The sequence below is a fragment of the Homarus americanus genome, unplaced genomic scaffold (genome assembly GCF_018991925.1).
Source record: "Homarus americanus isolate GMGI-L3 unplaced genomic scaffold, GMGI_Hamer_2.0 scaffold32583, whole genome shotgun sequence".
In the NCBI taxonomy this organism is placed as follows: domain Eukaryota; kingdom Metazoa; phylum Arthropoda; class Malacostraca; order Decapoda; family Nephropidae; genus Homarus; species Homarus americanus.
The window spans coordinates 13,299,225-13,537,710 of record NW_024713129.1 but is presented as its reverse complement, the minus strand read 5'-3'; the positions used below and the strand labels follow the sequence as shown (position 1 = coordinate 13,537,710).

General features: G+C 38.8%; 12 protein-coding genes across 29 annotated transcripts in view; 5 read left to right on the top strand and 7 right to left on the bottom strand.

Moving 5' to 3' along the window:
* LOC121870217 (uncharacterized protein DDB_G0271670-like) overlaps positions 1–3,820 on the bottom strand; it is a 5,001-nt gene extending 1,181 nt beyond the window's left edge. Inside the window, exons 1-2 of the mRNA XM_042371997.1 lie at positions 3,760–3,820; positions 3,176–3,230 (exon numbers count right to left, since the gene is read on the bottom strand). Coding sequence (XP_042227931.1) covers positions 3,176–3,230; positions 3,760–3,820 — 116 coding nt within the window. The remainder of the gene's footprint in view (positions 1–3,175; positions 3,231–3,759) is intronic.
* Positions 3,821–7,144: 3,324 nt separating this feature from the next.
* Positions 7,145–20,351, top strand: LOC121870210 (von Willebrand factor A domain-containing protein 7-like). Its single transcript, XM_042371985.1, has 19 exons — positions 7,145–7,222; positions 7,548–7,703; positions 8,045–8,254; positions 9,583–9,717; positions 10,056–10,164; positions 10,344–10,480; positions 10,695–10,908; positions 11,445–11,677; positions 12,067–12,252; positions 13,015–13,144; positions 13,883–14,010; positions 14,113–14,245; positions 15,541–15,626; positions 16,135–16,255; positions 16,836–17,040; positions 17,317–17,479; positions 17,932–18,058; positions 19,016–19,198; positions 20,344–20,351. The coding sequence occupies exons 1-19, from the start codon at positions 7,145–7,147 to the stop codon at positions 20,349–20,351; spliced, it is 2,742 nt and encodes a 913-aa protein (XP_042227919.1).
* A 424-nt stretch (positions 20,352–20,775) lies between these two features.
* Positions 20,776–29,583, top strand: LOC121867700 (phosphatidylinositol phosphatase PTPRQ-like). Its single transcript, XM_042367724.1, has 12 exons — positions 20,776–21,037; positions 21,302–21,455; positions 21,639–21,742; positions 22,456–22,630; positions 22,842–22,941; positions 23,662–23,858; positions 24,259–24,434; positions 25,083–25,185; positions 25,343–25,488; positions 27,885–28,109; positions 28,291–28,392; positions 29,020–29,583. Exons 4-12 carry the CDS (start codon positions 22,468–22,470, stop codon positions 29,131–29,133), a joined length of 1,326 nt encoding a protein of 441 aa, XP_042223658.1. The 5' UTR covers positions 20,776–21,037; positions 21,302–21,455; positions 21,639–21,742; positions 22,456–22,467; the 3' UTR covers positions 29,134–29,583.
* A 7,059-nt stretch (positions 29,584–36,642) lies between these two features.
* On the bottom strand, positions 36,643–72,734 carry LOC121867588 (sphingomyelin synthase-related protein 1-like). Of its 15 annotated transcripts, none has more exons than XM_042367614.1 (12): positions 72,566–72,734; positions 60,055–60,196; positions 55,871–55,914; positions 50,736–50,834; positions 46,238–46,378; positions 45,166–45,377; positions 44,605–44,801; positions 43,129–43,324; positions 40,756–40,889; positions 40,319–40,436; positions 38,997–39,147; positions 36,643–37,414 (listed from the first exon to the last, which is right to left on the bottom strand). In XM_042367614.1, exons 6-12 carry the CDS (start codon positions 45,343–45,345, stop codon positions 37,047–37,049), a joined length of 1,344 nt encoding a protein of 447 aa, XP_042223548.1. In that variant the 5' UTR covers positions 45,346–45,377; positions 46,238–46,378; positions 50,736–50,834; positions 55,871–55,914; positions 60,055–60,196; positions 72,566–72,734; the 3' UTR covers positions 36,643–37,046. The 15 variants fall into 15 exon arrangements, with proteins under 15 accessions (XP_042223548.1, XP_042223550.1, XP_042223601.1 ...); XM_042367616.1 differs by having other exon boundaries at positions 60,055–60,100; XM_042367667.1 differs by lacking the exon at positions 46,238–46,378.
* On the bottom strand, positions 60,263–72,369 carry LOC121867689 (nucleolysin TIAR-like). Its single transcript, XM_042367713.1, has 2 exons — positions 72,347–72,369; positions 60,263–62,222 (listed from the first exon to the last, which is right to left on the bottom strand). Exon 2 carries the CDS (start codon positions 62,209–62,211, stop codon positions 61,090–61,092), a length of 1,122 nt encoding a protein of 373 aa, XP_042223647.1. The 5' UTR covers positions 62,212–62,222; positions 72,347–72,369; the 3' UTR covers positions 60,263–61,089.
* Positions 72,735–76,641: 3,907 nt separating the features above from the next.
* LOC121867575 (X-linked retinitis pigmentosa GTPase regulator-like) lies at positions 76,642–110,420 on the bottom strand. 3 transcript variants are annotated; one of them, XM_042367586.1, is made up of 16 exons: positions 110,345–110,420; positions 109,144–109,269; positions 108,233–108,325; positions 106,585–106,647; positions 102,564–102,716; positions 94,971–95,117; positions 93,924–94,079; positions 91,878–92,036; positions 90,415–90,539; positions 89,877–90,014; positions 88,749–88,787; positions 83,837–83,968; positions 82,377–82,512; positions 81,378–81,539; positions 81,045–81,172; positions 76,642–79,045 (listed from the first exon to the last, which is right to left on the bottom strand). In XM_042367586.1, the coding sequence occupies exons 1-16, from the start codon at positions 110,373–110,375 to the stop codon at positions 79,022–79,024; spliced, it is 1,812 nt and encodes a 603-aa protein (XP_042223520.1). In that variant the 5' UTR covers positions 110,376–110,420; the 3' UTR covers positions 76,642–79,021. The 3 variants fall into 3 exon arrangements, with proteins under 3 accessions (XP_042223520.1, XP_042223530.1, XP_042223539.1); XM_042367596.1 differs by lacking the exon at positions 88,749–88,787; XM_042367605.1 differs by lacking the exons at positions 102,564–102,716; positions 106,585–106,647; positions 108,233–108,325; positions 109,144–109,269; positions 110,345–110,420 and adding an exon at positions 97,540–97,696.
* Positions 110,421–112,007: 1,587 nt separating this feature from the next.
* Positions 112,008–136,480, bottom strand: LOC121870202. The gene is made up of 11 exons (XM_042371973.1): positions 136,274–136,480; positions 133,815–135,068; positions 130,278–130,412; positions 128,863–128,969; positions 127,276–127,419; positions 125,098–125,218; positions 115,216–116,349; positions 113,748–113,879; positions 113,214–113,320; positions 112,837–112,980; positions 112,008–112,579 (listed from the first exon to the last, which is right to left on the bottom strand). Exons 2-11 carry the CDS (start codon positions 134,934–134,936, stop codon positions 112,465–112,467), a joined length of 3,261 nt encoding a protein of 1,086 aa, XP_042227907.1. The 5' UTR covers positions 134,937–135,068; positions 136,274–136,480; the 3' UTR covers positions 112,008–112,464.
* A 7,836-nt stretch (positions 136,481–144,316) lies between these two features.
* On the bottom strand, positions 144,317–154,374 carry LOC121867567 (ubiquitin-conjugating enzyme E2 E1-like). The gene is made up of 5 exons (XM_042367575.1): positions 154,048–154,374; positions 151,960–152,214; positions 150,538–150,721; positions 148,509–148,656; positions 144,317–146,056 (listed from the first exon to the last, which is right to left on the bottom strand). Exons 2-5 carry the CDS (start codon positions 152,202–152,204, stop codon positions 145,959–145,961), a joined length of 675 nt encoding a protein of 224 aa, XP_042223509.1. The 5' UTR covers positions 152,205–152,214; positions 154,048–154,374; the 3' UTR covers positions 144,317–145,958.
* A 6,323-nt stretch (positions 154,375–160,697) lies between these two features.
* On the top strand, positions 160,698–185,254 carry LOC121867553 (coagulation factor X-like). 2 transcript variants are annotated; one of them, XM_042367561.1, is made up of 13 exons: positions 160,698–160,799; positions 163,455–163,673; positions 174,405–174,440; positions 175,872–176,243; positions 176,845–177,122; positions 179,741–179,914; positions 180,519–180,666; positions 180,817–180,924; positions 181,117–181,294; positions 182,691–182,795; positions 183,135–183,271; positions 183,705–183,865; positions 184,028–185,254. In XM_042367561.1, the coding sequence occupies exons 2-13, from the start codon at positions 163,565–163,567 to the stop codon at positions 184,190–184,192; spliced, it is 1,971 nt and encodes a 656-aa protein (XP_042223495.1). In that variant the 5' UTR covers positions 160,698–160,799; positions 163,455–163,564; the 3' UTR covers positions 184,193–185,254. The 2 variants fall into 2 exon arrangements, with proteins under 2 accessions (XP_042223495.1, XP_042223498.1); XM_042367564.1 differs by lacking the exon at positions 174,405–174,440.
* A 9,050-nt stretch (positions 185,255–194,304) lies between these two features.
* LOC121870195 lies at positions 194,305–195,635 on the top strand. Its single transcript, XM_042371960.1, has 2 exons — positions 194,305–195,045; positions 195,399–195,635. Exons 1-2 carry the CDS (start codon positions 194,311–194,313, stop codon positions 195,633–195,635), a joined length of 972 nt encoding a protein of 323 aa, XP_042227894.1. The 5' UTR covers positions 194,305–194,310.
* Positions 195,636–196,974: 1,339 nt separating this feature from the next.
* LOC121867542 (UDP-glucuronosyltransferase 2A3-like) lies at positions 196,975–217,992 on the bottom strand. The gene is made up of 10 exons (XM_042367551.1): positions 217,822–217,992; positions 205,824–206,021; positions 205,285–205,415; positions 203,677–203,882; positions 202,789–202,967; positions 202,181–202,372; positions 201,566–201,703; positions 201,278–201,362; positions 200,378–200,594; positions 196,975–197,907 (listed from the first exon to the last, which is right to left on the bottom strand). The coding sequence occupies exons 1-10, from the start codon at positions 217,828–217,830 to the stop codon at positions 197,619–197,621; spliced, it is 1,644 nt and encodes a 547-aa protein (XP_042223485.1). The 5' UTR covers positions 217,831–217,992; the 3' UTR covers positions 196,975–197,618.
* Positions 217,993–231,121: 13,129 nt separating this feature from the next.
* On the top strand, positions 231,122–235,566 carry LOC121867537 (ferritin-like). The gene is made up of 4 exons (XM_042367537.1): positions 231,122–231,360; positions 232,888–232,989; positions 233,625–233,747; positions 234,354–235,566. Exons 1-4 carry the CDS (start codon positions 231,259–231,261, stop codon positions 234,537–234,539), a joined length of 513 nt encoding a protein of 170 aa, XP_042223471.1. The 5' UTR covers positions 231,122–231,258; the 3' UTR covers positions 234,540–235,566.
* Positions 235,567–238,486: the final 2,920 nt, after the last annotated feature.

Genomic DNA, 238,486 nt, shown 5'->3' with positions numbered 1-238,486 from the left:
TCACATAGGTTAAATTAGGTCAGGTTCGGTTAGTTTAGTTTAGATTAGGTTAGATTAGGTTAGGTTAGGTTAGTCTAGTTTAGGTTAGTTTATATCATGATTATTTATTAGAACCTTGTACACAAAATAGAATAATGGAGAACAAAATAACAGCTACATATTGAATCACAATCAATATTTTTTTTCCTTAAAACACATGACATAAACAATACTACAGTAATTCCTTCAGCTCTTGTTTATGTGTTTCTTACCAGGTGTCAAGTCTAATTAATACCTGTACGTCCCAAGTGTATCAGTCAAGAGTGATCTATTTTGAGAAACATGACATGACGTGACGTGACCTGACGTGACGTGACCTGCTGCAACCAATCATAACCTGGATTATGGGCTTTACAATGCTATAAATGTCAGTACGGTCGAATTTTAACGAGTAGCGCCGAGGAATACGATTGTCGGGTATTCGTGTGCTATGTTTTGACTCTTGACTGGTGATGGGTGAAGTTAACCGACTGGCAAACTCATTCAGTAACCAATAGGAGACAGCCTCATTAGAATCGAAATTATACCCAGACTGTAACCTAACCTAACCAATAGTAAACAACCTCATTACACCCAGACTGTAATTTAAGTGGACCTTTCTGCCTTTTTTTTTCCTACTTACTTCCCCTTTTCTTCCTCACTCTCCTCCCCCCCTTTCTTCCTCACACCCCCGTCTCCTCTTTCTTTTATCACCAACACTTCCCTCTATTTCCTCCCCCTTCCCCATGCACCTCCCCTCCTCCCTATTAACCCTTCTCTACCTCCCCTCCTCCCTATTCACCCTTCTCTACCTCCCCTCCTCCCTATTAACCCTTCTCTACCTCCCCTCCTCCCTATTCACCCTTCTCTACCTCCCCTCCTCCCTATTCACCCTTCTCTACCTCCCCTCCTCCATAACACGCAACAAAAACCTCAGTCAAGGATAGCGAACCAACACTTCCTTTATAAATGTTCCAACAGTGTGAGTGCAGCAGGGGGCGAGGTATGCACTAGCCCCCGCCTCCCCTACACACAACACCACCTCCCCTCACTTCCAGTATTTCCCGACCTTCATTCCTTGTTCCTACCCTACCCTCATCCCCTATCCCTCCCTGCCTTCACTCACCATCCCTCCCCTACCCTTAACTTCCTGCCTTCATCCCTAATACTTCCCTTCCCTCACTTACCATCCCTCCCCCTCACTTAACCTCCCTTCCCACCCCTACCTTTACCTCCTGCCCTTACCCTAGCGCCCCCCCCCCCTCCTCGTGGTGACAGTTCTCCCCCCCCTCACACATATACACCACAAGGGGAGAGAGGGGGGGGGGCTTACTGGCAGTATATCATGAGGGTCAACTTTGTACTCGAGATGATTAGAACCCAGACCTGACATTATTACCAAGTGCGTATCACCAAGTAAGAGTAATTTCATGTCCAGTTCTCTTGTGATTATCCCACCGCCGCGTTGGTATTACTGGGTCATTCTTACCTTCGTCCTACACCTGTAATAATGCTCACATATCTGAACAAACCTGTAATTTCTCTATGTGATTTGTTTGTGTTATTTCCTTTACCTCAAACTCTTTAATTTCGGATCATGTGTTTAGGTTAATAATTAAGTGCTTCTGTACTTTATGACCTATTGTGTGTCTAAATAGGCTTTTAGGGGGAATCTTGTATCCCTTGTGCTATAAGACCATACGTTTACGTCTCTAACTTTGATAATTATTGTGGTTATCTATAATTTGAACCTACAGTTTTGAAATAAAAATAATTTCCTCAATTATAACTAACCGCGTCGCCGCCTCCCTGTGAAGTGACACTAGTTCATCAGGTCAATAGTGTCATCCGTTCCAGACATTATTGTGAGAGGTTACTGTTGTTAGTTCACACGTTCAACAGTGCCTTGCCTGGACGGACAGTAGTGCCATTGATCCCAGTACCGTGGGTGGGCGGGAGAGAGGTAAGCATTGTGGGGGTGAGGCGTGGTGGTGGGGGTGAGGGGTGAGGGGTGGGGGAATGACAGTGGGGGTGAGGGTGTGAGGTGGTGGGGTGAGGGGTGAGGGGTGGGGGTCCCGTTCTGTGTGTCTGTCTAACAGTTGTTGCAACGTGCACTTCCTCGAACACCGCCTTGAGTACCCCCTACCCCCTCTCACACACTGGTACAGGGACGAACACCCCCCTCCCCTCCCTCTCTCGCACGCTACATTCCCACCGTCAATATATTTAAGTAGACCATCTCACACACAAAAAAATTAAAATAAATAATTAAATTAATAAATACGTAAAAAAGAAGTAATCCATCAAACAAAATTGGATCAATAGAAATCTTAACGGACAAAATCCAACCAGGTAAAATCCGTTCGAACACAATCCCATCAGAGGAAACAGCTGGACACAATCTCTCGTAACAATAATGGTTAAAGCTACACAATCCCATCGAGTTGAATAACACCGTGTTAGACCATCACTGTCCACGCTGATATAGTTTATGGGTTAAGTAACAGCGTCATGAGAGGTCCAGTGATGACCAGTTCCACTATATGATAACATGAATAAGACTTGGTCAAGACTGCTGGTATTCCTGAAGCTGCCTGACGCCGCTGAAAATAAACGGAATGTTGTTATAGAACCGTAATTTTATATAACTATAATGGTAATGGAAAACAGCCATTGGTACACACTTGTTATTTGTGATTCCATGCCTGTGAGAGGGTGTTTGTTAGCTTCACACGCTCTCCGCTACAGCTGCGTCACCTCAGACAAAGAGAGGGAGGGAGTCAAGAGGATACTGATTCAAACTCAGTTACAAGTTAGTTTAGACTGGGTTATGGTTTCTACCCGTCTTCTCAAAAACCCAATTTGGAATCTAATCTGACTTCGAACATTCGTAACACAAAATTCTAAATACTTTTCCAAATTCCACATTATGTTTACAAAGTCTCTCGAGGAAATTACAGATCCGAAACATCAATAAGCACTACCTCATTCGCTGCACATAACTGTATCCTACGCCGTGATGTGTTTATTCTCTACAGCTCCGGCTCCTCGTCTCAGGAAAATATCACAGCGTTTAAGGCATAAAATAATTTTACCGAATACAAATAATGATGGTCTATACTGATGTTCCACATGTGCAAATGGCTCAAGGGACCTTAAAGAGATTTCATCAACACTGAAGAGCCAACTTGTCCTCATTGATTGATAAATACCTTAACTATGTAACTGTACAGAGATAAGAGAGCAAAGTTTCAAATTTCAATTGTATAATAATTTCAAGGTTAAATTGGGTTACGCTTGGCTAGTGTGGATACGGTTGGCGAGAAACAGCTGTGTTTAACTAGGTTAGATTAATTTGAGTTTAGTTAGTAGAGACTTAAATATACTACTCTGCTTACTGGTTGTTGTGCTACACTGTGAACGGGTAATCTATAATATTACATACAGAACTGTAGTTGTAATCCTTAGCAAGTAATTCGCTTATTTTTACTCTTTATCGTATCTAACTTTTACGTACTCACCTCTCTTGCTCTTATTTCTTACCCGTCAGCATATAGTGAACTAAGACTTCAAATACTGTGCAGTACCATACATGCACAGGTGCTTCAAATAAAACTAGATCAATGAAAACTTCCTGTATCTCTGCACTCTACTTGTGAAATACCTATATTTGTTCTTCCTCGTACTATTCTATTCTTACCCAATGTCTTCTTTATACTGTTTACACAAAGAAAACTCTACCAGGTACTTGAAAATAATCATCGACTTTCTTCGGTGCAAATTCTACACTAAGCTTCCCCATCTGTTGGACACATGAGCTCTTAATAATTCCCAATAGTTAATTAACATCTTCCTCCTCCCTCTGTTCACTTAAAAAAAACTAACAATTTAACACAGTTTATTTCAAACTAAAAGAACGTAATACTATGTTAACATTCACACAATAATAGTGAGAGTAAAGGTTCTCTTACAAACACTCCTTGTCCTCATCTCCCGCGCTGCAGTCCGTTAAAAAAAAAAGAGGGAGACAGTGCAGTCACGACGCAATTCCGCGATCATTCCAACCCACTTACTCCTGTTTCCATTAACCCTGACGCCAGTATTACTTCCGCAATTGCAACTTTTTAATATTCCATAACAGTGTTCCATTGAGATAATAAATGGGTACACTTAGGTGGGAGAAACATTAGGCGTACAGTACGACAAATGAAAGTTCACTCCTTTGTGTTAGGCGATGGGAAAAATTATCAGGCTATAGCAAGTGAATTAACAGTAAGCTAAGTTTGGACAGGAGAAAACGGGGTGAAGGACAGTAACTCAAGTTGGGTTAAGGTGAACTAGGCTACACGTTTTAGGGTGTTCGTTGAGGAAATAAAACCACCCGAAGATAAAAAAGACAGCAACTTAACCAAGTGCACAAATTTCAGGGTAATTTTTTACTGGTGGGGTTTTGTGGTGACATTTTTACCAGTAACTGTTATCCGGTATCTGACTATTCCACGATTTAAAACAGCGTGGCGCTGTCATTATTAGTTACAATCTAATATACTATAGGACTAGGCGTGTGTCTGTCTGTTCTGGGCAGCCGAAACGGCACAATCGTTTTTCATCAAACTTGGTGGGAAAATCGCAAAAAATTAGTAGAGTGGAACAAACCTGGTCCCTTGTCGATGGTTTCTTTAGGAAGGCATTAATTAACCAAAATTTTATTTACGATGGAAAACGATGCAAGTCTACGGACTTGGCGCACCCAAATTAACCATGCAAGTCTACGGACTTGGCACACCCTCATTCACTGTATGCTAGCCAAGCACAAGCGTTCAAACTTTCACTGGGCACGAAGGTGCGGCGATCACTTGTTTACAAACTATTAGTAGATGAGTTGCTCACACACATCAGCAAATTTTTTCTTAATGTCATTCCTCGGAGCCGTTTGTCAGCGCTCCAGGAAACGAAAATTAACCATCACCATGATTTTAACAGAAACGAACTACTGTGTATTATCATCCAAGCCTAAAGTTGAATGCAGTATTGCCAATTGTGGAATGGTTTGTTCTGGCTAAAGTCAGACGTAGTTCAATAATGGCTTGCTTTCATTCGCTGGAGGGCAGTTCCAGCGAAAGCATCAAAGCGCCACTTGCCACTGTGACTAGGACTAATACCCACAGGACGTAAAAATGAAATAAAATTGCAGCTTTTGGTTGGTTGTCCTCATATTTGCACGAATCTCGATGATGCAACAACTTATATTCTATAAGGTAAGGTGAATTTTTTTATGACAAAGTGGGCAGTGATAATCTTGAGAATTACCGTACTAATATTTTCATTTCCGTGTCAGGTTTTAATATTTGGTAATTTCAAAAATTTGGGTAAAAAAAATATTTATTTCGGATCGTTTGAATAATTCATTATGGATAATGTTATCTTTAAAAGAATGGATGCTGTGGATGGTGTAATCTAAGACGCTATGGTATAACGCCCTGAAGAGACGATGCACACTCCGAGTATGTTTTTTTTTACCGACGCTCGCCACCTATTTCAGTGATAAGAAATATAGTTTGTTTTATATAAATTCCACTACCTGTTCCTACAACATTAAGTGCAGTACTGTATACTGATATTTTTATGCCTTGTTCAGCATGGGCTACTGCTTGATGAGACTGGGGATTTACCCTCCTCCCTCCCATAATAATCCACAGGAAATTCCCGCTCAATCCTCTAACCCTTCTTTCGTAGAGTAAAAATCGGGAAAACAGTAAATATTATGACAACGCACAGAAAGATAAATAATTACGTGTTACCCTCATCCGCAGCTTGAACTTGACATCTCATTATTACGAAATCAGCAGTAGCAGCGTCGCGTCGGGCCGGTGGCCATGTTCCCACAAGGCCATGTCCTCCCACCTGCTGTTAAAAGTACTTACCATCACTGCCCCGACCCACTAGCTTCACTGTGTCGTGTGCCGCCAAACAACACCTATCATTCGTCCTGCCATCATAAGAGGTTAGTTTATCTGCGTTATATACTATCCTGGAACCCTGATTAAACCTAGAATCTTACGTGTTTTATTTTTTCTCTCCAATAATTTAGGTCATATCATCTAGCCATAGTACTATTAACGAAAAAGAGTTACTATTATATAATATATTCGCTAGTGAGTGATGAAAGTAGCTTGAGATATATTAAAAGTTGATTAAAGAGAAGGAAAAAATCTCAACGGGACGCATTTGACCGAAGAAAAACAAATTCTGGAACATATTAGAGCGGTGCGTGGGTGTTATGGGGATTTCAGTGAGACCCAAAACACCATCCATATATTTCATTACATTGAAATGGTCCATACAACCTAACGATCACCCGCGAACCATCAGTACCCCAGTTTAAGTTGATGTTATTAAGTGTTTTTGTGCTGCAGACTTAAAACATCTTTAAGTACGTACGTTAAGTTAGATCATACACTCCACAAGGAATCTTCACCTTCCTTGTAATACTGTAAATCGGTGGAGAATATTAGACATTTGGAATTATCTCTGAGCAATGTACAGTATCTCCTTTGTGTTTTATTGCGCATTTTGATTGAGATGTCACTTACGTTTTAGGATTTAATCTAGTACAGTGCTATTTCATCCCTAAACGTCAACAAATAAACTCACGAGTAAAGGTTTACAAAGTCGTCCCTTAAATCCTGGTGCAGATTTGTCCATTCACACTAAGTTTTCCATCTACCAAATAACACGTGGTCGCTGCTTTATCACAGTATATTTCATAGACACCGAGCCTTTCACTTGTTCCTTAATACGAGCTCTGTCCTTCACAAGTAGTGCTGCGTAATGCGGAAGAGAGTCAGAGTAGGAGTTTGAATCGGCAGGGCGACGCTATTTCCGGCCATTTTGCACTGGTAGATCGCTCCAGTAAGCATCCCCCTACTCGTCTCCGTGTCTGTAATTAGAAGATACATATGGTAGGCTGTGTTCCTGGTGGTTTTGTTTTGAATTCATCAGATATCAATATATAATGACCACGTCCACCATTCCGATCCAGAGTTGAGAGATGATGTTGTGGTCATTGGTGGTGGTGGCGTGGAGGCTAATGCTACTCCCGCCCTCTTCCGCCTTCCTCCCCACCATGCTCAACTACTCAGACCCAGACGTTGTGCCCTTCTTCTGCCCTGACCAAATGACGGGAAAAACCTGGGACCATAAGGTGAGTTCTGGAGTCTTATCGTGTTGTATGTGCACTTTTACTCTTCGCCTTTTCATCCACTGACTCCACTTATTTTCAGGGACTTATTAAAATACCGTTAAATAGGACCCATCATTCGAAAATTACGTTACCAATAATTTTTCAGTATGATTGATCTATACTCCATGCCTGTAACTATGGGAATACCGTACACAGTTATCAAATAGTGCCTGACAGAGGATTCACATGTCACAATTAAATCTTGCAGAAGAAAATGTACGCTATGTTTTAATTACGTCTTCTGTTAATTATTTATAATGTGGACTGTATCACTTGTGTCCCGCAGGCCATCACACGAGAAGCTTTCAGACGTGAGGTACGACGCTTCTTCCTAGAGAACCCACCAACCAACGAGTCCTTCACCATCCCTGAGGACGCCTCCCTCTCGCAGGTGTTCAGGGCTTACTACGGCCCCATCTCTTCCCCTGCACGTTTCATGAAGGTAAATATTATTCTTTCCCTGTATGGCATCAGAAGGTAGCTCCTCCCTTGTATGGTTCATGAAGGTAGCTCCTCCCTTGTATGGTTCTCTTTCCCCAAACCAGTGATGCATCTTTTGATTTTTAATTATTGATGACTGATACAAATGCCAAAGAATACGCTAAGACCTAAGTAGTTGAAGCGCATTAGTATATTATATCAACATCTTTCCCATCTTGTTGTAGTCGTTATTATAAAGATTCACGTGTGAGGATATACTGTATCTAGTTCGTTACCAGACAAAGAGATAAGTGATGCTGAGTGTAAATGAACTACTGCAAAACACGTCCTTCATCTCTACAGGCAGTAAGCAACATAGCGTGGAGCAATGCCATGACGGAGACCAGTGGGCAGCTGCGGTACGAGGCGGCCTACCACATGGACGGTGAGAGTATCCTGGAGGGCCACACACTCCTGCAGGACCGTTACCAACAGCTGATAAGGACTATAATGGCTGATGAAACGTATGACTTCGCCCGGGAGCTACTGGGCACCTCTCTCAATGGTATACAGGTGAGAACACTAAAATTTTCAGGTGTGTGTGTGTGTAGGGGAGTTGGTGACACATGTGGTGACTCCTCTTACACTGTCCTGTATTCATAACACACACACACACACACACACACACACACACACACACACACACACACACACACACACACACACACACACACACACACACACACACACACACACACACACACACACACACACACACACACACACACACACACACACACACACACACACACACACACACACACACACACACACACACACACACACACACACACACACACACACACACACACACACACACACACACACACACACACACACACACACACACACACACACACACACACACACACACACACACACACACACACACACACACACACACACACACACACACACACACACACACACACACACACACACACACACACACACACACACACACACACACACACACACACACACACACACACACACACACACACACACACACACACACACACACACACACACACACACACACACACACACACACACACACACACACACACACACACACACACACACACACACACACACACACACACACACACACACACACACACACACACACACACACACACACACACACACACACACACACACACACACACACACACACACACACACACACACACACACACACACACACACACACACACACACACACACACACACACACACACACACACACACACACACCTTGTTTTATATCTTGTAGTTGTTCACTATAAATGATGTATGAAACGTTGCTGTAATAATCTAAAATCCATAGGTCTTCGCCGTGCGTCTTGCATAGTTGTGAGAGCTAAGGATCCTCCGCCTTCTCTCAACTATCATATTACAAATTTGTCGACAGTAGCAGAAAATGAAGGTTCTCATCTACTTCCCCTACGTTGACAAGTCTTAGGCGTGGCTCACTGAAATTGGACGCTCTCGCAACCTTGATTTCTTGAGGCCCAAAATAAATTTCACCAGTAACAAATGTGACCACCGACATGTCTCGCCTGCGATTTCTTGAGATGTGACCTTAATAACAGGAACTTGACATCTACACTCTAACAGTTAATCTCCCTCACACATCTACACTCTAACAGTTAATCTCCCTCACACATCTACACTCTAACAGTTAATCTCCCTCACACATCTACACACTAACAGTTAATCTCCCTCACACATCTACACTCTAACAGTTAATCTCCCTCACACTCACTTTAACACTTATTTTACTCTCCCTCTCCATACCTCCATCACTCTCCCTCTAACACTTCTCTCCCCCACAGGACTTTTACTCCCAGACGACGTGGGTTGAGCTGGGTAACACTGAGGTACTGGAGGGTTTGGGCCTCCCCGGGATGGCCATAGGGGAGGTGGCTGGCCCAAACGACCCCACCTGTACCAACTGTGACCACACTGAAGTGAGTTCTCTCCCTCCTGTGATCACACCGAGCTTCATAACCTTTCCATTTTTGTGTCATATTCTAACAAGTGTTTCAGATCATGTTGAGTCATAACAGTAATGTAACCAAAGGAAGATTATAATAGTCACAGAGTTGATGTTAAATTAGTAATTACAAATATGAACAGTAGAATATTTACTGGATACTCTTATAGTTTCGGCTTGCTAAAAAAAATATATGAAACTAACATTACTCGTGTATAATAATTTAATGTGTTACACTGAGTTACTTGACATCTAGGTTTATCTTTAAAGACTCCACTACAATATAAAACAAGACTATCTGTCAACACACAGGGGTCGTGTGACAACAACTTGATCCCCAGCAGCAAGTTGACCAGCGGCTACTACGAGTACACCGTCACAGGGGCCGAGTCTTTCGTTAAACCAAAACCTGATGGCGTAGGTCAGTTCATATTTTGGGGGTCATTTAACTCTAATAAAAAAACTATAAATAACCAAATATTATTGTCATAAATTATTGATAAAAAAAAATAGTTAACGCATCAAAAGCTGTTTAGAATGGGGACATTATTAAGACGTGAACTTAGTGAGGTACAGTACTATAAAACTGACTTTTCTTAGGTAAGTGCAGCCACGGAGGTTCCATGGACTCCTCAAGAACCAAGGAAGCCACTGGAGGCATCAACAAGGAGAGCACCTCCCCCTGCTTCTCTCCCCACCACCACCTCCACCAGCAAGCTAAGGACCTGGCCATCAAGGTCAGTTGTTCTCCCTACCATTACCATTGTCTCTCCCATCACCTGCCTTGCACTTAACCATATTTTATCACAATATTGTAGAACAAATAACACTGCTGCACTGTTCTTTTTTAACTTTGAAATAAACAATGATATCATAACTACAGAAAACACCCGTTAGGAATACTTTACATTAAGGGAGCAGATGAACCTGACCCACACCTGCTCTCCCAAGGCCAGTGAGAGCTACATCGCCAACCTACGAGACGTCATTGGTGATGAACGTTTCTTGCACCTGCTGGAACTGTACCGCGGCTCAGCCCTCTCTATTGTCATCGACAAGACAACATCCATGAATGACGAGATTGAAGTTGTGAGAAAAGAGGCAAGACTTATTGTCGAGAAAACACAGCCAGAGCTCTTTGTTTTGGTTCCATATGGAGACCCTGGTAAGACACCTAGCAGAAGACGTGAGACAAGAATTTTATTACCGAGATATACAGGTGTGTCTGTAGCCGATACTAACTGATCTGAGAGAAACGTCATAAGCCCCGTGCACACCTACACAGCTGGCAGAGTATATCAATAACACTTATAGCAGCAGCTGTTTCGTGAAGCTGCTCGTCTTGGCAAATAGAGTAAAAGAAGTTGAGATGGATTTGTATTTATATTTCTTTATCGGGGAGAACGAGGAAAATATTCAGTATAGTTGGTAAATTCCTAAAAATATGTATGAACACAGTCACAACACGAGTAACTTGAAAAGGGATACTAGTGTTAGTATATAATGACTCGATGATGATGTATAGAGATGACGTCAGGAGTGAGTATGAGTACTGAACGTTTATTTCAGAGTACAGGATGATCCTCACTAATATTGCCAAAAGAACCACGATTTGTTTTTTAAAGCTTAACATGTCTAGTACCATCTTGTAATTCTACTCTTATCACCAGCAAATCTCTCATAATCTAATCACCATTACAGACAGTGGACCCGTTACAAAAACTACAGATGCCAATGACTTCCTACAAGTAATAGATGATCTGAAAATGGAGGTCGGATGCTGCTGTCTAGAGGAGAAGTTCTGGCACGGTCTCCAGCTAGCACTCATCAACACTCCAGATTACTCCACCATCTACTGTTTTACTGATGCTGGCGCGAATGACGCAGAGATCATGGATGGCGTCATTGCATTGGCTTCAAATAAACACTGCAAGGTAAAGTGCGTCGTCCCTGGAGTCTTAACACGGCACCATGGGCTTTACTGTGTTAGGATAAAAGGACTGTGTATGAGCAAGTCAATTTATCTTTCAATCAGTTGCTACGATATTATCAAGAACACCGACCTACTTCCTCCCCCTTTGTGTTCATAATTACCGAGGCAGACACAGAAGGATTTAAATGGATATAATTGTCAACGTATATGTTTGTTTTTAATCTAATAACATGTATACACAATCTCTATATAATATAATGGCCACGATCATATTATTTGTATCATCTCATTAAAGTAGTATTTACATTATCAACTCGTACCAAGACGTTACTATTACAAACATAACCAACATGATAATAAGTGAAGTCTTTTGTTGACATACCCACACAGGTGAGCATCATCTACAGCTACGCCAATAACGGAGGATCACAGGCACAGTGTCCCGGCTACGTCGTCTCCGGCACTGAGGAGCTCAAGAACCTGGCCGACATCACCGGTGGTCAGTTCATCGAGATTAACCAGTTCGATATTGACGACATCTCAGGGTTCATAGAAGACGGTGTGGATGAGAGTAAGGTGAGTTGGCTACCTGTATTATGAGGTGAGTTCGCTACCTGTATTATGAGGCGAGTTGGCTACCTGTATTATGAGGTGAGTTGGCTATCTGTTTATGAGGCGACTAGGCTACGTGTATTCAGATTAACATGAATAAACTACCTAGCGAAGGATACATACAAAACCGGTATTTGTGTACAGTACGATTATCTATGTACAGTTGCCAGCAAAAGTCCTCCCAGAGGAGAACTTTTGCTGGCAACTGTAGCCTTCACTGGCAGCTAAATTGAAACTGAGAGTTTATTTGGCCAGAATAATAAGAAATGTATATTAAAATTGAGTCTATTTAGCCAGAATATTACAGATACAAAGTGAGCAATAACAACAATATTGACTGTCAAAGCTTTACGAGTGCTGTGGTTGTCTTGAACAAACTTGATAAATACTGTCTATTAATCTGGAAATAAATATTAAACATTTGTCGTCTGGTTTTCAAGAAGAAATACTTGTTTAATGATAGTGTAAAGATTATTTTACCATTTACAGTTCCTGAGTCTATCAATGAAAAGTCAATATCATCTAGAAGGCTAACTGAGTGACAATATCTGTGCAAAATGCTAACCTAACCCATCTTAAACTAACTTAACCTAACCCAACCTAAACTAACTTAACCTACCCCTCGTCTCGTAGCTTCCTGTAATAGTTTATATCCTCTCCAGGTTATACAAAATATAAATTCAATGAACATGTAATAATTGTGTTATTATTCCCGGTTACACACAGGTTGGGCTACGGATGAGAGAGGACGTAGTGAATCATCAAGAACTTTCCTTTCCTATCGACGAGTCCATCGCTAATTTCACCGTGGTCATTAACGGAGTAATCGACGAGGCTACACTCACAGATGGACTGGGTGAGGCCTTTGTGGGTGTCTGTGTACGTATGAAGTTGTGTATACTTGTAAGTGGACAGTGTGTGTGTGTGTGTGTTTTTTTTAAGTGCCCTGTTTACAGAGCAGTGAGTATTCATGACCCCACAAAAATCTACTTGAACAAGCCAGAATGCGATTGTTTTTTTTTTCAGTAAAATATTCGTTGTAAAATATTGTAGCGCAGCAAATCTGTCTGGTCTTGATTACCTTACTGCTAGATAAGACTCTCCTCCCTCTACTGTTGGAAGTACTGTATGTATGTGTTACGCTTTGTAAGTTATATTGTTTTAACTTCTGACTGACCGTAGACGATAACGTAGATAAAATTTACAAACAATATATATAAATGAAGAGCTTCAAACCTAACCTAACCTAAACTAACATACTTTAGGTACAATTTGGCTATCTTGTAACAATAAAAACAAAGTTATCCCTACTTAGTAAAAATATCAGTTGCCTTTTAAAGCTTAATCGGCGATTATCCCTATTTACCAGGAGATGTATGTATTATCGTGGACAAAAGTTCGCTCCCTCCAAAACTGAAGCAGTATCGACCCCAAATGAGACAAAACAGCACACCCGCACACAGTCAGGGTAAGTCAGTTCGGAGACTCATTCCTGTGACTCAGTTCCACCACAGGGAGCGAACTTTTGTCCACGATAGTACAGGTATGTAAGTATATTAATAATATTTATCATTATCACAATGGTGAACACCAGGTAGTTGGTATGATCTGAAAGACAAGGGTGGTCTGAACGCCACTGATAACGTCAAGGTTATCACGCACACTGACTACCTCAAGTCTATCACATTCACTTCACCAGCTCACTGCCAGTGGTCTATGAAGGTAAGATCTCTATCTCTCTGCCTTATTAAATGATTACTATAATAGATCACAAAAGAAAGTTTTCACTAATGTATGCAAAATTTATATATGTTCCTTAAACAGCTGAGCGCTCAAACACAGTACAGTGTGTCTGTGAGTGCCATTTCTACCTTGGGATTCCTAGCAGAATATACAGAGCTGGAGCTGCTGCCTCCTCGACCCAGCTACGTCTTGATTCCTGGACGCCCCCTGACAGGTAACGCCACTTAGGTCTCTTGCATCTTTTCCAGGGAACTTACACTTTGGGTTAATTGACATAAACTACATAAAAATACTGTAGGTTCATTTACAGTTGCATTAGTTGATCAATATCACCTCAAGTACGATAAAATAATCTTCATATCAATAAAAATGGAACGCCCCTAATTTTGGGCCATAAACATCTTAGTACACTACTCCACTAACCCTTCACTCCGGGAACGCTACCTAAAATTTCCTAACCTAACCGTTATATTTAAGTTATTTGCAGGGGAAACGACATAGAAGAAAAATGTTTTAAAGTTGTCCAAGCCGTCGGAAAACACATTGCTCAACTGGAGAGCCGTGGTTGGTCGAAGCTACCAACTGACCCATTGTGGGGTAAAAACATGAAGAAAAAAAACCTGACCAAACCTTACCTTAAATATCACATGCTGGAAGTAAAAGTGGTGCGACTTGTAGGTGCTTTGTCCAACCAAGTGCCCTTAAATGCAGAAATGCATAAGCCACAATGAGGAGATTTCTTCGTCTAAGCAAGTTTCCGTCTTCTAGTATAAAACCAAAGGTTCTTATCTTAACAATAGTGAGTCTGAACCGCACTGCACACTTCACAGCAGTTAGCAGAATACCCTTAGCCTTTAAATTGTCAATAGCAGCAGTTTCATTTTCGAATACACGATAAATGGTTTGCCAAGACGAAGAACACCCATTGAACAGGGAAGACCGAAAGACAAATTCCGAATTCCGACTAGGTAAACAAACTGAGCATGCGCAGGAGTATCACGCGACGACACCGAGAGCAACGCTAATTGGCTCCTGCCAAAGCGTACTTTCTTAAGTCGAATCGAAAACTTTAAACATCGAAAAAAAAAATTGTGACGGAAACGTAATTAATTTTTTGGGGGGCTCTATCTCCCTATATAAATTTCAAAATAAAGTTCCGTGGTAGGCCTTTTCCGAGTCTTAACTTTTAGTTTTAAATAATCTTTAACATTGATAAATATAAAAAACAAATCTATAACTTTCATAGTAGGAATGATGTTTACAACAAGGCAGGTCCCAAGGCCCCGGCTGAGTGCGACCAGGCTACTCATTACTTGAATTCCTAGCACCAGAAACGAAGCACTTGGTCCATAAGATGAACCATTAACAAAGCATCCCATTTCTTCGAAGCCAAACAAAACTCAAATGTTCGATTAGGTGCTTCACTGACATATTCCACTCCACGTAACTTTTAATAATTCAAAAAAGATAATATAATGAATAAGTTTAACTCTGTGTTGTATTCTACAGGACAGCAGTACTATGTTGAGATATCTCTAGTTGGATATCTGGAAAGCAACGTTGAGAAGATTACATTCATGGAGTTTGTGGATAAGGTTAGTGTTAAGTCCTTCACAGAAACATTATGTTAATCAGTTATCTCTACAGACAGTAGGTAGTGCTCTGTATGTATAAGATATGTGTATGACAAACTTAAATTATGAAGTCTGTTTGTTTAGGTTTGTGTTTAATTATACCAAGGTTTGCATACATTAATTATCTGAGTCATATATATAATAGTCTGTGAAAACTAAGTTGAATAAAGTGCAATGCACATAATTAACACTTGAAAATAAATTAATTTTGAATAAAATGTTTACCTCCCATTTAATATTTTATACTATATAGAGGCAGCCATTAAAATATATATGTGTATGGAAGGATACAAGGACACATACAGTTCATACTGTACATATACAGATGAACACACAAACAAACATAAACAGGGTGACACAGGAACACACAGACAAATATAAAAAAATAATGTTCACACACTCAGGTGGAGCAGAAGAGCCCGCAAACAAAACCTTGATATTGATGACAAAACCTGACCTCGTGTTTCAGAAGGGAAGTGTTCTCTCCCATGTCGACTATCATGGTGAGGTGGACGACCACATCTACATCCAATCAGAGGCACTCCCAGGGGTCCCCTTCTACATACAAATTGATGGATACCTCGAAAAAGGTATGACAACAGAATGTACGCGAGGCTCACCTGTTTTTATCGAGCTTCGCCGTAAGATTGGTTCTGTTGTGGGACAAAATGTGTCTTTTTGGGTTTTGTTGTTTGTTTGGTTTGTGGGACAGTCACGTGAGACTTTACATAAAGTCATTGCTCATAATAAGTGGCTAGTTGTATCATGGTTATTGGACGTTGGATTAATTAAATAAGATATTAACTATACTGTAAGCATATTTTTTTTTAGCTGCCGCATCTTGTAATCCTGCTCGTGGTCAACAGTTATATTATGTAACATTTATTAAATAATATTAGTACAAAACTGCAATATGTAATAATGTTAGATAATATTAGGAAGAATATTCACATTTTTAGTTTTATAAGCTTTTTCCCGCCATTCTGCCGTGTACGAAAGCAAGAAGAAAAAAAGGACTCATTAAACCTTCAAACGTTCACTAATGTCGGTATGGTATCTCTATAACCACCGAATGCCATGTTCTAAATCATTCAGGCGTTTCCGCTGTTCAGGAAGAATAAATGTTATAAATAACAGTAGTAACCAGTGTTATCACTTTGCCTCCCTAAGGTAAACCCTTCAGTCGCATCTCCCCAACTCTGGCGATTCCTGTGGAAAGTCAGATCGAACTGTTGGTAGAGTCATCAGTCTTGTACGCCACCCCAGGTCAGAGCACCAAGGCCTACTTCCGGGTCCATAATTACGGTCCTGAGGCTCAGTTTAAGTACACAGCTACTGACGAAGCCAAATACATCTACCATTGGAATCCAAAGACGTGAGTTTCATAATGAGGAGTGTTCATCTGACTGAAAGGTTCTGAGATGAGACAGTGGGCATCAGGTGGGTATTCTCACTGAGGAATATTAAGTACAGGAACTGCTCATGAATGCGAGATACTTTTGTAATAGAAAATAGTGTGTGTTAGTATTATGTACAAGAAAGGGAGGGAGAGCATTCTTTTAAATATTTAATTTTCTTCTGGTGTATCCTGTCCTTCCATATAAAGCTGTACAAAGAACCTAAATACTTTCCCACTACTGCTGTTTCATAGATCTATCATACCATCCATGGGAACGAAAGATGTGGAGGTGGACTTCCGAATACCTTCTCTCGCTGCCCCGGGAACCACCAGCACCGTCACCTTCACGGCCGCCTCTGTCCTCAACCCCGCTAACGTCAACACTTACATCACCTACTATCTTGTTATTGATAAAGTACGTTCTTTTGTCAAATTATTTAACGTAGTCTAATGAAGTAAATATAGTCAGTGTCCGTTTAACGTACTACATACTACATGGTGCGTTCCTGAAAACCTGTACGTTAACCGGAAATATGCAAAGCGGATGTACTGTATAGTACCTGTGCAGTACGTTAAGTGCTGGGCAGATAGCTTAAGCCTTAAAGGGATACAAATAATTAAAACCAGTTCCTTAGTTCCATCAAGATAAGTCTGGATACACTCAAATTTCATATAAATCGTTGAACTGAGACAAATAATTGTATCAAGCTACAGTAATAAATAAATTATTGAGAGAATCATAAGACAACAGGTAAATCAATGAATATATAAATGAACGGGGCAGTTAGTGACTTCTTAATAAACATTCTGTTGGAATCGGCTGTGTGATTACTGCTTAATTAGATAATCAAAACTTGTCATTCACAGAACCAGGACACAGTACCTCCCACGTGTGATAGTAAAGACGTCCCCGACTGTTCAGGTTATAACACAGAGTCTAGCTGCGGAGACAAGTCATGGACCATTGTGGCCACCCTGCAGGATACTCTCTCAGGTAAGCTATTCTGAAGGCTTCTCAATACTGGTCACCAGGTGGTTAAAAAACTTGATAGACATTGATACGCATTGTCACAGTTTCCAGTTCTTGAAGTGTTCAGTAATTTAGTACAGTATTTTTTCTTCTCATGTTTGGGACAATAGGCAATTTACTTTGTGAATCTAATGAAAAAGCCTTTCTTTCTTCCTCAAGAAGAATGTTTGTTAAAACCTTGTTATTTAACCTTCAGTCATCGCCCCATTCGCCGAGATGTAACTTTGCATTTAAATTTAATTTCTGATTTTTGTCAATCAGATTTCGCGGATTTAATGGATGGTGCTTCCCCCGTCTTAACTTTACAGTTTGGTAACAATTGTTTGTAAAGACGACACAAGCCTTTCATAAACTAGTAAGCTAAAACTCTCGAACTTTGGTTTCCTGTCAGGATAAAAGTGGAGATGCATTCCTAAAGAATTTTTTTTAGGCCCAAAAATGTGATATATATATATATATATATATATATATATATATATATATATATATATATATATATATATATATATATATATATATATATATATATATATATATATATATATATATATATATATATATATAAAAACGTGATTTTTTTTTTACTAAATTCTGTAAGGGCTTTTTTACTGTAACCCAAAATTAAAGTCTAATTTGTAAATTCTGTAAGGGCGAAATTCTGTAACCTGGGGGATGCCCGTACTACTTATTCATAGATGTGTTAATGTTATGCAAAATGTACTAACTTTTTGTGTGTGTGTGTGTGATTTTTGTTTCCTGAAAGCTTTAAAGCTCAGGCTTTTATATCACCACCTGATTGAGGTATCACCTTTTTATCCCAAATGCATTTAAAGTATTTTGTTAAATTTGGGGAAATTCATGTCACAAAACATAAGTAGTATAAACATTTCAGTGAAAAGTTTGATTTCTTTCCATTTTCAGGTTTGAATAGCGTGTATTCTCGCCCCGATGGAGACTTGACCCTTGACGGGTTTACTAAGTCCACAACAGATCCAGTCACTGCCACCTTCACTGCTTCATGCTGTGTCCGAACTTTAGATGTCATTGGTGTTGATGAAAGAGGTAACCTTGGTCGCTGTCAGTGGGACCTCGGTGACCTTCAAGGTGAGAATATAATAAATTGTCCAGAGATTATGTACTGTATACAAATAGTATAGTATATTAGTAAGTGAGGGTAACTGCAAAGTACTGTAGTAAAGTGACAAGTAAAAATTTTTTGTATAAATAAATACAGTAATTGTAACAAGGAAGTGTTTGATTCAGATTTTTTTTTTTTAACAAGAGGCTGACAAAGTAATAATGTCCAAATCAAAATTTGAATATTTTGTATTACTGGATAACTTTCAGTAGCAGGGCCTATATGGTACTGTACCATGATTTTAATATGAACATCATTAACTTTAATGTTTCAACATGCCAGGTAAAATAACAATATATATAATAGAAATGTTATAGGGCAAAGAATATTTATGTATGTTGGCAGTGCACTGTAGTTCTTGCTCTATGATTCTGTATACGTACAGGAATACCTTTGGACAGCCAATCAAATACACAGCACACCTCTGAACAAACCAATCATCCTCACCTCACTTGACACACTACTAGTCATTATGTAAATTAGTTCATTAGGTCAATGGAAAACATAAAACTTTGGTACAAATAAACTTTCTTTGTTAATATTGCTAATTTTCCTGGCAAAGAGAACTTCCTTCAGAAACATATGCAAGACCAAAGTCACCTTCTAGGAAATAAATCATGTGTTTGTAGTAATGTAGCTGACTAAGCCTGAGCCAGAGAGCAGCAAGTCCCATATGTCAATACACTTCCTTGTTTAATAGCACTGACAAATATCACACTGAAAAAGTCCATTACTCCATATGCAAAGTGAGCCATCTGTCGACCCCCAGTTAATCCTCATCATTATTCTAAACCTCACAAACTTGGTCTGTGATTCTCTCAATAGTGTTCACTAACACTGTTTTACACTCGTCAATGTATGCAATATATTTTATGGTGCACAGTTTGATTTTTATTCCATAGACTAATAATGAGATGTAGTGTATCTTAAATATCTTAGGGCACGACGAAGTTAAAGCTGGACGTCTGTAGTCAATTTCAGTGGTCAAAACTTACCAGGTGATACTAAACTACTAGTGCTTCCATATGTAATCCAGTAATTATCAATTCCTTAAGGGACATTCTTTAACACTTTTACTATTGATCATCAGTTATGTTTATGATATTTTCAGTTCATTAGATATACAAGAAAAGTTTATCGTGTATGATGTCTTACTTGTTTTTGTTACTGGATGTGTCGTCACTAATAGTGTTAATAAAAGTAACCTTTGCTGTTTATAGAATACAGTATTGAGAGATTTTGCTTTTATATGCCCAGTGATCAAACAGCTTTTAAAATCCATAATTATTGTGGAAGATAATTTTACTCGTCAACTCAACAGCTTTTATTTTCATTGTGTCTCCAAAGTTTCAACTACTCCTGCTAGTTTTACTACCATACCTGAGATTACCACAACACCCACAGTCATCACTACACCCGAAGTCACCACCACCACACCCGAAGTCACCACCACTACTACCACAACACCCGAAGTCACCACCGCCACCACAACACCCGAAGTCATCACCATCACAACGCCAGAAGTCACCACCACCACAACACCCGAAGTCATCACCATCACAACACCAGAAGTCACCACCACCACAACACCCGAAGTCACCACAACACGTGAGGTCACCATACCGACAAGAGCCCCCACCACCACTACAGACTACACCCCCTCCTCTGTACCACCGGGGTGGGTGGTGGAGTTTGAAGCAGAGACTGTGGGAGAGACGTGGGTAGGCTTGAGGTGGTCCGTCAGTGAATCACGGGGAGACTTTCACAAGTTCTCCATCCTTATCAATGATGATTTAGCAGAAGATGTAAGTCTGTATTGTCTGACAGCTCTGTAAAGTTATGATGTAAATGTTAGGTGATACATGTATTTAAACACTGTTTTTAATTCTTGGTAAATGATATTTCCACACAAGAAGCAACAATTGCAAAAGGGATGAAAGGGAAAAAGAAAATTTATCACAAGAATGGGAATATGACACCCACACCTTCCTCCCTAGATAACCTCTCTCTCTCAGATTGAAATAACATCTCCCCTTTCTCAAATGAATTATCTCTCTTCATCTATTCAGTCAAGGTGTAATCAGCTGGTGTGCAGGCTGAACATAACCTACCTGGACTCGTGCACACACCAGACATTTACCTTGACACCATATTTCCTTACTGATGAAGGCAAAGACATACAAGGTTCCACACTGTTCACTGATGCCACCACCCTCGGCACTGGTGAGTACCTCAGCGGGATGTGTTCACCTCCAAACTTCATCATATTTTTTGAGAAAATAGTCATCTGTTTCTCGTAGTTGAAAAATGCTCTCTGAAGTCTACTAATGCAGACACAAACATTATAATTGAAGTTTTTTTTTTTTTTTTCATTTACCATTTACTCTAGCATGTATATGTTGACAGTTCCAGGAGCACCTAGAAACCCTTCCTCAGACTACACCACTGACACCAGCACCACCATCTCCTGGGTTCAACCTGCCAATGCTGCCTGCTTAGATCATTATGAGGTAGCTCATAAGTCAACAACATGTGTGTGAGGAAATATTATCATCACCATAAGCATGTTCTTCAGATTCATCACCTTAATCATTAACTCTTCTCTCATCTAAATTACAATAATATACACAAAATCTTGTCTAAAAGTCTCATTTACTGACTGTTCCCACATGTTCATGTGATAGGCACATTAATAAAAAACATCATAAAAATTTTTGCCAGGTCTTACTTGAGTTGTCATTTGATTCAGTATAATATTAAATAAAAGACTCCTTTAATTTCATAAGTATAGGCCAATACTTATTTGGTAAACCTGTACAGTACAGTATATAAATTTCCTTTAAGTTTTCCATTTTGTTTGCAGGGCATTTGTGTTTAAAGAATATATACATTGTATTTCACTTATTTTCTGAAGTTAAATATTTGTTTTGTTATAATAATGCACTTTTGCGCTTCAACAACTAAGGTCTTTAAGTACGTATTCTAGGTTAGTAAATACACTAGTCATCTACAACTAAAAATTAAGAGAAAGTGTCCTCATATTTCTAATTTAAGTGTGTGTTTCTAGAATTAAAGTTTACTGTGTTGTTGTTATAATGTTATTACTACACTTCTACTACACTTCAACAACAAAGGTCTTTAAGCACATAACAAGGTTAGTAATTCCACTAGTCCAACAACATTAAACAATTATGAGAGATAGAGCTCACTCTGCATGTTACAGGTGTGTTTCACTATGTTTGGCTCAACTGTGGCAGAGTGTGTGACTGCCACCACCAACAGTTACACCATGCAGGATCTGGAGGCATGCACAGTCTACCATGTCACCATCACCTCCATCTCACTGTGGGGAGGAAGGAGTGACCAACTGAAATTTGACACAAACACCAATGATGCAGGTGTGGTCAATGTACCAAAAATTACTCTTGCTTTTACAAGAAATATACAGTACTGTATATTATAATTTTAACAGGTCTTCATTGAGAATCTAGTCTTTCATTAGTCTAAAAGCATAATAAACATTGGATTCAACAATATGGCTTGATTAATTCTAAGAAACTAATCAGTATACTGTACAAATTAACCATCACTTATTTTCTTATTTTATAGCACCTGGAGCTCCAGAAAATGTTCACGTGATCAACCAGACAAACACCTGGGTGGAACTGTCGTGGAATAATCCTAAGGACCGAGCCAACTGTGTTAGCAAGTAGGTTTAACTTACAGAAACTTGTTTGACCTGGAGTCATGCAAGATGGCTACAGTTGGAAAAATTCCACGAACAGAACCTTTTTGCATTGCTTTCAGAGATTAGTCAATTATCACTCCAGTACCTTTTCCTTATTTAAAGATGTCAAGAATATACAGGTATATATATATTTTTTTTTTTTACACCACATGAAGAGTTTAAGATCTTCAGGTGGGGTACAATAACCCACAGATTAATTCATCTGTTGACAACACATTCCTAAAATCTCCAGACAGGCAAAAGGTTCTGTAATTGTGATTTTGAATTACACCTAATTCTCCTTCTAAGCTAAAGACACACTCTTACCACATGTACATTTAGATAGTCAATCACCTACAGCATACAGTATTATATAGGACTGATTTACACCAAACATTGGAAAAGATGTCAATAATTATTTGTCATATTGAAAGCATATCAGAAGAACTAATTGATTTAAATACCCAAACTTATATCCATGTTACATATAGGTATATTTTTTTTTACTAAGGTTTTATTGTGAGCTTAGTTAACTTCTTTTGAAAATGGTGGAATAGGGGAAGCGCATACAACAGTGCGCATCAATATGTTAGGTGGACCTTCCCTTATTAAAATATGTCAATTGGCTAACATGTTCAGGTTCAGTATTTGACTCATGCAGGTCCCCAAAGATCACCTCATAAAAAGACATCTGTGTTGCAGATGGAGGATCACATACACTAAGACAGACAACAAGCTCCAGATGCTCATGACCCACACACCAGATCTCCTAGGCGACAATTTTGCCACCATATATGATCTGGTGGGCTGTACCAACTACACCTTCCAAGTGTCAGCAGTGTCAGCCAAGGATGTCCAGGGCAGCACCAGGACGACTTACGCCTCTACAGAAGACGCTGGTGAGTGAGACAAGGTTCCTAATGATGTCTTGTGAAGTAATTATCTCGCTAATTACAATTATTGATCTGTGATTTGGCAGAGTTGGTAAAGTTTAAAGTTTTTGTTTTTATAATTACTGTCTTATTAGGGATGATTATGGTTGAAGATCAGTTTATAAACTGGAGGACGGATTGCTCTTACAAACTTATGATCACACGCACTCACATGAAATCAATAGCTATACTGTATTCCCATCTGTCTAGGCAGAAAATTGAGAAAATTTTAAATTTGTCAAGTATTGTATTATTAAATTTAAAGAATAGGAAGATGAATGAATAAATGATAAATAATTTAATTGAAAGTCATTGTATTTGTCACCACTACTGCCTTTAGCCTTCTATCTGGCCAATTTGCTTCCAGACCCAACACCAGTGGTGTCATTAACAGCTACTGCTGTTGACACCAACACTGTGTCAGCCCAGTGGACACCTTCAGTCATGGAGGAGTGTGTAGATCACTACCACGTGTGTATAACCGATGTTGATGACCTCTCCAAGAACTGCTATGACACCACCGACCATATGAAGAGTTTCAAGGCGAGTGTCTTATCTGTAATGATGACATGTTAATGATCCACATCTTTTTTTATGTAAATTCTTTCTTTTGGTAGTTCTCTGTCGGTGTTCTGGGCTATTGATTTTAAACTTTCAGATTATTATCACTTTTTTTTAAGAATATCCCAAGAATCCAACTGCTTTTGATCAAGATATGTCAAGGGTGAAGGTCACAGGGTCACACAAGTTCAGCAGTCAAATTACTTCAGGATGCATGATTATATGGGATCACTTTGTACACCACAACCTGATATATATATATATATATATATATATATATATATATATATATATATATATATATATATATATATATATATATATATATATATATATATATATATATATATATATATATATATATATATATATATATATATATATATATATATATATATATATATATATATATATATATATATATATATATATATATATATATATATATATATATATATATATATATATCATTTATGTTTTTTTAATCAAGATCATTGACCAAACGCAGTCATATAACCCGAAACCAATTATCTGTGGGGACGACAACACCTGTGTATCATGGATCTGACTGCTGAGGAGAAGATTCATTTATTTATCTATTCTGATCAGCTGTTGTCCTCCACCCCTCAGAACCTTGCAGCTTGTGGGCAGTATGAGATAACAGTGAAGTCTGTGTCTCCCTCAGGAAGGTTGGGCGGCTTCATTTATGACATGGCAAAAACAGAAGACCTCCGTGAGTACTGTGTTTACTATTATACAGTATAGGTGTAAAAACTAAAGTGACTCAAATACTGAACATATTTACTATGCCAAATAAAATTATACTGTAGTACTAAATGCCTCAGTTAACTGTTGTATCTAACCATATTTATCCTTCAACATTCCCACAGCCACCAGTCCACCTACTGATCTGGAAGTGTCAAATGTTAGGCCACATTCTGCCGTGGCCTCCTTCAGCCCACCCCTGGAGAATCCACACTGTGTCCACGAGTACAAAGCTAATATTATACAACTTGAAGATGTGTCCAATTTAAAGGTCAGTGTAACAGTATAAGCCAATAAGTGTAATCACAGAAGCCAGTAGGGTAAATAAATGCTATAAATAAAGAGAAAGAAAGTTGTAAGAAAATGGTTCAACAGACAGCACACTGCAGATCATCAACACAACCCTACAACCCTGATTGGTCACGACATTTAATGGGTTGGAACACTATAGTGTATCTAACTGAATCAGTACACATGTCATAAAATTTTAAGAAATGGACAAAACAGTGTCAAATCCCCCATTCTTATATTATTTTGGTCTACATTCACTATACACACTGAACATAGGAAGTCTGTTGCAAAGCTACATCTTATTTATTCTTTAGTCCGTCGGAGCAATTCTTTCATCTGTAATGTTTGTGAGAGATATTGTATAGACCTAATATAAGACTTCATATAACTTACATAATATTGCATATAGAGCAAACACTGAAATTGTCTTGAATTCTAAAATAAATGTTGCTGAGAATATTATCAGAGATGCCGCGATGGAACATCTACTACGAAACAACCTTGAAAAGGATTGCCAACACGATTTTATGCCGGGGCGCTCCTGCTTAACACAGTTGCTCAAGGTATTGGATATTTGGACCCATATTCTGGAAAGGGGTGGTAATATCGACAATATATACCTAGATTTTGCCAAGGCTTTCGACAGTGTACCCCACAAAAGCTGAAAATCAAACTGGAAGGGTACGGAATTCGGGGAAATGTCCTAGCGTGGATAGAAGACTCTACATGACCGCAAGCAGTGTGTGGTGATTAATGGCACGAAATCATCATCTGTACCTGTCACAAGCGGGGTACCACAGGGCAGTGTAATGGGCCCACTGTTGTTTATTTGTTTCATAAATGACATGCCTGACGTTGTGCACTCCTCCATACAAATGTTTGCCGATGATGCCAAGTTATTTCGGGAAATCAAGTACCATGCGGACTGTGAAGTGCTGCAGAAGGATCTCTGTGAGCTCCAAGAATGGTCGAAGAAATGGCTACTGAGATTCAATGTCATGAAGTGTAAGAGGATGCACCTGGGGTGTACCAACGGTAAGGAGGCGTATCATATGCCCCAACGGGATGAAGAAACTGCACTATTTGAGACTGAATGTGAGAAGGACTTAGGTGTGTATGTTGACAATGAGCTGAAGTTCTCGGGCCATTGTGAGAAGAAGGTAAATCGGGCAAATAAATTATTGGGTCTTATAAGGTCGTTCAGATATCTAGATGGTCCGTCCCTCGTAACGATCTTCAAGAGTGCAGTGCTTCCCCATCTGGAATACTGTCACCCCGTCTGGTCCCTGAGATATGCTAGGGACTGGTTGAAAATGTTCAAAGGAGGGCCACCAGACAGGTGCCTGCAATTCGGCACCTCAACTACCCTGAGAGATTGGAACGCCTGAACTTGTCTAGCTTATACTACAGACGGGCAAGGGGCGACCTAATTGAGGTGTATAAGCATCTCTAGGGGCACTACTCAGTTAAGTGTCCTTACTTGGAGCTGGAAGACGCTCGCCCCACAAGGCGTCACATCTCAAGATTGAAGAAGCCGCAAGTCCAAAAAACTGTGAGGGCAAACTTTTTCGGAGTGAGTGTTGTGAACTCTTGGAACAATCTACCAGAAAGTGTTGTGAGGGCACCGTGTGTGAGCTCTTTCAAGACCAGACTTGACCAACACTGGAGCAGGTTCAGGTACATTCAAGAGCCAGTGCGTGCCCAGTACTTGCCAACAGTGCGTAACAGACGTGACCGATCGCCCAAGCGGCTATCGAGCCGATCAGTGGTGAAGAGGATAAAAGTAAAAGTAATATCATATACTATAGCACTTCTGATTCGCGTTACTTAAAAACTGAAACCCGTGGATGTGGTCACAAATCTAAAAGGACAGAAAAAAGTGAAGTTATACATGGTCAGTATAATCAATGTGATAATGGTAAAAAATGCAAACAAATAAGCTGTTGTAATGTTTGTTAATTAGCTACACTAAGGGCAATAGTTTTAAAAAAAAATGAAACATTTAATTGAAGATATAAAAGTTAATGACCTTAATGAGGATGAAGCTACAACAGCCACTTGATGCCAAACTGTGAATAAAATATCACGAGAAACACAGTAGGCGTATACAATACTTATCACGACAGTATGATTATGGCTACTTGAGTTTTAGTGTGAGGAAAGTCAGATTATGAAGAGAGTGTTAAAGATTTCAGTGAAATATGGTAAGGGATGGAGAAGGTGTAAAGCTTAAGAGCTATTATGTGATGTGTATTTGGTCAAGGAGAGATGTACTCAGTGAACAATATCTTAATGCCTTACAGCAATTATTTGTGTTTTTATCACTAAGTTCAGATGTACTCTTACTTCCAGAGAATAAATCCTATTTCTTTGCAGCATGCAGAGTTAGCGACTAGTCAGTCGCTGGTGCAGACCCTGGCAGGCCTTGATGCCTGCACTAACTATGGGCTGTGGATAAGTGCTGTTACACTCTCTGGCTACACAAGTAAACAAGTCAACCAGAATTTTACCACTGGTGAGGAGAAGCCCTCGGCCCCTCGGGCACTGAGCTACACTGAAATAGCACAGGATTACATATCGCTACAATGGTTTATGCCACAGGTTGGATTTTCTTTTTTTAATTGTTGATTATTCAACTATAATTTTCATTCAATTGGTTAATTATATTCTCTATCCTTTGATTTTCCCTAATAAAACCTCACAGATTATTAACTACAGTACTTATCAGTTAACAACAGCTGCATGACAATATATAATGTATTGTGTTTATCTTACCCTGCAGGACAATGCACTTTGTGCTGAGGAATACAGACTAAATTGGACCAGTAGTACTGACAGTGGTCACCAAGATTTCACCTTACCTAACCACCCAGTGGAGGTCTCGGTAGGTCTCGTGTTTATAATATGTGATGGCTTACATTATAGTTCAAAGTGGGCCATATTGAGTCTAGGATTACTTAAAACTTTTATGAGTAGCATTAGGCCATAATTAAAAATCTATTGATGTAAAGCACATTATAAAAGTGGGAAGTAGTTGGCCTTCCAGAGGAAACTGAAGATTTAGATGGAAGGACAGAGTGAAGATGTCCCGGTGAAAGGGGTGACTGAATATGTACAACTGAGCAGAAGTAAGTAGTTAACATTTGTGATGTTTCCACATGTTAAAATTTATCTACTTTTAATGTTATATAGGAAAAAGTGGCCTGTAGATGGTAGAAGACAAACAGATGTGGTTTGTCATTATACTTTATAATTATGACTAATACAATGACAGTTAATCATTGTGGCATTGCAAACTTTTGTTTCAGTCTAAGTTGTTTGCATTCTTCCCATATGTAATTGTATATACTTAATGATTAGATATTATAGCCCTTGAGCCTATTTTTCCAGTTACAGTGTCCTGCCTCTTAATACTTCCTTATACTGCAGTCATTCCAACAATGGGTAACCTGGCACTACTTGATCGTTCTGTAACTTGCTGCTTCACTCATCCTCCTCCTCCCTCCCACAGGTCAAGGTGATCAACCTGTCAAGCTGTACGTCCTACACCTTCACAGTGTTAGCAGTAACTCCTCTGGGAGTTGAGGGGCAAACTGCTTCTCTCACAGTTTCTACTGCCTGCTAGGGAATTCTCTCCTGACAATCATGACCTACACCCCTATTGGAGAACCTGTGAACTTCTTATGTCAGTGCTACACTAGTGCTGGAAACTTTATACAGTATTGTACTGTTTTACAGCAGTGATGAAAAGCCCATCATGTCTTACACAAGTTTTGACCACCTTGCAAGTTCTCGCTCCAGGGATGGAACACTTTGGCCTCTAATTCTTCACAAGGGCTTAGAACACAAGAGAATACTACATAAATTTGACTTAGATCATTACATTTATTAGGTTTTATTTTAAATAAAGGGCTAATGTGGAAAACAACTGGCTGATGTATGATTGGACTATTGCACATGCTGTCTAAGTGACTCGAGTAGAGTTTCAAGGTAATGGGAAGTAAAATGCTGAGGAAAAAGTCTGGCACACAATTTCCAAACTATTTGGCTAAATGTAATAAAGATTTTTATAAATCATGTTCGTCTTCAAAGCCTACACATCGATATTACTTCATCCATTTCAACAGTTGTGAAGTGCTAGTGGCACCATTCAGGAAATAAGGACCTCCCAACAAGGGTCAAGAGTTTCACCAGCATTAGCTTACTTTTACTTTTTTTGCCATGTATCAGTTGATAGTGCTAGTCCAGCAACAATACAAAATGAAACCCGCCTCAAATAGCAAGGTGAAACTGGGCGTGTTAACACCTGTCTCATACCCAACTTGGTCAGGCATGGGTTGGGTCCAGATAGCAGTGATGAGACAAGTTTGCTACCCTGTGCCACCATCACCCAACTCTTTTGTCATTACCCTTTACCAGGGTAATCTTGTGGTCTTTTTCACTGATAAACTAAAGCATCTTAAGATTACCTGTACTATGAAAACTGTGTCAGTGTGATGTAAACCTGGACACAGTTACACACTAGACCTCTTGTTTTACTGCCACACCCCTCATAAAAACTGGACATAATTACTGATGTGAATACAAATCTTATGTGGAAATTACTGTTGGATATTTAAATGATAACTTATTATGGAAAACCTAAAAGACAAAAAATAATCTAGTTATTCATAGATACTAATCAGTGGGATGCCTACCTAAGCTTCCAGAGGAAAGGACAAATTGAAAGATCACTGGTGACAGGACACATTGTCGGGGACTGTCATGAAGAAAGTTTAGTCATTCAGAGGTTCAACAAGAGCTGGACTATGTAAAGTAAAACAAGATAAAATAACTTAAATGTGCAGTATAAGTAAACAGCAGTGACAGTGAGACTCAGTACTCTTGGCAAGCTGTCATCACTAAACCAGGTGTACTGTACATACACTAAATATTGATCACCCCTTGAGCTTTAACATATGTGCTAGGTTATGTTCAGGTTTTCTCCACCAGAATTTTGTAATGTGTCGAGGCTCTACAAGGAAGATTATGCTGTGTTTGTTAAATTTATTTCATCAGATGAACTTTTAGGAAATGAATTATAGAATACAGTAGAATAAATTAATAAACGAATTCTAAGAAAACGTTAGTGTTATGGTGTATTGTTTCTACAAGCATCACTTATTTTAATGGCAGTTGACAAGTATACAATGTTAATCCTTGGGCATTGATTCACATGCCCTCAACATGTGCATTTATGCTAACAACTAAACTCAGACAAATACTCATTAGCTAATAATATGCAGATAAGTAAATGGAAGGAAGTTAAGATTACTTAATACTGTAAATGATTAAGCCTTTTGAAGGTACAGTACAGTAATGTATGTAGCATGATCTGACATATCCAGTAACCCCCAAGTACAGTACTGGACATAAGATGGGCAATGATGAAGCCTTTGGAGAGGAAATTGTCCACTTCTTATTGTTTATGGTAATCTTCAATATGATTGCTGCCACAATATGCTTTCTTTTGTTAAATACCAAAGTCTTAAATACTATATACAGTATTTACTTTTTCTTATTAACTTGATTGTACTCTACCAACTAATTTGGGTGTGGCAGCCAAGTAGATACTGTACATATGTACATAACTTGCTTACTGCTCTAAGGTCCGCAGGTTCAATTCTGGGGCATCCCTAGTCGACCCAGCTGTAAACAGATACTGTATCTTATTTAACAGTTGTGAAAGTGAAGGCAGTCAAGTACAGGCAAGCTCTGGTTTATGAATAGCCAAAGTTACAAATAAAATTTTTCCTGTGTTTTGATTCATGTATGAAAGATGCTTTTTTTTTCCCTTACTTTAATTTTTCCAGCATCAAAAGATGCCGAGGTGCTGACATAGACATCTAATAATAAATAATTATAATAATTAATGGTTTATTGAAAGAACATGGCAGCCAAAAAGGCTGAAAATATACAGTTATATATTTGGGGAATTAGTCCCTTGAATGACAAATAAAATACCCTGTACAAGTACAGAAACAGAAGTGGTATAAATGATATATAGTAACAAAAGAGGAGGGGTGGAGAAGGGCATAAGAAGAAATTTCATCATAGTAACAATACAAAAGTCAAGTTGGGAGTGAACACACTTGATAACTATGAGTTGATAGGTTTTACAGTAGTTGGGATTGGGCTGTTCTTATAGCAATCAGTATGTGGTCATGTGGGCTGGATGCGGTTGTAGCGTTGAACAGCAATTCGCAGACATGGGATCTCTGGTGGGAGGAGACAGTGACAAGGATGGTGCCAAAGCTTCTCCCCAAACTTGCAGATGAGGTCATGGTGATGAACAGAAGTTGAGGTCATTGTGTCGAGTTCTTAGAATCTTGCACTTTTTCTAAGCATTTTCTTCGTGTGGCATTGTATAGGAGGAAGACCAGGTGAGGGAAGCATAGGTGAACTTGAGAAGTATGAATGTTGAGCAAGCACTAAGCTCAGGCGTAGAAAATTTGAGAATTGCGCTGATGTGTGTTTTCCAATTCAGTTAATCTATAGTGACACCGAAGAGCTTAGTGGAGTCCACAACCATGTGTTGGGACATGGTTGGAGGAGATGTTGATGCGCATAGCCATTGGTTTTGGTATGGTTGATGATATGATTTTCGGTGGCCCAAATTTGGAGACTTCAATATATTCTGGAGGCCGCTGTAATCGGTTGCTCACACTGATCCCAATGATGGAATCGACATATTTCCAACAAGCAGGAGTTTCTCTCAGGGCATCATTGACAAGAATGAGGAAGCAGAGCAGTACCATCTTGGTGCCTTTGGGGACGCAACAAGTGAGTGACTGAAAGGTAGATACAACCCTTCGGAAGCATACGGCTTAGCGTCAGTCACTAAGGAATTCTATAAGCCATGGTATAAGACTTCACCAAAACCCAAGGTTGATGACTTTGTTAATGATTAAAATGTGGTTGACTGAATTGAATGCCTTAGTTAAATCAATGAGGGCAACAGCTACAGCCATCTTGTGTTTATTACAAATGGTAGTACAAATATACAATATGTTTTCTAGAAAGCTGACAAGACAGTGGGTGGTGGAGGAAGTTTTCATGTTGCCAAATTGCTGAGGATCTATGGCACCTGCAATGGGTTGTAACTCGTTTAAGGATTTTGGGCTCGTTGACTTGGGCACTAAGGACACACCTGAAGTCTTACAGTCTGCTGGGCATCTTGGTTGACCGAGAGAAGCATTGATAATAGAGCAGAGGGATTTAGCTTGTTTTGGGGAGAACTTGTAGAGCTTCATTAGTAGGTCAATGGGAGTGGTAAAGTGATTTATCCTGAGTTTGTCCAATTGCCTTGCTACTTCAAATTCTTGCACTAAGACAGTGGGAAAAGGAGCTGGGAGGTAAGCAGGAAGACAGGTTGAATCATACAGGGGAAGTGTCTGGCGAATTGTTGCAAAATGATTGTTAGTTTGCAGATGACTGTTGCAAAGGCTTTGTAGCAGTTATTTGAGATAAAAGACCCCGTTTCTCTGCGGAGACAAAAGGTTTCCATACTTTGGTCACGTCACACACACTGGACGTTTCTTTCCGCCACCACTAAAATAGGCTACACCCTTTCTTGGATGCTTTGAGGTATCACCATCAAATGATGCCATAATTTCTGCTAGTTCAACACCCACATGATGTACAGCCCCCCAAACCAAAACTGGTACTGCAATCTAAGTCATGGTAACACAATACATGCCATACACAGCTGCATGGCAGTGAGGTAACTGACTAGATGATGTGGGAGAGCCCTCCCCTTGCCCTATACTGACCCTGCCACCCCCACCACAATAGAAAATGAAGTACAGGTTGAAACACACTAGTCCGGCACCCTTGAGACCGGACAGGTACTGAACCACAGAAAATGCCCCGAGAGCTCTACCTCTCACACGACTGAGCACTAATGCCATTGTTGTGTGTTATGTAACCACAGAATTTGTGGAAAAGTCATTTCAATGTCCTAGTGCTCCTTATGAACAGAGAAAATACTGTACAATAATGTCTCAAGAGTACGTGTATCTAAAGTACACGACCCCGCTTATATGCAATTGGCTCCTTGAATCACCTTTCTTACTTTTGGGTCTCGCTCTTGCACGAGTCAACCTACCCAGCATCTCTCACTAGTTCAGCTTGTTATCACTTGTCCGTGCTCTTTTGAAAAAATAAAAATTCAAATAAAATCATTACAATATTCCAATGTGGTTTAGCAATAAAGAAAATACAATAAAAATTTTAAAATGTGTGGAGGCAGTGAGCCTAATCATCATTCCAGCTGTGCTCGCTCCCTCTCCCAATGTGAAACAGCTGTGTCACATCACCCAGAGGATGGTTTGAGTGTGGAAGAAGCTATTCTTTATATATAGAATATATACTGTACCAGTAAATGAAAGGAATAAATAAAAAATACTGCATTGGCAATCGTTTCACTACACATGGGACACAGGAGACAGTGAACAGTTGAGATTCCCCACACAGCTCCCCCAATCTGTGTGCTAACTCCCGTGTACATGAGAAATATTTATTCCCTTTATGCTTTGACCTTATGATTTTTATTATTTTTTGGCACACGCTGCATGAATGATTGTGTGCATGTAACAGAAAATAAAGTAGTAGTATATCTACCCAAAATTACAAGTTGAAAAATAACCATAACTTACTGTAACTCTGGAGTCCTCTGTCACACTAGTTCAGTGAACATCTCCCAGGCATTCTAGCTGGTAGTTTTTCTCTACTGGTGAATTTTACCACAATCATGGCCCCTAAGAGGAACATTAGTGGCAGTGCTCAAGGTGCCACCTCATGGTCTTTTGTGAAGACATATTGTAGGGAAAAATATAGGCAAAATATAAGCAAAGACATGAGTGTATAATCAAAACACTCAGCTGGAGATACTGCCACCAGATTCAAAACATGACGGACCAGAGTTACAACCTGTTCAAGTATTCTCAAAGTTGATAAATTTTCTGGGGTAACTATGGAATACTTCCACGCACTGACTGTGGCTCTCTGATGTGAAGAAATGGCTGGGAAAATATCAACACATACATGAGTCCACTGTATGGTAATGTTAAATAATTATATGACCCAGCCAAGACACATGGTTTTAACTTGGTAGCGACACAAGTAAATCTTCTGTACTGTTTGTATATACATATCGAGATGTTTTGCTTTCACTCGATTTGAGTTTTGATGAAGTTTTATCTGAAGAAGAAATGCTAAACTTACATTTTCTTTTTTCCATGACAGCAGATCAAATTCTGGGACACTAAAACACATTATATGTTCCCATAGTCAAAACATATTTAATCACTGCCTTGCCACTGCTTCTAGTTCTTCCGAGTCATAACTAAAACACATGTATTTTATATTTAACTTGGTTAACCACTCTTGATACAGTACAGTACTCTTATGTTGTTCATATGCATTTTAATTGTCTTTAATAGTGACCAGGTCTGGTCTTCAGCTTCCACGACTAGCCACCTGCAGAGCCCTTACATCAATACCTAAAGGAGGGTTACTGACTCTGCAATTTGTCTCTTTGGGCAGAGGATAATTCGGTATCCCTGGACTGAAGTATTGAGTGTAGATGATGTAGGTTTCCTGGTAACAATCTTTTTTATATTAACTGTACCAAACCCAACATCAATATGATTTTGGAGATACTATGAATCCCTGCAGGAGGCTCCTAGGGGTCTGAATACAAGGTCTGTATTATGAAACTCCTTCAAATCCATTTCACTACAGTCTGCAATAAACTGCTGTCTCACTTTTAACAAAGTACAGGCAATTCTTTTCACACCTTATTCAATAACTGTCTCTACCATCTCCTAATACAGTTGGCACTTACATTTTCACAGTATGTTCTTCATAACTTTAGAAATTTACAAACCAGGTCTTTGAATTCAACATCTCTTTCCATTAACATCATAATCGCGAGGTTCAATTTAACTACACAGTTCAATATATAAAGTGGGAAGAGAGGAAGAAGTTCAATCTTCTCTAACCTAGTAAAAACTATACAAAAATAAACCCCAGGACAGTACCAACTACTCATTCATTTCTAATATAGTACAAGTATACTCTAACTTTAAACAAAATACAGTATCCATGTTTGCCAGTACTCTATACTGTACTGTACAGTGGTCCCTCGGTTAACGAACACAATTCATTCCAGAAGGTCGTTTGTTAACTGAAAATTTTGTTAACTGAATCCATTGTTTCAATGGGATATTGGGTAATTGGTTCCAGCTCACCGAAAAATACATACAAAGTAAAAAAAAAATGCAGTACAGTACACTTACTTTGAGGTGTGTATGTAGAAGGTTCCTGGTTGATGATGAGAATTAGAAGTGGGAGTGGAGAAGGCAGAAGTGAAGGAAGTGGGGATGGAGGAGAAATCACCTTTCAGGGGACCCATGCTTGATGCTGTCATTTCACCAATAAAATTTTAAGTTCACTAGGTGTAATTCAAGATTATTTTATTTAAATCAACACTGCACTACACTATATATTATCAATATGTTAACTAAAGTTCAATGAAAAATGCAAAAATATTCAAGACCAACACAATAGATGCTCTCTCCACTGTTTTCAAAGCCCAAATGACGCCTTGTGACCGACTCACGTATCTGATGGGTGCACAACAAACTAGTTCCCTGTACAGGTACTGCATATATTATCAATGTTAAATAAATGTTAAAATGACTAATAATTTTAATATAAAACATGCAAAAATATTAAAGAACACAACTTTAGTGATATTTACTAATCAGCTGATGCTCACAACAAAACGTGATTTTTTTAAGGATTTCGTTAATCAAATTTTTGTTCGTTAACCGAATTGAAGATTCTTATGGAAGGTAATTCGTTAACCGAGGGACCACTGTATATGCAAAACACTTACAATAATAAAAAATCATGAAAGCATTGCACCATACCACTGTAACTTTTATTACGTGCATTTTTTCATTACCCAACAAAGGATAGTGTAACTTCACAAAAAATATATACTGTTAAACTATGTTAATAACATTACATCTGATAAACTTTTTTGAAAAATATTCTTAAGACTTAAGAGGAGATTTACATACACAAACTTATTACACCATTTAATTAAAAGTAATTGCTTTGGTTATTGTCATTAAAGAGAGGACTTAAAAGTACTGATGACCCTGAGAAAAGAGTAAAGCATAGAAGAGATTTCTCACATACTGTAGGCAAACAGTATGAAAAGTTGCAATGGGACAATATGAAGCAGTGATGTAGATTTATTCAATTAAATGTATATTCTTAGGAAGCTAACCAAAAATTTCATCAAAACAAACCATAATATAACCTTACCTAACCAACAAAACAGCTGATCCACATTCTAGCACTCCATCAGCTGAATGAAACTCCTACATATATTACAAATTCTTTGAGCTTAGTCACAACCAAGGAATAATTATTTAATGCAATAATACCAGTATACTTTTTCACAATACAAAAGGAGGAAATTTTCTATTTGCGCTTCTCCTTTCTTCGAAGCCCAAATATTTTCCTGTATGGGGTCAAAACTACAGAGTTAAAAAATTGGATTAGGTTTGCTTTGCAGAGAGGATTTGAATATTCATTTGGCACAATACCATCAATGTGAGCTTCAAAATAGCTAAACATGGGAAACCAAATTTTAGTTCTGAAAGAATCACGCTGATGCAGAGCACGATTATTTGCTAGAGAGTGATAGTACAGAAACATACGCGACGTTATGTAAAAGGCGATGAATACGTCAATCGAGTAGTGCTCGTGTGCCGCCAGGATAAAGAAGATGCCAAAAGTGTTAAGGACCCATGATGCAATGTGCAGGTAATACATACGCCTTGGAGTATCTGAGAAAGAGATAGAAATTCCTGATGTAGTCATTCCAATTTACATTATACTGTTAATAATTCTTCCTTCTCAACAGCTAAACCAGCTCTTCTCTTAACTTCCTTTACCCCACCCACTAAACCTCGTATGTCACAATATCTAATAGTATTATTCACAAACTATTAAATTCAACATCTGTTCATCATCTTATCTCAAAAATAAAATTTCAATCTTTCATAAAGTTATTGTAATATTACTGATGAACCCATTAGCTTTTCTAACCTGATTAATTAGTTAGTTAAGGCCATTTCCCCACAGCTCAGCATGATAGCTTTCTTCACACACCAAAATTCTTACTCACACTTCACTGTCCATCTCCTCACCTTTGATCTATCGATATACACCAAAATCCCATTCTCACAAAATACCTGATAAAAAAAACTGAATTTGGTGACAATCATTAACTGCATTTAAACCAGCTTGATGTCTATACTTTGTTACATCACTCCACTTTTACAAACTAAATTCAGGCCCTAAATTACCTATGGCAACCAAATAAATGACTTCCTATACACAACTATTTACTCCAATGAAGAGTTACATTAATGATAAACAAGAAGGTATGAATATTATGGCAACTGGATGCAAGTGACAAGGCAAACAAACTCGTGTGTTGCATATATGGTATACTTTGAGGGGAGGGAGGGAGGAATGCAGCCAATTTGAACACTCCATGATCATCTGACTGCCATGGACACCACTTTTGAGGAAGTTGTGACTTGGTGGTCACCCAATGCACCTATTACAGCTGAATTATTGTAACTGACTAAGTCTCAAAAAATTTCAAAATATTTTCCATTCCCTAAAGCCTTTCAAAATTTCCTCATTACTTATTCTGTCTCGAAGATATTCTTTCACAATATGTTAACACCTTACTTCAGCTGCCAGAACTTTACTTTTCACTTCAAGAGTCAGGGTCCATATTTTACATCAAACAGAAGTCAAAGCCTCAAACTGGAATGGTGAATGATTACTTTACTTAACACTCAGCTCTTTCAAATGAGGGAATACAAAAGTTACTCCAATACAGTACATACATTCCATTTCAAAATTTCAGTGGTTTCTTGACAACGTTTTGTTCAATACAAACTTCAATGTACTGTAAATGGTTTTTTGTATCTGTTTATGAACCAAAAAGTTTATAACTTTCCTGTGAGCAATTCACTTTTCACACTAAATCTTCAAGGATTCTACCCCATAAATCTGTCAAAAAAAATCTTCTTTATCAGTAATCAATCCAATGTCACAGGCATAGACAAAGGATCTGTAGTTTTCTTATCTGATAATATAAAAAGAGCCTTTGTCTGAAACTCTGAAAGCTTAATCCATTAAAAGAATAAAAAGAAGCAGTGATAAAATATTCCTTTGTCTGACCCTGCTTGCAACTTCAACCAACTGAACCAGCATGTGATCTTATCACTCTTGCTTGGTTTGTTTAAAAAAATAAAATAAAAAATAATTAATATCCGGTAATAAAGTGGGTCCTACAACATTATGAATTACAAATGCCATACACTATTACAAATAGCCAAGCACACATACATTCTGTAATGAAGAAGTTGAGCAATGTAAGGGCAGTGGTGTGGCCACTGAACATGTAGTCCCCGCAGGTGCGAACCCCCTTAATGCTCAGTCCTCCCCCCTGCCAGATTATCCACGCCTGCTCCAACTGAGTTTGTAGGTCACTTGGGTCCTGCAAAAAGTTTCTTCCATCATTTTAAATCCATCTGTCTTTATCTTTGACAGACACTAGCTGGGATACCCAGCATGCTGGTTTAGGTAGAGGGGCAGCTCATAGTCTAAATTCATAGCTACACAATCATCAATAATTCATCCACTACTTAATCATTTACAGTAAAGCTACTATACTTTCATCTACACTATCTACAGTACAACAATTACATTACTGTATAACTTTTGAGAGGGGGCTGTACCTGCACATTTCACTATGGTCAATTTAGAAGTGTTTTTTTTTATGGAAAAGGGGGGCCAAAAATCATATCTTTGGGACACTTCTGGGGTGCATATGCATCTCCATGCCAAGTTTCAGCTCTCTACCTTCAAAAATGTAGCCCAAGATTTCAAATAGACACAAAGACAAACAAACAAGTGTGCATACACAGTTACACACACACACACATACAGATACTTTGCTTTAGACACAGAGTGGAACAAGTCACTGTACAGTTCCGCACTTCTATGAATACAAAAAATTGAAGCATAATAACGTATTATAAGCATTTAAAAAGACAACAAACAGTATAAAGACAATTAAATATCAAAACATTTCTAGAGGAGTACAGTATATCGATTAAACTAGTATAGTATGTATATACAAATGTGTATCCAGTAGTTAAATAAGTCATGCAGCAATAGTCACAATACAACTGTATTCCAATCACAGCAAATATTATGAGCATGAATTTATGTTAACACTTAGATCATAACAAAATTAATACAGTACATAGTAAACAGTTTATCAGTTATTAATCAACATTTTCCGTTATCAACCAAATGAAGTGGAAAGGGCAACCAAGTTCTTCCAACACATTACAATAAATCTGCTAATCCTTTCCTTGTGATCAATGAAACTAAGTTAATCAAAACACCCAGTTTAAATACTTCACAATTATTTACACTGCCCATGAAATTAATTCATCAATGCGACCTCCTCCTCCATACACTCTTTTAGTTTTACATTCATATAACATTCTTCTCCACTGTAAACAATCCAGTGCTTCCCCATCGACGTATTCCAAGACAATCAAAATTTAGTGTCATATACACCATACTAGTTCTTACACAACCTGATATCTGCAATAACAATAATAATAATAATGTTATTTTCAAGGTAGACTACTGACCCTGGGTTCACATTCCAGGTGGGAGCCAGGCACTGAGAGGCTTGTAATGAACATGGTGGCACATCGAAGCAGAAACACTGACCCAGACAATGCACAAAATCGTCTGATTGCTATAGACCTGAAACACAAAAGTAACAGAATGATGGAATATATATTTTTATTTGTAAGGTTTACCTTCTTTTGTTATAGCTTTCTCAGGCCAACTGCAAATTAAACCAGACCAAGCAGAATAAAATTCCTCCATTCTTAATAGGAAAAAAAAAAGAAGCCTGCACAGAATACAGACTCTAATCAGAAATTTCACTTAATTTTTCACCATCCATCAACAGTGTTTTAAGAAGAACCACATATATTACTGTAGTGTTCAGTTCAAAATTCATTTAGTGTGCACTGTATTAGCAAACTGTGTTTTACTGAGAGGACACTAATATCCTTACCTGTGTTTGTGAACAAAGAGGATCATGAGCCACGTGGAAGTCAGTAAAAGAATTGTAATCTCACACAGTTGGAATGCCCAAGGGATGTGTGGCACATTGTCCAGAAAGATATCTGGCAGAGGAGGATGTCTCTCCTGGAAAATGTAATCAGTGCTGATAAGTAATCTTTAATTTTCAACAAAGGAAACTGTCTTAGTAAATTTCAGTATCAAAAATTAATATTAACCCTATGGTACTCTGCCAAGGTCGGAAATTTCAACCATTCGCAATGCTTCGACACAAATTCATTTACAATCTCACCCCCTCGAAATCTTTAGAAGCAGATTGCGCCAGTAATAGGAAAGGTGTTTCCATTATAGCAAACATTGGGTAGTGATCCGGACCCAAATATCACCGTAAGAGACACACCAGCAAGCGTGCAAGGCTAGTGGAAGGAATTTAGGTGTTTGATAGGGCCGATCCACAGTTCCCCCCTTTCTGCTTACAGGAGTGGTGTTCTCAATGTGAGATACAGCTGAGCGGGAGGGGTTGCACCAATACAGGAGCGCTTAGCGATGCAATTTCCATCGAAAGACCACGAGAGGGTTAAGGGTTTTGCGAGTGCCATGGCAAATGGCAATCAATAGCAGATATGAAAACTATAATCTACCTTCATGATAAGTATAAAGACACAGGACTAAGATGAAACATGCATGTCTTCTTAATCTTCCCTTGTCTCTACATGTAGGTACAGCAGTCACTGGCACTGAGTAACAATTGGTTATAATACATTACTGTACCTGAATAGCCATTAGCAACTGGCAGTCATAGTATGTATGGTGCATATATAAATTTTCATATACAGTATTGTATTCAGTACTAAACTCTTGATAAAAATTGCAAAAAAATTATTAACCCACAATTAGTGATGCTTTTCTTGTACAAAAACTAACAAGTAATAGCATTCCTGCTTTACCCAACTTGCCAATTTTTTCTGTTGTTTAAAAAATGTTCTTGATGACTACAGTATTTCTATCTTGTTTTTAAATATGCAAGACCCAACAGCAACATAGAAAACAGTCTCAAAAGAATTCTGAAGGCTATAAAAATGTAAAGGGTGTCAATTGCTTACAAAGTACATAAATTATCTTGACAAGTAAACAAAGAGAGAAAGCAAAGGTGGTAAAATAGCAAAACAAAATTGGAAAATATGAAACAAATGTACAATGAAAAGCTAAGATGTATGATCACTGTTGATTTTAAGAATGCAAAGCATTTACTGGCTTATCAGAGTAAGGGAAGAGAATATCTTCACCCATGGTACTGCTTTCTTGTACAACCAATGCAAACTGGCCTACTATCTGTAATCAACAATTAACTTTACATAAAATAAACTTGATGTGTGTACAATGCTTGAAAAATAATTTACAGTAAACCCGTGTTTTTTTTATTGCGGTTTTGACCATTCACGTTTTTTTTACCCAACAATTATATACTGTACTGTATAAAATATTCTTTAAAAGCAAAAATTTAAATTTTGCGCCATTTTCAATATTCCCGTGCAGTGCGGTGCAGCAAACAGACTCCACCCTTTCCCGCCTCAGACACCCGCTGCTCGTAGAAGCCTCAGTCCACACGTGCCTACCGTACTGTGAACGCTACTGTGATTACCTCTTCTGTTTGTCCTCCCACGTGCATTCCACATGGCTCCGGGAAGTAAGCCAGCCTCATCAAAGGCAAATATTACTAGCAAAGACACTAGTGACCAAGAAATCAAGAATCGTGAAGACCTTAATGGAAAAAACAGATTTATTGGACAAGCTCAGAGGTGGCATGAGCTATGGCTCGAGATGTGGTGAAGACTGACAAATTCAATTGTGTCTTTTGTCAGAATACAAGTCTTCAAGTGGAGGAATGTGGGTAGAAGAAGACTGGCTGGCTGGCGTGACTGCGTGAGGGCGGGCAGACGCCGGGACAGCAAGGTGTTGCCAACCTCAGCGAAATATAAAAAATTTTATTTACTTGTACATATAAATTTTTTGTATATAACTGTGTTTACGTTTTTCCATAATTATACAGTACTACAATATGATTAGTTTCAAAAATGATGTTAGTAAATGCCGATACAGTGCATCAGTGATCAGTGTGACCACTAGGCCGTGAGTGGAGAGCATGGCGTGGTTAAGTGCATGACCTACCTGAGATGTTTGGTGGCCACAGGTACAGTGAATCCGAAAAGAGTATTCGTGGTTTTGGCTTTTCACAGGGGTTTCAGGAACGTAATTCCCGCGAAAAACACGGGTTTACTGTACTTCTCTTCCGTAATTAAATATCTTTACAATTTAAATTACATACAAGCTAATGTCCAACCCCAACCAACTGCTCAATCCTTACCCTGTCAGGAACACGATCATGTACAAACACCATCACAATGGCTGTGATCCACGTAACAAGAAACATATAGAGGCATGAGATGACAGTTTTCACATATTCAGGTCGTAGCTGGGTTGCCACACCACTGGATCGCCGCAAATCAGCAAATTTCTGAAGTTCTGGAAGATCTGAGGCTTGAGAATCTGATGAGTAGGTTCTGGAAATAAAGATCCCATTACTATATTATCACACACAAAGAAAATAATAATCAACACCGGTAAAATAAGAAGGTCTTTTTAATACACATGGCTAAATAAATAAATAAATAATAACTCCAAATACCAATACATTTTATAATCTACTTTTATTTTGAACACCAATATCATAACACCTGCAGCTAAGGTTATGACTTTAACTGATCTCTCTAGATAAATTTTCTATGTAACTGTCCATTATATCTGTAAGCAATTCAGAGTTCCATGTTATCTACAGTATATCATAAACACTAAACCACCTGCAATTGAAGGTTTATGTCTTTATTTTGACAATATAAGTCTTAACACTGTATTGTATCAGTTTTTAAAGAATTTCATTAAATACAAAGATGCAAATGAACACAGGAACAGCAAAATTACTTTAAATTTATATTTTACCTTATTTTCTGCAGTCAAAATATTTCTAACCGTTTCCAACACTTGGTCAGATAAATATTTAATTATTTCTGAAGAAATCACCAAAATTTTATGAAGCAAGAGTGTACAAGTACAACAAAATACCTATCTTACCTTAATGATAAAGCCTACAAGTGAAGTATCAATATGGGACACATTTAAATTTTATCACTCGTCAAACAGAGCTGGTGAAAACAGAACAGGAAGTGACTGCTCAAGGTACTTGTCGGTTAGGAACTGAAAGAATCCAAGAAGGTGGAGCAGTCCTAGAATCATGGAGGACATAGCTGGACAGGTGTGTGCACTAACTGGGTGGACACATGCTCTGATTAGAACTTCTGCTTCGTGAATGTAATGGATGTGACAGGGGTGTGGGGGATGAGTAATTATAAAACCAACCCCTAGCTACTAAGGTGAGTCAGCCATGATGGATCCCCCATGCGAGGCGGCCAGAGTAACAAGAGCTACTTGCCAGAGGGCATCAACTAAAACTTTTTCCTGGTCAAGTGATCAACCACTGGATACCTAAATAGAGTTTAGGAATACTGTATGAAGATCTGCATTAACAGTAAAAGTGTTACTCACTAAAATACAGTAATACATTTGCTACAGATCTATTGTGCCTCACGACACTGGCAAACTCTGCCTTGAATTTGAGGAGTCCTCAACAAGCTGAAATCTCATTGGTTCTTAGTGGGAACCATAGGCCATAACAATTTAAATAAACATACACAGTATACTGTACTGTCCTCCCTTTCAAAGTAAATTATAAGCAATACACAGTGAAAGTCTCAAGAGAAGTTAATACTTGCTGTAAAATGCTCACCTGGGTCGAGTTTGCGAAGAAGAGGCATTTTGTACATGTGGTGATGGAGGCTGAAGGTTGTGTTGATTGTGGTTGGAGAACAATGGGGAACTAGCAGCTGTGGGCACACTTTTTGAAGAATTTAGTGGATCTGGTGGACTATGAATTTGGTGCAATCTTCTTATGGATGAATGCAATCTCTTCAAATCTCCAAGGATCTGAATAAAAGCATTGTTTTCTCTGGAGCACCCTTTTTAAAATCAATAGTGATAGAGAGAGAGAAATGAGAAAGAGAATAAGTATTATGGGAAAGAAATGAGGGGAAGAAAAGATAGAAATGGGTTATGTATACTGTATCTTCAAAAAAATCTTGATTTAATAAAACTTTAGTATATGTAACACTGATAAAGCTCCACTTTACACACAGATATGTGGCCCATATCTATAATACAAACCTCCAGTATCTCACTCATCTCAAAATAACCTTCTATACATTCCAGTGTAATTTATAGACTTACAATACACTCTCTTTTAACATAATTGCTGTTGCTGATATAAAAAAAAAGACATGTTTAAACTCACTGTGATTCTTAAATCTTCTTTGAGATCCTTCTCATTCAGTAACAGAAGCACCTCCCCAGTTATCTTGTGATGAGTAAAGGCTGCTTTGTATTGTGCAAAGCCTTGACCTTCAAGCCAGATCCCAACATCTACAATAGTCCAATATTCTGGGTTGTTACTGATCATTCTGGTTGCTCTCATGTGCAAGTTCACACCTCTTAAGAAACAGCTCTCTGCACAGGACAAAAATAAACAAATCCTATAAATATATTTAACTCAATTATGTACCTGGACTTAAAAAGAATTGTGATAACACTTCAAAAATATCAAAAGGAAATTTTAAAAATTTCTAACTTCTAGTCAACTAATGTAATAATTTCAATACAGTACAGCATATACTGTACTACCAGTGTCGATGATTCAAGCCTGGGCTGAAACCAGTAGTTAATGGCATACTGTACAATACAGTTCACGGGTCTCCATGGACCAACTCTCTTATAAATGGAGGAACCTGGATCAATCCATTGTTTACCCCTTTCCCAGATACTGTATTGTATAATACTTATTCCTGAATGTTAGTTTCCCTTCTACAGCCCCAACGGCATTTTCCCTCTTTTTGTCATTATCAAGTGACAATCTTTTCAAAACATTCCATCCCTAGAATTCCCACCATTGTATTATCTTTTCTACATTCCCACTGCTTCCTCTCCTGCACCATTCACCATACTACAGTACTGTATTGTATACGTTTTTGAATGATACATACATTAATATATCTTAATGGATTTCTTGTTATATTAAAGTACAGTAAATAGTATGCCATAAGGACGACTCCTTCGCCAATCCTAAACCAATCTCTAGCTGTCGCTGATATGGCTAGCAGGAGTACCAACTTATGATGATGCACTGGGGATTATATCAAAGCATTTCAAATTGTAGTGACGGGAAATCTAACGATACTTTTTTTTTAGGGGGGGGGGACAGTACCAGTTTACAAAAAGGGAAATCTTTCATTTATCATCCAAGTAGTCCTATAACCCTCATATTTGTCACCTCTAATACCATGAAAACTATAACAAACAACTGCAGTCACCTTGAAAAGCACAAATAAATCTCTGATACAGGACCAGTTTCGTCCAGTCAACTCTGCTGAAGGTCTCCTTCCTCTCCTCACTTACAATCTCGTTTATACTCTTGGCCAAACATTCATATATTGTTCACTTATGGACATAACCTGTGATAAAAAGAAGTTCAGTTATTGAAAACCTTCCATCAGTCAATGTCATTATGGGGGTGGGCCTTACACAACCCTGCATCCAAAAATGTTTTTTTCTCATAAATTATTATAGAAAAATACATTACCATAGTGTTGTAATGTTGTTTTCTTTCCCCAAATTAGTGATCTTCAGATTTCTAGTTTAATTTACAATTTATTAAGGCAGCTAGTCTTATTCATATTTCATTTCATTATATAAACATTAACGAAACAGAGATTTTGGACACATGACAAAATACAGCAACACAAATATTCAGAGAAAAGAAAAACTTATTACTTACTACAGTATTTGTTTTGCATGGATTTCAAAAACCCAACAATCAAATTTTGCCTTCATACTATTTCTCACATTTTAAAATTTTTATTAAGAGATCTCTTACCATTAAATTTAGTCCTCCCATAGTCTAAACACTCACCTTAAATTTCCTGTTTGCAATTCCATTTGACATCAATATTTTTAAACTATCAAACCAAAATTTTCAAGACGTTGTTCACAACCCATCCATTATTTGGTACTACTGCTGTGTCCTGTGTCTTCTTCAACAGCTTCTATTAACTCGGGTTTCTATATTTTGCTTTTTCACCTCCTCTCTTAGCCCCCTGTGAATGGGAGTCTCTCTGTGCTGAATAAAATTGTTTGGCAAGGACCAAAGAAAATATAAAGTGGTGTTCCTATAGTGAGGGGTTAGGTCCTCCCCTTCCCTGCTACAACTATAATAATATAGACCCATCAACTTCTGTTAATGGTACTTAATTTCACAAATTACTCACCTTTGCATGGAACTCTTTCTAGCTTTGACTCCCTCCTCACAAAGAAATTCTGGTGTCCCTACCTGACGCAATTTTTCCTGCCAAAGGGCAAATAAACTCATACAAGTCTCTCATAGACAATGGAGAGGCAACAAAAACAACACATACAGTGCCTACCTTGCTGCTCAGACTCATGTTTAACATACTACTGATCAAACCTCACTAGTCTGGCGAACTTGGTACAAACCCGTTGTCAGACTATTGAAAATTCTGAACCATCAAAGCTTAAAAAAAATATATAATAATAATGATAGTAAGTGTATATTGTACCAATACAAATTACGTAAGCATACACCTTACTGGACCACATTACAGCATAACATAGTGTTAGTATTCTGGGACAATTTTACTCTACTGTGACACAGAAGCAAGTACCCTGTAGTTAAGTAGATCAAAATAGAAACAACAACCACTACAAGTGAGCTGTGGCAATTGTAAACAATGTTGTTAATTATCATGGGCTACAGTGGCACTGCACTGGACAGCTAACCAAGTGGCAGTTTCACAAACTAAACCCAAAGCCACCAAATACTGCCAAACCAGGGACAGGGAAGCTCCTTCACTTCCTTGGCTCTCTAACAACACTTTATTAAAATTCACCATACTCTAGACATGTTTTAAAAAAAACATTTAAATGAGAAGAAAATGCACAATAAAAACCATGGATACAGTATTCTCAAAGAAGATATTGTTTACATGCATCAGACATTATTAAGTCTTGTTTCTTATTAAAAGTAACTGTTGGTAACAAATTAATAATGCGCAGCGAGTATGAAAGATGGGTACACAAGAGGTGCAAGGGTATAGTGGCAAACTGCGATATATTACTGCCATTAAGTGCTCTGTATGTGTAGGTATGCATGTGATCTTAGCAAGACTGGAGAAACTCAACATTGGGGATATATCCCTGGACTGCATCGATGCATTTTGGTACCTGGGTGACATGGTCAGTGCTGGAGGTGGTGCTGATGCTAGCTTAGTTGCTAGAGTCAGAAGTGGTTGTAAGAAGTTTAAGGAGCTGTTGCCTTTAATGACAGCAAGAAGACCTTTTCTTCATGTGAAAGGAAATATGCATGCAGCTTGCCTGAGTAGTGTGATATTGTAAGGCAGTAAAACATAAGCAGTGAAAGTGCTGCAAATTGGCAGATCTCTTGAGTTGTGGTTGCAATCAGAAACCAACCACAAGTCCATACAAGAAAATGTTGGTGGGGCTTATACAGATCCAAAATGTCCCAAAACTACAGTCAGCCTTAAACTTTTTATACAGTACATCTGATGAAAATGGACACATTAAAATGTGAATCAGTTTATCCATCTGGGTAGGAATCCATAAACCTTGTACAGTATTTATATGCAAAGGTAAAGGTCACAGCTGAAGGACAAAGGCTAAAGCTTTGTCCACAGCATAACAAAATCATAATATATACTGTATATATATTTTAAATTCAGAAATGCATGACAAAATGGGGTTCAGAATTTCAAATTCAAAACCTACATTAAAGATCACAGCTGTAGGTGATAAACCGAATATGACAACAGTTATATTATGAACTTACTCATTATTGGATTTCGTTATATCCCAAGAATTTTTAAGGTGTCCTGAATTAAATTTTCCTCTTACTCTAAACCAGGAATCAACAATAATTAACCTAGGAAATGCAGGAATCAGCCATCAGTAATTAAGCCAAGGTACCCTGTATATAAGCAATCCCAGTTTGGGTTTTAAAGCAAACCCTTTGAATTTTAGATACAAATTTAAAAATAAAATTAACGGGGCCTCTATTTGTGAAAACTTGAAAATTTCCTCAGATTCAGGAACAGACAAGATCTGTATTTTGGTAAGTTGCAAATGCTTTACTGCTTGGAGTCTGTTAAATTACTTTTTTTTTTTTACCTGTACAGCATACTGTATAAGACATATGGTCTTTTGCCACCATGTTCAGCTTTGTTCTTATCTATAACAACCTTGTTAATCTTGCAGTTGCCAACTACTATACGATGCCTCAACAGGAGAACCAGATTTCTTGTGTCTGCGTTTACATGGAGTCAACTTTCGGAAATCAGCCGTATCACTGAAAAGTTTTATCTATGAAATTCATTTAAACAAAGACTAGGATGTGGTCACAGATATTGGTCAACCAAAATTCCTGTGATAAATCAAACTTTCACCACGAGATTAACCGTAATTTTTAAGCGCACATTATTATATGTTGTGTCCATGTGGAATGAGACAGGAATTTTTTTAGTTTACTTTCTCCCAGCTTATCAATGGTGGTTATAAATATAATCCTTGGAAATTAACTCACGAACTCTTTCCTATATACATGTTTTGTTAAGACATTGACCTGGAAAGGCTGTACCTTTACTGAGGGAGAAGATTTACAGGTCTGCCTAATTCAGGTCTTGCATTAAGTGGTGTGCTCTGAATTAAGGATTGTCTTTACTGTACTTACCTGTCTCATAAATGTATACCCTGTACAATCGAGGGAAGTTTTTTTTATATAAGGTGCTGTGCTTTTTAATAACTAAGAACTTAAAGTTGAGGAATGAAATTCTCTATTATTGTTAACAGGAAGTATCATGCAGAAAGTACTACACATCTCATACCTTACAGTATACATACACTATATGTAATGTTCTAATTGCCACAGGCAATATCTGAAGAAGTATCTTTTCAGGATGACCAATTTAAACATCATCCAAAAACCTTTTTTTCTTCTTCCATACATGCACACATGAAAGCTGTTTTATGGCCTCATTCTTACTGCTCATCAATATTTTGTTAAACCATATTTCCAGCAAAGCCTGCTGAAACTTGCTTATTGAAAACACCAACATAGCAATAATAGATAAAAAGAACAAATTGTCAAAAGACCAGCTGCCCTTCTCAAAAATTTTAATGATTTGACAACAATGATGAAAAATGTAAAAATAAAGCCTTGGCTCTCTCTCACCTTAACAGAACACACAAAAATTCACCAAAAAATAGATCTGATGTAGATTGCATCTATTTCTGATTCTCCAAAAGTCCTCCCAATTAATGCCATATTTTGTTAGTTTTATCTAGATGTTTTCAAATGTGAAGGCTTAACACTGCCCATCACCTTCATGTGGCTCACAACTTTAATTTGACACTTTCTTCCCCATGCACCGACAATATTAAAGCAAGTCTTCTTGCTGATCTTTAGTTATGCCCTAAACTTGATCAAGATTAAAGAAAAAAATAAGTCTATAGAGAAGGTACATACAGGCATAATTATACAAAAGGTTACCCGGTATAAGTTCTATACTAAGCACTAAATGGAATAGTAGTGCTTTTTCCTGTACAGTAGATTTAATCAGTTACAACTACTGTATTGTCTGAAGGGGCTTCATCAGCATATTCATTTTCAATATCATGTTGTAAGCACAAGGCTATCCAATGTATGCCCCCCTTCTAGTATATCTTCATACAAGCACACAAATTTGACCTTGCCTACTACGCATAACAGGCCAGTCTACTTACCATAATAAGCATAATACAGGCAAAAGTCAACTACTGCTTACTCAGAAGTAACCTTCACAGCTAATTCCAATAATTAGCTCAGTGGAAGGAAGCAGTAGCCTAAAATACCAAAATTACTTAAATTAGCCAGTATAAAGATAATAACAAACCAGAACATTTAATAATAGAAAAAGTGCCTCAGATCATAGCTAATCATTCAATGAATTTCTTATTTACAAATAAAATGTTGCTATTCCAGTTTAATTTCAACACTTCGAGACAAGAAAAGTTTAAACAATTTCAATCATAGGTTCTTTTTTCTATTAGCATTTGGGTATAACTTTTATATATATATTAATTACATGTACACTCACCAAAAACTTCTCGAACGCTATAAGCACTTTGCAATCTGAAAAATGAACGAAGAATCAAACTATTCCGAGATGACAAGCCCCATCCTGCTCATTCTCACATCCATCGTGCCCAGGTGTTCAAGAAGTTTTTGTTGAGAGTGTAAACAAAATTCTTACCATTTGCTTATCATTACTTGGCCCACAATCTAACAACCACATGTCAATTAAGAGCTATTACTTTAGTAGAATCTTGACAGCATTTACATGTTCACGATAATAATGTAGGCTAATACCAAAAACATAGATGTGTGTTTTAAATTTAATTTCACAGTCAAGTACAAAGCTTTTGGAAACTGCATACTGTACTCTTCGGACCGTAGCATGCAATCATATATTACATGACCACTGTATTTAATATTTAACACTTGATAATGAAGAAAAATAAGAATAATTTCATGTGCTGTGGCAAACTGTACAGCACAAGCCACAGAAAGTAATCTTAGATACTGTAAGTATGGGATATATAGCATAATGGGTAAATAGGTGATTAATGAAGAATATAGGTGATGTTACATACAATGTGTAATGAACAGGTACATATTCAACACATGCCAATATAATAGCAGAGGCCTGTGGTTGTACAAAGTAAATAAAAGAGGGGTAAATGAACCAAGGAGTGAGTGATGAGCATGAAACTGAAAAAGTTTAAACACAACAAAGTCTACCCAAGCAAATTAGAGAAATACAAATCCTGGGATCTGAGACCAGGTGAGTGGCATCACTTGATTTGTGCAACATGATTCACAACCCATCTAACCTTAATTACTGTACTTGTATACAGTATTACTGTTTCATGTCCTGTGATTTTGATATTACCAAGCTCATCTGAAAACTAAATTATGGTGCCCATTTAAAAGTAACAGCTTATAAAGAAGAGCTTGTTCCAAAAGTTGCAATTGCCCACTTTAAGCTAAACTTTCAGACTACGTATATAATTTAGTAATGCTTAGTGAAGATACTCTGTTAATGTGCATAACATTGTAATGTACTTGAATAAAATATATTTATTCTACACAAGAGAAAATTTTGATTTTCAGAGAAAATTATGTATCTAACTTGATGAGTACATAGTTACTTTTTGCAAGAAAAAAGGTGGACTGACTTTGAAATCCTATTTCTCCATGAACCTAAAGCCATGAAACTCATGCAATTTATAGCTCACCAAATCCACTGGATTTTACCTCAGGATACTCTGGTATTGGTGGCTTGGCAATAAATCTTACAACTTCTCGTCAGCCAATTAAATGATTACTTAATCCCTTCCAACGACAGCAGTTTCCCCTCAAAGAAGTAAGAAATAACTGTCTATGTTTACCACTGAAGCAGGAGTTCTATATACAGCACAAGGTTTCACCTGGCTACACTCCAATTGGCTATTGGTTTGGGGCTCCCTCTATTAGATTACCTAAGCCACCTTTAGTTCCAGTCAGTCTTCAGAGTCTGAGCTACCTACAGTAGCTTCTGGTTCCATCATAAATGGAGGAATGATCTTGAAATCCCTCTTCCGGCACAAAACATGACCAAGCAGTTTTTCATAATACTGTACGGACAACATAATAGTGGTTTCTAGTAACCCATTTAGATAAACCAATCACCCCTTTCTCTCCAGTCAACTGTTCCTTCAGAGAAAAAGACTTTGGTGCAACAGCTGCTCTCAATGGGCTAGGTGTTGTCATAGTTGTCTGCCCTAAGAACTTAGCAACAGATTTAACTCATCCTCCAGAGAGGCTTAGTATACTAAAAGAAGAGAGAAATCCAATGTTAGCAGAGAACAGGCCAGAAGATATTGCCACCAAAAAACCTCGAGTACAGAACTTAGCCTAAGTTGAAATATATGAGCCAGATAAATTCATGTCCCTGTAGCTTCGAAATTCCAAAGCACCACCTTTACCCTTTTAAGTATTCATAAACATGCCTTTCAACCAATTAGATGGAGCAATACAGTACATTCCATCATAACTGTATTAGTTGACTCAGTCATCATCACCTGATGCTTTCAACATTCTTCAACTATTCCAGAGCAAACAGCAGCTTTTCCATTCTTCACTTTGTCTATCACACTCAACACCCATTCTCCTTGAATTCTTGGGTATGGTCCCTACACTGGTTCTGTTGCCTTTAGTCTATCCCTGTTCCAGGTGAACTTTAAGCATCCTTAATTTCTCTCACACTACTCACCAACTATATCCTTGCTTCTACCCACTATAATGTTAGTGGTTGGTATCAAGAGCTGCTTCCTGGATATCCATCCTCTTCACTTCTAGTGCGTCCTTTTATTGCCTCCTCCTGTCTCCTATCATCCACTTTGTAAATAATACTCTTATAATGAATCTTTCACTTCCTATTCTCTCAATTTATCCATACCACCAGAGCAAACCCTGATATATTTTTTAATAATTTCTTTTACATTCACATTCCCCTATTCTGTATTTGCTAACCAGTATTATTTTCATGCCATATTTTGTCTCTCCGGTGAAAGTAAGATTAAGTCAATGCTGTGCAAAGTTACCAAGCTTCTTTAATACATTCATATAAGGCAGTAATAGATAGAAAGAACTACAAGTTTGGTGAATAATAATATACGTAAATGGGGGTGGAATTGTACTGCTAATTCCAGACTGGGGACTTGTTGTAGAAGGGAAGTGCCATAGCAGTATATAAAGTGAATATCCATTTACAGTACTTTGTTTCTGATCAGCCAGGATGAAGCAGAATTCAATAAACAATAAGTTTTACTCATTTATTTTTTCACATCAATAGCTCCCCCTTTTCTTTTTAACAGGATTACCCCCCCCCCCCAAAAGAATTGGCCAGGTGATAGTTTTATAGTCATCGTGATGTATAAAATGCTTCAAGAGTATTTTCCCATCAACAATTAAGAGCATCTTTGGACTACGGTATACCTCTCTCACACACAGGATTAGTTTTGGGGAAGTGTTTATTTCTTAAAGTAAGTTTTAAACAACTTTATACTGTACTGTGTCCTAAGTTCAAAACTTTGCTTTACTGTATTTTTTTTCATGGGAGGAGGCAGTCTGCCCTTATAATAAACCCAACATTGGACATAAATAAGAATGCTATGTATTCTCTTCAATCAAGTTACAGAGAGCAAGCAAGAGAAAATTCAAAGAGCACACCAAGGTCTCACCATATCTCCGAAACTCATTACAGCAGTATTTGAGGAAGTTTACACTAAACGTAAACCACTCAACTTGGGTGACATAAGTTTGCAAATCAATGGCATCTATTTTAGCCACCTTCATTCTGTATCATATTTTTCCCAAAAATACAAGAGATGAATGAAACAAAAATAATTAGACTGGAAATGAACTTGACAAAATCTGAACCTATGAGAATAATAAGCCAATAGAGATCAAAAACTTAACTTAAGGGGGGAAACTGAATATACAAAACTGTTGAAAAAGACATTACCAAACACAAGTATGTGCGAAAAAATCAGTTAACAATTATTAAGAGACAAGGCAAAATAGACTTGGATCCCTTTGAGAGCTTGGAACAAATTCAAAAGCATCAAGCCACCTTCTCAAAATTGAAAGTAATTAATCAAAGCATGCAACCAGTACTGACTTATGGAAGCAAAAAGTAGCAAATTGTAACCTGCCAAAGAAACAGTGAAGGGTGTTTGCCTGGCATAATAAGTACCCCCCCCCCCAAAAAAAAATAATAAAATAAGAATAAAGAATATTCCAATGAGCAAGACAAAGTAAAAGAAAGCTATTAACAATGGACCAAAATGACCTTGAATGTATCCCTAGTAAAAAGACCTAAAAATCAAACTAGTTACCAAATGGAAAGATGGAAATAGGACATTTTAAGATACTGAATAGTCAAGGAAGTTTGAAGGTTAAAGATAATTGAAGTACACTATATGAAGGTTTTGATCCAGCAGTAAACTGATACATGATGGCACACACACTTCATTCTTCTTCGACCAAGATGATTTTAGAAATTTAGACAAGAGCCCAATAACTTCTTGTGAACAGGAACATGTAAGAGATATAGAGGTATTTGCCCCCCCAAGATACTCCTGTGAACAAGACTGTGTTCCTGCCGAGTTCCTTTAGGTATGCTCTGAACCAGAGATAGGGGATGTACTGTATACACACCCTATTTTATAATAACAACAGTCATTCAGTTGTGACACTTGCCTTCCTTTTCCTTTGCAGTAAGCCAATCATCACGTTAGATACATATTGTAGAATGGAAACCTAATCTTACATGCGCACACACACACACATAAGAGTACTGTATATATGCATACACCTTTACCCCCAAACTACTTTCATTTCTTCAGTCTTACTGTTGTAAAAGATATATTCTACTGTACTATGATATTTCCCTTCCACAAGGCCCCAAACCTATAACACACAAAAATTTTTGTTGCTAGAGAGTGTCAAGTTAGTAACTGGTAAACAAGATTTGTAGCCATGTTGTGGAAGGAGAGTATCATAGCAGAACCTATCTACTACAGCATTGAGAATGGCTGAATGACAAATGAAAGCAGTATGTAATAGAGAATTTACCTAATTCCAGCTACTGTTGCAATTATTAAGAAAAGACCTTTAAAGTTAAATATATACTGTACTTTTATACCATGGAAAATACTGTTAACCGAGTGACAATTTCAACATATTTTTTTTAAAGTTCAAACTAGTCTGTATATTGCAACAATGCTGTAGATTATCATGATACAAACAATAAATGAAAAGAGCCATTACTAACCTAATTTTGGTGTAGTTCAGTTATGTTATAACAGTAGACGAAACCTTAAATAAAAGAGCAAATTTTACCACGTGAACGAATTTCCTTAATGTATAGCAACAACAAAAACTTATCCCTATTTAGAAAAATTATAAGTTGTCTTTTAAAATGTTTAGGCTTAAAATTAGACAACTGCACTCTTTTAGCATGACACACACACACATCTATATATACTGTATATCTATACACACACACACAAACACTATGAGGGCAAGATTCCTTTAAGTTATCTAAACCATGCATATACAGTGTACCTGTACTGTACAGTACCAGTAAAGTTGTTTGAGCTCACGTATCTGTTGTTGACGTAGCTAATAGACATTAAATCATGTTCAGAAGTAAGGTTTATATGAATATTTATACATTAGTTTGAGGGAGTAAACAGTAGCAGATTTTCTTTAAGATATGGAGAGAGAACTGAACTGATCTTTTTTGTCAGGTTGTTTTCTCTAACATATAGACAAAAATGATGAGAGATTATAATGCAAAGTGGATTAAGCAGCAGAAAAATTATCAAGTACAGTATAATGGGTTTCAAGGGTAACCTGCATTGCAAACATGAGAAAAATATATATTTCCAACTAACACTACAGTACTCTCCCTAAATGAACTACTGTACATCACAGTACAGGTATTAGTTCACACATCTCACTATTATCCCTTCTTTCATTAATTTTTCTTTGTGTACTAAACCCCTCCTGTCTTACAACCTTTCACCCTCTAATGTTCATAGAATATCTTTTCATATCTATCTCTCTTTCAACAACTCTCAAATATTTACCCACCCACTTTCTCATTCTCACCTGTTAGGACAAGACACCTTACATCAGGTCATCATCTACGCTTCATTTGCTTTTGGGAGAAAACATCATGCCCAACATTTCTTGTTCATTAACAATTTAGTTAAGAAAAATTTATCAGTTGGCATAACAAATGGGTGTGCAATGTCTCGCACTGTCCCACAGAATTTAAGTTACAACTCTCTTCCCTCTTTAGACCAAAACTTTGTATTAAAATACGCAAAAGCATGTCTTTACAGAGAACGGATAAGATAATACAGCAATAATAATCCACATGATGGCACTCTCACAATACACTAGTCTGTCATTTGATAGGTGTTTGTGATATTTTGAAAGCAGTGCTCAAGTGTGATAACACAATCTTCTGTTTTTTATTGAAACTGGTTATCATATATATATATATATATATATATATATATATATATATATATATATATATATATATATATATATATATATATATATATATATATATATATATATATATATATATATATATATATATATAAATAATCTTACACATTCTATTCCACAACAAAACATGAACTGCATTAAAAAATATATATATATATATACCTGTATACAGTATGGTTAACTTAATTTTGGATGTTCAAGATGTACCAAACTAACAACTCGTACAGAAAAATTACATATGGCACCTTCATTGTGACTTACTGTAGAGACTGGATTCTTGCCTTTGTGATGTGTGTGTTATGGCCGAATCTTCTTCCGTCAGCCACGCTGGTCCTCAATGTCACCCTCCTCAATAGATCACACGTAAAAGAACTTACTGTACTTCTCCCAGATTCAACTGTTTAAAGATGTTTTGAAGCGTAAACTAATGTGTTTTTTTTCGTATAATAAAGAACATCCCTCATTCTGAATTTAAATATTATTCATATTTCTATTCAGCCATCAAAATATGTACCTTTATACATAACCAAATAACTCACTTCAGTGGCCACAATTCAGCTTGAATTAGCTGCAGAAGTTTTGCCCTACTCTAAAAACAATACAGTAAAATCTCAAGTACTCTAAGAATGGAAAACCAATTCTAGTGTTCTTACTTTCCATTAAACTGTAACTATAGTTAAAAGTACAGTATCAATTCACTACTTGCTACCCAAAAATCAATTAAATATTTAACACACCTTGGCTGACGTTATGTCTTACCCAAGGCTCTAAGCCAAACCATCTTGAGATTCTACTATTTTTGAGAAAGAGAAAAAAAAAAACAGAGGAGCCAGTCTCATGGGGAAGAGGCTGACACAGCAGCCAGGAAGCTTGATACAAGTGGAGGTGAGGAACCCTGATAAGAAGGCAAAAGCAGCTAAGCTTTACAGAAGAAGAGAGAGTTTTTCCGATGAAGGAGTGGTAGACAAAGGCTGGCATGGAGGAAGGTGGAGTATTTGGCATAAGAGGTGGTGAAGTACTTGGTATGGAAAGAAGAGGGATGTCTGCAATGATGAGTGGAGGAAGTATAGCAGCTTATACATGGAGCAAGAGGATGAAGTATAGCAGGGTAAACATCACTGTATACATGGAGGACAGGAGTAGTGCAGGGTATTCTGGGGAGATGAAGAAGCATTGCAATGTACTGTATACCAAAATGGAGAAGAGGAAGTATTGTAATGTATACATGGAGAGAGTAAAGGTAATATAGTAGTATATACAAGGAGCATGAGAAGGAAGGACAGCAAGAAGGAAGTTAAACAGATGTGACAAAGTTTGGCATGAAGGGAAGTGATAAAATTTGGTATGGGGTAAAGTGTGAAAAATTTGATTACCAGGAGAGGAGAGGATGATCATGGCATGTGAAATGTTAATGATTGATTCCAGAACACCAAATCCCATATCCACAGTGAAAGTCCTTCAAAGATACAAGGATCCTTATTGCAACACTGGTAAAGAAGGCAAGGAATGAGACATGAGACTTGTTCTGGGAGACAAAAATGAAAGCATGCAAAATTATTAAAACACATGGCAGCAGAAGGGGTTGAAGGATGAAATGATAGACTATAGGGAAAGCAGAGAAAAACAAAATGAAAGAAGTTAAAATGCATTTTTTGTTAGTAAGAGAATAACAAATGCATGAGTGGGAGTTAAATAGACAAAAAATAATGTTCAATCAGGTATTTGTCTAAATTAAAATATTTGTAAAGGGAAAGAACTCATAATGAAAATGAATAACATGAGCTAATTCTGGATAGCAGAAGCAAGGTAATAATGGGGGCTAACAGTAGCAACATGAAAGCTAATAGCAGCAAAACCATAATGTGCAACTCCACAACCTTCCCTTGTAACTTACTTCCCACAAAAAGTGCCCCAATTTCCTGTTATTTGTTCACATAGGAGCTTAAGTGTAAGCCTCCCAGATACGGCTTGTATATTACTAGTTTCAATGGAAATTTTAATAACTTATGTCACTATATGGCAGTATCTTCACCTAATACATGTTAAAATACTGTATATAATTTATATCTTCCATGTTTCCAAACAAGTGCAAGTGATGCTTTTCTCTTGGAAAAATTGTGACATTGAGCCACCTACTTTTGTATGAGTTTTTAATAAAATTTCTGAATAACAAATCTGTATTCAAGCTACAATAGCGTCATTACATAACAAACACAAACTTCCTTTTTTCCAGTTCAGAGAATCCATTTTCAAGTCATTTCTTTTTTTCCCTATCAAACCAAACTACAAAACAGTGGGGTAAACTGGCACAACTGAACATACCTCTCTCCAAGCAGGGGCAGGATCCCATTTGTACTTCCAAAACAAAACAAAGAGATGGAACAGTAGTGAGGCTTACCTGGGCAGCCTTTCCCCTCTAGCTAGTTGGTGAGTATTCCCTCCACCCAGCCACACATGCACATCAATACAGGGGGTTGAACATTTGCCCTACACTGAATGTGGGCTGCATTACCTGAAGGTCTAGCTCGTCCCACCTGTATTGCCCCACAATGGTTCTGCTATGTATCTCCTTTCTGCCAGCATTCACCGTAAAACATTTCAGCAAGAGTAATACATACTGCTATAGTACTCTAATACAGGGAGTAATATAAATTCCTGTAAAACTCCAACTGAGGCAAAGATCAAAGCCGGACAAAAAATTAGGATGATACAAGTCCACAGAATACATCATGCAATAGCTGGATGACTTGGGTGGATCTCCCACTCACCAACCTCTAGATAATCTCAGTGGCACAAACCCCACACTGCATAGGAAAACCTGTAAGTCCTTCCTGTACCACTGAGACTTTTGGGTTCCATAATGTGCAGTTGAACTACTGTGAACAGACAAAACCAGAACAAGTAGTAAGTACAAACGAGTGACCCACTGACCTGCAGTGTTGCACTAAAATAGCACAACAAGGCAACACAGCACCCCCTGCAACAAGAGAGGAACGCGTCAGCCAGTTTACTTAGCAAGCTTCTCCTATGTATACCATACATATTGTGGAATCAAAACTTCCTTGGCTTAGGCCTGAAACATAAAGAGATTACTGGTTTAGTCGGAAAGAAGAAGAAGCAGGTAATGACAACGTGATAGTTAACTTTCACACCATTCCTTTATTTTTCATGTCTGAATATCTGTACATGGATGGGACTGTGTACAAAAGTCTTCATGCTAGGCATAAAACATAATATCCATTTCACTAACTAAAAGGGTTATAGGAAAAAAAATCCTAATTAACCAGTTTCTTTTTGGAATGTGGTTATACAGAGTAATACTTATGAGCCAGTGCAAGAAATAATTAGTTGGGTAATTGCCAAACACAGACATATCTTTCAAAATCATTCTCACTCATTCATGGACTCCACATACATGCCTTAAATTCTGCTCATCATTATTTGAAATCTGCACTATATTACTGAATCATTAATACATAAATATTTATGAATTCACTTCCATGGCCTATACAAAAGATCCTATAAACCTACTGAAATAAAAGTTTCTATGAGTAGTAAATGAAAAAATTGTAATGATAACAGTATTTACAACAGTTCATTAATAGAAATTAGCCATGAAAGCTATTCACTGTGTCAGTCCAGAAAACAGTATAAAATACAATTCACTGTATTCCTGATATAAAACTTTACAAAATTACTTTCTCTTACAAAAGGAACACTTCACTGATTTCCTCTAATACTACACGATAGTGCTTATGGACATGAGATAATTAAGTAGAGCCCTATACTTAAACTTCTAGCAAGTATTTCACTTATTTACATACAGTCTATATTGGTCTGAAGGTCTTTGCACTTACAAAGATGAAAACGAAGCAACGCTGGCTCGTCCCCATGGTGAGGCTGTAGCCCCAACGGATCAGGCGTGTCAGCAGCCATTTTTTGTCTAAGAGTCAATTACAAAGTTGCTCACTGTTGGGGCTGGCCCTGCTGGGGTGCTGGAGGCCCTGGTTGGCCAGGCTGACTCCATCCTTGCTGGCCCCAACCCATCCACATATAGCCAGGGTTGGGCTGGTAGCCATATGCATACTGGTTATAGGGCATTTGGTTGTAGGACATCTGCTGAGGATAATATTGCCAATATCCCATTTGCCCCATCTGACTGGGGTAGCCTCCACCATTTGGATAACTGGGCATGCTGGGCTGGGCTCCATTAGCATCTTGGGATGGATTGTTAGCTTGGTCAACACCTGTATCTTTACCCCAAGAGCACCTTATAATCTGGCCATTTAAGTTAGAATTGTGTAACTCAACAATTGCCTGACATGCACTCTCCTTACTTGTGTACTTTATAAAAGCATACCCCTTCTCTTTGAAGATCTTTATTTTCTCAATTTGACCATGAGGCTGGAAAGACTTGTGCAGCATCTCCTCTGATATGTCTTGTTTGAGACCTCCGCAAAACACTGTCGTGTTGGTAGGGGTTGTCTGGTTATACACTTCTTCATAAATCAGTTTCTTCTGCTCAGGTTTGTTGTCGTTTGGAGTGTTTGCAGGTTTGCGGGTAGCCCAGCGGGTTTTGATCATCTTTCGGCCAAGCCACTGACCATTCATTGCACTGATACTTGTCTCTGCATCCATCTTCTTTACAAACACAACAAAACCATACCCTCGGGACTTGAAACTCTGTGGATCCTTAACTACCTTGCAGTCAGATATCTCACCAAATACCTGAAAAGCCTCCCTGAGGGCCTGTTCATCTATTTCAGGACTAAGATCTCCAACATATACATGATGGTGCCTACTGGTATCTACTTTGGTGTATTTGTTTTTATTGCCCTGTCCAGTTGCCCAATCAACACGCATTTTTCGACTCTGAAGCATCTTGTCATTCATCATAGTAATGGCATTAAGTGCAGTCATATGATCACAAAACTCTACAAAGCAATAAGGGTCAGTGGTGGGCTCGCGGAACATCTTGCAGCTGCGAACCTCACCCAGCTGGCCAAACAGCATCATGATGAGGTCCTCGGTGACTGTGCTGTCCAGGTTGCCCACGTACAACGTCCTGTTCTGCTCTGAGTGTGCCATGTTGCTGTCACCTGTGGAACCAACCACATCAGCACATCAGACACCCCATTACCAGCCTACATACCAGCCATACATCAGGCTGGCAAGGTGCTACCTACAAAACCTCTGACAAACTCATTCCAATCTTAACTAACTGTTGATATGATTACAATTCAATATGTAACTCAAATAAGGAGTTAAAAAAGTATGAATACTGTTAGCAAGTTTACATTTGTAAACTTCTAAACTAATAATATCTAACAACCCTAAATCACCAGATTAAATAATCTTCGCTTCCAAAATACTCTAATATATTTTTTAAAGAATATAAAAGCTTATAAAATTCTGCAAACATTAGATGAGAGGATGCTAGGAGACCTGTAAACCTAAAAGTGTCAATAAGAAAACCCCGATGGCTGACTAACCAGTTTATAGGCCTTATAAAACAATGTTTATAATGAATACATATAAATCTGGTGATTACAAACGATCTCCCCAATTTGAAACATTTAACATGAGAAAAAAAAAAAACAAAGCTACAACAAAAAGCAAGAGATACAAGTACATGTAAAGAAGAACTCAAAAACCTTATTTTCAAGTTATAGAAACTTAATATGAGCTCCTTTTGTGGCTTTTCACTCCATACAGCTTGTACCACATCATACTAAACTGTTCCAACAACCTTCCACATCCCTTCCTTCAAATTTCCAAAGTTGCTGTCACTGGCAGAACAAAAACTTTATTTCTGACATAACCCCCAGAAAAAAAAAGCTTCGTTAATTTTTTCATAATGCCACCTGTAACTACTTAAAAACAGGAAAATCATTTGTAATCACCTGGTACAGTATCTATCTGTATGGGGAGAAACCGAATCAGAGAATGAACATGAATTACATACTGTACTGTATTTGGAAAAGGTGTACAATATAATTCTAAGGTGGATGGTAGGAAGGGAAGACCTGGTGGAAAATAAGGATGAGGTGATGGATGCCCTAAAAGTGAGGAAAATGGACATCCACATAGCTACAGTAAGCATGACTGTATGAAAAGCATGTTTTTGAGGGATTTGGGGAGGAAGGTGGTGCTAATGATGGGGGGGGGGGGGGTGGATGCTGGCTTGTCTGAAACAACTGGGGAATACAAGATTTGGGCACCTTGTTGTGAGAGGGCTGTAACAGCAGAACATCTTTAACAACAATAAAATTGAACATACTAATGTAAGATGGAAAATTTTGAGTGCATCTTTGCTCATTTCTGGCAACCCTGCTGCACAAAGCAAAAAATGAATGAGAAAAACCATATGCTTACAAAGTGTGTGTGTGTATATATATACTTCATTAGCCCAATAAAGCACGCGGACTTCTACATATAATCAACACCTCACCCCGCCAGGATTCAAACCCACGGCTCACGACTGTGACCGGGGAACGCTACCTCTGGACCACCAGGATACTAAAAGCAGTCCTAGACTGTTATATTTCACACAAAGCCCGTTCAACGAGCTTATGGCGCCGTGAACCTCTAATGGGGACTACCCGTATCGCAGAGGTGGTCGTGTTTCGAAGCCGGATTTGGTAAAACGTTACTCTGACCACCTAAGTGATACGGGTAGTCCCCATTAGAGGTTCACGGCGCCATAAGCTCGTTGAACAGGATTTGTGTGAAATATAACAGAGTCTAGGACTGCTTTTAGTATCCTGGTGGTCCAGAGGTAGCGTTCCCCGGTCACAGTCGTGGGCCGTGGGTTCGAATCCTAACGGGGTGAGGTGTTGATTACGTGTGTGTGTGTGTGTGTGTGTGTGTGTGTGTGTATGTATGTATATATATGTATATGTATATATATGTATATATATATATATGTATATATATGCATATATATATATATATATATATATATATATATATATATATATATATATATATATATATATATATATATATATATATATATATATATATATATATATATATATATATATATATATACTGTACACATATAAACACACTTTTCCAGAGAAAGTCACTACTAAAACATTCTACTAAATTAACAAAAAATGTTGGACAGAATATTTATATACTATACTGTATTACATAAAACTAAGGTTAGCTAACTAGTAATCAGTACAGAATTTAATTGTTTGAAAATCAAGTGTAGAGTACATTTGGAAAATGATTCCTATGCCCAAGACTAGAATAATGCATTATAGGTAACTAACCCAAACTGTTCAAAATCAGTGCACTACCTACATACAAACAGCAGTAACCAATACCTGTTAAATACACAAAATGATCACAAAAATTCACCTGGTTCTCATCAACAACACTAAACCAACACTGAAACCTTAAAAATGGCTTTCAGATTTAAAAAATATATATTTCCAAATGACTGCAGAACAAAAATATCAACAATATTATTCACACACGTGCAGGAAATGAGGAGAGTAAAAAAAAGATGGCAGAGTCTGCAGTACCTATTTTGGCTAGCTCTATACAGTGTATATATATATATATATATATATATATATATATATATATATATATATATATATATATATATATATATATATATATATATATATATATAATATTAAATAATGTATAAGGATAAAAAAATATCTAGTTGTAATTCAAAGATAAAACTAGATATGAATGAATATTTAAAGTTCATCATAAAAATAAACATATACTGTACACATGAAACTAAACATGCTGCTGGGCCTCAGTAATGATCTCACCTGTAAATAAGGAAAATTTAATTATTCTTATTTATATATATATATACAGTATATATATATATATATATATATATATATATATATATATATATATATATATATATATATATATATATATATATATATATATATATATATATATAAAACTGTCAAATGGCATCAAACTTCTCTAAAAGACAAGTACAATAAATGCAAATAAAATTACTGAAAGTATATGAATTTCATTATCAATCGATACTAGTTCCCTTAACTTGTGCTAAATACTGTACAGGTATCCCTCAAGACATAGAAACCAATAGGTGTGGAATGCATTTTAATCCTTTGTGTACCACCCGTGCTGAAAAAAATCGTCTGGCATTACCTAAATAAAACAAACAGTGGCGTCCCCATAGTGAAGGGGTTAGTGGAGATAATTTATTAATGCCTGATCCCCACCACTCTCCAAGCCTTCTATCTCCTCGTGCTCTAATACTGCTGCAACATTCACCACTGACTATTGGCCTTCATGTGGTACGAAAGAAAATGCTCGTTTTCACAGAAAATCTCCGGAAGTTTCTAGTTATACAGGGGGTCCTCGCTTAACGTCGGGGTTACATCCCCAAAATCGCGACGTTATACGAAACGTTAAGCAGATCAAATTTCCCCATAAGAAAGATAAAATACGGGGGTTACGTTCCCGAGCCTCCCTTTGCCCCATGAAATGCATTACATACAGGAATACAGAAAATCACTGCCATTTCTATAGAAAATAGTGCACACATATACAACTACACCCACCTCTTGTTTTACGTGGGGGTTAGGTTCTTGAAAATCACCGCTTAATTAAAAAATATGTAAATTAAACCTATTTTTCCCATAAGAATACATGTAAATGCTACAGCTTAGGGGGAGCAGGTTAGGGGAACCATCATATGCCGTACAGGGTAACTCACAATAAATATTCTTCTACCTTACTCATTCATAAAGAAAAACAATAGGAAATACATATTAAATAACACTTACATTGATGACTGGCGACTTCTGCTTGACAAAGGTGGGGTAGGGGAGTGCTGAGGAGGGAGGCTACTGATGCGAGGGTACGGGCGAGTGATCACATCTAACTTGAGATCCATTTCGATTGTTTTTCGTGCCTTTTTAACTTTTGGCTCACCAGAGGCGGCAGATGGACGTTTTCCAGACATGCTCGATGGAGAAAACAGCGTTGAAAACTAAAAGATGCATGATAAACACAAACAAGTAGTGCTGAAACGAACGTGGGAAGTTTGCTATAGACACTAAAGAGCTGGACGCCGTAACAGTTGTTGTACAGTACTTTATACTTCATTATCATCAAGATCTTCATCATTAGTTGTAATAATCTTTATTATTACATTATAAAAATAATTATGATTAATAATAATATCAAAATCATTCATGTTTGTTGTACAGTACTTTATACTTCATTATCATCAAGATCTTCATCATTAGTTGTAATAATCTTTATTATTACATTATAAAAATAATTATGATTAATAATAATATCAAAATCATTCATGTTGATATGGCTGTGACTTTACAGGCAAATACGCAGCAAATTTAAACCATGTTATTTAAAAAATAGTTGCGTGTAAATTACGAACTGGTATTAATTGAACAAGCATGTTTTTCCAAAAATGCCGAAATCAAATGCGTGTAAAACGAGGAGTGGGTGTACTAAGTTTGTATTGGTACTCACCGATGGGCGGAGGTGGTAGAGCCAGTGTGTGGTGGGTAGTGAAGCAGAGGAGGCCAGATGGCGGGAGGGGAGGAGGAGGGTGGCGAGTCACTGAGACTCTGCAATAGCACGGCAGACGAGAGAGGGTGATGCACAGTAAAATGTAGTCTGTGACGACACAAAACGAAGTAGTATCGGAACACCGGGACGCTAAACGAATTTTGGGTCTCTAAAGTTTAGTGACGTAGTACTGAAACAACGTTAAGTGGGACGACGTCATACGATGTACTCCCTTGTACAGAAAAAAAATATATATATATATATATATATATATATATATATATACATTGTGTGTATATATATATATACTCCCTTATGCCATACCCTCTCACTGTATATATACTCACTCTCTATACACATACCGCCTATATATATACCTGTATGCCATGCCATACTCTGCTCTCTCATAACTATGTATAATATAATAATAATATGTATGTCATGTATCATCATGTAATATATCATATGTGTATGTATCATATGTATGCATGTGTATGTTTGCTATAGCATTGTTTTGATAACGCGAAATTGCTCTAACGCGATTTATGAATTAGGAACGATATTTGTATAACGCGAACGCTTGTTTGCTATAACGCGATTTTTGCTTACTATTTCTCCAATTTTGTGGTATTAACTGTGAATATGGTAAAGAAGAATATCTCCAAGAAGCGTTCTGGTGATAGAATTCCCGGTGATGATCGTAAAAGAAAGGATATAACACCCTTCTCCCCCATCAAGTTACATTCATATTTTGTCAAGGTAAAGTATTACATTTACTGTATGATTTCATTATTAGATATGAATGTAACATTTATTTAGACTGTGCTATCCTTTGTGTTAGGTTAACTACTAAATTTTTTCGATTTCGAGTAATCTGCACCTAACCCTATTTTCTCCATAAGCCCTGTTATTTCTATTACGCGATTTTCTATAACACGATATTTTACAAGAACACAATTATCGCGTTATAGCAAAACTACCTGTATGTATATATATATGTATATATATATGTACAGTATATATATGTGTATATATATATATATATATATATATGTATATATATATATATGTGGTTATCAGCATATATATATATATATATATATATATATATATATATATATATATATATATATATATATATATATATATATCATGTAGATCCACAATGAAAACGTGGATAAGATAAATCTTGATAAAATCACACGGGAAAAGGGAAACGACCACCCGGACATATGACTGCCGCAGTCGTATAAAAAAAATTCAAATTACATATTTTCGAGTCCAGACGTTAGTGATCGCACTGTGTACTGACAAAAAATTTTTTTGTAATTCTCTTTAAAATGGCTGGTAAGCGTAAAAGTGAGAGTTCTCGTGGTGCTGAGAAGAAAAAGAGACACCCATTTTAGAATTTCTATGTATTATTTTCGCCTTTTCGACTTACGACCAATTCAAGTTACGACCTGGTCGGGACGGAACCCCGTCCGCATCACAACACGCAACAAGTGATACATCCACAAGTGTGCATAATATGGGTTAACTGAGAAGTACAGGTGGCTGCCAGCATTAAAAAAGGATAAGGACATACTCTGATAGGGCCAGCTCTTATATGTACTATCTCTGTCCTTTCCTCTTCACTATGAGGACACCACTTATATTTTATTTGGCTAATGTCAATGATTTTGTTCAGCTCAGAGGCGACCCTGAACACACTCGCCCATGAAAACCCTGTTGGATATAATAACTTAATTTGCATATTTACATTACTATGGGGAGCAGCACTGCTAAGGAGAGTATTGAGACCTGACGCAGTGTCAGTGGACATTGCTATCATATTTATAAGTTTTATAATATCCATTCAGTGTACTGCATAGCATTTCTATACAGTACTGTGTATCATACATCTGTTAACCACAGGTGTGTTAGCCATTACAGGACCCCAAACACTTGTGCAACATACTAGTACTGTACCATAGGTATCCCTTGAGAATAACAATTATTTCATCTGTAATAAATTCTGCACACTGCTTGTCTACAGTACACAGTACTATATTCAAAATTCAAAATGAATTATCACTATACCTACTGTACTTATGCAGTAATATGCAGTAAAAATTTTAGCAATGCCCAAAAGGAGCACCACGGAACATAATACTGTACAGTACACCAATATTAAGACCCTTGAATGTTCAACTCACTTTAATTTGATGTTCTGCACTTCATCTCAAGAGAAAATTTAATCTGTCGTAATCGAAATAACTGCATTGACACACTAATTATGCTTTGAAAAGGGGGACCTTCAAACGCCCACACAATGTTTCAAAAAAATAAATAAATAAATAAATCTTAACCTACCGGGGTATATGTGTTTTCAGCAGGCATAGAGGGTTAAAAGAAAAATAATGAGATTTCTAGATCAATTGCTCATTTCTAAATTACACAGTAGGGGAGAGGTCCTATGTACTGTACTTTAAACCAGTTAGTACAAAATGGAAGAAGAAAACAATAAGCTCCAAGAGTTAGCTATGACTCAAACTGTTACCCGGGAACAATAATACAAAGAATAACCTCACTAACTTTAAATTGTTACGCAATCCAAAGGCATAACAGTCCTCTAGGTAGCAGAAGATGAACGCCCTCACCGGTGCCAAGCACCCATTCAATTGCCGTAAGAGTAACCCCTTAAAGACTGACAGGTCCCTTAAGCAAAGATTGTTGAAAAAATTGGTTTGTCAAATGCATGTACACCAACAACTGCCCTTAAAAGGTTGTCAGCTAACTGATATTTCACTGTCACTCTAAATTCTCTCAATGATGTGTCAACCCTGAGGACTCGCATCCTTTTAGTGCAAACAGGTAAACCACGGTAATGTGGGAATTATTCCCACATTACACTAAGTATAACCTTAGTGGCTCCAAGTTTGGACACCACTGCCCTTACAAAACTGAGGACAAGGCCACCAACCTAGTTTTCTCCTACTCTTTGACTCGCATATGGAGCTGGGAGTTGAACAGAATAGGGGAGAGGAAACCAAACCATATTAGGCCATACAGGAACCACTATGAGACCCCAACAAACTGTCTCAACTTCAAAATTACTTGAAACATACAGAAGATATATAATCCTGCTCCCAAGAATTCTAGTTCATGAATAATACATCCACCTCCACTAAAGCTAATATTGTACCTGTACCAGAAGCTGGCGGTTTCCGAGACTGCATAAAATATCAACTCTTGGACCAAAGGAAGAAGACCGGGAGGAGACTGGATCTAACCTTCACTCAGTAGGCATTACTCCATTCTTGGACAGCATATAAGCCTAACGTTCAGTGTCGTAACAAAATACAAGTGCTGTATGTAGTACACATAGCTTTGAAGGTAGGGTGAACATTTTCCATATCTCCCACACAAGGAGATGAAGAAAAAAAATTTCAATAATGCACTCAACTGAAATTTTACAAATAAAAATGACATTTTTCCCCTGTATCTTGTGCCAAATATATCTTAGAGTCAAGAATGGAGGCAAATATTGGGTTAAAATAAAGATAAATTTGGTGAGAAATGCCTATGTAATGTGGTTGTTGATAATGACCAAATCAGGGATGCTGGGAGAAATTATTAAGAATGTCTGCTGTAATTATGAGACAAGCTGGAAAAATTCACCCTGGATGGTGTCGATGAATTCCGCTACCTGGGCGACATGTTCAGCTAAATCAGTTGCAAGTCAGAAGTGGCTAAAGTAGTTTAAGGTGCTGCTGCCCTTATTCATGACAAGAGGAACCTTCTATTCCTGTAAAGGAAATAAGTATGCAACCAGAGTGAGAAATGTGATATTGCATGGCAGTGAAATAAGGACAATTAAAGAGGATGACTTAAGTAGGCTTGAACAAGCTGAAAGGAAAATGGTAGAATGGAGGTGTGTGTGATAGGAACTCCTGTTTTGAGATAAATGGGTGGCTGGGTACTGAGTGTAAGGGCAAGGTTTTGTGTCCAGATATCATAAGCCAAGATTTTTTGGACATGTGGATAGAATGGAGACCAACTGGGTTAAATAATGCAGGAATTTGAATGTGGAGGCAAGAAAAAGTAGGGGTAGGTCAACAATGACATGGTAAGAGGTAGTAAGAAATTAACTCAAGAGATACCGGTAATAATTTGACGAGAAAAACTACAAGAGACTGTGTAGCATGAAGAACTACCATTAAGGAATCAGGACACAAAAAATTATCATAAAACAGTAATATTAACAATTACTTGATACATACTGTATAAAGTCTATTTTGTATCTCACCTAAGTGCCATAATAGGCTCCAAATTTATTCAGTCATTGAAATGAACTAGACAGAATAAGTACACTTTTTGGGGTAATACTTTAGAATGCTTGTGCAGGTAAACATTCAAGTAGTTTTCTACATAATATAACTTTTTACCACAAGAAAATCTCAGACGATAATGAGGAATTGCACTTTTCGTGTGCCAGTGTCTGTTTTTGCCAGAGGGCTTGTTATACGTAGTACAGTACAGTAAATGTAATAATAGACTACCAAATGACACATCCAGCTGACAGTTTTGGCACTTGATCTCTAGACAAATCCTTCCCAGAAACCAAACAATTCCCAACCTTTCTATACCAAACCTAATATAACCTAAAATACTAAATCAGTACAGTGTGCCTCCATCTTATGATAGGGAGGTTAAATTGGTTCACTTTCACAGGCACTAGAAGTGTTTATATGTATGGAATGCTCACTGGGAAGCATTTTGTGCTTGAAATGTTTATTATGTAAACAAATCAAAATGGAGTTGGCAAGAAATATAGGCAAAAAGGTCACCAAAATAATAAGACTCATGAACACAGCAAACAGATCATTTTATGTCCAATACAGTACACACAAGAGTACCTTCCAGAATATTACCACACAAAAAATGGGAAGAGCAAAACTGCCACCACACAGCTCCAGATAATAAAAACAACATATAGTAGTGGATACAGGTGTGGCAACCCGTATGCCAAAAATCAAACTGGGGTACTATGTATTATTTTAGTTGTCACCCGGGAATCGGTCAGGTTACATAAGGTTAGGTTCGGTCGGTTAGGTTAAGTTAGTTTGGATATATCTAAATACAGGAGCAGCCGAAACTAAAATTTTACCCAAACTGGATATAGGTACTGCAGCCGTATTGACAGACTGTGTTGTTAATGGTTGAGGTTGGTTTGCAAGGTAGGATAGGATAGATTTGTCAGAAAGAAAGCCATCCGTATATGCATTATACTGCCGTACCAATAGACATCGACGTTTTGCATACAGCTACGTACCTGTATCCTGTGCATAAAAACAAAGCATCACTGGATTATCTCCTTTAATAACAACAAGTCACTTTTCAGCAATACTCAATGATCCATATTCTAAAATAGTACTTCAGTGATGGTTTTTATTTATTCAATGGAGCAGTTTGTAAATCCATTCATTACTATGGAAATCTTCTGTAGATGACCAGTAAAATATTGTCAAAAAGTACACATAACCTTGACCCTTACTACACTGCACCTGGCTGTTATAATAATATTACTTTAACTACCCTAACTGCCACGAGAACAACCACCACCACAGGATCTTGACCCCAAAGTCACGTTTCATCAAGTAGTCATCTCCCCCTAAACCATCCTCACCTCTTCTAGAAACAATTAAGAGAAGATATCGGTAATTTATACAGTCTCAAACAGGGTTCCTAAGACTCAGATGATGACTTAAACCATTGTAGGCCATTCACATCACGATAACGGGACCACCACCGGCACCAACACCTGAACTGTCAAAAACTCGTCCCCAGACACTGTCCTATTTAACAAACATTTTCTTTATCTAATAATTCTTATTTACCTTCTTACCTTATTCTAAACTACGAGGAAAGGACTAAGACGTGAGGACAAAGACTCCTGCAGCAGGGTGGAAGCGTTGAGGCAGTAAATCAGGCGTCTAAGCTTCAGAAAATAACCACTCGAGTTCCAGCCGCCATTACTAGCTGAGCGTCACGGACTGAGACGAAGGTTCGGTTTTGCATCATTGGCAGTCCACAACTATATTATAATACCCTTCTTATATATTAACAAAAATAATCAAATTATTGTTTAATATAAATTTTTTGATATAGATTCAAGTCAATATATAAACTGTAATGGAGGAATATTGACTTTATAAAATTACCTTATTGAACCACTTGTTCGAAGACCGAAAATGGAATAAACCATGAGTCATTAACGTCGGGGTATTTCTTTATCACACCTGCCGAGTACCACGGCTCTCTCTACTGAAACTCTCTCGGATTAAAACTAAAATACATAATAGATTGTATTGCGTAGTATTTATGCAACAGGTTCTATTATATTTGTGCTTCATCGTCAGTTGATTATGAAGGTGGAGGTCCCTGTTCAGTACAGACAAACAAAGAAACTTTAAAGTGAGTTAGTATATCCTGCAGTTTATGTATTCTAGCACTAAAGTAACAGAGTTATGTAGAGTACCCATAACATTCAAGGTCAACAGCTTAATCTACTCATTAACAAATCATCACACGAGAATTGAAAATTTAAACATGAAAGTTCCATCTTTAGACCACTTTTTTATTATTGTCACTAGAATTCTTTGCAAGGAAATGTATGTAATTCTGGAATTTTAATTAAATCTATAATTAATCTACACTAATTTTGTACACGACTTACAAACACAGATCAGTAATAAACACACCATGCGGCAATACGACATGCGTAATTATCATATAATGTTTCCTATACTTCATTTGGTCCGGTTTACAATGAACAAATGATGCAATGCATTTTGTGATATAGTTTATCAGTGAACATCAGTGCCTCATGTAACTTTACTGAGATTGACTGATGGGGTCGCTGGTGCTGGGCCAAGCAACCACACAGATTTCTCGCAGGTTCCTACACTTAATTTTATCCCTACCTGGCGATAGATGTGAAAATACATCTTATTTGGTTCACTTAAGCAAAACGGCAAATTTGACTACCAAATTGGCATCGGAACTGTACCGGAAATCTGTTAGAATGTTCTCTCTTCACCACTAGTTGGGGGAAATAATGTACTGTATAACACAGGAACATCTGAGAATCTTGGACCCTGTACGGCGCTCCCAAGAAATGAAGCTGCCAAGTGTACTACATCCACTTCAAGTTTCATAAAAATTTCAGAATCATATAGTCCGGAGTATAATTTGTGCCAGCACAAATATACACTGATAATATATGAATGTATATACACATAAGCTGTGTACAAATTATAAGTCAGACTGTGTATGAGGAAACTATCTCCGGGGACCTACCTTTTAATTTCATCCACCATTCGCAGTTTCTGCCTTCTCATCCGTTGTATCTATACATCTACCAGTTTTCCCTCATTCCCATTATACTATAGCAAAAGTATAAAGCCGACTTATTCTATAAATTTTAATGTCTTTCTCGTTGCTCTCGCAAGTCTTTTTCCCTCATTTTGTTTTCTCTGCCATTTTCTTAAGGCTAGTTTTAGTGAGACTCGGGCTCTTCCGAAAAGATGGAGGCGTACTGTGATACCTGTTAACTGCTCATATCAGAAAGTACAGTACATCCCTCTGGCCTCCACCCTCACTGGGAAGACAGCTGTGGTGGGACCGTGGGACACGAGCGGTTCAGCCTTACTGTACAGTAGTTCCACCGCTGACTTGAGACACAAATGCGAGAAACGAATTTGGTACGAAATTATGAAGTTATCAAGCGACTCCATCTTCTGTTATCAAATTTATGGATATAAGTAATATGACTTTGCTACTACTGGTGTACTGTGTACCGATGGAAATTATAATTATTTTTCATTAATAATGTTAATAATAATTTCATTATTAATATATTATTGTGTTCAATAGTTTCCTATATTGTTCTCCTTGTACCGGTGTCCCAACTCGCTTTATTCACACTTCTTTTCCACCTAAACTTAATCCTCTCCCATTACTCCCAGAGAGTACTTGCAAACAGTGACGTGACCGACCACCCAAAAGACCGATCAGTGGCGAAGAGGAATGTAAAGTAATTACCGACACATTTCTTACCTCTCACTTATGCCTCTCCTCCCTTAGAAATACCTATCCTTATCTGTACACAGCTGTTTGTCGCCAGTAGCCGACCCGCAATTCCCCAGTGTATGCCTCGTGGTCTGGGTCAACCAGCGCCGCCTTACATGACGGAGGTCAACTACTAAGCACGCCAACCTCCGCTATTTAAAACCTGACCTCGTGGTGACCGCTCTCTTTTTACCTACAACCAGCAAGCAATACATCATCCTCCTCCTCCTCCGCGCCGCGGTCCTCCTCCCGCTGGCAAGCATGGCGACCACAAGCTGTCCTCCTCTGAGCACCCTCATCACCAGCTCTCTCTACATCACACTTGTAACCACGCTGCCACTTCCAGCACCAAGCTGCATTGTACATCAATACAACATGTATACAGAAGCACATGAGTTCCTTCCTCCATCCCATCCCGAGTGTGAACCAACATAATATACACCACAGTATCACTGGAGTCTCCACCCCGACAATTAATTTAGGGAGAGAGTGCTTTAATAATGTTTTGCGTGAGTCGGTGTCTAAAGTTAATCTGCACAGATAATTGATAAGTCGATCAAAAATGATGCCCGTCTGGTATCACAACTGGGTTGAGGTCAGAACCAAACGCACATGGGGGCATCTTGAGAATTTTATTGATTTTTTTCAGTTTTGGACTGTGAAAACTATTACCTTTGTACTGTAGTATCAAACATATTTATGTCCTAATCTCACTATAGATTGACCATATTGGTTCTAGTGCTTAATGGGCCACAGGGGGACGATGAGGCCATGAAAATTGCGCCGATATAGTTTTGGTGGGAATTTAGATAATCCTCTTTAGTTACCCGTTTGTTTTTTTTTTCTTCAAAATAACGTTTTCTTTTATACCAGCTATTTCTCATGTACTGTATATAGAAACTAAGCGTTCATAACACACTTCAAAATAATAACAGTAATTGATATGTGGCAATTCAACCAAAGATAACCAACAAAGACAGTAGGGTCCTTCATTTAAATGCCAACATCATTTGGTGTTTAAAGTGATTGTTTTATGGGAATTTAATTAGTTACAGTACTTACAGAAAAACGCTAAAATTGCACCTTGGAAACCCTAGTTGGTGGTAATTAGCATTGAAAAAATTACATTAAAATAGTCCAAGCGTCATTCCAACCACAATTGAATTGTGGACCATAGTTTCAGGATCAGCAATGCTTACCGGGGGAAATAAATCCATATAGATATAGGACTTGCTACTGAAGCAATGACTGGCTTTATAGTGGATTTTGAGGCATGTTAAACTTTTGTGCTGCCTTTAGAAGCATTGTATTGTGGTAGAGTTCCGTAGTGAAATACAGAATGAGGTATAACTATACTACTGTACAACATTTATTGGAGATGGAGACGACTCTGCTTTTAAAGTCATCATGGAGCTAAATGACAAAAAAAGGTCCTACAATATGTTGCATGTTGACGAGTTAGTAGAAAAGGAGGGATACGTCAACCACATATCCAAGTGGCTGGGCACGAGACTCTGTAAATTGAAATTAGAGACAAAGTGAGTTATTCCCAAGTTATCTTGACATAAAAATTAAACAACATGCATATTTTTTGATGGATTTCATTCATCCCAAAAATTTTTTATCGAAGTTCAGGGAAACAAAATGGGTTCACAAGTATTTTATTTGGTCTTTTTGTTATATACAGTATATTTTAACACATAAAGTTGGGGTACAATATTTTACTGAAGAGAATCCATCAATAAATAAGCAAGTTATAGACAAAATAGTTACAAGAGACTTGCGATGATCTTAATTTAGATATGTAACATCAACTCATACAACATAAAGGGGAGTAATAAAAGATTAATACTTCATCAATGATTATTAAAATAACCAACAACTACAGTCTTGCTTAAACTAATTAAATAATGTACTGTACTAGAACAAGTGATTATTCAACATGAGAGTTATGAATGACTAGGATAACACAAGGCCATTATTAGTACAACTTCAACAGATGTTCATTTAACTTAGAAATACAGCACTACAATTTTACCAATATGCTGTAGAGTCTGGTGTTTACTAAGCTATAGTGTAGCAACATTTTTTTTATGATGTTCAAGGATCTAATCATGGTCAGTACATTTAATTACCAACATTCTCAGAAGAGTATGTGACCATGTAATGAGAACTATAACTTAACTCTATTGTATGTCCATCTGTATATAATAATAATAATAATTTCATTCACCCATTCTCTGTGTCTAAATTTAAAATCTTCTGCATACACAATCACTCAATCTGTCTTACCAACTGTACATCGTTTCCCCAGATCTACTCCCAGTCACATGGCTCATACTGTGTTAATCATTCTCCTACCATGGCCATTCTACCATAAACTACATAATCTCCCATCCATATCCTCATTCTGCCTACCTTCAGTCAATATCCCTCCCAGAAAATACATCTCTGCTTGTGTTAGTGGCCTGTACTTTATAACTACCGAACAGTATGGGTTGTGCTACGAAACAAACTTTACCAATATTGTACATAAGGGATCATATTTTATACTGTATTATACTCCTTAAACCCCTGGTAATTAAGTTATCTTCATGGCTGTACAGTACTATTATAAATTTGTTGGGAATTGTGCATGTGTTTAAAACAACTATAAATGTTTAATAGTCTGTTTAACCACTTGTGTACAAGGTCCCCTCTCTGCTGAATAAGTCTACTGTTGGCCAAATAAAATATTAAGAGCAGCATCCCTGTAGTGAAGGGCTTAAAGCTTCATTTCTTTGTAGTATGAAAAATAGATTAATACACATCATTGCCTTGAATGTTTGGGACAAATAACAAAATGCACTTGATATCACAGCAATAAATGTATGTCACTACTATACTCAACGTTTTGATGCTGTTTTTTCATATTATACATGGAAGCCTAAATTTTCTTTAAGTCAACTTACATTCTTGTTATATGCTGACTGAGATTCAAATGATTTATTCTTAAATGTCAATTCAGTTTGTTAAGGAAATAACATGCCATAAAACATAATGGGAAAATATTATATGCTTTAAAGTTACACAAACCTGACTGCTCTCTATGTATACAATGAATGGAGTCAACAATTTTACCTACCCTTAAGCTCACTAATCATTACCTAAGTGTGAACAGAAGTATCAGAATACACCATTTAAAGTAAAGTACTTTAATCTCAAACTTATTACCTACTCTTGTTTCAATTGAGGTTAGGTTAATTGTTATTATAATATAATTTTAAGACTTGGGTTTTATTTTTTCTTCAAAAACCCAGTTCTGAATTCCATTACTGTATGTCTTAGTGTTCCACTGAAGATTCCAGCTCGGATCACATGTGGGCTAAAGTCACACCAATCTAAATACAGGGTGTCCCAAAAAAATGTGCTCACTCTTTGACTGCCCATTACTCATATATTTTTTGTTTTGATTTAGGTGTTTATTGACATAGATACAAGTCTAATGAGTTAAATTAAAGAAAATAACATTATTTAGGGTTAGTCGCACCTGAAACAAAAACAAAAAATATAAGAGTAATGGGCAGTCAAAGAGTGAGCACATTTTTTTGGGACACCCTGTATTGTACTGTGTTATTTCTAAAATTATAGAAGTGGTTGTGTCACACAGAAGTGTGAAAAAAAAGGGAAATGGTCTTAAAGATCAACAATATGCCTACAAAGGTTTAAGCTATATAAGGGACCAAATTCAACAAAACTAGACAAACACAAGGCTGGGAAACTAAATTGTATTAGTACAGTATCTCAAAGTGAGAGATACATAAGAGATGCAAGTGGAAGACAATATTTCATACCACCATAGCAAATGGCATTGATAACACTCAGGGACAGACAAAAAGATTATCAACAGTGATCCTACATGTGAGACTTCTGTGCCTTAACCTTGTTTGAGTATTGAGAGAGAAATGAGCAGAGGTACACAATAGCTTTACATACTAATTATATAATTTTTTTATTGGGACATGTATGTCAAAATCTATATTTTATTGACTTCTAATGGTTTGTAACCACCTGGTAAAACTGTACCTGGTGATGCAAATACTTACCAGCATCAAACTGATACACTTCTGGCTCAGTTTATTGAAATTTCTACACAATAAAAATAAATACCCAAACGCTACCAGATTTACGACGTACAGTGCTTAACTGGTTGTAAACCTTGTTGAGCTTCAAGTCCATATCTCAGGCACTTCTACAAGATGATACACGTCTTGGACTAAAATAAAAAGATAAAGACAAAATTAGGAGCTTGATGGGCAGTGCTACAGGACAGTACAGTATTAGCCAAAAAAAATACACTTCTGAAATATTTTCTGCTGATATAAGAGATAATTTGTTAATGTTAATTGGGGCATCCTTACCAAAAATCAAGGTACAGGTATATCTGTATGTGCCTTCATTTCTACTACAAACAAATTTACATTTTGCATTCCAAAGGCAATGGACTGATAAAAATTTCCACAAGGAAATGTAACCTGCAGGAATACAGTATACAGTGGTCCCTCGGTTAATGAACGGTTCGATTAATGAAATTTCGGTTAACGAATTAGCTCCCATAAGGATTTTCAGTTCAATTAACGAACAAAACTTCTATTAACGAAATCCTTACGACAAACACGTTTTGTTGTGCGCATCAGCTGATAGGCTAGTCCGCCAATACAGTAATAGGTTCTATGTTTACATTCGTTTCCAGTGGAGTAAATATCAAAAAAGTTGTGCTCTTTTAATGTTTTTGCATTTTTATATTAAAATTATTAGTCATTTTAAAATTTTGTTAACATATTGATAATATATGCAGTACAGGGAACTAGTTTTTTGTGCACCCATCAGCCGCTTGACTCACATGCCAAAGCGTCTGTTTAACTTTGTTTACAGTGGAGGAACCATCGTGTTTGTTGGTCTCTTGAATACAGAGTATTTTTACTTTTTTACATAAAAATTATTGGTCATTCTGAAATTTAGTTAACATATTGAAAATATATAGCACAATGCAGTGTTGATTTAAATAAAATAATCCTTAATTGCAAACAGTGAACTTAAAATTTTATTGGTGAAATTACTGCATCAAGCATGGGTGAGAAAGATGATTCCCCTCAGTGTTCCTCTCCATAAAGGAGAGAGGATTTTCATGTTAGAGAATCTGTCAGTCCAGAGGTTCCTGACATTATTGTGGAAAGTGACTCGCCTTCCAAGAAGCATTAAAATGTTTCTCTTCTCCCTTCTCCTCCACCCCCACTTCCTTATCTTCTCCCTTCTCCTCCACCCCCCACTTCTAATTCCTATCATCATCATCATCAACCAACAACATTCTACAGACACACCTCAAAGTAAGTATACTGTACTGCATTTTTTTTATACTTTGTATGTACTTTTCTGTGAGTTGGAACCAATTACCCAATATCCCATTGAAATAATAGATTCGGTTGACGAACGACTGTGTGGAATGAATTGTGTTCGTTAACCGAGGGACCACTGTATTAATTACTCTAGTGCTAAAAACCATTTGTCATGTACAGTACTTTATGATTCTACCCTAGCAAAGGTGTACTCAAGGTCTTAATAATGCTTGGTTTGATCTACTGTCAAAGCACTGTAAATGAAACAATGTAAATTTCAGCAATGGCAGTCTCTCAGTGTAATGTCTAGCCCACCATGAAGTGGATGCACTAACAATTTGTTACAGGTAAGCTACAACTAAGGTGAAAATTCACATTTTTTTTGTTTTTTTTACGGGGATTAGCCCACCCGGACACAGGTCACTGACCCACATCGGGGCCTGGGGGGCGAAAATGTTGTAATAATAATAATAATAGTAATAGTAATAATAATAATAATAATAATAATACGTAGTCATAATAATTCATAATAAATAAAATTTATGATAAAACAAACAAAATAAAATAATGATGATAATAATACAGTAACTGTAATAATAATATTAATAATAAAGAACTATAAATACAAAAATGAAAAAAAAAGATCAATAGTGAGAAACGATATATGTATGTTGTGTTGTCAATGGTAAGAGAAACAATTGAGACCCTGCAATTGTGTGTAAATGAGGCAGAAAGTCAGATCAGAAACCTGGGACTTGGTCACAATTTTCGTGATGCCATATAGCAGCAGGGTCTACCATTAGACAACACATTATGCTTCCAATATCTTCCCAGGCAGTAGTACCTCCCTGTTTTTGTAGCTGCCTACTACCTACCTACCTGTTTATGGCCAGGGGTTGTTCCTCTTGAGGGATTAGTCGCAGATTCCTCAGATGAAGCTGTAAAAGCCTCCATCACATCTCTTATTACTTCCCCAGATTCCTCATTATTTAGGTCTCCAATAGATTCTGAAAACAGTCACTTGTGTGTGTGTGTGTTTTGTTTATCACAATGTAAGAAATTACATTCACATATACAAGTTTATTTATAGCATCACAAGTAGGGGCTAAAATGGGAGGAGTTTAGAGACAAAGATAGCTGAAACACTACCTGCATTTTAACACTTTACCTATCACAAACAGCACAACACAATGAATAGATAAAAAGGGTTACCTAATTGAGCATCCTCCTCAAGTGGGTGATCATTGTTTGGTACTTCTGTAGTGGCAACTTCAACACCATCAGTCGAGTCCTCGGCCACAACTAAAATACTCTTAATGGCAGATGATGATTTCTTCCGTCCAAGACCACCAAAGAACCGGGCAAAACGACCACCTACGTTGGAAACATAACAACGGGGAGAAAAAAAATTAAAAATAGGATTCTCTTTCTCTCTATAATATTCACTTTCCAATTTTGGGGGAATGTATGTTCTAAGTTGAGAAGCCTTCTACACCTTTGTCTCTTTCATTCACCTCTTATGTCAGGTAGGGAATACAAATGATCTAGTCTAAAAGAGCATACTTTTTATTTCTGCTCATCATCTGGTCTGTCTAATTCTGAGGCCTTACTTGATCTGTCACAATTTCTTCAGTACTGTTAATTTATACCACCACAGAGACTTCCACTTCCCTTTAGTCACCATACAGGTACAGGACAAGGTGTTGCCATTATCCTCAATTACTAAATATTTTTTCCTGTCCTGTCTTTTGTAATTAGTTTGTACAGATTTAGGAGAGAAAGGAGTCTGGATGCAAGGGAAAAAATGTAAATAAGAGGTGACAAAAATGATGTGCTTGAGAGTACAGTACTGTACTGTTTTATTTGGAGTAAACCGACACAGCATGAGAAATACTGTACTGAAATTAAGACAAAATACATGGAAACAGTAGAAGTGTCAGACAGTATGGATACTGTAAAATAAAAGAGTGAGAAAAAGGTAGAGGGGAAGACCAAGGATGGGGTGAAGGAAGTGCAAGTACAGTAAAAGAAGTGAGGGCGGTGGAAAATCAGAAAAACAACAGTGTAAATGAGAGGAAAGTATGACGGTGAGTAGATTATGGGGAAGTTTTCAGAAGTTTGAGTAGAGAACAGCAGTTAAAAAATTAAAGGCTTGCAAGAAGAAAAGGACATTGGATGAAAAGGTACAATGGAAAAGAATGTTGGGAAAACCTTTTTTTTCTGGTGGAGGAAGTTTCTCTTTACTTTCCTGGCTGTGTTCCTCTTCCTCCTCACTCTCAACATCCAACACACCACTCTCATCTGTGCTGACTCCATTCTCCACAGTCTCCTGGTTGTCGTCAGTTACCTAAAGAATGTAGGCAGAAATGATAAGAGTCATTTCGTGATCCAATTTCATAGTTGAGGTGGAATCTAGCAAATTTGCTTAGCCAACAAGTCTAAGGGATTGTGTGGATGGAATCTTAAAACTGTATTCATGAAAGACTGATTATCATTAACTCTTATACTGTGCTGGATTCCAAAATTAAGCAAGTGGTATGCATGTACTATAAAAAGGTTGAGGGTTGGAAAGTTAAATGTGTTAAAAAATGTTGCATACAACCACATCCAGGGCACTGCCAAACTTAAGGGTTACTTCTCCCTCAACTTTCTATAAACATTTTGTAACCTTTTCTATTATACACATCTTCATAACCCTGTAGATCCACCAACATGGCTGTTTAGGTCATTACTCAGTCCTACAATTTCCCTTTCACCTAGCAATGACACTACCTGTAGCAACCCATGCCAGAACTTGTCCTTCCATTCCTCATCAGTGAGATGTATGCAGATACAACAGTCACTAGATTATTGTCTACCAGTAGCTATAAAATCATATTCTAGCATTCACCCTTCTCCACCCACTTTTCAGCATTCAAGATTCTACACCACCTGACCTAGAATCAATATCCTACCAGTAGATTTTATATCTGTTATTCTTACAAGCAGTAAACATTAAGCTTTCTACAGCTCCATACTTTGAGAAAATGACTAGCTATTTCCCACACCATTCACACTCCTGGCTCTGAAACCAACTTTTCTCGCATGAATTTGTACAGTGTAAAGGTAATTTTTGTTTAACAGGTTGTGGTGTCATAGTAAAGTTAGGTAATGACCAAAATATTGTCCCCCCCTCCCTCAAGCACACCCAGGTACTGGCATGCTAATGAACCTGATGCTGTAGCACAAGTAGACCCACTACGACCAGCTTCAGGAACACCCTTTCATGTGCAACATAGCACTAAAGCTGGCTGTAGTATTATATGGTTGATGATGGAACAGCCTGTTGGGGCACTAGCCCTGATTTTGAACTCCTGTAATGTTAATTGGAATTTCCAGCCAGTGAAATACTCATTTGGTACCCTCTGTACAGCCCAGCTCAGAAAATACAGCAGCAACCAGAGGAAAAACATGGCTTTGGTGTACCGGTTGTCAATAGGCATGTTGGAGTAAGCTTTTACAGCTACATGTCCTTCCTATCACCAATTCACAGAGTGGGAACAGCTGGCAAGGCAGGGTTCCAACTCCCTGAGGTGATCAAGGAATACTAGGCTACCCACATAAACAATATTAATCATCCACAAACAAATCTTAATTTAGAGATCATCATTAACATATATAGCATTACTTACACATGAGTTTGGATCATTAACAGCTTGAGATTCCTCAGCTAGCTGTGCTGGACCTTCAGTATCAGGTACTGTCGGGAGCACTGTGTGTTTGATTGGTGGTAACCCAACAGATTTTAATGGAGGTAGAACACCCTGAAAAACAATATGCTTACTATTAATTTTATTTACTATCTACATACCGGTACTGTACACCTAAATCCTCCGTGTCAACTGTACAAGCAAATCGCAGAGGCACATAAAACATTCTCACTGCATGATCTCCAAACAACCAAGTATTAACTACCTAACTAACAGTAATCCTCAAAATACCATGAGTAGAATCTTATATTGGGTTCTTACCAAAACAACTTAGCTGCTGCATATCTCATCAACATCAAATACAGTACAAAAAGTCCAATAAGGTTAAAAATATTTACTAAAGACATCCTGCAGAATAATGCATCTCTCACATAACCTGCACCACTGCTATTAGCCTACTGTATAAACTAAGGTTTATGACAAGAATATGGGCTAACTCTGTCCACATATTATTATATTAAATAAATAGTAGAAGTAAGGAACTATGAAAAAGATGATGTAGCAGGATACAAGTACTGTACAGCATTCATAGAAAAATACAATACTGTCAGTCTGATGGAAAGTAATAATAATCTGTGAAGCCTTCAAGTGACACTCAAAATAACCAGCAACAGGAGATATAATACGATAAATGCTGGAGGTTTTGCTGAAGTTTACTCGGTTATGGTTGGAAGAAGTCTAGGGAGTTGCAGCCTTTATTGGTGGTAAGAGGCCCTTTCTCTTCACGTGAAAGGAAAGTTGTATGCATCTAGCGTGATATGTGTGATGTTGTTTGGAAGTTAGATGTAATGTCTTCAAGAAGTGAATAAAATCCTTGGGCTCTGTTTTAAAGTACAGTATTTGATCTGGAAAGAAATGCTGAATTAAAAATCTTCAAGAATTTTTTACAAATCAGCAAGTTCTTGTAAGGCCTTCTGACCCTAAATGGCAAGAGTACAGACATGTTATGATTCCTCCGCAAATAGAATCGATTACAATTATGTATGATTACCTTGCAAGTCCATAATTACGCTTCCTTCAAAAACAAAGTACAGTATTACCCCGCTTTACGCGATTTCACTTTCCGCGATTTCTCATTTACGAGGTGCCTCGCCAGAACTTTCACTTTCACTTTCCGCGGTTCATCTACCCATATACGCGCAGAGTGTCTGGCTCGACGCTATTTTTAGATTCGACCCTCCCGCCTGCTCCCGCCTGGGCAAGCCGCGCGGTAAGGTTGCGCAGTGCATGTCCCTGTTGCGTTATCAGTGACGTCATATGACGTATCGGACTGTGATTGGCCATGCATCCTTACCTCCCTCCGCTGCTAGCTGTAATTGGTTTAAAGTAATATGACGTGTTCACCCGCGGGAGGGAGGGAAGACGACGCTTGACCTAACTGCGGCAGTTTCATCCCTCCAGGCCACACCGTGTATACGTGCATCCATTGTTCTGTGAAATGGCTTCCGCTGGACCACCGCCACCAGAGAGAAACCTTTCCTTACCTGGACCCAGCCGCCCGAAGCCAAAGAAGATACGACGTTCCCTAAGCTACGAAGTGAAATACCAGATAATTCAAGAATTGGAGAAAGGAACATGTCAAGCTGATCTCGCGCGCCAGCATGGAGTCAACGAATCTACGATTCGTACTATTAAGAAGGATGCAGTCAAGATCAAAGAGCACATGAGAATCACAAAGTCTGCAGGTGCCTCAATGATCAAGTATTGCCAGAACAAGGTGCTGCTAAAGGTGGAAAATTTGCTGGCGAGTTATTTGATTCAGGAGCGACGCAACATGGCAGTGGACACGCGATCTGTTCAAGAGTACGCACGTGAACTGTACGCAGCAGTGTCACGTAAGATGGGAATTGCAGAGCCCAAACCCTTCAATGCTTCCTCTGGTTGGCTGCATAGGTTTAAGAGGAGGAACAATATCACCAACATCAACATTGGTGGTGAAGAAGCGAGTGCTAACCGTGTGGCGGCTAGAGATTTTCCTCCGTTCTTACGTGAGGTTATGGAGGAAGGGCAGTTCACTGACGACCAGGTGTTCGGAAGTTGCAGAAGGAGCGCATCACTGTCCTCCTTACCACCAATGCCTCCGGTACCTGTAAACCAAAGTTATCGGTGATTCACACAGCCCGCAAGCCGCACGCCTACAAGAACGTGGACATGAGCAAGATTAATGTCCACTGGCTGACCGCACGCAAGGCGTGGATGTTCTCTGCTCTGTCACTCTCCTGGTTTGATGACTGTTTCATTCCCGACGTGAAGAAATTCTGCGAGCAACAAAATGTTCCATTCAAGATTTTGTTGCTCCTTGACAACACACCAGGACACTCGCCCCTACTTATGGATCGTCACCCCAACATAAAAGTGGTCTTCCTTCCTCCCAACACTACATCACTAATCCAGCCCATGGACCAGGAGTTGATCTGCAATGTTAAAGCTGCATACTCGGCAAAGAAATTCAAGCTCCTGAACGACTGTACCAAAACCAAGGATGAGTTGCGTAAGCTGGTTGACACCGATAGCGAGAGCAAAAGCGACGAGGACAAGGAACAAGAGGTGGTGACTCAAGAAGTTCTCGTCAAACAGTTTTGGAAAAAATTTAACGTCAAACAAGCTGTAGACTTCTTGGTGGAGGCATGGGATCAGCTGTCTATAGCTACGATTCGTCACGCATGGAGGCATGTGTTGTATGACATACCAGGTGAGAGGCGGAGTCAACCTGTGACTGGTGAGGTTCAGTCTGTGACAGTGGCATTGGACCTTTCAAAAGAGAAGCTGCGCACAGTATTACAGCTGAAGGCTTCTCCGAGACCACCAACGAAGACATCCTGGAGGTGATCAGAGATCCTGAAATGACTGCCGACGAGATGTTGGAAGATGATCACGTCAGTGAAGAGGAAGGTGGTGCATCAATCCCAGAACACAAATTAACACATAGTAATATTAAGGGTGCCATCGAGTGTGCAGAGAAATTAAAGCTCTTCCTTTCCAACGACCCTGACGATGACCGCTATGAAGTCTTCCATACCCGGCTGGTGCAGGCTATGGAGCCGTACGTCAAGGTGTATCAAGACAACATCAACACTAGCCGTCAAAAAAGCATTACCGAGTTCTTCGCCCGCAACCCATCACAGCCAGCCAGAGCCAGTGATAGTGACAGTGAAAGTGACTTTGAGGGATTTGTCAGGGAAGCCCTGACAACTATAACTGATAGTGATGGTGATGCACCTAGTAATGGTGATTCACCTGAGGGCCAGTAATCTGCCCTCTGCCTCGGAACCAGCCTCCATCCCCGTATGCCGACCCATCTCTTCTACTAACGAATGTGTTACACCCAACCTTTAGTTTTCCTAACCTAACCTTTATTTTTCCTAACTTAACCTTAATTTTCCTAACCTAACCTCTTCTATATTAATTGTGTGTGCATACCATCATAAAGTTAAGATAATATTTTTATTACAACATAGTTGTGTGTCGTCAAAAAGTGGAGTTTGGGGGTCGGGCCAATCTCTATTGGAATTAATCCCATATGTTCTGTTGTTCACTTTACGCGGTACCCTGTGGGTTCAATTGACCGCGTAAATCGGGGTACTACTGTAATCGATTACAATTACATTAAATATGTTTTCACGATTCCTAGGATTCCAAATTAGGTAAACAAAAGTAAACAACATATAATTACAATCATGAAAGGTATTTAATGCTAGATAATAGTGAATACCTGTATTAAATGCTGTACTACAATTTTTTTTTTTAAAAGTCAAATATATTATGAAAAATTCTCGTATTATATTTATGAGTTATCGAGAACATATTAAAAAAAATTGGTAACTAGTTATTGAAGATTTTACTCTCAAAATCACAGCACATATTTCCAAATTCTCGCAAATTTTTTTACATAATTCTTAAGGGATTGTAATTAATTACAGTAACATTTTTTTCAATTCAAATAAATGACCAGCAAAGTCATATATCAACCTAACAAAATTGAATACCTTCACTTAAATTATTTATTAAATTTAATGAACATCAGGCTGTGGAACTTTGCATTGAACAGGCAGCAGCATTCTGGACCAAACACCTTCCCTGCCATGCTGAACAACCTCTCCACTGGTGCTGAGGTGGCTGGTGTCCCCCCCTTGGTGTGCTATAATTGTTTGGCAACATTACTTTAATAGTTTCCTAATTCTGGTGTGTAAACTTAAATTCAGCTGCATAATGCTGTCAGAGAATATATACTGTAGGGAGTACAGACATAACAGGTGTTTCATAACAAAGAAATGTCCATGGATCAATAGAGTTATAAAAGAGTATTACATGGCCCAACTCTGGATATAAAATAGTGTAGTACAAGGTATTAGTTAAACTTATAGATGTATGTATTTAGTGTACAGTCTCACCCAAAAGTTCATTGACTCTCCCAGCCAGCTATTGCTGCACTGCCTGCTTCAGATGTATGAACTTGAGTCTGCTACTTCGAACCTTTAGCTTCATTCGTATCGGTTTCATGTTCTAGTTGGTACTGAGACAGTTTCAAACATCTGAAGCAGGCAGTGCAGCAATAGCTGGCTGGGATCAATAAACTTTTGGGTGAGACTGTACAACTAAATATTGAGGTCTATAGTTTGAAGTTATGAGAGCAATGTAATGCAAACTGTAGTGCATAAAATATGTACATTGTATGTGTGTACTTGTAAACACATGCATCACCTTCAATACTCACACTGTGAACACTGTTACAATGGTGCATGCATGCCTATCACATCACTCTTTGAAATTTCATAAGTGGCTTAAAAGCTGAACTTCACAACAAATAGAATCATTCAAAATAAACCTGACAAACTTTTGAATCCAATACTGTAGGAATAGGACCAGGCTGGACCTGCAGATAAAGCAATAAACCAGTTACATTAAAACCTCCTATAAACTAAGCTTGAATTTCAGTTATCTAAAATATCAATTTAATCCTTTTTTCTTTGCTTTACAACAAATTCAAAGATAAAGCTACTATGCTAAGATGTAATAGAGGCAGTAATTTATTAACCCTTTTAGTCCTATAGCCACAAAACTATCTTTCTGGTTTTAAATAAAAATATTGCAGAATACTTGCACCTTTCAACACTCTCTCTGGGAAACTTTTGGACAGTTGCCAGGCCTGGAAGCTCCAATAACATGTCCCTGAATACGAATTTGCAACTTTCTATTTACAGCAGGTACCTACTTTGCTGCTAAGTGAACAGGGACCAAGGGGACTAGGAAGAGTGTCCAAACAACTTCCGCCGGCCCGGGAATCGAACCCGTGACATTTTGCTTGCAAGGCAAGAGCAGTACCGCTCTACCACCAGCGCCCCCTAACCAAGATTAAGTCGATTTATTTTGTTTTATAGCTTTTACCATTATGTTTAATTAATTTACAAGGCCAATTTACTCTTTTATTTTTCAAAAATCTTTGGCTGGAAGGGACATAAACAGACTGGGCATAGGTCTAAAAGGGTCAACTCATATGTACTCTAGTCATATACAGTACTGTACAAATAAATTTTAGTTAACCATCATATTTATATCTAAACAATACTACTGTACTAGTCTCTGTATTTGCCTATACTATACCTTGTGCTACTGGTAAATACCCTCTTACCAAAGGTTCCAGTAGAGATAATAAACTATTATAAATAAAAAGTTCTACAGATAATTTGTGCAATTTCCTCTTGGAACAACAAAGATATTTATACAAATTACTATTTTCATCATCATCCACACTAATATACACCATATACAGTACTCATGCTTAAATCTGCACTCGCTTTAAAAGCACGCACGCACACTGGACTACCCGTTTGTCCACAACCACCCACTTATATCACTTGCCCATTTGTATTCAAACAAAATTGACAGAACATATATCTATAATAACATTGATAGCCAAAGAAACATTGAGAGATGAACCAAAAGAGAGAGAACACGAACGTACATCTGTGACTCTGCGTCGTGCCCGAGCCATACTACTGATAGAATGATGGACTGGGTAACTGTTCTCCTCCCCAGCGGACTCTTCCTCATTGGAGCGCCTATAACCCAGAACCATTGTGTGGCAGCCTCCACAGCCAACCTGGGGTAATACACACATTATCAATTGGTTATAAAATGACTACTGACACAACAAACTAAATATGAATTCATCAGATAAGGGAGTTCTTGTTTGTGCACACATTATGTAAGTGAAAAATACAAAAGGGGTTGTCATATATACAGTAAGTAAATTATTAAAAAGTGAACAGACAAGTGTATATGGAAATCACCTTGATTTATATTACACCTAAAAATGTCACTGCCAACCAAGGGGTAAAATAATTAGATTAATGGATAGATACACACACATATACTAAATATACAACTTTATGTATAACTATGGGTAACCTTGTTTGTACTGTATAACTGAATGAGAGTAACTGACAGTTTAATAATGATGGCACACGAATAAGTTCATGTGTGAATGAAAAGGTGCTCACCAAAACAACAGTGATGTGACGTAAACGACGGACAGTCACTGGAATGAACTGCGAGGAAAAGTTTTCCTCTCCCTGACACAGCTTGCCATGGCGTCCACACCCCCAAGTCAGCAGGTACCCATCATCTGAAACACACAATGCTTCTATTAAGAACATGACCACCAAGATTCAAATTAATTTAAAGTCACCTACTCTCACTCATGTCATGCAGTACCCCATACTTAAAAATACAGAATAGCCATGTTGATATTACAAGGCCATGAGTGTGTTCCAACATGCATCAAACAACTTTACTCCTACCACTATGCAAAGCTTGCTGTTTAATTTCTACCTGGAAGATCTTTTTCGCATTACAGTCTTCTTTGCATGCTATAAATACCCAAAGCTTCTAAAGGTTCATTCATGTTATTTTCACCTAATAAACTCCATAAATGTAGCTAAAATTTTTCTCTTCCCTTCTTCAAAACTTTCTCCAAAACCTGCTCAAGTGTAAGAATCTGATCTACACAACTTTCATCCTTACAGTCAACTTCTTTTCTCAATCTAATTTCAGTTCAGCATTGATTCAAGAGATAAGAACAATCAATTTACAAAAACAAGAGAGAACTAAGGCATTCATTAAGTCAATTCTTAAAACACTGGCTGAATAAAAAGATACAAAATACTTGAATTAATGAAGGAGATAATATTGAGCTTTTTTTTTCATAAATGATAACCAAAACAAGAGACAAACATATTCAGCATACTTTATGATGCCTTCACTTTGTAACCAAGTTGGACAAAATATCACCTAGATAAACATTTCAAAAGTCCTTAACTTCCCTATAATATGGAATAAACTGTTGAAATTGAAAGCCCTTAGCTAACCAGAAACCAAAACTGGCAATACTAAATAATAGTAACATATTTGTCTCATAGGTTATGCACCACAGGAGAATTTTGTTTTCTTCTTCAGGCAAAACTCATAACAAATCAATTAAGATTGCAGAGAAATTAGTACGAGAGGTAAGAGTCAGTTTAATATTAATAAATGGAAAGTTAGATACTTTACACCAATCGGCTGCAAAGGAATTTAATCAACAACAGCCACATCAAATACTGTAGATTTATTAGTCCCAGCCATTACTGTACAATGTACTTGGGTAACTTATGGAGAGAATCGAGTCATTTTTTAGAATTAATCCTTCCTTTTTGTTTTGATTCTCACCTGAAATTCTAGAACATTACTCAAAATTTCTTCACCAATCCTGGTACTGTAATCATTATCAAATAGAGAAGGCTACTGTACTCCACATTAAGATTACTGATCTACATGCTTCTTTAACTGTGCACAAAAGGGCACAATAATGACAGATACAAAGATCTTCAGATACACACATACATATTGTATATAAAATATAAAGAAATATTGTATACAAAAGAAAATTTGAGTAAAATTTTCATACAGAAATAATTAGGCATACCTGTAATGGCAGATGAGTGATTATCACCAGCAGAAATAGCCACAATAGCACCAGTGTTCGTCTCAACGACTTCTTGTGGCTGCCAGCACTGCAGTTCCCCTCCACCTTGCCCAAGCTCTCCACTACTGCCTGACCCGCATGAATACACTGTTCCACCCTCTGTAGCACATTATACAGTAATCATAAATACAGTAGATAAATGTATATGTGCCGATATATATCTTCACAATTAAATCATTATACTATACAGGCAGTCCTCGCTATGTGAAAGGAATGCATTCCAAGGAAATGGTGCTCAGTGAAAATTCTCCTATATTTTCTCATAGCCATAGAGTTATAAATGGAGGATGTGTTCTTGGGGCAGCATTAATTACTAGATGACTTTACTGTAAGAAAGATTGTCATAATATTTCTTTTAATTAGTTAAGAAATGCTGAGGAAACCATTAAGAAAGTTTATTAGTAGCCTATATGAGGAATAAAATTAACTGATGCTGCATCTAGTAGACAGGTATTGCAGTAGATGGGGTGGAGGAGAGGGTATAGATACTCAGAAAACAGCAGTGTGTGAATATTAATGGAGATTATAGTGTTAAATAATTTATAGGGATGGACATGCTGCTGATGGAAGTTTGCCGGGTTCTGTGAACTGACAAAAGCGAACCAGTAGGAAATTTTGGGGCCATGTTGTGGATTAGCATGCAGAAACCATCTGTAACTGTAGTTAGAGAGAATGTATAACAGTAAATGATGGGGTCAATGTTGTTCTTGATTTCAGCCACCCTACACATGAGAACAAAGGTTTGCAAGAGTGAAAAAAGTGCAAATTTTAACAAAATGACTTGCAAAAAATTATTGAAAAAACAAGCACAACTTTACATACACATGAATAATTCAACAGACAATCATTTCCATTTACCTTCCATTTATAGCCTTTCCTTTTTATTTATGCAAGTTTAAGTGTTACATGTACACCCAATAATTTTTGTTCGAGCAGGGATTATGCAAGCACTTAAGGCATGCTGCCCTACTGCAGGCATATAGTGTATAAGCAGCCATAACTGATCAAGTTAGTCAAATTAAGGCATATCACACAAAAGATATACAATACTGTACAGTATATTATCAAAACATGCTTGTAAAATTTCCAGAATGGCACTGGCTGATATCAATGCCAAAAAATAACTAAAGTCTGCTTTGTACAGTACTACAGTCCCCTGTACAATAAAATTAAAATTTTCTGTACATCTATGAAAATTTCCAGTTGTGTTACCAGGTACACCATCTGACCATCGTAAACATGAACTTATCTCTCCCATTTATTGCTTCTGGCCCTCATATCATTTCTGTACCATGAATTGATGACTCCTTCAAAAGTTTTCAGAACCCTGGACTCGCATATTTTTAAATATTGTCCAAAATACTAAAGGACACTGTTGAAAACCTTATTCCAGTACTCCAAATCTATGCAAATGTGATCAAGAACATTTAAACATACCTCTCTAACAGTAGGCATAGTTGTGTTGGTGCTGAACAAACTGTGCAAGTAGAAAAAGCAAACACAAATTGGTTAAGAGATGTATACAATATGTATCACATAATTAAAATAACAGATGAAGTGGAAACTAGTGTAGGTGCAAAACATCAGATAGCAGAAAGACTTAAATAAAAGCAAAGGTGAGAAGCACAGTTCTTCAAAAAGAGACCTACTTTGAAAATAAGTTCTGTATTTCTATAACACAACACTTCAATATAGAAAATATTTGCAGAAACTAATAAACTGCTTATTATTATGCAATTGGAAGGCAAAAGCAATGTTGCCTAGAGTAACAGAAACATCTTTCTTTTATTTTAATAATTACAATAAGATGTAAATTATGATTCGCAACAAAGTAATCTGATTAATTTTTGAATAAGATGTGTAGGAAAACAATTTAAGACCTACAATGCTGGAAGACCAAGTGATCAGCTGTGACTTGGTAATATGTGCACAGAAATTAAAATAAAAAAACATCCTAAAATAATAGCCTTAGAAGAAAATACTCACCTGACAAGAAGAGTGTGTGTGCACTACCGGCAGCAACTTGAGTAATCTTCTCTGGGATTGAAACTACTTGAGGTTGGCGATGAAAGGGCAGCTGACTTTCTGGCAACCCAAGCTTTCCGTGTTCATTCTCACCCCAGGTATAGGCTTGTCCTGATGCTGTTGAGAGCAACCATATGTAGTAAAACATTTCATTTATTTTCAAGCTCAAAGTACTAGACAGGTTTGATTTCAACTGGGTTTTCTTTTTTGTACTGTAAGAATTGCTCACTTGAGTTGCTCAATAAAATCCCTCTACCTCCAGGATATGTCTGAATTTATCAACCAAGTTTGGACGCTTTGGGTAATGTTAATTCAATAAGAGTAGAGCCCCAAAGTTGTTAAATTAGAGGGGTTCAGGTGTACTGAATTTTTATCTAATCAATGTTTAATTCTGTTAATATTTTCTTTCCCTAAGTACTCTATGACACTAGCCATCCTGACAACATGAATACCAAGCTGAAAGATGAAATATGGGAACACAGCTGAAGCTCTCAAGTTAGAAGGTGGTGAGTGAACAGCATTGTTAACTGAAGAAAACATTTAAAATCAATAACAAAACTAATATTGAACTTGAAAGTAATTTAAAGTACTGTATTTCATTATACAGTACAGTTTACGACTCTACCATGCAGCAAGATTGCTGGTTAATGTGTGCACCACTCTTGTGCTGTGCTCTTTCCTGCACCTCAATGTGCACCTAGCCTCCGTAATGAGATTATGCTTCATCAAACCAATTTCAATAGTAATTGCCATTAAAAGACACAGTGCAGGTATTAATAATTTTCCACATAGTGAATAATTTTGATTCATCTTTAATCCTTCAACTTTTCCTATGACGGGGCTGCTAAAATTTTTTGGAGATTGTCACTTCCATTCATGAGGGGAACATAAATTTGATGAATCTAAACAGCTCAAAGACATTATTTAGAAGGAAAAATGGGGTGCAATCATCCAAAGAGAACCTTAACCTGTTGCAGAAGGGATGTGTACAGCCTGTATTATATATACCAGAAACAGCCACAGTGTGGTAGTATCCACAAGAAATGGTAATCAAAGGGTCTGGGAGTGTTAGTAATGCAGGCGTCAGTTGCTCATCGACATCAAGTCCAAGCTGGCCTTCACTATTGCTGCCCCAGATGTACAACTCTCCACTTTCTGTAATTAAGATAAACTTGAGTGAATGAACTGCTTTGCCCAAACCATTACTTGACCCAGGTTTTTCTCACACTTTATAATTATATAACAGATGTTGCATCCCACCCTCATTGACATTTACCACAATTTCTTCACCATGACACACAAAAATAAACATTCCCTCATCAGTGAACAAATCCATAGAGTAAAATACCCAAATGAGTGTTGACATCGCAACATTCAAATTACTGAATCATGGAAAATACACAAATGTTCACATCTTTATACAGAACTGTATATATTTAAAGAAATTCATGTGCATTATTATGTTCTTAAAATACACACACAAACACACAAAATACTAAGAACCCCACACCCCAATGTACATTACGTATACAGGAGGTCCCTGACTTACGAATGCCAGCCGATACGAACGAGGTTAAACTTGAAATTTACAGTATTTTATTTACCTGATGACTTATTTTTTACTTTAATTTACTGTATTTTGTCATTCTATTTCTTCTTTTGTCTTAAACTAAGAGATTTTAATTGCATATAAGGACTTAAGCTTTGATATAGTGAGATTTTAAACATTGTTTTGTAAGTACGGTAGACATATAGCATGTGTTCCGACTTATGTACAAATCCGACTTACTAACGTCCTCAGGAACGTAACCCATTCGTAACCTGGGGACCCCCTGTACAGTATTACACACAATCCCTCACATATACACAAATGCTATAATACACCCATGTACACAAAACAAAACACCCACGCTCTCACAGATACACTAGCAGCCACAAACATTAATATGTATACAATATTGTACACATAATTTTATAAATACACAGGAGGGAGGGCATGAGGGAGGAAGAGTAAGTGTGGGGGGGAGAGAGTGAGTGTAGGGGGGAGAGGCATGAGTGTGGGGAGAAAGGGGGGAGAGGAATGAGAATGGGGAGACAGTCATAAGTGAGGGGGAGAGAAGTGAGTGTAAGGAGGTGAGAGATAAGTATAGGCAAGATGAAACAAGTAAGGGGTTGAGGGACAGGGTGAGTGGTGAGTGTAAGAAGGAGAATGATGAGTGGAAGGATGTGAGTGTGGGGTGAGGTGAGGGTGAGGTGAGGGTGAGGTGAGGTGAGGGTGAGGTGAGGTGAGGGTGGGGTGAGGTGGGGTGAGGGTGAGGTAGGGTATGTATGTATGTGTGTAGGGTTGACGAGGAGCAGCAAGGAGGACTAAACGCACCATTAAAATAACTGTGTAATAGAGGTAGTCACGAGCCCACATGCCTAACATTCCTCACTATTGATTTTCACCAGGTGTATATTTAGCTGGGATGACGGCTGGGACTCACACCTATGGAGTATTTCACTGACTAATTAACTCAAGTGACTCATCTACAGGATCTCAGTGACTTACATCTATAGGATCTTAGTGACTCGTATATACAGGATCTCAGTGACTCACATCTATAGGATCTTAGTGACTTACATCTATAGGATCTCAGTGACTTGATAACTCAGTGACTCACATCTACAGGATCTTAGTGACTCGCATCTACAGGATCTCAGTGACTTGATAACTCAGTGACTCACATCTACAGGATCTTACTGACTAGATGACTCAATGACTCACACCTACAGAATCTTGATGAAAAATATTAAGTAACTTAGTAACTCATAAAAAACAGTGACAGCCACAGTAACTCACACAACCACAATAACTCACATAACTACAGTAACTCACAACCACAGTACAGTAACTCACACAACCACAGTGCAGTAACTCACACAACCACAGTGCAGTAACTCACACAACCACAGTACAGTAACTCACACAACCACAGTACAGTAACTCACACAACCACAGTACAGTAACTCACACAACCACAGTACAGTAACTCACACAACCACAGTACAGTAACTCACAACCACAGTACAGTAACTCACAACCACAGTACAGTAATTCACAACCACAGTACAGTAACTCACACAACCTCAGTAACTCACACAACCACAGAACAGTAACTCACAAAACCACAGTACAGTAACTCACACAACACCTACCACATCAATACACAACCAGACTAATTTACTTCACAAGACCACAGAATAAGAGTATGGTAACTCAATCACAACCATGGTAACTAAACTCTCCTTACCACACAACCAAAATGATTTCAACCACACTACCACACCTTCATAACAACCACATTCCCTCACAACCAAAATGACTCACCACACCACAACCACAATATCACACCTTAATAACAACCACAATACCACACCTTAATAACAACCACATTACCACACAACCAAAATGACTCGACCACAATACCACACCTTAATAACAACCACATTACCACTTAAAAAACAGTTGTTGGGCATCACTACATCAGAGGACAAAGCCGACTGCTGTTAGTACGATAAACAGAATTATTAATACCATGCGAACAAGAGGCGTAAGTACTGGTGAAGGGGCAGCCAGGAGGAGGAGAAGGAGGCGCTCTTCCAACAGTCAATACAGAACTGGAGGGTTCCTGTGGCCTTCCCTCCCACAATTCCTGACTCCCAGGCCCTGCCCTCATGGTTGCCAAGTATCATCTCTTTACCACTGACATGTTTTTCTTTGATTGTTTTCATAATAAGGTTTCATTTATTTCATAGCCTAAGTTTAGTATCATTTAACAAGTTGCATATGGATAATTAAGACATTAATGCTCTGTGTGGGATGTAAAGCCGAGATGTAGCAATACAATAGTCATCACTGTTGAGTTTTATATGTGGGGAGGAAGTTCCCAAGAGACTAGCCACAGCTCCACCCTCCAAGCTGTAAATAATGCTGGCACATCTATAATTATGCCTTAGTAAAATTCAGACTCAACACACCACACTGGCTTCACCACATATCATTTCACCCCACACTAATACACTACACTCTTCTGTTATTGTTTCCTCCAAGTGTGTGCTGTGCTCCCTTTCCATTAACACCAGGAAGTTCATTTATGTTCTGCCAATCATGAAAATGTTCACACCACCTCCAATAATAATAATAATAATAATAATAATAATAATAATAATACCCTGTAATAATAATATAATAAGAACAATTATTCAAGTAATATACCATTTCCTACATTCACTGACATATCCTAAGACTAATTCATGTTTATAAAAAAGCAAGAGACTATTACTTTGTGGGAAAAAAAAAGAAAAAAAAGCCATGGCTCAAATAACTTATTTTAATATAACTATTAAAAAGTAAAGCCATGTTAACATTATTATAGATGACGAGGTTTAAAGATCAATAATAAATAAATTACGTACTGTATACTGTACTAAAATCCCCAAAACTGTATTAAGAAAACACTAACCAAATTGCTTAAAATATTCATTGTACAGAAGACCAAAACTCACATTAATAACTAGTACTGGACTCTAATTATTATTACTGTATTGTTGTGCTTCAATTTTGTAGATAAATATTAGTGTTGAACTCCAATTTTGTATACCAGTTTATAATTAAGTACAGTACTGCTCGTCTTATTTGGAAAAGAAAAAATGAAAAAAAAAAGCATTCTTGGGAACCATTAAAAACCAGCAAACTTAGGCAATTAAATAAAAGTTTGCTGAATGTCTTCTTACCCAACTACAGTACATTGAGGTGAATAATATAAAGGAGGGAGAAATAAAAGCACGTTACGGGTGTGTCGAGGTTACCTTCCTCAATAATGATCGGTTAACATGCAATGGTAATGCTGCATTCCTCACCCAGACATGAGACCTATATAGCTCAGCAACACCAAGAAAAATCACTCCTAATCCATAATACTGTACAACTCTAGTCCACCATAACACAATCTTTGACCATTTTAACACAACACCTAACTAGAACCCACCATTAATCTCATTAACATAACATAACCCCTTTTCACTGAAACGTAACCCACTATTTGACCACCATAAAACACAACCCTTGTCCAAAATAGCATGACACCTGTTTGCCCCAACACATCCAAGGGCCGTTAGGGCCATTACAACACAACCTTTTATCATGATTACAACACAATCTATGGCCACTTGAAAACACACACAATCTATTATCACTACTGTAGCTTTGCCATACCATAACATGAAAATGATCTTCAGCTACAGTACCATACAAAAAGTACACCTCATCATGCCTAACAACTAATCCTTCAACCATCATAAGACCCTCAGCCACTACCAAAACACAACCATTCTCGTTACACTGCCACTGTCTCCTCGCCCTTCCCTCCCCAACATCATCACGCATTGGGATATTGATTCTGGACTTCGCCTCACAAACAAAATAATTACACGACAGAATAATCAATAGCAGACATTCTACTCGGACCCACTATCCAGTCCACAATTACCTCACATAACAGGTAACTGCCAATACCACGACACATTATTGAGACCTTGGCCGAGGCAGTCTGTTCTACAGAATGGAGCATTAACAGTGTTCTTTCATGTCATAAGTGACACTGTCATTGTATATGAGGAGTTTAAAACAAGTGTTTGTTGTTTGTCTTTCTGTCTCTCTTATAGCTGTCAATTTCCTATCATCAATTTCAACACCATTTAAATAGGGTTTTCAACTTCGGAAATAATTAATTTCAAAGAAGTACAGTATACAAACTTGAAGAGCAATACTTGAAGACAATAATAAATATAAATTATACTGTACAGTATGTACTGTACACCAAGAAAAGTGAGATTTGGTTCAATATATCCAGGGTACCAAGCTGTTAGGCAAATACAGTATAATGAAGTATAACTAAATTATAAATTAATAAACAAATAAAACTGGGCCAATGACACTCCCTCACAGGAGAACTGGATATGAACATAACTTTTTTATTTTTTTATGAAGAACTATGAACCAAGTCCATGGCTGTGACCTAGAACTTCATGCTGAATTCACTTTACAGTACAGTGGTCCCTCGGTTAACGAACACAATTCGTTCCACAGTCGTTCGTTAACCGAATCCATTGTTTCAATGGGATATTGGGTAATTGGTTCCAGCTCACAGAAAAGTACATACAAAGTAAAAAAAAAAATGCAGTAAAGTACACTTACTTTGAGGTGTGTATGTAGAAGGTTCCTGGTTGATGATGATGATGGGAATTAGAAGTGGAGGTGGAGGAGAAGGGAGAAGAGAAGGAAGTGGGGATGGAGGAGAAATCACCTTTCAGGAGACCCATGCTTGATGCCATCATTTCACCAATAAAATTTTACGTTCACTAGATGTAATTCAAGATTATTTTATTTAAATCAACACTGCACTGCACTATATATTATCAATATATTAACTAAATTTCAGAATGACCAATAATTTCGATGCAAAAATGCAAAAATATTCAAGACACCAACAAAATAGACTTTCACTCCACTGTCAACAAAGCCAAACTGACACCTGGTGGCCGAGTCAAGCGGCTGATGGGCGCACAAAAAACTAGTTCCCTGTACTGCATATATTATCAATATGTTAACTAAATTTTAAAATGACTTCAGTAATAATTTTAATATAAAAAATGAAAAAATATTAAAGAGCACAACTTTCTTGATATTTACTCCACTGGAAACGAATGTAAACATAGAACAGATTACTGAATTGGCAGACCAGCTGATGCTTACAACAAAACGTGTTGTTCGTAAGGATTTCGTTAATCTAAGTTTTGTTCGTTAAATGAATTGAAGATCCTTACGGGAGGTAATTCGTAAACCGAAATTTCGTTAATATAACCGTTCGTTAACCGAGGGACCACTGTACAATGTTTTCTCATTAAGGCAGTACATACTTATGAGAAGTTTCAATTGAATTCCTCTTTTCATTTAATATTTCCAGCCAGCATACAAAATATGAGACAGGAGGATGGTCTGACAAAAAAAGTGACTACCGGTATAAGTTCCTCCTCATATACCTGTACCATGAAGTAATTGTGACAGGCAATCCATTGATATGCACAATGCCTTTTGACCTGTGTCCTTCACCTTCTATTGCTGCTATTCCCTGCTGGCTCTTTCTCACATACACACACACATACACCTGCAGCAGTCGTATGCATGTTCAAGAGTATTCAATATTCCAGAAATAGTTGACTGTTATTGGGCAAGAAATATGTTGCCTACACAACTGCAATGCTCCTGGCTACAAGCAAGTGCTAGATTTGGTATATGGGATGGAGCTTCATTTGTTAAGACTCTTATGCCTAGATGAAAAGGAAAGACTTTTGTTAGCTTAAAATATCTACAACAGACTTTTTTTTGGCAAACATGGAATATAAAAGCGCTTGATATCTCCATCCCATACAAGCAGTTATCTAATCATTGATTTTAAAAATGATGAATGATCCTGAAATCCTGTGAGTCTGGATCAAGAACAACTGCAGTGTACTGTACAACCACCAATTATATAGGTTACATTATGTTAGAAGCAAGTCCAGTGGTGTAAAAAGAAAAAATGCCCACGCATACAGTGGTGGAGAAGGGTTCAATCCTCTGACTGTCTTCACTTTGGGACACCACTTTCAACATTTTAATTGGCTAATGCAGAAAGTCTGCTGAAATGCTATACAGATTACAGTACAGGGTATTTATTATGGTCAGGACTATTGTATGGGTCAGAAGTGTGGACACTTACAGCAGACACCAGCAAGAGGTTAGAGGCCACTGAAATGTGGTGTTATGGGAGAATGTTAAAAATAAGTTACACTGACACGAATACAAATGAAGTACTATTGTAAAATTGACAAAAAAATTATTTTAATTTATTATTTTAATGAAACAATATCAGAAATAATGTTAAATGTTGAGACAAATTAAGATTTATTTTGAACCAAGTTTTCAGAGATTTCATTTTACTGAAACAAAAATAAAAATAAGAAAACTTCAGAATAATGTTAAACATCAAGCCAAGGGCTTGTGATACCCACAGCGAGCAGGACGTCAATACCTCCCGGTGACAAGCGACTCAACCTTACAATAATCAATACACAAAAGTTTGCTTCTTTTCAATACTAGTTCATCATATAATCAATGCTACATTACTAATAATAGCTAATGTGATCTATAATATTTAAACTGGACAGACTAATTACCAGTGCGACTTAAAAAAAATAAATTAAATAACAAAAGTGTACAGATTATGCATAAGAGAAAAGGTGAAAATAATAAAAGAACATATTACTGGTTAATAGGTCTATTGAGTATGACTCGGTATGGTTTCAGAAAAGGAAATGAACACATGGCTCATATTTTTGTGTTAGTATGTAAAAAAAAAAAAAAAAAAAAACCCTAGTGTTTTTATAAAGTCACAGTTGTATTCCAGTTATCAGGTAAAACTTACCATAGTTGAAAGCATGATGCCTTAAGAAAGTAATAGTCCCACATTAACACCTAAGACTGTCACTGTAATAAATGGTATATAAAAACATACAAACCTGTTAGGACAAGTGAGTGAAAGCAGCCAGCAGCCACAGCTACAGCAGGAGCCTCCAGGTCCAGTACCTTAACTGGGAAAGTGTGGTCCTCCTTATCACCTGTTCCTAGTTGACCATCCCCATTATGGCCCCAGAGATACACTGCTCCAGATGCTGCCAACCACATAAAAAAGAAAATGGGGAAAAGTTTGAAGTGCATGAGTTACCCAAAAATCTGTATACATACATGATCACATTCAATGTTTCATTATAAACAAAGTCAAGTACAGTATGTGACTTGACTGTTCAACAATACAGTATACAGTTTAGTGCTTATTACTGTAGATCTGAAGTATATTCTCAAAAATCATATTGCCATCCAAGATATACAGTATTAACATTAATATATGCACGAATAGTGTTCATAATAAAATTTATCTCTAACAACAACCAAGATACCATGCACTGGAAAAAATATAAACAACATGAAAGACATTCATGCACACAAAACATATTTAGTAGTCTATAAAACATATTGTTTACTAAATAATACAACTGCACTGTACAGTATATGAAAAAAACATGGAAGTGGATTACACATAAAAAAAAAACATATTTAAAGGCACTAACTACAACATTGTATCTCCAGAAGATATCTGCCTCTACATGTACCAGTTAAGTTGACTCCCGCATTCACAGCAGGGTGACACACACACATCCTTCTTCTAACGTTTTGGTTATCATCCATCACTACGTTCTCATGTCAGAGATCCAACAGCAACAATAATAATAATAAACACCACTGAAGAATTGGTTATCACATGTGAAACAGCTGCCAACTGTGTATACTGTACTAGAAACAATATTGTGTGTGAAAAAAAAAGACATCTCATGTAGTATTCAAACAGAAAACAGAAATGGGGTTCAGGAATATCTAAAGAAAAAATCCGGTAAAGGAAGTGATGAAAGACAGAGAAATGGAACTGTGAACATTTCAGTGTGTAGGTACAGCTGCATGGTGAGTGTGACTCATCTGGAGGAGAAATGATAGCCTGGGACCTCATGACAGTGCTTCCATGGGTAAGTTAGGCTGATATATTGTACAGTACTACCCTACAATAATTAATACAGTAAGTAATTATCTACAGTACACTACAATCCTATGTTTACATCAATTTGTTGTCCTCAATTATTAGTTTAAGCCTATAAACATGCTAGCTTCAGCATCATGCAAATTAATAATTTTACAGAACCACAAATTAAGCAAATGTGTAATTCATACACTTTAAGAATACAAAGAGCTCCATATACTAAAATTATACTGAACCAAGAATTAAAAAAATAGATTAAAATCATCAGGGCATTTTACTGATTTAGAGCAAAATTTTATGAGCAAAATCTTTTATTTAGATTTTAAGACACAAACCTCATACTTCATGAAGGAACATTATGCAAAATTTCTGTAACAACAAAAAGACATGTTAAATGATAACTAATGTTTACCTCTTTTTTTGTCACCAATCAAACTGGTGTGTCACAAATAAATAATTACCAGTCAACAATACAGTATTCTTACTCAGTCACTCATATCTAGTTCCAAATATACAGTAGTAGAACCCCTCTAGTCTGCCGATTGATAATTCACAGAATGGCTAAGTTCTCCTGGATTTCACTTACAGTTACAGTCAAATCTGTACTGTATTAAATTTGCCAATATATAAAATATTTAGCATTTTCTAACAAACTCACATTAAAAAACTTTTCACTGGTAAAAGTATTTAATGAAAGAAACATTAAAAAACACAAAGGTTCAGTCAAGTGGTTGATAACCCTTTCCCTTAGCCGAGCCGTGGTATCCATAAGTGGTGTAGCATTCTGTCGAGGGAGTGTTCTCATTCGTCTAGGCCAGTATCACGTACTGTATATGTATTATGCCATCCATTAAAAATTACCTTAAAATGCAGTGCAGTACAGTAATTGGCAGTTAATTAAAGGTGCTTGTACTTTTGGATTTTAATGAAGACAAGGTAGAGCAGTGGTGTGTGACAAAGCAAAGATAAAATTTAAGCCAAACATCTAATTCCATTTTTCTTATTTTGTTACAAGCAGCACTGGGCTTACACATGTGGCTATAACTCTGTTCATTAGACAGGGGTTTACTTCCATTTTTACCTGCCTCATAATAGATTTAAGTCATGCACTGCACCAGTTCCTTGGTTGGTAAGTGCAAATTTTACTATTTTATTAATTTCTAACGTTGTAATTATTTTATAATACTTGTACAGTGTTTACGGTCTTTGAGTTCAAACATAATAATTACTGTATTACACATACACTCCTGGAACCAGATTTTAGGGGGTTCATAGTCCCAATGCCCATAGCACCTACATTACAAGTCACTCATACATTTGTAAAATTCGCATATTCACCAGACTGTCAGACCCAAAGTGTGTGAACTAGAGAGGTTCTACTGTAATTCCATTTTAACTACAGGTACTTAAAATTATGTAAGACACTTAATATAAAGTAATTAGCACTTCAGAGAAACATTTCATCTGTGCATCTTTGAAAACACAAAGACACTTAGTTCTGGTAATCTTTCTCTCGTGCTGTATGTACTAAATTTTCAAACCATCAAATTACCAGACACTGAAATAGTGTTTAACCCCTTAACTATGGGGACACCATTTTTAGTGTTTTATTTGGCTTATGCCAGATGATTTTATTCAGCACAGAGGGGATCCCATACAAAAGTGGTTAATAAGTTTGTGTACCCATATGCCTCTTAAAATATACACATCTCATGTTATACATTATACTGTCTACCATCATCTCCATGTACACCAAGAGACCAACAATGCTTGCAATACATTATGTTGCCAAGACAAATGCTGTTGAAATGTCTGAAAGTTGTGTCCCCATCTCCTCTCACTTTACATTTTCATACAACTATTTTTAATTAAAAAAAATAAATAAAATTTAAAAATCAAATTATATACTACAGTATATATAAATATATATATATATATATATATATATATATATATATATATATATATATATATATATATATATATATATATATATATATATATATATATATATATATATAAATATATATATATATATATATATATATATATAATCAAATTACATCCCCCCCTACATTTGCTTCAGGCCTCGGAGAACAGTATGAATGACAAGCAAAGAATTTGAGTAGTGGGTGGAAAAACCTACCATGATTACATGTCTGCTAACTGTTAACATTAAAAAAAATGTGCTTATAGTACGAGTGAACATGTAGTGCTAGTGTTGTAAATGGTTCACATTCCTATCCTCCTTAGGTTGGGATTGGAAGTAGCAAACCAGTTGTAAGCAAACGAGTAAATGGATGTGTCATGTAATTAGTCTGTTACCTACTGTGGTTGGGGCAAAGGGAAGAGATAAAAATCTTCTGAGGAAAAAACCATCAGAGTGCAGTGATCTTTCTGTCTTGATTGGCAACATCTGTATCATCAGGAAGGAAGCCCTTTCCTTAAAGAACTGAGGGTCCAAACATTGTACTTGTACTGTATGTTCTTGGAAGATACATGTCTAGTCAATGTGATCAACATGTTGTGAACTTGATCAAGCAGCCTCACATAATACAGAACTATTCTCCTGCTCCCGATTGTACAATGGGATTTCAAGATCAATCCATTATTTTGACTATTCAACTCAAGAATTCTCAAGTGTGGTGCATTACATTTTCCCATCTTTAATACCACCACAATGTATCATTCACTGACCATGTAAGAAACAATGTTACACCTTAGATATCCCAGCAAACAACATAATAAAACATAGAAAGCAAAATACAGTGCTGTCTGCACACAAACTTACAGTTCAACACTTACAAACTCCATTCAAATTTATGACAATGATATCAATAGTGCATCTAACAAAAAATTATTTATACAGTATTTTATTTTTAACAACCATCTTACTGCAACCCCAAAATTGCAATTACACAAATACTACAAAATCAACACAACAAACTCACCACATGAAACTATGGTGTGTGATCTTCCACAAGCTATGTGCAATGCTTTCTCTGGTTTAAGAGCTGAAAAATAGAAGATACATATTAAAATAATGTTATTATAAGTTTTTTTCTTATACAGTACCTGCCTGTCTAACCACAACATGTAAATATTAATATTACACATCTTATTTTGAACAGGTATTCCCACTTATCCAATGGAATAAGTAATTTTCTCTGAAACTTAACACTGCGAATGTGTTGCTTCAATACTCATTTACTTTAAATACTGTAATTCCAGAACATACTATGAGAAACATGTACTGTATCTGCTAAAATTACATATACCTGTACTTTAGTAGAAATTTGGAATACAATTAAAATCACTGTATGTGAATAGAATTTCTCTATAACAACAAATCTATATCAATGTTTCCTTATTGTGTCTTGAGGATACAACGTCTAAGAAAACAACAGTAACCTAAGGTTATACAGTACAGCAAGATGCAGGATTTCTGTAGATTCTGCTTGCATCATTTCGATAAAACATGGTTAACAAATTGAAGAAAATTTCTCAATAGAAATTGTTGTGCCTGTTTGACATACGAGTAATGTCATTTTTGCCACACTGAGCGCCAAAAAAACTTCAAACTGAACACCAGAAACTAAGCACTATGGCACAGATACTAACAGCTGAACGTTCAAAATGACAACACCACACTCCCAGCTGCACCTCAGTTGGAGAGCATAGAAAATATTCCCCTTGATTTTACACCAATCTTTCAAAAGACCCTTAACCATAAGTGAAAAAGTTCTGAAAATACCTGCAATTACAGTAGCTTTGCAGTATTTTTAATTAAGGTATCTTACCGCAATTCTTTTATTGCATGGTTACCAAAATTACAGTTTGTATGACAATTTTCCCATACTGTACTTGTACTGTACATTGAGAGAATTTGTCTAAATTTGCGAGAAAAGACAGGCTAGAAGGATTTTAAATAAACCAAAACATCAATAAAACTACCATATATACACATTTCCCCAACTGAAATCAGGACATTAGTCAACCAGCGGGCACTTTAAGCCAAGAATAATTGCTCTTACTCTTGCAATTCCTCTTAATTTAATATGTGCACCATTTACCAGGTTGTCAAAACACTCAGCAGCCACCATCCATATCCAAGAAAACTCAGTACTGTACATGTATTTAAGGCTGCCACTGAACCAAGAAATGGACTATACTTTGAAGATTTGGATGGCAAGCGTGCAATGACATAAAGCTGCACTGAGTGGTCTAATGATTCAGGTCAAGGCAATGGAAACAAGCTTATTTACTCGAGAAAATTTGCAAAATGATAAGAGAAGGGTACAAGAAACCCACCGAAATAATTTTTGGTTAATACAGGGATAGGAAACACAAGCCAATAAAAATCAGTGAAATTATATAATAAAACAAAAAGAACAAAGAAAATATTTAAATAGGCTTGTATGTAAGAAAAGAATCTATTCATATTATAGTAATAAAGACAAAAAAAAAAGTCAAATATAAAACTGAACATGTTTACATCAAATCCAATGTTATGTGACAGCTAAAAGTTGGCTAATTACCGTATCTTTACAGTACAAATAACAATACTAAAAATTATATGGACAAGCTCCCAGAACTCACACTTTACACAAGATGGTTTATTAACAGGTTTTGTAGAGCCGAGACCCAGTTGACCCATGCCATTACTACCAATCATAAATACACGCCCACTTTCTGTAAGTAGAATACAGTATTTCTTAAAGTAATTAAACACAGTAGAAACACAAATTTCACTCTAGTATTTCAATGATCGTAGATATATACAGGTGTTCCCTGATTTACAAAAGGGTTCCGTTCCTAAAAAGATTTTCATAAATCTTATCAAAATTTTCCCTAGACACTACTGTGTTTGTTAAAGCAGAGATATTGTATATTTCCATGAGAAAAAAGTCTTGCTAAAATATTTTATAATACAACAAAACATGTTTGTAATGACAATTTATGGTATACATAATGATTATAAACCTATAATAAACATAATAGAGTACCGGTATATGAAATTCAAATAGTTCAGTGTACAGTACAGTAATAATTTTATACCCGTACTTACAAGAAAACAGACGAAATTTGAAACAAATTGAACAATATGAAATGCCGAGCCAATATTTATGAGCCAATCAGTGGCGAAAGGGTAAAAGTAAATAAATATACTACTGTAGTAATACATTAATTTCCATTATATAATTTGGGTTAAATTCTCGTCCTAAATTCCCACTGCCTTGTTTACATGGTGCAAATGATGCTGTCAGTCAGTTGACTATAAGTACAGTATACTGTACCTCATTATTCCTGGAAAATTAGAACATACCTGTAATAACAAGGCATCACAACCACAACACATGTACAACACCCAAATCATACTTACAATAGCTATGCTACAGCTAAAACTAGTAAAACAATTAAATATAAGAAATCAGCTACGTAAAAACTTGAAGATTTCTACACAAACAAATGCCACAATTTCAAATGTGTCTATCAAAATCACTACAAACCTGTAATAACTGCAGTGTGTTCATCTCCACATGCCAGTTCGATGATCATATCATTTTTTATCCAAAATTTTGATGGCGCATTATCAGCAAACCTACTCTTGCCAAAAGTAAACACAGCCCCAGTATCTGCAGGAAAAAAATCAGTACAATAACATACAGTATTAAGCAAAATGTATTGCTCTGCACTTTTGTCAATTTCACGAGGTAAGAAAGCATTTATGATCTACTGTACAGTCCTCCAGTGGATGGTTAAGATAGATGATAAATGTGATTGCTGGTACTGTACAGAAGTGCCTCCTATTACTGTATCCTGAGTGTGAGCCCCAGCCCGGATCAGATGTGAGAAGGGTGTTATCAAGTGTGACCCGAGCAAACATCGCAGGTTTTCTCTGGGTACTCTGGTTTCTTCCTGAACTAAAACTGGACAATAAAAGTCAAAACAATAAACGGACTAACCACTCGATCGGCTATTAAGCTGATAAATGGTAGATGCCCCTAATGTGAAGCAGAATACAAAATTACTCCCTTTCTACACCTTTCCCAAATTTTTGAAGTTTATGATTGCATACATTCACTGAGCCATGGGGCAACTACTGAAGTATGCTAAGAACACTTATATATCATCTGTATAAGACTAGTTTAGCAGTGTACAACTTTGGTTCCATCACATATGTTTAACTCAATGAGAAAATTAAAACAATGTTACTTATTATATTCAATACAACACATTTATTTCACCATATATGATGATAATTGAGTATTACTGTCCAAAATATTGACTGTCATTTCTCCTGTTCCTCTTACAAGTATTTCTTGGAAGTCACCTCCATGCATTACTTACAAGTACATCACCGCTGAAAGTAGGGCAATCAATAACCAATTTCTTTATAAATACAGGTACATACATTCACATACAAATCACACAAATTACGATTCGAATTAAATGTGTAGAATGTACTGAAGTTTACGTAAAATTATTAAGTAATGTCAATGTAATACAAGCTTACACAGGGGTAATACTTGACAGGAGACGACCTCATACGAGAGTTCACACCACTAACTTATCTTCATTTTCCAATATCTGAAGACTGATACACCCTTTTATCGCTATTAGTCCATAAAGGGTAACTTTAACTTTCAACCAGTAACCACTTTACCAACAATCACAACGTAGGACACTAGAAAAACAGTAAAACTTCACCTGGGATGTCAAAGTCGTCGTCCACTGCCATTTTCAATCCAAACAATGCGGGCTGGAGAAGATCGATGAGCGCACACAGCTAATGATGGTGGCGGCCGGCGGGCGTTTAGGTATTTAAGTAATTATGTTTGAATTAAGATAATATTAAGTCAAAAAGATGAAGTAGTTTGAAGTTCCATGAAATCACGATTAATAGAAAAAGACTATCCTGACACCAATCTTGACAATCACATTAACGATGGACAGTGTACTCCTTTACTTATATATATATATATATATATATATATATATATATATATATATATATATATATATATATATATATATATATATATATATATATATATATATATATATTACTGCCTTATTGGCAATTTCATGCACCTGTGCGAGCTCACGTTTCTCAGTACTTTCACTAAAGGTTAAAATGGAATATGATGAGGTATGCTTTAGGTTCCGAAAGTCACTAACATTTCTATAGCGACCGGCCACACAGAAAATTTATGATAGTACCTTAAACCGCTTGCTCGAAACACAAGGGTCTTATATTTTAGGATGGCCGGATAATCCTTAACCAAGGCGATCATTATGTAATTAGGTGATCTTGCAATTTTTTTAATTAGTGCCTTGAACAGCTCACCAGCAGAGATGTGTTCTTGTAGATATCATTATTTTTCCCTATACCGACACAGCTGTGTTTCTTTTACATAGGTTTGTGTACACTATTATGAAGTATTTGAGAAGTTTTGTTTTTCGAAATTTTTAGCTGTTAAAATGTTTGGAGCTTAAACTGATGAGAAGAGAAATCCACACCGGTCTTAAAAATTATATAGTCTTGAATGTTGTTTACTATAGGCATCAGTAAATATTGCAGATCAACAATACAAGTGGACTCTTCTATATTATGAAGTCTGTCAGTGCACACTGCTGAAGCAATAAATGTAAGACTGTAGGCTAGGGAGACGCATCACGTCACAAATTCATCGATTGGCCGATAAGAGTAGAACCGGAATTTATTTATTTTTTTGTTACTTATTACTCTACCACAGTTATACTGTATATAAATACATTGTAAACATTAGGAGAACATATCAATATATCAGATAGTTTGCAATTAGTATTTTGACATTCCTTAAATACTGTAATTGTGAGGTGCTGTACTGTAGGTGACTCAAGTGGAATTCCACCTCAATAATTCTACGGTCAATGAACTCAAGGACCAAGAGTTGGATTCTGAAAGTTCGGACGTCTATTTTCAGATGTTCCTATACGTAGTCTTATATGGAATTCTGGGACTGAATTACTGAATCACCCACTGACAGATGTTTTTTATAATTCGTTACAAACTGTTATAACCTTCTAAATGTTTACTTAATTACAAAGAGTGATATGTTCAATGGACATTGATCCTCCCCCCCCCCCGTGTGCGTGCAAACTAGATACGGAATGCATCAAAGTATGGTTGGGAGAGGCTGGGTGAAACTGTGTATGAAATTATTGATAGAGATGTTGGAGTCCGTTGAGGAATTACGCCTGAGCTACTCCGTCTGTTAGAAATATATGGAAGTGAAGAGGACAACCATCATATAATTCCATCATAAATCCTCACATCATTCAGGTTAAGAAAGTATAATTTGGTTTAGGAGTTGTAAGATAATTGACAATAAGTCCATATAATTTTATTTTGTTCTAAAATTTACATGTATATTGTCAGTAACACCGAGTATAAAGCAATATATATCAAACAAGTATAAAAAAGATTATTATTTCCTGCCTGGAGAAGGTTCCCACAAAACACTGTACAGTACTACATATACCTAAGATACAGCGATTAATGTTATCTGTGCGGCAGAAATTTCTCCTTTGTGGCAATCACTCCGAGAAATGGCTATTTTTACTTAATGGTACTATGGGTAAGGTGTCTTGTCCAGCCTTCTTGGAGTGTTGGTTCATTGCATCTTGTTCAGCCTTCCTGTAGTGGTGTACGGAGGGTAGATGTGTTTTCCCAGCTTAAAAAAAATATTGTTTTACTTTATTCTCTGTTCCATCTACTGTATATTTCAGGGTTTGAAGTAATACATTCTTTTTTTTTCTCTCTCTCTGTCTCTCCCTTGCCATCTTTATTCTGATTTGATCCTGGGGACAGCCTTCATGTACACTCCCTTAGATGGGTTGAGGGTGACGGTGGGAATTTCGAAGGTGAGGGGGATAGGCGTCTCTCCGTAAGCCACCAACCTGCGACAGAAAGAGGCAGTGAGATAAGAGTAATAATAAGGTGGATAAAAAAGACAAAAGGAGGACCACACGTGAAAATTACCGGGCAACTTATGGTATAACAAGATAGTTTATACAAGGTAAATAATACAAAAACATTAATAACTTGTGACAGACCAGAGGATAATTTTCACAAAACAGAATACAACGTAATTACTGCAGGACAGCTTATAGCAGGACACTAACTACTACAGGACATAAACAAAGTGTAAGCGTACTTGTATCTCCTGATGACTCTAGCCACTGCGAGTTTTGCCTCGAGTTGGCCAAACCTGATGCCGGGGCAGTTCCTGGGTCCAGCGCCGAAAGGGAGGTACGCCATTGGGTGACGACTGACAGAGGCCTTGGCTTCCGGCGAGAATCTGTCAGAGTGAGACTTGTGGTGTTATGATGATTTTGTGATGATGACAGTAGGAATATGATGACGAAATGATGGTGAATGACGATACTTTCCCATTTCCAGAACAAATCCTTCCAAGTCTGTTCTAACCTAACCTAACCTAATGTAACCTGAGTTTACCTAACTTTTTCAGAAATATTTAACGTCACTAGTATCGTGGTGGTGACCTCAGCAGTAACAGGGATTGTCACTCACCTTTCTGGGTCAAAAGTCTCAGCGTCAGGCCAGTGTTCAGGGTCACGGTGGATGTGCCAGAGAGGGATCTGGATACTCATGTTCTTAGGGATTAACAGATCACCCAGCTGACCGGGGAGAATGATAATTCAGTATTATTGATAGTGATAAGATAAATAATATTATCAATAATATTGGCAACAACAATACAAGTAATAAATAATTATATCTTGATATTCTTGCTAGTTCATAAGCAATCACAGAGCTCACTAAATCCATCTCTCCTTTCAGCTATAACTGATGGCTCTTCAACAGAGACAAAACAAATAACAAGATTTATGTCTTTTTCATCTACTGACAATTGTCTTTTATCGTTCTTCGCTAATCTCTTCATGTTCACTAAATGTTTGACATGCCAATTTGCTGTATGCACTTTTTGGCATTTTACGTAAAAGTCAATAACACAGGAGCGAGGGCTTAGCAACACAAGAAGAGCTTCGTTGGTCATGGTACAGCCACACCTACGAATTCAGTGGTGGCGGCGGGGAAACTCACCTGGATGTCTTGAGCAGCCTCCCTGCTGACGAAGTTGACAGCCGGAGGGTAGAGCCTGAGGGCTTCACAGAATACCTGGTCCAGGTACTTGAGGCTGTGCACCTGCTCGTAGCTCAGCTCCTCAGGGCTATCCTAAAGAAACATTGAATATTGTCGCTTTATATTGGCTTTCATGTGTACCTATCTGAAATAAATGTTTTCTGTGCTGGTTTCTTTAAAGAAATATCCACTTTTCCTTCCTTAAAGTATTTTACTACAAAGCAGTTAGTCTATATCTATATGACTGTCAAAACCTTTTATGATATTCAGTCAGTGTGTCGCTGACCATCTACGGTTTATAATTATTAGCCTTAGATGGTCGGCAAACACGTTATAAGTTATGAACATCATACAGTTTGCTAGCCTCCCACTTTCAGGTCATCGTACCTTCATCATACATATGTTCTCACAAACTGCACAAATATCCATCTTACTCTTTCATTATTAACGAAGTTTGCCCTCACAGTTTTTTGGACTTGAGGCTTCTTCAATCCTGAGCTGTGACCTTAACTATAGTCGACTGATCACTCATATTATTTCCTGAATAGCGGATGTAATATACTGTATATTACATCCGCTATTCAGGAAATAATATGAGTGATCAGTCGACTATAGTTAAGGTCACAGCTCAGGATTGAAGAAGCCGCAAGTCCAAAAAACTGTGAGGGCAAACTTTTTCGGAGTGAGAGTTGTGAACTCTTGGAACAATCTACCAGAAAGTGTTGTGACGGCACCGAGTGTGAGCTCTTTCAAGACCAGATTTGACCAACACTGGAGCAGGTTCAGGTACATTCAGGAGCCGGTGCATGCCCAGTACTTGCTAACAGTGCGGAACAGAGACGTGACCGATCGCCCAAGCGGCTAACGACCCGATCATTTGGTGAAGAGGATAAAAGAAAAGGAAAAGTGATCAGAGACGTGACCGATCGCCCAGGCGGCTAAAGAGCCGATCAGTGGTGAAGAGGATAAAAGAGAAAAAGAGTTAAAGATAATTTTCCGTAGCTTTTCGGGTCGGCACCATTTTCCTGAACATGATATGAAATAGCTTTTGATTTCACTGTTTCAAAGCAGAATAAAAAGGACATCGTCATCTTCCTGGATAATTACCAAAAAGAATTGTTTCCGGAGTGCGTAAAGAATTAATACTCAGGAGTAACGTTTATTTTCATGTATATTGTTGGTCATCTGCGGCCTTCTGGCATAAAAGTTGGGATCGTGTGGTAGGTTCTTTTAGGTGAGAAAGGTGGAAACAGGGAATTTTCCTTTTTAACTAACGCCTGACATCTCTCCACTCTAAATTTCCACATCACCCTATAGTGTCCACACATTTTTGTCTTTCGTCCTGCTTAACAACGGGTATTATTCAAAACTGAACTCCACTCGTCTTGCCTACTACGCTACACTCAGTACATCACATAAATAATCTCACCTGCAAGACGTCACACAGTTCCTGGTAGACGCGTTCCTGCACCTCTGGATGAGTACCCAGTAGGTAGCTCGTGTAGGTCACGGAGTTGGCAGTGGTTTCGAAGCCACCCAGCAGGAAGACCCAGGCATTGGCGATAATCTCTTCGTCAGTCAGAAACCTTTTCTGGCGATTTTCCTTCCAAGTGTTTGACGTATTGCTGGAGGAGTCCTCAACCGTTTCCTCGCCTGAGTGGTCAGGCTGCGACTCTGCAGCGTCCAGCATCAGCTGTAAGACATCGAGGTATTTTGTTCCCGTATACTGTCGTCGGATGGCGATGACAGCCTTTAGGTGTTTGATGATCATCTGTGTCAATCTACCAGAGTAGGCGAGCCTGTTGCTTACGAAGCTCAAGAACTTGGCAAACATCTTAAAGTATAGTGCTAGGAGAATGGCTGGGTTGACGGCATTCTTTAGGAACTGACGAACTGCCAGAAAGAAATCCTCTCCTTCTTGGTCACGCTGACAGTGAGTCTTAAGGGCAAGTGCACACTGACTGATCACATCCAGCGTCATCCCCTGGAAGGTCGTGTGCCATTCTATTGGCTTGTCTTGTTCAACCTTTTTAGCGACAATTGACAACAGCTCATCGACTTTCTCGTTCATGATGCTAGCCATGAACTTCATCTTCATCACAGAAAATGTAGGAGCGAGAACAGAGCGAACGTCTTTCCATCGCTGGTCTCTGAGGCCAACGAGACAATCTACGACTGGTTGGGCGTCAATCACTAGTGTGGGTCTGTTGGAAAAGTTTTGAAACTCTTTCACGAGTATTTGTTTGACGAGGTCCAAGTCGGCCACGACCAAATTTGGTTGCCAACCAACGTAGAAGCCAAAAACTTTGCCATACTTCTTTAGCCACTGGCCTACGAGATCAGTAGCGAGAGCTCCGGGCGCCCGTAGGACGTGGTTACTGCCGTAGATAATGTGCGGTTGCACGTACGGGATACCAAGCCTAGCGAAGACGGAGTGCTGACGGCGACGCTGCTTCACCCACGAAGCTATGTACAACAGGAGGGTGGCGGCCAGCAAAGTCCAGGCGTGGCTCACCAGCCATCTTATCACCCACACTAGCACCCCTACAATACTCATTATCCACTTTTAGTGTGCTACCAGGCAACTAACTCTCTAGGAAGGCCATAAGGAAAAGGCCTCGCAAGGGATGCCTAATATTGAGACTGTTGTTCTTCTTCCATAAATCTTGGTACGAGTCTTCAGATTATTAGAGGCGATAACGCAAAAAGATTCCCGTCACAGGTCACCAGTTCCTCTTCCCACGGGGCGGGATATCTGATGACAAGATTAAATTAATTTACTATTGTTATTTTCGATTATACAAATAAAAAAACAAATCGGAAGATGAAGGGCAGATTCGTAAGATACAAGGAAAAACACTAGAAACCCTATATTTTGTCAGTAATTCCGTGTCTAGTCTTTACCAAATCATTCCCCAGACATCTACCCTGATCAACAGAAGGATGTCAACTAGTCCACTTTCAACAGGTAACACTTCACATGTTATGATACTTGTGTTCACACTGACTTTTAGATTTATTATTTCTACAGTCCCCATAGTCACATTGTCAGTGAACGTAGTCACCAACAAAAGTCCTGCTGTCGTCTATCCTCCTGAACCACAAACCCCGCAATTCAGACTCGTGAATCCGAAGCATTTATTGACAGAATAATGCACCATTGTCTAGGAATACACACAGCAATATTGGATAATTTTAGAGTACAAATAATGACTGAAAAATAAAGAATATTAGTCTTTCTGTAAGTAGTCTAAAACAATAATAAAATATAAGCTATCATAAACTTACCATTAAAGGTAAAATGTATCTAATATACAACAAAGTTAATCAAATTTGCCATTGCAAGTGGGTCCCATATAGGCCTAACGACCTGTTAGGGGCAATGCGGATATAGCACACTTTGCACCAAACTTTCAATACACTTGGAGGCAGCACACTACCTCCTCCTTTCGGAAAGGTGGTGTAAAATGGGCGGACAAGGTAGCCAAGCAGGGTAGACTGTTGAGGCAAGACCTAATGCGAACCTAGTCCATGAACCCACTGCACCTACGGCCATACTGCCTAGTGACATATCAGTAAGGAGCTGACCGTGTACCTTATCTTCTGCCCTCCTTCACACACATAAACACGGCCATCGATACACTATATTACATATACACTCATTACATAAACTTGTGTTATGGTGGATGCCTCTGTTACTGAAAGGACGTAATTTCACTTTCTTGAAATACAAAATAGGAGATATTGCTCATTAATCCTCAACAAACAACGACGTGTTTTATTACAGAACTAAAGAAAATGCAAGGATAAGGGAGAAAATGGATCAAAATGAAATAAATTACCACTTGTTACATCACCAATTTTGCACAGTGATTTCAGCTCGTTTAACATAAGTCCCGAATTAGTTGACAGCTGGCAGCAAGCTGGGCTGTTGCCGAACGAATGTCGCAGTAAAGAAAAAATATATATTTGAAGGGTGTGAGATTACAATTTTTTGTAAGAATTGCACTGGATAATTAGCATATTACTAAATAGAGACATATGCTGTTGACATGAAAAGTAAAGCACCTAATGGTGCACACTAGGCATACTTATTTATACTGGCCAGTCTCAAGTTAAACTCCCAGTAAGGTTTGTCTCGTCACTCCCCGCGTTTGTGTTAAGAGCATCTTGAGGATGAAAAATATGGTCTACTTATCTGCTTTGCCTCTTGTCAGCTCACAAGCCGATCGAGCAGTCAGTTGTCTTTTATGCACTATTATACACTGGACATGCAAGGGCGCCGAACTGTACTTGAACATGTGCCAATGTTTTTCACGCCTCGACTTTCAGGAGCTCACACTTGGTGCTGTCACGTCATTTGTAAGTTAATAACAACGAAAATGACTAGGGGCGATTTTATATTTTGAATCATAATGTAAATAAGGGAAACGATGCACCTGATGATTATATAATGACGATAACGGTGATTGGTATTAAAATAATAATGGTGTGATAGTTTCCATAATTATTTTACATGCGGATTACAATAAAATATATGAATTTAATTTTGAAACTATGAGGTGGAGGTGTCCTTTGGCATAATCGAAATTCAAGCTCACATCTTACTTTATGTAAATATTGCTGACACACCTTTATCAATCAATGAAGGACAAAAGAAAAATTAATATTAACTAATTGCAACGTATGGAATATCTTTATCATATAAGAACAACAAAAATTACCTCATCAGCAGTAGCAGCACCTGTATCAGTAGAAGCAGATGAATCAGCAGTTGCACTCTGGATGCAGTATAGCAACAGCAGTAGCAGGGGGAGGAAGAAAAGATGAAGCAATAAGAGGGCTGTGGAGGAGATAGGGACTCCTCACATCACCCTCAGATAACGATAGTACTATCAAAGGTGATGGGTGGGGCAGAGCTCAGGGCCATTGGAGACGTTTCTCCATAACACGCACTATATTTCTCCCATCTTCAGATACAGTTCACCTGACCACAGGTGAAGGTCCAAGAAAATGTTCATATCCAGAAACCAGCGTTTGTGGGAAAAAAATCGGTTTTAACATTTAACTAAATCAATCTAGTCATTGTGTGTAGTATTGCCAGAGATTCTAAAATGAGTCTGCAGATAATCATTGGTCATGACCTAGTATGGAGGAAAAAATGCATTACTGGTTTATCGCCACGTTAGTGCGAGCCCGTGTATAAAGTCGATGACGGTACTGAATGACGTATCAATCTCGACTCTACAGCAAGCACCCTTGTCTGTAGCAAGTGGTGTATCTTATAATATGTATCATAATGATATTCGATAAAGACACGTACAGTGCTTAATCACAGACTTCAGTAATGAGGTTTACTGCTGCTTATAATGTCTATACTATCTCTACTCTGTTTACTGATGCCCCTTAGCTTTCCATTGGTGATTGTTTTCCTTCTTTTAGACCTCCCTGAGCAATTGAGTGGGCTTTTTTTTTCGGGGAGTAATAGCGCTGGCCCATATTATAGCAGGACTCTCCAAGAGGATGGTCATAACTGTATGAGGCAGACTTCTGTGCAACAATCTAGGCGTTGCGGTGGAAGGGTGGGGTGGGGTGGGGAGGGGGTTGGTTGAACCCTTTCACAGTGGTGTTGGTGCCTATCCAGCAAAATTTGTAGTTTCATTCTAAATGATACACCCTAGGATCATCGTATACCATATATTCAGCGTGATAATTTATCTAATTTTACACGTACAAGTTAGTTTCTTCTGCATTGGCTGATCTACTGTACACCAAGAAACTATCCGTTTACTTTCATCTTGTATGGACCTTTGCAAAAATTGTCACAACTTTGTTATGATCAGTCTTATTATCACAGTGGATGTGGCTGAGACTTGGCATGAAAGTCTGCATTCTGTCATGCTGACACTGAAGGTGGGAAGCTGGAGCAAAATGTGTCCAGATCACTCACATTCACAGTATGTAAATGGAACTCTGCAAGCTATATGCATGTCTAAAGATGCTTTGAAATGCAATGGTCTTGCATGCCTGGTTTTACTATATGTGCACATGAAGAGAGCTGCCCAATAGGTATCCTGAGGAAGTAGTCCCAGTACTGCTTCCAACTTAACAACTGGTGGGAGAACTCGGGGGTAGGGAGATAATTTTTGTCAACATCAAAGGCAGCGGTAAAATCATGCTCTTTTACTGCCTGGCAGATGGTATTTGGCACCACCAGCCCCATATGATGTTTGCATATGAACGTGCTAGTTATGCAATAAAATAACAACACATCACAGGGACGGATCCAGGAATATCAAAGAAGGGGGAGGTCCGAGAAGTTGTGGAACATGGCGAGCACTGTAAGCCCACCAAGCTGGGATTTTTTTGGGGGCCACTGTGAGCCCCCAGAAATATTTTTGAAATGTAACCAATATCATGGGCATTTTAAGGCCATTTTGAAGCCCTGTGCACTTGATATTAGGAGATATTATATACTGAAGTCAATAGTAATTACTTTTTATTATACAAAAATGCCTGAGTACAATACTGTACTGCATTAAAAAAGTATTGGAATTTTCTGGTGAAAAGGGGGGTCCGGACCCCAGGAACCCCCCCCCCCCACCCCGGATCCGTCCCTGCATCAAAGGAATCCCCATTTCCTTTATCTTATGTGAAAAAGGAGATACAGTCTATCACTAGTCTCAATCTATATAGTATATAAAAGTGGAAAAGGTTATGCTTGCATCAACAATAGATTACCTGTAAACTTATCTAACTGTAAGATGATGATTATGTCGAAGGCAACACTGACTCTTTAGGGCTGCTCCTCAACATGTGGCATGTGTAGTGTTCCTCAACATGTGGCATGTGTAGTGTTCCTCAACATGTGGCATGTGTAGTGTTCCTCAACATGTGGCATGTGTAGTGTTCCTCAACATGTGGCATGTGTAGTGTTCCTCAACATGTGGCATGTGTAGTGTTCCTCAACATATGGCATGTGTAGTGTTCCTCAACATGTGGCATGTGTAGTGTTCTCAACATGTGGCATGTGTAGTGTTCCAACATGTGGCTCAACATGTGGCATGTGTAGTGTTCCTCAACATGTGGTGTGTATGTGTAGTCCTCAACATCATGTGTGTAGTGTTCTCAACATGTGGCAACATGTGTGTGTAGTGTTCCTCAACATGGCATGTGTAGTGTTCTCAACATATGTGTGTAGTGTTCCTCAACATGTGGCATGTGTAGTGTTCTCAACATGTGGCATGTGTAGTGTTCCTCAACATATGGCATGTGTAGTGTTCCTCAACATGTGGCATGTGTAGTGTTCCTCAACATGTGGCATGTGTAGTGTTCTCAACATATGGCATGTGTAGTGTTCCTCAACATGTGGCATGTGTAGTGTTCCTCAACATGTGGCATGTGTAGTGTTCCTCAACATATGGCATGTGTAGTGTTCCTCAACATGTGGCATGTGTAGTGTTCCTCAACATGGCATGTGTAGTGTTCTCAACATGTGGCATGTGTAGTGTTCCTCAACATGTGGCATGTGTAGTGTTCCTCAACATATGGCATGTGTAGTGTTCCTCAACATGTGGCATGTGTAGTGTTCCTCAACATATGGCATGTGTAGTGTTCCTCAACATGTGGCATGTATAGTGTTCCTCAACATGTGGCATGTGTAGTGCTACCTATCCTTAACAGTGACAAGTGTAGTGCTTCTCAACAGATGTGGTATGTGTAATGCTCTTTAACATATGTAACAGGTGTAGTGCTCCTCAACATATGTAGCAGGTGTAGTACTCCTCAACATAATTATGTGGCAGGTGTAGTACTCCTCAACATAATTATGTGGCAGGTGTAGTGCTCCTCAACATATGTGGCAGATGTAGTGCTCAACATATGTGGCAGGTGTAGTGCTCCTCAACATATGTGGCAGATGTAGTGCTCCTCAACATATGTGGCAGATGTAGTGCTCCTCAACATATGTGGCAGATGTAGTGCTCCTCAACATGTGGCAGGTGTAGTGCTCCTCAACATAATGTGGCAGAACTCCGTTCCTCTGTTAAGGAGCACTACACCAGCCATGTATGTTAAGAAGCACTACACCAGATACACTGAGTGTGAATTAATTTAAGACCAGACTTTACCAACTTGCCAACAGTAAGTAACAGACGAGCCGATCAGTGGCTCGTTAGCCGCTTGGGCGGTCGGTCACGTCTCTGTTACACACTGTTAGAATGTACTGGCTCCAGAATGTACCTGAACCTGCTCCAGTGCTGGTCAAGTCTGGTCTTGAAAGATCTCACACTCGGTGTCGTCACAACACTCTCAGGCAGGTTGTTCCAGGAGTTCACAATTCTCACTACAAAAAAGTTTACCCTCACAGTTTTCTGGACTTGAGGCTTCTTCAACCTTGAGCTGTGACCCCTGATGGGGACAAAAAACAATTACCAAATTGTTAAAAATTCCTCAAATACCTGTCTGTATCAAATTTTCTGAGAGTAAATTACATATCTCACACAAACAGACACAGAGCTGTATTTATTTTTGCAAACATAACTACCGTATAAGCATACAATACAGTACAGTGTAAAAAAAAAAAATATATAGTGTATACTGTACACTAATGTACTCACCAGCAGATGCTGTCATCTTGAGCTTGTGATGCAGGCAGGCCAAATGGTGATATGATGATACAGGATGGCCTGCCTTTGTCCTGTACCATCTACTGTAGCAGGTGTTACTGTCACTCTCCTCTCCCACCATGACAGAGAGATTGTACATGCACTGTACACAAACAGTAAGAATACATTGTCCACTCTCATATGTACAGTACTTTCACACTTACAGGCACTGAATGTACAGTACAGTACCCTGTATACATAACAGTGATAACTTTTTACATTTTAACACTGTATTCTTGGCTGATTGTGTCCTGGTACAGAAATGTACAGTACTGCACAACACAAATTTTATGCATAAACAGTAGCGAGTGACGGAATAACCTTGTACAATGGCAGCAGTGTGTGAACTAAGCATGTGAGCCGAAGTTACCCAAGAAGCTAGCCCACCCATCTGCGGACCGTAGGAGCGTGATGCAATCACTCAGAACTCCCGCAAAAAAATTTCCCAGGCTCGGAACAAAGATTTTCCCATGAATTTCCCAGAAATTTCAAAATTTATTCCAGTTATTGGAGAGTTCCCGGGACTGGAGACTCCAGCTAATGGGGAGATTACTTAATTATCACTTTCGTATACCTATCTACAATCAAAACAAATCTTGGTGCTTTTGTTAAAATTAAATCTACTTCATTTCTAGTGATATGTCATTACAGTTTCTCCAATATCTTACAAAAGTTTAGATGTATACCCTACATAAATATTATTAGTGTTGGCATAACTTCACATGCACTAGTTGTAGGTTATGTGAAAAAAAATTGTGTGTGTTGTGATGGCATCCAATGTAAGCTCATTCAAAACCAGACTTGACCATTTTGGAACCAGTGCATACCCAGTTCAGTACTTGCCAACAGTGTGTAACAGAGATGTGACCGACCACCTGAGGGGCTAGCCAGCTGATCTATGGCAAAGAGGATAAAAGCAAAAATAGTAAACACCACTGATGTTAACATCAATCACATGTAAGATTTGTATGATATGTTAAGAAAATATATTTTAAAAGTAAGGTTTCATTAATATCAAATGCAACAACAATTTGAACAAATGCTAACACATAAAGGGAAATTGCCCATCATCAACAATCGTAGCTTTAATGTTACCAAAATACAAATGTTATAATGTATGTATCTTACAATTACAGTACTGTAATTCAGTCTACTACATTTTTGGGGTTCTCCCCCCCCAAAAAATTGTATTTTACAAAACATGGAACCTTACGATAATATTATTATACATCACAGTAAAAACCCAGGTAATTTGTACCCCTCAATGTTTTTCTGTTACAAAATATATACAAGTACTGTATTACAAATTTCATAATACTGTACTGTATTTGGTAAAATTAGAAATATGGGAGACATTTAAAAAAATTACAAAAAAATCAAAATTTTTGTAATATTGGGTATAATTTTGGATTATGAGATATATTTATGAATATACTGTATATGATGCACACATCACCGTGGAATGTGATTGCCCACTTTAGTTGGTCATTTGTGAAGTGCACATCTACAGTCAGCTGTGCAAACTTTTTCCACTTATTTTTCTGTCATTGCCCAGTGTTTTGTTTTCCCCCCCAGGAGAAGGTGTCCCTCATATTTTGGAAAATCTCATACAGTAATTCGTAAGGGCTACAGCCCCTATTGTTTTGAATTATGGGAGTTTTACCATCCTATTATTCAGTGTAAAAACGTTCCCTTTGTTAAATGCTTAAAGTTTACTGCCTATGGAATCCATGAGCATTGTGTTCAGAAACTTGTGGTCCCTTAAAGAGAGTTGTGAAGGTGAATAAATTTCCCCAAAATTTTTGTACTTGACATTGTGAAAGTAAGAAAAATGTGTTGTTGACTTATTATATAATGTTAAGAAATAATACACCTGTACAGTATATTAAATAATTTTCTGATTTTTTAGCTAGATTACTTGTTAGAGGTGAATATGTGATTCAGATTATATAAAAAATAAACTAGAAAGATATGCTTGCAAGCCTGTCTGGGCTATGTCATCTTGATCTACAGTTACTCAGTCCAGGATCTTACTGCACTCAATATTACCATTAGTCTAAGAATGTCTGCGCGTGTTTTCTAGATTTTCAAACTATGCCAGGCGCTTTATCACTTTCATCTGCTTTACACATACATTTATTTTAACATGCTACAGTAATAGGGAAACAGATTCAGATGAATGAACTACTGTACTGGCTTAAAGCACAGTACAGTATTCACTTATCTTCATCTGCTTCTTGCAAAGAGAATGAATGTGCATGTATTTTTATAAGTGTTATCTGTAATAATATGCCATGCAATATTGAACACTGATAGCTCCAACTTTGGCTAGGGTGAATTGCTCACTTTACCTAAGCCCCACTATAGTACATAGAGTCCATAAGCTTTCTATTAATGTATCAGCTAGGTTCTCCTGCAGTTGCAACATGTTAGCTAAGAAACATTAAATAAATACATTTGGTTAATTCGTATTCAGTACTATGGGTAATTCAAACGGCCGTAAATTAGCAAGGTTCGAGTGTACTGTATATAGATACCTATGCAGGATTTGTTCTTGGAAGAATGGGAAAGAGGAACATCCAGATCGTAATAACAATCCTTTTGGTTCATTAAGTCGAGTACAGTATACGAACAAAAATATATCAGAATAACGTGGGTGTGGACTCCCTTGGCACAGCCTTGATGTACACCTTGCAGTCTGGGTTGATGGTCACAGTGCAGATCTTGAAAGTAAGTGATGTAGGGGTATCCTCACACACCTCCAACCTGAGGGGAAAAAGACATGATAGAAAGTCTAGCAATAACATGGTTGCAAAGAAAATAGTAATGAATGAATAGATGGAAAGTTGATTACTGTAAGCCACCTATCATAGGCAGGGCACTGATATTTGCATCAAGTGTGAACTCATTCAAGACCAGGCTTGATCAACACTGTACAGTCAACCCTCGCTTTACTCGGTCCCACATTCCGCGTTTCCACGTTTACGCGGTACCCTGCCGAAACCGGAATGCTCACATTCCGCGGTGCGTGTACCCCTTTATGCGGAGAGCGGCTGGCAAGCCGCGCCATTTTTTGACCCAAACCTCCCGCCATCCGCCATGTTGTGTAAGCGGCGTGAGCAGGGTGCGCACAAGGTCGCCCAGTCATCAAAACATTACCGAGTTCTTCACCCGCTACCCACCACAGCCGGCCCAAGTCAGTGATAGTGATAATTATAGTGAGGATATGTACTTATATGGACTTTGAGGGGTTTGACAAAGAGGCCCTGCAAGCCTCTGTGGTGGATAGTGATACAATTGATACAAGTGATACAGGTGAGGGCCAATAATCTGCCCTCTGCCTCGGAACCAACCCCCCATCCCCGTGTGCCCAGCCATCTTTTCTACTAATGTAAGTGTTAAAAAACCTAATATTATTGATATTTCTCTTAATTATTAATTGTGTGTGTATACCACCATAAAATTAAGAAGTTTTTTTACTACAACGTCGGTATTGTGTCTGAAAAAGTGGAGTTTGGGGGTCGGCCCGGTCTCTATTTCAATTAATCCCATATGTTATGTTGTTCACTTTACGCATTTCTCACTTTCTGCGGTACCCTGTGGGTTGAATTAACCGCGTAAAGTGAGGGTTGACTGTATATGCCTAGTATTGGCTAGGAGTGTCTGAAAAGGTAAGAGTAAAAGCATGTGTGGTTGGACTGTTGAGCGATTCAGTGTATTGTGATGGAATATAAGGAGGAACACTCAGAATAAAATGGAGGAATGAAAGATGGGTTCTTGTTAGTGTTTACATGACAGGGACTGAGAAACAAGAGAGATTTGGGGAAGACTTGAATAACTGAATGAAAAACTTCTGTGAGAGAGGTAGTGATAAATGTGAAAGTGGCTAATGGGGAGGTGATGGAATTTTTATAAATATGGCGAGTAAGGAATGAATGGGAATGGAGAGATTGGTAGAATGTGAATTTAGAGGGGAGAAAACATGGAGTGTGAATATATTACATCTACTGTATTCACATCACTCATTAAGTTGATTCCTTATGAAGACATCCATCTTCATTCACACTTTCCACTTTATTATGCATAAATATAAAAACCTACGAGAACTTCAGGAATACATGAAGAGAACGAAGGCTTGGTTTACCCAGTGAATTCTCTTTCAATAGGGCTAAGTGAAAGTATACACCATTTGGCCTGAGACTATCAGAGAAAATATATAATCAGAGCATTCTGATATTTACAGGGCTGAAGTTTGAATGGCAAATACAGACAATATGTAATAGGACCTTTTGCCACATGGACAAGCAAAGTTTCATGTCCCAGTACAGAACATTTGTACACCCCTACCTGGAAAATAGTGGTCGCCTTAACTGAAATTAGAAAAGAAGGTCCTTAAAAGTGTACAGTGGTGTGCCACTAGCCTGGTCTTCTCTTAGGGGTCTGCCTTATGAAGAACATTTCCAACTAGTACTTAACATCCCCAAGTTGACAGACAGAAGACTTATATAGTGACAAGACTGAGATGTTTAAGAATTTTAACAACCTAAGAAGAATAAAAGGGCAAAACAAAATTTCACTTCACAGCAAACACAGACCAGGGGAGATACTTGTATCCACAACAAGCCAAGACCCGTGTTATTAATTCAAGAACTAGAAAGTTAAAAGGTAATTTTATTCTCGCATGAGTGGTAGAACAAGTGGAGGGAACAATATATGTATACAGGTATACTGTATTGAGATAATTAATGGATACCTGTGTGTTTTATTAGCAAGTCATAACATGGTAAATTACAGTAAGGAAACTACTGTATCAGACAACATACCTAAAGATTTTGACTATCCTGGCGAGTGTTAGTTTAGCCTCCAGCTGTGCAAACCTCATGCCAGGACAATTCCTGGGACCTGCACCGAATGGTAAGTAGGCCATAGGGTGACGTGATTCTCCTGCTTTGGCATCTGGAGAAAATCTGTGGGCATCATGATGTAGTTAGGAACAAGAAAACAGCTTTCTACCAATATTTATTCACAACCAAAAGCAGACTGTACAGTACTGTATTTGAAAATGGCTATCAAAATAGTTTAACAAACTGGTAAAAAAAAAGGTAATTAATAAAATGTTGCATCCTCTGTTTGTCAATTGATGGTCATACATTTTTTCAATACACATCCATGAACTAATGAACCCAGCATTTTTGCCTTTTATTACCCAACACCTGCCTCCTGCCTTGAAACTACCATTTTTTTTTTTTGCGGGGAATAGCGCGCCCGGGCACAGGTTATCGACCCACAACGGGGCCCACAAGAGTAAAATGAAATTAAAAATAGAAAAGAAAAAGATTACAGTACAGTACCGTATATTAATCTATACCATGAAAATGCCGGAAAACCAGCCTTTTGAAGTGAAACAGATTGTATGAGTATGAGGAAACACAAAAGAAGGCAGAGCATTCCACAGTTTGGCTGTGTGAGGAAAGAAGGATGTACTATAACGGGTTATTCTAGTGTGACCAACATCCACAGGGAAACGGTGAGCACCGCGGACAAGACGAGTGTTATGAGCTTACGGCCTTGCTGGCAGTACACAGGATGCCAAATCCACCGAACATTGCCTGTTAAAGTACCTGTAAAAGAGAGACAGTGAAGCAACATCGCAGCAAAGAGAAAGGGAAGAAAGATTATCAACTAAAGGAGGAGAGTTAATAAGACGAAATGCCTTTGATTCCACCCTATCTAACAGTTGGACAGAAGAAGAGCCACCCCAGATATGAGAGCAGTACTCCAAGTTAGGACGAATGAATGCCTTATATACTTGAAGCAACTGCTCAGGAGTGAAGTACCAGCATTCCCAGCTGGTCAGGCTCACCAGTCTATAGTTGCTCGTGGAGTGACAATCGCCCTTCTTGAAGATAGGACTCACATAAGCCACTTTCCATTCACTGGGGACCTTTTGTTCATCCAGGCATTTACAAAACAGGATCTTCAGGGGTTGGGCAAGCTCGTTGCACAACTCTCTTAGCACTCTAGGATGCACCATGTCAGGGCCGGGACTCTTATGGACCTTTAGCTTTGACAGTATATTTCTAATACCCTCTTCTGTGAACACAATGTGGGTCAGTGCTGTGTCGAACCATCTGTCCTCAAACGCAGGAAGGTTAATTGCATCCTTTCTTGTGAACACCGAGGAAAAGAAGCTGTTCAATGCCTCAGCTTTATCCTGGTCAGAATCTGCTTAACTACCATCTTCAAACCTCAGGTCTGATACTCCTACTCGCATTTTTAATTTCAACTGTAATTTCTGTTCATCATCATTGAAAATTTTGATTTACAACTCGTGAATTGCCAAATACAATAATGTATAGTACATAGTTTTAATAATGTACTGTACCTTACTGTAGTTTGTTTAACCTTACCTCTCTGGGTCAAAGGTGTCCGGGTCTGTCCACTGTTCAGGGTCACGGTGGAGCTGCCAGATGGGTATTAAGACGTTCATGTCCTTTGAAACCAATGTGTTGCCCAACTGTCAAAACAAGAGCATCCTTACAATTAACATATGGCAAATGTGTGTGGCCATTTTGTTAGTTCTTGCTACAGTACTGTATAATACAGTACTATACAGTATATACTTTTCATAAAGAAAACCTGGAAAATCTGCATACATTAGCATCATAATGCATTTAAATACACTAGTTTTGTGGAACTAATTATTGGCACTCATGATATGAATCTGGTCACACACAAAAGTCGAAGAATAATACATTATGCAAAGATATGTGGGATGAAAATGACGCTATTGTGTGTTGAATTTGCAAGTACTGTACAGCAGCTTGTATTAAAGAATTAAGGTAATGTACAGGTATCCCTCGCTACAGTGGTCCCTCGGTTAACGAGCACCTCGGTTAACGAGATTTCGGTTAACGAGTTACCTTCCATAAGATTCTTAACTTCGGTTAACGATCAGTCCCTCGATTAACGGGTTTCTTACTAGCCAACCTGAACATGATTTCGCTTGCATTTGGCGGTCCACCAGCTGTAGTATTAGTCCGCCTATACAGTAATCAGTTCTAGGGTTTAAATTCCTTACCATTTTAGCAAATATCAAGAAGTTTATACTATTCAATAATTTTAAAAGTTTAATATTAATTTTTGTACTCATTTTAACAACTATTGAACATAATTGAAGGTAATGAAACTAGGTTTTTCCAATGCATTTTGATGAGTTTCGAAAAAAAATTGAGATTCATTTCCACCGGATATTAGGTGTTTTTTAGATGCCCCTCCCCCCCACAAACAATCATAACGGAAAAAGTTGGATTTTACTTTACTTTTACTTACTTTTATCCTCTTCACCACTGATCGGCTCGTTAGCCGCTTGGGCGATCGGTCACGTCTGTTACGCACTGTTGGCAAGTACTGGGCATGCACCGGCTCCTGAATGTACCTGAACCTGCTCCAGTGTTGGTCACATCACTTTCTGGTAGATTGTTCTAAGAGTTCACAACTCTCACTCCGAAAAAGTTTGCCCTAACCTAACCCTGGACCCCCGTCGGAGGCCTGGAGGATGCGTGAGCAGGGGGTCAGACCATTTCCGCCGTAAGTAAACAAATCATGGCGACACTTGTGACCGAGTGAAAGTAATAAAGTTAAAAATTTAATGTTTCGGCTATCCTTCATTTCCGGTGGAAATATCATAGAAGAGAAATGTCTTATAATTATGTGTGTGTAACTGCACACAGAGAATAGACCACCCAGTTGGCTGGCTAGTAAATTGAAAAGTCGTGAGAACAAAAAAATATACAGTATACTGAATGTACCTAGAGGTACTCACCATAAAGTCTTCTGCACTCTCTCTGACTGTAAAGGTAACGACAGGTGGGTAGAGCCTGAGCGATTCACTGAGTACTTGATCCAAGTACTTGAGTTGCCTCACCTCTTCATATGTCAGAGGACCACCATCTTCCTTCTGAAGATATAAATAGTATTAGTGATGTCTTAATTTCAAGTTCAGAATGTTTGGTCCCAGATATTTTGGTATGGAATTTCCCCATGTTAATTACAATATAGTGTACAACTTAAACTTATTAATTCATCTTGTGATTCCTGACTCTTCACTAATTTCTCAAAACTCAAACCCATTTATTACTCATACAAACAAATTTAGTCTATCAATTACAGTGTTTTATCAAAGAGTGGGAGGAGGAAAGAATGATTGTTATGCCAATACGAGACCACATGGGGTTGTGTCATTGTTTAGTGTTATCAGTGAGGTTTGCCGTGGACATTCCCTCTCAACCAAACAATTCTATTTATCATTTCGTCCATTCAAACATTGCTACTGCAACATCAAATGGTCTATCCCTTCGTCTGATGAAAATGGCCCACCTGGGCACAGGTCACCAACCCACATCGTACAGTAGGCCTATTTGGGAAAAATGCGCTTATGTAAATAAACACCTTTTCCCCTAAGTTAACACGGTTGCTCAATAATGAAATTCCATTTGATAGCTAGAAACTCGTGAATGTGAATGAGTGTTCTATATCGGATAATTAACTATGTGGTAAGGATCGAACCTGCGTCAATGCCGTCACAGCGCAGATTATTATTCCAACTTTCAAGTCACCAAATAAGTACCTTTACTGTACGCCAAAGGTTACTATAGTGATAAAAACTTCGCTGCGCTGGTAAAAGACAAGTTGATTACCAAATTAACCTGCTGGCATGGAACTCACCAAGAGAGCAACAAACTGTTATCACTAAGCACTCGATTCAATGCTGTTAAGATAAAAATATAAGAAGTAAAGCAGAGTGGAGCCTTTAGCGTCTTGTTGAGTCCACGAGACCTGTCGGTTTCATCCAATTGGGTGATCGTCTATTTTATGCTTTTTTTTTTATAATTTTTACATGATCAGGTTAAGTTAAGTTAAGTTAAGTTAGGTCAGGTCAGGTCAGGTTAGGTCAGGTCAGGTCAGGTAAAGTTAGGTTACGTTACGTTGAATAGCATAAACATATGATCGTCTAAGAGAGAATCTTCCTGTCCTTGAGTTTTTTCTTAACTTAGTTCGTGGTTCACTTGTTTTCGAGAATAATTTTCATACTCGGTATACATGTTATTTTTTTAAATTGCCTGCGTTTTGATTTTTTTATCAAGACACCAGTAAATATTCTGTACTCTCAATCCGAACAATTTACTTGAGTATACAAACTATTTTTTCCCTCTACATTATGCCATGAAGTCCCAAAATACTGTATAATGGTTTCAACTCAGACTAAAGCAGGAACTGACGGACATGATTTTCGGGTTTCCTTCTGCTGCATATTTTCATTCCAAGGTCTTACTAAAACAATTACTTATAAAAGAAGCTTTTATAAAATCAATCACTTTCAGAAATATTAAGATTTAGGTTGTAATTTTTATATTTTTTCCTCGGGACGGTATTAACATCATTATCTTGCAATGTCACGTTGGATGTAATGTGCTGCGTTAGCAACAAGTAGGTGACGAAGCACAAGTCTTAACTTGGTAAATACTTCAACTGATTAAGCGCTGTAAAAAGTACCGTCTAAAGGATAAGTACTGTAGTTTGCTGTTGACAGTCCCAGATAAGCGACCACTAGGCCTACAGCCACGTTATTATATGCATGCACTTATATACTAAAAAAATATATAGATATTTATTAAACATTTCAGCATTTAACAATTCTCGATTAAAGTAAGAAGGCCCAAGTGTATGGCCCCTCCCAGTCATCTCGAGGTGTTAACAGAATTGCCTACTATTATGGGCTAATAAGCCCGATGCAGACGTTTTCCTTCATTCTTATGTTCTTATGTAGAGAGGATATGTCTAAATATAAACTTCTTTGTCATGCCTTGGCATAGAAAGGTTACAATGTTGGCACAGTACTTTAAGTTTTATCATATGATGAACAATCTAACATTTATTTTCATTCTTAATCTATAAATCTTCAACTTTGTGAATAATTTTCTCTTTTTTTTTTGTAAACTTCAGTACCAAACTCATGTTAGAATGAAATTAGTGGAGTTACAGTTGAAAATATTGACTGCAGCACGACGTTCCTTGGTTACGAAATTAGCCAAAGTCGTTGTTCACTACTGCACACCTGATGCTTATGTATTAAGCAACAAACCACTTACAGTGGTAGAGCTCACTACGTGGATTGTAAACACGTGTTCCACAAAGAATTAATTTCCGCATTGTGACGTAATTGGAAAATCCACATACTTACCAATGTTGAAGTTATGATGAATTACTGTACTTCAATAGCTGTGGTTTATAATCAAATTAACACTTGAAAATAATGAGATATTTCTTCACGTTAACGTTGACATTACAATGTTATTACTGCATGTCAACAACTTTAAGCGTGAATACTTCATTAGTAATTACACTTGCTTGCAAATATATATATATATATATATATATATATATATATATATATATATATATATATATATATATATATATTTGGTAGGCTCAAAGAACGAAAAACGACTACAACTCGTTGTGGTTGTCTGGAAAATAACCAGATGGCAAAATTTCGCTATAAGTTAGGTTAAAATAGATTTATTCAGGTTAGCTTGGGTTGGGTTAGATTTAGTTTGGTTAGATTATATTAGGTTAGGTCAGGTTAGATTTGCTTTGATTAGGTTATGTTAGGTTACATTACAGCAGGTTTGGGTAAAACTCAAGACGCAAAATTTCTCTTTTATTTTAAAACGTCCACAATGCGTTGTGGTTGTTTTTCGGCTTTTGAGCCTATCATAATAATGATGTGGAGGCCGAGTGGATACGGCATTTCCCTCCTGTCCTAAGGGTTGCTGGTTAGCGCCCGGGCGCCAAAGGCAACCATGATTTGAATGAGTACCTCACCATACTGTTGGGAAGGTGAAGGTGGTCAAGTGCAATGTCAGCCACATTTTCTCCTTGTGTACCAAGGCTTACTATTCAGTGTGCTGTACCCGCACTGGTCCTAACGGGCTGCCAGACATAATGAGACCCAGTGTTTTCCCATAATGCATAATCCTGTTCAGTATATCTGAATGATGAAGTACTAGAAAATCTTAACATAACACTAAGACTACTTAGTGGAGGAGAGGGACCAAGGCTCGCCTTTCGTCGTCTCAGTTTTTTAATCAAGAACTTTACGCTCACCTACCTAAACATGAAGTACAGTCACCCAAACAGAGTCCTGTCGCGAACCACGATTCAGACTCGTGAACCCGAAGCAGTAGACACTGATACACTATTCTGTCCATAAATGCTTCGGATTCAAGACTCTGAATCTCGGGGTTCATGGTTCGCGACAGGACTTTTTTGGGTGACTACATGTGGGTCATCCACTTACCTGGGATACAGTGCACAGTTCCTGATAGAGTCGCTCCTGCACCTGTGGGTGAGTTGCCAGAAGGTAGGTGGCGTACGTGAGAGCATTAGCTGTCGTCTCAAAGCCGCCCAGCATGAAAACCCAAGCATTGGCAATAATCTCTTTGTCAGTAAGTAGGATGTGTCGCGGTCTTTCCTTGTCTGTTGCAGTGGTGGTCACATCGGTGGCTGCACTGTCGCCTGGGTTGTTTTGACGAGACTCGGCAGTCTCCAGCATTAGTTGCAACACGTCCACGTATTTGTTGCTTAAGTCCTTGCGACGGATGGCGATGACAGTCTTGAGGTGGTTGACAATCATTTGTGTCATCCTCCCAGAAAGAGAAAACTTGTTACTTACGAAGCTTAAAAACGTAGCAAATCCTGGGAAATACAGAGCAAGGAGGACAGCCGGGTTAAGGGCGTTCTTCAAGAATTCTTTGACTGCTACGAAGAACTCATCTTTGTTTTGTTTAAGTTGGCAGTTGGTTTTCATGGCCAGAGCACACTCGCTGATCACGTCCAGTGTCATCCCCTGGTAGGTGGTGAACCACTCCACCGACTCCTTCCTTGCGTTCTTCTCTGTGACAATGGCCAACAGTTGATCGATTTTATGATTCATGATGCCAGCCATAAGCTTCATCTTCATCATGGAGAACGTAGGAGCGAGGACGGAGCGAACATCCTTCCATCGTTGGTCCCGAAGCCCTACAACTGTGTCAACGACGGGCTGGACATCCAACACCAACTTGGGGCGATTAGTAAAGTTGTGAAAATCTTTTATGAGTACTTGTTTGACGAGGTCCATATCCGCCACAACCAGCGTGGGCTTCCAGCCGACGTAGTAGCCGAAGACTTTGCCGTACTGTTGTATCCACTGACCTATAACGTCAGTGGCAAGAGCCCCAGGCGCTCGCAGGATGTGATTGCTGCCGTAGATGAGATGCGGAGGCACATGTGGGATGCCAAGCCGTGAGAAAATAGAGTGCTGATGGCGGCGGTGCTGAACCCATGAGGCTATGTACAGAAAGAGAACGGTGGCCAGCAGAATCCAGGTGTAGCTCGCCACCCTCCCTACCAACCACGACAGTACCCCCATAACACTCATTGTTCAATTATTTCCTATTAATGTTCAGTACACTGTTTATAATGTTGCCTCAAAAGTCATCTCATGGTCTATATAGCTTCTGATACAATGATATTTAGCCAGTCCGTTGCACAAAATCAATTTTACTTCATTCTGTTTGAAATAGAAATATTACACTTTAGAATGGGATTATGTAAATAATTTAGATATCCTGATTACACACATCTTAAAATTGCAGCCGGGCAAATGACAACACACCAGTGAACTTCGAAATACGTCACACTTTACTGATCATTTTCTTGACGCTGAATCATAAAACAAATTGGGAGAGTTGGTGTAAAGAACGGTGGAACAACTTTCCCAACTTTTCATTGGTTCAATTTTGCGATTCACATATTGATCATAATCATCAAAACCTATTACTGTCTATCATACTAAACACAGTGTTACTTTCCATCATACTAAACACATGTTACTTTCCATCATACTAAACACAGTGTTACTTTCCATCATACTAAACACAGTGTTACTTTCCATCATACTAAACACATGTTACTTTCCATCATACTAAACACAGTGTTATTTTCCATCATACTAAACACATGTTACTTTCCATCATACTAAACACAGTGTTACTTTCCATCATACTAAACACAGTGTTACTTTCCATCATACTAAACACATGTTACTGTCTATCATACTAAACACAGTGTTACTTTCCATCATACTAAACACATGTTACTTTCCATCATACTAAACACATGTTACTTTCCATCATACTAAACACAGTGTTACTTTCCATCATACTAAACACAGTGTTACTTTCCATCATACTAAACACATGTTACTGTCTATCATACTAAACACAGTGTTACTTTCCATCATACTAAACACATGTTACTTTCCATCATACTAAACACAGTGTTACTTTCTATCATACTAAACACGTTACTTTCTATCATACTAAACACAAGTTATTTTCTATCACACTAAACACAGCGACACAACAGGCTGGAGATGAGTGTTGGGAGGGAGTAAGGCGGGTCTTGACTTAACGCGTGACAGCATTTAATAATATCAAAAGACAAACTTTATCTCGATAACACAATATAATGCTTTTACCTATATCCTCTTCGCCACTGATTGACTCGTTAGCCGATTGGGAGGTCGGTCACGTCTGTTACGCAATGTTGGCAAGTACTGGGCATATACTGACTCCTGAAAGTATCTGTATCAGCGCCAGTGTTGGTCAAATCTGGTTTTGAAAGAGCCCGCACTCGGTACCACACTGCCGTCACAACACTCACTGTCAGATTGTTCCTAGAGTTTACAATTCTCACTGAAAAATTTGCACTCACAATTTTCTGGACGTCTGGCTTCTTAGGATGAATTAATTGTATAATCCAACGCTGTTTGTGTTTGAGGTCGGCGGTAACCCAATGGTAAACACGAACAGTCAATGCCCAGAACACTCCGCAGTCAGCGGAAACAACAGGCAACTATTATGGGTGGCTCTACTGCCCCTACGGGATACCACCTCCATTGGTCACTCCTTACTGTGAGTGCGAGCGTTTGTACCCACTATCGCACATCACCAACCGAGATCTACCCTACAAACATACACTTACTGTTGATACACTCAATTTTACATATAAACATATAATTTTTTAACAAGTTCCATTTTTATATTTTTAAATGTGGTATCGTGTTAAGTACATTAAATACTCTAGACTTATGCTGTTTAATTGAGGGAAATTCACTAGTTGGTTCCTGTACAGACCCAGAGCAGGTGCCATATACTATTTTTCTAGGTCAGCATTAATTATTATTCAAGGCTTTACTTTTCTCAACCTGATATTTTAAACAGTTTAGGTTTCTTTTGAACAACAAAATTAGGGACTAATAAGCACTTCTTATTATAAATAGTCCATTTTATCTGGAATAAATGAATATATGAAAGCAGCAAATAACCAGTTTTCAGTCTGTGATATTAGCATTCAGTTTTGTCTCTCTAATATTAGTATCCTGTAGTCGTCAAAGCTAATCAAATGACCATGAAGGTTTCCGGACCTCACCTCTATTCTTCTCGATTGTACCATGAGCCCTCTTCCAGACTCATGTTCACATTCCTGCTTACAAATGTTTGAGGACGATGCTAAATTATTCAGGGAAATTAAAAATAAAACGTCCTGTAAAACACTTTAGGACGACCTCTGTCAGCTTCAGGAGCGGTAAAAGGATGCACCTAAATCATACTTTTTCATTTTTACCTTTATCCTCTTCGCCACTCACTGATCGGCTCGTTAGTCACTTGGGCGGTTGGTCACGTCTTTGTTACGCATGGTTGGGAAATACTGGCTCCAGGATGCATTTGTACCTGAGCCAAAGTTGGTCAAGTCTTGTCTTGAAAGAGCTCACACACGGTGCTGTCACATAACTCCCTGGCAGATTATTCATAAAGTTTACAATTCTCACTCCAGAAAAGTTTGCCCTCACAATTTTATGGACTTGTGGCTGTGACCGCTAGTGTGGTGGGCATCCGCCAGCTCCAGGTATTAACATTCGACTGAGTAGTCCTCTCTGAGATGTTTATAAACTCGCCTATAGGATAAGCTAGGCAGTTGCCGGCGTTCTAATCTCTGGGTAACTGAGGTGCCGGTGCGCAGGCATCTGTCTGGTGGTCCTCTTTCGGACAAGGATAAGGAGGCGTATCCCATGTCCCAAAGTATAGTACGTGACGAGGAAACATTAACCGAGACCAAATGTGAAAAGGACCTGGCTGTGTATATTGATAACGAAGTAAGTTCTCGGACCATTGTGAGATGGTAAATCAAGCAACTAAGCTTATAAGAACATTCACATACCTGTATGGTCCACGTTTTGAGCACTGTCTGGTCCCCGAGATATGTAAGACACTGTCAGTTGATTAAAAGTGTCTAAAATAGGGCCATCAGACTAGTGCCAGCATTACAGCTACCCAGAGAGATTACGCCTGCTGTTACCTATCGTCTGTTCACTTGAACTTTCCATTTAAGGCCAAGGTCTCATTTACAAAGTTCAAGTGAACAGACTATACCTTATACTATGGGAGGGCAACGGGTAACTAATAGAAGTTTATATAATAAACAACTGAGAGGGCATTACTCAGTCGAGTGTTCTTACCTGGAGCTGGCGAATGCCCGCCCCATTAAGGATCACAGCTTAAGTCTGAAGAAGCTACAAGTTCACAAAATTGCCAGACCAAACTTTTTTGGGAATGAGGGTTGCGTACTTTTGGAACAATCTGCCTGAAAGTGTTGTGACGGCACCGTGTGTGAGCGTATTTAGGACCAGACTAAACCAACCATGTCGCAGGTATAAAGTACTTGCCAACAATGTGTAACAAAGACGTGACCGACCGCCCAAGCGGCTAACAATTTTCAAACCGATCAATAGCGAAGAGGATAAAGTAAAAGACATCCTTCTAACCTGCTGTAAATTTCATGGGTGGGTTAATAAACGATAGAAGACTGTGCACTCTTGTCATATTTCATTAGACAAATAAATCTCATCAAATAAAATGGATATAGTGTATATATATATATATATATATATATATATATATATATATATATATATATATATATATATATATATATATGATAACCACAAGGAAAGAAGAAAACACGAAGTTCCCAAGCGCTTTCGTGTAATTCACATCTTCAGGGGTTGCATTTATAAAGTTCCTTGCAAGGAATGTAATATGTTTTACTTAGGCCAGACAGGTAAAGATCTTGCCACTAGAATTAAACAACACAAATACAGTGTTAGGACAGGCCAGGAATCCAATGCTCTGTTTGTTCATTTGAGGGATAACAAGCATTGCATTGACTGGGATAATGCCTCCTCAATATTACCATGTAATTCAATTGATAGTAGGAACATCATAGAATCTAGTCTTATTAAACATACCGAAGCATTCAACATGAATTTGAGTAACGGCATGTACAAGCTGGACAATTTTGTAATTAAGAAGATTTGTGATCAGGTGAGAAGGCCGGGTCACTTGACCATCTGACCTGACCACCAACCGTTGTGTGCTATTTAAAGATTAGTAGGGTCATTACCTAATACCTGACCATTGTCCGCCGCTCGTTTGTTGGTTTGCGACCCCCACTAGGGGAGGGGGGGGAGGGTAGACGGAGGTGAGAACGTGAATGCTGCCTGGACACACATTAAACACTACCCGGCTATCAACAGCTGCACTTCCTCCACTGTTCGTTCAAATTCTGGTTGTGATCTCATCATAGGTCCTGGACTCATGGGCTGTTTCCCCAAGACCTTCACAAATCGACTGTCATTCTCCGGACACCTATCTCAACCACTACCGTGGCTGCCACGTCATCGCCAGTTCCTCCACACTCTGTGCACCTGGCCATTTCTCCTATGTAGCAAGACATCGCCCGCACTCGTATAAGTGAGGAAACTGACTTGGACCCCCCCCCCCCTCCCGGGCGGATCACTGCTTTCCAAATCCTACTCGAGCGCCGTCGCCGTAGGAAATTTCTATTAATTGTTTGACTCCATTAATTGTTGACTTTTGTAATTTCATGTGTGTGTGAGTGGTGTCAGTTTTTTGTTATTTTCATAGTAAAGAGATTTCCATCTCGAACGGTTGTTTATCTCTCGGAAAACCAGGGTTCTTGACTATCCTTTTATAAGATCCTGATTAGAACATAAGAAAATAAGGAGTCTGCAATAGGCCGGTTGGCCTGTGCATGGCAGCTCCTGTCGAGAGTTACTACCACTCTCTATCATCCATGAATCTATCTAGCCTCCGTTTGAAACTTTCCAGCGTTCCAGCACTTACTACATAGTTGCTAAGCTTGTTCCACTCGTCCACCACCCTATTTGTGAACCAGTTCCTTCTATCTCCCTCCTAAACCTAAACTTACCCAAATTAAATCCGTTGCTTCGAGTCCTATCCTGCTCGGATATTATAAGAAGTTTATCTATATCCCCTTTATTAATTCCTTTCACCCACTTAAATACTTCTATCATATCTCCCTGCACTCTTCGTCTTTCTAGGGAATGCAAGTTTTGTTTCTTTTACCTATCCTGATATGGAAGGTTTCTAAGTCCCGGAATCATTTTCGTCATTCTTCGCTGCACCGACTCCAGTGAATTGATATCCATTTTATAATAAGGGCACCAGAACTGAACCGCATAATCGAGGTGCGGCCTGACTAGCGCAAGATATAGTTGCAATAAGACCTCTGCACTCTTATTACTTACACTTCTAGATACAAAACCCAATACTCTGTTTGCATTATTTCGAACATTAACGCACTGTTTTCTAGGCCGTAGGTCCGGGCTTAAAAGTACCCCTAGGTCTCTTTCACAAGTCGACTTCTCTAGGTTGATGTTGTTAAGGCTGTATACATTGACAGTATTTGTTCTTCCAATATTAAGTACGCTGCACTTGCTGGTGTTGAATTTCATTTGCCATTTTTCAGACCACCCCTGCAGTTTATTTAGATCTTCCTGTAAAGCATTTGCATCCTGCCTTGAATTAATCTCCCGCCCTATTTTGGTGTCATCCGCAAACTTGCTTATGTCACTGCTGATCCCAGTATCTAGATCGTTTATGTAGATTATGAACTAGAGTGAGCCTAGTACTGACCCCTGGGGAACCCCACAGGTTACACGGCCCCACGCAGATTTCACACCATCTACGCTGACCCTCTGCGTTCTATGGGTGAGCCATGATGTAGCATTTGTTTTTCTTGTCCTGCATTTAAGGCATTTCAGCAATTTTCAACCATAATCTTGATGTGCATGGGCACATCAAGTCACACGCACAGTGGGGGGAAGAAGATATTCAGCCTTAAGCAAAGGTGTTTTTTTGAAACGATTTCTTTACCATGTATGTTGTATATTATCCTACATTAAAAACAAAATACATTACAGTACACCGATACTGATGTATATATTGATATATTAATGTTATGCAAAATTGTCACGGCTGCTTCAAGGTTACATAGCGCCAAAGTGTGCCGGGGAGGGTGGGAGAGGCAGGATATCTTCTGGAGCGTCGTCTTTTTTTGATGTTCAGATATGGCAACCCTAGTCTCACCCTCACCCGGCTTTCACTCAATATCACACTAAAGTCTCCTTTGTTTAAACTGGAAAAGTAGGTACCATAGGCCTGACAGCCCAGTGTAACTTGGGTTACAAGGTAAGAGAACAACCGGCAACTTATTTACTTATATCAGCACTTGTATCGCCATGATTTAAGCATACTAAAGCAATATTATTTAACTATATTAAAAAAATAACTTTCTTTTTCACTGCACCTACATATTAAGGGACAAAAATTACACATACAATACGGACGATGGGTGTGGGGTGTCAGCTCCAGCTTGTGAACGAGGAATGGTGAAAACAAGGTCCTGTACAGTAGATTATAAGGATATTGAACTCCCTTATATTTTCTTTGTCACCCACTCTCCCCACAAGTGGCGTCATCTACAGTATTCAACAAGCAAGAAATCACAGGGTACAGTCTTTAGAGTACTGTACTTGAGAACTTTTTTAAATGATAACTCCAGTATTTTGTATTTTTTTTTACGGGGATTAGCCCACCTGGGCACAGGTCACTGACCCACATCTGGGCCTGGGGGGTGAAAATGTAATAATTATTCATAGCAAATAAAATTTATAATGAAAATAAAATAAAATAATAATGATAACTAATAATATAGAACTATAAAGAAATACAAAAATGAAAAAAAATCAATATGAGAAACGCTATATGTATGTTGTGTTGTCAAGTAAGAGAAACAATCGAGACCTGCAATTGTGTGTAAATGAGGCAGAAAGACAGATTAGCAACTGGGACTTGGTCACAATTTTTGTGATGCCATATAGCAGCAGGGTCTACCATTGGGCAACTAATGCTTCCAATATCTTCCCAGGTGGTAGTACCTCCCTGTTTGGTAGCTGCCTACTACCTTGCAGCGACCTTGTAAGTGGGTTAAGAGTTCAGCGACTCTAGCTTCAATAAATCATTTGAAGCTTTCAACATGAATACTTATTGTATGTTGCATTTTTTTTTAAGTACTCAAATGGAATCTTACACATGCAAATAATAAGACATCTATGCTGAAGATTGCTCTTTATCAATGCCTTTCATGGATAAAATAATGCTGTGAAGCATTTTGTAGAGCTAGAGGCATTCTACATGGACTCGGGGCGAGAGGTGCTTCAAAATGGACTCGGGGCGAGAGGTGCTTCAACATGGAATCAGGACTTGTGGCATTTCTACATACTCTTGAAGATTGTTACAAGGGACGGACCATCTAAATATTTGAATGACCTTACTAGATCTACTAGTTTAGTTGCTCAATTCATCTTCCCACATGACCAGAGAACTTCAGTTCATTGTCAACGTAACCCATGACTTTTTCACATATGGTCCAAATTAATGCAGTTCTCTTCAATAAACCTACCAAAAATTTTCATTTCCTCCATTCTTACATATTTGAAAACGCCTTTCTTGTACCAGACCGGACAATTAATTCTTACCCTCATATCCAATGGTGCAGTTGCAGAAATGTGTTCCTTCACCCTTGTCTCCAATCGGACAACCTTATGACCTATTGCAAATCTATCCACCAATCACGTATGTTGTTACACTACCAATATCCACTCATTCATAATTAGTGATACTACAACTGCAATGTTGCCGTTTGGAGACACGGGTTACCACAGGGGGTGGAGGAACACATTTCCACAACTGTACCATTAAACAAAAAGGAAATCGGTAAAAAACAAAACAAAAAACATTATAATTATCATTACATGTTTTTATTTGGAACTAAATGTAGACCAATACACAGCGCAGCCTGTAGCTCTTCTTCCAGTGGCCAATTCCGTACAATGACGAAAGCTGGAGTGAATCAACACCACAAGTACTTCATAATATACAGCAATCTTAATCAAAACTAGAGGAATGTTGTGATCCTTGACCACGTGCCATTGCAAATAATATTTTGCAATTTTGGCAGAGCTCTCCTTATACGTACTAGGAATTGCAATGCCAATTTTTATGACATAAGATTAACTAATACATCATAATAAATACAGTAGGCTGATCTACAACCTAAAAATGCCCATCAACTGATGCATTACTCTATGATTTGAGAAACTTTCCGGTGCCATTATCCAAAACCTGATAAAATTTAATTATGAGTTTAAATATGAAATGACTATATTGCCGTATGATTATATATATATATATATATATATATATATATATATATATATATATATATATATATATATATATATATAAATCACTATATATATATATATATATATATATTATCTTCAGGGTATCATATATATAACTATATAATATATATATATATATATATATATATATATATATATATATATATATATATATATATATATATATATATATGACAAATACAATCTGACTCACATTTCAAGTAATTGGACTTTAGCTGATGTTTCAATCTACATAAAAGGTATACAAGTGAAGAACTGACATCGAGTTCAATGACATAGCAGAACATCATTGTTGTACCGATTACTTTGGCATACAAAAAAATAATTCTCCGGTTACTATGGTTTAACAAAATTCCCCTCAATACACTCTGGTTACACTAACAGAGCATCCCCTATAGGGCACCAGAATACTACACTTGTGTATTGGTCTGTCCAAAATACAAACAAAATTTTTGAGAGTAGATATGGGAGTACAGGAAGCTTTCTTTAACACTTATAAATCCAATCTCAACACACTTTTCCAGTATATTGTGGTGTATCTCTAATACAGCAATTCATCATTTAATCACTAAATGAAAAATGAGGTGAAAAAAAATAATCCTCAAACAAGAAAAGTACAACTCAACTTCACATGATCTTACAACTGTACAGTACAGTAGTCAGGACACCACCTTTCAGAAGATGCTTCACTCTGCCTGACACTAACCAGGGGATGCATCACTTGTGGCTCCCCAACCTTAAAAGTACCTTAATTATACCAGAAGGATAATTTCATTGCTGATTTTATTTTGCTTTTCAGAGCATAAAAAATAAATAAATAAATAAAAAATGCACACAATTGTGGCAAGCAGGTGTGGTCTACCACACCACTCTCCCATCTTCTCTGTAAGACACACCTCCAGCACCGTTCTGTCTAAGTAAACAGTAAAGTCTGTGAGTCCATTTCTCAATATATATATATATATATAATTCACCTTCCCTTAAGAACCACAGCAGTATTTTCACATGGGAAGATATATCAATGATAAATGTTCTTTTCACAAGGAAAAAAGTTGATATAACATCCAGCATCAATATCTGGATGCGTTAGATTACACCTTATCAGCCATTGTGCATTTCCTTTAATTATAGAGTTCGCTACATGTCTACACAGAACACATATAATGGCAAAATAATGAGGTATTGTTGCATGACAAAGGGGACATTCTGAAAATTAAGTTCTCCAGTTCACAAAGCAACAGTAAAAGCTAAACTCATTTGGCCAAGTTACATCACTGAGCAACTTAAACAAAATACATGAAAGTGAAGAAATTCTCAGCAACTCCATCTCTCACTTCACTCACATTCATTGCTAACTCACAGCCAGAGAAGATTCAGTGATGTTACATGAGGCAGCTCAAACACACAGTCCACATGGAAACAACAAATCCAGAGATGGAAATTTTCTCATTATCAACCCTAAAATCAAAATGACTTATGGTTATTCTTATGTCTAGTGATGTTCCATATGAATATGTTCCAGGTTGACTAATCCTTCAACATTTCAATTAACAATGTTTTGATACAAATAATGCCTCTGTTACACATTGACCCACTGAACATTCATCTGTCAATTTAAACATAATGAATATTCTTGTTACAATACATTCCACCTAATTTAACACACATTTTGTTAATAAATTTATCTAAAGCAAAATTATAATAAATCCAAAACACTGGGCACAGTGCTCATTGCCTTGTAATTTTTTGTAAGAGTATTTCTGACACCTCACTCATAATCTGATGGCAATTAATCCCTCATAACACACAGTGCATGGAACTTGCTCTCTCTCACATGAGGAGTAGCACTTCATCCCTCACAGAACTATAGGAATAACTTCTGATGCTTCACAGCACCAGAGGCAAGATTTCATCCTTCAAAGTACTGTAGGGATCTCTCATGACACTTGTAATTACACCAAATCGTTACAACACTTTAGGGGCCCATATGATTCCTCATAAGTGTGGGAATAAAAGGGGGTCCCTCACAATGTTATGTTGACAGAATTTGCAGGCTCAATTTACCCTGTGGGAGCAGCATAAATGTCAACAATGAACACACCATTTCCTCCCTCAAAATTGTGAGGCAGCATCTGCTCCCCCCAAACAATGAGAAAAGAGCACTGCTCCCTTACAAAACCTTGGGGAAAGAGCACTTTCTCTGAAGGCTGAAACATCAATTGGGTAACACTGCAAATAGACTAGTGGCAACTGCTAGTAGACTAGTGGCACTGTTACTATAGACAGACTGGAAGCTATCTACAAGAGGCAGCTATGTGGCAAGTTCAGATGGAGACAGTGCACTGCCACTAATGTGAATTGTGCCAAATTATACTAGGATGAATAATGTTGTCCTCAAAATACTGTCATGAGTAACCAAACAAAAAACAAATAAATAAAAACAAATGTCTGTGAATCAATGAAAAGATTCAGTTCCATCAATACCATATTGATACAGAAACAAAACACGAGTGAGCTTGACAAAGCATGGAAATATTGGAAAATGAGGTAATGAACGATGACCACAATCTTTTCCACCATGCCATAAAAATTTTTCAGAATTTCTATCTCCAGCTAATCCTCTGAATAATACATCGGTACACCTACATAAATAATTAATTAAATTTCAATTTCCTCAGTCAGGCTAAAACACAAAATGGCATGGTGCAAGAGATGTTTTAATACCCTGTTGACATTAGAGACAAGTGATCACGTAGCATATCGTTTGGTCCAGAGCCGAGCAATTCTGTCGTGTTCTTCTCGGTTCTGGAGGAACTGAGTGGCAATGCTCCCTACCAGTGGATCCGCTGAAATGACCAAATAGTAATGTCAAGTATCAATATTCTGTTGAGTTAATAAATGGTTAAATTTAATAATTCTCGCAAAAAGTTTAAGACATGTACAGCATTGATACTGCTTAAAAAATCATTTACCATAATGAGCATCGGATGTATGCCTGCGGGGACCCTGAGCCCAACATAAAATTTTCATAATACTCCCATAAGCAAATATTTATTCTGAGTACTGATACTATAATTACCCAAGAAAACATTAGAATGCCCCCCCCCCCAAGCTAAATACTGTATGGATAATTTATAACCTTAAACTTCTGAATAAGCAGTGACATAGCTTATAAAGGGGTGTATACAACCCTCAAGACTGCCAACTACATACAACAATGGAAAACTAACTAGCTAGTGAAATAATAAATATAAACCTAAAGCAGTTGTTTTTATCTTCTTTTCTATATACCATACTGTATGAAGTCAGTTGTCCCAAAAATGTTGGAGCCCCCTGTTCAGCTGCACACTCTGAACATTCTTTAATCTGGCAAGGACCATAATGCAAATCCTTGAGACTCTCAGCTGTACAGTACAAAGCCAGATAAAGAGAAAATCTTTGTAAAATTAAAAACCCATAACACATGTTTTTATAATTTACAGTACAGTACCAGCAAAATTCATTGATTTCACTCGAGTTGGGTATATACTGTACAGTATTCTGTATAACCTCTACTGTCATAGTTCTACTCCCACACATACACACCCATGCTATTCCTTTTTAACATTTTAAAGTTTCATACAGGTATCATATTTTCTTTATTTCTAAGCTACATTAGAGCATTGCAATTTTTACTCTTTTGCTCTGTATTAAAGAAAACAGATTTACTAGGGTAGACTACAATATCTGGAGATATAAGTTACGTGTTTATTGACACACTCTGACTTGAATTATACGCAGATAAAATAATTTTGTTTATTATATTACAAAAACTCACTCCATATAAACATCAGCACCACCTCTAAAACATTTATCATGGTAGCCATGATACCATAGCCCATTTTTTCCATAAGGTAATGAATTCAGTCCAGTACTTGTGAATTCACGATTCGTGACGATTCCCAAGAACGTAACCCTCGCAAATACAGGGGGATAAGATGTATATGAAGCCTTGGGTGAAATGAATATTATTTGATGAACCTTCTCATATCACTGATAATTAAAATACTGTATATATCTTTATGCCAACAGTGTTGAGAAATGTTCTAAAGTTCAAAACATTGAGACTACTGTAATTTGATAAAGGTTGGCATGATCAGATGGACTTCTTGGGGCAAAGTGAAGGAAGATGCAGTCAAGGATGAAATAGATACTGTAAGTGGCAACAATGCTTGGAATTTTTATTTTGTAAAAAGTTTATAACTGGGTTATTAATTATGGGTAAACTGAAAATATTTAGGTTGCTTTACAGCAAGTAAGTTGTTTATTAACATATGGCTAAGATAGATAAACATCTGATACAAACTAAGGATAGTCTGGCCAAAGTATTTTGTTGTGATGGGTGATGAAATGACTGAAGAGTAAAGGACTGATTGATTGATTATAGTACAGAGTAACAGGGGTATAAATATTGGGAAAATGAACAAGGCAAGCTTGAGATACGAGATATAACATTCCTGAATGCTTTGGAACTCTGAAATCTTGTGTATGCAGATATACAGTAATCTATCTATAAGAACTTTTTTTTCTGAATGGGCATATACTAATTTAAGTATACTTATACGTGACGGCCAGCAGACATGAGAAATTTTAGAACCACGATTCAGAGCGTAAAATGAAAAAAATAAGCAAAATGAGATTGTCATAAACCAGACATGTGGTCCCTGGAGAGTGAGGGCCCTTTGTTATAAAAGTGTGGAGAACAATGTAAAGACTGAGGTAATAAATTAGAAACAAGGATAGAGAGATGTGGTGTAAGTGATGACAAGTCCATATGTTTTTCTGAATAAAGAAAATAGCGTACAAGAAGTGGAAATTTTTTTAGGAAATTTTCATACAGGAAGCAAAAGAGACATGGACTGTGGAAGAAAAGTGACAGAATGGAACAGCTTGGCAGAATGATATATTGTATAAAAGTCTACAATACAAAGAAGCATAATGATTGTCAATTACAGCAGATATTTTTTTTAAACAAGTACAAATTAATTTCATAATCATGATAAATCTAAAACAAGGGGTACTTGCAAATACAGTAGATACCCGTGCTATTTTAGGACATGTAATTAAGATATTCATAGGGTGGATTCTCTGCTAAAAGCACATAATTACAAGCATAAAAAGGCCAAGGAACATGAAGTAAATCTAAAATAACAGGCATTATACAGTATTAAGAAAAAGTAATACATATATGGAGAACAAATCAGTGCTCTTCATGAGGGTCAGTGTAACCAAATTGTCACTGGCATTTCCTTTTCTTACCTGGGTTGCAGTCAGTCAGTAAGGAGCAGATGGAGAGAAGGACCTTTGAGATGGTGAGTGCAGGTGACCAATTGTCCTTGAGAATATCCAGGCAAATCACACCTTGAGAGTTTATATTGCAGTGATAGATTCGAGTCCGGAACAAAACCTAAAACAAAAAAAACAAAAAAAATAAAATAATTTTGGAAGTAGTATTACAATGTACTGTTACTATTAATTCTACATCTACAATCATCATCAAAGTACAATTCACTTTTGCCCAGCAGACTAGTTTAAGCTATCTGTGCGGTTAAGCGAATAATTAATTGACAATTTATTCCATCTGAGGAGATAATCATGTACAGTATAAATCTTATCCTCACTGATTTGGCTACTACATCCAAGAAGCATTTGCAATTGTATGGAGAGGATGAGGGTTGCTTGTGCAAACATACACTAGTATTAAAGTAACAAAATGAAGCAGAAAAATTTTAAGCATCAGAAGGGGAAATAGTAAAGAAAATGGAAAATACGGTACAGTATGTACTTATCAGTAAATATTCTGATGAATAGCCAATATTCTAATAATATAAATTAGAATAGCTGCTGAGATTTTATCCTTGGATGACATATTTGGACTAGTGAGAGCAGGAGAGAAGGAAGGGGGGCATTTCTGGATGTGCCTCAAGCATTGCTTTCACATAATATGTCCACATAATGTAGTGGACTTGACCTACGAAAAGTGATTATTGAGACAGACCTGGTCAAACAGAGAAGTAAAGAATCTTGATTCATATAATTTTACAAAAATACTGACAGGCAACTAGCCAAATAAAGGTACCCCCTTTAAGTGAGGTGTTACATATTACAACCATTCTACATTATAGGCAAGGGATCTATTAGAATACATTGCCTGTTCATTAGTGAAAGGAACTAGTCATAGTCTGGAGACAAGATTCCATCTTCAGCAATAATGACCTTGACCTAGTGACCCAAAAGCAACGAGGCATTTCCTATCCCTAAAAGTAGGGTAACTAGGTAATATTGAATTCATCAGAACCATCTTGCTTACAGCTCTGAGACCAAAACTACCAAATTAGCAACAATGTCTTTGACCATCATACCCGAGACCTTAAAATAAAGATCTTCCATCCCCTCTGGCCAAGGTATCTAACCATTACAATGTTATTGTCACAGGGACTCTTAATTTGTGATTTAGAATTCAAAACTTTCACTTTTTAGCAATAATGGCCTTGACCTAGTACCAAGTGGCCTAAATGAATAGGAGCTTTTAATGGAACACACAAAATAGTTATGGTTTAGAAACCAAAATGCAAAGAGACAGACAGACATACAGGTCACTAATATGATCTGCTCTTTGCAGATGTAGTAGTGGTAGATGGTCATGACATTACAGTACATGGAAGATGCCATGAACACATACACATTACAGTGCCTAATGCGAAACAAAAGTTGTCCTGTTAAATCAATATGGAGATAAAAAGAGACATATGAATGAGGTTGAACACCACACTTCACATGTTCAGGTAGTACATTAGTACATAATAGGTGGACCCCCCCCCCAAATGAAGATAACCCATTGCATTCTAGTTATGACCTTTGACTTGAGAGTTCTTTACTGGTACTCTGTCAAGACAGAACTTGTGAGTATGGGTGTAAACCAAACACAATGCTAATGGTTATACAGCCTTTCTTCAATAGGTGCATTTTCAGTTCTTCAAAGTGCAATTCCATACTTCACAGTATAAACTTTAAAACTCTTATTATTTCTTAAGGTTCATACTGGCTGGGCTGTACACAGAATTTTAACTAATCCCCTTTGTAGAATTCTTGCAATGCTTGAAAAGTACATCATGATATCAGCCCACGTATGCAAGTGAAACATGTGAACTACTGTATATAAACAATAACTCGTATACTGAAAAATGTAGAATTACTTGGGTGCCCCCAACTTAAATTTTTTGGGGTGCCCATATTTAAATTTTGAGTGACCCAGCCACCTATTAACACTGAGCCCTGTACAACATACCTTAGGTGGCTTAAATGGATACTCTGCCGAAAAGTGAATGTCGAGAAAGAAGACACCCCCTTCATAAACAGAGCCAGGGGGTCCCAGGATAGTGGAGACCCACTCGTATAGATTGTCCCCCTTAGGTCCAGCACTGCAGTTGGGTGGAGGGTCCAATGTTATCTCTGCTAGTTCCTTTTGTATCCTGTGAGTAAAAATTTAAATAGTGAATCTTTTATTTACATTTAAAAGTAGTAATTCTAATGCACATTTCTAGTAGGCTAACTGATTTTCCATTGTATTTAAATTTTAGTATATATGGTGCATGTGGGGGTACATGACGACCAGCGAAGATTTACAACTGGGAAGTTGTATGGGGCACAGAGGCACATATACAGGGTATTATAATATAATTCTGAGACCCAGCACTGTCTTTGTTTTGCACATGTAAATTACGTGTACTGTATATATACATCATCCACTGATCAACACAAGCAAAATTTTTTGCAAAATATTTCATGTAAATGGAAGAACAGGCTGGTAATTTTGAAAAGAAGACAGCAATTTAGCAGCCAGTCATTGAAAAACAATGACCTGAAGAAGTGTGTGAGAGGAAGGACAGGACACCAGGCAGTTAAGAGAAACAACAAAGAAAAATGGAAGAACCACCAGAACAAAATGTAGATATGAATAATATACAAGTGATTCAGATTTTAATCTCTTGGCTTGCCTGGTTCTCCTCCATCCTGTGATATAAAACCTATGATAAAGGGACCACAAGAATATTCTAAGAGGCAGTGATCTATGTAGCTCTTGGATTCTTCTTGTAAAAACAATGGATTGTTTGTTATATTAAAGTAACCAGTAAGCCATACAAGGACAAGGCACCTCCCCCAGTCCTACCCCCATCTCTAGCTGTTGCTGATATGGCAAGCAGGTTTACTAATTTGTGATGATGCATTGGAGAGCATATCAAAGCATTTCGTCTAACATTTCAAATAGTACTGACAAAAAATCTAACAATATTCTTTGGGGAGGGGGGAGGGGACTGTACATATAAAGTGCCACATAGCTAAGTGTAAAATTCAAATGTAGTAGCAAAATATAAATGCACCTATCATGACCACAACCCCCTCACACAAAAGCATTTCTAGGGCCACATACAATTCTGGAAATGGGTTCTGGTACAGTAGTATATTTTATGGATTCTGAATTACCGGTATGACATGCTATATACGTATACTACTGTTGAATACGATTAAAAAATTTCTGTAATCTAGTATTGATGATTCAAAAGTCTATCCCTAACCTAATCGCAACTACTGTATTGTATTCTGATATGACCAATCAGAGGCCTTGAGACAGCTTCAGAAATACATACTGTACACCAAAAATGATCATGAAAAACAATTAAGGATAAATTAACACCATGTCAAAACTTGCCTTTTAGCACTTGTACTGAGTGCCTTTGACATCTTGGGGTTGGATGAACGTGCCTCGCTTACAACTGAGGACCGTGAAGAATTGGACTGCCGTGTGGTGCCACTGGAACTCTGCGTGATGGGGGCAGAACCAGTTGAGGGAACTGGAGAGGTTGTTGGGGTTTGGGGACCAGTTGTAATGGGGGGAAGAGGGGGAGACACGGGGACAGAGTCAGACCCGAGGGCACCAGTGGGTGGAGCAGACATCAATCACTGCCTGAAAGAATATAAAAATACAGTAATTCATTGTAGTAGTACTACTGTACATTGAATTTAACAAATATTTCTTTCCCATAAAAAAAAAAAAAACCCAGGAAATCTAACCATCTTAAACTAGAAATCTTACTGACAATTTATTTGTATCACAACAACACTGAGTATGACAGGGGTTCCCAATCAGGGCCACTGTACTGTATTATGACATTATTGGGAGTAACAAAGAGGAAACAATGAAAAAATAAACGAGTTACAGGAACCACTTCCCAATGTGTGGATACATGGCTGAATCTTCAAACTTTGTCCAGAGCTCAAAATCTTCCTGCTCGACAATACACAGAATGAGGCAGAAATTCAAGATCCAATCTAAATTCCTTTGCCGTGCTATTCAAATATTCAGCACATGTGTTCTCCCATCTGAATGAATAGAATGGAACCTTACCAGAAGGAAATAAGAATATCATCTCTTTGGCACAAGAACTTCAAGAGGGGATGCACTGCAATTTTCCAAGGCTCGGAGAGTTCCTTAAGGGGTCCGAGATTGTTAAAGATGTAAAATGTCCAATGCATGATCACTTGGTCAATCTCTGAGAGCAGATGTCGCAATAATGGCAAATTCTATTACAAGGAGGACCTGACACCATACTACCGAGTTTCTAATCATTTCAAATGCCCATCACAAGTGTTCCAGAGGAGCAATTCAGATTGTACAGGAAATCATTGAAATAAAGGCCGAATGAGTTGTTTCTGCTGTGTTGCTGTTTGGCAACATTGCAATGCGGTTTGTAGTTTCTTATACAAGTATTAAAATATGACTTAAATAGTGAGGTTTTTTTTCTCTTTCCCAGATAAAAAATAAATTTGTGGCATGCTTCTGACTGAACAAAAGTCCGTGATAATGAAGACTCAAACCTTTTTCAGATCAGGGTACCGTTGAAAGCTGATTGGGAACCACTGGAGTATGGTGTTGTAATGATGCAAATGCTGTATGTACAGTACATTCAAATAACAATATTCGAAGAAAAAATCACCAAAACCACAAGCTCAGTACATGTATTACCTTAGGTGTGTAATATCTTCACACTTACCTCACTAGTTAACAAAGTAAGGGTCACAGATACTACACAACCTATTCCCTATACTGTACAAGATAACGAAATAACATTAAAGCTTAACATAAAAGTACAATAAACAATGACACTAGTCTGCAAAATACATGACTACTTCTTGCCATGTGTACTGCGCTACTTTTCTAAGATGAATGATGTGAATGGTAATAGGATTATTAAAGTATACATAGGATCGTAACCGCTTTCTCTAAAAACACAATACAGTATTGTAGTCACTATTGTTTATAGCATGCTAGGTGACTGATACAGTTGACCCAACCAATTTCCCATTCATGACCTCATTTCTATTTAGTTATTCTTCTTGTTGATAATATTGACAATTTCACCGAGTACCAGCATACCCACCATTCAAATCTGGTTCTATCCCATTTATCCCTTCTTCTGGTCCACCATTATCCACCTTCCTTAACACTATGCCCGACTTTACTGCAAAATCACTCAACATATCAAACCGGTTTCACATAATCCTTCATCTTAATCAATACACCAATGACCCTCAATTATAACATAAATCACCGTCATTCATCACCATTCATCTCAGGTTATTCATCCTTCATCTCATGCCAGCTGAGCAAGCCACAGCTCTGGGACCCTCACTGAACGCCACGTCTAAAACATCGCACTTTAACATACTACTATTAATACTACCCACTTCTAGCCTTGGCCAGCATGTGAACGGTACTATCCCTCACTGTCATACTCACATACTAGAACGATGAAACCCGAGACGTTGAAATTATGGCTGGTTTTCCATGACTGTGCCAGTATAACTCCACCACCAACGCCGCCGCTGTTCTCTGTCAGATCAGCTGATCAACGCCGGTCTGGAACTAAGTCTGTGCACACTGATTACGCTATTGCAACTCCGCAGGATATGCGCTTGGATGTTAATTAGTCTCTTATCTCGCCAAGGAAGTAGATTCTATCCGTTAAATCGTGGCAACATTAGAGAAATGAGGGTTAGAGCTTGTGTTTGGGTGAGCCTGGTGACGGGAACAGCCGCATGCGACCACACAAAGACGCTGGGCCGGGTGAGGCTCACCATCAGCCGCCCGCCAAAATATGAACATAAACACATATATTCACAAATAACGCACAAATACAATCTCTGAAGTTAATAGAAGAAACATTATATGATAGCTTTATCATTAAATGAAGTGATTATGTGGATACTATAGGATATTTAGACTATCTGAATTAATAATGGGAATGGAACAAGAATTCCAGTCTCGTAGGTGCTCCAGAGTACTGAAGCGCTGTTTAGACAATTTTAATCCTATGGAAAGCCATAGACTGGTTATAGTTATATAGAAATAATAATATATAATGAGTATAAATACAAATGGCAATGGCTTGTAAAGAGAAAACGTTGAAACCTTTTGGAAATAATTCCCTTACTTTAAATACAATTAAAGTGTGGGAAACAATCACGATAACAACGCTGAGATACTGAGCATTAGGAAATTCCACGCACTAAACCTTTCTGGGTAACAGCACCATCGTCGGCTTTAACAGACCCATGATCCCAACCACAGACTTTCAAATGCCTTTATACCTCTTCCATTTCCTTCATTGTATCTTCACGTCATTTGACTATTTTTCCCCATTTCTTCTACGCACCTTCATGTGGCGGCCCTGTTCCCTTGGAATCTCTCCTCTTTTTTTTCTTTATGACTAACCTCACCTGCTTATAAGCTCTTAAGTAAATTAAGATTATTCTTTCAGATTGTTGTTTCCCACCAGATCATACTCTCTCTCTCTCTCTCTCTCTCTCTCTCTCTCTCTCATTTTCCTCTGGTAGCCAAGATAAGAGGAGGCCAGGAATGTTGTAAAAGAAAAAAATCTGCCCATTTGGTCATGTACACTCATACGACCGTGTACAATCATACGACCAAGTACGCCCAGACAGCCATATACGCCCATATGGCCATGTGCGCCCACGTGCTGTACTTCTCGCACCCACCTATGGATCCCCTCATCACCACTCAAGAAGTCTTACTGGTTAGACACCAGATTTTGTTGGTTAATTATGTTACAAATATATATATTTTTTTACTCTAACCATTAAACTTACAGATTCGCATGGTGTTAGAAAACAGTCTAAGATACACTACTGTCTGTAAAAGGTTTTCAAATGATAGTGATGTGTACTTACTGAAAAAATGGAACTTAGTAATAAAAGATTTGTCGTTTTGTTGAAATTGGGTTTGAGCTGTATTGGTCAAAGTGGGTTCTGTAAAAAAAACAATATTAAAAAATGTATCAATAAAGTATTTCGTGACCACTATTGGCTAAGATATATTTTACACATATTGTCATAGAGATTACCAAGGCTTGACACAGCAGATGCACAATTTCCTCACCATTGAACGAAAATTTTATGAGTGCACCGAAAAATCTGATTTGAGTCGTTCGTAAAATACTTTTTCGTCAGTGTTGCCTTATTGATCTAGAGATTTTCAATAGGAGTTCCTAGCCACTGGATTACATTTACTTACTTCTTTTGCAAGGTTATGTTCTGCTGTCAATAAAACCTGATTTTTGTGTATGACTTGAGGCATTTAACTTGTACTGTTTATTTATATTTATTTATATATCTATCTATTTCCTGAATAACACCAGCACCCTTCCTTTCCCCGTCCTTCTAACACCCCTCCTCTTCCCTTCATTCCAGTACCCCCCCCCTTCCTTCCAGCACCCCTCCCTTCCTCTTCCTTCCAGCACTTCTCTCCTTCCCTTCCCTCTATCAAGCCTCCCCTCCTCTCCCCAGCACTCCTCCCCTCCTCTTCCTCCCAGCACCCCTCCACCACACACGTACAGGCACATAAATTCTCACGCATCCACACACGCAACATAACTTTAAATCGACATACCTTGGAGGTTTCTCGATAAATGAACTAAAATACCGTAGGTCCTTTCCAGAATAAGAGGTTCAAGAGTCAGGAGTCTCCAATGTTCTTACTTATTAAATTTGATCATTGAGGTCTTCTGCTCCCGGTGGGTTAACACCCCCCCCCCCCGTGTTCGTGTACTGTATTAATGTAGCGGTAAAGCCGCCACAAGGAGCATCACAACTTCCTCAGGTAGATAAGAGTAAATTATAGCTCTGTATGTTAAAGACTGTGGTTGCGCACAGCGATACTCAAATTTAGGTGAGGGTCGGCCCCTGCGGGAACGACCGCCCTGCAATTTAGACGTTTGGGAGTATTCTTGGGGCTGTTTAAATAAACATACCAAATTTCAGCTTTTTATCTTAAACACCGTGGTCGTGTACGAGAAAGAAACGTAAAAACAGATGTACTTTAGAGGGTTTTTCACCTTTGGAGGTCGGGGGCCGACCGCTGGGGTCAACTTTCAATATTCATGATACGTCCTTGCCAAATTTCAGCTCTCTATTTTGAAAAATGTAGCCATGCGTAGCGAAAATCCACACACACACACACACTGTGCATTGTATAATAAGGAAAATAATAAGAAACACCACTAAATGTTTCTTTTGGGTGTTCTTGTATTATATATGTTATGAAACCCCTTCGTAAGGTGACATAAATCACAGAATGAAGAGTTAATATTCATTCAGGTCATCAGTTCCAGTTTCAGTACTTCACCTGACGATCGCCAGGTGGGGGTGGTGACGGTCTTAAAAATTCCTAGCCACACATTACAATAACACTGATCTCTAGTTCAAGATCACTAGTACAAGGCAAACCGGGTCGTTGGTCCTCAGTGATCATTAACTGGGAGGGAAACAACGCATCAGATTATAGTCCACTCGTAGTGTAATGGTGACAATATTTTGGCGGCCAGCTCCGTATGATAACTTAATGTGACCAAATTAGATACGTTCGCACAAAACCGATTAAAGTGGATGTTGAAGGTATGAATGAACGTGTGGACGAATGGATGTCTGAGAATCTTGACCCTTGGTAAACTTGGTGTATTCAATTCTGCTGTCTATCATCCTTTACATTACTTTACTTTACAATAGTCTTCTTTAGTCTACCTTACTTTACCTACCTTTCACCTTACCTTACCTTACCTATCCTAACCTTACCTTACCTTACCTAACCTAACCTTACCTTACCTCACCTTACCTCACCTTACCTTACCTTACCTTACCTTACCTTACCTTACCTTACCTTACCTTACCTCACTTTACCTAACCTTACCTTACCTTACCTTACCTATCCTAACCTTACCTTACCTTACCTTACCTTACCTTTTCTCACAAGTTTCAGCTTCCCTCTACACAGAAACTATTAACACCAGGATCATGAGAGTAACCAGGCATATCATAACTTAAAAACTCTGACCTGTGACCTCTGACCTCTGACCCAAAGGAAGCAACCACGAGAGTTTTCCCGGGAAAATCCACGACGAAAGAAGTTTGAAGGTTAAGGAGGTACATGGCTGGGCTGAGGTGTATGTGACCCCTGACCTATACCTGGGACACCACCTCGACCAAAACACAAGTAAGTTCCCGTGAGGTTAGGTTGGGTTACAGAAGAACATAAGAATGGAGGAAACTGCAGCGGACCTATTGGCCCATACTAGGCAGTCCCGTTTACACCCAACCCCTATTGCTCATATGAGCATCCAACCTATGTTTGAAGCCATTCAGCGTATTCGAGTTAATGATGATATTTGGTAACTTGTTCCATTCATCCACTACTCTGTTTCCAAACCAGTGTTTACCTATTGCACGCCAAAATCTAAATTTGTCTAATTTAAAACCATTGTTAGGTGGCCGCCTGCTATATTGTGTCATTATTATTATTATTATTATTATTATTATTATTATTCAGTGTGGAGTAGTGTACAAGAAGTAGTATTCACTCCTCCCGGTAAAGTCTTACGACATACAGTACACGGCCCACTCCCTAAATCCTCCCGCCCACTGACTGACCCAAAACCACCCTCACGCCCTCCCTCATGCCCCTGCTTCTATCGTAAAATTCTCCCGGACAACCTCCCATCTGGACAAAATATCATCGGACAAAATCCCACCTTACAATTTCCCATAAAAAAAAAAAAAATAATAATAATAATAATAATAATAATATCGCACTGAGAAAATTAAGACGTAAGTTCAGGATTTGTTGCCGTATTAAAAGCATCAACTAATCTGTGAGAATCTAAACGTCTTGCCAACAGGATTAATTTATCTGCCTAATTGAATTAATTACTGTGATCAAATGGTAAGTAGCTAAGATGACCGTTCTCTGGAGGATAAATACTTATATAATCTTCTTAGTACTAGGAATATAGAAGGTACAAATTATCACCGACATGGAGAATGGTGGCAACTTGTTACGTCATGGGGATGGCCCAAGGTAGTGACGTCAAGCTATTATACTTGCGAGACAAAAATGGTAAGGTAGGGAGAGATTACCGGCCCGGTGTGTTTAATAGTAGAAGTCTGTCCATAACACTTGAACTCCAACAGTCTAAACGAACTTATTTGCAAAGTTCACATTCAGTAAGATTAAATTCAATTCCAAATATAAATAAACGCAAAACACTCTCTTTTTTTCTCTCTTACTTATGCTATTGTAATATCTTACATCCTGGAGTAATATCACTAAATAAATAAAATAAAATAAAAAGCTGGAAGTCCCGGTCCTCAGCAAAAAAAAAAAAAAAATCTCGTCAAATTTCCGGCGTAGCAATACAAACCGGGATCCGCCACTGTTTCCTCATATACTGTAAGTTCACATTGCAAGAACAAGTTAACCTATATTCTACAACGTTCAAATTTAATCTTACAAAAATTGGTCTATTATTCTCATCTGCTGAACTGTATATTTTCACGTACTTAACGCCTCCCCCCCCCCCAAAAAAAAACCAATGAATCAAATGTTACCAAAAGCATAATTGAGTTACAGGCTGAAAACGAAAGCATTTTATGGTATTTCTAACAAAGGAAGATGGCGGAAATAAACCTCGCTATAATAATAATAATAATAATAATAATAATAATAATAATAATAATAATAATGATAATAATAATAATAATGATAATAATAATAATAATAATAATAATAATAATAATAATAATAATAATAATGATAATAATAATAATAATGATAATAATAATAATAATAATAATAATAATAATAATATCACTGCAGCTCTTCACATATTACAATAATAGGGGGAAGGGGAAGGGGAGGAAGTGGGAGGGGGAGGATGGTGGGAGAGGGTGGGGGGACAGCACCTACTTTTCTGATATCACCAGTATGATCCTGCAAGAAAGTTCACGTGTAAATAAAAAGTAATAATAAATAAAAACTTTTCAAATGTGGTCAAACACTTTTAAACCATGCAGCCATTGTGGTAGATGGTGGGTGGCAGTATGGCAGATGGGTGGGTGGTAGTATGGTAGATGGGTGGGTGGTAGTATGGTAGATGGTGGGTGGCAGTATGGTGGGTGGCAGTATGGCAGATGATGGGCGGCAAGAGGTGGGTGTTGGGTAGCAAGAGGTAGGTGGTGGGGAGTGACTCCTTACGCTCAACACTAGACAGGTGACAATGGTTCAAAGCAGCACAGTACTAAATAAGAGAGACAGAGAATTCACCAGGGAGGACTTCATGCAGGGAATCCCAACACCCCCTCTCCCCCTCCACCTCCTCCCGTCCTCTGCAGCAGGAGGAAGAACCTGAAGGGAAGATGGCTACTACAGTTATCGCCAAGGGATCTTTTATCGTAAGTGATGTTAGTTGTATGTTTCTCAAGTGCTGGAAATATAGACGGCGGTGATACTGAACTGTCATCCAGATTTTTTTTTTTTTTTTTTGGGCACTCCCCTACATCCTTGTGTAAGGTGAAGCGCAGAAGCGTTTACAGTGCCCAACAGGGAAGCATGCTAAGTTCATGCTTGCCTTTATGTCTCATGAGTTAAGGGCTTTTCATTTGCGTGATGTGTTTATGAGTGAATAGAGAAGGTCACATCTCCTCACCTTGCGGCCAAACCATGAGCGTTTCCGAATACCAGTTGTGGCCATAGCTTGGTCTTCCCCCACCGTGTCTTTCGTACAACTTTTATATTACGAACTCTAGCAGATTCCTTTAAGGGGACACACGGAACGGTTAAAAACAATTATAAACAACAGCTTGAGAGTATTAGTTTTACTACTCCTTACTGCGGTTTCTATAAACTCACTTCAAGAGAGAAGGTTAGAGGGGTTTTCTTAAGACTTATTTTACAAGGATTCTCGACGCCACGAGACATTTGGGGGGGGGGGGTGTATTAGAGGCTGTTGTAAACAGAACAGCCCTGAATAATAAACAATTATAGCCGTCGCCAAGTAACAAGGCCCAGGCGGATTCGAACATGGTTTCTCACTCGTCCGACGCCGCCCGACTGTCGTACCTGTGCTAGTTGAGAACAGCACCTTCATCGTGCCGGTCGCCTGCCGTTCAGCTCAGCACGCGTCCACCACACTCAAATACTCGGTTAGACACACCTCTTCTCTTGGATACATTTACTGTAATATAAGTGACGTGTTCTTGTTTATCAGGACTGGAAAAGTAGCACTGTGGTACAACAGTCATCTCGCGACAAAAATATCGATATAACTATACAGGAATTCTCTTATACTACAGGTTTTTCTTGTGTTACTAAATAGTTTAATAGTGTGTCATTGTTTGATTACTAATAAGAGAAGATTTATAAAAGAGTGAAAGTACTGATGGACAGCGTGGTGTAGAGGGGGTGCGGGGTTATAGTGATTATTATCCTGGGTACACAGGATGGTGAGTGAGGTGCTACACACGCCACTAGGAACTGTGTTACTGTGTCGATGAAGGGCCAACTAGCGACGTGTTATCTCTCATTAGTGGAGAGTCTGAGGAGCACCTGGGGTATACCGGATGGACCCAGGCCCTAACCACAACACCTCAACACGAGCAACAACCGGTCTGCATGATCACTGTTACATAAGGATAAAAAAGTTGCAGGAATCCTGTATACAGTAACACTTATAAAAAATCACACTAAGCGAAACGGTGGTCATATTTACTCTTTAAGCTTCCCCACTGACGTATACCACACTGTATTAACTTACCTCAGCTTATGTAGACGATGTGTGATATAAAACTATTTCGCTGTAGAGTATTAACGCTCGAGGGAGTCAGTGAGATTGTGTTATTATATAAGACGAGACTCAAATTATCATCGGTGTTGAGCAACTAACCATTTCCTGTGTGTGTGTGTGTGTGTGTGTGTGTGTGTGTGTGTGTGTGTGACCAGGACCTGCAGCTGCTAAAAGAAAGTCAGGTAGACAAGACCTACACCACCACACTCGGGGATTCCCTCGCGCTGTTTAGAGGTTACGTGCTTAATTATTGGTGTGGGTGATATTTTGAGGTCAGACCTTAATTCTAATAGAAGATGACGTTTTGTAGGGCCTTTACTTTAAGAAAGATAACTGTTTAGGCAAGACCTTCAACTTTAGGAGGTGGATACATTTTGACTTAAGACTGGGAAGTTTTATAAGTCATCTGAGGCTGTGTGTAAGTCAGAACCTTAACTTTATGTCTTGGTGAAATTTCAAGATCATATCCTTAACCTCAGATGTTTGAGGATATCTTTTTGGCCTTAACCTTCAAATACTGGATACAGAAAGTCGTTCTGGTCTCGGCGCAGAGCGAGCGTAAGTTTTAGAGGTCAGATCCTTGGCGTCTGCTGCTGGAGAGATCCGAAGGACGGACCCTTGCATTCTTAACACTGAGAAGCACACTGACCTCTTAAAACTGTGTCCCAGAAGTGAGAGCGACGGTATGTGGCCCGCAACACAAAAAACTCTCCGCCTTAACTGAGCTGTGATTTAAATTCTGTAAGCAAACCTAGCCACAGTTTCGTAGCACTTTGGGAGCATAATTTGTCAACTGTCACCGATAGGAAGAGATAGATACAAAGACTGCTAGATATACGGGTAATTGGGAAGAGAGAAAGGGAGAGTGCGAGAGACAACACTAGTAAAACAAGCGTCGGAACTTCTTCATGTACGCACGCATCTATCCCACCTGTCTCGTGCCAAGAAACTCTCTACCAGGGATCCCACACATCTGCGGCCCCAGATAGAATCATTACAACTGGACGACAAGAGCTTTAGTAATATAATATACCCAACACAGTGTTTACAGCTCGTCAGGACAGGTTCTCGCGTTGCGATTCTAAAATGACAACTAATCGACACGTTCGTTAAAATGTATGCGGAAGCAACAATTTTGAACACGCATTGCGATGAAGGTAATCTGACGACTGCAAGATCCAACATGAAGATGATGATAAACAAATCTAGTTACGAAGGCGTCATAAAGATCTTCCTGCACGTAACCATAATGCATAGTATACATTATAATGGCAACAATTTCAATGGCGGGAAAATAGAAGAAGCAGACTAGATTTTCAAACATTCGTGGGGTAAATTCTTTATCTTTACCAGTGTATAAGAGAACGTATCAAAGCACAAAAAAGACTCAGTATATTTCGATGTTATTTTGATTGCTACCTTTGTGTCATAGCTTAAGTAAGGCAGTTCGAAAAGCCACTACATCCTCTTTTAAAATAACCAACTGAATGTACAAACCTTTAAGAATTAGAGCTAAGGACAGTGAAATGTCTTCTCGAACGCTGGACATTCATTCAAGTGTTATACAAAACAGTCTTGACCCGGAAATAATTCACAGTCAGACAGACATATAACATACGAGAGGGAAAAACTATCGACTAAATCGGAGAACAAGAACACCAATTTGGACACATAATTGGCGTGTTCTCTATGATCAAGTCTTCCCGATAATAGTGTATTTTGCTGTGATTCTTGTTTCATGTCTCTGTTATGTACCGCCTCCATAAATGGCCCCGAGAATCCTTATGAATATCTTAATTAATGGCGAGTCAAAGAAAATGATGACATAAGACACTCCAGCGGTGACTACGTTATTTTCCAGTAACAGCTCCAATAATTCAAAGTTTACCCTGTCATGGTAACGGTTCGTGGAGAGGGTTTGTATCTACTAAAATAACGTTTAATTGAAATAATTTTATGGGCATCAATGCAAGATTAAACATTATTTACATTATTTTCCATCGTCTCTTTTTAGCCTGCGAGCAGCGGCAAGAACAGACATAGCAAAAGGTCGGGAACCTACCCACACCCACACACACACACAACTAGGATCATCTCCACCGTGGTGTGGAGGGAGCCCTGGTGATGCTGGGACGGCGAGAGTGGTGTCTCCTGGTGGTGGCAGCGGTGATGGCCTCCCCGGGGAACAGCAAGGGGGAGGCGGAAACAGGTTCACCACGCTCCAAGAGGCAACGTAAGTGTTTCTATTGTTTATGTAATACTGTACGAGGTAGCTATAGTGGGTATTGGGTTGGGTAGGTTATCAAACTCTCTCTCTCTCTCTCTCTCTCTCTCTCTCTGAGGTAAGGTAAAAATGTATACCTGCGTGAGTTGGTTGACCACACATATATAATATAACAAATAGGAACTGTGTCACCAATTACCCTCAAGTCACCTGTGTGATCATCAAACTTCAGCAGCAGCAGCAGCAGTTTCTACACATGAAGCAACAGTAGTAGTAGACACAAGGGTAACAGCAGCAGTAGAAGTAGCAGTGAGAGCAGCTACATAAAGTTTATTTACATGCAAGAGCAGAAGTAGCAACAGCAGACACAGCGGCCGCGTCACCACTAATTATAGCAGCAATGACCTCAAACACGGCATAATAATATAACGAATCTTTTAAACTTCGGAATCTGGCTCATTATGTTCACTGACTCACATGGGTCTCACTCCACCCACTACTGAACTCGTAAATTCAGCAGATGTTCCCGTAAAACAAAACAATTGTCATCGCAAAACGCCCAACGTACTCACCCAGATGCTCTATGTGGGATTACAATACTGAATGTCATCACTATAACAACAACAATAATAATAATAACAACAAAAACAACAATAACAAGTTTAAGTACAAGAATCAAAGGTGACAAAAGATGTATTCAAGGTAACAACGATAGACGGCCGTTCGCTTGCCCTCTGCCTCCCACTGGCGCTATTTCACACTCGAAGTAAATGATTCTTCAGCGACCAGCCCTCCAGATGAAACGTTCTACGTGTGTTTTGCGACGCCAGGGACAGGATTTACAGCTAGTGACGACGGGAAACGTGCTCACTTACCTATCTGCACTGGAGTGGGATATTACAACGTTCCCTCAACGCCTCGGTCGACGCTGTCACACACACTGGAGTCGCTATAACCCGATGGCTAAAGTAAAGTAAAAAAAAAATCTCACATATAAAGGAGATAGAAAGTCGTGTCACAATGCTTTACAATGCCTTCGTGAATCGACAGCTAAACTTTAAGGTCAGTAACACATACATACATACATAAATACATTCATACATACATACATACATAAATACATTCATACATACATACATACATATTTAACATTTATTCAGCTAAAATCAATATACAAGTATACATTGATTCATCGTGTATAATAGGTAATACATATCAAATTCATGTATATAAACAATGTATATAGACATACAACAATGTAGAAAATATGAATCAACTTCTCGTTATAATGTTACAAGTATTCACTGTCATTGTTAACGTTGATATTGGTCACGAACCTAACCTAACCAACAGGGCAGCGACACTCACCAGTATTGCCTCGTGTAAACAAGAGAATCTTCGTGTTTCCCATTTGGATGTATTCTCACAAAAAAGTTCCTTAACCTCCTGAGTACGATGTTTTAATCCCTTGAGTACCATGACAACGTACTCAAAAGGTAAGTCATCGTACTCAAAAGGTAAGTCATCGTACTCAAAGGGTTAAGTACATCGTACTCAAAGGGTTGAGTCATCGCACTCAAAAAGGTTATAGTCATCGTACTCAAAAGGTAAGTCATCGTACTCAAAGGGTTAAGTACATCGTATTCAAAAGGTTGAGTCATCGCACTCAAAAAGGTTATAGTCATCGTACTCAAAAGGGTTAAGTTATCGTACTCAAAGGGTTAAGTCATCGTACTCAAAAGGTTTATTGTCATCGTACTCAAAGGGTTAAGTCATCGTACTCAAAAGGGTTATAGTCATCGTACTCAAAGGGTTAAGTCATCGTACTCAAGGGTTTAAACGTATCCTGGTGTGTGTGTTTGACCTCGTGCACACCGGCTGGTCTTGGGAGTCCCCGTGTACTGTACCTCGCCCGTGTAACCAAGACTAAAAAACACCGGTAGCGGTTGGCTGATCCTCCTCTGCCTCCCGGTGTTGATTGACCCTGGGTTAATGATTTAGTACTGTACTGTTTGTGTTCATATCAAGAGGAGGAAACAGTTTGAATATTAATAATGATTCGACACACACGAAGAGAATCAAAACAAGGACCCATGAACATCTTTGTGGCGCCAGCGATTATGTATACCGAGTCATGGCAGCTTCACACAAGAGACAGCGCTAGATGACCCAATTAAGAGAGTCAATTCAATTCTTTAACAGCTACAGGTGGAGGATCTGCAATGCTCGAATCTTCACAGGTCGGCACTGGCTGATAGGACTTGTGTGGTCACTCAGGCAAGAGTAACACCTTCAGGATTGAGACAACGTAATATAATCGTTCCCACCAGCAGACGGGGAATTGCAAATACGTCACTACCTCGGGAGACTCACCTGCTGGGCGGGGAGGAGGGAGGGGGGGGGTACGGTAGTCTATAGTTAGTTTCCTACTGACGGCACGGAGGATCATGGTGGGGGGGAGGGATGAAGAAAGTGAGGGTGGGGGTGTGAGAAGGAGGATTAGTCTGGAGTGGTAGACAGAACTCTCAAAGGTATAGGCTGAGAGGGGAAGAGAGCAGAAGGGGGGTTAGGGTGTGCAAAGATCAAGAGTATTAGGTGTGGAGGAGGGCGGGATTTCTTGTGGTAGGGAGGAGTGTTTGTGTGTGTGTGTCGTGGCGTGGAAGGTGGTTGTTGCCGGCAATTACTGAGGTAGATAAGTTGTGATACGCCCCTGTACTATAAGCTGTGGAGTTGGGGGGAGGGGGGCCGCAGGGGGAAATCTAAGTACAGTATTGTGTATTACAGTAAATCAAGGTGTGTGAGTCAGGTTAATTAGTACAAACGATAACTATTGCGACGAGAATCTTTGCGATACCTAATGTAAATGTTATGTTCGTGGATTATGTCAGGAGCGGATACAGCCGGAGCTCTGAAATGTCGCATATCAATCTGTATTCAGACCTTCTGAATTTGTTTTTATTATTTTTTTATTTAGGTGGACCACGTCAAGGGTGAAGGTCATAGTTGTCTGACTCACTAATGTTCTGAGAGGACAATACATATCACTATATAATAGGGGGGTGTCCTTTGCTTGTCTATGTCTCTCTCGCTCTCTTTCTCTTTGTTGTTATGATAATTTCAACACACATACACACATACATATCTAGGGTGGCAGGAGGGGAGGAATGTTGTCCCAGCAGCACAATAACCTTGGAGATAATTGGCCACATTTAGCTGCCGTATCTAATAACATACGAACAGGTGAGGATCTTGAACAATAGGATGTTTACATGATTGTTACAACAGCGTGTGTAGTGTGAGGCAGCAGTACCCCGGACATTGTTATACCAGTGACGGATACAAAGGTGGTCTAGTTCCCCAGGGTAAAATGACCTCAAGGGTAAGTTAGAGGAGGTCAGAGTAATGTGACTCGGCATTCAGTATGCTAAGCGAAAGTTACCTGTCGATTAGTTATCATATTTTCTCCTTCGTTATTTTTTGTATTAATTAGTCACTTGGGGAGCGTATTTAATACTTATGTACCTTTATAAATATATTTACAAGATTCAGGATAAAGGCGGGATAGAATACAGTGACGTCACTAACTGGGTGATGTAAATATTAACGTCATGATACTTAAATAGATTCACAATAAAGGGAATGTTAATTTAGGAAGCCAAACGAACATTAAAAGACAGGAAATTATTATAAGCAATATAGTTTCAAGTTGTTCTGTGTATTGTTTGTTGTTTCATGGCCTCACTATTGTGTTGTTTTAATAAATTTGTTTCTTTTAATGTTCGTTTGATTTCGATAACTGACGTCGTAGTTGGGAAAGGTTTACAGCTGCTCAGTTTACACTACAGAATAGCAATAGGAGAGTAAATCGAGCTAAGGGACGGTATACTCTGTCACAGGGTCAAGTTGGGTAGGTAGTAGGCAGCTATCAAACAGGGAGGTGCAGTACATACCGCCTGGGAAGATATTGGAAGCATAATGTGTTGTCTACTGGTAGACCCTGCTGCCATATGGCATCACGAAAATTGTGACCAAGTCCCAGGTTGCTGATCTGACTTCTGCAGGGTTTCAATTGTTTCCCTTACTTTGGCAAGACAACATACTGTACAGTACATATATCGTTTCTCAATATTGATCTTTTTTGTTTCATTTTTGTATTTCTTTATTATTATCATTATTATTATTATTATAACAGGTATTAATATTATTATTATTGTTATTTAATTTTTAATTTTGTATTTTAAATTATAAAATTTATTTACTATGAACTAATTATTATTATTATTGTTATTATTATTAAATTTTCGCCCCTTAGGCCCCGATGTGGGTCAGTGACCTGTGCCCGGGTGGGCTAATCCCAGTAAAAAAAAAAGTTAAAGCGACCGGTACAGTAAACAGTCAAGCGTCTCGGCGTCATCTTCCTCGGCGTGACAGTTGTAAACTCTAGGGATTATCCACCGCGGATATTGTGACAGCACAAAGTGTGAACTCATTTAAGACCAGACTTGACCAACACTGCCACAAGTTCAGGGATTTCAGGGTACATACAGTACCTGCCCAGTTCTTGCTAACAATACGTAACAGAGAACTTGTAGTGGAAATTTCCCCTACAACTACAACTGCCATTTGTCGCTGACTAGCCGACCCCTTTTCGAATTCTCCAGCCAACGCCTCGGGGTCTGACAAAGCGCAGGTCAGCCATCAAGCCCCGCCTACCTCCGCTATATAAGCTCTCAACCTCGCTGTGACCTCCCTTCTTCTACCTGAGCACAGCAGCACGCAACACCTCCTCCGAGCAAGCTCCTCACCAACCAGCTCTCTCTACTCCACGCTCCCGAACCAGCAAGCTCCTAACCACACAGCAGCTTCCCAGCACCAAGCTGCACTGTACATCCAATACAATATATATATATATATATATATATATATATATATATATACAGAGAGCGCATTGTGAGTTTCCTTTCTCCAACCCATGCTGAGTGTGAACCAACGTCACGAAACCCCACAAACTAACCGACCGCCGGACCTATTAGTAAACTGACAAATTGCGAAGGGGACAAGTAAATACATAATTTTTCTAATGCCAAAAGTAGACTGTGGGAATATTAATTAGGAAATCACACTACTGTGACGTCATGATAGGAAAGGTCAATATCATGACGTCAAGAACACGGGAGGAGTTAAGACAGGCCGCCATGAGAAAGGAAGGAGCCAACACTCACGTCTTGAGAAAGGCAAGAATATGACGTCAGGAAGGAGGAGGAGTCACGATCTTGGGTAGAGACAATGGATATGACGTCATTAACATGGTATAAGTTAATATTGTAATTTGCTGAAAGAGGGAGTAGCTACGAGTGGGTTGACAAATGAGAGGGAAGACCCAAACTTGTGACGTCATGAAGGAGGGGGAGGACTCAAAACCACGACGTCATGTAAATGGGAGGAGCTGAAACTTACCTCAGATACATGTATTATATAATGTTTTTTTTTTGCCTTTGCTTCATGTTCTGACAATGGGTAAACTTAGGTTGGATTCAGTTACTTTAAAGGTGATATGATTAATATTATGATTACTGGTCATTTGCAGAGTTCGTGTTGACCTGTGTCCTGGTGAGAGATGATACGGTATATAAGAAGTGGGCAGGCTAGTTTTCTATCTGGTGGCAAGCTGACCCCATCTAATTGAATTTTTTTTATTGCTAATTCAAAATGTTAGTTTGTATTTATAAAGAATTAAGCCCCACATTTCTACCTGTTGTATTCGCAATCGGGAAATTCTTCGAAAAGCATTAGTGATCATAAACTATTTAAAAGTTGTGATAAAAAAAAACCTGACGCGCAGATCCGCCGACAGCTCATGGAAAACGCTTTCTGCCACATCATAAAAGGAGCCAGTCAGGCAGGTTGTGCCTGGTTAGACCGCATGGCGGGTGTCCAATGTACCTCAAGGATGATGACAACAATGCCCTTCAATATAGAAAAAAAACACGAACCAACCAAACCTGACCTAACGATCCTAGAATAGTTTGGGGAGTCTGGTTCTGGCTGGTTCACCTCGCCTGAAACGTCACGAGTTACAACCTATCACACCCTCGATGACAAGCGGTTATCTCGCAGATTATTTGCTGCGTAAAAAATAGCATCGATTTTATTCAGCTACACCAAACACTGATATACTCGTGTTAGGTATTTAATAAATTATAATTAAATGAATAATAGCAACAGCTTAATTTTAGGTTGTAGTTGTCGACAGTAATCAGAGAGAGTGGTGGGAGGGAGGGGAGGTCAGTCACATAAGGACACTGGAGGTTCCGTTCTGTTGACCCGCAAAGAAAGGGCAACACAGGCCCCCAAAATTAAGGTACCGGAGGGCCCATAAGATTGATATAAGGGGACGACGAGGGAAACAAGGGTCCCATTTCATTAAATCAGAATTATGGCCCTCAAGTATATTTTTCAGGGCCCCATTCCTTTAATCAGGGGGGCACCAAAGCACTCTTTTCAGGGGCTCTTCCATCTTCTCACTCCGTTCCTCATCATTTGTTATCACTGGTTGCTGATCTCAGTGTTTAGTTCTCCATGACTGCAAGATAAACGCCGGAAATCCTCTAGTGTTTTTATATTTTTGTTTTTCTTGAGTGAGAGAGACGGTATGCGTGTGTGTGTCTGTGTCTGTACCTCCTTATTTATGCGCTCCACCTCCCATTGTCTCCTGTATCCTCCACCCTGCCCACTGTAATACCCACCCTCCCCACTGTAACCCTCCCCTCCCACCAGCAGTACAATCCTCTACCGGCAACATCAAGCTGAAGACGAAATCCAACCCAAGGTTTATTTCCCGCCCCACAAAATCTCACCTGGACATTACCCACTAAATAAAGTCTGTTAATCCATAAATCCTATAAATAAATTCCCTCCAGTCATTTATCTTCTAGGGAAAAATCCTACTACATACAGTACATTAATTATACCAAATAGAGACGAGAAATATTTCCTCTCCATTAAGAGAAATTAAATATACCAAGCATCTTTGCAAAGGGGTCTTATCTTCAATTATTAAAAAATAAACAAATGTGGTCCTTGAAGAGTACAGGTCGACCAAGGGTGAAGCAGCGTGACTTGTCAGTGGTAATGCATGCACAGCCATACACACACACACACACACACACACACACACACACACCATGTAAACAGCAAGGACATTTATTAAACGAAAATCACACCCAGAAGTCCACCTCCCCCCCACCGCCCAACCTTGACCTTGAAGGCCTAGCTCCCACAGAGTATAATTTTCTACACTTATATTTGTTCCCAGTTTATAAAAGGATATTTCCCTGTTGTTTTTGTTTTCGTATAATCTGAGTACCGTAAGCGGATAAAGATGATATAAATAAGGTACTGAAAACGGTCAAACGCAGAGGGAACACTTACCGATATACTGTATTTAAATGAGAGAAATTTAGATTTACGAAGGCGTGAGGCTAGTTCGGAAATAAAATTATGGATAAGTGGGACAAGTTACCAAAACACTATCATTATCTTAAACTCGTTGGGAAACTTCATATATACACATCAGGTTGGATAGATATGACTTAAAATGAGTGATAATGGTTGGGTGTAAACAACGCCAACTCGCATGGGCCAATGTCGGGAAACACAACGCAGGATTTAATGTATTCGTCGCACGGTCAAGATGTGGTGGTAAGCTTGAACGTCAATTTGAGTTTCGTTATAATGTCGGGAACGTTCTCAGCTAATGGTATCACCTGAAAATTCGTCCCCGTCGCCTTATTTCACCTGAAGATTAACCACAACGCTAACTGAACCTACCCTAACCACACTAATGCATCAGATATTTCAATCTAATTAGGCTTCAAGGTGGTGCGAGGCATTATTTTATATTATATTTTTTTCCGGCTACTCTTTGTGAACATTAGTATTTTTTTTTCCGTTGTCATGGGCTTATATATCACCCAAATGGTTCTAAAAGTACAGTATAATTATCTCTTGACAAGCCATAAACACATCCATGAGACACCCGTAATCATCTGTGGAATTCCCAGTACTGTACGCTCTTCCATCGACCGAGGGTAGTAGCTTCAGTAATTGTAATCTTCCGTGTCTTGGAGTAAAATCAACTTGATGTATCTATATTCACAATACTATTCTGCCTTAAGGTCTTTCTATCCATTCTGACAACTAAAACAATTTCATTATCACATTTGATGCATCTGTATTAAAAAAAAGATATGTTAAATGAGTTATAAAGTCTTTAAACAAATCTACAATAGACGACATAAATACGGATTTTCATGAGGCTTTCAGCGCTCGATGAAATAGTCAACATATCAAGTATTAGTAAAATATAAGTTATTATATTCAGTCGCTGTCTCTTCAAGATAATGACCTCCGTGTTGGAATTCATAGAAACGTGGCCATCAAGCATGAACACAAAACAGCCATGATAAATGTGGTCTTCACGGCTATGGAGAACCAAGGTGTAAAAAGTATTGTTATACTGTATAACAACAAAGAGTTTCTTGGGTGGGTTTTACTTGGAGGATCCTCAATGGTGCTGCTTCCTGGTGGCAAGTAACAGCGATAACAATATGTACCAAGAGTATAGCAGGTAACGCAGCAGCCGAGGTATGTAGCACCAGTAGAACCGGTCCAGGGCTTAACATTTATCAGTGTCAGTCGGATATAGCAGACACACACACACACTGGACGCTGTAGGCCGCTGGAGGATGTGACCAATGCCACCCTCTTAATGGCAGGATCCGGGTGTGGGAAAAACTATGGACAAGACGTGACTCTGGATTATACCTGCTTCCCACCTCTCTTAGCCCGTCATTCCTCTCTCCTTCTTTCCATCTGGCATTACGTACCACCAGACGGTCACCACATTGTACATTAGCTATAATCCTGTGTTGCAGAAATGTTCGTTCGCAAACACATTCTCTTCTAGCGCTGTGATAAACGTTTCATTATATTTTCTTGCACAGTATAAATGCTTTGTGTTTAAGTTGCTCAGTCTGCCTTGTTGCTTGCTTATGGAGGCTGACGATACGTGATACACGAAGACGCATTTCTACTCTCAAGAAACACTCCATAGTGTTAGGGTGGTGGTTTGGTTATTATGAAAATAAGATACATTTTGGTTTAAAGTAGTGATTGAAAATTGCAGAAGTACTCAAGTTACTATTTAAACTATTTTGTAAGAACTGACAAGAATGCATGCACCTGAAAAACAAGAAAAATTTGTGGTATAGGAAAATTCTGCCCAGATAAAAAGCTATTGTAGCAACACTCGCCTGGGCCACTCATCACAATGGCTGTTGTGCGGAACGTTCCGTGTGACGATGATCCATGGCAGGGGTTTGGCTCACATCCCGTTACGGGTCATCACCATTGTTGTCCACTACGTTTACTTTACACCTCGTAATATTTACTGTATGGAGAACATAGATCCGGTTTCGTGAAGTTTCGGTTAGATGCAGATAATTTTTACATCTCTCATCACAGAAGACAAGTAACGACTACCGTCAGCTGCCGTAGTGGCAGGCAGGTTCATGATAAACACAGACTGCACCTGCTGATAATATCAACATAAATAAGGCCCAGCTAAAATTAACAATTTTGGCTTGTTTGCCCATTAGATAAGATGAAATAGTTGTTTAATAAACATTATTATCGTATTTTGGTAAGCTAAACCTATAAAGCTTAAATAAATGTTATAATCGAAGGCAATTACCCTTATTTATTCCACTAGCATAAGTAGATCAATTTATTTTACTCTGAAAACTTAACACGGGCAGGAATTCCTGTTTCCACCTAGTTGACCCTTCCACTTAGCGTAGTGGTTATAATGTAACCCGCGTCACTTGCGTTGAATATGCAACACAGGTCGTCGGTATTCTCCACGCTCTCCTCGTAAACCGGGTGGTGAGACGGTGGTACATTCATGCTAAATGGATGGTACCCGGGCGAGTTGCTGTGCCTCCACCGACCTAAAGAACGAGTAACAAAACTAAATAGTATGCCCTCATAACCAGGTGTGACTTAATTAACTAACTCTCACTGTACATAAGCCCTGATATTGAATACGCAATACACATGGTTATTCTTAGTAGTAAACATTCCGAAAACGTTTAGAGGACTGCGGTCGCCAACCCTCAGATAGGAAGACGGTACTCTGATTGTTAGTACTGTATAGCGTCCACTCCGTTCAACACCACACACCTCAGATACGCTGTATTAACCATAACCTCCAGTGCATCTTTTTGTCATCATTTTTTCTTCTCAGTCGTTCATGCTCTGTAGGAACTTCATATGACGCTACAGCCCGTCTCCAAACCCACATTAACATCTAAAGTTACTTGTGCGCCTCATTCTGGTGTTGCATATCAAAGTTTTACTCCCCGTGATCTGAGTTGGTAAACACCCTGATTATTATTATTATTATTAAAATTAGTTATTATTATTATTATTATTATTATTATTATTATTATAATTAGTTATTATTATTATTATAACACCCATTGCAGTAAATGTTAAGATAATTTACATATATATTTAGTAAAAATAGGCCTATGTAGCACACACTCTAGAGAAACAAGTGTGGGGGTAACCCATTCCTGACTCTGATAGACAGGTGTAGAGGCTATCCACACCTGACTCTCGTAGACAGGTGTGTGTGTGTGTATGTGGATCTAACTAATAACTACTTGGTCGTTCCAGCAAGGTTGGCTTTCCCGCAGTTCCAGCTTGGAGACGGTAATAACACACCTGTGCATGTCTGTTTCCCCCCAATCGCCCTTTATGCAACTTTGAGCTCTTACATAATTATGACTCTTTGGTCTTATTCGTGGCTCTGGGACACGATTGTAGTGCTTCTGTTTTTACATATGAATGCTGCTCGTTTTATAGCCATTCATAAGTGGCTCTGGCATATATCTCATACACATATGACTTCGATGTCTGTAATATGTGACTGTTGCATGTTTTATGTGACTCATAGTTTTATATATACGACTCTGATGTGTTTTGATGCCTGTTATCAGCATATACCTAGATCACGCGCACCTACAGTGATTTACTTGCATCAGAGCCACATATATGACAGACATAAGAGCCATATATATATATATATATATATATATATATATATATATATATATATATATATATATATATATATGGCTCTTATGTCTGTCATATATGTGGCTCTGATGCATGTCTCATATATAGTTTTCATGCCTGTCTTATATGTGTGTCATTCTGACACCTGCTATATAGATGTAGCTCTGATGCATGTCGTGTATGTGGGTCTGATGCCTGGCTCATATATGACTATTGCCTGCTATATGTGGTTCATGTACGTAAGCCATATGCGTCACTATGTTGCATGTCATATATGTGGCATTAAGCCTGTCTTACATATATGACTCCAGCATGTTTCTGGGATTATACAGTATATGGCACTGAAAGCTATCTTATATGTGGCTCTGGTGTAATTGTTTTTTGCTTATACTTAGCGTTTCTCAGTACTGATGCGTTACTGCAGTGCCGCGCGGAATTCCCAAGTTTACCATTGCAAGTTGCTAAGAGTGAGTTCCAGCCAATCACGGTTGTGATTGGCTGGAAGTATGACGTCATTGGACACAAGCTTAGAGCATGCGTTCGGAAATGCAGTGATCGGGGTTTAACATATTATCAGACTTTTTGTTTTATTATTAATTAACCGGTAACGAATTTGCTTAATCATTTCCGATACAAACTTGGGAAATATTGCTGTAACTTTTGTACTTTTTGCTTCAGAAGGATGAGGCAATAATTCAAATCTTGTTAATTTCTTTCGTGGAAATGTCAATATTTAAATGTCTCATTATTTTATGATATTTCAATATAAGAATGAAAAGTAGGAAATACGCGAAATCTCTAATCTTTAAATTATGTTATAAGAAATACTGGTTGAGATAATGTTTCAAGGGAGTTATTAAATTGTCCAATAATATGAAAGCTTAGTAAAACGTCTCTATGTTATTAAATTGTCCAATAATATGAAAGTTTAGTAAAACGTCTCTACTATGTTATTAAATTGTCCAATAATATGAAAGTTTAGTAAAACGTCTCTACTATGTTATTAAATTGTCCAATAATATGAAAGTTTAGTAAAACGTCTCTAATATGTTTTCTTCTTTGCAGTTGGTATCAGCTTCGGTATTCCAAACTTCAACGGCGGCGGAGGTAGTGGTGGTGGTGGTAATAGTGGTGGTAATAATAGCGGCGGCAGTGACAGGCAAGACGGGAATAATAGTAATAATAATAACCCATTCGCCTCTGCTATCGGGTCCATCCTGGGCGGCTTCATCAACGGCCAGAACAGACCCAACAACAACAACGGTGGAGGCCGCAACCCTCCCGGGAACCCCAACAGACCCGGTAACCCCAACAGACCCGGTAACAGACCAAACAACAGACCGGGAGAGAATGTTCTCGGGAATATTAACATTGGCGGGTTGCCCGTCACCGTCACCGGAAATCAAAATGGATTCGGCATTTCCTTCGGTCAAGGCGGTAAGCTGACACAAACACAACACATCCCCACAAACACAACACAACCCCACAAACAGATTCTCCTCCCCTTTCTATAACCAAATTCGTCCTCGTCATATGCCCACAAACCTTCAGGACCTTGATGTGTCGCCTTTTTATCTCTTAACACACAGTATGTCAGTTTGGACGCTGGGGCACATGTTACAGCAGTACCTCTCCTTCACCCCGACAGTTTTATGAAGACTCTCAATAACCTTTACGAATCTGGACTTTCTTCTCTAGGTGTATTTATCCCATATGATTTTCAAGTGTCTTCCCCGGTTACTTGAGGATAATGTCATAGATATGTCTCTCAAGCTCACCACCCGGACACCACTTCTAATCACAGTCATCACATCATCTGCCTTTGGCGGCTCCTCCGGGCAGGTGTTACCTTATATTTAGAGTTCAACAAGTAAATAGCACAGTTTTGGACTCAATTGTTTAAAATAATTACTACTCTATTATTATTATTATCATTATTATTTACATACCTGTCTCTTCAGCTATTATGATGCCTTCAACACAGTCGCTTGCTGGAGGGGGGATGTACTATCAAGCTGTTTACATATTCTCGGGTTAGGTTGTGGTCAAGACAACGGCGGATGTGAACAAAACTGCCGTGTGGTGCGCCGGAGGTCTCGCTGCTCCTGTAACCCAGGCTACTTCCTCAACCCCGATCGTCGCTCCTGCGCCGAAATGAACGAGTGTCTCCGGAACAACGGTGGCTGTGGCGACGTCTGCGTCAACAACCCCGGCTCCTACACCTGTGCGTGTAAAAGCGGCACCCTGCAGTCTGACCAGCGTACCTGCTCCTCTGGCGGCCAAAATTGCAACATCAACAACGGTGGATGCTCACAGGTTGGTGCTCGTACACATGCAGTAACAAAGCCTCAGCATGGTGGAGACGGGCATCTGGCGTACTTTCTATGACTGTGCCATATTAGGTCAGTACTTCATACTCATGTACAGTAAGAGTCCCACTGTATAGGTGGGCAGAACATACTTAAAAGCATTATTGTGTTGTTATTAGGAGTTTGTATGTATGCGTTGATTTTTCTTTGCAATTAAATCAAACACAAGATTCAATCCCAGTCTTCAATTCAATTTCAATTTTAATCGTTTATTCCTTGATAGAGGAAGTGGGATCCTAGTGCTGTCACTAGGTACCCCTGTCCCAGTCTTCCTTAAAATATAAACACATGCCTGAATTTATAACTCACGCACTGTACACTACATGATAATTTAAGTCCTGTGTCATATTTCAACTTGCACTCACACTTCCCAGAAAAAAAAGATAACATAATTTTTCCCCCAACATAAAAAGATCTTAATATATGCAAAAGTAAACCACGAAAAGTGAACCAATGACGGGAGTAAATCTACGGGATTTACGGTCCAGAATTGGTTAACACATACAGTATTAGTCGAGCAGTAAATAAGTGAAATAAGTCCACCTTTCATTAATCACTATAAGGAAGACAAGACCAACAAGGAAGGAACTGAAGGTGTGGTATACCGTCAGTGTTTCTTATGAGGGAAGGCGGTAAGTGTGATGATATTCCTCTAACCAGGTATTTTAAGCTGTCACAAGCCTAAACTAATCTCAACTTCGCCGCCAAGGTTATGACTTGTAAATTTTATTGTTTCAGCTTTTTATTCATTCTTAATTTACTTTTGTTGTTTTTTATTTATTGCCATTGTGTAACCGGAAATCATGATAAATTATTGGCTGTTGTTTCCGGGTCATGGTTAAGTGGTGATGTAAAAAGTTGTCACGATAATGGTTTTTTTGTGTGTGTGTATGTGCAAAGATTTGTTTGTCTAGCTACACACACACACTAAGGCGATGGATAAAAACTTGAGATTGTTTGGTTGCTCGCCAGGGTGACGCCTCCTCTACTTCCTTTGGGATTTCTTACGATGAGAACTGAACCCTGTTAGAGTGAAGGTTACTTAAAGGTCGGAATAAAATAAGAATCATTACATCTCATAACGACAGATAAACTTATATGATATAGAAGGACATATCTTGAGTGTATGGGTGTCTATGGATGTCCCAGGGAGGTCTTATGTAACACAAAGCTGAAGGATAATAAGTATAAAAAGTCGATTACGAAACATTACGAATTATTTGATCATTTACGAACGCATTTAAAATCGTTAGTCCAACGATTTTTTTTATTAAATGTGAAGTTAAAAAAAAAAGTGCATGATAATAGTAAAATTTGTCAAAATGTAATTAAATAAAATTGAAAAATTAAATCGAAAACGATGAGACTGCGAGAACTGATACTTGTTATTGTCCTAAAAGTTGATTAGACTAATTGTACTGTACACTCGCTCCAAAAAATCTCTTTACGGAGGAGGTAGGAGGTCACCTTCAACAGGCTCTGTGTCGTCACCTTCGCCTGGCTGTCACCTTCACCCGGCTGTCACCTTCACCTGGCTGGCATCACCTTCACCTGGCTCTGTCACCTTCATCCGGCTGTCATCAACTTCACCTGTCTCTGTCGTCACCTTCACTCGGCTGTCATCACCTTCATCCGGCTGTCATCAACTTCACCTGTCTCTGTCGTCACCTTCACTCGGCTGTCATCACCTTCACCTGGCTGTCATCACCTTCACCTGTCTCTGTTGTCACCTTCACCTGGTTGTGTCGTCACCTTCACCCGGCTCTGTCAGTATTCACCTTCACCTTGAGGCAAGACCCCGACAGTCAGTCAAAGGCGGTGTACAAAGATCAGACAATTACATTATAACAATGGGCGGTCCAGCACCTGACCCCATCCTGTGACGGACGACCTCTGCTGCGTTGCTACATCAAAGCATCAATACCACTACCTTTTTTTTTTTTTGGTTAGGTGTTGCAGTTTCGGGTGTTGCATTTCTGGGTGTTGCTCTTCTGGGTGTTGCACTCCTGGGTGTTGAACTTCTGGGTGTTGCACTTCTGGGTGTTCCATAGTCATTGATTGTATACTAATTTAACAGTCACTTCATTTGTTGTATCAGTAAGTAGTCGTGGTAACTTGTCAACTGTATGGTTCTAACCTTTGAACTTTAGACAGTATTGTTCACTTGTTCAGGTCATTAGTAGCTGTGTGTGAGCTTGCAGTGTACAGATACAGTAGAGGATATAGCCCAAGGAGTACGTCTTGCGTGTGGGTATTATATATACAGTATTCGAATTTGTTAGTATGCGGAAAAGATAAAGATATAATAACTCTTCTCTTGTGTGTATAAACAAGACACCCTTTATTGACAAGGCTTTTCTAGGCATGTAAATAATGGCTTTCAGGTATATGTGTGTGTTTGTGCACATGAACGCCAGATTTATATGGTTAATATAGAGAATATAAGGTAATTTCTTCAGATACCTCACCACAGTTGGATAATAAAACACTTTCTTTGTTATTTGTCTGTCTGGTCGTCTCTTTCTGCAGATGACCGTCTGACTCTGTCTTCTCCCCACGTTACAGATCTGCTCACAGAACCAACAAGGCGTGAAATGCTTCTGTCAGCAAGGTTTCTCCCTGGGCCGTGACGATACCTCCTGTCTTCAGCTGGACCTCTGTCTCGAAAACAATGGCGGCTGTGAGGAAATCTGCACCAACTCCTTCAGGGGCCAAGTTTGCTCTTGTAAACCCGGAAAGGTGGGTATCAGTGGAGCAAAAAACGGGATATTAGCTACTGTGTCTGAAGGAGAGTTTAGGGGGTCTTAATATAGCTAGACCAAAAGTTTAGTAAGGATAACTGATGTGATGTATGAGCTAACAGGGACTGGGGATTAGTCTCTTGTAGCCCTGGTAGTATCTGTTTTACGACCACAAAGAGTTAAATTGACGTTGAAGTATTAAAAAGGTCAAAATTAGCTCTGGGGATTATACTTATCATCTCAGCACGACTAACGCATTCCCCCCTATCTTGCATGAACGTCAGAAGACTAAGAGACGATGTGGGACTTTTTTTTAAGCAGCATCACTCCAAAGGAAAAACAGACGATTCATAACTTTTTTGAATGTGCGGAAATGACAGGATCTATTTATTACTTTGTTACATTCCGCGTAAACTGAGAAAGTGTATGATAGTTACATGAAGCTGTACGTATCAACCCTACCATATGTGTGCTGTTATGAATCTTCCTCTCATCTTCCTTCGTCATTTCAGAAAGTCTCTTGTTCTCTTTCCCTTCCTGCCTCAATGTCTGGCCTCACCACTCCTTCCTCATCTCTCCTTACTCTTTCTCGCTTCCCTCAGGTATTAGGGAGGGACGGTCGGTGTCAGGATATAAACGAGTGCCAGTTTAATAACGGAGGGTGCCACTACCGCTGCATCAATACTCTGGGATCCTTCAAGTGCGAGTGTCCGCCTGGCTATGAGCTGGTCAACGATCGCTTCTGTCAGCGTAAGTCGAAGTGTTAATTTAACTTCAGTGACTTCATAGCTCCAATAATTTAGTAGCTCTAGAAACTTTGTAGTAATTTGATAACTGTAGCAACTTTGCAGGTCCAATAATTTCATAGTTCCAGTGTACGATAATTCTAATACTTTGCAGAGAACAGACCAATCCCACCATCCACCACCACGACAAGTACGACAACCACGACTACCACAACCCAAAGGCCGTCTACGGAAGGCACTGGAGGCACACAACCCACAAGTGGTAGGTCACATGATATTCAATTACGTTTTTTTTTCTATTCCTCCCTGACCTCTCTTAACCTTACCCTTCCTGTCTCTTTCTAACCTTCCACTGACACTTCCTGGTAACCTAACCTAACCTTTCCTGATCTCACGTAACCTTCCTTCCTGACGACTTACCCCCATTCTGACCCATCACTCTCCGTCCCCTCAGGCTGCGGAATCAATCCTAAGAAGTCGCTGTTCAACCGCATTGTGGGAGGGCAGCGTGCGGACCCGAAGGACTGGCCGTGGATGGCTGCACTGTTACTGGCTGCGTCCAACACACAGTACTGTGGAGGAACTCTGGTCACCAACATACACATCCTCACTGCCGCTCACTGCCTCAAACCGTCAGTACCTCGTGATAATAACAAATACTAGTTCCTCAAGCGAGTATATAGTACAATACCTCATAACAGCCACACGAACTAGTAGTGCTGGATCACCTGAATATTAGACACCCTAGCTTTTTACACCTGATGATATAACACCTTAACCCTCTCAGCCTCGCACGAAACCATTGTGGCGTCGAACATAAAAGGCCAAAAAACTTACTCTCAGTCTCGCGACTCCAATGGGTTATATTTTCAAATAACTCAAAACTATTCGGTGAAACTGACTGAACTTTGGACGCCATTTGACAGACGTCGTTTTCTTTGTGTGGGCCTTATCAGTTGTCACCTTCCCAGTGTCGCTCTGCCCATTAGAGCGAGAGGAGGGTGCGCCGCTTGGCCCTTTAAATTATTCCTTGAGTTTTTGTTATATTATTATTCCTTATACCACAATATTCTACATGCTTTGTTCTTTATTTTGGTATACAGTACATATCAATGAACACCATAATACAAGCAAATTGTGAATGAAAATAGAGATGTTACTAAAAATTTTCCTACTTTTTCAACTTATACTCGAAAAAAGTGGCTTAAATTTAATTTTTTTTTTAAGGTTTCATGCAATTTTTCAGACTATTTTATGCTGGAATAGACCCCATTACAATTAATAATACAAATCCATGACAGTGAAATGAGCCCGTAAAAAAAAAAATCGGCATAAACCTCCGAGGCTGAGCGAGGCTGAGCGTAAGTTTTCATGCACGTATGTGTCTCAGGCTCCGAGGTTGAGAAGGTTAACCCTACCTGGGGGTTAGGTTAGCATTGGTGTTTAATCAACAGGTTAAATAAACTGGGTGTCTAATCTTGAGATGACCGGTAAACTAAAGTATCTCAAGTCTGTACTTTATAACATCATTTCATACTAGTACAGTGTACCACATACTAATACTGTATATATGTACTGTACCTCATTCTAGTACAGTACATCATCCCGGCAGTGATGTACAACTGTATGCAAGAACACTTTATACTAGTGTTATTTGACACCTATACAGTCGGGGTCAAAAGTTCGCTCCCGCCCAAAATGAGGCAGCATCGACCTCAACCGAGATGAAACAGGCAAGGCAAGTCAGTTCGGAGACTCATTCCCGTGACTCAGTTTCACCACGGGGAGCGAACTCTTGTCCCCGACTGTACAATAGATCTGGGTTGTCTGTTTTCTAGAAATTGTGTTGCCTTGATCCACTGATTCATAACAGTGCATCTAGGGTTTGGTTAGCTTCTCTCCTCAACCTCCCCTTCCTTCTTGTCTTTCTCCTTCCCTCCCCCCCCCTCCTCGTCCCCTTCCTCTTTCTCCTTCCTCCTCCTCCCCATCACCCTGTACTGTATATTACAAGCCCTTGTTCCCACACAGGTTCAGCGCGAAGGACATCCGGGTGAAGCTGGGAGAATACAGCTTCGAACAGACCTCCACTAATTCCCTCGAATTTAATGTTGTCAGTATCCGGATGCACGAAAGGTTAATATATTCCCTTATGTTTACCTGTGACTCAGATTAAGAGAATTTACTCAAGACCGTCATGACAGATAGATATGCAGGTAAACAACATATCGCCATAAATTGTTAATAATTCATTTATCGTTAGAGATTCGTATGCTAATTTTTTCCCCTTTTCTATCGAATATTGGCGGACTATTACGACTTTTTAATGGTAAATGACATAACCTAATGTGATTTCAGAGACAATTTTGTGACCTTGCATAAACTAAACCCTTGTGACTTTAATTCACCAAACTTCCTCTAATCTATGTCAGTGTGTCGTGCCCTGCTGGATTGATCTGAATGCTTCTCCCTCAGGTACAACTCAAACACGCAGGAGAACGACATCGCTCTGATCAAGCTGGACCGGCCAGCCACCTTCAGCGAGTTTATATGGCCTGTGTGTCTCCCTGAGCCACGCACTTCCTACACGGACAGGAACGGCTACGTCACAGGTATTGTGCTCTCTCTCTCTCTCTCTCTCTCTCTCTCTCTTAACACTGTCAACTTCCATAGGTTGGGGGCACCATTAACACTGTCAACTTCCATAGGTTGGGGGCACCATTAACACTATCAACTTCCATAGGATGGGGGCACCATTAACACTGTCAACTTCCATAGATTGGGGGGACACCATTAACACTGTCAACTTCCATAGATTGGGGGGGCACCATTAACACTGCCAACTTCCATAGATTGGGGGCACCATTAACACTGTCCTTCCAGATTGGGGGACACCATTAACACATGGTTGGTCAACTTCCATTTAACACTGTCAACTTCCATAGGTTAGCACCATTAACACTGTCAACTTCCATAGGTTGGGGCACCATTAACACTGTCAACTTCCATAGGTTGGGGCACCATTAACACTGTCAACTTCCATAGGTTGGGGCACTATCAGGTTCGGAGGACCAGTAAGCCCGGTGCTGCTGGAGGTGGTGGTGCCGGTGTGGAAGCCCGATGAGTGCAGAAGCGCCTACCCCAACAAAATCTTCCCGGGCATGATGTGTGTAGGCAGCAAAGCGGGCGGCAAGGACTCCTGTCAGGTCAGTCTAACACATCTTTTGTATCCCCCCACTCAGTTATTTTGTTAAAGCAAAATCTCAGGCACTCTTTGAGCTGGGAAGCTGAAATTTAAAAGCATCATTGACCAAGTACTTTGGCAAAATGTCTGTGTTGTATCTTAATATATTTCTTTCCCATTTCAGGGTGACTCCGGAGGTCCCTTCCAGGTACAGGAGTTCCGCAGTCGTCGGTGGTACGTGGCTGGGATAGTGTCGTGGGGCGAGGGGTGTGCCCAAGCGCCGAAGCCTGGCGTCTACACTGAAGTTGCTCTTTATGTCGACTGGATCAAGAGTAACGCCATCTTCTAACATCAATTGGGATAAGAGGGAAGAGATTGGGAGGAGAGAAACGTAGATAAAATTTCCTTGTGTGAGATCAAGTTCCTATACTGAGAAGGCCATTTATGGTGACTGGACCAAGTACTGTAGCATCATCAATCTCTAGCTTCAGGTGGGATGGGATAGGAGAGGAGGGGAAGGAAAGTAGGGAGTAAAGGACAGTTAAATGACTAAGTTGGTGAGTAAACAGAGACAAGAAGTTTGGAAGGGAAAGAGATGAAGAAAGATGAGTGGAACAGAAATATAATGGACGAAGGACCAAACAAGTGCAAGACAGAGACCAAATAACGGGGTTAGACAAAGTGAAGAAGAATTACCTCATACAAACATAATCGGGATGATAGTAAGATACTTTCAAGGCGAAGATACAATATTAAACACCAAAAGAAAAGGAAAATGTTATATAACTCGCTGGCGCCTGAGACGCACTGCTATAGTCTTTCATACACTCACCAGATCACAGCTATTAGCCCATTACAACACAACCTAACCTAACCGTAATATCCTGCTGATTCCTGTACTACAACGACCCTGCGGATGTATTATTGACGATAACATCATGACGCTCAAACACCAAAACTAGAGGCAGTGTAAACCAAATGCCTTTAATATACGAGTAGAATATGAAATTACCCAGCGTTTAGTGTTAGGAATCATTATATTTCAGGTTTACAAACACTTCCTTCCAGCCAGATGCATCTCTCTTAATCCTGTAGGTGCAGTAATGTTTTGGGCTGGTACTGCTCTACGCACACACACAAACACACACACGATGGCCTACGACGACCAAACCCACCTCCTATTTCTCCTCCTCCATCTTGAACTAGACTACAAGAAGCAACCTGACTATTATTTTATTTATTCCATATGTCTTTTTATCTGCGTCAGGATGTTTATCTTACGTATAGAGCAGTGTGTATCTCGACTGACCAGTATTGCCTTATTTCAACTGTAAAACTTTTATTATTTCTGTGAGTCCGGGTTATTAACTCCAGGTTAATCATATTTATAATAATAAAATAATAAAACCATTATACGTCTTTATGTTTTTATCTGAATGGCAAACTTTTGATTTATACTGGCGATGATTATACAGGTAAAGTCAGACGCCTTCAACACCTCTACCAGCCCGAGTCTTCCCTCCACTCCCTCTCTGCTCCTCCACCCGCCTCTCCCTCCATTATTTTTTCCTCCGTCTCCCCCCCCCCACCCAACCTTCCTTCTCTCTCCACTCTCTGTCTTCCTCTACGATTACGCTGCTGACCATCTTGCCACAACTCTGCTTTTCATTTGTCTATAATAAACTTTGAAAGACTCATGCTGTACCTTTATATTTTATTCACCTCTGGAAAAACATGTATGCAACCTTCATTTACCTAAGAGCGATAACTTGTGGCTGGCCAGACATGTGTTATGATGATTTACATTGTACATCATCATAACATATGTACTGTATATGAAGTTCCATACAAAATCAAGCAAAAACTAACATTACCCAACCTACTGTAGATATAATTTGGCTATTTTATGTTGGGAAACGACGTCGTAAATGAAGCAGAGTAAATTTTACAATAAATGAACAATATCCACTAAGTTCTGGGAATAAAAACAAAAGGTTATCCATATTTGGCAAAAATGTCAGTTACTTTTTAAAGCTTAAACGGCGATTATCCTTATTTAATGTGACATACATAAGTATGATGTTGGCTGAGCACTCGGTGCACATTAACAGTGTTTCCAGAGCGTTGTGATAATACTGTACTCCCAAACTGTCCAAACACTGCGATAAGCCAGCTGGTGCTCGACCGAGTGACGCCACTAACTCAGCCAACGGTGTTGGGAGCTAAAGCACTGGACAAGTGGCGGTAACGATCAAACATTCGCAGCTAATCGACATTCAAGTTAATAGGTTCACTCTACTGTATATCCTGACAATGGTTGCTTATCACCCTGAAGCCAAGAACGTTTCTCATGACAACAATGGTGACATCCGTTTACACGACCACAGACCGTGCACAGTGGAGGTACACGAGGGAACTATGTGTGACAATACCTTCAACCCTGGAGTGCCAGAGCCTTCATCAGCTCAGGCCTCGGAGACATTCAGTAACACAAGCTTACCAATAGAAGAGGCATACAGGGGCGCCTTCTTCTTTGCCAGCGTGCTGGGTCTTCACCATGCCCGGCGCGACGCAATCGGCCGTTATGTAATCAGCAACCTCAGGATCATACCTATGATCATCTTCATCAGTATGTGTTTATTGGGTCTGGGCTTCACGGTGCCTACGCTTCTGATGGTGTTCGGACCTATACCCTTCTGGTTCACGGTGATATTGTTGCCTTTCTTGGCCGGCTACGTTTTCTGTATCTTTGTCTATATCCAGTCAGCCCTACTCGCTCGAACCATGATACACTATATGGAAGCTATCAGACCTTTCAGGGTACAGGTGACCTTATTTACCCGTTTAATCATGATGGGGGCATTCGTGTACCCCACTGTGATCGCCTTGTGCTCTTTAGTCATGGTACCGACCTGGAATGCGTGGCTAAGTTTCCCCTCTATCATGGTAATGTCCGTCTTACCAGGCGCGCTCGACGCGTACATGGGTTGCTTTGTCATGACCATCCAGAAGTCCTTAGTTAAATTACAGGAGAAAGTGAGAATGCAAGCCACTTGGACCACCCAGGCGGTGCAGCTGCTGACGAATGAATGGTTCCAATTGGCTCACATCCTCAACATTCATAATGAGGTACTGCAACACTATTTATTATGTACTTACAGTATAATGATGCAGTACTGAGATTACAGCCGTAAGCTTAACGGTTGAAATATCACTGCTCAGAGGTCAGTAATCCATATGGAATTCATGGTCCTGTCGCAGGTATTTAGTACTCGGGTGATGATGCGCCTGGTGCTGTTGATGACGCAGGCTATGGCGCACTTATTCGTGTTCTGGGCGCTACAGAACTTCCAGCACGATTGTGTGATTGTGCTGGTGGTCACCGCCGCTCCTCTCACAGAAGTCGTTCTACGCTTCCGCAGACTCTGTTGGTTGGGCCAACAGATCCTCACGGAGGTAAATATGTTTTGTTTCTGCCTCCATCTTTAATTATCTGTCTATCTACACCTTTCATAACAAAAAACTTAAGGTAAACAATGTAATCTCTACACTTGACCAGCCAATACACAAGAGGAATGGAAGCAGTAAACATTTTCATAGCACACTGGCGACCTGGAGCATCACTGGCCAGGTAAGCCCTACTGTATAATTGTTGAAAACTAATAGATACTTTACTTGGTCTAGTTCCTTTGTATTTATCTCTTAATTTTTAGCTGCTCATGATTTGTGTAATAACAAATCTAGTAACGCACTTTGCATGTGTTTGTGTGTAGGGTGAGAAGGTGCTGGGGTGGGTGAGGGAGGCAGCCTACGCTGCAGGTGTGGGCACTCGGGAACACGAGGCTCTCATTGTGCTGATTGCCAGGATGGAAGCAACACCTCTTGCCGTACACAACTGGGGCATGGAAAGGTTAGTTCTGTCCTTCATTAATGTGTACCATATAATGAATAAATAATTTATGCTTTAGTAAGTTATAGTGCACTATAAGTTTTCAGATATAAAACACTATACAAACTATTGGTATTATTTGTTTGGTTTATTCTTCTCCCCCATTCCTTGTCCTCCACGTGAAGTCTGTCAGCCCGAACGCTAGTGTCGCTGTCTAAGGTGGTGGTGACCTACCTGGTGGTGCTGCTGCAGTTCTGTTCCTACAGCTCCTCCCTCAACCATTACGTTCCCAATGATGCCTTCGTGTTCACCGCTTACGACCATTGCTTCTGCAGTAACAATACCTCGTCCTAGAAGAACACCTAGCCTGGCCAGTCACGCTTCGCAACACAACACACTGACGCAACAGCTGTTAACGTGAAGAGCCCTTCATCACTCTCACCACAAGACCTGCGAGGAGAGGCAAACTGAACTTAGTGTCCACTGTCTTACCCAATGGCATGTGCCATCCTCACCATCATAAGTCAATGGACCCAGCTAATATTAACCAATAGCTTTAAAACCGTTATTTCTAACTAAGGAACAGGAAAAACAACAGAAGACTTGGGTAAATCTACCGTTATCTGTCCTGACCAGTGCGGCGCTACCTCTACTGTTATGACAGATGTTCATAATATAGGGTTACCATACTTCCGGTTTTTCCTGAACATGTTCTCCTTTTTGGTCCTCAAATCTCCGCTTTTTTTTTTTTTTTTTTTTTTAGTATGTAAAAATATTCGCGATTTTGCCCTACTCGTTCTTCAAACAACTTCAGACGTATGTGTGTACTTTTGCATTTCCAAGTGTTGTCGAGGTACATTAAAATTTGAATAATTAAAACATTGACTTTTGAGGTCATAATACTTGTTCGTATTCATATATAGCCTACTCACTGTAGACGATATGTAGAAAAACTTTTATATTATATACTCACTGTTACTCGTAGTATATGCTCATGTTGTATTAATGACTTTAATGTATTATATACTCTTGGGAAAATTCAAATACGGTAACCCTAGACATACTGTATACTGTATCTATACTGAACTGTCTAATTTGATAATTATAACCCTGAACTGTATTAAACATGTGAAATAAAAACAACACAAAGGTTTGAGTTTTCTTTTAATAGTTATTATTCATGAATAATATCTCCCGCCCCATCTCGGTCTTGACAACGTATTTGCTCTAATCTTAAAAACAACCAAACTTGAAATGAAGAAGTCAGGGTAATTCCGCATTGGTGTAAAGTTCTCCGACCAGAATCAAGATTGTAACGTGTGTTGTGACGGACATCTGGTTAATAACAATGCAAATATCCGAAACCATATAAGTGTCAGTATTACCCAATCAAGCACACAGTATCTGGTAAAATATAGAACATGTAACAATGAATTTTGAAAGATGATAGTGCCACGTGCCAGAGCGGTGTGTTCACTCTTCCCTGTCCTCCCATAATGAAACTTTTCCATGAGGGATCGTACGGGAAACAGCACACTGAATACTAACCCTTCAGTACACAGACACAATCTGACTGCTCTTAACTTTACTAATCATATCTTTCTTCATTAGCATAATCAACTTAACATAACCTCCCAGCCTAATCTAACCTGACCTTACCAATCTAACTGAACTCAACTTAACCAAAGAAAATAAATTCTTATATAATTTTTTTTAGCCAATCACAGGACATGACTTGCTAGTACGAAACTTGTCTTCACTCATTACAACCAATCAGGGCGTGTAACTCCCTACAGCTATTTAAATAAAAAATTCAATGTGGACCGAAAAGTTTATTGCTTTAAAAAAAAAATAACGTTCGTGATCGGAAGGATTAAGAGATTGAAAGTGATAATAACTGTAATACAAAGACATCCGATACGCAATTTTCTGTGTATCATAAAATTATTCCATTAGCCAGACTATTAGTGGAGGCCATTAGTTGCGTCTACTTAACGACCCCGATAAGAACGTTATTTTTGCTGTCCAGTGCAGGGTGAACGACTTTGGCTTTAAGTGTTATTAGTGTGGGTGACTGTGTACATCCCGCGCCGTTACACAAGCTTGGGAAGGTCGACGTGGACCAGATGCAGTCTTCAATTCCTTCTGGCAAGTTACCATACTGAGTTTACTTTTAATATTTTTTTTATCATGTTTTCTTGGCGTTTTAATCCACTGCCAGTGATGGGAAAGTCTTGTTAGGCTACCTGTGATGTGTCCTTGTTAGATGAGGCTACCTGTGATGTGTTCTTGTTAGATGAGGCTACCTGTGATGTGTTCTTGTTAGATGAGGCTACCTGTGATGTGTTCTTGTTAGATGAGGCTACCTGTGATGTGTTCTTGTTAGATGAGGCTACCTGTGATGTGTTCTTGTTAGATGAGGCTACCTGTGATGTAGGTTAGGTGAGGCTATCTTTGATGAGGGTCTTTGTTAGGCTAGGGTACGGTGATGTGTCTTTGTTTTTGTTTTTTGTAGGGAAAGGAGGAATGAAGGAAGATTAGAGGTGGGGGAAGGAAGTTATAGTTCGGAAATTGAAGAAATTCAGGAGGAGGTAAGAGAGGGCGGGCTGACCGCCTAGCTAAGCTAATAGTGTGTTAGGGTTGTGTCATGGGTTAGTTATTGTCTGCCGGTACAGGCACTAGACATCCTACCCTGTCCTATTTATGGGTGTTTTAAGGGCCTTATTTCATATTCCGCTGACCCTACTGGCGGATGCTGGTCTAGGGAGGTTGTCTATTGCCTGGCCGTGTAGATCGGGGGTGGTAATGGACCTTTTGAGATTTCGTAGCTTTTTAGGAACCATGTATGGTTATTGTTGTCATCTGGTGGGAGTCTTTGAAGGAGTTTTTGCTTTGATCGTTCTATCCTTTGCCAGATTCTGCTTGCCAGGGTGTGCAGCTGCTGGTTGATGGGTTTCATTCTCAGGTCTCTATGTATCTCAGCTGTGGTTCGCCTGTGACGAATCTTAGGACTTCATTTTGGACCACCTGTAATTTTAATATTTGAGTGGTGCTCATAGCATGAAGAGGTATTGCTGGGTAAGTTAATATCGGTGTGATAAATGATGTCACCAAGCGGAGTTTTATTTTCTCAGGAAGCGCTTTAAAGCGGTGTAGTTTTCTCAGCTCTCTTCTTGCTTTTTCCTTCCTGCTGTGGACATGATGGGAGTAACCTGTCGTGGATATATGTAGACCCAGGAGGGTGCCTCTGCTTTTGTATTCTATCTGGGCATTATTGGTTACTAATGGATGGGTTTTCTTTCTGCATAGGGGTATCACTGTGAATTTCGGGAGACTGGTTTGGATTTTCCATTGTTTTTCGTAGTTATTTACCCTTTCTAATTCCCGCCTGGTGTTGCCGACCTGTAACGCTCGCGATTTTCCTTGGTGTTGTTATTTGAGTGATGTCGTCTGCATACATAATATCTTCGTTACCTATTCTAGTGGGAGGCAGGGTGTCACTTGTGTAGATAATATATAGGGTGGGGGAGAGGACACTTCCCTGAGGGACTCCACTCATGAGTGGGAAGGTCTCTCCTGTGTGTTGTCCTACCCTCAGTCTAGCATTTCTGTCGTCCAGAAAGTTGCAAAGCAACTTTTCAATGTTGGTGGGAAGTCCGAGTTGGAGGATCTTATATTTTAGACCGTCGTGCCAGACTTTGTCAAATGCCTTCGCTACATCCCGGAGAGTTAGATTACATTGTCTACCACTCGCCGCGGCTCTGGCTATGTTTTCGCATGCCAGGGCTATCGCTGTTGTGGTGGACTTCCCTTTCCTGAACCCGAATTGTCTGCAGTTGACTCTGTTGTTTCCAAGTGATTTCTCAGACGGTTATTGATGATTTTTTCTAGGATTTTTCCAGGTACTTCGAGGAGGGAGATCAGTCTGTAGTTTAGTGGGACGGCAGGGTTCTTTCCTTGTTTTGGTGTGAAGGTAATAATGGCCTCTTTGAATTTAGTTGGGAAGTAGCCCAAGGCCAGGCAAGCGTTCATTGTGGTTCTCAGTCTCTCCATGGCCGGGTTGTTTATGTGGCTGAGGATCTCCTTGGTGATGCCTGAATAACCAGGGGCTTTATTCTTGGTATTGGAGATGGCTCTGTTGAGTTCTTCCGAGGTGATTGGTTTGGACAATGGGCTGTCCGCTCTCAGATCCTCCCGTATGATTTCAGGGGAAGGCTGAGTGCGGTGTATCTGACCCCGGAGTTCATCAAGGACGAGCTCCTCGTGGGTACCATCGAATCCCCTATTCTCTTCATTAGTGATTCGGAAGATGTTCCTCCATATGTCACTGAATATGGGTTCTTTGTCTTGGTCGTCATATATTTTACTTCCTGCGTGGTCAGTTATATATGATGACTCGTTATGGCTGCAACCTTTCAATCTCTTAACTCGACGCCAGAACTCTCCTGGATCGTTGTACTGTATGTATGCGAGAGTTGTTCAACTATTTCGGCCCATTTAAGGTTGCTTTGTTCCAGAGATCTTGTTTTTATTTCCTCCCGGATTCTTCTGTATGTATTGTACCTTACGATGTCCCAACCATGGGTCTCGGCTCTCTGTTGTAGCAGTTGGAACTGGTTTGTGAGGGCTATGAGTTCTGGAGTCTGTTGTGGGTGTGGTTGAGTTCTGTTGCGTTTGAGAGGCGTGGCCTCCTGGTAAGCTGTTCCTATGGCTTCACACCATGTGTTGATTTCTTCGTCTATTATGTTCACCGGCTGCCTGTCTATGGTCTGCAGGATTGTCATGCCCTTGACCTCAAGTTCGGCTGTAGCTTTATCGTTGAATAAGTCCCAGTCGGTCTGCTTGGCGATTCTCCGTGGTGGAGTTGGTATAGTTATTGGTGTTGCTGAGATGGTCATGATTATAGGTAGGTGGTCGCTGGAGGTTACAGGGCCTTGTTCAAAGAGATAATTGTGGAAGCATCTGCCGTTTGTTATTGTTATATCTGGAGTAGTGGCTGAGTTCCTTCTGTAGAAAGAGGGGAAGTCTGGGCCTATTAGTTGGGCTTTTTTGTTTGTTATGAAGCCAGCGAGGCCTCTTCCAACATTGTTAGTTGTCCTCTTGCCGTCTAGTAGAGGATGTCTGGCGTTCATGTCTCCAATGATGTAGGTTGGGTGGTGATATGATAGGAGTCTGTGGAAGTCCCCGTAAGGCAGGTAGTCCCTGCGGTCAAGTTGATTTGAACAGCGAGAGTTTCAGAGGTGAAGTCGTCTATGATTCTGTGGTGGACATCTCTTTTTACGGCGATGGCCACCCCGTCATTTGGCTCCTCTGATAGATTGGATTCATGGATCATGTAACCAAATATTTTCAGTTCCTCAGCCGCCTTTTGACCGTGTGAGTTTATGAGTATAATATCTGCTTCGACTTGGTTGTATTGGCTGGACATACTGAATTTATTAGTTCTCCAGTGGAGGACGTTATGTTGCATTATTTTCACTGCCTTACGAAGGCTAGGCTACCTGTGATGTGTCTTTATTTGGTGAGGCTACCTTTGATATGTGTTTATTTGGTGAGGCTACCTTTGATGAGGGTCTTTATTAGCAGGGCCGGATTCAGGAGAGGGCAAAGTGGGCATCTGCCCAGGGGCCTCCACATACAGTATTACAATATTTTATTTACTGTATTTGTTTATTCATTTGAATTATTTTTATTTTCATTCTTTAAAATTCATGTTTATTTTTGACATGTGCGGTAGTAGCTATATCAGGGCTGGTCGACTTGAATCCACATGAATGACTCCAGTCATGTCTCACTTTTGTGTGTGTGTGTGTGTTGGGAATTTGTACACTATCAATAAATATACAGTTAATTAAAAATTTCTCAATGTTCTAATTTCCTCAATATAACTGCATATGGCTTCAAAATTCTCCAAAGAAGTGTTCAAATTTCACAATTTTCCCGGGGGGGCGCTGTAAGCCCCCAGAATTCCCAGATGTTTAGGCTCACTTCACTCGCCACCCCACCCTCTAGGGTAGTTATAATGAGGGAGGCCTCCACAAAGAGGCTGCCCATGGGCCTCCACAGGTCTAAATCCAACACTGTTTATTAGGCTAGGGTACTGTGATGTGACTTTGTTAGGCTAGGCTACCCGTGATGTGTGTCTTTGTTAAAGGAGGCTACCTTTGATGAGGGTCTTTATTAGGCTAGGGTACTGTGATGTGTGTCTTTGTTAGGCTAGGCTACCTGTAATATGTGTCTTTGTAAGGCGAGGCTACTTTTGATGAGGGTATTTGTAAGGCTAGGCTATCAGTAATGTGTGGCCATATTTTTTTCACTAGTTTACGGGTGGTGAGCCTCGGATATAACAAGTGATGACAATTGAATCGCCATATATTTTCACCCATTGCCCATTGTTTGTCATCATGCAAATAAAATTGTATCATATGTAGATAAGACACCCCAGCTTGTTTTGCGCGATGCTTACACATCCCATCCCAGCCCTTGGGTGTTTAATCATCAGGTGAGCTGGGATGCCCTATCTTCATGTGATTCAACATGATTAAAGCCCCACCAAACACGTTCCAGAAGCTGCAGGAATGTCAGCCCAAACAAGTGACTCTGGTGCTGAGAGCGAGGCACCAGAAGCCAAGATTCCAGATTCCAGTAAGAAGGAACAAGAAGATGGCGAGGAGCTGCCCTTCATTGAAGCCTTCAGTGTCGTGTTTAATGTGGCCAGTTGCCTTGGTCTTCATATTGTCAGAAGAGACGACCTCGGTGTGTATAGAATAAGTTGGTGGAAGGTAGGGACATCTTTGTTGTCCTTGATCAATGCGACAATTGGTTTCCTGACAGTTGGCTACATCTACCTGTATACAGGCATCTCTTACTACCAACAGGTCATGCTATTGCCGATCGTATGTGGATGTTTCTTCTATTTTTACGGATACATCTTGTGGATGCACACATTCCGTGATTACATTAACTACCTAACCGTACTGGAGGCCAACAATCTGAAGATTAAGAAAAATGTCTACCTGCCACTCATCATCATCGGCATTGCCGTTTACTCCTTTATTTATACTTGTTGCCTGTCCTTAACCGCCCTCTTGCCCAGAGAAACTGTTTACGAACTTCAAAGTATTTTATTTGTCATATCCTTCATCCCCAGCTTCCTTGATCTACACATGTTTTCCTTTGTGAAGTTACTGATAACAGCTTTGGCCAAGCTAGAAAAGAGAGTACGGGGAATCGAACACTGGACCACAGACGACGTCAGCCTAGTGGCCCAAGAATGGCTACGCCTGTGCAATCTCTTCCACGAACACAACAAGGTTGGTTTCACACACAGTCAATTACTTTTTGCAGCATTTTCACTAACAAGTGCACGAAATAAATTACACGTTAATTATAACCGCCCCTTCTAAAGAGATACTGTATATCAACTCTGATTCCATAGGCATAGGAGTTTCCGTATCAGATATGAAAACTTCCGTTCCACAGATATAGCAGCTTCATTTCCCCTTATAAAGCAGCTACAACTCCCCAGTTCCTTAAGTTAGTTTTATCCATCTAAGACTCTAAGTCCTTTGACTCAATACTGTAGGTTTTATGTTGTAAACATAGCAACTTGTATGCTCTTGAGAGCAACCAGTATTTTTTCTACATAGCAGCATCCATCCTACAGAACTTCCAGTATCCTCTGCACATTCGCCTCGTATTGCTCATGGTACAAGCGATGACATTTATGTTCTCGTTGGTGGTGTTGCGGCCGTCAAAGTCCTGCCTAACCCTGATGCTGCCTACACTTGTGCCCCTCGCCGAACTCTCCATCCGCTTCCTCTGTGTTTGTCTCGTTGGCGAAATTCTCCGCAAAACAGTGAGTAAACATAACGAAGAAGTTTGCATCAGGATGAGTTTATAACTAGCGATCACTAGGATGTAATCATGCCATACATTTCTGTAGTTTTGCTTAAAAACCTGAGGATTTTGATTGGAACATTAAATACTAGCTGGGGGTAGCCAGCATTTCCTGGGTCTTAAGAATTACAAGGACAACTCATAGCCTATAGCCTATGTCTGTCTTTGGCCAAAATTAAACTCACCAACAAAATAAGTAAAATAAATCATCTAAAAATGCCACACAACCCTCCCACAAACAGCCCTGCCTAGCTAACAAAGAGAATTGGAGGCACACATACAAAGATGAATGGACAATGAACAAAATGGAAATACTCCTCCTGCTTAAGCTCGACTCCTCTCCCAGTCTGAGACCATATGTTTCAAACTGCCGGAGATTCTGTTGAAAATTAAGGATGAACAATAAATACGTGTAATGTGAGAGTAAATTTTCAAAGTTCAAACTGTGATAATTTCACTAAAATTGCACCAAATAACCCAAAGAAGCCAACTGTACATTTACATTAGGTTCATGTCCTATAAATGCACAAAGGATTAAAATACTGCTAATTCTCCACACAGAACTATGGTATGGTGGAAGGCCTGCGTGAGGCAGTGTGTGCGGCTCCAAGTGGTGATGAGGAGGTACACTGTAGCAAGCAAGTACAATTACGCCAGTCCCTCCACAACCTCCTCTCACGTATGGAGGCCAGACCTCTCACCTTCCAAATCTGGGGCATGGACCCGTGAGTTTCTGAGGTTATTGAAAAGGTAGTTTATTAGTAAAGATAGTTAGCCTCGGATGGATAACTCACAGTACGTACATCCACAGCACTTAGATGCCAAGTAGGTGCTGTTTTGAAATATTTGTATCTAATCTATGACCAGTTTAAATAATCCTGTGACAAATAATGACTACCTAATAACTATTACTGAATTAAAATTAAAAGTGCAGATCAAGCTTGTTACATAATTAACCCGTGTCATTGATAAGCTATGTATTGTTTACAGGCTGTGTGGCAGTACCTTCGTGCAGAACACTGGTCTGGTGATAACCTACCTGGTTATTTTGCTGCAGCTGAGATCACCTTTTGACTTAACCACAGACTCCTTCACATTCCAGTGCTTCTCCAACGATACCCTGTGAACACCCACTCTTAGCTATCACCCACATCAAGTGCCTTTCACTAACTTTATATACGAGGCTGCACTGACTGTGCAACCAGATAAGAAGGGTCATTTCCTTGTGATGTTTAGCCATCTCTTATGGTCTTTTGGACACAAGCATCACCTTTTCCTTGCTCCCCTTTTCAGTACACTTATCCTGATAGATAATTCAGACTCAAAGGAAAAACCTGAACTGGTGACTTTTATGAACTTTATTGTTGTGGAGGTGAGAGGTTTGCGCAGTGAGTATGAATAAGGTGAAGGGTTGGCGAGTGCAGCATACAGAAGAGTACAATACCATTATACAGTAAACCATCTAGAGTGGACTGTTTCACCATAAAGAAGTGTCTTTATCAACTTAACAGCCATATCCACTGTTGATATGTTTACTGTCACCCAGTAAACAATAAAAACTACAGAAGCTTTCCTGTTTAGATGGCTGTATATAGGTATTTGAAAACTTTTTTTTTTACTGTATTAATATTATCTGTGGTAAAATACCTGTTCTATTTAATTATCAGTTATGATGTCATATTCTTTCATGGTAGATAACACTCTACCATTTACAGTTTTCTCATTATGCTAGGGAGGAGCCAGAGGTCTCTAGGTTGATGGGGTATGAACATAACTTTGAGATGAGAAACTTGCTCAGTAAATAAAACAAAATTTAAAGCTATTAAATACACTGTAGACCAAGTAAGAATTTTGTATATTAGAGATGTATTTCATCCTTTATAAATTGTCTAATGAAAGATTAGTACAGGTACAAGAACCCTTCCCCCATTTCTATGAAGTATGAATACAATATGCAACAAATAACTATTTATAATATATAAAACAATCAGGTCACTTTTATTTTCCTTCTGTAAAATTTTAAACAGATTAAGCTATTCAGAAGATACTTGACCAATGGGATGAGGTAATGGTAGAAGCAAAAGGTGGCCACCAACAAAAAGGCAAAGACATCAAGACCAAAGAACTGGCAGAAATTGAGGTGTCTGGCAGAGAACTTGAGGTATTGAGCCCCTTGGTTGGCAGCCACATGCTCCACTAGCCAGACAGCATGACGTAGTGGCTCCAGTGGGTGATTTCGCACAATTCTTGACAGACGGCGTGTGTTCTCCCGGTAACTAGAAGCAAATCACAAAGCATACTAGACTGTCTAAGCCAAGGGGCCTCCCTACCCAGTGCTGTACAGAACAGTATTGTGATACTGAGTACTGACTTCAATCCGATTACCACTTATTCTTTATTAACCTTATCATTCCTAACTAAACAGAACAGAACAGGTTCAATGAACCTCACAAAGAACCAATTCGAATAAAGTAAATAAGATTTCCTCAGTCTGAATATTTCATAAGCTCATTTTGGAACTTATGACAATAACTTGACTCATTCCAAATCTATCGGCTTCCCTTCAGTTCTTTGGCATAATCCACTGACATACTCCTCAACCCTTATATAATCCTTTATGGACATCTTTTAACATATCAGTTATCCCTTTGTCTACTTTAATTCCATAAATTGATAATTACTGTACTGTACTGTATAAATACATAAATGAGCAAAATTTAGTATGTAGGGTATCTAGAAACTGGCCAATCAGTGGCAAATAGGCAAAGGCTTAATGTATAATGTAGTTTAGACCGATAAACTTAGTACAATCTGTTGGAATTACAAAGAAATTAAGAAAAAAACTTGGAAATTTGAGATGTGGGTTAGGAAAAAGGATGAGCAGGACAAGAGGATGTATGCCAGATCCAGGAACCAAGCAAAGTCAGAGTGTAGAAGGGCTGAAAAAGAGTTCCTGAGGCGGATTGCAAGTGAGGTCAAGTCAAACCCTAAGACGTTTTACCGCTACGCAAAGTCAAAATTAAAAAGGCGAGTAGGCATGACCTGTGGCTTGAAGATGGTTGTTACACAGATTCTGACCAGGACAAGGCAGAGGTGTTGAACAAATTCTTTTCCATGGTGTTCACAAGAGAGGATGTGAACAATCTTCCTGCGTTTGAGGACAGACGGTTTGACACAGCATTGACCCACATTGTGATCTCAGAAGAGGGTATAAGAAATAAATTGTCAAAGCGAAAGGTTCATAAGAGTCCCGGCCCTGACATGGTGCATCCCAGAATGCTAAGAGAGTTGTGCAATGAGCTTGCTGAACCCTGAATATCTTATTCTGTGTATGCCTGGAAGAGCAAAGGTCCCCAGTGATTGGAAAATGGCTTATACGAGTCCTATATTCAAGAAGAGCGATCGTCATTCCACGAATAATTGCAGACCAGCAAGTCTGACCAGCATAGTGTGTAAAGTACTAGAGAGCATTATAAGAGATCCCATGATGGAACATCTACTACGAAACAACCCTGTAAAGGATTGCCAACATGGCTTTATGCCGGGAAGATCCTGCTTAACACAATTACTCAAGGTACTTGATGTTTGGACCCAATTGGCAGTGATTAATGGTACAAAATTGTTAAGTGTACCTGTGAAAAGTGGGGTAACACAGGGTAGTGAATTGGGCCTGTTGTTTGTTTGTTTATTTCATAAATGGCATTCTTGAGGCTATACACTCCTCCATACAAATGTTTTGGACGATGCCAAGTTATTCAGGGGAATTAAGAACCAAACAAACTGTTAAGAGCTGCAGAAAGATCTCTTTGAGCTTCAATAGTATTCAAAGAATTGACTGCTGAGATTCAATGTCACGAAGTGCAAGAGGATGCACCTGGGTCGTATCAATGGTAAGGAGGTGTATCACATGTCCCAACGGGATGAAGAAACAGCATTAATAGAGATCGAATGAGAAAAGGACCTGGGTGTATATATGTTGACAATGAAAGAAAGTTCTCGGACCATTATGAGAAGAAGGAGAATCAACCAACTAAACTAGTAGGTCTTATAAGGTCGTTCAGATATCGAGATGGTCCATCCCTCGTAATGATCTTCAAGAGTGAGGTGCTTCCCTGCCTGGAGTACTCTCACTCTGTCTGGTCCCCGAGATATGCTAGAAACTGTCAGTTGACTGAAAATGTCAAAGAAGGGCCACCAGGCTGGTGCCTGCACTTCGTCACCTCAGTTGTTCAGAGAGATTAGAGCGCCTGCAACTGCCTAGCTTATACTACAGACGGGCAAGGGGTGACCTAATTCAGGTATATAATCCTCTCAGTCGAATGTCCGTACCTGGAGCTGGTGGACGCCCACCCCACAAGGGGTCACATCTCAAGGTTGAAGAAGCCATAAATCCAAAAAACTGTGAGGACAAACTTTTTCAGAATGAGAATTGTGAACTCTTGGAACAACCTGCCAGAGTGTTGTGTCTGCAACGAGTGTGAGCCCTTTCAAGAACAGACTTAACCAACACTGGAGAAGGTTCAGATACATTCAGGAGCCAGTGCATGCCCAGTACTTGCCAACAGTGCGTAACAGAGACGTGACCGATCGCCCATGCGCCTAATGAGTTGATCAGTCCCGAAGAGGATAAAAGCAAAACTAAAAGTTATGAGAATAGTTGACCAAGAACATACAATCGTATTGTTACCCTGGAGCATGATTTAAGTTTTTTTCGTTATTAAATGACCAGTTTGTAGTTATTCTCACCTGGCGGTGTTGAGGACATGGACAATAGCCTGGTAGATTTCCTCTTCGGAGGCCTCCTTGTGGACACCCTTAGCCACACCACGCTCCTCCAGCCTTACAAGGACATCCTGCTGGTCAGCGAAGACTGGCATGCCCACCATAGGGACGCCATGATGCAATGCCTCCAACACCCCGTGCATCCCACAGTGTGTGAAGAACAACACTATATTGTTGTGACCTGTTGGAACATGATGTACATTTATGTTTACAATCTCTTTAAAACAAACTCATCTTAAAAGAGTCTAGTAATAAACAGCTATATCTCTTATTGCCCGGAGTCTTCCAATTAAAAAGATGTCTCTCTCTATATGTTTAATTGTTTATAACTGTAGTGTAACCATCGAGAAAATGTGCTTTACAATATTAGTTGTTGAAGCACAGTACAGGAAGTCACCGAATTATGTCACTTCAATTTGCTTCATTTTGATGAAATGTCATTAACAAATTAGGGAAAAAAATTTCTATACAAATCGTGCCTGTCCGATGACCACTACAAAAGTTTAAACCATGTACTTGAAATATCATGTGGCAACGCTGCCAACAGCCAAGCGTTTGAAGCAGCAAACCCGTGTCCCCCAGCCACAGAAACCACCTCAACCAGAGTATCGAATAATACTGTATTTTTTCAGAATTTTTCAAAAGACCCCTGACTTAACCATAAATGGAAAATGTTCTGTAGTATCCCTGCAATTACACATACAAGTATTCTCTTCTCTTCCCTTCCTCCCCCCCCTAATCCTTCCCCATTTCTTTCCTTTTATTCTTTTCCTATGCCTTTCCTTCTTCCTCCTCCTCATCCTCCTTTCCTTTTGCTCCCCTTCCCTACTCTTTCCTCCCACCTTCTTAGTGTCTATGACTCACCTAATACATCCTGTTGGGGGATCCAGGTGACGATCTTCACATTGGGGGGCGGGGTTGGGTGGCTCCCCTCCAGTTTCATCAACACCTGTGGCAATATGAGTAGCTTATTATCCTGATGACAGGTAGGAATTGTTGTATAGTAATGGCTTTGTTGACCTTTCAAAATCAGGGAATTGTAAAACATGCAAATGAAAACCCTTTGATATCACCTAAAATCCACTTTCTCCCACTAACCCTCAACATCCATACTCAACACTGGAACTTGAAAGCACAAACACGGACACTCACCCGCTGTGGAAGTCGACTAAAGGCGTTCATCAAGTTGTTGAAGACGTGAATGGGGACAATGTGGGAGTTGAAGATGAAGCCCAAGCTGAAGAGTATGGTGCCAGCTGACCCTGACCCTGCCACCCAAGCCTCCAGCTCCTTTGTCGGAAAATACACAGGAAAAATAAATAAATACAGTAAAGAGCATGATAATGAAGCTATATATTTATACATTATACTGTACATAGGTATAAAAATTTGTAGAAAAGACCTTTCAATCTTCACAAAATCAGACAGCAGGTTCTTCTAGCCAAATATCCTACTGATGTATAATTTAATCTCTTTCCTCTTCAATCATAGTACAGTACTGTATCATGAAGTGGCAAATAGAATACAATGAATCAATTTCAATTAAGTATGGAGTGCCCTTGAGTTCTAGTCTCTTCCCTCAATCCTAATAATCAACTCCATTCTCAACTTCAATTTCACAGTTATCATACTCAGAGGAATGATTACCTTGTAACATTTAATGCTTTAAAACATTAGCACTAATAATCTCTTACAAGCAAGGAAAAACCAATGTAATGCATTTGATGGGATGGTTAGTTAACAAGGCAGTAGAGGTAAGAAACACACCTGAGTGAGGGGATGAGGGGGGTGGACCTGTAGACCCCCAATATTGATGAAGGAGGGAGGGAGGAGTCTTGGGTAGTCGAGGGCTGGGTGAGAGTTAATCAGCATCCCAGACATCTCACTCAGCAGTGTTGACGGCGAGGGGCACAAAGGCAAGTACTGACTAATCTGGTACCCTGTCACCCCAAACTGCATCTGTAGAGGAATAAAAAATTTTGAGTGGTGGGTAGGATAGATAAGTGGTGTGCAAGATAGTGAGGATCCTCCAGTGAAATTGAACCATTGAGCTTGGTTAGGATATTTCCAAGATAAATATCACTCTTGAGTAATTTACTGATCTCTGGGTAGGAGCCTGACCCACCAATGGTGGGCTACCATGCTGGTCTATATACCAGCATGATACAAAAACCCACCTTGATTTTGTGACTCGGCATGACCCAGTAAACTCCATCTCAGACTGACTCTATGACCTTGTCCTGCAACTTATCTTGACCCTATGACCTATCTTTTCTCACTTGACACAACATGGCTTTTTGACTCCTAATCCCAGAACACTAAACAACGATGTGGCCCCAATCTATCCCAATTATACAAGTTGATCCCACACTGACCTGCATAATGAGGTGGCTGCCAATTGAATGGAGGTGGTTGATGATGCGCTGGGAGAAGGTCATCACACTGCGGTAATGAGAGAGGATGAGGGGGACGGAGGAGGGCGGGCTGAAGGCTGTGGTGTACTGTGGTTCACCACCTGCAAATGTGAATGCCCAGTACCCAACTGATGGTACACCTGAAAGGGAAGGAAAGGTAATAGTGAGAGCATAGTAGTTGTACAAATCCCTTACAATTCTGTGTAGGAGGAAGAAAAATTTGATAGCACTACACAGCCAGAACTGCAAATTTATTTTCAAAATTTAAACAGTACAGTACTAAGTAAGCTCAAGAGTATTCTTTGTATATTGAGGAACTTAACTACTAATAAAGAAGTATTTTGTAATAAGATATTGACAAGGAAACTTAGATTATCAAATGGATATGAAACATACAATGGAGACTCCTTTCCAGCACTATACTATAACCAGTCTTGAAAGATGCAGGAGATATGAATAGTATCCACGTTACACTAAACAAAACGCCATGTAATAAACATAATGCCAAATACAATACTACAATCAGAAGCAATTAACTCACACCATCTTAAAATCACATACTGTACTTATTTCTGCACACTCAGTCCATTTCTTTAACCTCTTTACTACGAGGATACCACTTTTAATATTCCAGCTCAGAGGCGACCCCATACACAAGGGGTTAACACACTCACTTTCATTACATCATCAATACATTATCAATAAAAACCAACAGTATATATACATATACCCTCTACAGTACATTCACACTTATATATACTGGACTTTTTTTTTTTTTTTTTACGGGAATTAGCCCACCCGGGCACAGGTCTTACGACCCACATCGGGGCCTACCCAACACACACCCACCTAGGTCATGAGCCAGGGCCAGACTACACTCATTATAAATGAGATCGACAATGGCAACATGGAAGTTCTGTTCTCTGAGGTGTCGATGGAGGTTAGTGTTCCCCAGCAGGGTGCGACAGAAGGCTGCCACAGTCAAGAAGGCGTCCACTGGCAGTGCAGTGAATGAGGTGCCTCGACTCCACATTAACTTCTGGGGCATGATGAAGCTGATGATTGGGAAGGAAATGGGTCAGTAAGAGGCAGGAAAAGAGGGGAAGAAAGTGGGAGGCGGGATGATAAGAAAGTGGAAAAAACAATAAGACTGAAAGAAAGAGAGAAGAGAGAAAGAGAAAAAAGGAAGGGAAGAACATGAGTCTTTGGAGGGTTGATAGATTTATAAATACAGTAGATGAATAAACAAAGACAATAAATCATAAAACTGTAGACACACACACACACACATCTATCCAGAGAAATTTCGTGACTCACAAAAATGATAAGCTATACAAAAATAAGGTGTTTTTAACCCATGTTTGGAATACCGTGCTGTCACCCTGCCTGATCCCCAAGATATGCTAGAGACTGACTGAAATGTCAAGAAGAAGGCCACCAGACAGGTGCCCTTACTATTGCACTTCAGTTACCCAGAGGGATTACAACACCTGCAACTGCCCAGTTTCTAATATAGGCGGACAAGGGGTGGCTTAATATAAGGCTATAAACACCTCTGAAGACATTACTCAGTCGAGTGTTTATACAGTACAGCTCCTCCCCGACTTACGGCGGGGTTAGGGACCCAAATCCAGGTCGTAAGTCGAAAATGCTTAAATAATACATAAATCTAAATTGGGTGTCTCTTTTTCTTCTCAGCACCACAAAACTCTCACTTTTAAGCTTGCCAGCCATTTTAAAGTGAACTACAAACGACAATTTTGTCTGTGTACTGACGTTGGGACTGGAAAATACGTAATTTGACAAAATTTTGGTACGATTGAGGCAGGTCGTAAGTCAAGTAGGTCGTAAGTCGGGGAGGAGCTGGAACTGGCAGATGCCCATCCCACTAGGGGTCACAGCTTATGGTTGAAGAAGCCACAGGTTCAGAACAGAAGATTGTCAGGGCAAAAGCTTTTGGAGTGTGAGCACATTCGAGACCAGACCTAACTAACATTGGCACAGGTACAAATACATTCTGGAGCCAGTATTTGCCAAGAGTGCATAATAAAGACATGACCGTTCGCCCAAGTGGCTAACAGGTTGACAAGTGGTGAAGAGGATAAAATAGAGAAAAATACCTGTCCGCATGAATAAAGTTATAAATTGACCTTTGTATGCAAAATAAAATAATGGAAACACAAAACACAAACTAAATACAGTACCTAAGGATTATACTCTTTTGTACAATACCATCAAGACATTAACGAAATTATTAGGAGGCTTGTTCCACATAAGTCGGACTCAAAGCTAGAAAGGAAATTTGGAAAATTAAAGGTAGATTTAAAAATTGAGTCAGTTAGACTCACTTAGACCAGTAGTTAGGGGGCATCAGATGTTTAATTAGGTTGTGAGAGGCTGTTAAGACATCCACGTCACTCATTGTAAGACAGATTAAGGAAGTGGGAGGGGGAGTACCTGGCCCTCTCCTCGACAGTCATGTGAGGCACTGAGCCGTCCGTGTTGTTAATGGCCAGAACGATCTCGGTGATACCATGGTGGTTGGCTGGGGGGTAGTGGTGAGTATCCTGCCACCTGACCACTGTCACCTGTAGTGATACAGTATTGTACACTCATTCAGTTATATTCCCCAAGCTGTGTATCTCTTGAGGCAACAAGAACAGTAAGGTAAAACAGTCTGAAGTACAAGATACAGTAGAGGATAAATAAAGCGTTGTTCTACAAACAATAATACTAGTATTACTGAAGTTACTATTTGCCCAGCCTTGATTAATTAGGGTGACAAAAAATTACCACCCATGAATACATCCCCATTTTATAAATCAATGAGAAAACAGTTTTTGCTCAACGAATTTTCCCTCAATAAAATCTTTTAGAAGACAACCAATACTTCTAACACAATGAATTTAACTTTGCATTTTGTTATTACTGCCAACTACTTGTAAGCTGTACACAACTTATTTACATCAAGACATCACAAGCAGCTCTTTACTAACCTGGTGACCCTTAGCTACCAGTGCCCGAGCCAAGGACCTTAACGTGAGAACATGGGATGCCGCGTACATGGGGTGGAGCATCAGCACCCTTTTGCCCCCATTCTCTGCGTCAACACCTACATCACCAGTAGTGGCATCAGTGTTCACAGCCACGAAGCCCACCAATACCAGCACCAAGATCATCGTCCTCCCACTCACCTGCAACACATGCCACAGTTAGTATAGTATAATATTGCTTCTGACTATATTATAATAAGTGGCCAGTAATACATCTTATATTACACTTAAAAAACAGTTACAAAGAAGAATTATTTTTGTATCGGGAAAAGAATATGAAAAAGGCAATAGGGAGAATGTGAAGTGAGACAGGCGGAAGATGTGGTGCAAGATAATTACTGCACAGCGACCAGGATTGAGGTATTAGAGGAAGTAAGAAGTAATAGAGGAGACACTTCAGGGAAAGAGAGCCGGGAATAATGGAGATAATGGTTGAGGCGGCACTTAACCGACTCGTTCCTACAACGACAGCAGGTACAGACAATTTGTCATGTGAGAAAGGAGCTGCAAGCCACAGGCAGTTGTGGGGTCACCTTGCTTCTTCACCAATACAGTAAACTCTTAACATCAGAGACAGGCTCCAGAAACTGCCATAAGCCTGTCAATAGACCAATACAAAAAAGGAGAGACCTGGTTAAGCCATGAAAGTGAGATTTTGGAAAGCACCCCTGTTAGCTAGATTCTGAAGGATAGTGGAATAATCTTGAGTGAAGCAAGAGTGATGGCTGCAGTACAGTGGAGCATATCCTCACCTTGAATTCTTTTGTAAAAGGAAAAATACAGGGATTACTACAACAAAATCTCCACTATAAAGTTTTAAAGAAGACTTTGATATATGACGACAGTGACTGTAGAGAGGCCAAGAAAATTTCTTGGAAATATATATACAAAATCATTAAAAATATGAATAGTAAAAGCCTGAACGTAGCTTAGTGAATGACTATCTGGCGAATGTTGGGTATCACAAGGCAGCTTTTTCTCTCAAACTTTATTTTTTCCACTTCTCTGAATTCACAAAAATTAAACTCCGATAATAATTGGTATCGAAAGCATTTATAGATGGGGAAAAAATCTTGGGCTTCAACAGCTAAGGTTAGTAATGACACTAATCCATTAAAACAGTTAAAACACTGAGAGGCAAAACTCCCCGTATAATCAACAGATATTTCATGCCTTCAGATTTTAAGGTTTTCTCCCCAAATGGACCGAATCTTTGTGAACTGACAAGCTTGTTCTATACGCAAACAATGTAGTCTCAATTCTTCTTCAGATATGTTACAGCTAACACACTGTATAAATTCATACGTAGCAGATTATCGTAAATAAGAATACAATTCCTTACAAAGAAAATAATGATAGTCTTTGCTGCAGATGGTGCCAACGCAATACAGTTTAGGAGTCGTCATTCACTTTCATTATTAGTGACGAATGATATTTCCCATTTATTCATAATGAAACGCACCTGCCATTTCTTTGCCTATGTTCTTCATAAGCGTATTTGAAATTACCACCATCAACATACGCTGCTGCCTAAATACATAAGACAACATTTCAACAGCAAGTTACACCAAATTGTATGTATTTAGCCATTACTATACAATTTTTTATCTAGTTTATAGATTTACCTGATTTTGGTGGAATTCTACAAATTCTAAACTTTTACAACGGCATATCTGGTCACGGGAGACAACAGCACCATGGAATCTGAGAGTCGAAGATGAGAAAATTTAAAGCAATGGAGATGACATGCTTCGGGAAAATCTTGGGAAAATCACGACGACAATCAAAAACAGTAATGTGGAAGATGACACTGTAGAACTCGATCAACAAATCATGAAACTATATGCTCATGTAAAAGAAACGCATTGATAAAGAATGTGAAAGACACACAGTGATAAAAGGAAGAGTCAACGGAAACAGAAGTTGGAGAAAGCCGAAGTGACTATGGGGTGTTTAGGTGATTGTTACAAGAGGCGACCGGATGTGATGGAAGGCTGTCTCAAGACAATACACGCACAGATGTCACAACGGTCGAAGTCATTACTACAGTATGTTATTATGATTCACACCCTGGAAGATTATACCAAGTTATGATGATTATTTTGGTAAATTAAACCAGGTTAAGATGATTCACTTTCCAGTACATTAAAAATTATATATATATATATATATATATATATATATATATATATATATATATATATATATATATATATATATATATATAGTGAAATAAAATTGATAATGACTTATATTAAGCAGTAAAATACAGCAGCTACATTAATCTAAATTCATGGCTGTACATTGTTGTTGCTGTTGGTGGTGGTGTTGTTTGGAACCTTGGGGAAGCAGGTTGACAGCAATTGCACAAGCAGTGTGGTGGTGCAATACCGTACGTGTTACAAGAAACGATCATTGCCCTCAGATGTGCGTGGGGGAGTCGACGTGAAGTAATTCCCCTCTCCCTCTCTCTCTTCTTTTCCTTCTTCTTCAAATACACTTGTTCACTGCATTGTTATATCCATGGCCCTGATAATCTGATACCTAACCGTTATCAAGATCAGCCTGCAGAACAAAATATGATGACAGATATAGTTTGGATGGTCTGAGCTTATACTGTACACTCCAGATCAGCTGTTGAAGGTAAACTTAACGTAGACAGGAAAGAAAAGAAACAAATAAACTAACAAAAAGGTGGACAAATATATCGATAAAAAGAATAGAGGAGACAGCGAGGGAGAAAAAAATTACCCAGAGAAAGACAGATATTTTAATACCGAGAAAAGGAAAAGAATAGATATAAATTGAGAGAGAGGGGGGCTAGGATGGGGGTGGGCTAATCTACATTCAGACTCTCCACCGCCCATGACAATATCTTAACGGTGATTCATAAACGTTCACGCCCCCACAAAAAAATGCACCTCTTATGCATACCCCGACCTCCTCTTCAAATTAATACCTCTAACCCCCCCTCCCCCAAGACGATCCCATCATCTCCTTATAATTCTTTCGTTCATGGGAGTGGAGTAAGCGATGGCAGCTGACCACTAAAAATACACGGAACCAACGAACATTTTTACCCCGGAGTTCGTTAGCCTCATCATCACGGGAAAAAAAGCTTACTGTGCCTGTATTTTATAAAGCCGAATCACGGCTGTTACATGACACTATATGTGGTTAGAACACATATGTATTGAATTAATTTATGATTTTCCTTGTTATCTTTACCTATGATGTATGAAAAAAAATTACACGTACAGCAAATTTTGTAGACGAAATATCTTACACGGCATTGGTTTATTGTTGGCATTGAAGTGGAGCGCACCTTAATAAAGTGTGTTCCTGCATCATTTTTACCTGGTGAAAAAAGGTCGTAACTTTACAAACAAAAGATTGAAATTAAATGGTCAAAAGCGTTATTCGGCCAAGTGCAGTATGTTCTGAAACCTTTTCGAGTACGACCCAAATTCGAATACCTCGGAACTTCGCGACCCATTGATTCAAATAAAAAAAAAATAACCATCAAATCAAATTTATTGTCATATCAACTCGCAATTTAATAGCAAGGTACAATTTATCTCTGGAAGTCATATTTGTTACATTAGACTCGTTTATCACACCCAGGTACAGTACTTTCTTTTTCTATTTATTTAAAACAAAAGAAGTGTTATTTACACTTTACATGCATTAAAATACTCCGTACATTAGCTGATGTTTGGCAACTGTGGGACCTGATTATTGTCCCTCTTCGGCTATATGTGATAGAATATTGTCCTTGTCCTGTTGCCAGAGCTGAATTAGTCACATCAGTTACATGGGTCACATTGCCTAAGAAAATTGACCGCAATCCAGGAAATCCCTAATTATGGTGGGTTACAGGTCGAGGAAGTAACCTGGTGTAAGGTATCTCCACTATCTGAACCCAACCTTATCCAGTTAACTTATCCTACCAACACATCTGAAAATTATAAATAAACCTGTGGCCTCGAAAGGTCTCGGGCAAAATTCGGAGACCGCAGTCGCCTCTTGGATTGGGAGTATGATTACAGAATATCACAAGATTTTTTTATGTGGCTGCCTGACAGCTGACACTAGATGACTGACATTTAAGTGGTCCAAGCCCCGCAAACCCGCAGTAACATTTTGAGTTAACTACGGAAGGTGAACGTTCGCTCACCTTCTGACTGGAAACTTGCGCCAGGGCCGAGGGTGGACCATGAACGAACAACATAAGCCAGACACAAATCCGTAACATTTGTGTTTGGGTGGAATCGAGACTCGACTAAGATACATCGTCACGTGATTAGATTAGACCGTTAGTTTCTCTACCCAATGGAGATGGTCATAGGAAATTGTCAAAGGCACTAGTAACTTGACCGGCTTTAAATTATTTCCTTTGAAATAATATGGTGTGTGATAATGTAATGTTACACTATTTTATAATATGAATAACTAATAATTATATTCGGAAGTTGGGAAAGTTAGTAGCTATGTTACGTTACTGCACGTTAATAATGAGGATGTTAATACTAATATACGTTGTTTATTTGTTCCTATTCTGGTACACATTACTACGTTTTCTCGAAAAAAAAAACTTTAATATAGAAGTTTTTGTATGACCAATATACAGTGAATGCACAGAAAAAAATATGGAATAATGAGAATAATGTTGAGGTGAATATTGTTGGTGGAGCGCAGTGTGTACTGTATGTCAGTGACACTGACCGCAGCCGACACACATAGAATAGCTACATTAGATCGTGGTTTTCGCGCGAATTAGGGGTGGATGACATCTACCCATATAGCCACAGGTGGTGGACCGTATTGTACTTGGTCTAACACTATCATCATGGACACATTACGCATAATATTGATAAGATGACATCATGTCCCTAAAATATGGTCCAAACTCCAGAGTATTAGACCATAGAATTTATGGCCTTAGACGATTTTTTCTTTCTTGAAAATTACTTAATTGAAATTAAGTCAGGCGAATGCTACTGCTAGCATTACCTTCTAGCACCTGTCCTGGTAGCTTGACATCTTAGTGACTTAATATCTAACCTTTAATACTAAACAATTGGAATATCTTGTCTAAGGCTTCACGTAAAACCAAAATAAAAAGGAATGACGATATACTGTAATTGTCCCAAAAAGAAAAAAAATCAGTAGAGATGCAAACTCGGCAATGCTGCTTCAGGACCTAGAGTATAGCGGTACAGTACATCAGATTGTTGTTTACAGCAAGGGTAGTGGGTGGGGTGGAATGACCGAGCAAGAACCCCATTCTCAAACACGCGTAAGTTATTTTTGTTTTCTATATAGAGATCGAACGCATCTCTGTTACGGCAGACGTTTTGAGCTATCTTAACATTTTCGGATCGTAACTTAAGTGGATCAATTAAATTGTTTCATCATTTAATAATTCAGGGGAAAATATAAAAGAAACCTTTAAAACTCTCGCTTCAGGGGTGGTGAGTGGCAGATTGATGCCAATAATATAACCTTGACCACGTCCACGCAAAAAAAAAATACGAAAATACACGTTCTCAGTGGCAGTAAATAATTAAATAAAAAAAACACCCACCATCATCGGTAGAGAGAAAATCAGCTACAAAGATGAAATCATTGCAGATTATTCTAAAATAAGAAAGCAATTATTAAGATAAGATTAAGTCTGATTAAAACAAAATAACATTGGTAAACTGAGTAATGGGATTTGAGACTAAATTCAGGTTAGTGCACAAACAAATACACACGGAGAGGCTAACGGTGAAGTTTTTGTTTATTCCAGGGTCACTCATTTTCACTGAGATTCGTTCACTTGAGTATTTTCCCACTTACATGCAGTCGCTTTTGAAGGGTCATTCCTCCCTCCGTAGAGCCGCTTATGCCATCGTCATTTGTTTATGTTAGGAAGTCCTTTATGAGCCTCGTGTTTTGTTTTTTTACCTTAACGTATCACCTATCTTCATTGTGTGTTAGAATTCATTTTCATGTAACCTTCAACTCCAAGTATAACAATAAATGAGCACCCACTGTCCCCAAACTACTGATGGTAGGATTTACATTACATCCAAATTGGAGCCACTAATGTCCGAGTATATTTATTTCAGAACGAAATTAATATTACTTTAACTGACATGAAGAGATACATCCATGGATGTGACAGTTCACTGAATTCGCTATATGTTTTCATGTTTAATATTATATTTTGCATGTTAAATATAATATAAACTTATTATAAGCATTAATATTATTAATAAGTATTATTATGCTTCAATTTAACACAAGATAATTATTGGCAATGATTATTTTTTTAGACATAAGCTCTTCATAATATTTGATAATAGTCGATGCCATAGTGGGTCCTTTGATAGTGGGTGGGCCGGTGGCTTATATCATATTCTCGAGTTCCGTAAGGAAAAAAAGACCGATCTGCCAAGTTTTTGTCCAGTCTTTTCTAGATAGTAAGTAGTAGGCAGCTATCAAACAGGGAGGTACTACCGCCAAGGAAGATATTGGAAGCATAGGGTGTTGTCTATGGTAACCCGTTGCCAAATGGCATCACAAAAATTGTGAACAAGTCCCAGGTTGCTGATCTGACTTTCTGCTTCATTTACACACAATTGCAGGGTTTCAATTGTTCTCTTACTATTAACATAACATGCTGTATATCGCTTCTCTCTTGATTTATTTTTTTTCTTTTGTGTATTTATGGTTATTATTAGTAGTATTTTTATTTTTGGTTATATTTTTTATATATTTGTATTAAATATTATTATTATTATTATCAGGTCCGTCCTTTCGGGGGGGGGGGCGAACTGGGGCGACCGCCTGGGGCCCCGCGCGTGTGGGGACCCCGCGGGGCCCAGCACTAGACCCAGTGACCTCAGACACATTACCTGTTGACTGGTTAATCTGACCTGACGACTTACGCCACCATCGCAACCGAGACCTTACATCCATAACGACAGTCCCATGGGGGTTGGTGAGGGTGGGTTCCTCTGACCACATAATCTGAATCCATAATCCATTGCACTCCACTCCACACAGCCAGTCCACCAGGGTCAGTAATCAATGAGATCAGGTTGTGTCCTGTCCTGGGGCCCCGCACCCTCCTAGGGACGGCCCTGATTATTATTATTATTATTATTATTATTATAACATTTTCGCCCCCAGGCCCTGATGTGGGTCAGTGACCTGTGCTCGGGTGTGCTAATCCCCGTAAAAAAATAAAAATAAATAAAATAAAAATTAAGGAAGCCGTTCCATACGTCAAAGCGTGCCGTGAGAAGTGTTTTTGTTTCAATGTGTAGCCGTGTCCTGAAAAGATAAAACCAACCTCCTAATTGCTACGTGGCCCCAGTGTTAGGCTTAAATCCCTTGTACCATTTTCACCCTTTATTTAATATATTCTATATCTTTTACTACTCCTACTTATATTCATTATTTTATTTAATCTGAATCAGCCGAGTAACCATGATTCCGACCGTATTTTTTCGGTGACCGGTAATAAAGTCACAGGAAAAAAAGTCAGAAAAAAGTCACAATTTTGCCTAGGAAAAAAGTCACATTTAAGGTAATAAAACTAAAAATATTTTAAAACAGTTATTAACTGACAATACATGACTTTTATATATTGACAACACAATTTATATATGATGCACGTAGGTTAGGTTAGGTGACTTTTTTCTGTGACTTTTTTACCTGGATTCATTTTTTCACATGTATAAATATATTGTACACTAAAAATACCGCTGTATGAAGGGCTTGTTAATTTTGATGGCAGCTGATCTTATCACCGATAATTGCTATATCCTCACAAAAACATTTCAACAAACATGGCAGTATTTGCGGGAGGCAAGCAGTTAACTCGCCAACAGGGCGCTTAAGTCTATATGCACAAGGCGGCTGAGCACACAGAACAGAGTAAAGTAAAGTTTAATCTGAAGGGACCGCTCTCACCACCTGCCACGGATACTGACTCTGAGTGACGCTCCTCAAACTACCTGACGTAACCATGAAATTCAAATCGCTATATTATTGAGAGCTTTGTTAAGAATATACTATACGTTACTCCCATAATGTATATCTCAGATAATTATAATGAATGGACAGGGTTTGCTGTACTGAAGTGTTCAATACAAAATGTATGGATGAAGCCTACACTGAATATATCTATAAGCGCACCTTATATGTAAGGGTGACGCACCAAACAGATGTCACGCAGTAATAAATAGCCAATGGTCAAAGATACACACACTAACTATGCACATGTATCATAACTAGTACAACCAAAATACCATGATAATAAATATACGCAAGCATTCATATCATCTATTAGTGTACAAGTGGCAGAATGTTGTGCTGTACTAATTCGTACTAGTGTAATATAAAGTGAATCTAAGGTGTTTGCGTTCTTGCGTGTATAATCCAGCATGTATTGAAGTAGGTATATTACCTACAGTATCTATATTTGCATAATGTACATCAAGGACTACACTATCGATAAGCTACACTTCATCAACTACAATACACTATCAGCTATGCTACATTAAAGGCTTCCCGCACACATGCAATTTTTAGTTGGTCGATTGTTTATCGGCCAATTCGGTTTTTATGCACGCACCAGCCGACTTGCAATTCACAGTTGGTCAATTTATTTCAGTTGTATTATGGACTTCATCGAAATAGCTTGAGCGTTGGTAATTTGTCAAAGGAAACAAACGTAAAAAAACAGTACTGGGTTCATCCACTTACAAGCCAACGGCTGATTAAAGGACAATTTTACAAATTTTATGAAGATTTACGGGCCTACCCAAATATATTTTTTTAATTACTATAGAATGAGCGTCAAAAGTCTTGAACTCTTGTTCCTTGTTGGGCCTTCAATAACATATCAGAATACCAAATGGAGGAATAGCATCCTCCTTGAGGAAAGGCTATCTGGCACTTTAAGCTACAGACGGTGAAGACTTCGCCTTCGGAAGTGAGACCGTGAGAGTTGGTCAACAGTTCGCTGCTAGTGCATTCCCATACGTTGAAGCCTGCATGCACACAGGCGAGTTGACCAAATATTCCATTGTGCTCAAGTTGTAGCATATCACAAACTTTTCAGGTGCCCAACTATTGAATTGCAAGCGCGCGCGCTCCAATTTGGCACAATGAGTCTGAATTATGCAATTAAACTTGGCCGACTAAAAATCGCATGTGGGGGGGGGGGCTAACTAAACTATCACCAACTTTACATCAACTACACATCAACCATCAATGGTTCATCTACATTACACCAACTTCATAATCATCAACATTACCACCTATGCTACATTAACTACACTATTACCCACACTCCATAAATTACAGTAACAATTCAATTCAAATTCAATACTACCCTACCATCTACGGGGCCGCTGGGGAAATGTTATTGTACAGTATGGCTCCCACACTCCTCCCCCCAGGCGATTTTTTTTTCTTTGAGCCAAATGTAAAAAGTAACGAACTACTGAAACAAATTATCAGCGGCTATGACCTTTAGGTGGGAAAATAAGAAAACGACGCTACAACACAGACGGCTAATAAACAAATAAATTATAAGGGTTTGGAAAGAACTGGAAATCTTAGTGTACTGTAGCGGACACTTTTTCGCGAAGTGTTAGGGCTATTGTATGCACGTGTTATTTTGTTTGTTTTTTCTATCGTTGGAATAACCCATGACTGCTTCATCCATCCGCGGGCAGTAATACCAGTCTCCCAGCTCTTACCTCGGCTCATTCAGTATGCGTAAACTGATCTCTTTTGATAAGCCAATTCCTCGTCCACAAGTTTTTATTTTTTTCCTTTTTCTGAACAGTCACAGCATACGAGCCCAAAAGCTTCAGTTCAGTCCAGAAGAGGACTGAGATAATAAGCTAGTAACAAGTTCAGCATGTGAAAGCTCAGTTTGCACAAACCGGAATTCCAAAGTCCGACCGACAGCCGAACTAAAGTTGCCCTGTCAGTAGATGTAGTGTGTGAATTACAATGTTAATTATTGTTTGTGCTCTGCGCGTTTGTGTCTGTGCATAATGTAGTAGGCGCACATGCATGTGTTTGTGAACGTACGGGTGACCACTGTACATAAACATAAGGAGTCTGCAATAGGCCGGTTGGCCTGTGCATGGCAGTTACTACCACTATCATCCAGCGTTCCAGCACTTACTATAAAGTTACTAATCTTGTTCCACTCGTCCACCACCCTATTTGTGAACCAATTCCTTCTATCTCCCTCCTAAACCTAAACTTATCCAACTTAAATCCGTTGCTTCGAGTCCTATCCTGCTCGGATATTATAAGAACTTTATCTATATCTCCTTTATTGATTCCTTTCACCCACTTAAATACTTCTAACATATATCCCCGCACTCTTCGTCTTTCTAGGGAATGCAAGTTTAGTTTCTTTAACCTATCTTGATATGGAAGGTTTCTAAGTTCCGGAATCATTTTCGTCATTCTTCGCCGCACCGACTCCAGTGAATTTATATCCATTCTATAATAAGGGCACCAGAACTGAACAGCATAATCGAGGTGCGGCCTGACTAGCGCAAGATATAGTTGCAACCAACTAGACAAAATCTTGGAGAAACAAGAACTTCCACCACCACTACCCGTCTCCTGTACTGACGTTTGTGTGTCGCGGAGAGATACAGTGTGCAATCCCATGACAGTGAGACCAAGCTTACAGACGCCATGAAATGCACATTTCCAACTACGCGCATTGTACTGTATGTACACTGCACACACTTCCAGCCACCAGAGAGCAGGTTAACATGCTCTCGTCTTAGGCCCATCCCTCCCTTGACCAACTTTAATTTATCCTCTTCACTTCTGACCAACAACCCTATACTTCACCGCTTTAACTCAAGCAGCGTGGCCCACGCCTCCCTTGTCTGCCCTTGACCAACGTCCCATTTGACCGCGTTGACCCACGCCTGCCTTTACCACAAGGACAAGACCCATGACTCCTTTGTTCTCGAACCTGACTTTTTTACAACATTCGTTTCTGGAATTTGTTGATAGGGCACCAATACTACAATTTGTTTATTTTAAAATTAAGATATACAGTATAACATGATACCAATGCTATACTTGAATCATATTAATATACAGTATTTAGATGTATGAATGCACATTATAATTATTATCAACACTGCAACTGTCACACAAGAAAAAAGTCGGCTCAACGTGGTTTAAATAATTCGTCGCTAAAGTTTGCGTTAACCAAGATAAAAGGGGAGCTGCGTGTCTGCCCACTCATACTTTTATCCTCTTCGTCAGTGATCGGCGGTGGGTCACGTCTGTCATGCACTGATGGCAAGTACTGGACACGTACTTTTTTTCTCTTTAACTAGTGCAGGTAATGTTAACCATAAGCATTAGAGCATCTCTCCAGCGTTCCTAATGCTAACAATATCTTCCATTAACAGGGCACAGGGTACATTCATGAACCCGGTATTAGGCCTACGCGCCCAAGTGGCGCTGTTAGGACCAAGACATTCACAGGACAGGGTAATGTTGATAGCACAACGCAATGTTTTGGACAACAGTAGCCGGAGCCAGACTAGCCAGTAAAGGCCGATATGAACACAATGCAACAGCCCCATGCACGATAGTTCCAAAACTATCCAACAGCATTTAGACAGGGGAGGGGGGGGAAGAAGGGTTTGTCCGATCGCTAGGCCTTCACTCGCCGTGGTTCTGGCATCTGGCTGTACAATATTGTACCATTCATTGAACGTGTTACTATTCCAGAATAAACTGTACAACATGTATCAATACGAATTCACTGGTAAAACCAATTCTCAATTTTGTACAAAATACTTGAGATGCTTGAAATTAACTCGACAGCGTCGTATGAACAAACTTTGAAAAATTACACTTAATAGGAAAACAATTTTCTTACCTCCTCCATGCTGCTGGTTGACAGATTATGGCACCGTGTATATCTTTACACCATCTAGGATGTATGACCCTAAAGTACAAGTTACAGTACGTGAACTCGCGGCACGCACTTCACGTACACACCAGCACGACGCTAGATACGAGTCTGACTGAGAATCTGAGATTGTCTACCACCAGTCAAACCGCCGCACGACCCACGCCGCCTTACCCCCGCTCCCCCCCCCACCTCCTGCTTTCCTGAACCCCCGACCAGGTCCCTCACTCACCAACACTTTGGTAGAAATGGGTTGAAATAACATATTGATAGCGTTTTAGGCTTCGTTATGGAATGAAGGATAAATTATCCGGTGCTACTATAGCGTGCGGTCTACAAGGATATCTTTAGTTTAACCTAACCTGACCTGACCTAACGTAACCTAATCGAAATATCTTGTAGACCGCACGCTATAGTAGCACCAATTACCCATTCTGCAGGTTCTGTTTGATACTAGAGATTACCTTATTTCCAGGTTGTGAAATCTTAACGTCTTGTACCACCATTGTCTTGTTGCTTCTTCCCTTTACAACCTCTCCCTCTTCCCAATGCCCAACGATCGCATTTTGCGGACTCAATTAAGCTCAACCTGGAAATGCCGGTACAGTTTCCATCTTTGGTTGTGTGAAATTCTTGTCTCGAAGTATATGTAAACGATGGTCGTCCAGGAATTTTGTTTAGTTTATATTAAAACGAAACAGCATGGTGACAAACGATTTTAATTATTAGAAGGGGTAAAAATCATTGGGGAGGAGACTGTAGAGCAAAGCGAGTGCTGGAAAACGTGTTGTGGCGTACGAGAAGCTGAGATTTCCTGAGAATGTTACCGCTAGTCACATGCCTCCCTGTCTCACAGAAGGCCCAGACGTCTGACCTTGCTCGAGTCCTTTAAAAGATAATTAAAAAATAATCTAAGTACGGTCCTTACGAAAAACCCTTCCCATTTATTGGTTTATTCATTATCTAATGCAATTATCTAAACCGGAGTTATTTCAACAACACAATAATTATCCCCTATCCCCTGGGAAGACTGAAACAATGCTATTAAAAAAAAATCGAGAAAAAGTTTTCCTTAATGCCCGTCAGCTGTGGACCGAAGAACCTGTGTTTAGTTCTCATACAATGTCATTTAAATTATATCTGTTCATCGTGATAGTCTTCTTTAACACAAAGTCTAAACGCAAACTAGAAATGAATCAATACAAGATGAAGTTAAGTTTGGATACAAGTGCAAGAGATCATGTTAAGCGTCTGTGGGAGTGGGGGAGGGTTGGGGGGGGGTAGTAAGGGAAACTCATGAATCTGGATCGTGTTTTGAAGACTGTCAGCGGTCTGTATACACACAGGATATCTTGTACCTAACTTCATAATGGTTATAGGTTTGGTTTTGAGCCTTGGATATCTTAGTTACATCAAACTATGGAATCTAAAGCAAGAGCTAGGAAGAGTGAGAATAATGTTGAAGTATCTTGAAACTCTTCTGTGGTGTTGCCTCGCTGTGACCCAAACCAGAATTCACTGGTTAACTGCCACCTGTTTAGGATATTATTATTTCTAATAAGATCGTAAATTCTCTGTTGTATGTGTCAAATTCAAACACGACAGACATACCCTACTATTTCTAGTATAAAGCCCATGAGCAGAATATATAATTTCGAACAATTATTAGCATAGGAACCAAGGAAACGTCCATACGCCGGATGTAAACAAAGGATCGATGACGTCTTAACAAGGAAAGTTTTTAAAATTATATTAGAAAAATGTTTACCTCGTCCATTTTTTGTCTAAACTAAACCATGACTCCCCGAACTATACTATTACCTTCTAATATTGCCTATGAAACATTACAAAGTGTGTACCGAAGCGTTAATGCGTTTATTTTTGTTATTGGCATAGTATCCACTCCGTTTTCTTTTTATAAATTTCATATTGTTTGAAGAAAACGAATTAGAGGGGTAACACAATTAAACGGCTAATCCCATGATTTTGTCCTACTGTACACTCGGCAAGGGGAAGCACTAGTTCCCACATTCGGTTTTGGCAAGCTTAATATTTTTTCTCAACCTTATAGCATAACACTACACAATAAGCGCGATACATAATTTTATAAGCATTCATTAAGATGGTTACATGGAACAACTACATTGCAACTTTTTATTGTGCACAAAAATTATATCTTTGCTCAAGAGACAGGCATACAGATTAACACCATCCCTTAATAACAAATATGCTCGTGTTGCCTTCCCTTATTAGATGTCAAAGTCTCTTATCCTTGAAGACGTGGAGATAATCAGTAACTCACAGAATGACAGACATCAAAGGTTCTTCTCTTCATAAAAAAAACATTTCAGTTTTTATTTTGTTCCTCTAACAATTCTTATGGCTACATGTACAGGGCCATAGATCTGGCTGCCCCGAAGACCACAACAGTTGTACGTATTTAGGTCACTCACACTGCTATATAACCACACACATTTTACATCCTACACTTTATGGACAACTTATAGAACAGCCAGCCAGCTTCGTGCCTCATAAAGTTTATGCTATTACTTAATGACAGACCATTACGTGTACCTCACTTAATCCATGACAAACAAAGTAGGGGAAATGGTGATGTCGAAATAACAGCTTCGGGTGGTTCTAGCGCTGGGTTTTTCTCTCTTCGGAGTTCCCACACTTATCATTCTTATCTTTTTCTTGTTAAATAAGAATTTTTAAGTTCTCATATCCTCATACCAAACAAACAAGATTTTTTGGGGGTGCTAGTGACACTGTTAAGATGTTTACGTAATTTCTTATTACTATGAGTATTAATTCTGCTCAATGAACGGAGTCGAGAAGTATTTAAGCCCAAGCACAGACCAACTATACAAGAGGCGATCAGCTTGACCTCCAGTGACTCAACATATGACGAGGTGCTTTTCCCTAGACTCGAAATACCTCAGTAAAAATACAATGCACAACAGTTTATTGCTCTCCTATACAAGTAGTACATACAAAGTGGCGTTTCCATTCTCCGTTATGATGAAAAAGTCACATGTAAACAACAAGCCCAAAGGGAAGGATGGATGATTGTGCACCTCCACCCATTATAGCGAACCTACAACTCCCTACCTAATTTCAGCTCTCTATCTTCAAAACTTTGGTGATGAATAAGGAACAGAGAGAGAGAGAGAGAGAGAGATTGAGAGAGAGAGTTCTTTTTTTTCATTACCTAAACCATCTCCATTGCCAAAAACAAGCAACTTATCTGTATTCAGCCTAACCCATAATAACCTGTTCTATGGCTCACCCCGTAATAAATTCTTCTGTAGTGTTGGTTGGTTGGTTTAATACGCGATGGCACTGTTAAGCCTTTCGTTTAAAACACCCGTGGCCTGGCTCTACCCCTGATGCTGGGCCTCTGTAAAATACCTGGGACTTAGGGATAGAAATCCCTTACTAGGCTAATCAGGATCTTAATAAAGGAAAGTCAAGGACCATGGTTTTCAGAGGAATAACAAACAACCGTTAGAGATTGACATCATCTCTTTACTATAAAAATATAACACAAAACTCTGACACCACTCAACAAACATCAATTAAGGCAGTCAATAGTTAATGGAGTCAAACAATTAATGGAGTCAAACAATTAAAGGGAGCAAACAATTAATGGGAGCAAACAATTAATGGGAGTCAGCAATTAATAGAAACAAACAATTAATGGGAGTCAACAACTGATAAAATCAAACAATGAACAGATATTTCCTACGGCAGTGGCCCTGGGGGAAGGTTCTGGAACACGGTGATGCACACTCAGGGTAAGGAAGCATCCATTCAACTCTACACTCAAGCGACGTCTTGAAATAGCAGGAGAACACCGGGGCACCGACAGAATGAGATGAACTGGCAGTCGTGGTATGCGGTAGTGGTAGATGACCAGAGAATTGACAGTCGATAGGGGAAGGTCTAGGAACACAGCCCACGAATCCAGGACCTGTGATGAGATCACAGCCAGAATTTGACGGACAGCAGGGCAGCTAGATAGTGACTGTATGGCGGCTGGGTTGAATCTGCCGGTGACCCAGATAGTCGCTGCCGTTCTCACCTCTGTCCAACCGCCCCAAGTGTCGTCTGCACCAGCAAACGAGCGAGTTAGCAGCGGTAACCAGCAGGAAGATCTTTCCGCCCTTACAGCCTCAATCCTCTGTATTAGTGCATTTTCCGCCCCACTTCCTTTTCAACCCAGCAGAGGGCTAAGGCTATGTGTTGAGGCTTGAGGGTATATCCGTCCAACACTATGATCAGTTTCCATTCTTTCCCATATTAGTATTGTAGACGTGTTATGGTCGGCGGGTAGAATAATTATTGTCTCGGTACTCATTAATTAAGCTGGAATACAAGTCACCGAGGTAGAGATTGTTCTGGACCGCTTTTCATGCACACTTTGCAATACTCCAATACAATAACCTTCAACACGCTCGCTTCTATTGTTCTGCTATCATAGACATTCAACTAAATGGGGGGAGTCAATGACCACAGTATACGAGTATAATATGGAATAAGATCTGGTACAATACTTTGGTGAGCACTAACTAACATTGTTTCTCACTCCCACTTAGGTTGTTCTTGGCTGCATGAACTTCTATGCCTGCCCGGGGATATAATGAATTATGTTACACACACACACACACACACACACACACACATATATATATATATATATATATATATATATATATATATATATATATATATATATATATATATATATATATATATATATATATATATATATATATATATAAAGTTTCCGGAGAGAATCGCCTACATCGGATCAGATCCAGATTCAACCCCAAATTTGATAAAAGTTCGATAAAATGGTTCTTAAGTCAGATTTGTGGATCTGTGTACAAAACATTGCCTTGGGAACGAGGCTACGACCGTGATATGTGAGGTCTCCGATAGTGAATTGATTACAGTACTTGTCATGGTGAGTTAGAGGAGCCACTACTTGTCATGGTGACGTTAGAGGAGCCACTACTTGTCATGGTGACGTTACAGGAGCCACTGCTTGTCATGGTGACGTTAGAGGAGCCACTACTTATCATGGTGACTCTACAGGAGCCACTACTTGTCATGGTGACATTAGAGGAGACGCTACATGTCATGGTGACGTTAGAGAAGCACCAGTAAGCTGTCATGGAGACACCAGCCACCAAGATTAGAAACACAAGGAGCCGGTCGGAGGTTTATCTCGTGGGGACTAAACGATAAACACCACTCGAGAACAAAGTCTCCTTTTAGTCAAGCTCCTTTGTTTTCTTTCGTTGTTTTTTACTGTGGGAATATAAGATCTGTCGAGGTAAACCAACACGAGTTTGCTATCTTCAGCTGGTAAACATGGCGTCATTCCGTACCCTTGAGAGAACTTTCATCCAAGCAGATACCTGAGCTTAATTACTCCGAGCGTGTTTTATAGTCAACGCAAGGCACCAGCCTTGTAACATCCAAGCGGCGTCTTTCATATTATTTTATTGTTAATGACTTGTGTATGTACAATGCAGGTTGGTTCAGCCAAGGACAACCCAAGAAAGTCATCATGAGTGTATTTCCATCTACCGGGTCCTTTAACACACCATTCTTATAATCGACATCAAATAAATCGCACCAGAACACCAAATTACACGATAAAGCAACACACCCGAATGAACAAAGGATAGAAACGACGGCACAGGAACAATAAAAATAGTCTACAACAAAATATAGTCCTTTATATAAATGTTTCGTAGCCAAAGTGACCTTCGATAAGGATTTATGGGTATGCCTTGATTGTGCAGTCTTTTACCACACAATTATTCGCTATAACGACAGGAAGGAAATACACCAAATAGGGATCTACAATAGAATAATCAGGGTGACTTGTGTTATCCTGTACTATATCCTTTTCCGCCCACTGAAAGTTCGTAAAGCTTATGGCAGAACGTTAGGCAACCTGCAGTAAATAGGCATACTTATAACTTATACCAACCGTTTATTGTTTGCATTTACTTGACGCAATTTTCAATAACTGAGGCTTCACTCTTATTAAGACACCCAGTTTTCGAACTCGAAGCCACGATAATCTATATAACAAGGGTTCAGGTGGGCTGGTCCCTCTATAATTCGTCTCAACTTAAAAAATTCTGATCTCAACTTCTTTCAAACCAAGGGAAATTCCGGCCTCATCAGCCAGCCAAGGATTAGCTGTTGATACCGTCCGTAATCACAAAATGTTGACTACCCGATGATAAACGTTGATATTTGTTATTCTGCTTCGCGTGGATTTAATTTAATTTAATTGTAGATGGATTATTTTCTTAAGATTTATTTTTGAGTCTGTCCACTGCTGATTTATCAACTGGGTCCAACTAGGCAGGGTGCAGAATGTGAATCGTTGCGTCCTAATATTGGAATTTATTGATCTGAATGAGCTATATCAGCAAACTGATTTTGGCGTAGCTGTAAAAACTCTTAATATAGGGCAGGTGGTGTTGGGTGTTGATCATCCACATCATAAATTTCAATATAAAAGTATTTACATCAGTCGCTTATTCAGCTTCACTGTATTCCATAAAAATGTACAGTACGAATAATTATTTCCTGAAGTTGTTACTACGTCATAATCTCACTCGGGCCTGGTGACAAATTGAGAAACTTTGATATTCACTCTCACAATGAACGTTTGTTTCAATTTCCCTTTACATTAAAATTAAATAAATCAAACTTGTTTATACATAAAAGTGGTGTGTATTAGTTTTAGTCAGTTTAAGAAACACACTTTATCTTGGTGAATAATAGGGAAAAATAAATCGTGAACTGTACTGCATGACCAGTTGGACAAATAATCATGAAATGTCCTGATGATCAGTTTAAACTAATTGTCCTAGTGATCAGTAATGAAATTAGTTGTTCTGGTGAGCAGCTGAACTCTAAATTAATTGTTCTGGCGCTTAGTTGTGAAATTAACTACAGTATGACGTCACATGTTGATAAAGGATTCTTGTAACACCGCGAGCTGGGTAAAAACTATTGCCCCACACTTTGTAGGCATGTGAGTCATCAACAACAACAACGACTCAGCACCATAACTCAGCTGCCTCATCCTTCATCAGCTCTACCCCTGTATACTCAAGCAAAACAAACAAAAATAAGTATGGTCGTTTTAGCATTTTTCAAGATATTCAAAATCATGGTAGTGTAGAAACAGGCACACCCTCATAAGAACATAAGAAAATAAGGAGTCTGCAATAGGCCGGTTGGCCTGTGCATAGTAGCTCCTGTCGAGTTACTACCACTCTCTATCATCCATGAATCTATCTAGCCTCCTTTTAAAACTTTCCAGCGTCCCAGCACTTACTACAAAGTTAATAAGCTTGTTCCACTCGTCCACCACCCTATTTGTGAACCAATTCCTTCCTATCTCCCTCCTAAGCCTAAACTTATCCAACTTAAATCCGTTGCTCCGAGTCCGATCCTGCTCGGATATTATAAGAACTTTATCTATATCTCCTTTATTGATTCCTTTCACCCACTTAAATACTTCTAACATATCTCCCCGCACTCTTCGTCTTTCTAGGGAATGCAAGTTTAGTTTCTTTAACCTATCTTAATATGGAAGGTTTCTAAGTTCCGGAATCATTTTCGTCATGCTTCGCTGCATCGACTCCAATGAATTGATATCCATTCTATAATAAGGGCAGCAAAATACATGCTGTATTTCTTTGGTTTATGTGCTCCAATCTTCCATGTCACGGCAGCATCACAGTGACTTGCCAACATGAGCTAACACCCATGGGCGATATTTTACAGCGCATGCGTCATGACGTAAGTCTACTCACACAACTGTTTTTAATTATTTTACCAATGGGTCGCAAGAATCATTACAGTTTAATACCCGATTAATGATCAAAAATCTCATGGCAACTTTTCATATGTATGGTTTTTCACAGATAAATTTACTTAGTATCATTTATGTCGTAACTAACTCTTCGTGTGTTTTACTTGGGCGAAAACTTGTTTGAATCACTGTCTTGGATACAGGCAGTGACACATTTATCAATTCATTTTTTTTTTCAATTTCAATTGTTTATTCCTTGATAGAGGAAGCGGGATCCTAGTGCTGTCGCTAGGTACCCCTGTACAATGACACCAGAAGCATCTGGCAAATGTGACAAGTATATACAGTATAAATATTATAAAGGGGCTTACTAAAGCCTAAGGAAGGAAGGATATTCCTTTAACACATAATCAATATTATTTACAAAATATCTGGCCAGTATGGGGAGGATCATCGTGTCTCCGTCAGGGGGTCGTGGAGTGGTGGTCCAGCAGGCTTCAGGGAAGCGTTGTGTGTGGGGACATCTTAGGAGGTAGTGGATAAGGATGCTGCTCTCGGGTCTTCTGCATAATGCACAAGAGCGTTGCTCAGGGGATGCGGGGATACCAATCTCCCAAGCAAAGTCATACCCAATGATGATACGCACATTTATCAAGAGGCAAGATGACTGCCCAAATAAACGACAAACAATATTTAAAACACTGAGAATTTTTCGTCAAAGACTACCGTACACCATAACGCTGGATTGCTTCCTCAGTATTAAATGTATAAATTTCAGAAGTGAGTCAACATTTCACCAGCGGTCCAAATATTGCACAAGCATTATAATCAATGGGGTGTAGCAGGGGGGAGTAGAGTAGAATGCACTTGAATTTTTAGTGGTTTTATCTTAAGCGTTTGAACGATAAGCTATCTTTAATTGTTTCTTATATCAGTAAAAAAAATAAGGGTAGTACGCATGAGTGTGTTAACATGATTCACACCCTGCTGACTGGCTGCGGGAGTTGTCATGGCTATCACGTGCATACCTCCAGGGCGGGCGGAGGTAAATAAACTTACCTAACACACACACACACACACACACACACTTACTTATACGTTTATTTATTTATTTATTTGTTTATTTATTTTTCATTTTATTTTATTTTATTTATTTTTTATACAGCGATGAAGCGAGGAAGATTACTGACACTTATCTATCAATTACATTCTCAATTCATTGAGTTTTATTAAGTCATGGTTGGGATAACGTGAAGATTAGGCACCCAGCTTATTTCACCTGAGTATTAGCCACCTCACTGTTACCCTAACCAAAAGTGACATAACTTAGTCTAACATAACATAACGATTTTTCCTTTGCTTGGGGTGTAAGAATACACCTACACTGACTCACCCAGTCTACAGCGTTCAAATGACGGTCAGAATTAAGACGAAATTACAGTAACACTTTTCCTTGCCTAACATATCCCCCTTTTTACACAACGACCGAAAGTTTGACAGTGTAGTGTGTCAGGGCCATGTAGACATCGAACGGTGGAGGTCACAGAATCAGATAATGCCGTATATACTAGATTACACATCCTCCCAGTCTCTGACGATACAACCTTACCTGTTGTCCCTCTTCCACCCCCCCCCCCTCTCCACTAGCGCGGCAGTTTACCTGGAACATACTGTACATACATACACAAACAACTTAGCTGTATAATTTTCCATTACGCTATATGTACTGTCTCATGCCCTCAGCCACGTATACCGGTATACGGACAGTTCCCCCAGAGAGAATGAATAACACCACACAACAGTAAATCGATTTAATGAAGAAAATTCTATCAGCTCAATTTTCTAAATGTTAATACTCTATTAAGTTAGATTATCTCAGATGAAATTCTGCTGTTCAGCACCCCAAGCTAATACATATGTGTATGCAACAATAAGCCTGTTAGACTAAAACACTCTTGAATTTATGTTTCACAGCAAAGTTTCTTGCGATAAACTTTTCTGTTCTCGCTAAAGATGTAAGAATGCATTTGATTGATTATCTTAAGCTAAAATACGAAATTAACATTAGAAAGCAACAAAAAATGATACTGAAACAGCGGTCACTAGGTACGTTCTCTAAGCACCAGTTAGTGAACAAATCTGAATCTTTGAAAATGCTATTAAACACTTGCTGATCGAGTTTCCTAGTCTAGACCTTAAGAGGCGGAATCTCTCCAGGAATCAAGGAGGGGAGGGTTCGGAGCATATTGTAGGAATACAGCATCACAACTTTTACGACGCCACATAATTTCTGTAACCAGTATAATTTACATACTGTATAATTTAGAATAAGTAATTAATAACTTACAACCATGGATGCATAGATTAGATGTTTTATTTAGATTGTCCAGGAGGGGGCTAGTTTATTAGGCACCCCCTTACATCCTGTGCAAGGTGAAACGCAGAAGCGTTTACAGTGCCCGTCTGAGAAGCATGCGGAGTTCATGCTGGCCTTCATGACTCATGCATTAAGGTCGTAAGATATAATTGCAATATGACCTCCGCACTCTTATTACTTACACTTCTAGATATAAAACCTAATACTCTGTTTGCCTTATTTCCAACATTAACGCACAGCTGTTTTCTAAGCTGAAGGTCCAGGCTTACAAGTACCTCTTAGTCTCTTTCACAAGTCGACTTCTCTAGGTTGATGTTTTTAAGGCTGTATACATTGACAGTATTTGTTCTTACAAGATTAAGTACGCTGCACTTGCTGGTGTTGAATTCCATTTGCCATTTTTCTGATCACGTACTAGATCACTGGGCCAGCCTAATTTACTGTACAGTATTAAGATTTATAAATATCACATTGCACATATACACCAGTCTTGTGTATATATTTTTTTTCACTTTTATGGAAGACGTGAACAGCCCAGTTGGACAACAATTATCGACAATCTCAGTCATCTTACTGATATCAACTGGACTCTAAATGACTAAAGTAAATTACTTTTAAGTGGGACTGTATACTGACAAGTCCCACTCCTCACAGGCCCTACAAGTTACAGGTTTGTAGAACTATATACAATCAATCAATCTTCATCTTACTAACCTTGACAATCTAGCCCCTGGGCGTATCTTCTTAGGCTTAGCTTCCGTCCAGAACACATCTAAAGCAATGTAAGTGTTCATATGATGCGAGGAACATGACTGCGTTTGTGTTCATTATTAATTAACCATGCAGGTATGGCCGAGCAGGAAGAGGTGCCACTTGATGCAGGAAATCTGAAACAAATATCCAGTCGCTAAACCACTTGTTTAACAGAAATTAATTATCAATCAATGCACTGAGATAAATTCTACTAGGATAATTGTATTTGTAGATAAATTACTAAAACAGTGGCCGCCAGTGGGGGTATAGGGCGGCCGAGTTAATACAGAGCTCTCCTCTCCCTGGGGTCGTTCGTTCGCCCTTGCGCACTTTCAGACCACAAAGCTGCATTAACCATTTGAAGAGTGATGGTAGTAGAGTTCAACGCTGGCCACGCTGCTTCCTTGTATGTACCTGAGTGTTCATTTGAGTTATCAAGAATATGACAATCGTGAGTAATGGCACTGATTAACGAGAGCTCAAATACCGAATTACCACCAGATAGTACATGTGTGTCCCTAAAGGAGGAGATGGGTGGTGCAACAAAAACTAGTTCTGGGGTGAGAAGGTGCAGGCCCTAGGAACACAAAAGGAAAATCAAGAAACATGACAATGATGGAGACTCGGGTGAACAAAGAAGGGGAAGAGGAGAAGAATTACAGGATATGGGGAGGATAAGAGGATTAAAAAAAATTCAGTTGTGTATTAGATTAGAGCAGCGTAAAATAATAGCGCAAACTGTAGCAGGAACAGCATTGCTGGGAGTTATAGCAGTACTCTATCAGTGTTCTTCAGTCCCAAATAATTAAGTAATAACCTCAGAAAAGCATCAGCATTACTAAAACTGTCATCAGCATCCTGGCATATATGAATAAATATGCTTTGTTATTGTTAGGGTCACATGGCATATTTTCATTAAGGAGTCTGGGTGGAACATTTGGCCTAAGTGTAGGATAGATGTTTTTCTTGAGAACTTAGAATTGGTGTTCATATAAATGTCGCCGGTAGACTTGAATAAGCTTTCTCCTGGCCTGTCATCAACTTACGCTGTGAAATGAACCATGCACGGCAATTTTGTTTTTGGTCTAAGTTTAGATAGTTTTGATTACGTTTCGTTCTTCTGCGGGATATAATATTGCAGTAATGACAGACAAATAAAATGACACGTCTGCACACACATTTTGTAATATTGTTATGTTCAACCGCATTAGCTTAAGGCCTACAGTCTAAGTCGATTTGACATTTTTTCCGAGAAATTGGAGTTTACTAGTGATGAAATATTTGTTCATAAATATAATAATTCACATATTTTTATGCAAAGAATGGTCGTATATCACAGTACATAATGATCACCCGAAGATTACCACGCTAACATTACCGAACCTACATAACCTAGCGTTTGGGTGTTAAATCAAGTGTAATATGCCGGGGCTAATCTTCAGGTGATCCTACACGATTTTACCAACTGCTGATATACTACTGTATTAGATAATTACTTTATTTTATCCTCTTTGTCACTGATCGTCCACTTAGCTGCTTGGGTGGTTAGTTACGTCTTTGTTGCAGTTTTGCACTGTTTACAAGTACTGGACTACTGGGCATGCATTGGCTCCAGAATGTATATAAAATTGTCTCTGATCCTGCGCCAGCCAATTGGTCAAGTCTGATCTTGACTCTTGGGTCTTGAATGTGCTCACTTTTCACAAGTCACAACAATCTCTGGCAGATTATACCAAGAGTTCACAACTCACTAAAAATAAAAGGTTTGCCCTGAAAATGGATATCTTCTTAAGCAGATGATATATACGAGAGAAAAAAAATATGTGAATTAACACAAACATATGGGCAACAAAAATTAAGGACAAACTATTAATTCAGAAGTTTCTTTTACATTCTAACGCCATTACCCCCAAACACCTTGTTATTGTGAACTGAAGATTGTATTAAGATGTATATCCAAATTAGAAAGGTTATTTATGTATTTTACATATACCCCGACAGTATTGCGTTATACGAGTTATTTTTAGATCAATAACAAAGAGCAGGGCGGTATGGAACAGCGAGTAGTGTTAAATACGACGCCAAACTCTCAATCATGAAGGTCTCTCTTCAGAGCTCATCAATATTATGAACAAGGCCTAATAAATCGTACTTGACTTAACAGTTAGGCCTCCTGCTCTTTATGTAATTTTTATGTTTATAAAACAGTTGTTTAAAGGCTGATGGGAGGGGGCAGGGAGGTAAATGGAACAGCGAGGGGTATAAAACCCAGCGACGCAGAGGAGTGCGCAGTTGGAAGCTCCGGGTCGCCAGTGTGTGAACGAGCCTCCCCGTTACGTCCAAATAATCCACAACCTTCCATTTCCTATATCACCCTGTTCATCTTCGCATTCCATTATCTTCAACAAAGAACAAGATGGGTAGCCAGATTCGTCAGAATTATCACGAGGACTGTGAAGCAGCTATTAACAAGCAAATCAACCTGGAACTTTATGCTAGCTATGTCTACCTGTCCATGGTCAGTTGCCCGAGGGTATTGTGTTTTAGTTAATTGTACTTGTAATTCTTTTTTAATATGTATACTGTATAATAAGACGTGAAGAATGGGGTTTTATAAAAGTAGAAATGTTATAGAATGTAAGTCATGAGCGTTAGAGTAATCGATATGCACCGTCATAGTGCTTATCATCTGTGAGTGTTGTATTATCCGGCTCTGCTCAGAGAAAATGTCCGCGCAGCTGGATGATTTGCTTGTCGCCTTAATGCGTATGGTGTTTGAATAGTCTCGTATAACTTTTTTATGTTAGTAGATGACGTATTTTGCCTTTTTAACCCCCTTGAATTTTAATTTAGGTGAATTGGTTATAATTATACTTAACATACTATACAGGGTACTTATGTTTGGCATTCCTTCTGATTGCTTGAGGCTGATGTCCTAGATTAATGAATTTGGTAAACATGGTTTGGGTTAGGTATTGTTTTAAAGTGACCAAATTCCGTATTGTAGCGTTAACATTACCTACCTATATAGGGATTAAACTTTGCCCTATCATATTTAATATTTGATGGCCATAAGTAATTTTTGAATAGGGCAACACATGGTCATTTATTTTATTTTTTTAACGAGTTCACGAATCTACTATATTTGGCCTTAATGGTCATTGACTATATTTTATTCTTTTCTTGAGTACAAATTAGAAAAGTCGAAGTACTTGATGGGCGAAGTGACCAGAAATATAGACAAACCCAATGAATCGCCAAATGACGGGTCCGACTAATTACCCAAATGTAGCCGCAATGAAGTCAAATGATGGTCCTACAAGAATAAATCGGACTGCCAATCACTTCTCGACTGGTATTTGGTGTCACAAAGTCACAAAAAATTGGTAAACTTAATTTAATCTGCGTTAATAGATTGAGTGCATGTACCTAACCTAACACAACTCGGATTAAATTAAGTTTACCAATTTTTTGTGACTTTGTGACACCAAATACCAGTCGAGAAGTGATTGGCAGTCCGATTTATGCTTGTAGGACCATCATTTGACTTCATTGCGACTACATTTGGGTAATTACTCGCTCCCTCTGTACATGCACGCGATCTATAAACTCAGATTAAAGTAAGTTTTCCTTTTTTTTTTACTTTGACACCAAATACTAGTCGAGAAGTGATTGGCAGTCGGATTTATTCATGTAGGACCATTATTTGACTTGATTGCGGCTACATTTAGGTAATTAGTCGGACCGCCAAATGACTGAACTCTCGCTAATCGGATAAATTTTGATCCAAGATCTTGGGTCAATTGGATTTTTTTTTCGATTTAGTAGTTCTTAACGCATTATTCTCTGAGCCATGTCCCAAGAGAAAACTTTTGTAGTTAAGCACTTGAAATTTTATTAAAATAAGTGAATTCCATACAAATATATTAAATACATTGTAATAGTTGATAAGAGGGAGGGTTGATAATGTACTAGTGAACAGAATTTGTAATTTATTTTTTTTCTTTTTGATCGGAGAGGTTGTAATGATTCTTTCATCTCTCAGAGTTACTATTTTGATCGTGATGATGTTGCCCTTCCCGGGATGACCAAGTACTTGAAGGAAGCAAGTGATGAGGAGAGGGAACATGCTCGGAGGTTTATGAAGGTAAGAGTTCTTTAAGTAATTGGAACTTGTATTCTGCATGAAACCTGTGTGAATTCAATACAGCTTGTACAGTACTTCAGGGTTGACAATATGCAATTAACTTTACTCTTGCTGATGCACAGGCCTTGATACCTGACTTGAAGTAGGTTATTTTAAAATAATGACAGTTAAAACTAGCACAAAATATAAATTTTTATGGTGAAGGCATATACTTTCTTAATACAGTACCTGTGTATACGGTAATTGCAAAGGAGCTGCAACGGATACTGTTGAGCTCGATAGTAACTTGAGAGGAATACTGTATTTGCTAGGTTGATCCATTATTAAAAGCAAATATAAGTATCTTAAGGCTGTGTATCCTTTGTGCAGGGTTATGGTCAGATTTAAAAGGTTGCAATCAAAGGCTATGGATATATACATCAATTTTAAGGGTGTACTTGTCCATTATGTAATGTGAATGCTTGCATATACTGTACAGTACTGAACAGATATAGTATATCATAGGCCTCCAGTAATAAAAGTAGACTCCTGTCCTACATCCTGCCAGGTGCTGCTTGAGTTCAGTATTTTACTCCAAATTTGAATGCATTTGTTGAGAATGTGTGATGGTTATCTTTTCATTGTTGTCCTTCCAGTACCAGAACCAACGTGGTGGACGCATTGTACTGCAAGCCATTGCTGCTCCATCACTCCAGGAATGGGGTAATGCTCATGATGCCCTGCAAGCTGCTTTGGATCTGGAAAGGCAGGTCAACCAGGTGAGTTGTTTTTTTGTCCTCGAGGTTGTGCAAATTTTCCGACTAGAAGTAATAACACAAAGAAATCTTGTGTAGAATATTGGCTAAGCGATTGTTTCATGTTCATTTGTCCATCAGATTTGGCTCCTTTAAGAATAGTATGTTTTTTGGCAGCAGCTTACAAAATATATATATATATATATATATATATATATATATATATATATAAGCATGTGCCTTCTTTTTCTCTAACCTTGGTAAATTGTTATTCCATCCACCAAATTTTCACAAATGGTAGATAAAGGCACAAAATATGCACACAACTGTTTTAACATTCGACAAAAATACAGAACAGTCGAGGGTTAATTGTAGCCATAGGCAGTCTGTGTCCCATGTCTGACCATTGTTTTATTTGTATGATCCCAGTAGAATTTTGTTTTGGTTATACGTATAGTTAATTGTAATTTATCATTGGGAAGGAGTATGAGCTGTGTAGTTTAAAGTTCATGCTACTATAAACATCTGAATTGGGCTCTAAAAGTATGACTAGATCACAAGATGACTACAGCCAATCATAGTTCACCAAATTGTCCGTTCTATTTAATTATTTATTTATTTATTTTTTAGTGCTTGCTGGAGCTTCATGGCACAGCTAGTAGCAACAATGATCCTCACCTGACCAAGCTTTTGGAAGATGAGTACTTGGAGGAGCAGGTGGAGTCCATGAAGAAGATTGGAGACATGATTACCCAACTGAAACGTGCTGGTACCTCTGGTCTTGGCGAATATCTCTTTGACAAGAATCTCCAGTAATGAAACCTGTCCTGAAGAAGAAAGGCACATTTTCACAAACTGTGGGGTTGATTTACACATTTTATTTGCATTGATTTAAACTTAGAACTTAATAACAATTTCATGTACTGTCATCCGTCATTGGTTTGCCAGAGATTTGAGCTCCTTTTGGATTAAGAACTTTTCTGTAAATCTTGCATTTTGTATTTTGGCACAGGACCAGATTTAGGCATAAGCTAAACGAGGTACAGTTTTGGGCCTCGCAAAATTTCAGATTTTTTATTTTTTTCGTGGTTTTACTATAATTTAAATTTGAGTGATGATTTAACCTGATTATGCTATACATCTATAGGCATACAGAGAATAAGTGTCAGCCCCCCCCCCTTTCCTTTTCTGGCAATTAAAAGTTTACAACAGTATTTTACCCCGAGGAATTAAATACGTTCAGTCACTGGAAACGAATTTGCAGCATTTTCCTCAATGCTAATTAAAGGCATATTTTAAGTTCTAATGGAGTAAACACCCCTCCCCATGGGTTAGTTATGCATTTTGATGGCATTCTTGCCAAGTTCAGTTGTTACACCGCCTTGTTCTCTGTTAACACTTGCCAAATTGCCAAATTGGGCCTTTACAGCTTCCTGTAGCTCAGGGCCTTGCCATGTCTAAATCTGGCCCTGGCTTTTGGGCAACCTTGTACTTAATATGGTGCTTGTCGAGAGAGAAGTTGCATTTATACTGCAGTTGGAAATAAATTCTCAAATTGCATCGACTAAACCCCGTAGATATTAGTTTGTTAAAGGTGATCTGGTTTTTGACTTGATGTATATATCTTATACGGTACTGTATAGCACTTGATCATATTGCAACTATAGTGGTACAGTACTGTACACTTTTAGAAAAAAATGTTGGAACCCAGTAAAACAAATGAGTAACTTGTAAGTTTTAGTAATATTGTTTCCAGGTTGAGTTGCTTTAACTTTTCTATGGTTGGTGTGAACATCTTGAGTTTGTGTTGTGAACTTTCATTTCATTAAAGAGGTATCTGGCATCATGTGTGTTCTTCATCCTGTTTAAATAATATATGGTACTGGTGTATTGGAGAGACAATGTAATACCCAATAAGTTTTATGAACTGCATTTACTGTACTTTGGAATAGAAGTGTCAAGGTCACAAAAATATGGTATTGCAGTATTGTACAGTCTAGTCATTATCTATGCTGTCATGGGTAGTGAAAATATGTAGTTAAAGATGGAATGTTTACTTTAGAAATTCGTGAAAATGTGAGGGTTGGTTAAAAACACGCAGATAACAAGCATTGCCTTAAATTTTTGGGAACGATGGTAAAACAAAAAGCCTTGAGGTTTGAAGATGAATTGTGGAGTAATATAGTAACTGATTTTATACCTGTTTTTTTAACCAATTTGTCACTATATTTGTATTCAGTTGGACACCATTCTCGAGAAACAAAAAATTTGAAATCGTTAGAAACGGATTTTACAAAACTAAACTCTTGACAGTTGTGTATACTGTTGTATGCACGAGCATTGCCCACGCTTTAATTATGATCTTGCTGTGTAGTACTCTACGTGATCACATTATAGGTGGTAAATTTTCATAATTTGGTTGTGCTATCTTGTACGCCAATTGTTTTTCAATTTGTCTATTTCCTTAACCTTATTAGCAAGAAACTAAGTAAAACTCTCCCAGAAGATACTTTTCGAACTGAAATGTTATTACCTCTGAAATGGACAAATTATAGCCTTTACTATTTCCTCTGGTCTCTGCATTATTTTATCACTTTACATTCCCTGGTCAATTCTAGAGTTAAAGCAGCTCATACCAGATGCTATCACGACTTTTTCTGATAGTTTTCTGTATTGGTAGTTTCTTTAATTCGTAACTCCTATGTCATCCGACAGATTGATTACTGTGTAGGTATAGACACTATAGGCAACTGGTAGGTGTATGTGCAGTATAACCTGAAAGGGTATAGGTAAATTAGATGCTTGTGAGTGTTCCCTTGTAGTAATACAGTATAGAGTTAATTCAAAATGTGCTGATAGTGGAATTCGAGTACAGGTATATGCTTATGGATATTACTTTTCTGCATCTAATTCCTATTGCAGTCTTCTTGACAATTAAAGTTAAGAGGTTGTGTAGAATCTTTGGATTAAGTTGCCAGAAAAAAAGTTATATATTCAAGCAGCAATCGGAATCTGGGCCGAATTTAGTCATGCCCCATCGTTGGGTGGTGTAACTGTAATGACTGAATATGGCTCTATAACTGATGACTGGGATCTTACGGAATACATACCTTTAGTTAAGCATTATACAACAACAGTACACTTGTATGCTTATCAGTTTATCACCCTATCTAACAATAAGTGATCATAATAGTTTATGTAATCTTAAACGGTATCGGGATGTTGAGTGACTGGAGATTTGTGAAATTACTCAAGAAAAAGGTACAATCATACAGTAAATAGTTTTCATAATTAAGCCACTAAATCCAGACAAATTTCAGCTAACACCAGAAGATCTTTTTTTTTTAAAGATGATAGTAAGTAATAAAATGTTACGATAATGCACAGAACCTAATAGAACCCGACCTAATCAAAGAAACTTAACTAACTTTCTAACCCTGCCATATTAATCAGCAAAGAACTTACAGTACTTTAACATCTGGTACCAATGAAAGCAACTTTCTTGAAGCAGCATGGTGTATTTTTTTTGTGGATGTGAGAGTATACTTGGTTGTTGCACTGAAACAAAAATTCGAAACTTAAAAAGCGCTAACACAGCAGATTTTTAGGCCAATTATTTACGGTTAATAATTTCTTCGCAGACAAAGTACGTAAAGACGTCATTTTAGTGCCATATGAATGACATCAGTTTTTTGTCGTGTTTTACCCCGCATTTTCCTTATCCTGCATACCTTGCCCACTACAGGCGATTTGTGAATGTAGGGAAAAAAGGGCGAGCCGACAAAGCTATCAGTTGCTTATTTCCAGGAGTAATGATGGTATGTTCGTGTTTCTGATATAGGTACTACATTACTGTACTGTACTGAGAACTTCAGTATTGGTGTTTGGAGCCCTTTTTTTCGAATTTCGTAATACTGTATTCATGTTCACTCTCAGCTGAACTGGCACAGTTAATTAACTGATATTGGACAATGAGTGTGAAACAAAATGCAAAGATTAGAACCAGAAGAAAAATGATATAATAAATTATCATAAAAATTCGCCGTCATAATAGTATTGTCAACTAGCAACGATAGAAGCAAGGAATATTATAAGGAACAAGACCTCCCTTAAATTTTCTTTAAGCCCCGACACTAGCACCATCTATTGGACAAGCCATAATTATAGAAAATGGTCTTTGGAAAACCATGCAAAAATCGTTCATTTTCTAACGCTAACTCCAATATTTCACACTGATTTGACTTTCTCTATCACCGGTAATCATTGAATTACTTTGTACATTTATCATTTTACCACTATCATATTATTAGTCGTTCAGACAGTTTGGCTGTTCTTGTTAATTATGTTATGACCTTTATTGCCCAGGGTGAGTAGTGTCACATTGGATAACATTTTTCTAATGTGTGTATGTCTAGTGGAAATAGAACTCGAACCCATGGTATATACGTGAGAGATACATAAATGCATTTCCACTGTGCCACCAACACCCTTCAAATTATTAAATGATTATAGTTACAGCACAAATCATTTCACTATTCTTTATCATTGTTTATGGTACCAATCGTCACACCTTTGCCCTTTTTGAGGATGATGCACAATAAGTTTCATACACTCCAAGGTAAAAAAAAATGATGGTGAACAAAAACACATCAAACAAAACAGAAAAACAAACAAACAAATATGAACACTGATGGAGGACTGGCAACTGGCAGCAGCCCTCTCCTGGCCTTATGTATCTAGGCCAATGGCGGACTGGCCCACCG

Bases quoted from the DNA above. Each gene is read 5' to 3' on its own strand.
- LOC121870210 (XM_042371985.1), top strand. From the start codon at position 7,145: ATGCTCAACTACTCAGACCCAGACGTTGTGCCCTTCTTCTGCCCTGAC. The intron at 7,223-7,547 runs GTGAGTTCTGGA...TGTGTCCCGCAG, and splicing joins GAAAAACCTGGGACCATAAG to GCCATCACACGAGAAGCTTT. The intron at 12,253-13,014 runs GTGAGTTGGCTA...GGTTACACACAG, and splicing joins ACGGTGTGGATGAGAGTAAG to GTTGGGCTACGGATGAGAGA.
- LOC121867700 (XM_042367724.1), top strand. From the start codon at position 22,468: ATGTTTGGCTCAACTGTGGCAGAGTGTGTGACTGCCACCACCAACAGT. The intron at 22,631-22,841 runs GTGTGGTCAATG...CTTATTTTATAG, and splicing joins CACAAACACCAATGATGCAG to CACCTGGAGCTCCAGAAAAT. The intron at 25,186-25,342 runs GTGAGTACTGTG...ACATTCCCACAG, and splicing joins GGCAAAAACAGAAGACCTCC to CCACCAGTCCACCTACTGAT.
- LOC121867588 (XM_042367614.1), bottom strand. From the start codon at position 45,345: ATGAGAGCAACCAGAATGATCAGTAACAACCCAGAATATTGGACTATT. The intron at 40,890-43,128 runs GTAAGGATTGAG...TACATTTTCCAG, and splicing joins ATGATCGTGTTCCTGACAGG to GAGAGACATCCTCCTCTGCC. The intron at 39,148-40,318 runs GTCAGTAGTCTA...AACTTTTTGCAG, and splicing joins ACCTGGAATGTGAACCCAGG to GACCCAAGTGACCTACAAAC.
- LOC121867689 (XM_042367713.1), bottom strand. From the start codon at position 62,211: ATGGCACACTCAGAGCAGAACAGGACGTTGTACGTGGGCAACCTGGAC.
- LOC121867575 (XM_042367586.1), bottom strand. From the start codon at position 110,375: ATGGCAGTGGACGACGACTTTGACATCCCAG. The intron at 94,080-94,970 runs GTATATATAATA...TGCTCTCAACAG, and splicing joins CCACACTGTGGCTGTTTCTG to CATCAGGACAAGCCTATACC. The intron at 81,173-81,377 runs GTAACCCTTTTT...GACTGTTTTCAG, and splicing joins TGAGGAGGATGCTCAATTAG to AATCTATTGGAGACCTAAAT.
- LOC121870202 (XM_042371973.1), bottom strand. From the start codon at position 134,936: ATGAGTGTTATGGGGGTACTGTCGTGGTTGGTAGGGAGGGTGGCGAGC. The intron at 128,970-130,277 runs GTGAGTACCTCT...TTGTTTTGACAG, and splicing joins AGAGTGCAGAAGACTTTATG to TTGGGCAACACATTGGTTTC. The intron at 113,321-113,747 runs GTGAGTTTCCCC...CTCCCCGGTCAG, and splicing joins AGGCTGCTCAAGACATCCAG to CTGGGTGATCTGTTAATCCC.
- LOC121867567 (XM_042367575.1), bottom strand. From the start codon at position 152,204: ATGTCTGCTCCACCCACTGGTGCCCTCGGGTCTGACTCTGTCCCCGTG. The intron at 150,722-151,959 runs GCAAGTTTTGAC...TTTTACTCACAG, and splicing joins CTCAGTACAAGTGCTAAAAG to GATACAAAAGGAACTAGCAG. The intron at 146,057-148,508 runs GTAAGAAAAGGA...TGGTCATTTCAG, and splicing joins ACTGACTGACTGCAACCCAG to CGGATCCACTGGTAGGGAGC.
- LOC121867553 (XM_042367561.1), top strand. From the start codon at position 163,565: ATGCTGGGACGGCGAGAGTGGTGTCTCCTGGTGGTGGCAGCGGTGATG. The intron at 183,272-183,704 runs GTATTGTGCTCT...CAACTTCCATAG, and splicing joins CAGGAACGGCTACGTCACAG to GTTGGGGCACTATCAGGTTC. The intron at 183,866-184,027 runs GTCAGTCTAACA...TTCCCATTTCAG, and splicing joins GCGGCAAGGACTCCTGTCAG to GGTGACTCCGGAGGTCCCTT.
- LOC121870195 (XM_042371960.1), top strand. From the start codon at position 194,311: ATGTCAGCCCAAACAAGTGACTCTGGTGCTGAGAGCGAGGCACCAGAA. The intron at 195,046-195,398 runs GTTGGTTTCACA...TCCATCCTACAG, and splicing joins TCTTCCACGAACACAACAAG to AACTTCCAGTATCCTCTGCA.
- LOC121867542 (XM_042367551.1), bottom strand. The intron at 202,968-203,676 runs GTGGGTGTGTGT...CTTCCCTTTCAG, and splicing joins GGCCCTGGCTCATGACCTAG to GTGTACCATCAGTTGGGTAC. The intron at 201,704-202,180 runs GTGTGTTTCTTA...TTTCCGACAAAG, and splicing joins CCCCTCATCCCCTCACTCAG to GAGCTGGAGGCTTGGGTGGC.
- LOC121867537 (XM_042367537.1), top strand. From the start codon at position 231,259: ATGGGTAGCCAGATTCGTCAGAATTATCACGAGGACTGTGAAGCAGCT. The intron at 231,361-232,887 runs GTCAGTTGCCCG...TTCATCTCTCAG, and splicing joins GCTATGTCTACCTGTCCATG to AGTTACTATTTTGATCGTGA. The intron at 232,990-233,624 runs GTAAGAGTTCTT...TTGTCCTTCCAG, and splicing joins ATGCTCGGAGGTTTATGAAG to TACCAGAACCAACGTGGTGG.